General features: G+C 30.1%; 1 long non-coding RNA gene across 1 annotated transcript; it reads left to right on the top strand.

Annotated features, from left to right (window-relative positions):
* The first annotated feature begins 87,400 nt into the window (after window positions 1-87,400).
* LOC142321055 (uncharacterized) lies at window positions 87,401-256,003 on the top strand. Its single transcript, XR_012755561.1, has 3 exons — window positions 87,401-87,439; window positions 200,645-200,761; window positions 255,700-256,003. It is a non-coding gene; the product is annotated as an uncharacterized LOC142321055 (long non-coding RNA).
* The last annotated feature ends 32,355 nt before the right edge of the window (window positions 256,004-288,358 follow it).

The following is a 288,358-nucleotide window of genomic DNA, read 5'->3' as shown; positions in this document are numbered from 1 at the left end:
TCCTTTTATTTTCATTGGGCTCTTCCAGCCCTCTATCATCATAGTCCCCTAAATATTTGTAATTTTTTCTATTTTTTTTTCACTTGTCCTTACCACTAAATCCTCTTTTTGGTTATTTTCATTACTTTAGTTTTGCTATATTTATTTTTATTTCATGCTCTTTCACTTCTTTCTCCAGGATTTTAACAATCTTTGAAGCGCGTATTTGCTGTCGCTAGAATTATTCTAATATCAGTAAACATTTTGCATTTTATTTTTGTCCCTTATATTTATCAGTCTTCTAATATAATCCTTATCATATGTTCAAAGTCAATTTTGATCATCTACTCGTAGATATATAGAATAAAATATTTTAATGTACGCGCATTTTTCATAATGTTAAGAAAAATCTTAGTAAAGTAGTTTATTATACGGGTAGAAAAATAGAAAAATGAACAGTGATATACATTTTAAAACAGAGAATTTTCAAGATTACCTGAAATATGTGTTTAATTAAAATTTTTTTTTCTCCGCGGATAGGTCTTCAAGGATCACGCAAATATCATTTTAGAAATTCCTTTTTCTTCCAGAATTTCTTCATTTTTTCGAACATTTTAGCTCTTCTTTCTTCAGTTGCTTCTCCTCTGCTGAGTCTTTTTCTTCATATTCAGGAATTTTTAATTCAAAAATTTTCTTTCTGTATTCTTTTCTATTCTCTTTTAAACATATATTAAATTAAAATAATAGTTAACAATATAAAAAAACAACCACAAACTAAAGGTACAAAATAAAAACAATAAAAATGTGAAAATATGATTTTAAAGAAAAGTAATATAATCTTGATTATAGCCGATTAAAGTGACAATATTTTGCTTTTGAATGCTCTGAAATAATGACTGATTGTTAATTTTTTATTACGGTTCTCGTGGGTAGACTGTGTAACTATCTTTTTTCGTTAATATTATATTAATATTTTTGTAAGGTATGTATTTTATTATAGTTATACAAATATTCTCTCTCTCTTTCATTCTCTCTCTCTCTCTCTCTCTCCCCTTTCTATAGTATTATAGGTTACAGTATAAACAAGGATACGGTGTTAAATTATAGATATTTTTCATCCCGCTACTGAAAATAATACCTCCATTGTGTTTTATTTTAAAATAACGTATACTTTACACTTTTTTCCGCCAAATTATTTTAGTATATCATATTAGAAAGATAATATCAAGATTCTGAATTACTGTAATTTCCGGCGAGGACAATTGTTTTGCCTGGGAATAAATAATATATATTAACACTCATTTTAGTTGTGTAAAACATTTTTCAAAGAAAAAAATTTGAATTTGTTTTTTAACCTTTCCAAGGTTACTTGTAACTAAGTACAAAACCTGAACATTTTACTGAATTTGAAGTTCATAAAAAGAAAAATGTTAATTTTTTTTCTAAGAATAGTCTTTATATTACTAATCTTAATTTGTTTCTTGTGCTAATTATTAATAAAATAATCTTGAGAAACAAATTTGTACGAAATGTATGAGACTATGTATATCTATTTATCTCATTAACGCCATTACTAAGGCTTTTTTTCTTTTTATCCTCTGGGACCACCGTTAGGTGTTGCTTCAGAGAATGAGATGGATGATTTGTAGCGTGTGTGAAAATGCCATGTTTTACCGGGATTCGAACCCAGGACCTCCGGATGAAAGGCCGAAACGCTACCACTCGCGTCACGGAAGCCGGCAGATTACTAAGGCTTGTCCGAGTTTTAAATGCAAAAAAGGATGATAAAATGGGATTAATATTTCTAAATAATTTTTAGTTTATTAATATGTAGCAATTAATTTCATCATGAAAGCAGTATGAGGTACATTAATTCATATATGAACTAGCGTGGTTAGTTGCTGATGGCTGTAACTAGATTGAACAAAGCTGGAGATAAATATATGATCCTGTACGGACACATACAAATGTATTCACATATACATACTCGTATTGTTCCTATAGATATTTCCAATCCTAAAATATTTATTATAATAGTAATAATAATAAAATTGTTATTTTTGAAAGCTCAAATACTATGATGTTAATGACTATTTGGTATTGTGATTAGGAGATCTAATTTAGCTAATTGCAGTGAAAATACTAATCAATAACTCAAATTTGATTTTCCATTGAATTAAATTTGAAGTACATTTTTTTCATTACACCATTTAAAAATATTTTTTAAACCTTTTTTCCAAGTTTTCTCTTGGAAGAAAGATAATTGGAAATAAAAATTAGATCAGTTTATTTAATTTATATGTTTCATTGTTTGTAAATATGAGGGTATTACAGGATAAATAAGTGTTAGCTGGCTATGATTTTTTTACATCATTACATTAAAAGCCTTGAAAATATCTTTGAGAAAAAAGAAACAAGTATATGCTATGTAGGATTTTATTATACATGAAATTAACTTTAAAATATTAAATGTTTATTTACGGGCTAAAATTAGTGAGTCATATATTTGGGTAACTCATTTCCCCGAGGTATTAAGAATTATTGTAATTACAATGATTGGATAACTTTTTATCTTCAAATTTTTTTAATAAAAATACGGGATGTTTAAAAAAAAAATTGCAGTCTGCAATTTTGTCAGCTCTAGCTGTTGGGTAAAATAACGAAAAATGGTTTATTCACTGAGATCAGAAGGGTAGCCAGATTTTGAAAATTATAACTTTCTGAATTCTGAATACTCTTTTCATTTCCTTGATTAAAGAAATACTAAGGTCATCTGCTCTTTTAATTCTATTTCCTAGTTTCAATCCACTTTCATACTTTTACCTTTAAACTAAATAAGGAATTGATAGTTGAAGAATAAATTGCCATTTTTCAGTTCTGATATTTTATTTATTTTCTACACCTCCATTCATAAGTTCGATTTAAATACCTCATATTTCGTTCATGAAGCTTATGTAATTCAGATCTTGAGAGTAAAAATAATATTATAATTTGCCTATAAATATTATATTTAATATATATTATATTAAACTATAAAAGAGATAACGTAATTGGGCAAAGCCTTCGACTTCATTGTCACCCACATAGATCATTATTCCTGAATTAGAAGAACAGGCATTTAGAGAACCAGGTAGGGCTCAGAAAGTTATTTCTCTGTAAATATTTATAAGTTTCCATATATCCGCATAATTATAAGTAACCGTATCGTGATTCTTCGCTGCTTTGTTAAAAGCAAAAGATATTACACGCAGATTAAGCAGTAGGGTAAATAATTAATTAAACATGAACTTACAATATACAAAGGACTTTGTTAAAGCTTTTTTAAAACAAATAGGTTTTTGAGTAACTTTTTTCCTTATTTTATTAGATGTCAGAAATAAAGGTTAGATGTTATAAATTAGATGTTACAAATTTTTAGATGTCAGAAATTCAGACTTCACAATGGATGAGAAACCAAATCTGCGTTTGCGGTGAGCCATTAAATCCTGATAACCCGTACAGGGATCGATCTCTCTGCGTCAATTTTCACGGGCACCACTCTGCGAGATCACGAAACTGTTCGATTTCAGGAAGTGAAGACTATACAAAAGATCAGCTACTTCGATGCTAGGAAGATTTGTTCTTATCGCCAAAGATTGTGTCTTATGCTCAGGTTGCTGCAGCTCCTGTAGCTTACTTTAAACCGAAAGACGAAAACTCTAAATTCTAGCGAACATGGTCGAACGCGTCATTAGTGAGAAACTGAAAAGTCGAACAATTAGAGAAATCAGTCAAAAAACGGTACAGAAGGTAGCAGAAGTTGTTAAAACAAAGATTTCTTCTCCATCAAGGAATGAACCTTCTACCAGTCCTAAGGTGAAATAAAATGAAGACAAAGTTCAAAAAAAGCCTGAGCCTAACGCATCGCAAGTCAAAGAACAAATCGAAAAACCCCCAATTAGGCTATGAAGAAGGAAGAGATGATGTATATAGATACATATAGTGCTAGAGAAGCAATAATATTGTCTCCAAAGTTCTACTTTGGAGACAGTATTATTGATAATATTGATATTGATAATATCAATATTTTCTGCTTTCCTCAGCATAAATGCGAACATAATATCTGATTCTTAAGTCAATTCACGTTATGGACTGGATTTTCATGATTTTCTTTTATCCTATGTAATTTTTCCGCTTCAATATTGATGTTGAATTATTATTATTATTAATCCTGACTAGGTAACACGTTATTACTCAGAATTAAATTACGCCATCTACAATGTGAGCCTCAAAGAATCTACGATCACTTTTGTGATGAAATATCTGGTAATATTTTTCTCTTCTGGCAAAATGCCAATAGAGTTCTTCCGTACATTTTTATCGCTGCTTTATTTTCTAGATTGCCTTACATCAATTTGATATTTGAAATACACTATTTTGTTTAGTGTATTACACTTTATTGGTCGTATTTGTTTGATAGTATTGCCAGTTCTTAAACCTCCATTTTCTACAATTCTTCGTATTTTTAAATCTTGTTAGGTTTTTACAAATAATTATTCATATTGCAGTTTAATGTTCAACCACAGCTGTGGTTTTTCAAGTTTTATTTTTCTTCGTCTATCGTGGTTTTTTAACAATTAATTTGATTTAACTGTTTATTTTCATCATAACTTTTGCAGCACCAACTAAAAATTTTATAACTCAAAGTTTTTATGTTTATGTAGCTTATTATATTTCAATTCTTTGGAATTTATTGCGACTTCTATTTCACATTACTACATTAATAACATTAAATACTTCAATTTTTTGGGATAGAAACGGTTAATATTGATTCCACTTAAATTCATAGACTTAGCCCGTATGCAATTGACTGAGCACATAGCTTGTTTAATTAAAATATCTCCTAAGACTTGCTCGGCAGTTTCAAATTTTAGCTGTCTTATGAGATTATACCCATATTAGTTTCTATCGTTTTACGTTTACAGAGATTTTTTTGTTACAATCTTTTTGTTTCTATAATTTGGCCAGTCTTCTGCTGCTCTCACTTCCAAAAATTTTTCGCAGCATTAAAAGAATTAATTCGCCGTAAATAAATTTAGGATTCAAAAATTTACGTTTTTTCGTGATAGAATCATCACGAAAATAAATTATTAGATTAGGTAAAAGAATAGGGATGTGGCTTTAATGGTAAATTCAAGTAAAAATAAGTAGTAAATTTACTACTTATTTTTATAAAGTTTGTATAATTTAGAGAAGAAACGTAAAAATAATTGGATATAATGTAAGTTAAAACAAAATAAATTAGTCTGAGAATTAAAAAGTACAAAGAAGTAGTATTATGAACAACAAATTGTAAAATGTTAAGATGATATAAAGAGGCTGTGGAAAGCAATTAGTGAAATAGTAGCAACTGATACAAATTTATTTCTAAATGTACATGAAATAAATACTATATTAATAACACCCTATAATAAGCTAATCGACTAAACATATTTCATGAAGTCGTATTTCAAATGTTGCCGAATCAATTGACATGATTCATCAAGCTTATATTGATATCGATGTGCAAGATAAATTACCATATGAATTAATGTTTTAAAACTAGAAGAACTGAAAAAAATTAAGAGTTCTCAAATAATTCATTCTATTTCTCATAATATTATCCGTATGTCAGTAGAAGTCAGAATTGAGTGTTTCAATAAATTCTTGTTGAACACCGAATAAAAGTAAAAAATTTGGTGAAATTCTTGATTAGCTAAAATAATACCGTTTATTAAATAATTATAATAATAATAATAATAATTATAATTATAAAAATTAAAAAACCTGACTGCCGAAAAGTAAAAAAAATAGAATAAAAAAATAAATAAATTGAAAAAAAGCGACAATAAATGGAACTAAAAAAATAAATAAGGTATGAAAATAAATAACTAAATATCGTTATGCAGTATTTAATTAAGTAAAATAATGGGTGATCAATCAACTTTCAGACAGTTTTAATTTGTTTAAATATATTTTTCATGTTGTGGAAATAGCATTTAAGGTTGTCTAATGATTAAGTTCTCATCAGGTCTTATATAGATAAGAAAATGTTGTCCTTCAACGAAAATATTTAAATTCAGTCGGGGGGCTCTGAATAGTAATTATCCTATATTAAAGAGACCCCCTCGATTACATTTAAAAATTTTCGTTTAAAGATAAGTAATTAATTGTGGTAAGAAAGGAACAAAATTTAGAGAAAGTGTGTTTAAATATTTTATTATTGTGACTAATGATAATCTGACTTTTAAAATTACTATGATATTACTACACATATTTTTATACATAAACATATATATATATATATATATATATATATATATATATATATATATATATATATACATATTTACATAGCTCATAACACTCTCGGATAAGTAAGGATTCCAACGCGGGGCATACATCTAATTCGTTTCAGCCGTTTTAGAAATCTTAATAATATCTTTTAATATTTTTCTAAAGTAGCTAGGAATATAAACTGTAACCAGAGACTCCTAGTTTATGATACTAGACGGTCATAACAATGGTGATATATAACAATTAAAGCCTGTTAAACTTATAAAAAAATATCATAACTTCTTCAGAGAACACTTTTGTCAATACAGGACTCGAAACTTTGAGTGATTTGAAGTATGCGGGTTTAGAACAATTGGCTCCCATCTTAAAATTAGTAGGTACAGCTAACAGTTGGTTACCCGTCCTTCGTACGGGTAAAAAAAGTATTTTTCACAGTTCTTAGCAAACAAACACCACGAGGTGTTTTTCTTCTTTTTCATTTTTTTTATATTTTTTTTATTTTTATATTTTTTAGTCAAGTAACCGAAAAGCAAGAGCAGCTAGCTGTGTCACATACACAGTAACTGTGGCAGTAGTTTTGGTTGAGCCACAGGGTTCACTAGTGCAACTTTAAAGCTACTTTTATCGATAACCAAAGATATATCGAAAAAGAGAGAGACTTTTTTTGTGAAAACTTTAATTTCAAATAATGCAAGTTCTCTCTAAATTCGATTTGACAAACGGTTTGGCCATAATAAAGTTAATACTGTGCAAGGAATATAATCCGTTTGTTACCGCAAACCATTAAACAGCCCCAATATTGAAAAGGTGAAAACATTTCTCAACGACAATAGCCCTATGTCATCTCCAGGTATAAAAATTGTATTGATAAAAACTTTCAGCTGAATGTGTTGATGAGTGAAAGAATAACAGACTCACACACATCACTATATATATATATATATATATATATATATATATTGAGCCAGCTGACTGTACAGCTAAGATTAAAAAAAAAAAATGAATACATTATTTTAATAGGAACTAAGAATAATACACATATATAGTAATTTATCGATTCATTAAAAAATTTCAATGATTGAATTGTAAAAAAAGGAATGAAGATATACCTATAACGGCAAATGAAATTAGTTTTATCTAAATAAATTAGGCTGAAACGTTTTAATTGATAGTAATAGTTCAAATGATAAATTATGGAATTATCAAAGGTTTTATTAGTGGATCAAGTAGGTTAATGAGTATATAATTAATATACTTATGATATTTTCATAATGGTTTTGTGTATACTAAACCGTTTGATCAATGTTAATAATTTTGTAAATAATAGCCTTAGTAATTAAATGTAATAAAATAAATATGGTAAATAAAATAGTTTATAAAAATAAATTATCATATTTTTAGAGATATTTCATAAATTAAGTTTGTAGTTTAATCATTTTTTTTTTTACTTCACGAAGTAAACGAGTACTGTGGTAATTGTCGACACAATTTCCCGTTTACGTGAATTACAGGGTAAAATAGCATACTTCTTAGTAATAATCTACTCTTTTAATGTAAGATGTTTGCAGAAACACACTGCAGTGAGAGTAAATTAGTAATTCCACTGAACTAAATTTAATTATAGTCAGTTTCACTCCTCACAACATGGATACTCTGTAAAACAAACTGTTTAAATAAGCTAGCGAAGCAACCTTCACGGTGGATAAATAGGAAAATACCAGTTCTCAATTTCAGAAAGGATTAGCTCTGATAATGCTATGCAAATAGTATGGTTCTTCGAGAAATTGCCTTAATCGGTTCTGGTAGAGTGGCCATTATTCTGCTAATAGGTTAATTACTGTTTATGAAGCAGCTGTTGTGCGAAGGCTGATGGTACCCTGATGGGGGCCCCCTTTAAACACGATTCAAGTAAATGAAACACGTAAAATCATTTTTAGCTAACTGTCATCAAATATACTAGTGTTATTATTAACTCTGTAACAAAATTTATTAAATAAATCTGTTATACGTAATTCCTATGAATCATGCATGCCTTTACATTACCAACGATTATATTTTACATCAGAACACCGTAATATTACATACTAATTATATTTACATCGCAATTTTTTTTTCTCGTGATTTCTTTTTACTTAAACGTATTAATTGTAATTGTATTATTATTAAAAAAATCTGATGTGGACATCACATGACTTCCTTGTACGCCTATTAAATTACATACCTACATTTTTTGCTGCACTATTTAAACTTATTTCATTTGGAAGTGCGATACGATCCTCCAATTCTTTTAAAGTGGACATTGCTAAAAATAGAGAACGTGTACACAAATTAAGATCAGAAGAATTATATCAAACCAAACAGTGATTAAATGATTGACAACAAAAAACAAATAAACGAAATGATGATGAACTCCAATTTAGGAAGAATATTGTCCGACAATATCAGAGGAATAATAAACTAAAAGATAAGAATTTTTTTGCAATTTATTAAAGATCGGGCATGGATACCTCAGTGTATATGTTGATCTTGTGAGGATCTATTTTTCAGTCACTCTTTAATTAACTTTAATGTAGATAAGATTTAACAGAAATTACAGAATGATTAAATAAAATTAAACAGAAATTAAACTGGAAAATCCAAAAATAGTACGATCCTAAATTATAATCTTCGATTAAAATTAGATAATCAGACGTTTCACCAAATCTATTGCATATACACATATGTAATAATGCCTATTAAATTACATATACACACTTTTAAAAGTATAAAATTTTATTTCACTAATAACTTCTGATTTTTTTTTTTAATTTACAATCACGGGTTAATAATTATTAATAAATATTTAAATTAAAAAAAAGAAAAGTTAAAAAAAGGGAGATGAAATCTGATTCGAACCGATGTGCCCTCCCTTGTAAGATCAAAATATTTCATTAATAAAAATGTTATTTGGCTATAACTCTGGAACCAATGAAAATAAGTACCACTTATGATATATTGTTGAAAAACTCTCAATGAGACCTTATTACAGCAGTTAAGAAAAAGTTCAAAATCCAATTTTTTTGGATTTTGGGATTTTTTTGACATCCAAAATTTCAATATCCTACGGCTAATCGTTTTTAAGTTATCCTAGATATATACATACATATTTACATCCGAAACTAATCAAAATGGATTCAGGGATGGTCATAATGGATATTTCTGTTTAAATCTGAAAACCGAAATTTTTCGCGATCATAATGCTTACTTCGTACAAGGAAGTAGAAATATTTTGTGTAGTATCTTTATTAAAAATCCAAAGAAATACTAAAGTTATTAAGAACGAAATAGTGGTTCGTTGTTTAATATACACAAAATGTTGGCCTTCTTTAAATAAAGGAAACCTATGCGGAAATCAATCCCCTGTTTTATTTGTAATCGCTGAAGAAAATTCAAAGAATTGTTGTGATGTTTTGATGAGTAATCAACCTCTAATACATAACCTGCAAGCCCTAAATCTGTTGAAATGTTTTATTTTAACTCTTCTATGTAGATGGAATTTTTTTAATGGCACTGATTTAGAAAAAGAAGTTATATTATATATATATATATTTATATATATATAGATAGATAAATGTTTATATTTTGTTAAGCTTCAGCTAAATTAAACAGATTTTTATAAGCCTAAATAAAGGACGTTATAAACGGAAAAATTCTAATTGGATTAAAAAAAGTTGGAGTTATACGATTTGAGAAAAATAATTCTAATCATTTGACTGAATGTTATTTCTGTTGTTAGTCATTTTTTATAACTTAGTTTTTCTATGTACACATAAATTTCTTTAATTTTTAGATATCAGGTTCTATTTTGATGCTTGAATAGGGTTATTAAAATCATAATTGAAGTTATAGTGAATTAGAGATCCAAACAAACTTTTGTTGGCTACTAGAATTACTGAAATCAACCTGAAACCGTATTTATATGGATTAATTACATTTTTGTATAAAAACTCATAATTTTATTTTTGTTCTCATTTGATCATTTTGATATTATTCAAATTAAGAAACTGTTAATATTCTTGATATTTAAATACACATTTTAGATAGTTTAATATTATCTTCTGAGTACAAAATTTTAAAACCTAGGTTTTTATTTTAAAAAATCATTAAATTTTGTTATATTTTTGAGAACGGATTAGAGCAGTTCAAAGAATAAAATGAGGAAGAATTAATTACATTAAAGAATTTAAAGGGATACAATTTTTAACCATCTCAGAAAAAGATAAATATGTTTGAAAAAAAACAGATGTTGTTTATTATACAAAAGAATATAAATAAGGCAGAATCTAAAGAAACAAGTTATACTTTGTACAAATTATAATTGGTTTCGACAGCTAGGGTTGAATTCATGCCCCTTTGATTAACTAGCCAGTTTTTCAGCTACCCTGAGGTGATATATTATAAGAAACGTAAAGCAGTCTACACATTATTACAGACACTCAATATTTGAATTACACTTTGATTTCAGTGTTTCTCAAATTATAGCATTCAGAGGAGGATGGTATATAGAAAATGATCACTGACAATTTTAATCATTTGATTCATTTTACTTTCATTCAAAATAGATGAATTATTTAACAATGAATTATCTTTTCTTTACAACTTATTTTCTGGTCAAGTAAGTACAATAATTTTTCAGTGAATTTCAGAATTTACTAGATGTATATTATCTTTAAATGTTCTTTGTACATCCAAAATAAATTGTCAGGTACTTTAACTGAAAAAAATAAGAGAAGAAAAATCAGGCATTGAAATAACAAAAAGTATGATAAAATTTAAATACTTGTAAAGATTTTAATTATAATTTAAAAAATTTCGATTTAATGATTTGCTCGTAAATGTATGAAATAAAATTTGTAAATTGTTAAAACTGTTAAATTACTCCCTGAAGCATATTGATAAAGCCAGTAGTATTCTTCCTTTTCTCTTTACTTCCCAGCATAAGCATCTACGCCTGTCCAATCCTTATAGCCTCAATTTATCCTATGGTTACTTCATCGCTTCCTCGGTCGATCTATATTTCTCTTCCCAATAGAGTTGTATTTCTTACCTTGAACAGGAATTCTCCCTGATGGCATCCTTTCCACATAATCCTTCTACTTTTCCTTGTAATTTTTAATTCTCCAACTCAAAAATTTTATTTGAAAATATTCTCCAATTTTATAATTTATCATCCTGTTTAATATTTTACAGCATTTCACAGCTCTTAAAAACCGGATCCCTGCCGCTTGGATAGTCTCTTCCTTTTACCCAGAACCCAAAATTCACTTCCATACATCAACACAGGTAAACCATCTTCTTATGAAATTTTAATTGTTTCTCTCTTTTTACCTTATTTTTTTAGGCTTCTATGCATTTTACTACACAATGTTTAAAACTTGCTGATTTTATGATATACAACTACATGTTTTCCTTAGGTAATCATACATCTTATTTATTTGAAAGCAGTAACTTGCTTCCAAATGGAAACTTTTATCATAATTTTAGATCTCACCAGCCATTTCCCTCAAAATACCATAATTCTTGATTTTGTAGCTGATATCCAAATACAATATTTTTAGTATATTTTATCCAAATTAAAAATGAGGTATTGTAGGTCAACTTCTATTTCCTCAATAAGGATTTGGTAACATGTGAATAAAAGTGTGTTTATCAAACACTCCTGTCCCAATTTTATCCCCACATTAACACTCTCCATCCACTGTTTTACCACTTCATCTATATATATTGAACAAAGATGGGGAAAGAAACTTGTCTTAATTTAATTAATATTAATTTATTTATAAATTTCTTTCTCTTCTGATACTTATTTAGGAGTTTGGATTACTATTTTTAATGCTTGATATAAACTTTTTATAACTTCTATTAAATGGTGTAGCACCCCTAACATTTTAGAATAATTTTTTTTCCATTTGTAATTTCCCCCCCCCCCTCACAGACAGAACCGTAATTAAGCATAAAATCAGCTCTGACGGTTGCCTTCACCTCAAACTACCTCAATAGGGCACTGGTCCACACACAGGTAGCCGGGACTCGGCCTTGTGTTACATGCCATGCCTCTAGCAGGAGAACCCCAAGATATTCCCTGCTGGGACTATGGGCTTGCATTCCCCCCTAATGGTGTCTGCAAGGGAGTCCCCAGCCAAACATTTTAGAATCTACCAAAATATATCTCTACGTATAAAACCAAAGGCATCTATAAATGCTAAATGAGTTTCCAAATTATATTCTCATATTTTCTCTATTAGTTTCTGGACTGTAAAAACTAACATGACATGAAAATTATCCATGCAGGATCTTCCAGGTCTAAATCCACTCCTGTACTTCTGAATCCAAATTTTGGTTGTAATTCTTAATTTTCTGTTTACGATTCTACTATAGTTGGTTTTTTAATTTATATAACATAATGGACTAAAAATTAGTGCATCATAAAAAAATTTTTAATTTTGTAAGTTTTATGATTAAAAACATATTGCCTAATTCTGCAGTTTCTGGCCTGAGGGTTGTTATTATTCAGACCGTAATACTTTGGCTCAGTAAACATGAACACTACCATAATCCTCAGTCAATCACTGTCTTAGTAGTATTAAGATAATAATGAAAAAGTAATAGTGATGAAAATTAGTCACAAAGAACTTACCCTAGGTTGTATCAGAGTGAATTTTACTTCTAAAATAGTTAGTTATATAATCAATTGTTGAAATAAATTGATTCTCCCACCTAGGACAAAGAAGTCCTTAATGTTGGGGATGAGGCTTGTTGCTTTGTTGATACTGAGAAGTATGCTGGCTGTAGCTTAGCTGGTAGTAGAACCTGCCAAGCTGAACAGGAATAGACTAGACAGATTTAGAAGTCAGACTAAGTAGTTATATTAGGGTCTTCTAGGAAAGAAGGAAAATGTGAAATCATGTAGGCAAATGAAAGGATACTTTGCAAGCAGAGAAGTTAAAGTATTTGAAAAAATATGATGAAAATTAACATAATGAATAATAATACAAAGAAAAAAGGGTGATACTAATTTAAAGGTAAGTAAAAGCAGCAATGGTGTCTCAATGTACTATTCAGAAAATAAGAAAGAATAAATTTAAGAATCATTCTAAATAAAAATTAGCAAAATGTAGTCAAACATTACTAATAATAAGTTAATTCCTATCAAGATAGAAATGAGCCCAAAGAACATACTTTTAATATAAGTATACAAATAAATTACCCTGTATAAGGATGATGCAATGAAAAGTAATTTATCAAGAAATAGAAAAGCATATGAAAGAAGAAGTTAAGGAAAGTTATTCAGAGGAAAGCAAATACTGGGAAAACATAGATTGGACACATGGTAAGAAAGGGAAGAAGGTTTATAGAGTTTTATTCAGTAATTTTCATTACAAATACTACATTAAAAATGATATAGCCCACTGGGTTGGTCTAATGGTTAACTTGCAAATCAGCTGATTTTAAAGTCAAGAGTTCTAAGGTTCAAATACTAGTAAAGGCAGTGAATTTTATATGAATTTGATTACTAGGTCATGGATACCAGTGTTCTTTGTGGTTGGGTTTCAATTAACCACACATCTCAGGGATGGTCAACCAGAGACTGAATAAGACTACATTTGATTTATATTCATATATATCATCCTCTGAAGTAATAACTTAAGGTGGTTCCAGAAGTTAAACAGGAAAAAAAAGTTAAAAATGAAAAATACTCTATATGAAAATCACCTACTGATGAAATAAATACAGATTAATTACATAATTGTGGAGAAAATTCTGAAATATGATCAGAAGTTTAGACAGATTGCCAGAAGTAGATATAAAAAAATATTATACACATACTTCAAATATATTAAAAATAAAAAATTATAGAAGAGAATTAAAAAAAAAAGAAGAAATAAGGTGGATGAGGGAAAATAAAAATAGAATGAAAAAATGGTTGAACCAGAGAAGTTAGCTTATGTTTTGAGGAGAAGAAATCTAAAATATAGCAGTGCAGTATAACAAAGCAAACAATTAACTTCAAGCAGGAAGTAGAATAGATTACCAGACAGATGTTGAATAAAATGGTAGACAAAAGAAAATACATGAACAAGAAGGATGAATAACAAAAGAGGCCCTACAGAAAATTTAATAATAAATTAAAATTAGAAGTAATGGAAAAATAACTTGCCATTAAATGCTTAGCATAGAAGATTTAGAAAGAAGTAAATAAGTTTATTTTGTGGACAAGAAGCTGTAAAGATGATAAGCTGTTTACAAAGAGAGACAGATATTTGAAAAAGGAAAGAATATATGAAGGAGCTATACCAACAACCCAACAGATAGCCAAATGATCTTTTAATACAAAATTAGGATGAAACAGAGGATGAAGTAGGAGAGACAATCTTAAAATTGGAAGTTTTACTTGCAGAAACAGATTGAAGTAAAGAAAAGTTATGGGAATGGACAAGTTAACAATAGAAGTGTAAATACATCCCTTTTTGAAGAAGGATTATAAGAGATGCTGTAATTGCACATCACTACAACAGATGAATGTGGCCAGAAGATCATAAAAAAATATATTCCAATTGCCAAAAACAGCATGATGCCAGGTGTCAAGACTATGGATCAATTAGTTTTATTTCACATTCAACATAGAATCTTCACAAATTCTGAAAAGAAGAGAAGGAAAAGTGGAGTAGTTGATTACAGCAGAACAATATGGATTCATGAAGTGAAGAGACTCAATGACATGATTGGGTTAATATGACTATTATTAAGAATAAAGGAATAATTAAACCTTTTGTAGGTAAGGAAAATGCATTTGACCATGTCAAATGGGATATGCTACTGGAAAATATCAAAAAGTCAAAAAGTAGGTTGGACTGATAGATAATTAAAAAAATTGTCCCTCAATCAGAAAATGGTTAAGAAAATAAAGGAGCTGAACTTGAGTGATTTGACCTAGGAAGAGAATTACGGCAAGAGTGAACCGAACCTATCTAAGATCTAAAAGAAAATAGGAGTAATTAGGAACTCAGAAGTTCTAGGAGTACTGAAGAACAAAATAGAAGTGAACTAACTAGAACAAATTAATACTGAAGTTCTAGAACTAGGAGTACTGAAGAACAAGATTACAGAGAACAAGAGAATAGGAGTCATGGTGCAAGAGCCTGCTCCTGGAAAGATACTGTTATTCATGTTATTTCATGTTAAAAAAATTCATAAAAAATTTTGTTAAAATTTTCATGTTAAAAAATTCATGTTATTTCAGCTTTTATATCAAACCTGACATTTTTTTTTCTTTCTCCCCTCCCCCTCAAATCGGATTCCACAGTGAAGCTTAATACAATCTGGGGGAGTATCCTTTTACTCTAACAAGCCAGCTGGATCTTAACTATTAATGCCTGCTTCTAACTCCCAGAGTAGGGTTACCAGGCCCGACTATGTTATTCCTGTTCCCCCACCCTTGGAGCCGGGAATCTGTCTTTATTCCTTGTTTGCCTCAATTGAGAACACCTAAAACAGCATTCTCGCCGGAACTATGGTCTTTTCTACAAGAGGACTAGAGAATTCCCATGCCTCATCACTGCTACCCATCTATGCATGCACAGATGGGTAAACCTGACATCTTAACCATTCAAATAGTGACTCACATGTATAATTAATATGTTGTCAAGTAAATTACCTTTTAAATAAAGTATTAAAATTTCCAGTAACCTAATTTAAACTGTAAAATATTCTATGAATTATTTTCAGTTTAATTTTTTTTTTAATTTAGAAACAATTATTAATGATAAAGTAGAACAAAATGTTCAAAATTGTAATGTTAGGTACATTTACCAAAAATTCATTAAGAATTCCTCTTTCTTATGTTCCACTAATGCATAATTTATGATTTTCGATATCTGCAGCGGAGTGGTAGCATCTCGGCCTTTTATCTGGAGGTCCCAGGTTTGAATTCCCGTTAGGCATAACATTTTTCATACGCTAGAAATTTCCATTTGGGCTAAGAATATTGTATTTTTATTCTTTTATAAGTACTATGCAGGTCAATTTTTATTTGTGTAATACTAAATTCCTGTTATCAGTAACATGTTTAAAAAAAATCAGTAACTGGTTCTATCAAAATTATAGAATTTCAAATCCTTCTATTTTCCTCAGTTGTACCATTTAACAGCCGTCTAAAACAACTGGTACAACTGTGTTGTACATAAGTGATAAGTACTATAGATTAGATGATTGGTGAAAAAATTGAATGTTGTTAAAATATATATATATATATACAAAAAAAAATTTCGCAATAAAATAAGATCTGATCCACGGAATACTAGATATAAGGCATATAAAAGATGCTTAACTTTTTAAATACATTAATTAAAGAATACTGAGAAACATTGAAAATATGAAAGATGATAATTTCTTAACTTTTGAACATTTATATTCTGTATAATTCTTTATGTAGCCAAAAAAAATTATAGAAATATAAAATTTAGTGATAAAAAGTAGGATTTAAATATTCTTTTTACAGTATGTACCTAAGTAAAAGAAAACTATATAAATATTACTTTAAAAAAAAAAATAATAAATAGGTAATTGGGAAGTTGACTTTGTAGATAGTCTTCTTGTTTAATATAAAATGATATTGGAAAAGTGTATATCAGTAGTATAAGATGTTTATGAATGAAAACCTTACTTAAACTGCTCACATTGATTTTATTAATTCAATTATACATTTACCATGCATTTAATTTAATAATAGAATTAAATAAAGCGGGAAATAAGATAAAATGATTGTACAATGGTTGTAAAATGAAAGGCTTATATTGTTAGACAAAGTGGGAATGTTAAACGGAGCATAAAGAACAAGTACTTTCTTGCTTTTCGGTTTAGTATGAGGCGAGCAAGGAAACGTCCAAAATTACATTCAGGAAACGTAGCGGTGCACTATGACTGCAGTTTCCGGCATAAACCAACCAGCAGCGGTATTAGTATGGATCTGGCCAAATGCCAAAGGAGGGGAACGACGTCCTACTAAGTCGTATAGCGAATAACATACTGTGCGTGCGCGCACGCACGCGTATTGACACGCACAAATGTACACAATTGCAAACACATAAATGTGCTTGCTCGTACAACATTCATGAACATAACTTAACAGACACATTCACACGCGCGACGAATATTCTCATGTACAGGTTTTATTCGTTCTAGGAAATTACTCTTATAAAAAATTGTTATAAAACGTAACAGTTCACGCAAAGTACAATGTACTGTCCAAATCCTCACGAAATAGCAAAATTTTAGCTTCCTTTTTTTATACAATTGCTATTTAATTAATTCTCTGCTAATTTGCATTCGTTACTATGCTTTACTTTTAACCAGACGTATGTATACGAAATTATATGTACATCTTTCGTTATCTTGTTACACTTAATTCAATCTTTGTCTTTTTTAGTATTAATATACCTCTCTGTTACAAAAATGAAATAAATCATATTATACAACTCATAATTTTACATGATCGCTTTACTACACATTCTGCAACAAATTTACCTCTCTACAAGTGTTAAATTCTACTCATTACGAACTTTATCAGACCATTTAATTTCAACATCGTACAATTTAATTTAATATCTTATAATACACCATTTCCTGAACATTTTTTTTCAGTTTTTTTATTATCTTCGACGTTTCGCTTCCATAAGAACGATTTCATTCCAAGCAAATATTTAAAAGAATTTATTTTTAATTCCTTGATTTATTATAATATTTTGTACTAGCTAGATTATTTTCTAACCGTTAACTTTTCTTATTGTTGCAGTTTTCTTTTAGATTTGCTTAAGTTTTAAGCAAATTTAGCAAAATATTATTCAAATTGTTTTATTAAAGATGTGGAGCTCATAAAATCTTGTAGCGAATGTTTAACAAAATAACTTCATAGATTTATTATTCTATTTAAATGACTATTTTTATGTTAAATTAGTATCAATTCACCAGTTTTTATTTTTTTGCTTGATGGATTAATTCATCACTAAAGCTTGTGCATGGGAATATGGAAATGAATTTTTGTAGCGAATGAAAAATGCCATGTTTACTTACCGGCAGACTTGGGGTTCGATTCCCGGAAAAAATGACGGGATTCGAACCCGGGACCCCCGGATGAAAGGCTGAGACCGTACTATACCGCCACGGGATCGGCTATTTTCTTCTTCTTCTTTCGTTATGGCCGTCTAAGGGTCACTTAAAAATTTCATTCCCTTCTCCTTTGTTGGTTTCTTTATCTTCCAGTGCTCTTTCGTCTTTTTGTTGAGTTTCTTTCTTTTCTTGGACCACTTTATTCCAGTCCTCTTATCCTTCCTACTTTGGAATCTTTCTATTTTTCACATTTTCCTACAAACACATCTTTTTCTGTTATTTCAACCTCTTTTATGTTGTTTCTTTCTAGATCTTTTTTTTGATTTCTTGGCTCCAGCTTGTTGCTAATTTCTTTTTTCAAAGGTCCTTTAAAATCTGTTTCGTTAACCTGTTGTCATTTATTCCACATAAACGACCAAAGAAGATTATCTTTTTCTCATTGTTTCCGAAATGTTTTCTACGTTTTTATTGTACTTCATCGTTACTTATTTTCCAGCCTACATTGGTTTTTAGCGGACGCAACATTTTTCTAATAATTCTTCTCTCTAACAATTCTAATTTGTAATTAAGTCATAGGCATCAATAGCAAATAAACATTCTGTTTTACTACAGTGTTGGAATGCATTAGTTTTGCATTTTTCGATAAACATTTCTTGATATAAATATTCTTAGTCAGGCCACACGCTCTTTGCATTCTATTAATCCTATCTTCCAAGGCGGATTTCTGTAATCGATTTTCTTGGATTGTCTCTCCTAGATATTTAAATTTTTTAACTTTTTCTATGTGATAAATGTTTATTAGCAAAAATCTTGATGCACTGTTAACGTTGGACATAAACTCAGTTTTTTGTACAGAAATTCTTAAACTGATTTACAAGCTATATATTCTAAAAGATTAATTTTTGTTACCGAGTTTATTAAATTTTCGGAAAGTATGGGAAAATTGTCTGGAAATGCTAGACAATTTACTTTCTTAGATTTATTCTTTCTCCCCAGTTTTATTAGTAAAATTTTACATTCTTTTAGTTTCTCTTTCCAAATTCTTACTATTTTTTCCAGCATACAATTAAAGAGAAATGGTGATAAACCATCACCCTGGCTAACTTCGGTTTTTATATCAAAGGGTTTCTCTGTGAATTTAACTTTTGATGTTGGGTTTGTGTTAATTTCACGTATTAGATTAGCTAATTTTATTTTAACACTAAATTCTCGAATTATTTTGTCTAAAGTTTTTCTATCAACAGAATCAAATGTTTTATGTTGTATTATTGATTTTAGGAACAATATTAGTTCTCAGCAGGATCTGTCCTTTCTGAATCCATCCTGAAATTCACGTATTTCCTTATCTAGAATTTCATTTATCTAAATATCAGATATTTTATTTTATTAATAATAATTAATATATTTATTAGCAGCTTTGATTTAAGTCGTATGATAGAGTCATAACCAAGATAAAAAATAGATTTTATGTTTTAGATTAATAAATAATTTTAAAAGCTAGTTTTGCATTAATAGGTTGTAATCGCATAAGGAAACATAGAAACACGTGAATATGAAATAAATATCTGAGTTCACATACAGTTCTGTTCATCTGATCAGTCAGATGGAGAGAAATAAAATTTACTAATCTGCCTACATTTAAATAGTGTACTTCGTTTTAATATTTATATAGATATAGACGGTGAGAAGGAAGTGGGAAAGAGAGTGATCATGCATCAGGGTCAGACAAGTAGATATCTATTTTTATAATACATTCAAATATTACAAAAAATAATAAAAACAAGCACCCTTTGACATTAATTACTGCCACATAAATTTCGCTAAACCTGAAAAGCAACTTCATTGATGTAGATTTCAAGTGATTGCTTGTGAAAAAAGAAACAAATTTATTCCAGAATAATCTTTTATTGATTGGCTTAATAAAATTATAAAAAAAATATATGATTAGTATAAGCCCTAGAGTTAAATATCTTTAAAGATCTATGTTGAATATAACGTATACCCTTAAAAAAAAAAACAGTTAAGAATGGCTATTCTATTTAATGTTTATATAAACTACTATATATTTATTCGCTGAAAGTCTTTATTAGCCGTGATTGAAAGAAGTAGAGATGTGGTTTGGCAACTGAGCCTTATTATTGTACAGTACTTAGATGCATGAAATAACTCGCCTCATTTATATTGTAGTTGTATTCTAACCGTTCACCGTAAATACGGTAGTAAACAGTACAGCAAATCTGCATAGTATTTTCTTTCGAGCACCTCCCACTGATTGTTAGCTCGTTAACAGACTCGTTTGTACTCTTACACAATATTCCCTAACAGAATCTGGTTCTCCTCTCCTTTTGCACGACTAGTCTTTCAAGAGAAGCTTAAAGCAATTTTAATATAAAATTAAAAACCTTTCTTCATCACGCTGATCACGACTAGCAGTGCATGCAACCCATTAAGCTTAAATCACACATACAAACAAGCACTTATTATTACATATATATATATATATTAACAAAAAATAAGTTTTATATTCCTTTAAGTTATAATAAAATATGCACATATACGTAACCAAAAATCTAATTACCTTCATCACATAAGGGAAAATAATCATATACAAGTATTTTCTAGTATAAAAAAACATATCAATGAGGATGTTAATAGAAATTTAAATCGCATATATGGAAAAACATATAATAAAAAAAGACTGATGTGTGCATCACATTACTTCCGTGTACACCTATTAGATAACATATACACATGTTTTAATATGAAAAGTACATAAAATTTTATTAAAATTTATTAAATAAATTTAATAAATAAATTTTATTTTTTATTTTTATTATTATTATTAAAAAGTTTAAAAAAAAGGAGATGAAGTCTGATTCGAACCGATGTGCCTTTCCCTTGTAAGATCCAAATATTTCATTAATTAAAATTTTATTTGACTATAACTCTGGAACCCGCGAAAATAAGTACTACTTATAATACATCGTTGAAAAGCTCTCAATGAAGGCTTATTACTGCAGTTAAGAAAAAGTCCAAATCCAAATTGTTTTGGATTTTGGGCTTTTTTGGACACTTTTAGTTCAATCGATTGCAATCAAAAAGGGAGGTGCACAACTAAATGTTACAACAGTCCTAAATCCAAAATTTCAATATCCTACGACTAATCGCTTTTGAGTTATGCGAGATACATACGTATGTACGTACATATACACATACGTACGTACAGATGTCACGCTGAAAATAGTCAAAACAGATTCTGGGATGTTCTTAATGGATATTTCCGTTGAAATCTGAAAACCGAAATTTTTCGCGATCACAATACTTACTTTACTTCGTACAAGGAAATAAAACAGCGATGAACATATATGTTGCTACAAAAAAAAAATTAATGAACATGAAAAATTTGAACTTTGGCTAATGGAATATTCAAACAAACTGTCTATTATATAAAGAGGAAACGTTTGTTTGTATGTTAGGAAAAATCTTATGAACCGCTAAACTAATCACTACAAAATTTTAACAAAAGCTTCATTATGTATTCCGTAGTGTCATAGGCTGTATTAAGGTTAAATAATTATTTATAAAACGTTAAATAATAAATAATCCGTTACGGTGTTGCACTTCTTATTCGGGCCGCTAGATGGCAAGCCGCTAAATTATCATGCTCTTTCGTACGGCAATCCGCTCCCAAGATATTGTTCGTTAGAGATATTTTCAAGATATATATATATATAAATTTTGTCGGTTTTTTCTCAATGAATATCCTTAATTACAGATATTCTTTAAGGAAAAAAAAAGATTAATCCTTTTAATTTATTATTACGATATATTTCTGCCACCCTAGCAAAGAAATAGGTTATGAATTTTTTGTCGTCAGAATTGTTCGTACTTTAGTTACCATAGTTACTACCATCCTGTTTTTTGTACTGTAGTTTCTTTTTGAGGTTTTTATAAGTCTGAACACTTTAATTGTTATTTATCAGTATTATCTCCCAACCATGAGAATAACGAACAGTGCGAAGGTCCAGGGGACGGAACCCTCCGGGTAGATGGAAATGGCGACCAAAGCGAGTTCTGCGGGTGTCCAGGATGCCGATCACCCGGGAAACACGGGAATGGCATGCTCTGCAGCCCTGGGGTAGCCCCCTGAGTTGGTCCGGGGTTCGCCTGGGCCGACCTGGGCCCCGAGGGTCCAGCTTCTGGCTAAACGGGCCGGGTAGTAATTTATATTCAAATATAAATTACTAGCCAGAAATTATTATTAAAAAAAAAATTATGTATTTGTTTACTGAAAACTAATTTTAACAAAATATCTATTATAACTTACAATAGAATAAAATATTTATAAATTTATTAATAAAATATTGCATTGAATAAATGTTTTATCTATTATTCCGTGATAATTCAAAAATTTCTAGGAAATCTGGTGGGACATTATTTATTCGAGACCAGTAGAAAGAAAAATCTAACTACAACCCGTTTTCCTTGGAGTGATGAGATACGTAATCGTACAATAACTGTACTTCTTACACCGTCGCCAGGTCCGTAAATACTGTTAATTAAAATCTAAAAACAAATAGTTGCTGGAAGACAGAATCAAGATAGTAATATTGTTAAAATTGGAAAAAAATGTAAAATGATGAAATATAATAATTAGCTTTAAAAAAAAAATCCATGAAGAAATATAATTGCTGGAAGAAGCACGAATTATATTATCTTGTAAGAGTTTCTTTAACCTAATATTATATCTTAGAAATTGCTTTAGCCACTCACTTACTGCTAAACCAATTGCTATAGTATTTAGTTATTACTAAAAGGGGGTGATTAGCTAGAGGTAATAATCGGTTAATATATTTATTAATTATTTTTAATTATGGTGCTGTAGAATAAATAGAATAATTATTTAATTTTAATATATGAAAAACAGGAGTGTCACATTTATACTAACATGACTTAAGTAAAAGGAGGAGTACAGATATTCTACATTGATTACCGTTAAAAAAACTACTTTAGATTCACGTATATTTTTATGATAAAACAGTAATTTTGGACAAATTGCCTCGTTTTTCTAATTATAGAGTTATATTGATGCTGTAATGTTGCGCAAAAGATTTCGGTTAGATAATTCAGGGCCTTTGTAAACGGCTGGATTGAAACGTATACTGATTCTATAGTATACACAGGTTTTGAATCCGTGAAATAAAAGAAACTATGTCATCAACTCAATAAACTTTTGATTTGATTAAGATGAAGATTTGATTAAATGAAGATTTAGCTAATTTATTAAAGAAAGGATAGAACAGCGTATATATAACCTGAAGGACTAAAATGACTGGGGTCTTTTACCACCACTTTTGATTTACCTTAAAACTCATTTTTGTTTGTATTTTCAATATCTTCCAGTATCTTCTTTATATTTGTATAATCTAATTCTTTTTTATTTCCTACATCCATTACAAATTAAATTTTCCGGAGCACGGTCATAATCTAAACATAAAATTCAGGTAGCTTGATTCTAGGAGTCTAGAGACATGGTAAGTTATATTTAGCCTTAGTTTTATTCGATCAGTAGAACTAATTTTTGTAAGGGTTTTTTTTTAATTTTCTGATTCGCCATCACTTCAAACTTTATAAAACCACTGATCTCCGACAATTGTAGCAATACACATAGGAAAATATTTCGATTTTTATGAAAACTTATAGCACGCTGAATGTGCTGTAAAACAAAAAACAAATCACCGAAAAATGTATACCTAAAATGAAATTCTTTATTAGATGATGAAAGGGACTAATACTATCTATTACATCCATTTTTTTTTTTTTTAATTTAACTCTCCTTTATTTTTAGTTATTTAAAATTCTATTAGTCTGGAATAAAGTAAATGGAGTAGAATAAATATTATCGCTACAGTAACTTATGAAGTGGCAAGAATAAATTCATTATTCTTTATTAGATATTATTTACCTACTTCAGTCATTTTGGTTGCGTTAGTAATAATGAAACGAAACTACCTTTTTGTACCAAACATTAAACAAGTGATAAATAATAAAAATCAAAAAACAAGAATGCCAAAAAAAAATTCTATTTAATATAATTACTAATATATATAATAACATAAGTGCGTGCGGGTAAGAATTTTTTACATAATATAATTTTGTTTTCAAATTTTTAAATTTATTTATATACATATTTGCACAGCCTATAACACTTCCGGTAACTTAAGGATTCCAACGCGGTATCTTACATCTAAATCGGTTCAGCCGTTGAGATATTATGGTGGAATACACATACATTCACACAAAATACATTACACTCCTTTTTGGGAAGTCGTGCAAAACGATTTTTTTTTAGATTTGTAGTATTTGGCTTGCAAATTAATTATTTTATGCCCAGATTACACATAAAGTATACCACATGTATGTAGAAAAATTAGATTGAAATAAATTAAGTGTATCAATAAATAAAAGTATGATATATTTATAAGTAAAGTATTATTTGATACTTACTGTTTACGTAAATTATTTTTCAATTAAGAGTATTAAATAAATTTATTATTAATCAAATAATAATTTAGTAGCGTATATTTTAAATTAGTTTTAAAACTTTTCCGTATTTTTCGATATTTGTTTTCTTGGAAAATACTGCTTAGTAATTTTATATTGTTTTATTTTTGTTAAAATTGAATTACTAATAAAGTTAGACTTACCAAGAATCATTCATCTATTAATTATTTCTCGAATACTTTGTGAGAAATATTCTTTATATATAAATTTAATTTTCTATATTAAATTTATTATTATTTTTATTAAAGGAAAAATTTGTTGACTCATAGTCAATATTTATTACGTCTAAATATGTGATTTAGTATGTTTGGATTTAACATACTTTAAAATATTTTTATAAGTGAAATAAGAGTTATTTGGTTAAATACGAAAAAAATTAAGAATTTCGGATTATCAGATTTTTTTAATATAAATAGTTCCAAGATTAATTCTTCATCGCAATGGATTTAGTTATTTCGTTTTTCTAGTAAAGAGTAACGTTTAACTACGTAAAATTAATGAAATAAAATGTTTGAAACAAACGATTAATTAACTTATTACATTAACGAATTATTTTTTTTTTTTAATGTAAATATAGATATCTATCTATTTGTGCTCTGAAGACTTCGTGTTCATCTATCGTGCAATCACCAGTCAGGAAGTAAGACATCGTCCCTGACCCTGAATACAGACTCCGGGCACCCGCATTTAATTTCCTTCAAGCATGTCCGTGACTCATATCACTTAAAGTATAAGGTCGCGCGCCACGTCGCACGACCCACACAGCCTGTTTCTGCATTCACATATTATAATACTCTTCGCACTTTTATTAGTTATAAATTATCACCTTTGATATTTTGAGGAAGTAATTAAAAAATAATTTACGATTCTGATAACTAGATATAAGTTGTTAGTTGACATGTGTGTAATTATCTAGCTATGTATGAAAAAAGAACAAATACATTAGCACGTATTACGTTTATTTCATTTTAATTTTTTTTTTATTTACTTTTTTATTACCTACCTACAACATTAATGTGTCTACAGTGTGAGAAAGGCAAAAATATTGTCATTAATGATTAATTACATTCTTTGTTGTAGAATTTTTTGAGTGATATAAACCGAGAATGAAATTAATTTTTATTGTTATCTTTCCAGTTATTTTATAACAGTTATTTAAATTTTTATTTAATTATTTTCAGATTATTTTTAATGGCTCCATCAAATTATGGGTCTTAATTCTACTGACATTTGTATTTGTACAGAGGCACTCTTTTTGTATGATTTTATGGAATCTTTATGTAGGTTTTATATATATATATATATATATATATATTAGCATCCCCCGTCGCGGCTTTGCCTGTGCTATATGGTTACTTGCGTTTCCCGTCGCGGTCAATTTTTTTTTTTCATTTATGTGTTTTAGTGAAGTAACCGGAGGCAGGCGCAGTCAGCCATTCGTGTCGCACAGACACTGGCGGTGGCTGTGTTGTTGATCCGTGCGCTGTGTTTATATATATATATATAGTTATAAAATGATCCAATTTTGCGAATCTCATGTTCTTCTCAATTATAATCAAATTTTCAAATGTTTTTGAAATATAAAATCATAAATTTCGTATTAAAACGCGCGTGCGCGTGCACGCGCGCGCGTGTATATTCCGTTCAACTAGCCTTTCTCTTGCATTTGATAGACTGAAACAAATACAATAAATTTAAAAGTACTAACTATTATTCATCATTTATCATTAATAATAGTACCACCCCGAAAAATTAGTTCTATGATTTTTTTTTAAACTAATTCATTTAGAAAAATCAGAAGTAAATATTATTTCAGTGAATCTTACATATAAAAAAACCTTAATAAAATAGCATTTTATTGATACACCACTTTATTTTACCAGTATATGCTATTAGATTATGCTGTTAGATTATTCAAGTAAATTATTAAAGTGACAAAAAATGCAACATGTAATGCAGGTTTCTAACTTCCATAGCCAGCTATCCTTATCATTCTGCACCAGACAATTTGAGAGGGATGTAAAAATGTCACCTTTATCTCAGACGTATTTACACAAAAAATTTATTTACCTCCGTCTTATTTATACATTTAATATGTAATTATATACAAACCGGGTGGCTGAAAAGTAAATCACACCCCTTTCTTACTTCTTTGAAAATTAAGATAACTAGATTTGTTTTGCGGCATTTTTCCTTGCACCGAGAACTACATCAATGAACGTATATTTTTCACTTTTTTTGATTTTCGGTCGGCGTGGGCCGGAAGCAACTCAAAAACTTCAAATGGGACCAATGATCATTTAATATATAATTTTAAAGAGCTCGATGAGAAAGAAAAATGATACAATTAAAACTAAATCTTGATCGCCCATTCTAAAATGACGGCCAACAATGTGTTTGTTTGAGATAGCTGGAATTACGGTTGTTATATGCCCCACTTTAATTTTTTTGTAATTTCAAGTATTCTGATTCTTTATGAAGATCTTCTCCGATAAGACAGGCTAACTCAGTAAGTCAACATATAGAGTGTTCGGCCTTCATGTGTGACTGCAAGACAGGGGCGGCTAAAAGATTTTAAATGGGACAAATGATCATAATCACCGGGTTGATCTAGGGGTGAACGCGTCTTCGCAAATCAGCTGATTTGGAAGTCGAGAGTTCCAGCGTTCAAGACTTAGTAAAGGTAGTGTTACTTTTGGTCGAACTGAGATTGTACAAGACTATACTTCATTTACAGTCATATATGTCATCCTCATTCATCCTCTGAAGTATTATCTAAACGGTAATTCTTAAACAGGCTAAACAAGAAAAATAAAAGGTTCATTAGATTATATGATAAGTTATTTTAAAGGTATTTGCGAGGCAGTGAGAATGATAACAAAAAAAATCAAATTCTAATTATATAAACCAAAATGGCGACCACAAATGTCATTACGTAAATTAAAAGTTGGAAATTATATAATAAATTATTACAACTTTTCATATACTTCTTTTAATTAAACTTAAAGTCTTGAAAATAATTAATTTTCTCAATTTTTAACATTAAAATTTTCATAAGAAGTTTTTAAGAAACTAATTTTTATTTCATAAGTTGGCATTGTCAACAACAGCTGATCAACAATTTTTTTTTTAAGTGAAAACTTTTTTAGGCTTCTTTTTTAAATAAAAGATAGAACTAATTACTTATGAAAAAGTAATTAAATAAATTGTCAACTGTTATTAACCTAAATCAAATAAAATTCTTCAATACTGTAAGTTTAATTAAAAGAAGTACTTGAAGAATTTTAATAATTAATTCTTTAAATTTTTAATGAAGGTAATAATAACATTTGTGGTCTCCATTTTGATTTAAATACCGTATTTATTCGAGTACCCCCCGCACATTTTTTCTTGGAAGTGGAGAGAAATAATAGGGGGCGGGGCTTACTTGAAACATAGCTTTTAGCTAGGATGATTTATGTAAAATAAACGTTTTCTTAGAAGTACCTAAATATGACGTCATAATTACCAATTTTTTAAATTAAATTTGAAATAAAATATATAGAAAATTTATACTATGTAACCTGGCCAGATATATATGTAGTTATTTAATTGACTTCATATTTTTTTTAACATATTTTAATCTTTTAATTTTAATTAAAAAAAAAAAAAAAAACGTTATGTTTGATCTGTAATTTTGAATAAATATATCTTTTATATACAACTGATGATGCGGGATACTGTGAAAGTGCTTTTGAAATAAAAAATAAGGTTAAGTGTCATTTCATTTACTTTTTAATTCTGTACTTGGGTTGTTCAAGTTGGTTTTTGATTATAAAAAATACAATATAATGGTTCAGAGGAATGTGGGTCTTATAAGTATTGACTTTAGAAAAATCATATACATATGATATTATACGAGTATATACATTTATGTAAAACAGGATAAACTTATATAAAATTCTATCCCTTCGAAAAGAAGGTTTTTAATAGTTAACAAATTATAGAATTGTCAAACCAGGAATCCTGTCTTGATAAAAGTAGGAAAGGAAAGGAAAACTAGGAGAGGACATTCTTAGAAGATTGAGACCGAGGAGAATTAGAGCTGGGTAAATGCAGAGCCATTAATTATTATTTTACTGTAATTTTCCTACTATTTTACTTTAATTTTCAACGAAATACTACGAATCTCACAATGACATAATTTTATATATTATTTTCCACTTTCAATCCATTACTAAGCAATGACAAAAGAAATGGGTTTTGATCTTCCTATCGTCAATGTAGAAAAACAGGTTTTCGTTAAAAGATCTTAAATAAGCAGAAACTACGACAAGAATTTTCTCTAGAAAATAAAAATGAATCGTCATAAATCATTCATTTTGTGAAAGTAAAGTTTGAACATTAAAAGATAAAAAAATAAAAACAAACATTGAAACATATGGTTTGAATCAAAAAACTCCTTCTTTTATTGAAGTTGATTGAATTTAAAATTTAATATGTTAAAGCAATTCTGCCAGCTCTGTGGCGGAGAGTAGCGTTCGGCCTTTCATCCGGGGGTTCCGGATTTGAATCCCGGTCAGGCATGACACTTTTCATACCCTAAGAAATTCTATTTTAATATTCCTACTACAAGTTTCTCTTTAAGCTTATGTAGTTAATTGAATTTAACAAGCATGAAAAAAATATTAAGGAAATCTATTTTTCCTCTCGAATCTCATTTACTTTTAATTATTGTAACTACATTTACTATGTACATATATTGATTTTAACTTTACTATATTAACATTATTTTTTTTACATTTACATTGAACTCTCATTTGCTTTGTAATTATTGTAATTCTATTAATTTACTGTCTCTCACTAACTTTCCTTACTGCTTTGTATTTCCTAAACACAAAATATACTCGTACTTCATTTTTTTTTTACAGAATTACAGAAATCGCTTTCTGTAGTATTAAATGCCTTAACGCTGTTCATTCTTAAAACTACCATATTTTCAAAGTTTAGAGTACTCTTAAGTTTTACTTTGCCTCACCGATAATTTCCCATTTGCTATTGTAGGATATAACAGAAATAAAATAGAAATTAAAAAGTAAAACCTTCCGATTTTAGCATTTATCAATATCTTAAGACATCTCAGTTCAAAAGTAATTGTTTAAGTAAACATTTTTTAAACTCCTAATCTAAATAAAAAAATAATGTGGGCTTTCATTCACGTTTATTTTTATAAGTTTTACATTTCAGGATCGTAAATTTTCAATGAATTTATTTTTAATCAGACGAAAGAGTGTGAAATAAAGAGGAGTTTGTATATTTCAAAGGGAACAAGACGTTAAAAAAACTTAATTCGTACTTTTTTTAACTTATGAAAAAAAAATATTATAAAAATTATGACTTAAAATAACACCTTTTTTAAAGTTTTAGGGAAACTACCTATGAACTAAAAATGGAGTTTAACAATTTTTCTCATTGTTTTTACACAAAAAACTAATTCTTATTATATTTTACTCAAATTGATATGTTATCAGGATGGAAACTAAACAGTTTTGGAACATTAATTAAATGGATATAAAGTAATAAAATCAAATCTTTAAAATAATATAAGCTCTTTATATCTAGCATTCTTCTGTTTCAACATTTTTATTTTTTTTTAAATCATTCTCTATTTTGATTGGAGAATAATTTTTACATTGCTCACCATATTATTTATTATTATTATATTATATTATTTATTATTATTACAAGAAAAGTGTAACATAATTTAGCAATATGATTATTTAAGTTGGTGAGTTCTTTTTCATTCGACTGAAAAAATACTGTTCTCCACTACTTTCTACTCTATTTGAATCTTTTAATCACAATATACTTCCTGCATAGTAAATCTTCATTACTTTGTTTTTTAAGTTCCATATATCTTCCTCACATTTTCTACTTCTATAGATTTATTATTACAAAATTGTCGAATTAATTCTATTAATATATCAGCCACCAACATAGTTAGATCTTTTTATAAATTTTACAGCAAAGTTTTTCTCTTCTAATTAAAACCAGTTAATTTGGAATTTTATTCACGCCCATCTTCTATTTTTTTGTTTTACACTTTCCGTCCCAGTTTTTCTTACGGTTGTGATGAATGTAAAGTGCCAGATTTAAAAGTCAGAATTGCCCACATTGAGAATAATGATGATTATACAGGTAGTCCTTGTGTAAAAAAGAGTAAAGATCCCAGGTATTAATGTCATTTATATATTGAAGGTTTTAAGATGCTGTTATGCATTGATGAAGAAGGCAACAAGAAATCAATTTAGTCCTGAGTTTTTATTTAGTAAACGTAACAGTGCTTCAGAATTAATGAGTTGTTTCCGGAGTGACTGATGACTCGTGTCAGATCACCTACAATCGTTCGATTACGGTTCTTAACAACCTCACATCAATTACCTACGTGATATTCCTTTCAAAATACACTATTCTTTTCCTTTCAGACTTCAAATGTTTTTCGTTTCTTTACCTCAAAAATATTAAACTCCGTGCAAATATTTTAAAAAAATTGTAATTCCTATTTTTATACTAGACGCAGATCTCTTTCTTCTACAGTGTTCAAAGAGTGACGCAACCTTGTGAGAAAATGAGTAAGTTACAGTAGTAATTCAAATAGGCCTCAATTACGCGATTCACATAAATGAATACGATGTTGCATGCTCAACTCCTTCGAAATCACATGTCCATGAAACACCGATTCAAGAAAGTCATAGTGATGGCTGTATGAGCCATAGTATTGTCCTGCTGAAAGTACGTTTACTCTAGCCGGTCTGCAGGTGTAATGTTTACAAATTGTTGCGTCATCTGTATGTAGCGCTCACTGTTCACTGCACCATGAAAAAATGTCATGAAGATTCGCCTACGCGACATTGCACACCAAACATTCACTTCTTGTCCGTGCAGAGGAGACTCGTACAGCTGATTTGGATTTTTCGTACCCCAAATGCGTGAATTTTGTGCATTCACGTATCCATCAAGGGTGAAGCATGCCTCGTCAGACCAAAACCAACCATCGAGTTCTTCCCCATCTAGTGTTACAAATGACATGAACCGCTGACAGATAGCTACACGTTTTCCACTATCTACAGGTAAAAAATCGTGAACAATAGGAATCCTGTACGGATGCATCTTTAAAAAATTGCGCAATGCCGTGTGGGCACTAAAAACGGAGAGACCGCACCGGTTCGATAGACATCGCACAGACTTCTTGGGACTAACAGAATATGCAGCTTACACGTCGATAAAATTTTCTGGTTTTAGCAATTTTGATCGACTACTTTCGGCTGCATCTGCCACATTCCCTGCCTCTTTGAACTTGTCGTACAGCCGTTTGATGAAGGAGTTGTTTGGTGTATCTACACCATAATTTTCTGTGAGGCTTTCTAGGTCTGAGTATAACTGGCACATCTAAAGTATTGGAAGAAAATGAATATTCTCTGCTGCATTGTGTAAACCATTTTTTCTCACTTAAACCTGCAACAAAAGAAGAAAACATTCTTCCATATGGCTGTGTCGCTTTTTGAACAGCCGTTATAAAATGATACACTATCACAATTTAGTGACATGCATTTTTCATTGTTTACGATCTGGTTATTAATTTCTTAAATCAATATCATTTTATTCTTAGTTTAAATTGAACTAATCTTTTCAAGAAAATTAATGAATTCATAATACCAACCTTGGGTAACAGGTAAAGCAGAATATTTTTATTACGACAAATGAATAATCCATTAGGTTTTTATATATAAATGTGTGTGTGTGTGTGTGTGTATATATATATATATATATATATATATACACACATATATATATATATAGTGTGTGTATATTTATATATTATTTTATCTTACGCAATAATAAATGGAACCAAACAGCTGAAAGTTATAAATATATTTGCTGTACAAATACAGACAGAGTAACTGGATATAATTTATTTATGAACGTGACAAAATACGAAAGAATAATATGTATATCTGTAGTAGTAACTCTGTAAACGTGTTTAAGTAATGGCGCTAGTAAAAACGGGTAGCAAGCTTATCACATAAACATTAGACCAGGTTTGTCGCTTGGCAGCAAGAGGCTCTCGTCAACTTCAACTACAGTTCATTTTTTTCCCTAAAAAAAATGTACGCATCACCTTCTCAAAGTAGCTGTGCTAATAATTCTACCAAAAATATTTTCATATTTGCAAAAATACTTATCTTTTTCATTTCATTTGATCTATAAAATAAATAAGCAAATTTTCTTTAATAAAACCATTATTTTTAAAGTGGTATTCACATTGTTTTATTAAAATCAGAATAGAAAGCTTGTTACTGTTAGGAATCTCTGTATTATTTATGGGAATAATTGGTGTCTTGTAACACATTCTATAATTTAATTATGGCACTTACTGTACTACTCGTTCGTAGATGTACGAATACCCTGTAACCGTATATGAAAATTGGTTGTTAATTTAATAATTTTGATTTTTTTTACAGATAGGCAAAATATATTTCATTTAATTTTCTTGTAGTATTGTATTACATTTTATATTCTATTGTTGTATTTTTTTGTATGGTGCAAGTAATATATTATACAATAAATGTAATTTCAAGCGTATCTTCGTTCATTTGCTTAATTCTATTTTGTAATGAAAGCTTTATATTCAAGCAAAGCTTATATAAAAATCGCTATTCTAAATAGCGATGTTTTTAAATTTATTTCAGTTTTTTAATAAAAATTTATTACATCAAAAAAGCTATAAAAAAATACCTTCGGTTGCTTAGTTATCTTCCTTCGTGTAATTTTTACAATAAAATAAAGTTAAAGAAACATCATTCTACACAACAGATTGGAGTTATGATTAGAAAAAAAATAATTACTTTAAACAAATCATAGTAGAAGCAGTAAAAATCTAGATTAATAGGGGAAAAAATTCTTGTTTTAATAAAAAAAGAAGAATTTTGTAGGATTTTTTCCTTTGCTTTACATAAAATCTAATAGTTAATCTCTTAGTTCTAAAGAATCCTTAATAAAATAACATAAAACATAAGAGTTTTTAATTTGGCATATATTATATGCTACCTATTAGTTACATAATTAAAAAATAAATAATAATTATTATTACTGGTGAAAACCACGTGTGTTCGTTTTTTTAATTAGATAAATTAAAAAATTTCATCTAAACACTGTCCTCTTCCTACAGATCAGATTGCTAGATTTTTCCCCTGGATATATGTGCTGAATATATGTTTTACCGTTATTTTTGTCAATAAGTCGGTGGTTTTAAAAATTCCCGATTTAGATGCGAATTCTTTGTTTTGTAAAATGTAAATATTGAAACAAATTTTTGGTTATAAAATTTTGAGAAAATTATCCTGGATTGGGAGAAAAAAACTGGTTTTTAACCCATGAAAGTATAGAATAAAAAGAGATTACGTGTACATCAGTTTAAATTACATCGATGATACTTCAACATTTGTTCAGGAATGCTTCAAGAAAAACACTGGAAAATTTATCAGTAATTTAAAAAACTAGATTAATTATAATTCTACATCGGTAAAGGACTTTATAGTAAAGAATTCAAATAAATATTTTGGTAAAGAATAGATTAGATTAAATAACTTTCAAATCCTTTACACTATTATTTAATATGTAGCAATAAAAATTGTTAATATCAAGGATAAAATCACTGAATTAATATTGTAACAAGACCGGTATAACGGACCTTTCTTTCTTTTTTTTCTTTTTTTCCTGTTTAGCCTCCGATAACTACCGTTAGATAATACTTCAGAGGATGAATGAGGATGATATGTATGAGTGTGAATGAAGTGTAGTCTTGTACATTCTCAGTTCGACCATACCTGAGATGTGTGGTTAATTGAAACCCAACCACCAAAGAACACCGGTATCCACGATCTAGTATTCAAGTCCGTGTAAAAATATCTGGCTTTACTAGGACTTGAACGCAGGAACTCTCGACTTCCAAATCAGCTGATTTGGGAAGACGCGTTCACCACTAGACCAACCCGGTGGGTTCGGTATAACGGACCTGAGTAACGGATTCCTTCCAATTAAGAAGAAAGTTGTAGAAATATAATAATGGGAAAAATCCAGAAAGGAATTGAAAGTAACCCTTTTAGTAAAGGTAACAGGTCCGTTTAACAATAGTCCTTTGTAATACTGCCTAATGACATACCTAAACAGATGTTCCGTGAGAAGAGTTATCGAACCAGGGTAGGAATTTCATGGGAATGTGTGAGGGCGGACGATTCTTACTATTTGAGTTGAGTCCGGTCCTGCAGGTAAAGAAGATAAGAGTATAAATACTCCGGGGAAGACCAGTTGAAGTCAGTCTAAGCGAGATGTTATAATGCGAGTCTGCGTGGTCAATTCTGCGAGATGTGACCGCGAGAGTGTGCTACGATAGAGGAGTTATTATGAGAAGAAGCGAATTTCTAGTGAATAATTTTCGACGCGATTAAGGTACCGTCACAAGTAATTCCAATACACGAAAACAAGAAGTGATTCGGTGAATTACTGTTAGAAGTAAGTGAAAGAAATAATGTACTAAATTTCATTCATAAAGTGTTAGGGTAATTTTATTTGTGAACAGCAAAATTATTTGCAGTGAAAGAACTTTATACTTGTCTTATCTTTTGTACTATTGTTGTTAATGCAAGACTAGTGCTAAAAGTGTTAAGACTAGCGGCCATGCTAATCTCTTTTGTCAGTGGGACTGAATTCTGCTTTTCAATATATACTCTGTTTTCTATGTAAACACTGTTTTTATTATTATTATTACTATTACTAACTGTCATTATTATAATTATTGATTCATCTTGTTTTACCTATGTTCTTTAACTAATAAATTGTAATTATATTAATATTTTCAATTGTCAATCTCTCAATATCCTGATTGAGCCGCCAACACGCGACATTCAATCAGTTTGCTTCATTGTAGAGAATTGTACAGTGCTATACAATCGTCTACATAGAGAGTGTTACTGTTAACGCTAGAAACCGATATTTTTTTCATTATTTGTTTTTATATTAATTAATTTTACATATATATTAATCAGTCATAGGTATTAAACAGTACATTTTGTTTTCATTAAATAATTAATTATATTATTAAATATTGCGGTAAGTTCAATATATTTATATTCTGTAAGGTTTTTTCTGTAGACTGTATTTTAAATAGAAATTAATTTGAAAAAAATGGACAATTGTTCTCTTTCGTGGGATTTTTATTACCTCTGTTGCTCAATAGAAATTTGAGCCAAATATTTAATTATCTTAAACGATAGGAAGCTACTGAGAAAAAAATTGCATGTTGTGTTATCTTCCTGTTTTAGAATAATCTGTTTTTGAATTTATCGCACTAATTCAGTTCAAATTTGCATAAAGGGCAAAAACCTTCAGCAAAGAAATGCCGTGCATACCATTAATTTACTACGACTTGGCTTAATATTTATCTATTGACTTCCTGTTCATTAGATCCTACGAATGTTGATCTTGATAAACTCTACACTAGATGACTAACAACTTAAACATTGACTTAAGTAGTGAATCACCGTACTTTATTGCAGCCGCTGCCTGCAGCCGCGAATTTTATTGTTCAGGAACGAATCAGTTAATTAATTTACTACGTAGGAAGCCTACTTCAATCGAATAATATGCTTTAGAATATTCAGTTTATTTACAACTAGTTATGTATATATATATATATATATATATATATATATATCTTTCTTTTTAATAACAAAAAAATTGGAATTATTGTATTATTTAAAATTATTTTGTAAAAGTAAACCGGTTGTGGTCATCGTTGCACTTCATAACAAAAGTAAAATTAAAATGTGTTTGTATATGTCTGTTCCAAATATAGATATAATCGTTATGATATATTCTTCTACTATTGCAAATAGGAATGTGTGGGGACGATTGTTGAGCTGTATCCGTCTAATGGAAGTTTCCCTTTTCGGGTTGTGGATGTAAGAATACTATAAATTCACTTTGGTGAATATATTTACGTAAAAGTTTTATGATAAAAATTGGAATCGCTAATTCATTCAATAGAATAATATGGACAGTTCTAAAACTTGATATACAAAAACAGATAAGAGCACTTACAGCATTGAATCATATTTTAAAAGTGCAATATAAATTAAAACGCCTTCGACTGGACGCCTCAATATCTTATCTGCTTTTAATTCAGACCAGCTGGAAGATAAAAACTAAAAACGCTAATGAAATTTTGAAAACTCTTACCGGGTAAAAGTGTCTGTGATAAAGAACACTGTATTAACCTTAAAACGTATGGTTAGAAATTAATTATATTATGAATAAATTTACCGTATCTCACGTATATTACTATTAATTAAAAATAAAATCCTACAATTAAATAATAATAATAACAGTACTACTTACATTAAGGAATTAAAATGCAGTGAAATAAATAATTTGAAAAAAGTAACAAGCGAATAATGTCTTGATTATGCGCCTGAATATTTTATAATATATTATGTGTGTTCCATGGTTATAAGCTGACCACTAAACAAACCTATTTAATTAATTAAAATGAAATATACAAGTCATTCATTGGTAATTAAGCGCAATAAATTTCTTTAACAGAGTTCGTTCTAGTTAGGATAAGACAAATTTTCTTACTTTTTCTGTTTGCCGGCTATTAAGTCGTAATATTTTTAATACTAATAAATTTTGTAACTTTTTTTTTAATGACTTGTAAAAGAAGGTCGTCTCGTGGTACAAATTAATAGTCTCAAGGTTAACCACAGCCAGCTGTGTAGGCAATAAAAGGCGACAATGGTGGACATTGATGTTGACGTGCGGTTGTGTGAATGAATACATTATACATATGGATACTGAATATAAGTTTGAAATGATAATTTTTACATAAAAACCATTTTAAAGTTTATTAAATTGTGAATTTATTTTATTGAAACTAGTTTTATTTACGAAATCAAAATTCAAACCGTTATTTAAGAGTATGCATTATTATGTAGATTTACACGGAGTTCTAGATGAACTCGGCTATTCCAAACAGTTTGCTGTCCGTTAAATATATTACCACTATCTAAAAGTTCTACAAAATCTAGGAAATGCCTTTAAGATCTAAGATTCGGTGAAGGGAGAATCCTGATATTCATCTCTCCGTGGTAGAGACGGGGGACAGTGATTATATGTACGAGTAATTAAAAATTGGTAGTATATACAAACGGCTGTCGAAGGGACGGAATTATTCCCGGTATAAGGAGTTATACCCGGTATAAGTACTAAAGATCTCCTTAGAGAGCGCATGAGAAGTGGTGGATAAAGAGCATTTTATTGCCTTGAGGTGGAAAACTCCCCCCAAAAGTGGAGGAACGTCTTCAGGAATTCAACTGTACTAGTAATAAAAAAGACAACAGAAAACTACTGTATTAAAGATCCTTATGATAATTTCTTACATTTTCCTATGATGATTCTTCTGTTAAATGTTCGGTAGTTAAAATAGCTATCATTCGGATCTTTGGAAGAAGTGACAAAGGAAATTAAAGGGCCAACTACGTTTAGCAGCTTGGAATGACAACACTTTGTTACAAAGTGAAAAGTTAGAGGATCTCAAGGTGTTAATAAAGATGAGTAAAATTTTAATGTATTAGTTCTGATAAAGTAATTTTGGAAGAACAGGATGAAATGAAGAGTGAAGAAATTACCATATTATATAAAGGAAAAAAGGAAAGGATAAAACGGAGTGACAATAAATATGAAAATGAAGTAACAAAACGGGTTTCAAAAAATAGTATCATAACACTTCTTGTAACAAATGATAGATTAATAACGGCCTAGATAGAAGGAATACGTGGAAGACCTTTATATGACAAGAGACAAACCTGAAGAACTAAACATAGGAAAGAAAGGGGAGAAAGCTAAGGAGGATAAAGGACCATCGATATTGAAATGTTAAGTAGGAAAGAAATTAAAGAAATGAATAAAAAATTAACTGGAATAAATGAACTTCCGTTAGAATTTAAAAAGTGCTTAAATGAAGAAGGAATAGAAGAAACAGATGTACTGTGTAATAGTATATCCTAGGGGAAAATGGCCTGAAGACATTATAAAAACAAAAGTGATAGCAATTCCGAAGAAAACTCTTACCAGAAAAAGTATAGAACCATTTAATAGACGACCATTCGGTAAAATATTGTTGACTCCTAAACTAGAATTTGGTAAGAATAAGGGAATAGAATGCAAGAGAGGAACAACTTGGCTTCCGGAAAGGGTAAGGAACCAGATATGCCATCCGAATATTAGAGATGGCTGGAGAAAGTTATTTAGAGAGAGGAAGATGAATGCGTCCGTGGTTCATTGATTTAGAGAAGGCATTTATCTCAATAGAGAAATTGAAGAAAAACGAAAGTAGTAAAATTGATAAATTTCTTAAAGAGAAAATAGTAGGATGGAAAGATAAAAATTAATAAAAAATGATATTGTTAATATATTTGTTATATAAATGTAATATAATAAATAAAAATATAAATGTTTATTACACATGAAACAAAACGTAAATGAAAATAAGAATATGACTGATTGGGTGAAAATACATCGATGTATTAGACAAGGATATGCCTCTCACCGATATTGTTCGACATTGAAAATATGATAAGGAATATGTTAGAAGAAAGAAAAGAAGGAAGGAAAATAGGATACATTAGGTTTGCTGATGATATGGTAATTGTAGCCGATGCCGCTTGCATTTTAAAGATTGAACAGTTATTTCAATTGGTTTCTTTACTTCCCCTAGAATTTTTTTTTTGAGGTAATATTAATATCTTTTTGTACTATTTAATATAACATAAATGAATTCTCAAAAATAATAATCAGTAGTTTAATAACATTTTTTTTTTAAATCGAATTTTTGTTAATTAATGTGTTTTTATTTAAATGCATTAAATAATGTTCATAAATAGGGGTATTGTTTTTGCATTAAAATATTTAAAATTTTCCTTCTGTTTTTGGAAGTCATAGCTGCTAAATGTATTTCACATTTGCATTTTTGATATATACCGTTATTTATCTACTTTCTTTTTTATGACACGGATACTGGTCAATTTACCAACCTCTTTTATCCTATTAATTTAAATCTAATGATACGGATCATATTAACACAAAACATTTCTTCCAATCGGAAGAAACACAAGTTTGAATAAACCTCAAAATTATAACACGTTAAAAGAATGTAAAATTTTTTTTATTCTGCTTATGCTACTATTTTTATTTACCTATAAATATTTATTTATTTGCGCATTTCTAAACCCACAATACTTATAACCAATGATTAAAAGAAGCAAATTACTAAATAATATATAAGAAAGATAACCTCGACTAAACGCCTACACAATTGATCTTTGATCTTGATGTGTCGATTTAGGTTTAAAAAAAAGAAAATATAAAAGTTATACGGGCTATCAAAGCAAATAAAAATATAATACACACGACATATTGTCATTTTATTATAAAGGCTGAACAGTTGACTCAATCGCGGACACAATACCATTAAAAACTACTGGTATGATATATGTTATAGTTCTATTATCCATATTCGCAAACTCCATGTATCAGTCATTACGTGGTTTAGGTTGGCCCGTAGTATAACGTAGGTGTATTCAAGGTTCGGTGTTCTATAATAACAGTTATTGTCAATGTTTAAAATAATTTAAAATAATTTTTCCTACATTTAAAATATTTTATCTTATTCTACACCAGCTATGGAGTTTTGTGATTAATAATTATTTATTCTAAATCAGTCATTCAGATTGTTAATTATTTTATTGTAATAAATTATTTAAATAAAAAAAAGCATCAACCCTTTATTTCATTTATTCCAATTGAAAGTAAATTGTATATTTTGTGGTCAACATTACCATTTTCTCATTATAATTCTGCTAGCTTCATTATGAAGTTCATTATATTATTATAGAAGTTGTCATAAAAATAACAAATGATCGAAATTAGTTATTACTTTTTAATAATTATTAACTCCCACATGTGTGGTACACCAAAATACGTAGAGTAGGAGGTATTCAGCCTACCCTTTTTTAGCAGCAAAAACCGCTTGTCAAACCTTTTACGGACGGGATCAACAGTAAATTTTTACTTATAATATTTCTACATTAAACAAAATTTTTGTTTAAAAATGATCATTGAAGTAAAACAAATGTCAGTGCAGTTTCACTTCATGCTGTTGATATTTATTAGTCTCTGATTACCGATCTCTGATTAGAAGATTAAGATATGACTTATTTTAATAAAATAGAATTATAAAAAGAAAACTATGGATTCTTTTGTTTTAATAATAATTTATACAAACCACTTAACCACAACTTTTTATATGTGTTAAAAGTACTTTCGACTAAAATAAAAAAATAATAATATAATATAATTAAATAATAATTAAAAATAATAATAACAATAATATTTAAAATAAAAAATCTAAAACTCATTCATCGTATGTAAGTAGTTATGTAAAATGTAAAAATGTACAACAGTAGTCGTCATGTTTTAAAAAAAATGATGTCGACTTAACGTCCAATCAGATAAAAGTGACTTTTTTTTTTGCTGCAATGTTTAATTTACAATCGGTTCCAATTTACCGAAACCATAAGTAAATTTGAATACAAGAAAAAGAAGGAAATTACATACATAGAGGCGTTTTCATTGAAATCTTTTTCAGAACTGTATATGTATGCATATGTATATTTAAAAGTGTACAGTAATATATAATAAACATAAATAAGTACATACAAAGAATATTGAACAAGTTCAGAGCATAAAAAGCAAAGAAAACATACCAAAAAATTGCCTTATAAATAACACAAAGAATAACTAACTAATCAAACAAAGAAACAGTGAAACAATACAAAGAACCAACAAAAGTAGCGAAAATAAATGAAGAATTTTGACGATGCACAATACCCTAGGGAAACTGATTCATCTCAAAGCTCGGAGAATTTACAGATCTAATATATGCAGTCGCTTTAGGCGCCTAACATCCACTTTCTTATCCAGGAGATTAACCGCGAGCCAGTTCACATGTTTGTTCAGTCTTATTTTATATCTAGCACCGAATCTCTGTATATCTTCTTGAACGGTTGGTAATCCCAGGTAATCGTGTATTTAAGTGTTTTTTGTAAATCACGGCGCTTCTGTTATATTTCTCATTAATTTGTTTTGGAATCGTTGTACGACTTCGATGTTACACTCACTTGTAGCTGGATTCAATAGATCCAAATCGATTTCAGGACCAATGAGTACAGTAATTTCTTCTTAGATAATAGTAGTTGGGATCCCAATATTGAAAACTGGAAAAGAAATTTAAGTGTAAATTCTTTTTAATTTGAAAAAATATATATATAAAATTTATTAAAATAAATTATATCAAAAAATAATTAAGTCTACATATCATTAATAGTTTTTGTGTTATTCATCGATAAAAAGTGTTACATCAGTTCATACAACTTTCGGTAGCCTTTATTAAAAATCCTGACGTATTATCTTCCAGTGATTTTTTTTACCTAAAAATTACAGGTATTTGATCAATATATTTTATTATATATATTTGCAAAAGTATAAAACGTCCGTTAAAATTTCATTTCAAACGCTTTTTATACTTTATTTATTGCCAATACTTATTTCCATTTTAATATTTATCACCATTTTGTTTTGTCGGAATGGATTTTTATCTCTTATAAAATTACTGTAATAAATTATTTAAATAAAAAAAGCATCATCCCTTTATTTCATGCATCCCAGTTGAAAGTAAATTGTATATTTTGTGGTCAACAGTACCATTTATTCATTATAATTCTGCTAGCTTCATTATGCGGTAAGTGGTTTGATTCTTGTAAAAGTGGCCATAAAAATAACAAGTGATCGAAATTAACTATTACATTTTAATAACTTTTACTCCCACCACGTACATATTGTACACATAGAATGGGAGCTAAGCTAATCCTTTTTTAGCAGCAAAGACCGCTTGTCAAGCCTTTTACAGATTTTTCTTTTTTAACTACCTTTTTTTTTACTTTTTTACTAACCTTTCTTGTGAATATGTTACTTTAATTTAACCCTTTCTTCCTTTTTTTAACCATTTCTTTATAATTAGAAAGTTTTAAATTTCAAAATAACGGGATCTAGGCGTAACAATAGGATAAAATCCTAATTCATCCTGATTTTGCTACAAAAATAGATTGTATATCATAAAAAAAATAAATTTAAAAATCTAAATAGCTGTTTGGTTGCTATCTTTAGAGAAGATGGCATAATAGTTGAGAAACTCAACTACAGTTTATTTCTCAACAAATTTTTCTAGCCAATTAGTAGAAAATGTGTTGAAAACGGAGAATCATAAAAGACGACAAAGCTAGCTGTATTTAGATCTACGTACATTGGTATTCTTGCCTGCAGTAGCGAATCATGGGTATGAAAGCAAACAAAAAAAATCCCTTTTGGCACGCCGGAAGGCGGAGATAGATTTCACCGGTGCAAGTAGGTAATAAAAAAGATTTCCACCTTAAACTTAAGAAAAACTTCAAATTTACTGAATACGACAGTGATTGTACGTGGAAAAAAGTTTCACATGTTTAGCATACAAGATATCTACTTACAATTCCAGCAACATTTTGGTCTTCCTTTGCCGTAAGGTTTGGTCATTTGAAAAATCGTTTCAGAAAAAGGTTTCAGGTAATGTTTAGAGGATTAATGATCACTTAAAACCGGTTCCATACTACCTATTCTACCTATTAAGGGAGGTATGATTTTTTGTCTTAAAAACCCCATCTTTTCCACCCGTTGTGCCAATGGTTGGTGATATCAAAAAAATTTACTTTTATAAGTTTTAGGATCTTATCAAAAGAATAGCAGGAACTTTAAACAATTCGATATTTAACTTAATATGAAAGTTATAGCGATATTTTGTTTTTTCGAAAACAAAACCATTTCCACCCCGATGGTCCGATTTTGCCCATTAACGAACTCGAGTGAGATTTTGAGTCGTTATATTTTATGTATCAATTTGAAAGTGATTGGCGCAAAATTACGGTAATTATTGTGTCCACAAGAAAGTGAAATATATATAAATGTGTATATAAATTCTTGAACTGAAGGTGGATTTGGGGTCTGGGGAATGTGAAACGCAAAAATATGTCGAAATTTTCCGGAAGCCGAGTTATAGTACCCATTACAATTGGTAACTTTCTTAAGAAATCTACCCAAAAGGCTTCTAGCAACAGAGGTGAGATTTCGACAGAAAATAGTAAACAGATAAAAAAAGAATAAAATCAGAAATTTCATTAAAAAAAAATATTAAATATGCAACTCTTCAAAAAAAAAAAATTAGATTATTCGAAGCTGCGATGGTTTGAACAATTGAATGGTTTGATTGATAAAAGTCAACCAAAAATGTTTGGAAAGCGAGAATAGGTGGAAAAAACCAAAAGGAATGCTTAGTGCACTATAGAGAACAATCTGCGTAGAGGGATAAGAACGGTAAGGATTGATGTGCTTATGCGAAGGACACTGAGATGAGCTGTTTGTTTTAAAACTAGCAGCATTGGGAAGAATACACATATTAAATTGTAAATGTATTATTTATACTTTTAAAAAAAGTGATTTGCATGTTCCTTAACTTCTTTTGTCCCACTTTAACTACTTTCATTCCCAACTACGTCTCCCATTTTGTCCTAATCTAACTCGATTTTAATTTATTTTTTTAGAAGTTTATTACATTTTACACTGTTTTACAGTATACGCATTTATAGGTTATGTAGTTTTTAATTGAATTTAATTTATCATAAACCAATCTAGGTTGTCAACAAGACTGTATAATGTACAAAGGATCTTTCTAAATTCAAATCCAGTAAAAGTTTTTTTTTACTTTTAACGGTAAGTAAATTTCCTTATTAACTGTATAGTTTAGTTGATGAAAACCTGTTAAAGGTAGTGCCTCAAGAATTGCCGATCAAGAATAGCTAAACCGGTGTCAGAGCAAGTTTGGCTGAGATTTCAGCATTTTACATAGTAGTACCGGAAATACTTGTATAAGTAAAATAAAACACATAAAAAAAGGCTACAGTTGGTCTATTAATTAAATTATTAATTTTTTTATTTTTTTATTAGTATTAACTCTAGATTTAAAGTAAGTCTCTGTTATTAGATTGAACTCTGATGTTTTCACAAAACACTTAATATTATTCTCACTGGAATCACAAACGATAGGTGCTCAACCGGATTTCCTGGTAAGGAAAATTAAAAAAAAAATACCAGTTAACTAACAAAAATGTTTATTGAGACGATATTAATTTAACAGATTAATTTCTAAATAAATTACTTCGTTGTTAATTTCATGTAAATATGTTATTATTATTATTATTAAAATCGCCAATTTATCTGTAAAAAATGAAATTAAATAATGATGATTTAGTAGAAAGTTTTACAATATATGTAATATATTATCATTAGTTAAGTAGTATAATCGTTTGATGTGTTGTAAATATATTATTATTTTAGTAGTAGATATTTGATGAGTAACAGTATAAAGCAAGCATGACGTCACAGAACGATGAACTCGCCTCCTTTCAAAATGTAATCTTCTAAAAATATAAGAGTGCATTAGGTACAGGTAAACGACTTCGATAACTGACACTGGTCGATGTATATATACGCAGCCTAGTATACTCGCGCTCATCCATAAAACAAAATGACATTCATCTTATCGGTCGATGGTGAATGAACTTTCGTACTCTATTGTGGTTATCACCATGTGATTATTTTATATACAATGTCATTGGCGATGATGATAATTTGATGTAAACAGTGGATAATAAAGGATACAAATTAGGTAAATCAATCGAGGAGTGATATCTGGACTATCGTCATTAACTGACCTGATATTAATTAAGCTAAATTCGAACTAAAAATCATTTATAGAAGGAAAATTTATATTTTAATTAAAGAATTTAATCGCACAATCTGTGCCTCCAATTTTTTTAAGACTAAGAAACAGGGGAAATATGTTAAAATTGTCAAATGATGTGTTGAATACTCTTAATTATTAAATATTATAATGGTAACTAAAGTAATTGTTTAAAACTGTATATTCGTGGCGCCTAGACAAAACTATGTATTCTCGGCCTTTTATCCGTACGTTCGAAACCTAGCCAGGCATGAAATTTTTCATACGCTACAAAATTCCACTTCCTTATTTCACGTACAACTTCAAAGCTTCTAATGTAATCAACATGTTTAATAAATAAATAAAATATCATTGATTTTTAATATTATTACATTTTAAAACAAAATAAAAAACTATGTATTATTTAAATATACTTTCGCCCCACCGGTCTAGTCTAATGGTAAACTCGTCGTCAAAAATCACTTGTTTAACAGCTGATCTTGAACTCGAAAGTTTTCAGGTTTAAATCCTAGTAAAGATTGGATACTTTTATACAGATTTGAATTCTAGACAGTAGATATCGGTATACTTCGGTGGTTGAGGTTCAATTAACACACGTCTCAGGAATAGTCGACCTGAGTCTGTATTTATTTATACTGAGTCTGAATCTTCATTTATATGTCTTACTAATCATTCTCATCTCACTCGGAGATATGAGCTGGGTGGGGTATCGGAGTTAAAAGGCTGGGTGGGAAAGAATTGCTTATTGTTTACTAGTTGAACAGATTGCAACGTACATATTAGGAATAATAATAAATAATAATTTCCTTCAACGAAGAGGAAATATTTAATCTGCTAAATCAGATAAGCATGTTGATGTATATTTAAATCGAATCAAACGTCTGTTTTATCAATTAAATTGTTTTTAAACCATTTTAAAACGGTAAGTTTATATCAGATGTCTGTAAATCTCCCACTGCGATCTCGGAATTGACAGCTCTTTTGTTTTTTTCTGAAAATGACACTTTATTTAAACAACTAGATAAATAATATCGAAATGATGTTTAAAGTAAACATAATTATTTTTTTTTAGTTTTAAGCCGTAATTTAATATGATATCTCAGATTTTAAATTAGTTTATAACTGACCGTTGGTGCGCTCCCGTTGGCGCGCTCCCGTTGCTTTTATATAAATTTATTAACGCTATGTCTTCTTAATCTACAACTTGCTTCTAAATTTTGCTTTTTACGATCAAAATAAAGACCAGTTAAGGATGCAATTTACTTTCTTGAAATATACGTAACATTAAATAAAAATAAAAAAATTTCCCATAAATCTTATATTAGCACGGCTTATGGAGAATATAGTTTTATGTTTTATTTAGCTTCTGTCTTAACAAATAAGGTCTCTCTTGGTAATTATATTGACGTATACTTTTGTTTAAAATTTGAGTGTGGAAGTAGGCGCAGTACGTTAAAAAAGTAATTAATTTCTTCTATATGGTACTGTGGTAAGAAAAATTCATTTCAATATTCTAGTTTCAGTATTTTTTCCATCTAAATTTATTTGTTTTTCTCTTTCTGTATATATATAGAATTGAACATATCTGTAATAACGAGACATAGTAGGTGTATTAATTAGCATTTCGGTCAGTAAATCAATTCATTCTACGTTCAGTTCTTGTTAACCATCTGACAGTTCTTCGTCCTTGGAAATTAAATCAGAAAAACTTCCTCTTGCTCTTTTTTACATTTACTGTACGTTGAAAATTAATGTGCAATTTCTTTAGAGACTATTTATTGCATATTTAATTTTTTCTTACAGTTAATTTTTTACGATCCCATTCGCCCATAAAGTATTATTGGCTGTTGTTACGTAAAATTCCTATACCTATTGTGTGTATTAATCCTTTGTAAAAATAAGTAAGAACAAAAATAAGAATAGGTATGATAGTAATTATATTGTCATAGTTTTGTAATTACTACTATTATAAAGTAGGAAGTAGGCAATACCCTGAATATAAATTTAACACTAGGAAATAATGAATTTCATCGAAACATATTCCAACCAAAGACAAATTATTCTCTAGTGTCGTGAATTTATTTTTATTTTTTTTTTTAAAAAAGCTTGATATGCTATGCTCATGATTTTTCTTTTATAAATTAAAATTATCAATCATCTATCCTTATTCTGTCTTCTTTAAATATTTACAGAACACTGGCTTTAACTGTAAATTATTTAAATTTTATTTGCAATTACTAAAATTTTTTTCTAAGTAAAATATTAATTTTTCAAACGTAGATTTGATACTGCAGTTTTTTTTTAATTTAATAAAATAATTCTTACCTAAATAATACTTTGCATATTTTTTTATTTTAATGAATGACCGATTTTGCTTCTCCCCCCGTTTTTGATTTATGGTAAATTTAAAACAATTTTTTTTTCTACTTTTGATGGAGCGAGAGTTTATTTTCATTTCATTACAATAATCTGGGCCTAGAAATAACCGATTTTTTTTTCTTGTCTTCAGTCATTTGACTGGTTTGATGCAGCTCTCTAAGATTCCCTATCTAGTGCTAGTCGTTTCATTTCAGTATACCCTCTACATCCTACATCCCTAACAATTTGTTTTACATATTCCAAACGTGGCCTGCCTAAACAATTTTTCTCTTCTACCTGTCCTTCCAATATTAAAGCGACTATTCCAGGATGCCTTAGTATGTGGACTGTAAGTCTGTCTCTTCTTTAACTATATTTTTCCAAATGCTTCTTTCTTCATCTATTTGTCGCAATACCTCTTCATTTGTCACTTTATCCACGCATCTGATTTTTAACATTCTCCTATAGCACCACATTTCAAAAGCTTCTAATCTTTTCTTATCAGATACTCCGATTGTCCAACTTTCACTTCCATATAAAGCGACACTCCAAACATATACTTTCAAAAATGTTTTCCTGACATTTAAATTAATTTTTGATGTAAACAAATTATATTTCTTACTGAAGGCTCGTTTCGCTTGTGCTAATCGGCATTTTATATCGCTCCTGCTTCGTCCATCTTTAGTAATTCTACTTCCCAAATAACAAAATTCTTCTACCTCCATAATCTTTTCTCCTCCTATTTTCACATTCAGTGGTCCATCTTTGTTATTTCTACTACATTTCATTACTTTTGTTTTGTTCTTGTTTATTTTCATGCGATAGTTCTTGAGTAGGAATTATCTTAGGAACTATGCCGTTCATTGTTTCTTCTAAATCCTTTTTATTCTCGGCTAGAATTACTATATCATCAGCAAATCGTAGCATCTTTATCTTTTCACCTTGTACTGTTACTCCGAATCTAAATTGTTCTTTAACATCATTAACTGCTAGATCCATGTAAAGATTAAAAAGTAACGTAGATAGGGAACATCCTTGTCGGACTCCCTTTCTTATTACGGCTTCTTTCTTATGTTTTTCAATTATTACTGTTGCTGTTTGGTTCCTGTACATGTTACTTGCTACTATTAATCTGAGGCCTAAAATTGCTTCCCTTGTCCCCTATACTTTTCCTGAAACCAAATTGGTCTTCTCCTAACACTTCTTCCACTCTCCTCTCAATTCTTCTGTATAGAATTCTAGGTAAGATTTTTGATGCATGACTAGTTAAACTAATTGTTCTGTATTCTTCACATTTATCTGCCCCTGATTTCTTTGGTATCATTACTATAACACTTTTTTTGAAGTCTGACGGAAATTCCCCTTTGTCATAAATATTACACACCAGTTTGTATAATCTATCAATCGCTTCCTCACCTGCACTGCGCAGTAATTCTACAGGTATTCTGTATATTCCAGGAGCCTTAAATCTTTTAATGCTCTCTTAAATTCAGATCTCAGTATTGTTTCTCCCATTTCATCCTCCTCAACTTCCTCTTCTTCCTCTATAACACCATTTTCTAATTCATTTCTTCCGTATAACTCTTCAATATATTCCACCCATCTATCGACTTTACCTTTCGTATTATATATTGGTGTACCATCTTTGTTTAACACATTATTAGATTTTAATTTACGTACCCCAAAATGTTCCTTAACTTTCCTGTATGCTCCGTCTATTTTACCAATGTTCATTTCTCTTTCCACTTCTGAGTACTTTTCTTTAATCCACTCTTCTTTCGCCAGTTTGCACTTCCTGTTTATAGCATTTCTTAATTGCCGATAGTTCCTTTTACTTTCTTCATCGCTAGCATTCTTATATTTTCTACGTTCATCCATCAGCTGCAATATATCGTCTGAAACCCAAGGTTTTCTACCAGTTCTCTTTATTCCGCCTAAGTTTGCTTCTGCTGATTTAAGGATTTCCTTTTTAACATTCTCCCATTCTTCTTCTACATTTTCTACCTTATCTTTTTTACTCAGACCTCTTGCGATGTCCCCCTCAAAAATCTTCTTTACCTCCTCTTCCTTAAGCTTCTCTAAATTCCACCGATTCATCTGACACCTTTTCTTCAGGTTTTTAAACCCCAATCTACATTTCATTAACACCAAATTATGGTCGCTATCAATGTCTGCTCCAGGGTAAGTTTTGCAGTCAACGAGTTGATTTCTAAATATTTGCTTAACCATGATATAATCTATCTGATACCTTGCAGTATCGCCTGGCTTTTTCCAAGTGTATATTCCTCTATTATGATTTTTAAATTGGGTGTTGGCAATTACTAAATTATACTTCGTGCAAAACTCTATAAGTCAGTCCCCTCTTTCATTCCTTTTGCCCAGCCTGTATTCACCCACTATATTTCCTTCCTTGCCTTTTCCAATGCTTGCATTCCAATCTCCAACTATTATTATATTTTCATCTCCTTTTACGTGTTTAATTGCTTCATAAATCTCTTCGTATACACACTCTACCTCATCATCATCATCATCATCATGGGCGCTTGTAAGCATATAGACGTTAACAATCGTTGTCGGTTTAGGTTTTGATTTTATCCTTATTACAATAACCGATAATAATTTTTATTGTTTGAGGAGGTACGGAGGGTGTTTCATATTTATATATATATATTTTGATTATTTTTTTTGTTTGTACTTCGAATGAGGAGGAGGGATTGCGCCTGGTTATGATGAATGATGCAGTCGTTTGTTTTTTGATGAATATTTTATTTATATTTATAAATTATACAAAGTAAGTAAACGGATCCAATATGTTCGGTACACATTATTAAATGTTATTGCTCATTAATTTTTCGTATCATCTAACAAATGGTTAGCGGTGTAATCCCTTTGCTACAATGTACTTAAAAGTTTGGGCTTAAGAGATCGAAGTAAAATTAAAGGTAAAATGAAGTTGCTCGAAACAAATACATCGCTGAAAAACATAGTATTGGAAATTATCGTAATTATGATTTCACGTTCTTTCATCTAATCGAGATCTTATTAATTTAAATAAATAAAGAACTTTAAAAAATACAGCTGCTTATAAATAATTCCATGGATTATTTTGAGATTGATTTTTGATTCTAATATATTGAAGGAGTCTATTAGTTCTGATTGCGTCAAATCGTTAGCCGTGCGATTACGTGATTTTCTATGTAGCACATTCAGTGGACGCAAATTTGTTAGCAGAGATTGGTACAATAGTTTCAAGTACTTTCACTTGAAAAAAAAAACAGGGGATATTTAAGGTGTGAGTAATTATAAAAAATCTTATTGCCAATTTTTTTTTTAATATTTGGGCAATTAGTATACTCTCAGAGAACTCAAAACTGTGAAGATAATGACTTTTTTTATAACCGGTTTGGCTTTAGAAGTAAAGCTACTGATGCTGTTAGTTTTGAAATGATGATTCTTTATACCCTGAGTGGATCACAGAAGACATTACTTTCTTTTGTGATCTCCGAAGAGGGTTGGATTGTTTAAATCAACCCTTTACGTAGACGTTACATTTTTTAATTCTAAAACTAGGTTATTATTGTTAAAAAGTAGCAGAGCGATGAGTCAAGTGTAAAAGATACTAACAACGAAAAGTCTTCAGAGAAAGGACTACAGAGGAAGAAATGAACTGGAAGAAGGTCACGTATATTGCAACTATCCCAAAAATCTCAGTAAATTAAATGATCTTCGATTTAAAAAAGATATGAAACGCAATCCTACCTTCCGTCCAACTAAACGAAACCACATTTATACTCACCACTTAATAAAAAAAAGACTCAGCAGCAAAGAACAAACGTCAAGATATTGCAATGCATCTGGGAGGGGAGGTAATACACACCCGACACGCTTGTGTACCATTCCGTTCCTAGTTGCAAGTTATATTAGCTGACAGGTGCACTAGAAAGTGTCTGTAAGTGATTTAAATCGTTATAATTATAACTCAGAATCATCACATGAAATTTCATAAGGATTCACTCTACCCCCAATATTATATTTGATATAATTAATTGATCGTAGGTTTCTGAACATTGATATTATTTTCAGATAAAATTGAACTCGTATAACAACATGTATATATATAACTTATTTATTTTATTTATATATGTATTGCTGCTACCTTGAATAATTAAAATACTTTTAAAATCCTTAACTAAATTTAGGCAAAGTAGATTTTACTGATTTACTTCTTTTGTTCTGGTTAGGTTAACCAGATTATAGGCTAAAACCTGGTTTATCAGGTTTTTTTCGATTTTTAAAATGTCATTAAAAAATCTGATGTTACCCACATGACTTCCTTGTACGCCAGTTAAATTACATTTTCACGTTTTTTTTTAAATGCAAAGAACATGAAATTTTATTTTATTAATAGCTTCTGACAATTTTTCATATTTTTTTATTATTTATTATAATAACAAAAAAAGCTTTTATTATTATTATTAAGTTTTTTTTATTTAATGTTTGAGTTATTATTAAGTTGCTTTTTTATTTTTTTTTATTATTAAGAGTTTTTATTATTCATAGTAAAAATTTGTTTACAATGAGAAGTTAATAAATTATTAATAAATCAATATATTTAAATTAAAAAAAAAAAAAAAAAAAATAGAAGATGAAGTTTGATTCGAACCGATGTGCCTTCTCCTAACATCCAAATATTTCATTAATATAATATATTGTTGAAAAGCTCCCAATGAAGACTTATTACTGAAGTAAAGAAAAAGTCCAAAATCCAAATTGTTTTGGAATTCGGGCTTTTTTGGACATTTTTGTTTTATTTGATTGCAATCAAAAGGTGAGGTGCACAACTAGATGTTACAACAGATCTAAATCTAAAATTTCAACATCCTACGACTAATCATTTTTGAGTTATGCGAGATACGTACGTACGTACAGAAGTCAGGCCGAAACTATTCAAAATGGATTCAAGGATGGTCAAGATGGATATCCGTTGAAATCTGGAAACCGAAATTTTTTGCGATCACAATATCTCCTTTACTTATTACAAGAAAGTAAAAAGGTTCTTCAGTAATATTTGTATACAAGTTAACGTAACTATTTTTACGTTAATAATTTATGCTGTTCGTTACAAATTATAATTTATGTATAATTACTAATATAACTATAATACTAATTATTTCTTTTTTTATTAGATAGCGACACTGTAAATTCTGATTACATTTTGTTATTCGTAATGACGTAATGATTATACCATTAGAAGAAAGCGTACTTTATTATTACGCTTCGTTGAATTTTATCAAAAATTGTTACAATTAAGGGTTTAGTTGTACTAACACTCATAGTCGTAGTTTGTTATTAAGGAAACACGAACGAGAGATAGCTATAATACTCCCCACTATTTCACATAATACGTTTATAATTCTATTTAACCTACTCTACTAACAAAAAAGAAATAACCAAAAACAGATTAACATAGTTACGAGTTAGAAAAATAAAACATAAATTTAGATTTCTCCTACAATTATTCTTCTTTTTTTCTATAGATTTTATGATTTAATAAACTTATTAATCAACCGATTAATTTGCGGCTATTTATGTTTACTTATAGTTGAATAATGTTCAGGATTTTATATGATCTATTTATTATCGCACATTTATTTATTTGAAATTCTTATCCTAGCATATGCATTTGTATTAGAGCAATTTTATTTAGCTTGCCGTGATTATTAATATTTTATAGCACACAATTTTTTTTTCTTTATTAGTTTTTTAACTCTGGATTGCTCATTGACTATAACTTTTTTTATCTTCTACTTTCCTCCTGATTATTATTCTGAATTGTTGCTATTTTATATTTCCTGTTGAAGTTTATTTTAGATCTTTTCTCTTATATATTTCCTTTTCTTTGTTTTACTCTTACCAGTATTTATTTTATTATAACCTCAATAAATAATCTGAATGGTAATTAAAATTACGAGCTCATAAATTTTTTTACGATATCTTGATGGAAAAAACCGATTATCAGGATCAGGATTGTGATTATCAGAAAAATATAATTATTTTTGTATTTCTTAAGGAAGCTTTCTGTTTATTGTGCCAATCATTTGACTACACATTGATGATTTTTGTCTACTTACCTTCTGTTCTGCAATAAACGTTTAATCATATATTTTCTAGACGTTAAATTCTTTCAACATATGCAAACTTTCTAATAAATTATATATTTTATGCGGTATAGGTAGAAAATACAAAACTATAGACTATGAAATATATTTTAACAGTGCAATAAACAAATGTATAAACAGTTATTACTGTTGATAGTAGATATCTGAAGATAAAAGGGATACTCTTGTATCCCATTGAGATACAAGAGTTATTAAAAATCATTGCCTAATCTGAGCTAAAAATTTTAGATAGATTTCATAAGAAAGCTACCTATTGTAATGGGTTCCATGATTCGACTTCCGGAAAATTTCGACACATCTTCGCGTTTCACATCTCCCAGACCCCAGAACCATTGTCAGTTCAAAAGTTTATGCATATATATATATATATATATATATATATATATATATATATATATACGATAACAGCCGTAATTTTTCGCCAATCACTTTCAAATTGATACATAAAGTATAACGACCCAAAATCTCGGTCGAGTTCGTTAATGGGGAAAATCGGACCATGGAGGTGGAAATGGGGGCTTTTAAAAAAAAAAAAATATCACTATAACTTTCTTATTAAATAAAATATCGAATTCGTTTAAAGTTCCTACTATTCTTTGGATAAGGACCTAAAACTTATATAGGTAAAGTTTTTTGATATCATCAATCATTGGCACAACGGGTGGAAAAATGGGTTTGGAATCCATACCTCCCTTAATAAGCAAAGTATAAAATCGGTTTAAAATGGTCGTTAGTTCTCTAAACATACTTCAACATTTTCTCAAACAATTTTTGATATGACCAACCCTTACGGCAAAATATGACCAAAATGTTGCTGGAATTGTATGAAGATGGGCTTACATTTTTTTAAGTTTTCTGCTGTTCCAAAATGGTGTCCTTTGAGGTGTATTTTTGAAGTCAGGAACAGGAAAAAGTGGCAGGCACTCATTTCAGAAGAATAAGGGGGTTGAGGTGGTTGAGGATAAGGTGGCACAGAAATGTTTTTCTTTTCAAAAAAATCATAAATTGAGAAAGCAGTTATTTTTCAATAAATTGAAAATTTATTGAAAAAATAAATTATATTTATTTTTTCAATAAAAAAATAAATTATATTATGAGCTATTTTATGATATATTAATTAACAATAATTGATTGATCTTGTATACTTACGTCGGTCATGGGTATCTTAAAAATAATAAATATTTTTACTGTGTTTGAACAGTTTATTGCTACATGTATATTTTTTCGTATTATATTGACCATTACAGTCGTAGCTGAAAATATACAATGAATTGTCAGGTGTACGAATGTGTATCGATAGGAGCGACAATGAAAAATCCTTTTCTTCTTCGCCTGTAAAGATAAAAAAAAAGTTATATTTACTGGTTTTACCGTTTAATACTTATATGTTAATGATAATCAAAAATTGGAATTACCAATGTTAGGAAATTAATTTTTAGTCAAAAATTGTCACCCACCACCGGGTTGGGGTAGTGGTGAACGCGTCTTCCCAAATCAGCTGATTTGGAAGTCGAGAGTTCCAGTGTTCAAGTTCTAATAAAGTCAATTATTTTTACACGGATTTAAATACTAGATCGTGGATACCGTTGTTCTTTGGTGGTTGGGTTTCAATTAATTACACATCTCAGAAATGGTCGAACTCAAACTGTACAAGACTACACTTCATTTACACTCATACATATGATCCTCATTCATCCTCTGCAGTATTATCTGAAAGGTAATTACCGAAGGCTAAACAGGAAAAAATAAAAAGAAATGTCAAAAATTGTGAGTAAGGTATATTCATAAAATTGAATGAATTGGACTAGTTTATGATATAAAAAAATCTTATAAAAAATTAAATATTTATTCATGCATGTCTTTTTATGATGCTTAATGTTCTGGAAGTTTATCTGAAATAAATATTTCTTTTTTTTTTTAATTGTGCTGTAAATTTATCTTCGTAAATAATAAAAACAGTTTCGTATACAATTGTTGTTCACTTTTCAATTAGTTGATAATATTTGTATAAGTTATTTCTGTTCGGCTACAACCGGAAATAAATTTAGCTTTGATAAGTAAATATTCAAGGCATAAGCCTGGATTGATACTCAAAAAATAGATGTTCTAATTAATTTTTAAAAAGAATTAAATTTATTTTCTTCTTATCAACAGAATAAATACAATATAAAACAAACAATAATGCATAATCATAGTTAAATTAAACAATATTGTCAACTAACGTCAAAAAATACAGTTACATAGCCTACCATTTCGTAATAAATAATTATAAATGAAGTTGTAATAATTTTGTGGAGTTGCCAAGAAATATAAATTAAATGTAATCGCTTTAAACCTGGAAAAAAAGTCTTCAACCGTTAACCGGTTACCTCCATTTATTTAGCCTCCAGCTTTACTACAGCTTGGTTGTTACCTTAGCTGCAACAGCAGCAGTGACATGAAAAACGAATGTAGCTACGATGAGGGCGTGAGGTAAAGAGGGAAAGGTTTCAGTTCAATATTTATTGTCACCAGATGCATTTTAAACTACAGCTGCATTTACACAATGTCTTACTATACTCCACCCTTTACTAGCAGTCAACGTTATCACTATCAGCAGTCACTACGTATTCAGATTTTTTTTTTATTTTAACATTTTATATAAAAAATATAAATAACGTCAAATAGCACGCACTCCTATATTGCACAATAATTGCGATAAAATATGGATTTTATAAAATATAAATTAAATTACCTCTTTCCTTTTTTTTTAATATAATAATTTATAAATTACATATTGTTATTAATAAATTGTATATAAATGCTAAATTCATTGCAGTAATAAGAAACAATACATTCTATACGCAGTCCATTGGTGTAACTTGACAGACAGTCGATAAGCTATAATAGTGTATTGTAATCCAGAATAAAGAATTACAGTGTAACAAGGTTGTTTTGTGAAAATAAAAAACAATAAATAGTATAATTTATATATTTTTACAACATTTTTTTCAATTTATATTTCTTTATTTTACGTATTAAATTTTTTTATTACTAAGATTACATTTTAAATGTTTAATAAATGCATACGTCTAAGCTTGTTTATGATTAAAAAAAAATATAATAAAAAAGAAAAAATCTGCACTATTAAATAAAAAGGAAGATGGTTTTTGTTTGTTCGTGATAAACAGAAAAACTACCCGATCAGTAGCCAAATTTACCCATGTTTCTTGGCATAACTGAGAAGGTTTTTAGATATATTTCAGATATTTGTTATATTATATACTTAATACATTATAATATAAATATATTATATAGATTATATATATATATAAAATATATGAATATACGTAAAAATAAATAAATATTTATATATTTCAAATATGTTTTTAGATATTTTTCTAGAAAAATTAAAAAAATATATATATATATATTTGATCACAACGCCGTATACCTTCGCACCCTTTAAAAAAATCGGAATTAAAAATAACCGAAAGGTTTTTAAATATTTATCTTAAGAGTATTTGCAAGTCGAAATCTACTGAATATACCAGTAGATTAATAAATCTTTATTAACAAATTTTCTATAAATGCTGAATTCATTACAGTAATAAAAAACAAAATGGACTGAAGAAAGAAAACGAGAAAAAGTAGCAAAATGAGAGAATATTGGAAGAACAAAAAGAATAATTCTATTTGACATTATGTGTGCGTGGTCCCTAGAGGCCTAATCAAAAAAAAGAGAGATTTTAAATATAATAAAAAAATGACTTTTTTTAAACCATGTTTTAATTAAGAATAAGGTAGAAAGGTACCTACCTAATATTAGATTATATTATTTCTGTCTTTTCATCAATAAAATAGATCAAGCATTTTGAATAACAATAATTTATTAAAATTTTTCAATGGATTTTTAAAAAAAATATTTTCTTAATACTGTATTTTTGTGTGAATAAATATTTAAAACTTCTTTTTCCGGTTAAAAATTTTGCTCTTCTTTTATTAATTTTTCTCAGCTTGTTCAACTAAACTCGTATACATTCAACAACAATAATTTATTAAAAACAGAAAACAAGCATATTTTGTACTTTTTATCAAAAATTTGATAAGTCAAGTTCATAACGCTATTTTCAGCAGTCGTCCAAGTTTGAATTATTATTAGGTAATCTGTTCTTTAAATAATTCAGGACATTATAATTCACAAATTATATAAAAATATATTTTGGGATTTTTCTATCTAGAACTTAATGATTTATATTATTTATATTATTTATATTATTATGTGTCTATTATTTATATTAAATTTATATATTAAAAATTAAATAACTATAAAAGTAACAACTGGTGTAAGACTTAGATGTATTAGTCAATAATATACCTGGGACGGAGTTCTAAAAGCAAACATATTATTAGTTTTTAGTATTTCTTTTTATTTTAAGCCGTTACCAAATATTAATATAATTCAATTAAGCGTACTTTGGAATTATAACTGAAAACTATATTTTCAAAACTCGAACTTACTACTACTTTTTAATGTGCGCTTGAGCGTGAGCGATGAGCGGAAAGTGTATGAGTGGGTCTGAATATTTAAATTTATATTTAAAAAAATAATAAACGGGAATAGATGACCTTCGTGTAACTGAATGAACGGTAAATGTTTTTAAGTGAAACGATAAATTTTAGATAAATACACGGAAACAATATAAGAAAACAACTAAAATACTGTTAAAGGCCGTTGACATCGTATCGTCTTGTTAAATATATATATTGTTGATTTTCTTTGCTCTCATCAGTTCAATTGCGTGTTGGGAAATTTTATATAATAATAGTAGTAATAGTTAAAGTAAGTGGAGTACCATGTCAAAGTTCATTGGTTGTTGTTTTCAGCAGCACGATTCCATCTACTTTCTCACCAAAACATGTCAAACCTTCTTACAAATAGTTTATATTAACTGTATTCACCCCTCATACATAAAAGTTTTCGATTATTTGTTTTCAAATTTTTTAAACGAGATTATTAGTTTTTTTAGAATTAACCCAAGTTAAAGTATACAGAATATAAAATAGAAACTTGAATTTTTGATACGACAGAAAGTTTATAAATTGACGTAACATAAATAAAGCTCTTAACATAAATAAAAGCTTCGAGAGGAAACCAAAGTTTCTCCATGGTACAACAAGTAGCTGTTTTAATAGCCAAGAGTGGACGTTGTTAAAAAGAATTAAATTCTTTTCACACTATTCAAATCCTGACTGAGAGTATATTACTTTCTTTATTTCTCTTTACAAATAAGACCATGCCAGAAAAAAAAAACAGGAACCCGGAAAATGAATGATTAATAAAAATAAATCCTTTAAAATTAAGTTTATTTCCTATTAAATGTTTTCTATTTTATGATTAAACGAAAGGATGTCAATCCAGTTTGTTTTGTTTTACAGTTACGTCTTTTCCTTAATAAATATTAATTTATATATGCTACTCAGTTAAATTAAAATTTTTATTTATTTCTTGAAATGAGCTAAAATTTTTTAGTCAATAATGTTTTAAGATATTTTTCTCGAAAAAAAAATATATATATTTCAAATTTTTAAATATATTTATATTTATCCCAATACAACTGTAAAATTTATAATTTTATAAATGTTTAGTTATTTGTTTATAATAAATAAATGTACAATAAAACAATCAATAATTGATGAAACCTGGATAAACATAGGTTTCCACAGTTAGGAATATCCTAATTCAAAAACTGGTAATACGAAATTTTATGAAAAAATATCGGAATTTCCCTTAAAATATCCTTCTGGCTGTGAGACTGAATAAAGGGGTTTGGTATTTCTAATTTGTATTCCTAAAACGGTGGAAATATCTGACTTGGTAGTGACGTAATACTGAGATAGCCAATTTTTATATTGTATATAAACACCTTAATTGATTCAATTATAATTAGTTTTTCTATTTTTTTTTTAATAAATAGAAAGATGAAATTTGCCATAGTTATTCCTATAGAGTCATTAAAAAGATTAATTAAAGAGTACACTTTACTGTTTATTCCGTAAAAGGTTAAAAAAGTATCGCATGATTTTTCCAGTTACGCTGGTCAAGTCATACAATACGTTGCACAGATTTTGCAATTCAAACATTAAGGATCTTACTTTTATTTAAAAGAGAATTTTTTAAAAATATAGAAAAAATAAAGTATAAATTTTATGAAAGTAATGAAAAAATTTACTTCTCATTTTCGGTGCAGAGTGTAATATAGATGCAAAAACTACTTTAATTCTAACTCTAATAATGGGCAGTCTTTAGAAGATGCCTAAACCGATAAAAACCAAATTTAATGAGTGAAAAATGTTTTTAAATAAATTTTGGACGGTCTAGATTGATAAGTGGAACAGTGATTTTTGTTTATTGAAGAGAAGAAGATACTTTTCCAGAAGATGCCCGCCAATGATTTTTCAGAATATAATTTGTAAATTGATAATTAGAGTGGTTAGGAAGCGTAGGTTATGTTTCGTTATATTCTGTTAATTCCCTGTACTTACATAACCTACGCTCGCTTCGCTCGCTAACTTCTCTAATTACCTTAATTAGAAATACAAATAATACACAACTTATTAATAACATTTAAACTAAATAAAATAAAATTATTAACAATAAATTGCCCTTTGTAATAAAAAAAAAAACCAGTGAGTGACATCTGAAAAATTGTTGACTGGTATCTTCTGGAAAAGTACCGAGTAGAGTTTAAAAGTGCAAGTAGATATTTTGTTTTTAGAAATCGCAATGATGGTAACGCACCCTAAAACTTATTTCGTAATGAGGAAGGGTGCTTAATTGAACGATGACGAACCCTTTTTCCCCTTTTCCTTGATCAATTTTCATCACTAAAAAAAAAAAAAAAAAACATTTCTACACAAGAGGTATATGGATCCAAAATTTTTGTCCAAATTTGGACACCTTATAATAGTATTCAGACGCCGCCCGCCAGTGCAACCCGCCCGGATGGCCCTGCTGCAGAGGCGACCTGCAGCAAGTTTGTATTAAATCGATTCAAGATATTTAATATATTTTCGCTTTCATATAATATAAATTAATATGATTTAATACAATCTCTTTTATTTTTTCTTGTGAAAATTATTTTATATTTTCAAACAAAGATATCAATTTTTTCTAAAATTTTAGTTTATATTCGTTTATTGCTAATTGAAATTATTTTAACTAAATTTTCTGTATGCCTGAAAGCAATTTTGATGTAAGGATGCAGTAGCCTTTATATATTATATTCGTAAAATCACCACTTCAGGTTCACATTTTTTGGAGAATTTTTCGGAATTTTTATTCAGAATATTTTTTTAAAGAAAGTTGTATAAGAAAATAATTAACTCTGTAAAAATCTTTTTTTTCTCTATCATTAATTATGAAATTTTAATGGGGATTCATCAGTTCTCTTGATAAATAATGATATTGATTTTACAAATTTTTGAGTTTAAGATGCAATTTTTACAAAAGACAATTATTAAAACTAAAAAAAATTTTTTAAATTGTTAAAATTAAAATATATATCAGGTATACAATATTATTTGAATTAGCTTCCCACAGTTATTCTCAATGATCTCAGAAATCTATAAAAAAAAGATTTACAGATCACTCCTAGAAGGTACTTCATTCGAAAAAAATTCCAAAGTAACTAATTTCATCTCAACCCACTCATGACGTTAATAAACTCTGCTTAGTGTTAAGTTAGGTATAATGACACAGGTCTTTAGTAGAAAGAAATTTTATTAAAGCAAGAATCCTTGATTATATTTCTAATGAATGAATACTGAATATACTCCAATTGGCCAATAGGTTGACATTAATATTTTTAATAATATATATAACACTTTAAAATATTATTTATAATTAGCTATGTTAGAGTTAAATATTATTAAATTTATACACAAATTATTAGGCATTTAAATTCCTACTGCTTTTGTATAGAATTTTTATCTAAAATAGTTTCTTTCTCTTAATACATCATAATTTATGAAGTTTTTTTATGAACTGTAAAACGAAATTAAATGAAAATTTTATTTAAAATCATTTAGATTCCCCAAACTTTTGTCTATAAAGCTTTTTAATTATTAAAGTTGATTATTCAAGTCATGTCGGATAATTTAGTTTGAGCCGAATTAAGTTAGATTCAAAGAATTTTAGGAAGCTCATTACTGTTAATTATAGTGTGAATATTTCATTATTTCTTACATACAATGGATTCCGCTAAAACTTTGCAGTCGTTATTAACGTTGTTATCTTTTATTTTAAAACAGTATATGTCGTAAACCTACTAAATTATGCATGTTAATGACACATATAAATATTATATTTGTGTGCCAACTATAATCCATTAATTACATACAATTAGGTATAAGGTTATAGTATTATTTTAACAATGGCAATGTCAAGGAATTATTTAAAGTAGGTCGTGAAAAATAAATTACTATTTTCCTTTCTTTTTTTGTTTCCTTGTTCATATATAATTAGACGTCCTATAAAAAAAAAACCAGATGTTTTTCTTTATATTATATGCGTGTATTAGTTAATTAATATTAACTTATTTATTTTTATGTATTTATTTATCTATGTATGTCAACATACAATTTTCCTGTTTGCATTTCTTTGTTTTATAACTTAACATTTACTAAGAAATATTTTACGTGGAAATTTCTCATTATTTGTCATGACCCCATTTCCACTAATTTCCTATTTTTAAATCTATTATACCTACTCCAAACACAAATATTTTTTTAGCAATGTTTTTGATGGCTGTTTATTTTGAATAAAGTCGGAATTTTTATTTTATTTTCCAAAAAAATTGTTATATGAATATGAAAAATGCAGATTTCAAAACAATTACATTTCAATAAAATTGAGTATTTTCCTAAACATTAAGAGCTTTTTTATATTTCATAATGATATAAATTGTCAAAAGATTGCATTTTTTTGGAAAAGAAAAAAAAAATAACACATCACTTGATTTTTTTTCTGACTGAGCTGTTTACATTTTTATGATGTGGTTGTATAGTAATAAACAGTTTGATTTGCATAAATCATTTTTAGTATTCTCAAACATAAGACTGTATTAATAAGGTGACAGAAGAGATTGATAATTAGCATGAATTAGATACCCAAAAACTTTAGTATAAACCACTGACTGCTACGCCCGATGTATCCATAAAGCAGTTAGACTACAACAAAATATGAAACCTTTAAAACTTTGCCTCATCATCAAAAATTCATAACAATCCAACATAAAATTGACCAATCTGAAGAGCAATAATGCAAATTTTTTTTGGCATATTTCAAAATTTTTTCAACCTTCTATTTTACTGAATTTGAGTTAAAATGGTTTATCAGAGAACTGTTATTTGACTAAGTAAAATATTTCATTTATAAAGTCATTTTGATGATATAGTAAAAAAATATGAATGAATATATTATACCTACAGTATTTTTAAATCATAATTCACAAAGCACAAAAAGAAATCTAGTAAAAAATATAATAAAATCAAGAATTCTTGAATTAAAAGCAATTATTAACTTCTAAAACCATCTCTAAGATGCTTTAAAAAAGGAATTAAAATCAGGAACTTTTCTTTTATTAACAACTTCCATTTATAAAGAGAATTTTAAATTGCTAAATGATTCAAAAACAGGCAAGATTTAAAATAATATACATTTTTTTTTGTTTTTTATTTACAAATGCATTACATGATTCCACAAACAGGCTTCATCTTTTGTAGCACAGTATGTAATATACAAGTATATTAAAATTTTCAATATATGCTTAAACAGTTTTTAACTTTAAAAATATAAATAATTGTTTCTTGAAAAAAGTCAGTAACCAGTGAATGCCAAAATAAAGTAAAGACAATGGGAATTGATTAGTTACAAAGTGGTTAATAGTAAATATTTTCGATTTTTTTTATATATATATATATATATATATTTCACTTGAATGTAAAGTCAATTTTTGTTGATTAGACAAATATCTTCTTTTTTTTAATAATAAAATGAGGTTATTACATTTATAGGAAAAAAGAGATTAAATAAAACGATAATAGATTTTTCTTAACGTCATTATGAAGAGAAATTAAGTTTCAAATTCCCTAGAAATTATTTTAAAGGATAGCTAAGAAAGAACAACTTCTACTTGAGTACATATACCACTGTCTTAAATTTAGAATATATGAGTTATAATTTGTTTGCATGTTGTGTGTTTTGATACTGACATTATTCAGTTATAATGTTTTATTTCAAATTAACAAAATACTTTGATGAGATAAATTTAATTATTGATAGTCATATATGTATTAGTAGTTGACGAGGTACGCCCACTCATTTTAGTGATATATGACAAGTGGGCAGTGGGACATGCAAGCGAGTAGTGTATGATACCAAGCTTATTCCGCTCAGGATTTTAGGTTAGCTCTAGGAGCTAGTTAGGATACTGGTCACTAAACTGTTTCGAGGCTCAGTAGCCGTTTTTAGCACAGACATTCAGTCTTATGCTTTAGGGTAACCAAATGGGGTGGTGGTAGGAGAAGTGCCTAGCAAACAAAAAAAGCCAAAACATTACCAAATAAAAATGAGCTAGCTAATGTTGGTACTGTTGTAAAAGTAATTATGTTTTATTTTATTTTAGAAAGAAAGCAGAGGTAGTTAAGAAATTGAACATAGTAAAGTTGAAGAAAGTGGATGCGAAAACAATAGGAGAAAACTAGCTAATGCAATTAAAGAAAGCAGAGCAAGAACAATAAGGAAATCTGGATAAGAATAAAAATCCCATAATAACATCAGAGGAAGAAGTAAGTTATTATGAAGGAAGGAGAGCCAAGAAACAATGGATAACAACAGAAATGCTAAAGAGATTGAAATATAGAAGGCAGCATAAGAATAAGGCAGATGAAAATCAATGAGCAATACACCATAAAATTAACAATGAGTTAAGGAGGGAAACACAAAAGAAACTGGGAAAAGTGGTTGAAGGAAAAATGCAATGAAATTGAAGATTCAGAAAAGAAAGGGCAGTATAATATGATGGATAGGAAGATGGAGAGCATTACATGGGGTAAATGGAAATGGAATGGTAAAATGAGAGAAATTGAAATAGGAAATGAGAGTAAAGTGCTACATAAGGAGAAAGAAATAAGAGAAAGATGGAATGAATATATGAAAGACCTATATGTGGCAAAGAGAAAGCTGAGAAATTCAAAAACAAATAAGGTGTAGAAGAAAGCTGAAGGAAATAAAGAATCATCATCATTATTAAAATGTGAAGTACAGAAAGAGCTTAAAGAGATGAAGAATATAAAATTGACTGCTGTAGATAAACTTCCATAGAACTATATAAATTGCTTAAATGAGAAAGGATTAGAAGTAATAGTTGAACTGTATAATAGGATATACTGTACAAAAAATGGCCTGAAGGCTGAAAACAGTAATGATTCCAATTCTAAAGAAAATTGGTACCAGATAATGTTCAGAAGACAGGACAATAAGTTTAATAGCCCATTTCACTAAAATATTGTCATGAATCTTAAATTTGAGGTTGGTAAGAGTAATGGGAGAGAATTCAGGAGAGGAACAACTTAGCTTCAGAAAAGTGAAAGGAAATGGAAATGTCACTGGGCCACATTGAATGGTTGGAGAAGATATTTAGACAGAGAAAGAGGGATGAGGCTGTATTTCATTGATTTAAAGAAGACATTTGATAGAGACAAAAGGAGAGATTGATGAAGATTCTTAAGGAAAAAAGTATGAGTAGAATGGAAAGGTGGAAGGTTAATTAGAGAATTATACACAATGAAAACAGTAGTGGTGAAAGTAAGAATAACTTTATAAGTCCAGGTTAAGATGTCCAGGTAAAGATTCATCTCTCATTGAAATGGTTCAACATTTACATTGAAGATATGATTGAAGGAATATATTAGAAGAAAGAAAAGGATTGAGAATACGAGGACGAAAAATAAGAAGAGGCATAAGGTTTGCTAAGGATAACCTTATCTGTCTCTTTCTTACTTCATCCATCCTTTTCCATTTCTAAACTGTGAATCCAGTACCTCTTCCTCATCATCCTTGCTTCATTTTCACATAATAAAACCCTCCATACACAGCATTTGACTGAGCTTTTCCTTAAATGAAGAGAGATAGATAAGAGGTTTGTATAAGGATATGATAATTCTAGCTGATGGCATACACATGCTTGAGAGAATATTAGCAGCTCTGAAGGAAAGATTGAAACAGTAAAGTATGAAAATAAATGTAGGAAAAAATAAAATAATGAAAGTAAATAACAAAGAGGATTTGGAGATAAGAATAAATGAAGGAAGAATAGAAAAATTAAAAAAAAAATATACAAATATTTGGCTACTATGGTGACAGAGGACTGGAAGAGTGCACTGGAAATAAAAGGAAGGATAGCAATGGAAGAGGAAGCCTTCAGTAATAAGAGGAATTTACTATTAGAAAAAGTCTGAACTTACAATTAAGGGAAAGCTTAGTCAGATGGTATGTATGTAGTGTCTTGTATGGAAATGGACCATGGATGATGAAGAAGAGTGAGAGGAACTGGATTCACAGTTTTGAGATGTGGATATGGAAAAGGATGGATGAAGTAAGAGGGATAAATAAAATGAGAAATAAGGAAGTAACGAACAGGATTAAATAATAAAGAGCACTATGTTTGAAGTATACAAAAAGGAAGTTGGTTAGGACACATTGTTAGAAGAATGGAATTTTGACAACTGCTTTGGAAGGGTGAGTAGAACATAAAAAAAAGAGGAGGAAGATGGATGAAGTTAATAAATGATGTAAAAGATTGTGGAAACTACAAGAGGACAAAAGAGAAGGCTTGGTACAGAAATGGATGGAGGTAGCAGTGGCTTGAGTGAACTGGTACCAGGCAGAACACCAGTTCATTATTATTGGGTTTTAGTTCATCTCAAATATATTAGAAGTTTAGTAAATAATTTTTACCTTACATTTGAATTTTTAGTTATCTATCACCCAAAAACCAATAAAATTATATTTCCCTGCGTTAATAAATTTTTCAAAAAAAAAAAATTATTAAATATATTTTTATTTATCATACATATATATATATATATGCATACATATATGATAAATAAACACATGTAAACATTGACACTATATAAATATATATATATCACAAAATATCTACCAAGAGGTTAATTTTTTTCAAAATGATAAAAGTTTTTTGAATGAAAAATCTCTGACTTTTTATAATAATATTTAATTTAAATTTTATTTAATTCATATTTGTCATCCTAAATAAGTAAATGTTATATCAATTCTCTTTTTTATTATCCAACTACAAACCAACTCATGTCACATAGATATGAGAAAAATTTAATTTATATTTCCATATAACTTATATGATTTCCTTTTTTTTTACTGCTGGTCAATGAAAAGTTAAGAAACATTTTATCAATCTTCTTGTTGGTTTATAATATAATCAGTAATCAATAAATAAATAATGGTGAAATGGTACCTTTTTTTTGAGATGACAAGTATCGACAGCTATGGTCATTTTCCTCTATGAGAATGTAAATTTGTACCGTATGAAAAATGCAATGCCTGACCGAAATTCGAACCCAGAACCTCCAGATGAAAGGCTGAAAAGCTTTCATCTTTTTTTGAAAATTGTCTAAACCAAAGACAAAATAGTTTTTGTATATTTTATTCTTATTATTAAAAAAACATTTGTAAAATAAAATATCCTAAACATATTTATTTTTAAATGTTTTTCCTAAATACTGTTTAACTGAGTTAAATAAATTTTTATTATTATTACTACTACTACTACTACTACTACTACTACTTCTACTTCCAGATTCAGATTATAAATAACATTTTTTGAGTATAATATTGTTCTCCAATTATTTCAATAACATTTAAAGCAGCTCTTTATTTGTATTCAGGTACTTTGTTCTACGGTTAGAAAAAAAAAAGTGATTTAAAGAATATAAAAGCTAGTTTTAAATATAATGTAGTGATAAATATTTTAATATTGATATTTCATTCAGTAAAGCAGAAATTCTTACTTGCTGTTAATCATTTAGCATATGACTGATTTTTAATATGTATACCTTAAAATTTAATTATATATATTACTATAAATCAGTTACATAATTGTTAATTTACACACATTCACACACACACACATATTATATATATAATATTTTATGCATTCTAATCATTAATCTTTAAATTATTCGATTTATACGCATCTGAAATAAATTATTAAAATTAAATGTAAATTTTAATGATAATTTTATTATTTCAGCATTAACTCACGATTTTATTAAAGATTTTAAATACGGTATAGAACTCATATTAAAATTACAATTTAATTGAATCTAAACAATTTATTTATTACATATGTCCATTATTAATAAAAAAAATATTCTTAACTACTAAATTTATGTTTCAAAAAATATATATATATTTTATTGAAGCAGGCGCCTGCATATCCTGTGCATAGTATTATCACTGTTGGTCAAGTAGAAAGTCAAGGTTGTTTTAATGTATTCGTTATTACAAGCACATGAATATTACAAGCTGTTGATCTTTTTTGTTTTGTTTTATCTACGATAAAGGATAAGCTATATTTATCTTGTTTTTATAACATTATTTATATTTTACGGTTAATATATAGCCCTGTTATAATATAAGATGTGCTTATATATTTAATTTATTTGTGCACCTTATAATATGCGAACGTATGAACGCGTGCATAAGCACGTGTCTCCAATTTTTCTTTATACGTTTAACCCATAATTATATTTCTCATATTTTTCACTACGTAAACAAATAATTGAGATAACAACACAACATAAAATAATCCTGAGGAAAATAAATTTCCACCTGTCTTATATACAAAGCATAATATAAAATAATTTTATTAATCTTTCTACGAAGTTCTGATGCAAAAATATTTTTGTTTAGATGAGAACATTCATATTAAATTATGCAGTTACTTTTGATCTTGCATGAAATACGGTAAGATTAAGCACCGACATAACTTGTGTCAGATTCTTAGTATCTGTTCCAACTTTTAATATTCCTTATTAAAAGGTCGTTTAATTCATCGGACATTTCTGTCTTAATTAATTGGCTATATTGTAGTTTATAAAAGAAGACTTACAATAAATTACAGAAAGAATTATAACAGATGCAAAATAAATAAAAAATTCTTAAATTTATTTTAAAACTATTTTTACTACGTAAAAAAAATGTTCGATTCGGTAACTAAAGGTAGATTACATACAAATATAGGTCTGTAATTAAGTAATGAGACTGGTTCAGAAGAAAATTTTATTTACAATCCAATTATACATCGACTCTAGTTCCCTTGGGAAGCCACGCAACGCTACAAACAGTTTTTCCACTCTTCATACCAGTGTCGGAACTCAGAAACCGGAATATCCTTCAGATGGTCGGTTACATTTTTTTTATGTTTTCTACTGCTCCAAAATTGTGTCCCTTGAGGTGTTTTTTTACAGTCGGGAATAGGAAAAAGTCGCAGGGACTCAAGCCAGGTGAATAAGGTGGTTGAGCAACTACAGAAATGTTTTTATTTGCCAAAAACTCATTAATTGAGAGTGCAATGGGACAAGGTGCATTGCCATGATGCAGCATCCAGTTGTTTTTGATGTCTGGTCTCACGCAGGCCACTCTTTTCCTCAGTCTTTCAAGAATTTCTCGGTAAACATATTGATTTACAGTCTGTGCTATAGACAAAAAATCCTTATGGGCAATGCCATTACTATCGAAGAAACAAATTGGCATGATTTTGATGCTTGATTTTCTCATTTTTGCTTTTTTGGGACGTAGTGAGTTTAAAGTATGGCACTCCTTGCTCTGGCGTTTTGTTTCTGGGCGTACTCAAATATCCAAAATTCATCACCAGAAATAACATTTTTTAGAAAATCAGCTTCAATTCGCCCTAGAAGATCGCGGCACACTTCCACCCTGTTGATTTTCTGTTCAACAGTGAGATTTTTGCCACCAATTTTGCAGAAACTTTACATGTCCAATTCGTTTGTCAAATTTTGATGGACTGCGGTACAATTCAAATTCAATTGTTCTGCAATCATTCTGACAGTTAATCGCCGGTCCCAACGTATCAAGACTCTGATTCTCTCAACATTGGATCGTCCGCAACTGATTCACGGCCATCTGAAAATGTTTTAAAGCACCTAAAAACTTGGGCTCGTGACAGAGCGTCATCTCCATACGCTCTTTTCAATTTTTAAAAAGTTATGGTAGCATTCTCATCGAGTTTAACACAACTTGATTGCACAAAGTTGCTTATAATTAGTATCACTCATTTTTGTAACGTAAAACAAAAACTCGTTTCACGAAAAGTTTGTTTACGTCTCACGTGGCAACAATAGACTAAAAATACTAATACCTAATATAAATCAGCTGTTCATATAACCATATGTTTACTTGTAACTTTACAGTGTTGCCACTTTGGCTACCAAAAAAAAGTAGTCTCATTACTTTATTTACAGACCTCGTATATGTATACATATATCCTTTTATTCATGACTAATTTATTATGTATACTTTACATAATATATACTTTTTTTTAATATATAACAAGAAAGTTTATCAGCTAAATATTCAGAGTGAAACAACCTGAAACTTCGTAAAGTACAGATGTCTGTTAATTGAGTTTTAATAAAATAACGTAAAACAGGACTGATTTAAATATATTGTAAGTTGCTCTTGTTTTATTTTTTTTTATCGTATAACAACTAATTAAACAATTTTTACCAGTTCAAACCCATGTACATTCTTCCTTATCAAGAATTTAAATTAAGAAAACATTTTCCTGTTTTTTTACTTCTTTCTTGTTAGGCTATATAAGAGTAAATTTCTTCTTCTCTTCCTTTCACCATTATCTGAATCTTATCCTCCCATACACACATGTGCGCGCGCGCGCACATACACACACACACACACACACACAGACTACATATTAAAATAATGCGCACATATATCCTTCATAAACTGTAAGTTCATCTTAGCGATAATTTTAATAATAGTAAGTCGAAGGTGGTATTTCCTGCTAGAATAATAATAGTGTTTAATTAACAAAAATTTCATATTGCCAGGAAATTTTTTCACAGAATTTAATATTATACAAATTGCATCCTAAAAACAGAATATATACTAAATTTGTTGAAAATTAATTAAAATGTTGTTTCACTCATTGCTTATTTCATGTGATCTTATTTGAATACTTTCAAAGATATCTATGGTTCTTAAGAACGTTTAATCTTTAAAACAAATCTTTTATAAAAGAATAATTATAATTTATAAATTGTAGTGACAGGTATTTGCTAAATCAGTCATTAAAACTAAATCTACTTTAATAATTATTGTATTGTAAATTAAATCCGTTCTGTTGAGGCTGAAATCTCTGGGAAAGTATTCATTAGAGGTCATTAAAATTGTAATATTAAAAACTGACTTTTTAATTAATTTAAAAGATCTATTATTAGAATTTTTTTAAAATAAAACTTTAAATGGAAATAGAGAATTACAAAGATTGGGTAAGTACGTTAAGTAATAAGAGCCACCTGTAAAACAAAACGGTGTTGAAGTCTTTTGAAGAAGACTGGTAGAAAAAAAACCAAAATAAAATGTGTTATCTGCAGTTAATTCTTTGGCTGTTGCATAAAGTGAAAGATTTTGCTTTCGATTAAATATTACACTAAATAATATAGATTAGTGTACTATAAGTCCACTTAAAACAGGCCGGACTTCATTAAGCTGTTTGGATAGGTAAATGTCCATAGTCAGTGTTTACTGTTATAACATAATAACTGCAATAACTGTTACATGCAGTATTTAACTGCATATCAAATAAGCGTAAAAAATTGTTTCTTGCTTAATTTATCTACTCTAGTAAATCTGCGTAATAAGAGAATATTTCATTATGAAATACTCAAAAACTACAAATTTTAGTATGAAGAGAGCGTAGCCTTGATTGTATAGCAATAAAAATAATGAGAAGAAATTTATAAGTAAAAGTTACTGCTAAAATCATAAACAAGATTTTCCTTTAGAATCAGGGTTTGCAATCCTATGTCCGCGGGCATAATAGTACTCATCGATCACTTTTTTTTGCCCCTCGCAATGTACTTGATGGCTCAATTAAATAGTGGTGGATAGAGAATAGTGGTGGATTCTTTAAGAATTAAATACGAATCCACTACTTGGAGATCATTTTTATTCTAACACTTTCGATACGCATCCCCATATGAGTAAAAATAAATCGAATTCAAACTACTCTTTGGATTTGTTCTGATAGCGATACAATTCTGTGTTGAATTTCTGTGTTGAATTTTATGATCTTTAAGCTTGATTGAAGAAATAAAAAAATATCTTAATGCCAGAAATGAAAATTTCGATGAACTAACTGACTCTTTATGCCTGGTGAATTTCGGCTTTCTCATGTATTTCTCACGGGATTTCTTGTGTATTTCCCAAATAAGAAGATAATGCTAGGCATAAGTGAATTTAACTCGTCAACATGTGTAAAGCATCAAGTCCCTAAAAAACAATTCGAAAAGAGGCTTCAGCAGTTTACTGTCACAGTGCCAGTAGTCTCTTTTTTAATGAGTTCTTTTACTTGTCAAGTAAATATGATAAAAATGGCTGCAGAACCATTACATTCCAGAGCTTCTTCTAGTAGGGGCTTAAGAACTGGAGCTAGAAATTTTGGATCTTTAGACTGACATTATGCTAAAATCCCATATATCAGGTAAGAACTTCTGGAATTTAGTGGACAGAGAAAGGTTTTCATTCCTTAAAAAGAAAAGAGCAGCATACAAGAAAAAAACCGTATTTGGGTTCCATAACTTCGCGTTTCGTCCATGAGTATCATATCAAAGTATAAATCTGGACTCATTGATGAGCATCTTGATGATTGTTTACGAACAGGAATATCACACCATCCTAATTATGAGACGCTGACCAATTAAATACAATGCCAAAGATCACACTGACTTAGTGATCTTTTGGCCTTTTTTCATAATTTTTTTTAATATAAACGTTTTGCGCATTCATTTTACATACGAATTTAAACAATATTTTTTATCTATTTTAACAGTAAAAATTATAAATATAAATTTTGTTTTGTGTATGTATTATTAAATATATCCAACCATAAATTTGCTTTAAAAAAATTCACGCCGCCCTACCGACATTTTAGAATACGCATTAGGATATAAAAATCGCTGTTTTAAAACAATATTATTCAAATAGAAATTTATTACAAAAAAAAAAAACACGGGAACAACAGTTTGCCTGATAAAAAATCACAGTCATTGGCTTGTTCGATAAAAAGACTTACATATACATAAACTACTTTATTCAAAAGAAATTATCTAAGAAAAAAGAAATCACAGTTACTTTTACACCAACAACCCGTTAACCGGAAATAACAGAAGTCATTATAACACATTGTAATATACAACATATGTAAGCTTTCCTTTTACATGATGCAAAATTAAATAAAATAAAACTTACATCTATTTTATCGGAACTCGTGTCGAATAAAATAACTAGCAATTAAAAATTGCTGATCGTAATTGGAAAATATATGCATTATGGGCATCGTAATTGGATATGGCATTGAAAAAAATACTTGGCCTGTATTGGTACATCAGACTTCTAACCTGTGGTTTGCTTAAAATTGTGTCTGCTTAATAAACTTATACCAAAAATAAAAGATAAAAAGTGAAAAGAACCTTTCTTTAGTACCGGTCTTTAATTTCTTTTTCTTTTATTTTAATCCGTAGAACAGTCTAGTATATTAATTTGTATAATCTAATCTATTCCTTTTTGTTCTTTTTTGTTTTTTTTTTCAGTTTTTTTTTAGTATTAAGAGCTATCAAAACCTGATCTTTGAGTAGAGCTCCCTATGGTATCACCACACCATCGATGATATTTTCCTTAATGTCCTACAGACATATATTTCCTTCTATCTGTCTTATTTTCCTAACAGTGTTTTTTTGTTTTCACATCTCTAATAATAACAATATTCTGACTTCATTTGTCTAAAGTTCTTTCTTTTTTTCCTGGACAATATGTCAGCTGGAATTTCAAAAGACTTGGCATAGTGCCACCGAGCATTTGAGGTATCTCTTTGAATTTCACTAATTCTTTTTCTAATAAATACCTTACAATTAGACGGATGTCCATGAATCCAGGAAAATGTTATTGTCGAATCTGTATACAAATTTATTTCATCAATATGTACATTCAAAGCATTGATTACCTTTACCAATAAACGTGTGAGTAATAAACAACCAGACAATTCCAGCCTTAATAGTGTTATTTGCTTTTCGGGAGCAAGTCTTGATTTGGAACAAAGTAAGTTACATGAAATTTTTTAATTAGAAAATAATGTTTAAATGTAGATACAACAGCCGTATATGGATGCCCTTTTTTGGAGGCATCGGAAAATCCGTGTGTTTGGGTTGAGTTAACTTTAGCGCCATTTGAATTTAATTGATATGTCACTTTGGTGGCATGTTCCTCCTTGGTTCTTACAATTTTCATCTAATTGGCCAAATAATCATATTACCTTAAGTAGTCATAGTAACGATCCGGAATGTCATAGAAAAACGTAAAAATATATCAACATCTCTTGGACACACTGTCTTATTTAACTGTATACGATGTTTCATTTTTACATTCAATTACAAGTTAATTCGCGCATTCAGCTTTTGTTTCCGATTTGTTTGCGATCTTAAATTAAATCGGTCTGAACGAACCATCGGTCATTTACCCGTAAAAGAATTAAATCAGACCGTTACTTTTTTCATATAACAACCTTCCCCTAATCTTTTGGTAACCGTGTGCGTTTCGTGTCTTTTGGTGTAAATATTTGAAACACGTAAACTTTAGTAATGAAACAAATAATTTTAAAAATAATCAAGCTATCTCTAACCAAAGTAAAATCATTTCACTTGACCCATTTCTGGATGACTTAGGACTATTATTAGTAGGAGGTAGATTACAACATTTTTAATTAAATTATCAAGTTAAACATCCTATTATTTTACACCCAAAAGCAAATATAACAAAACTAATTATTACTACTGAACATTTGCGTCTTTTACATTCTGCTATACAATTGACGCATCATTCATTACGCCAGAAATACTGGATCATAAATGCTAAAACAAACATTTCATCAACCATTAATAAATGTGTGACTTGTTTTCGTTTTAACGCTAAAAAGTGCAACAATTAGGTCAGTTACCGCCTTTCAGAGTAGTACCTTCCCCTCCATTCTCTGCCTGTGCAATAGACTATAGAGGTCCACTTATGATTTTTCATGGCGGGCAGCGATCCAAAGCCTTAAATAAATCTTAAATTACACTTTTTATATGCCTCAGTACTAAAGCGATTCAGTTGGAATTAGTTTCGGATTTGACTACACAGTCATTGACTGCAACACAGAGATTTATTTCACGAAGCGGTATCCCTACCCAAATCTTTTAGATAACAGTTATAATTTCCTTTCTGTCAAGAACATTCTTTATTATTTATTTAAATTCCTAAAGATTAGAAGCTTCTGAAATGTGGTGCTATAGGAGAATGTTAAAAATCAGATGGGTGGATAAAGTGACAAATGAAGAGGTGTTGCGATAAATAAATGAAGAAAGAAGCATTTGAAAAACTATAGCTAAAAGAATAGACAGACTTATAGGCCACATATTAAGGCATCCTGGAATAGTCGCTTTAATATTGGAGGAACAGGTAGAAGGAAAAAATTGTGTAGGCAGGTAACGTTTGAAATGTGTAAAACAAATTGTTAGGGATGTAGGATGTAGGGGGTATACCGTAATGAAACGACTAGCACTAGATAGGGAATATTGGAGAGCTGCATCAAACCAGTCAAATGACTGAAGACAAAAAAAAATTCCTAATTCAGAAAATTTAAAATCAAAGATTCAAGTTTGTTCATCCAAACAAAACATATCATGGTAATTTATGCCTCCTTCTTCGCCCTATTTCGGTGGCTTATGGGAGAACGTTATTAAAAGCTCAAAATATCATCTACGTTGTGTAGTAGCACGATCAGTACAGAACTTTGAAGAATTGTACACGGTTTTGACACAGGTTGAAGCCTGTCTTAATTCTCGATCCATTTTCGCTGTTTCTACGGTTCATAGGGACCCAGAACCCATTTCGCCTGGAAATTTTCTTGCCGGCTGTCCACTTATGTCTTTACCTGCGTCCAATTATTAAAAGACTGAAATTAACCGCTTAGGGCGTTGGCATCTGCTCTAGAAATTCGTCCAATCCGTAGGGAAACAATGATCTATGGACTATCTTTATTATCTCCAACAGAGAAATAAATGGCGTTTTCCTTCGCGTAATCTGTCTGTTGGAGATTTAGTATTAATCTTCACCAATGTTCACCAATGAAAACAAATCTTCACCGATGCAGTAGAAATTTGGAATTTGGAATTATAATTCAAGTTTTCCAGGTCCATATAAATTAGTAAGAGTTGTCGATTTGAATACTGCTAATGGTCAACTACCAAGACCTGTCCATAAATTATGTTTGCTACCAGTATCCGACGATTAACTGAATATTGTTTATTAACTTTAAAAGGAAAAACTTTCATAATAACATATCACCAAATGATAATATTCTTAAAATAATAGTTTCATTGATTTGATATTGTAATTTATTAATGTGCTTCTCAAATGTGATTTTTAGTATATTCAAAAATGTTGATAATCATTATTATAACCTAATATTGTATATTTTTATCATAATATATGGCTCTTCTACTAAACTCTCTACAGACTAATTATCATACTACAGAGTGTCCCGTATAAAACGCAACCCACCAATCACTCATCCATGAAATTTCCCCTACTCGTTACTGAAATTGACTCGTCCAACATCTGAACATCGCAGCGACGCAATAGAACACTACCGATAGTAACAACAATGCAATCATAACGTTCAGTGTATTACTAGAGAGACAAGATGGTGTTTTCGCTAGATGAACGTGTTTTCATTGTCGAGTCGTACTTCAGTACGAAATCAGCGGTTGCAGTGCAAGATTTGTTTCGCCACAGTACCCAGATAAACCATCTCCTAACAAAACATCAGTATTAAGGTTAGTCGCAAAATTTAGAGAGACCGGTTCTGTTAATAACAAGGAACACAAAAGATCTGCGTCAGTGTTGAATACAGATACAGTCACTGAAATCAAAGACCGATTACTCGCCTCGCCAAATAAATCGATCAGACGTTTGTCTGCTGAAATTAATTTGTCTAAATCAACTGTTCATCGGGCGACCAAACAATTACAATTACGACCTTATCGCATTCAAACGGTTCATCGACTTCTTGAGCCCGACCAAGAAAAAAGGCTACAATATTGTCAACGGTTCCGTCGATTTCTGCGTGAGGGAATTAATGTTATGGATTCGTTATTTTTCACAGATGAAGCACGGTTCCATTTGAATGGCTACCTAAACAGCCAAAATAGTAGAATTTGGAGTGCTGAAGATCCCCACGTTTACACGAAAAACAATTACACCCGCAGAAGTTGGGCGTGTGGTGCACGATATCACGGAACAAAATAATCGGTCCTATTTTTTTCGAGTACACCATTAATGCAGAACGATATCAGGATATTTTATTTCAGTTCATTGCCTCTTGGAAGACACTGCTGGCTACAACATGACGATGCGACATCGCACTACGCAGGTTCAACTTCTGATTTCGTTGAGGAATTCTTTGGTAATCGTGTTATTGGTCGAGGCTTGTGGCCACCAAGATCTCCAGATTTGACTGCGGCGGATTTTTTTCTACGGGGTTACCTCAAAGAAAAAACCACAGCAACAAACCACGAACACTTGAACGATTGAAAGTCAATATTGAACAAGCTGTATTAAATATCCAGCCACAAACTTTGAAAAAAGTTGCAAGAAACACTGTAAAAAGAATTGAAGCTTGTGTTCAAGAAGATGGCGGCCACTTTCAACATTTACTCTAAATGTAAGGTAATGGATGGTAATAATAAAAATTACATTTACATTTGCAAATGCTTTTTATTATTTCAATACCTACCAATATAAGGTTGGGTTGCGTTTTATATGGGACACTCTGTATATTCATATGTACATACATACTACACACAGACATATACGCAAATACATACAACATAAACAAACACATACATACAACACACATAGTTATTATTATTGTTGACATGTCAACAATACTGCGATAGATGCCAATTATTCTTTATTACAGATATGTATTAAGGTGCAATAAGTCCCCATATTTACTACTGAATTATAACTTATTATGAGATTATAAGAGAGTATTTACACATAATTTTCCAGTGGAATCACTATAATTTTACCCATTATATACATCTCAGCAATAGGTGCTCCCACGAGCAACATATTTTAAAGAAATCCTAATCTATATGATTCTAGGTACACTAGATTATACGAGAGTATTTATATATATGTAAACGTACTTGATAACCAAATTGATTTCAGTTTGAGCATTATGATTATTATTATTAATTTATGATCATTATTCATTGTATAATTATTGATAATAAATGTAAAATAAATGTATTATGTATTCAATTATATTACATAATCATTATATTTGATTAAACTTTATTTGTTACATTATAAGAAATTATATTGGATCATATTATTTGTATAATTTATTTTTGTATTGTCAACTATTATAATATTTATGTAATTATTAAATAACTCAGTTATTATTGATGTTCTTATGTTATTATTACAGAAAAAAAAAATTATTTTTTGATGGGAAAAAATTATTTTTTGAAGATTCATTTTCCTTCTTTTTCTTTTTAATTAATGTAAACAACAACTGTCACATTCTTTTTATTTACTAAATACAGATATTATTTTCTGTCAGCTTATTAAACCAGCTGATGTTATATATTATTATATTATAATTAAAACGTATTGTTAACTATGATTTGAGTTTCTAATTAAGACATATATAAAAAGCAATTCTAGCTAAACAAACCATGTAATATAAAGATAATTTTACACCTAAACTAAGTTCAATTAATGCAAAATAATATAAATAAAAATGTAATAAATTGATTAAAGATGATGTAACATTAAATGAATAAAAGATGTGTTTAATGAACATTTGAGTTTCCGGTAATTATTAATGTAGGTAGTTAACATAACTTAATTATTCCACCGAGTCTGTGATTGTACATCGCATTTCATTGTTATAAATTTGGAATTTATCAGGACCTGGATAGATTTCAATGATAATTCCATATTTCCACATCAATGAGAAAATTCAGTGGAAATTTGGAATAATAGACCAGTACAAAAAAATTCTAGTAAACAAATTTTCTCAACCTCACTACATTTCTTCATAAATCAATTTCCTTTTACTGTTTTACACTTTCTATATTAATTTTATTTTTAAAGTGAATAGTATATTTTGCTTCCTGTCTAAGCATCATTTGAATATTTTTTATACTTTCTGCGCTCATCCATTAATTCAAATTCAAAAAACTTAATATGCATACACCCGAAGGTCCTGGGTTTGAATCCCGATCACACACGCTACAGAGCATTCATCTCATCCTCTGCGGGAAAAAATGCTTAGCTGCGGACCCGGAGGTTAAACAAAAAAGAAGACCTAATTACATTAATTAAAACTAAATGTAAGAAATAAATAAATTCAAAGTTATATCTAATACATAAATTTTTATCCAAGCCTTTCTACAAACTGTTACATGTAATTTTTCCTGACCAACCTTGATTATTCGCCTATATTTAATCTATCATTCATTTTCATTTGCATTTACCTTTGTTGTTATTTCTAGGCCTATTCTTTTTTCACATTTTTAGTCCGAATTATTATAAACTGTCTTTATCTCATCCCATTATTCTCAGTATATATTTTCTTAAGCATTGACCGACATTCAATTACAACTAGATTGTTAGTCAGAATCAATGTCTGCGCTTGTATAATTTTTTTAATGCGTAATTTGGTTTCAGCGAAGTAAATATTGAGATAATTTAGATATTTAGATGACATAAAACCTAGACTTATGTTTTCTAAATGTCAAATATTTAGAACTAATAGATGATCACCTATTTGAACCTTCTTGTGTAGCCTTCATTCACCAAACCTTGCATTTCTTTCCTTTTGATTTTTAAGTGGATGCTGGCCATGACTAGTCAAATTACTTAGAACAAATTTCTAAAAAATTCTATTTCATTTCTCTGACTTAGTCCATATTTTCCAAATATTATCATTTCCTCACAGTTGGATTTCTTTCCCTCATTATTATCAAATCAAAATAATTTTTTTTTTCGAAAACATTTGGAGTAGATCGACTTACAACCATAAAAAATACATGTTTTCAAACATAGTATAAAAGGGTTTGATAGATTTACAACGGATTGAGAATTTACAACTTTCTAGAGAAATGTTTTCTTTCTAAATTTTCTTCTCCAATTATTATAAACGCAGCAAAATTTTGACGGAAAACCACTCACTAATCGAATAGTTTCAGTGACAATGTCGTATGGGCGAATAATATTCTTGAGCGGTAAGCATGTAATTTTCTTTTTTCTTCTCGTTTCTCAAGCTAATACAGAAACGACTTTCAATTTACTGATTTTAGTTTCTCTTATTTATTATATTAATTCATGAATCTATTTATTTCTCACAGTTATTTGTAATTTATGTAATTATGTATAGACATGTTTCTTCGTTTACTGTTTACTAAGTTTACTATTACAATAAATTTCAGTTTTTGAAGTGGTTGTAGCAGTAAGAAAAAAAAATAAAAGTTTGATACAAAACAATTTAGGCAATTAGGAATGTAATTTTATGTACTATAATAATAAAAACCTTAGTTTTGCTTAAGAACTGCCAAAGAAGTTGTTGAGAATAGCGGAACAAGCCACATATCTATCTTTTTGTTTAAAAAATAATCTTATTTATATGAAATAAGCACATCGAGAAATGTAATTAGGTCACTCAGAAATACAAGAAAGTCCCAATATGATAAATACACCTCAATATGATATAAATATGTTCATACCTCAATATGTAGGTAAATACTGTATAGTTGATACAAACCTCTTGGAAAATAGAAGATCGAAAAATATCTTGGAATAAGAAGAAAACTTAAATTACCAGCTGAAGAGATGTGATAAACCCCAAAGAGAAAAAATTAGAGATATCATAAATATATTTTCAACAAAGAAGGAAAGGAAACTGAAATTAGGTGTTGAGCACCACATCATCGAAGATTAAATCCCTTGCAAATAGAGTGGATTTAGCTGAAACAGTATATGAAGGATTTTTAAAATAATGAAATAAAGGGAGTAGTAATAAATTCTTTTATCCTACAATCTCATGTATACGTGCCTCAGAGTTTAGTAGTAAAAAATATAATTTATAGATTTCGCAAAATTCAATTTTTATCTTTGGTAAAATTAAATTTTATTATTTAAAAATAATATATTCATTTTTATAAAAATAGAAAATAAATGATAGAAAACGTAAGTGTCTTCAGTTATAACATACCAATAAATTTAATTTTGAATTATTTATTTTTATGCAAGCATAATTTCCCCCCAGAAAAAAGTTATTCTTTATTTAGTCATAAAATTAATTACTTAAAATACTAAAACTATAAAAATGAAACAACGCTGACAGTTGATGCTGGTTCTGGAAAAAACCAGTAGCAAACAATATAGTGTTTAATGATAGAATTTCGAAAGATATTATTCTCTATTATGTATCTGACTTTTTTTTTTTTTTTGACTCTGCTCCACTGGGCCGGTCCGACTGGTTGGTATTACGCCACCCAGGGGAGTGCCTGTTATACTCTAATGGGCCTACCAACCTACCGGCTGTATGTCCGGCAAGGCAGGTCGGCCCACCGGTCAGGTCTTTTGAGTCTCATTTGCCCTTCTGTATCGCTACGCCATACCTTGGAAAGTCGTGACGCATCGATGGGTCTTTTACACTTGTATAGACCTATTCTCCCTCGGAGTCCCCAGTGGATCCTTGGAACTGACACACGTAAGCATGCCAACCCTCACCACTGGGGCTATCCACCCTACCCTAATCTATTCACTCAGAAGCCCAGTTTCCTCTCGTCTTCGTTTTTTACTGTTAAGATATTCCTGATAGCTCCTTCAATTCTTTTCCAATTGTCCTCACTATGTAGCATGTTACTCGTAATCTCCTCAGGTCTCATCGTTGATAAATTTGTGTCCCGTCTATTTTGTATCCATCTGATGCATTCCTTGAAGGTGTGGTCTGCATCGTCCTCAATGCCGCAGTACATACAGGCCGGCGTTTGTCTTCTCCCAACTCTGTGAAGGTAATAATTAAAATTACCATGGCCCGTAAAGTACTGCGACAAAAAGAAGTCCACCTCCCCGTGTTTCCTATTGATCCAACTCTCAAGGTCAGGAATTAGCTGTTTTGTCCTGCTAGCAGGTCCTACCTCTCTCCACCTTTCTTTCCACCTAGTTATCAGCCTATGCTTAGCCTCCTGAGTTTCCAGTCCTTACGATATCTCTACCCTGTAATGGGCCATTAAGTCGATTGGAGGTACTGCCGCCAAAACGCAAAGTGCCTCATAGGAGACTGTTCTGTAAGCGGAAACCACTCCCAGCAACAACCTCCTATGCGTTCTCACAAGTCTATTTTTGTTTTTCTTGATTCGTAATGAAGTCCACCATACAGGCACTGCATACAATAAAGATGATACAACTGCCGATGCTGTCACCTTTCTTTTGGACGCTCTAGGAGCCTTCTTTGTTGACATGATCATATTTAACCCTTTTATCATGTTGTCCGCTTTATTGCATATACTATTAATATGTTCAGAAAAGGCACAATTTCTCTGAAAGAGAATTCCCAGATATTTCAGGCAGCTTGTCTCCATTATTTCCTGTCCATTCACAACAATGTTCAGACGTTCTATAACTCTTCTACCAGTAAACGTGATGAGCTTACATTTATTAATTGATAACGTAAGTCCCTTTTCTTGCAACCATTCATGTATCTTTGCAAGCGCCATATTGGCCTTCTCCTGCACCACCAATCCCGTCTTGCCCTGTACAAGGACTGCCAAATCATCCCCATAGGCTATTGTTTCCACACCAGGCGGATAGTCCAATTGTAGAACATCATCAAACACCCACAAAAGAGGACCCAAAACCGAACCTTGGGGAACTCCACCGTATATATTGAATATCAATTCGCCTTCTTGTGAATTCATTGAACAAGTCCTTTCTGGAAGGTATTTCGCCACCTGTCTCCTCAAGTACGGGCTGATATTTTTTGCCTGTAATGCCCTATGAATCTGACTCCACTTTACTGTGCCAAAAGCATTTCTAACATCTAAGGAGACAAGTAGCGGAATTCTTCTAGTTCTCCATGTACCACTTTTTACCTCAACGGCCCAATTTATTACCTTGTTGGCAGCTAATACGGTGGAGCGCCCCCTCCAAAAACCAAATTGATTTGGGCTAATCCTTCTTCAACTTCTTTAGTAATTCTGGCGGCCAACATTTTTTCAACCGCCTTTCCCAGATTGTTCAATAGACTAAGTGGTCTATACTTCACTTGACCTTGTTCATCATTACTTTTTGGGAGGAAGACTCTGGCCTCCCTCCAACATCTGGGAAAAGAATCTCTTTCAAGCCCTTTCAATATCTGACATGTTAGTAATCGATAATCGCACCATTCCCAAAGTGCTAAAAAAACAAACAAGGTTGCTGATGTTCTAATGGAAAAATTGAAACCGGATAAACACTTTATCCACTGAAAGAAGTTAATTGCTAATATTTAAAGATTATGTAACTGATAATGATGTAATAAGTGTTCCGAGACGTAGGAAAGACTATAATTAAAAACTGATCTTAGGTATTCACCAGTTGCTTTTCTTCCCTCGATTTATGTTGCCAAAAAAAAAAAATGAACGAACTATTTCTCATTTATGAATTAAACTACGAGTAAGCTAATAATAGGTCGATTACAAGAGTAGGTTTTAAAAATTGGTTTATACAAATTTATAAATTCATTGAGTTATTTTTAAGAATTCTTTTGTTCCTGCGTTTTCATGCTAATAAAAATCGTCAATAATGAAACAATTTCGATAGTAAAAAAAAAAAATTAATGATGAAATCAATTTTTTTAACAGTAATGCTAAAAATAATATAGAAAGGTATTTTTCTTTAGGTGGACAATTTGCAGAAACAGTGCTGCAAATCATAATGGAGGTTGCTATAAGGATAAATAAGAATTCATTGTATCATACATAAATCATACATTCTCCTGAAGGCAATATGTTAATTCATCAGCATCGCATTTCAATGTGATACCAGTAAAAAAAAAAAATAATAAAGAAGAAAAACATTAAAATTGCTTTCAAACTTGTTTCCTTAAAAAGTATAAATTTCTAGTTACGTAATAGATAAAATAAATGGGTAAATATGCCTTTTATGTTTTCATTTGCTCAGTAAACATCACTGCTGAGCGATTGTTTACAATCTATTTCTTTGTCGATTCAGTTCATTTCAAACGACCGAATTTCAGTAAAGGAGGTATGTGAATATATCACTTCTATTTTATTATAAATGCAAAAAAATCCGTTTCGTAAAATAACATTTTTTTTTATTCTTTATTTTACAAAAAGATAAAGTTCGAATCTTCAAAATCCAAACAGTTGATGTCCATCAGTTTGTGAATGTCGACCTCCGTGGCGCAAGTGGTAGCGTCTCGGCCTTTCATCGGAGGTCCCGGGTTCGAATCCCGGTCAGGCATGGTATTTTCACACACGCTACAAATCATTCATCTCATCCTCTGAAGCAATACCTTACGGTGGTCCCGGAGGTTAATGTCTGTGAACTACATAAAACATTAATAAATTTATTTGTCTTCATTCATTAATCATGGATTGTGAATTATTAAAAAAGTGAGCATTTTGATTTGGCAGGCTTTGAAAAACATCACGGATCAGCTTCATTTAATTTAATGAATGATATACCATGTTTTGAAATTATTTTTCTGATAACTTTTTTATAACATGTCATCTACAATTACATCTACAAATTTAAGTTTATCTTTGAACACGTACAACAGTGGTGTTTCGACCCTTGATTATTGCAAAGTGGTTGGTTCTGCTGTCTGATCTACATTTTTCCTTATGCGTACTTTCTTCAAAGGATTTAACTGTAGAATTTTAGAACATATTAATATTCTATTAATAGTAGAAGAAAATATTCTATTGGAAAGTTTCGTACTTTTACACTTAAAGGGATTATTTTCTTTCAGTTATTCTTCCATTTAGAAAATTCTAATTTTTATGAATGATGGAATGTGAATCGAAATTTTCATTTATATATTATATTATACTTTATAGCGATTTATCCTTCGACCGAAAGGGGGCATCCTTACATTTCTACTTTAAAACGTACACCTCTATTCGTACGTGCTTAACTATAATAATACGAAGTCCTTTACATTCTATCAGGAACTCCGGATGTCTGTAAATATACATGAAATTCGAAAATTTAACAACTAAACAGTTAAATAAATCGGCATTTTTTCCATTGATTAAATTATTACATTAAATTTTTAATTCAAGCTAATACCAAAAAAATATATATTATTTGATGGAAAATTTTATATTTTTCATTCTTATCTTCTCCTTTCAGTTTATTTAAGAAACATTCTTTTTGCAGTTATTAAATAATTGCTGTTCATGGGTTAAAAATAGTAATTTTAATATAAATTTTTTTATGTTTGCCGGCGATTTAGAAATATTAACAAAAGGCAAAGAAGCCAGAAACATAATTTTAGAATTACAAAAATGTAAAAATAAGATCAGTCTAAAAACCTCGTTTTAAAATGGTTTATCATTTAAAAATGTAATAATTATAATTAAAATTTCAGAAAATAAAATTTTTAAAAGAGTCAATTAAGTATTTAGAAGGACCATAACCCCAAATTGAACAACAATTACAATAAGATCAACAATACGGACATAGAAGTACCACGGAAATTTATGAAAATTCAGAAAAAAATAGAATAAACAATAAGAGAAAACGGCTAAGATTTTTTGAGTTTATTTGTAGAATGGAAAATTGACTAAACAAATAATATTCTACTATTTTGATAACAGAAAAACCAAACTTTAATGTTTCACAGAAATTGGAAAAGATCTCAAAAGGTTTTAAGATATCACAGAAGATAAAATACAAAATAGAGAAGAATTTAGGAAGTTAATTCATAAAAGAAAGTTTCCAAAAAAGGAAAAAATCTAAATCTGAAAGAAAATGAATGAGAGAAAGAAAGAACAACAAAGAATCAGAATCAGAATACCTTTGGAAAATAAAAAATCCAAAATTATGCAAACGGGATCCTTAGATACTCTGAACGTAATAAGAAAAAAATATAACTCATATTTTTTCAGTATTACTTAGAAATTGAAATAAATATTAATAGCACCTATTTTTAAATATTGTAAATTTGAATTTCACTTAGGCATGTTCTACAGACTGATAACATTTTTATAAAATATTTTTGTATAATAACGTGTTTGATAAACTTAAATTATTTTATAGAAGTTATGTTAGTTATACATTCTACGTAAATATATGTTAAGTACGATTTCAACACTAATTGGCATGAATTTCATATAAGACTACATCAGTCTTTTTATTTACTCGTACTTTAATTGAGTTCAATTGAGTCATATTCTAATCTGCACGTTGAGATTGTTAGTATTTTATTCTCTGATTAACTGCACATACTTCTTTAAAGTAAGTCTTTAAATAGATAGCTAGTATACTTTTACTCAAATTATTTATTTATTTTTTTAATGTGTACGTACACTTTACTGTGATCTATTTGCTTGCTGTTCTTGAGGAGTACAATACTTAATTGCGAAAGTTATATATGCAAAAATATAAATTACATAAATAGTGGAAAACATGTGTGGTTATGAATGTTTTTCCTTTAAAGTAAAAATGTATTCATCATTTAGTAGGTGTAATTTATTCAAATCATGTTCTGTTTAATAGCCTGTTAAGTGGTCATATTTCCTTAAGAAAAAGAAACCTTGGTTTGCTTAGCAAAAACGTAAATATTTTATTCTTTCCTACCAGTTGGCTGTGTGCCAGATAACAATTTCTAATTCTAGAATTTTATTTTATGTATGTTTTTTTTTAACAGTGTGTATTTGTTTTGTAATCTGTTAAGTATTTTTTAGTCTGTTTATAATGAACAGTATTACAAAGTAAGATTTTTTATCATTGCAATTGTAGCGGGAGAATACATATATGGTTTTATGGCCAAAAAACGTCATATTTCTGATTTCTGATTTTTTTTTTAAATTTTAAATTAAATTTTTAGTGCTTTTTTTTAAATAAATTTTAATTACATTATATTTTTGTATAATTTCATGTTTTTGATAATTTTTCATATTAAATTATTGTAAATTTTTTGAACGGAATAAAAAAAGTATTCTTCATTATTTTCAAAATGAAATATTTGTGAAATAAGAGTGAACTAATTATGTGCAAATTTTAATTTAAATTAAACCATTTAAGTAATTCATATTATTGATATCTGTTCATATGCTATGCCATTACAGTGGTGAAAATTAGAACTACACCGGAAAAGAAACATTGCGGTGTTGTTTTGTTAAACTCCATAACGGTTAAACGTAATTTGATATTCATAATTCAGAAAACCTCTTCAAAATGGGATAGAAATTCTCAATAAACAAAAAAAGTTTCTCTAACAAAAAAATGAGGAGTTAAGTGTTTTACATTTTCTTCTTACCAGGCTGTTGTGAAGTCCTATTAGTGCCGCTTCTCGATGTTCATTACTTGGGTCTTGCTGAAGAATGAAAATCACTATTTTTGAAGAAATAAGCTCGGTGTAGTTCTTTTAGATCTTTACTTTCTTTACAGTATTTTGCTTTAAGCGCATTAATTTTCTGATTTACACGTGAAGACAAAATTAATGCACCCCTTTAAGAAACTGTGTATTCATTGCATTTGCACTGTTCAATAGGGGAGGTATGCATAATTAAATTTATTTTACTTTATTTTCAATGGCTGCAAAATTTCATAGCTTCAGAACAAAAATAAAGAAATTACTCTCTCTGAAAGACATTTTCTGCTTAGGAAAAATTAGAATTTCATTCAATATATTCATTCAATACAGTGATAAAAGGATTTAAATAAATGAACAAATACATCACACACAGCACTAGAAAATTATGAACAAAAATTTTTGAAAATTCTAAAAAAAAATAAATAAATGGTGATAATATAAATAAGTAAAACTACTTAGACATAAGTAAAAAATCTGATGTGTACACCACATGACTTCCTTGTACGCCTATTAAATTACATATACACATTTTTTTTACAATCGGAGGTTAATATTTTTTTTATAAATCAATAAATTTAATTTAAAAAAAAAAGGAAAGGAAAAGTCAGATTCGAACCGATGTGCCTTACCCTTGTAAGATCCAAATATTTCATTAATTAAAATTTTATTTGGTTATTACTCTGGAAACAATGAATAGAAGTACCACCTATGACATATCGTTTAAAAGCTCTCAATGAGTGCTGATTACTGCGGTTAAGAAAAGTCCAAAATAACAATTTTTTTGGATGTTTGTGGTACAGTCAAAAGGAGAGGTGAACAACTAGATGTTACCACAGTTCTAAATCCAAAATTTCAACATACTACTGCTAACCGTTATTGAGTTATGCGAGATACATACGTACAGACGTCACGCCGAAACTAGTAAAAATGGATATTTCCGTTGAATATGAAAACCGAAATTTTTCACGATCACAGTGCTTCCTTTACTTCGTACAAGGAAAAAAAACAGAAGAAAAGAAAAATTTTTGTCATTGTAAGTGTAAGCTCTACAGAATTTTTTTTATATAAATGCAATTTAAATTTATTAACTATAACAATAAATAAATAAAATAAAATGTCCCTAACCTTTAATTATATCTAAGCAAGTTGTAGTTCATGATTTGAATCAATATTGCGATTCAAAGATACTTTTTTTAAATTCAGAGTTAATATAACATACTTTATTATTTATTTTAACCATTCCACAATAAGTTTAAAGGGGTACCTGCTAAAAATCATAGTGATTCTGCCCAGTTGTCCTAATTTTTCCCATCTGCTGCTACAAAATACTGATGGATTACCCTTTTTCAGTGTCTATATTGAAAATTATTGTAATACTATTTTAACAATATAAATTATTAAATTTTTAGTAGCTTATATGTTTGTTCAATACTAGTATTGCCATCTAATTGAACAAGGAGTATGGGGAAATCTTTCTTAAGAAGTATTACATTCAACAAATCTGTTACTGATAATAATAGTGGAACAACATTGAGTAAAACTCCCCCAATCTAGTTACACTGTACTGTAAACTACATAAGGTTAAGCCTAAATAAACCATACACAAAATAGCTTCCAGCGTATAATCTCATCTTGTAAGTGATAGACCTGCAAGTAATTCTATTTACAAATTTATCTAAACGTTATGTGTGTAACGTTTACTACTGAGGGATATGTAACTCAATAGTTACAATATTGAGCTAGATATTGTTAACATGTTATTGTTAACAATAATGTTGTAATAATAAGTATCTAAGAATCAAATCTTATTAATTTTAGTACATCAAACCGGAAAGAGTCCGCAGAACTGGACGGCACGGCGAAGTCAACGAAACTTGTTCACAGTTCTAAACATGACCTAACCTTAAAAGTGAAATGAAAATGGGGAAAAGATTAAAAAATAAGCATGGAAACGTTATATTTCAGTTCAATTAGATCTATAATAAAGGATACTTTCAAAAAATACCTCGAATTTTGTTAGACAACATTTTTTTCTTCATTTGATTTGATTTGCGGACTCGAATATGTCACGTTTTCCTCAAAAAGGTGGGTTTACAAATCGCGCCGCTAGCTAGCAGTATTTGATAGTACTAGGTTGCGTACAAAAACTTGATGATGTACTTGAAATAATAAAATTTGAAAGAAAATATACTGCAGCTTATTTTATTAGTAAATGCTCTTATGTAAATGAAAGAACTGAAGGTGAAATAATTGTTTTGATTTCCATCACTTCATTAAAAAAAATTGAAGTATTAGTTTACAAGTGATTATAGCTGCTAATAAAACACAAAAAATACGAACAGTTGGAAATTGTTGCAAATGTGGCAGCAAAGATTTGTTACATAAAACAGACGTAAATTAGATCAGTAAAATTTTTATTCTACAATTATATATAATAATAATAATATAAAAAAGTATATCCACGGATTCGATAAAAACCGAGGGTTTTACTTACAAAGTAATAAGTGAAATATTACATCACGGATCTTCGATTCGTGAAGGTCGTTATACTAATTTGATTAAAAAAGGAAAAATATGGTATGAAGTGAATATGACTATCAACAAAAAAAATTGGCCGAGAAATTTAAAAAAATTATATTGTTTTGTTCTATAAAGGCAATAAATTTTAATAATAAATCCATAAGATAACAATCTGTAATTCATAAAAAAAAATAAAAGAATAATCGAACAAAACGCAGTGAAATAAAAAAAAATTACAATGAATTTGTAACCCGTTTGTTAAGAGTCTCGCAGATATCAATGAGTCGTGTGAAAGTTTTTATTGCGGTCAGACGTGTTATTATGTCTTATGATGGTTTTTTTTCGGATTAACGGTTTTGATATCTGATTTGTTTAATTGGGAATCGACGGTTAAAAATTTTGGAAGTGTTTTAATATACCTTAGTAATTTTTGGTTACGGACTGACCTTTTTATTGAATTTTTTATCTGAGTAATTAGACTCTTAACTTATTGCTCTTGGCAATAAGGTTAATAGTTGACTGCTGGTCGCAGTAGTTAGTGTGAGTTAGTAGTGGTGTACCTTGAGTTGTTTTCAATTCGGGTGTAGCTTATCTCTAATAGATGGCATAAACAATTGTAATTGTCATCAATTGTGGATAGTATTGTTTATTATTATACTCGAATTGATAGACTCTTGGTACTGGAATTAATTTAATTAATTTCAATTGTTGTTATCTCTTGATAAGATAGACTGCTGTAGCTTAGTTTATTAAGCTATCATTTATATATTTATTTAGTTTAATTTATTTATTCTACTATTTGTTTAAAGTTATTTTTGTCCCGTTTGTTTAATCCGTATACAAAGTTCTTGATAATCAAAACAACATCAAAAAGGTGCATTGTATTGGTGTTTAAGCGAGAAAAATAGAGGAAGATGCGTTCAAGCCTAGAAGAAGTCTCACGAGGTCCCCAGTAAAGGGTAAGTCGCAGCCCCCACAGAGAAAAGTGGAAGCTGGTGGTCCGTTTGTGGTGGTAAAGCCGGAAGTGGATAGGGTGCTTGTAAGGTCGCCGCGAAAGACTGGTTCTCTTGACCGAATGTCTAAGTGGCGGATAGAAGAGGAAGAGGATGTGTACAGTTGCAGTTGATCGCATATGATCAGCTTCTGGGTGAGGTGTCCCTGCAGGTTAGAAGATTAGCCAAGTTGGTAGCGGCGAATATTACTACTAAGTTAGAGATAAAGGAGTGTTCGCAGTGGCTTACGGAGCTGATGAAGCGAGGTGAGTCTGCGCGCTGCGGGTTATTCGTGCGGTGGTGTGTCGCAGTGGGAGGTTAAGGAGGAGGTCTACTTCACAAACTTTGCAGATGGAAGGTAAGAGGCTGATGGAGCAGTGGAGGAAGGTGTTCCGGAGGAGGATATTCCGGAGTTGGTCATGAGGTGGTAGCCGGCGGGCATGTTTGCGAACTGTGAGGAACTCCGAGTCCGTTTTTGGTCTGCAGGACACAGATGTTGTGGTAGTGTTTGACTTGGCCAGAAAGAACAGGCAGATAGACAGTACGGCCTGCCTCCGTAGCGTGACTGGTACTCTCTTGTCCTTTCACCCGGAAGTCCTGGGTTCGATCAGGCATGGCATTTTTCACACGTGCTACAAAACACTCATCTCATCCTCTGCGGAAAGAATTGCTTGACTGCGGACCCGGAGGTTAAACAAATAAAAAAAAAGATAGGCAGTACGATAGGAAGCTCTTGGAAAGGGCTCCGGCTGTTGGAGGAATGCTCCGTGTGGGCAAGCTAAAGCGTAAACAGGTGGTGGCCAAGATGGGACATACTAAAGTCGTCTTGGGGGACTTGGAAGATGAGAAGTTGGGAGATTGTTGTAAGGTAGTTATTGATTCTTAGGCGGGCGACAAGATAGTCGTCGAGGATCTTCTCAGAGCTCATAAGAAGACTGTGAAGTCTAAGGTCAAAGTGTAGCTGGGAACCAGGGAGGTTGGTATCTTAAGCGGGTGCTCGAGTATTATGGGAGGAGGCAGAGAGACAAGAGAACTCTCTATCTGGAAGAGGATACTGCGGTTAAGGCGTGATAATGGTGGTCAGCATAGTAAGGGGGAGGCGTCAGCCACGATTGTGCTTAAAGCTGAGGGCACTACATAATAAAATGTCGATTTGCTCTGGAAGGTTAAGAAGGAGTGCCGAAGGAGGAATTGGGAGATATTTTTTCGACCAAGTAGGGGCCGGGTGAGGTCCTCCATATCCGCGTTAAAGAACAGGCGGAGAAGTTAGATGGGATCAAACAGCAGATGCCGGGCAAGTTGGCAGGTTTGAATGTTGCGGTAAGGGGTATACCAGCATATGCCCTTATTAAGGATATAGAGAAGGATACGACGCAGGCTGAAATTGTTGCTGCGGTTAAGAAGGGGATAGAAGACACTAATGTAGACCCGAAGGTGATATCAACGAGGCCTGCTTCTGGCGAGACGAAGTACGATACGGTTATGTTGCCGCATGTCGTGGCGTCCCGTTTGGTGGCGAAAGTAAGGCTGCAAAATGGCTGGGCGTTGTGTCAAGTCTCTCTGCGGGAGGTTTAGCTCAAATGTTTCTCCTACCCTTCCTTAGGGGAAGGGTAGAAAAAAAAGATATCATTTCGTCTGCTCAAAAAACAAAAATTTCTGTAATATAAATAAAACTGTTTTTTTTTTAAAACTTTACTGATATCAAAATTGGTAAGACACTACATTTCTATTATCAAAATCTATTTTATTAATTTAGAATTTTGTTTAAAAAAATGAATGTTGTATGCATGTAATAGATAATAGATAATAAATAATTTTTAAGCGTTCCATATAATAAGATAAAAATAGAAAAATTGGTTACAAAACTCTTATCGGCCCCATTTCATTCATATGTAATACATATCACATTTACAGAAATAATACAATTCTTATGAAAATTCGTTGTTACATACATACATACATGTGTGTGTAAACGAAAAATAAATTATAATATTAATTATATGAGTTATAAAGACATTATTTCTGATAAAAACATTACTAATCTCACTTTGTGATACAAGAGAAGCATTAAATTGAGCCATCTGTTAAAAATTTCATTATTATACAGTCCGATAACGTTATAGATAAACAGCTTTACCGGCTTTAGTTAGTGAACGATGACCCCAAGCTATGTTTATCGCGCGTATTTCCTCGCAGATTAATGCGTTTCAGTGGCTTGTTACGTGAGTCCATGAGTCAACCCCGCCTAAGGGTTTCAGAATAACTAGCGTTCCACGTTGTTGCGGTAAAACATTCTTTTACTATACGAAATTTTCTTGAACGGTAATTAAATCCCTTCTTTTTTTCCTTAGATGTTTATTACTGATTTTTTTTTCTTTATTAATCTTTTTTACTTTAGTCCTCATTCTTTTAACGAATAATAGTAATAATAATATATCGTTACAAGAATTACTATTACTTAGTTAATTTTCTTTGTTCAGGAAAAATTAATATTTTGTGCTGTATTCATCTAGATTCACTATTCAATACAGTGCTTCCACTGAAATTACGAGTAAAAGCACGAATTTCATTGAAAATAAGTCAAGTCGTTTACAAGCAATAAGGTGTGATAAAAATATCACCTCTGAACACATTCCACTTGAATTACTAATTGTTGAAAAATGTAAAAACGGAATTGCCATATATTATTAGATCTGCTTATGTTTTTTTTTTTTCCAAATAACATTATATATCATTTAACCTACATTCCTCGAAAAGCAACGGTCATTCCTTTTACGCTCAATTCACTGTGACTCATTAAAACATGTTCTTTAGGTTCTGATAACATTGATGTGAAGTTAATACTTCCTGGGATTTTTATTTAATTTAAATGTAAAGAATCTCCATAGAAGTTATATCAGAACTTCTGATATAACTTCTGGTTTATCACTAAACCAGACTAGACCTCTTCATGAAGTTAGTTTAGTATTGAATTGCAGTATTTTTGAATCTGTTTTGTAATTATTAACTTTTTATTTCTAAAAGTTTTGTAAAAAATATTTTTCCTAATTTTGTTTTAAATAATCCCCAATGTGTTTTTACGAATGGTATTTTACATATAAATTTTTGCAAAATTGAATGTAGTGCCTCGTATGTGATGATTGCATTTTATAAATAATTGATATTCAATAAAATTTTAATTTTATCGAGTATCAATAAAATTATTTGCAATATTTAGACTGACTGAACCAAAAAATTGTTAAAGAATCGTATTTCCGTTCTAATCTGTTGTAAAATTTTAAATAAATTTATTTCTTCTTTTAGATGAAATGAGAATTTCTTCTTAACATCGATAAAAATTGTAGAAAATAATTTTAAATTAAAGAAGTTTAATAGTAGAAAGCTTATGAATTTTTTTCAAATTGTAGGTACAGATATACATATTCGGTTTGTTGTTAAACTTTTAAATAATATATTTAATTATATATAAAAAAATAATAATAATAAAAGTATTGATCACGTTAAAGTGATAGGCTACTACTGTGTATCAAATTGATTGACCACCTTTTATAGTATTAAAAACATTTTCTACAAAACAATAGGAATCCCATCCTCCAAATAATTTTGCAAACCGCAAATGATCCCAAAAGTTAAAAACGGAATTTGATCAAGAACGTCTTACTGATGGAGAAACAAGTTTTATTTCACATTTTGTTTGGAAGATAGACAAAAAGTGTTATTAATTCAAAGGTTTCATTAAGAACTATAATTTATAATATAGAAAGCTGTTATTCCTTTAAACTGATAATGTCAAAAAACTACTAAAATGTAAAACGAGATTGAGTTAAAAATAAGATTGAACAACTCGTAGTTCAATTACCGTTACTATATCGCCGCAAAAGATACTTATTGGGTTTATAAATCGATTCGCTTATTGAAACTGTAAAAAATTATCACTCTGATGCTTGACTGCATAAAAAATCACACACGACTGGGCGTTTGGTTGGTGGATAATTCCATACTCCTCTCTGTTGTTCGGCCTTTGAAGCCGTTAGTAATAAAAAAAAGAGTTGACGAGGTAGATAAACATTGCTAAAACATATACCTTTAAAGGTTTGGTCGGGTGGTTACTGTCACCTACCACCCTCCTGTTATTCAGTTCTTGAACCTTGGTCAAAGTGGTGAACCACAAAGTATTACTTTAACATTGGAACTGCTTTAATTCTGTCTTTTATGTTGTTATACAAATGTTATCCCCTGAGGTCTATTTTGACCAGAATATATCCTTTTACCCTTTCCTGTTCAAAAAATATGGATTATTATTTGTATGAATTTCTGACGTATCAAATTAATTTAACAATCTTCAGTTCAATGTTGTTATTCGTGCTCACTTTTTTTAAAAATATATCTGCGTATTTTGGTTATACATGATTTAAATTAATTTTATTTTAGAATATAGTAAATAATAAACAACACTCTAGTATTGATTTTTTTCATTAATTAAAACTTATAACAAAACACATAATTTTCTACACCGTTTGAGATATGCTGTTCTAATAAATTTGTTATATTTTTACTAAAATTACTGTAATTTTATGGAATAAAAAGATCGCTGTTAATCATCAAGATTACCTATGTATTTATAAATGATTCCTGACAATGGTCTACAAAAAGAGGAAGTTTTTTCTGTTACATGCACTCAATAAGATGTCTTTAATAATATTTTTTGCTTTTATTTCAAATCTTCAATCCAGAATTGAAAGAAGTGTAGTAGTTTTTTAACGAATTTAAAGAAAACCTGATTTTTTAAAAATTATGTAACCTACAGTATGATATTAGCTCACTTAATTCCTATTTTTCTTTCGTTTTCCCTTTATTAAGCCTCTGGAATGTTCCTTTTCAGTCTTCAGCAGAGGCTAGTATATTCCGTGCTCCAATTTTTCTCGTGGACTGTTTCAATCATTATCATATCCTGCTGAAAGCATTCACCGTCTCAACACTTACCAAGGTTGCTAAGGTTGGTAGAAATAAGTTGAAATATGAATGCGATTAATTGCGTCCCAGTTTTTTAATAGTTTTCAAGAAGTTAACTCACCAATTCTACCATAGTTTTCAGCCGTTTTTTTTTTTTTGGCCAGGAATGTTTTAAGAATATTTTGAAATGATACCCATGTGCTTTCTCAGATTCATTTAAATAGGTCTCAAAGTCCCAATCCTTCATTAGCTTACGTATGTGTGGTCCAACTAATATTCCTTTTTTTGATTTTTGCCTCAAAATTTGCTCTTAAGGTATGGTATAAGAAATCTATTACTATCCATTCCTTTGAAAAAAAAAAAGGTTTTATTAAACCAATATACAAAGTTTTTATGTGTAATTATGGAGAATACACATTCTTCTAAACAGCATCATCCCAAAGAGGAAGAATGACAAGTGCTTAACAACAAAATTTGTCTGCCAATTATGAGTGTTCTCTCTTCAGGTTTATTTTTAATGATGTGGTTTTTCCTACCTCTATTGTTACACTCGTCATAAGAAACAATATCTGATAACCTAGCTGCAAGAATAGAAAATGATTATTTAGATGTAAGGTTTTCTCATATGTGCCAAAAATACTTTTCTTATTTTATCATCCTCAGTAAAAAATTTATCTTATGATACTTCTCTTTCATTTGTTCTGGAATAAGCAAGAGGAATTAATGGTTTTTCATTTTCATTGTGAAGGAGAACAGCTTTACAAACTCGTTTTGAAACAATCTCCATTCCGGAGAATTTTGATGTTATTCTACAAAATCAAATAATGAATTTGCATCATTGCAGTACGCCTAATCCAAAAACATATTTTAGTGCCACTTTCGAGGAGGCCTTTTAATCTGGAAGCCAATAACTCTGATTGCTTTTTAGACAAATGAAAATCACGAATTTGATCATTCAGTTCTACTTGAGTAAATTTGTATGGTTCAATGCTCTCCTGACCTTGGAAATCTGGATCCTATTTTTCCTCATTACTTTCTAAATTACATTAAATTTAAATTAATTTAAACGACAGGAAAACGTTTTTGAAAGTATATGTTTGGAGGGTAGCTTTATACGGAAGGAAATCTGGACAATCGTAGTACTTGAGAAGAAAAATTTGAAGCTTTTGAAATCTGGTGCTATAGGAGAATTTAAAAAATCATGTGGGTAAGAGACAAATGAAGAGGTTTTGCTGCAAATTGATGAAGAAAGAAGCATTTGGAAAAATCTAGTTAAAAAAGAGACAAACTAATAGGCCACATCTTACAGAATTCTGGAATAGTCGCTTTGATATTGGAGGGACAGGTAGATGAAAAAAATTGTGCAAGCAGGCAGTGTTTGGAATACAGAAAACAAATTGTTAGGGATGTAGGATGTAGGGAGTATATTGAAATGGAACGACTAGCACTAGATGGGGAAGCCTGGAAAACTGCATCATGCCAATCAAATGACTGAAGACAAAAAAACTTCGTCATCATCAATATTCTTCATCGTCAATATTTTCTTCTAAACTCCATGTTTTTGGCGGAAAAAATAAATCTTCACTGTGGGAATAGGTCTTATGGCTGAAGGAAGAATATAACATCCAATAAATTATTTGAATTTCCTTGTGACAATTTCCCTTTGATTTTTGTAATACAAAAATAACATCTATCGAATGGTCCTTAGGCTCTCTCCGTACCATAGGAAAATAAAAAGACATATATTGCGGCTTCCAGATTAGCTATCGAATCAGTAAAGTTAATAAGATATGAAGGACCTAAGATTTATCCTAGTCTACTATTTTTCACCCAAAATAGAATTCAAATGATTTCTTTAAGAAAAGGAGTAATATTCTTTTCTTTAATACATAAAAAATAATTCACCACAAACGTAGCAAAAACGTTTAGGATGATTTTCACAACTGAGAAGCATTTTAAAATAAATTACTTATAACACACAAAAAAAAAATGTATATGAAGGACAACGAAAAAATACACATCTGTATCAGAAAATATAGGAATAAAACAAAAATACCAAACTCGTGATGGTATTCGCATGAAAGGCAGAACGAAACTGATTCTCTAGTCAGGGTTATTCCATAGTAAAAATAATGTTGAAATGACTAAATTATGTTGATATTAATCATGGCTATTAATTAAATCATATTTGTAACAAATTTATTTTTTTCTAAAAGGAAGGTGTCAGTGAGTCAGTCTCGTCTTCATTTTAGGTTGTAACACCATATTACTCATAATGGTCGCTCCAAATTATTTCAAAATTATTTGTCTAAAAAAACTTTTGCAGATCAATATAATTTAATTGTAAAGAAATATATTTGAAATAAATGAAAGTATTATTGTATTGACACATCAACTCGTGGACTGATCAAAGCGCATCATGCTATGATGACGTGTACACCTCTCTATTATTTCAATCTCCTATCGTAAAATAAAAGTTTATTATTTGACAATATTACTATAATATATATATATATATATATATATATCTATAAATATATTTACTGTTTGCATATATATCAACTACGTTAAAGTTAAACAACCTTTTAAAAGTATTTGAATGCGCTTATCTCGATTATAATACGTTCCCAGGTTTCTCTCTTCTACCAACTATCACCCTTTCCCTTTTGTGGACGACTGGACTCTGGTATTACCACTAAGCACGAACGCGCCATGAATTCATTCATACAAACTTATTAAATTTCTACGTGTTACTATTTCACTGATAATGCCCGCAGATTATTAAACGATTTACTAAGATATAAAGCCTTATAAACCTTTTCGTTATATAGGCTAATAAAAAAATTAAATGAGTAAAAACAAAAATAAATTAATTAACGAAACACAATTATACACAGTGTATCACGAAGTTCTCCCGGAACTTTCGCACCTATTCTACTCGTGAAAATAATTGATAAATTTCATACAAACATTTGTCCTAAAATTGGGAGAACTTCTTGATACACTCTTTATATGTAGTCACAGTTTGAAGCATGTGGTATCACAATTTAAGTTAATAATTTTTTTAGATTTTTACGTCTCCTTAATGTTTCTTAAAGCTATTAACCAGATATATATTGTGTGGTACTGCCCATCTTCAAGAAATTACTGACTATTCTTAGTTTCTTTGTAGGTGACCTTTCCCCCCGCATCAGAAAGGAATATTTCAGCGATTATCGGCAAATGGTTATTTTCTGTTAATTTTCTGTTAATTTTTTCTGTTAATTAATTAATTAATTTATTTTTTTTTCTGTTAATTTTTCTGTTAATTTTCTGTTAACACAGACATCTTTTTAACAAAAAGGTTTCTTTTCGCATGGAAAAAATTCACCAGGAATTATAAACCTGCGGTTCCCAAACATTTCCGAGTCGCGGCGCCCTTTTCAATAAAAAATTTTCCTTGGCGTCCTACTCTAAGTAAAAGTATGACTACTCGTAAGAGATAAAAATAAATAAAACTCGTATATCTTCATTATTTTTTTACTTCATTAACATTAAATTAATAATTATAAATGTCTTGGTCCAATTAATTATGAAGCTTTTACAATATTTCGCGCCGCCCCTGTGAAGAGGCCGCGGCTCCCCGGGGCACCGCGGCGCACAGTTTGGGAATCACTGTTATAAACAATTTCTCGTACTGGTTTCTACGTGGTTTTCAAATATAATATTGTATACAGCTGTTAAGGTGATGAGTGTAAAGAGTACCCACAAAGATATATATATATATATATATATATATATATATATATATATATATATAGATAAACCTTTTAAGAGTTTATAGAAAAAAATAATAATATTTCTGTTATTACAAATATGCTAACATTCACTTATTGTAAAATATTATCAATTTGATGTTAAAAACTGGAGCTTATTGTTTGAAGTTACCCTTCACGATTTGCAATGAAAATTAAACTGAGATCTTGACTGGAGTGTAAAACGTGACATTGTAATTAAATTAAAAAAGTTTTAAAACTGTTAATAAATTTGTATTTATTAATTAATTATGAAATGATTTATGCAATCTCAGCAAAATTATAACATTCTAATAAAGACTAACCGTTTCAAACCAATAAATCGCTTATGTAGCTCGAACATCTCATGTCACGAGTAAATTATTGCTAAACTTAACAGTTGTAACTACGAAGAACAAATTAATAAAAATGAAAAAAATCATTAACTCATTCGGACGAGAAATACTTTTGACCTATTATTTTTTTTTTTAAGAAAATAAATAATAAATACAGATACTTGGCGCCCGATATCTTTGCCAATGACTTTGATGCTGACTTTTCCTGACATTTAAATTCATTTTTGATGTAAACAAATTATATTTCTTACTGAAGGCTCGTTTAGCTTGTGCTATTCGGCATTTTATATTGCTCCTGCTTCGTCCATCTTTAGTAATTTTACTTCCCAAATAACAAAATTCTTCTACCTCCATAATCTTTTCTCCTCCTATTTTCACATTCAGCGGTCCATCTTTGTTATTTCTACTACATTTCATTACTTTTGTTTTGTTCTTGTTTATTTTCATGCGATAGTTTTTGCGTAGGACTTCATCTATGCCGTTCATTGTTTCTTCTAAATCCTTTTTACTCTCGGCTAGAATTACTATATCATCAGCAAATCGTAGCATCTTTATCTTTTCACCTTGTACTGTTACTCCGAATCTAAATTGTTCTTTAACATCATTAACTGCTAGTTCCATGTAAAGATTAAAAAGTAACGGAGATAGGGAACATCCTTGTCGGACTCCCTTTCTTATTAGGGCTTCTTTCTTATGTTCTTCAATTGTTATTGTTGCTGTTTGGTTCCTGTACATGTTAGCAATTGTTCTTCTATCTCTGTATTTGAACTCTAATTTTTTTAAAATGCTGAACATTTTATTCCAGTCTACGTTATCGAAAGCCTTTTCTCGGTCTATAAACGCCAAGTATGTTGGTTTGTTTTTCTTTAATCTTCCTTCTACTATTAATCTGATGCCTAAAATTGCTTCCCTATACTTTTCCTGAAACCAAATTGGTCTTCTCCTAACACTTCTTCCACTCTCCTCTCAATTCTTCTGTATAAAATTCTAGTTAAGATTTTTGATGCATGACTAGTTAAACTAATTGTTCTGTATTCTTCACATTTATCTGCCCCTGGTTTCTTTGGTATCATAACTATAACACTTTTTTTGAAGTCTGATGGAAATTCCCCATTTTCATAAATATTACACACCAGTTTGTATAATCTATCAATCGCTTCCTCACCTGCACTGCGAAGTAATTCTACAGGTATTCCGTCTATTCCAGGAGCCTTTCTGCCATTTAAATCTTTTAATGCTCTCTTAAATTCAGATCTCAGTATTGTTTCTCCCATTTCATCCTCCTCAAATTCCTCTTCTTCCTCTATAACACCATTTTCTAATTCATTTCCTCCGTATAACTCTTCAATATATTCCACCCATCTATCGACTATTGTTGGATTATTACTTATGTAATTTTTTTTACAATAGGATGTTAATAATTATTAATAAATCAATATATTTGAATGAAAAAAAATTTAAAAAATTATATGTTGTGGTCACCACATGACTTCCTTGTACGCCTATTAAGTTAAATATTCGCATTTTTTGTCCCTCTCATTTAAACTTATTTCATTTGAAAGTGAGATACAATCCTCCAATTGTTTAATAAAGTGGACAATTACACAATTGCTAAAATATTAGTTATCATTAACATAAAATATTTATACAATTATTACTTCAGTTGTTTTTCGTAAGCAAATTATTCCTAATTGTGAAAAGTAACTATAGTGACCTTTTTCTATAAAAAGTTAAATCAGTATAAGGTATCTAAGATCCATATTACTGTAGCTAATAAAGCGAAGACACGGGTTTCGGGACACCAACTTGAACCATATTATTAATTCAGTAATCTTACCTGAAATATTAGAATAGAGTAAAAGTCCCTTTATTACTCTTTAAATAAATGTAAGTCTTATATCTATCTAATACTATATTTTTTAAATTATTATGATGTAACCATCAACAAAATTAAAACAAAAACGAATAATAAGGTGTCTCACCAAATCTAATGTGGATACTACAAAACTTACTTGTACGCCTATTAAATTGCATATAAACATTTTTTTAAATGAAAATATATAAAGATTTATTTCATTAATAACTTCTGATATTTTTTCAATATTTTTTTATTGTTATTATTGATTTACTATTTATTGTAAATTTATTTTTACAATCAGAGGTTAATAATTATTAATAAATCAATATATTTAAATTTAAAAAAAAGGAAGATGAAGTCTGATTCGAACCGATTTGCCTTCTCCTTATAAGCTCGAATAACTTCATTAATTAAAATTTGATTTAGCTACAACTCTGGAACCAATGAAAATAACTACTACTTATGATATATACTTGAAAAAAGCTCTCAAAGAAGGCTTATTACCGGAATTAAGAAAAAGTCTAAAACCCATAAAATTGGGTTTTGGACTTTTTTGGAAACTTTTAGTTCAGTCAATCAAAAGTAGAGGTGCATAACTAGATGTTACAACAGTCCTAAATCCAAAATTTCAACATACTACGGCTAATCTTTTTTGAGTTATGCGAGATACGTACGTAAAGACGTCACGCCGAAACTAGTCAAAATAGATTCAGGGATGTTCAAAATTTAGGCAGATTAAAATGTCGTCAATATGGTTAAAAAAATCCTAAAAAGAGTAATTTGTTTTAATTTTTATTTGAAAAAAATTTCGTGCTGCTAAAAAAAAAAAAAATAGCCAGGAAGTATAATAAGATTATCTATAATTTTTACATTATTATTAATATTGAAACTCATCGGGGAAGATGAGTTTTAACCATCGTGGTACGGAAAGAGATAAACTTTATACACCACTTTAAATCTTTTATTTTATAATTACCAATTTATTTAAAGAATACACAGTGTAGCTGTAGGAGTTGCGTTAATTATTCAAAAAGTACCCTGTTTTTTCTACAGAGCAAATTTAACCTTTCATTATCAAGTTTGAGAAGAAATATTTTTCTGGATCTCAAAAAAAATTATTTAATTTAACTAATACATATAATATATACGGGCGTGCGCGAGTATATATATGTATGTGAAAGGACATGTCGTGAATGACTCATAATCAACGGCCAGCAAAAATTGCTGAAGATAAATTGATGAAAATTTGTATACGAGTACACGTTCTTCTTACGGTGTACGTGTACGTTGAGAAAGGATTTTTTGGAAATTCTGAGTTTAAAGGGTAAAAATGAAGTAACGAATTTTAATATTTCTTTTAATTTATGGATAACAAATAAAGATATAAACTTGACTTTTGGTGTATGTAATTTTCATGTGAATATCTACAAACGAATTTCTAGACTTTTTGATATTTTGAAAAATGATTGCAAATTTTCCCCATTTCCGATTTTATTAAACAAGATATTCAGTAGATTTGGGCTTGCTAATACTCTTAAGATAAATATCTAAAATTCTTTTTCGGTATTTTTTTAATCTCGAGTTTTTAAGGGATGGTGGTGTATGGTGTGGCGGCTCAACCAACACACAGCCACTGCCCACTGTTACTTTATGTGCAACGCGATTGGCTGCACCTGCCTTGGATTACTTGACTAAAAAACATAAAATAAAAAAATGAGCGCGACAGAAAACGAAAGTAACCATATGGCGCGGGCGAAGCCGCAACGGAGATGCTAGTGTATGTGTGTGTATGTGTGTGTGTGTGTGTGTGTGTGTGTGTGGTGTGTGTGTATAATATATATATATATATATGTGTGTGTGTGTGTGTGTGTGTGTATGTATGTATATATATATATATATATATATATATATATATGCCTGTCGCAGTCAATTTATTTAATAAAGATAATTACTGAAACAATGCAGCTAAAATTAATTTTCAACCTACTTTTTTCTATGTAAAATCTCAGTTATCTATTGATACGAACGTTAATGAGGTAAAATATTAAATGATTTAGATGTCATTATGAGTAAAATTTAAAAAAATAAAATTTAAAGCATTTTGAGTATATTGATAACTTGCAATCAGTCATGACTGCTTGATATTTTTTTTTTTTAACTTTATTATATGATATTTTAATCTCCTAACGATGATCTAAGGACTGAAAGATCTTGAGAAATTCAAGATTAATTGCTGGTAAGGTGGATTTGTACTTATTAATAATACTTAATAATTTATTAATATATCAGCGATGACCATGTTTCAGAAATTTATTATTAAATGATTCCTTTGTACGCGTAGTGTTTAAGACAACTATATTTGAGAGTGGTTTTAAACAATCACATTAACCTCCAAATACAGCGAATGGGTAAACCTGACATTTTTTTGTAGGACAACTTACTGTAGTATAGATTACGAGAGAAAAAGTTATTTTTTGAGTTAAATCCAGAATCTCCTTGATAGAAGAACTAAATTTTATTTACCACTTAAAACTAAAAACGAACCTGTTTTTTCTATATGCAGCTATAATCTTTCATTATACTGTTAAATGATTATATAAAAAATTTAATGTTTAAGTGTATTTAACAACTATTTTTCTGTTTTAAATTTTTCCCGATGGATTGGAATCACAATGATGGCTAATAAAAAAAAAACATTTATTCTGTATTAAAGAAAATACGTCATAGTTTCATTAATTTTACTGAAAATCACAGTTGAATAATGATTGTAAGGAAGCAAAAAATTTTCATTAAATTGCTGGGAATCTCGGGAGTTTATTAAGAGAGGAATGCAATCGCTTCATAATGTTCCACAGCGAAACAGCTGTGAGTAAAAGTACAAGGTTTGTACTACGTATTATGATTACGTGAATTATGGTTACGCTTGTAGTAGTCTAGTATTGTAAACAGTATTACTTTTGTATCAGTATAGTAATATTATTCTGAGTAATATATCAGGTGTTCATTACTGTGGTGACTAATACGTATGATTAATATGATATTAATAGTATCAATATTATTATCATCATCATAATTACAGTTAGGTTTTGCCTTAATGATTTTTATTTTAGTATTTCTTATTATTTATTATTAATATTAGTTAATAAATTTGTTTTAGTTTTGTTTTACATAATTTACAATGTAATCGTAGCATAAACTATTAGTGTTTTTCTGTATAATAATATGATTAATTCATCGTGTCACCTGTAGTTGAGAGAAGGAAGCCAATATAAGTATATTTCAAATATATTTATGAAATAAAATTGCCATTTATATTCAAAAAATCTAATCAAATCTTATCTCTCCTTCTCTATATTCAAATTATGTTATGTACAATACTCTCAATCGATAGTTATGGTCTCTGTCTATTAAAATAGAAATAGTGTTAACTTCCGCTATTATTGACAAGCGTAAGACATGCACGATAAGTCCGTTTACACGTTCTAGTGGTAACCGCAGTGCCACAAGTACGTGTTTTTACTATGCAATGATTACATGTACTGATCAATAGAAATTACATTGACATATATTCATGTATGTATGAATTCTACTAAAAATGTTTAAGAATAATTATCATATTATGATAAGTTTAGTAAGGTGAACGAGAAATAAACCTATTACTTTCTTCAGTAAACTGAATATACACTGTCGCATATCATCATGCCATCGAAATGCTGGTACCATTTATATGCCCTTGGATGTAATATGCAACACTACAAGTGACGCCTTCACTCTGTTCATTTCAGGAACTGGCTGTATAATACATATGATTACGTTCAGAGAAAGGAACTCTGAATAGTGTCACATGTACCTCAGGTATTTCATTATCTATAGAAAGAATGTGAGAAATATCATAAAGCGACAAATAAATGTTTCTCTTTGTATGAAAATCAATGCATTATTCCACTTAGGAAGGTTAATGACATAATATAACAACGTTAATAATCTATACCAGGCGGACAACGAAAGCATGAAATATGAGCGAATCCTGACCGATTTTTTTGGATATATAACACAACCTTAATACTTATTCTGTAAGAAAATAAACTTCACTTTTTTCTAGTAGTGTTTATATTGTTTTAAATAATGATTTAAATAAACATATTATTAATATTTCACTGTTAAAAGATAATTTTGAAACATCAAAAATACGTTGATCTCTTATGTTAGTCCATATCTAAGTGTAACAGATACACTTTTAAACACCACAGAATGAAAAATTATTTCAATACTATATGGAACGATCTTTTTTCCCTCCTTAAAAATTAAAACAAAGTTATACTGCATAAATTTATTTTGCAAACTTACTTATTAAGAAGACTTCAAGTAAACTTAATTTATCGCGTAACATATGTTCGGAATTATTTTATTCAATTTACTACTAATATAAGATCAGTATAAAATGTTATAAAATTGTATTCACAATTGCTATTACTCACGTAATATTATTTGATTATGTGTTTTCACGTGTGTATTTAAGTAAACTCTTAATTTATAATTGTCTTATTGTTAGGACCTTTAAACTCATTAAATGAACACTGTTAAATAACTTTGATATGTTAAAGATCACTTTAGTAATCTTACTTTGAGTAACAATCATAAAGACTGATACAATATGTTACAACCCAGACAGTTACGAATTGAATGAAAGCAAAAAATAAAGGTAACATTATTTTAGTTTATTTATATTAGCCGGTTAGGGCTCGCTTATGTCGGGACCAGTTAGGGCCCGCCATTCTAGTCAGGAGCCTCTGCCCCTGGACTCTCATGTTTGTAAGTATATTAAGTATTTTACAAAAATATTTTATGAAAAGAAATATTAGTGTGAAGAGAATATTTTTCTGAAAATTCTGGTATTTTTATTTTTAAAATAGGTTTAAGGAATGAGTAGGTATATAATTTTACAGTTTTTAATAGAAATATGTTTAACGCTAGCCACATTGATAACAGGCAGTTGGCTTAGGGACGCCGTCTTCATCGTTTAGTCTTGTGTGCGTTCATGTAAGGTTGTGTTAGTTTCCAGTCCTGCTATTGGCGCAGACCTGACCACGTGATGCGCCGGCCGGATGCGCGCAAACAACACTCTCCCGCTAAATAAAGAATCATTTTTTTAATGCTAAATATCAACTAATAATCCATTTCTTTTATTAATATAATTTAATAAATAAAAATAATCTACGCTTAGAAATTAAATTAAATAATCTGTAAATTAATTGCCAACGGACTGCTTCTAGCGAGAGAGAGTCGCCGTGCGCAGCCGCGCGGCCTACCACCATTGGTCCGCTCTGCGTCAATAGCAGCTAATATAAAAATAGTTGCACATACTACAAGCAAACATACAAAAAAAGCCATGCACCACCCTTTTTTTTATGGGAAATATATATACTTACAACGCTCCATAATTTAAAATAAGTCATAAGATATGTATTTGTATTTTTTACTTAAAAAGTTAATAAATAGGGTTTGTCCATTTAATACATTAATCCATCAAAACCCCTAAATATCTAAAATTTTCAATTTTCTGTATTAATTAATTCTTCAAGTTCAGTTAAGTTAAAGGTATAACTTTAATAATACAATTTGAATTTCAACACTAGAAATGACTGGTTATAGGTAGTTGAACAGAAGCATTTTGTTAAATCTCTTATTGCAGGCCGATTGTACAAATTTGTACAAAAATACAAACATCCATTCAAAGTAATACAATATATTTTAAAAAGGAAAATTATCAATAAAGTTATTTTCAGTACAACATTCTCAGCATTTTTTTTATTTTTATTTCATTTATTTAATGTAATTACAGCAAAAGAGGGAGAAAAGACTGTCTTTCCTTTCTCAGTTCGGTAATTTCTCTTTGCCATAATAGCTGTGGTGGGCGACTGTGCTGAGTTGAAACTGATAAGGTCGATTCTTAGTTACTATCGTATAAAAGCAGACAGAATAAAAGGACGAATGTCTTGCTGTGTTGTGTCGGTCGGACAGTGACACATCACGTGATTAGGTCCACATTTACGCACGATAGGGAAAGCCACGTGGTTTCTGACTAATGATTTCCGTGTCTTAGATACAACCACCAATTCGGCTCTCTTCAGTGTTGTATTTTTCTTACGACCACCAAATAGATAAGAATAATATTAATTTGTTTTCTGTAGTTTGCCACGTGCGTAGTTACGTATGAAATTCTAAAATTAAAATAATTATAGAATATCAAAGCAGTGCAATTTATATTATCAACATCTTTTTTTAACTTCAAGTAAAAATATATACATCCCAAACGTATAAAGAAAGTTAATGAAAAGAAAACATACTTTATAAATGAATTAAATAATTAATACAAAATTTTATGCTAAATTGCAAACATCTTATAATAATATCCTATATTTTATCTTTAAACAGGATGCTTTTGAGAATTTTAAAATTATTACATTAATGTAAACCAGAAAACATTGTTGCAGCGTTGGTTTTTACCTAAAATATTCTTTTGCGTTTAGAATGTAAGGGAAGACAGTAAGTATGTTAGCTTTTTTCTTATTTAATTATTTTTTTATTAAAAAATATCCTAAAAATGAAGAAATGAGATTTACGAAATTTAATATTACAATCTTTCTCTTAAAAAAGGATGGTGAGTGGGTTTGTTTGTTTGATGTATGTACTCACATTTTTATTTTAGCTGGTATTGGGGCAGAGCGGACCACGTGGTGTGCCGGGCAGCTACGCGCTGCGCACGAACGATTTATACTTCTCGAACGATTCATTCGTTAAAACGACTTATACTTCTTTATGCGAATGATTAATCTAATATTATATTTGACTTTTGGGGATAAAAAAGGATAACTTTGGGGTTAGAGCTGTATTAAAAAATCACAACTCAAGAAACACCTAAAAATGTTCAGGATTTTAAAAATGTTCGTCGTAAAAGTTTTTGTTGCTGTTAGTACGCTAAATTTTCATGAATGTTATTTAGTTTTAGTAGGTAAAAACATTTAATAAAATCTTGTGCAATGAAACATAAACCGTGAAATATTTTTGCGGCGGGCCGTAGCCCCGCCTTTTTTTCTAGTAGATTAATATGTTTAATATTATACGTATACGTGTAGCAAGTAGTATTTTTCTAATTGAAATTCTAAACAGCTTGACTTAGTAAATAATAAATAAACTAGCAATAATAATGCGCAAATTAAGTTAAATTCAAGACGTTACTTCAGAAATAATATATCGACACCTATTTTGTATTCACTGAATTTTTTTTAAAAACTAATAAAATTTTAATATGACTGAAATAAAAAAAATTTTCAAACTTTTAATATCTCCAAAAATGTTTTATAAAGCTATTGACAAAAAATAACTTTTTATGAACTTAACATTATAATTTGTAACTTTAAAAATTTGGTAAGAGGATGTTGTTTGCAATGATGCAGTGTCTCATGTTTATTTTAAGAAATCCATCCAAAAAAAAAATTTTTAACTGATAATTAGTTTAATAAAGAGATCTTACAATAGCGAATATACTCGTATATACTCTTATAAATGAATTTTCTGTAGAATATTCAATAGTGATATTAGATCAACCTAATCCATTTTTTAATTCCCTGTTAGAGGTATTGGCATAAATACCAAGTCCCGGGTCCCGGAGTGGGGACCCAGGGACGGCATAGCCGGGCCTGGTGGATACTCTGGGGATTTAAAGCGGGCTCAAAGTGAGATCCGACCGGCGGGCGAGACGTGGAGGCCCTTAGAGTAAAGGACACTCCCCTGGGCTGTTTAATACTTAACTGCAGGATCCGGCCCGGGGGAGAAGAAGAAAAATAGAAAACAAAAACATTTTTTAATATTGTTTGTTACTAAGAAATATTTATATTTGGAATAATCTAAGTACAATTGGAATATCTGACAGCGCTCACACGAATAAAACCATTGTAAATCGCGTTCATCTCTATTTTGTAACTGCGCTAACGTTTGACAGTTAGCATAGATTATTTGAATATCGATCAGTGTATTTCAAACAATTTATATTCTGGTGTACTATACTTAAAAGTAAAAGATGGATTATTATAGAGGTTCCGTTTTTCCACAAATTTACTTTACTTTCTTAAAATTACTTTAATAACTAAAATCAAATCCAATAAAGTTGTTAATATATTTTACAATAAGAGAATTATTTAACAATTTAAACCACATGAATAATATCTCTACATACATGATTTCACTTCAGTGATTGTATTCGTCATTTCCAAATTTTTATTATTAAATGAATTAGAGTCTATGTAATATTTACATATGATATAGGCATTTATAATTATAGCATATGTAGCATTTCCTATACAAAGCACGAATATGTATCCCGTAGGTATACAACCCTGACATAAACCTCGGATCAGATAGTGGGGGTCAATCGGACATATAGACTAAACACTATCGGACATCAGCCCTTGTAATTAAATTTTACGGGCGAATGCTCTCCGTATTCACCCTATTATGAAGCTAAAGGTTGTTAACTACAGTTATCAGCCGTGCATAATGGTATTCTAAACAGTAATTGATTAAAAATCACACTTAACTAGATAATGGCAAAAAAAAATTTGATTCTTAATTTGTAACCTCATATTAAAACGTCTATATTTTTTAATTTACTTTGGTAAATGAAAAATACTTAAAATTAACATTAGTACCTTTATATGAATTAATTTAAAACAGGTTCCAGATCTTTCATTCACGGAAACACGATAAGTAGAAGTTGTAAGTTGTGAAAAAATACCTTACCGGTCCGAGATTTTAACCAGAATCCTTCTGAATGAAGGTCAGAGACGCTATCATTCTGCCAAGATCAGCATTTAAGGTTATATGGATTAACGCAATGAATTTTTTAGTGTAATTGTTTTTTTACTAATTAAAAATATTAAAATTTGTTTTAATTATTAATTAAATATAATTATGTATTTATTATTATTATACGTTCTTCAAGCAAATTTACTACCAGAAATATCTTAATAATATCTAATTTGTTTGTCATTTTCCAAATTGAGCATATTTTACATTATTCCAGTACTTTACTACACGTAACCTCATCATTTTATATATATATATATATATATAAGTTAACTAATATTTTAGTAAAGATTTATTATTCAAAAGTCTAAATAAATATTAATTTCCTAATTTAAATCGATCAGGTGTACAAATTTTAAAAATAAATAAAAATATTTAGATGTGTTATTTAAACTTCATAAAATAGTATGGTAATTTCTGTAATATATATATATATATATATATATATATATATATATATATATATACATAAAACTTCCAGCAACCTGGACATTATAATTATCATGCAGTGATCGAAACGATCTGGCCATCCACAAATTTACTGGAAAAAAAATATGTATCAAAAAAATATATAAAAAATTCATATGTATCACCGTAAATCTATTTTTTCACTTCAAATAAAAATATGAAAATAATTTAGATAAATTTTTAAAAATCCATAACTGAAAGACCTAATATATATTATAAAAAAACAAAAGTATTTTATTTAACAACGAATGATATTCTTTCTAGTCATCCATCAAAATACAAGTACATTAAACTTCTTACTAATCAACAGTAATAACATAATATTCTCACATTCATAGATTTACTAAATTTGTTTATTGCTTATACGTAATAAAATAAATATAAAAACATATTTGGTATTTTTAATAATTAAATTAGCTTTCCAAAAGTCTGGTATTTTTACAGCATTCTGTACGTAATACTTTGAATCAGTTGCCCTACTTAATGTACATTATCGTATCATTCTAGGCTAATTTTACCAAACTATTTTTTAGCCTTGCAGAATTTTACAATAAATCAAAGTCCTTCTCAAACTGGTCATTGAACAGAACTCAAATACTAGTAATATAAATAACTAAAATGACAATGACAATTTAAACTTAAGTATTCAGTTAGCAAAAGTGTTAGTGGATTAATTGGTAGCTTGTCCAATTACTGCTCTGTTAGTTTCTACTTCATTTTTTGGCAAGAGTTCAGAACTTAAGTAAAAGATCTTAGCAATCTCTTCCCTCGCTTTATGATCGTAAAACAAAATAAGTCAATGAACTAAACGAAATTTTGGTAATCTCGTCTTTTTACGTCTTTTTTGATGTGTTGCGAGCAGTTTTAAACAATTTGTGAAGTTGAAATGAATAAATAAAAGTTTTATCCCAATTTTTATCAATAATTTATCCAAAATATGTTTATTTATAACATAATTTTCTAAATTCCTAAATCTATTTTAAAATTTATCCCAAAAATATAGTAGTCTTAAAATGTATTTTGCACAAAAAAAAAGTATTATTATTAATATCAAAAATTTGTCAGTTTATATTTTTTCAGCTTCCCAAAGAAGTTAAATTCAGAAAATACGAGATTAAATTTGTAAATTAACTGTTCTTGATTTTCTCAATCTACCCTTTCAAATTTCTTGAAGTTTTGAAATTCTTCTAGTAGCTTGGAAAACGTTTTATTGTTATACAGAATATTTATGCATTGAATGAGTATTTACCGAAAAATGGCAGCCCGCAGTTTAAAAAAAATTTCTGTACAACGACACTACAAAAATTTCTTCATAGATTTCTGTTAATTTCATTTATTTCACATTCAAAAATCATACAAAACCTCGAACTTCTATACTAGACAGTTTTTCAAGTAAAGCTATTTTGAAGTTGTTTAATTTCAACCGCTAATCGTTAACGACCGTTATCAACTACATTAGAAGGTGTAAAATATTGCAATGAAACATCATGGAGACGATTATTTTACTTGTGCCCATCTTGCATACGAAACTGTCTAGTCGTATTTTATAAGTAAAAAATAATTTGAATCAAATTAAAAAATATATATATATATATATGCTGAATAAGTTACCGAAATTTATCGTTGAATTTTTAAATTGTTGCTTTTATTTTCGTGTATGAAACATAACCGATATACTAAAAACTGCTATTAAAAAATTAATGACCATAAAATATTGACATTATGTTTCATTATTATTTATTTCCCTCTTTAAAACGTCTCACTCTCTCATTCTCGTGCCCACAGTTCCGAAACTCCTGTGGGTTGGGTACAAGTTATACTAGGGTGAGGTTTGTATCAGCCAACAAGTGCGTGCATGTGAGTATCCGGGAAGTGCGGGCGGCTGGATGTAGTACATTTATTGTGTGAGTGTATCTGTACACATACGATTTTATGTTATATCAGAATGCGATATGCGTAACAGTTGCGTCATTGCTATTGTTCTAGGTCACTTATATTCGTCTCCCTAAACATACATAGCCCTCTTTTATTTAATGTCACAAACATAATAAAACGCTCAGGTTGAATATAATTAAAAACGTCCATCAACTACTCTGTACAAACATGTCTGTACAGTAAAATACGTTTTTTTAACTCAGATATTTATGCATAGATGCACACAAAGCTGTATACAAGAATCTGTTATTTGAACGCTTGTGAAAGTTGAAAGATATTAATTTATTATAATTTAATTAAATCTGCTTATGCAGCTGCAGGGGTTTATATATAACACTAAAACCCCATAACTTGGATTCCCATTAATTCGAATACTGGAACCGTTTTCTTTGAAGTCTATATACTTACAAAATTCTCCGAAGCACGTACAGTGCTATATTAAAAGCAAAATTACTGGAAACTTATAAAATTGAACTGATTACCCTTACTTTTAATTTTTTTAACATTTGTAATTCTCATCATTTGGAACGTTTTTATTCTTATTTATTTACTAGCCAACGCACACTCTTGACTGTTGAGCCATTTTGTGGCGCGCTGACCAGTATAGACGGGCTTCTTTGTAAACGGGGCCTTCATCATCCCTCTGCGAGTGATCCAGATCTCTGCACGTCCTCAGATGGTCTGCATCCACAGTTTCGTGGCTGCAGAGTTGGCATGCTGGAGAGGTTTATTTTTATTCTACTAATCTTGTCTTAGTAGAATCTTAAATTTTTTTATATCACAATTCGTATTTGGAAAAATTAACATCATTTAATACACACAAGCATAAAATCTGCTAAATAAATTTAGGTAATATTTCTTCTAAATTTTCGTACAAATTATCTAAGTTTAAAATGTAATTTTTTATAATTGAAAACAGATTAATTATTATTAATAAATGAGAATTAATTATAAGTTTTGTAAAAACGTGACATAGTTCATCTGCAAAAAATTATATTTATTTTTTTTTTTTTTACTAAAAGGGATTTTAAATTAATTAAATTATAGATGCGATTATTTAATTTAACGACATCTGACGTCTTAAAACCATAAATTTAAGTCGTTTCTTTAAGAAAAAATTAAGAATTTTTAAAATCTACTTTTCTTAATATTGTATTTTTTAATTTAAAAATTTTCTGATGTAACTTTTTACCGTTTTTGAAAAAAAAGAACAAATTAGAACTGAAGTAATTAAAAAAATTACGTCTTTCTGGCGAATACATTGAAAAAAAAAGTTACAGCTAATAACATAAAATAATGATTTTAAATATAAATTATACAATATGATATCAGCGAAAAAATTAACTGTACAAATAAATTGACAATTAATATAATCCACCTTACCAGTACGTTGATGTGTTCTCTAGATCTTTCGGCTTACTTGGAAGCCATCATTAGGAGTTAAAATTAACTCATTTAAAGTCAAAAGTTTAAAAAAATCATAGTTAAATTTTAAAGAGTCATGACTGCCTGGTCCTACTAGTATACTGAAGGAATATACATATAATCTGGTAGATTAAAATGAAATCAACCGGAACCTTGTTATCGAACACGTTTTGATAACATGGTTCCATTTGATTTCATTTTAATCCAACAACAATAACTGCATAAATACTTTAAAAATTATTGTTCTAATAAAAAGGGTAACTGAATCTATACCTGCTTAATATACGCCGGGTATGCCTGCTTAATGTACACCGGGATACCTGCTTAATTTACACTGGGTATGTCTGCTTAATATACACCGGGATACCTGCCTAATGTACCCCGGGTATGCATGAAGCAGGTAACCCGGTGTACATTAAGCAGGCATACCCGCTGTACATTAAGCATGCATATCCCTGTGTACAACCTAACCTCTTCCGTAACTCGAAGTCCAAAGTTTTACATCACAGTAATTCCCTTTTCTTACTGAAGCTTTCCTTTGCCATCACTAGTCATCCTGTTATTTTGTTTTCACTCTTCCAGTCCTCTTGCCACCGTAGTACCAAATATCTGTAATTTTCTGCTTTTTCTATTTCTTTCACTTGTTCTTAACATTAAATCCTCTTTATTTGTTACTTCCATTACTTTAGTTTTTTCTTTATATTTTCATTCCATACTCTTCCATTCCTTCCTCCAGGGCTGTTAACAATCTCTGAAGTGAGTATATGCCATCAACTACAATTACCCTATGATCGGCAAAATTTATGCATCTTGTTTTTCGTCCTATTCTTTACGTTTTTCTTTATTCACATATATTCCTTATTATAAAACATTTTCATTAAAATATATTTAACGTCTTCACCAAACCATATTTCTTGATGACTTCTACTTGAATATTTCTCACCCGGGAAACAGATTGGAGGACTATTTTAATTCCAGAATACTTTCAAAAGGACATCTTCATATACTAAAAAATAAATAAATCTGGAAAACACAATTCCATGAAAAATACTGTAGTTATTTCACCAATTTAAATTACTAGCATAATATATTTATGTCACAGTCTTATATTTTTTATTACTTTACGTTTTAGTCATACTTAAATACGATAAATTTCTGGTGATTTTTACCGCCTTTAAAATGCTACTCCATTGTGTTTATATTACAGTCAATCTTTTGATTTCTTCAACTAATACCAAAAGGATTGTCACCGCTACAAAGAATAGCACTTATTGTCATCTATAGAAATCACAGCTACCTGCTATTCAAAGGATCGTAAATTTGTAAACGATGGTCAAGACCATCTAATTCTTTGTGAAAGATCTTTTCATTTAAACGTTTAAAATAAATATATTGACACTTTTCATCTATTTATTTATTTTAGATAGATTCTGATTGAACTTCAGGATTTAAAAGTAGATATATTTTACAAATATAATTAGTAACAAAACTTAACATTAAATTTTTAACTGAAAAAAGTAATTCCTTTTTATAATTCTAAAATTCTTTTATGTGTTCAATCAATCAATTGTTAACCTATTACAAAGTATCGTGCATAATGGAAACTGAGTGGCATATCCTAGAAATAAATCACTCAAGCAGATTAATTGCTTACTTTCAATTTCATTTTTGCGTCACCCTAGCTTTTATAATGGTAATATTAATAATATGAATCCATGCTGACACGTACATTACTATTATTTTATTTTATTTATAGGCTACGTATAGAAATCTGAAATCTGTTGACTCGGTTTCAGTCCTTTAAATACAGTTATGGGCTAATGTAGTTTGAACAAAGTATTCGTTAACAACGACACATAATGGAAATATGTTAAAGTTGTTTACGTTAAAATAATTTTTTATACGTAGTTGAATGAATGGCTCTCATTACCTAGCTATTGTTATTAGATTGTTGTACTACAATAAAGGTGTAAATAGGCTTATAACATTATACAAAGTCATAAAATATGAGGTCCTCTCGTCGGGCCACCCACCCACCCTTTTCCTCTTTTTTGTAATACGGCCTTCCTTCTAATTTAAACAGTAAAACCAAATTAATGAAAACACATAATACAAACTTCCCTATTTTTAATGAATTGCTTACAATATGGTCGTAAAAATAGTTTATGCAGCTTACTACCGAGTAAATTTAAGTTTCATTATTTTCAACGGAAGTAAAACATAAAAGCATGGTAATTTATCATAACTCTTTAAACAAAACAAAAATATATAGCGTAAAGTTGAATAATAAAAACACGCATAGATAAGCCTTTTAAAAGCATTGTGCTTGTGTGTGTGCACATATATATATATATATATATAATACATTGTTGTACACTATACCGGCATAACTGTAGCAATTAAACGAACCAGAGCTCGCTAAAGTCAATAAGTATCTTACTAGAAAATAAAAAGATGGCGAAGTATTTCAACGTTTGTATTACAATTATCACGTATTGTATTTGTACAATTATTATTTTCCTTTTTCTGGTAACAATTTTAAAGATTATTTACTGATTATTTTAAATTATGGATATTTTCAACGATATTCCATGTGCATCTCGGTACAGAAATATTTGCAACTAAATCTATTAGTAAAATAAATGTATTTTCTAAAATAACTACTTAGAACCAAATTCTATACTTAATTTTAGAGTATTTATTAATTTAAACCACCTACAAAATTGAATAAAATGGTAAATAAACTGAAAAAATTGACTTGTGTAACCAATTTAAAGGTACATCGAATGTTTATGCTACGGCACAAAATATAAATAAAAATTGTACTCGTAAGGTGTCAAGTTAAACAGGAAATTTTTTTCTATTGATATTTTTCACTCTATCCTTCTTCACAGTTAATATTTTCCACAATATGAATTTTATTCAGAAATGATAAAGATTCAACAGTTTGACGGATTTGATTCTACTTCTATCTTTTCTATTTTGTTTCAATTTCTTGCCTCAACAAACGTCTTTCATCCCATTTTCACAATTACCCATTAATTTATTTTAATCTTTCATTTCCCTTATTGTTTACACCTTTACATTTCCCTCTAAAACTATATTTACTAACCCTGAATCCCTTTGTGTACGTCCCACCGACAAGTGTTTGACACCAAAGTCTCTTGTCTCCAATTCGTCTTAAAATTTCATTCCAAATTCTTAATAACCCATGAAACTATGCGATCCTACGCATTTGACACTGGGTAACATCGGATCTCCTACTTCTCTTAATCCACATAACCTCCAAAGCTTTTCTGTAATACTACATCTAAAGAGACTCAAACATTGCTTTTCTGGCTTCTCCAGTATTATAATTGCACATCATACAAAAAAGGAACTAATAAAATAGGCTTTCTATGAAGATGACTGAAATTTTAGCATTATACTTTCTCACAAAACTTTGCTTCTCTTGTAATAAGTGACAAGATATATAAAAAAAAAATCAGTTTCAAACTGGTGAAGTTTTTCCTTTTTATAAATTTATTTTAAGTCATCTTCTTAAAATACACCCTAAACGAAGGATTAATACAGCATATCCGCCTTTTTTTATCATTTAAATTAATTTTTTTTTAACAAAATATATTTTACTTTGTTTTTATAAATATTATTATTAGAAAAGAGGAGCCAAATAAATCTAATTTATTGGCAGTTTTTATGAAAAACGAGAATTCTCACTTTAAATAGTATGTAAGTAGTTATATTTTTTAGCAACTATTATGATTAAAATTAAAAAAATATTTTTAATTTGTCATACACCCGATAATGATAAACATCTATAAAGAAAAGTATTGATTGAAAGCACTAGCCGAAGAATTTAATGAAGCTTACGTGTACAAAAAAAATTATTAATCATACAATTATACTTTGAAGAGAAAAATTACAAAAAATGAGGAAAACTGAATTAACTGTGATTAGAGGAAACAACTTTAAAACTAAAAAGTAGCAGGATCGTGAAAAATCAAGGATTGATTGACTAAAAAAGTATGAACATATAAGAAGAAATCGAAATTGTGGTCGTCCTATTTTTTACTCTCATTAGCCTCTTTATGATAAAGGGGGTGTGTGAGCAGCATTTAGAAGAGAGATTATGGAAAAAACTTATTACATTAGACGGGTGTTCTGGACGGGGTCTGTAAAAAGGTAACAGGGTCTGAAGAAAAATGTTAAAAACAGAATACCCTGGTGAACCTGACTGAAATCCGGGACGAATGACAAAATTGAGGTAATCAATCCCTCTACTTTTGTATGGTAAACGGTAATGAAAGGTAACAAAGAATTAACAAATTCTTAATTAATCCTTAAATCATTACTACGTATAAAAACTTTACCATATATAAAATACATGAAAAGTTGCTTTCAATTAAATTTAATATAACGACTGATTTTTGTAAAAAATATATTAATTTAGTTCATTTATCAATATTTGTACAGCGATGTGAATAAACGAGAAAGAAATGTTACTGGATGATATTGCGTTAACCTTTTTTCAATTTTGGAGCTCTTCGTAGCCCTGGCTTCCTACTGATATTTTTTAATGAGATTCAAATCTACCTACTGTAAATTTTAGTTAAAGGTCGCTAAGGTGAACAGCAAGGAGTTAACAGAATATTGCTGCTGTTAATACAAGTATTCGTGAAAATTAAAATTTGTCAATTTCACATCGTTCTCAAAATTTGAGTCTTTCTTCAACAACAACATGGCAAATTTTTCGTAAATATCTTCGCCTACACCCGCATAAGATTCAACTAACTCAGGAATTAAAACCACGGATTCATTCTTTGCGTCGACGGTTTGCTGACTGGACTCTAGAATAGCTCAAAGTTTATTAAAATATTTATCAAAAAATCGTCTTTTCAGATGAGGTTCATTTTTAGCTTGATGGAGTTGACAAATAATAAATAGTTGAATATTTCATAATATTTGATATTACTGGATAGGAAATATAATAATAAGAACTTACTACCTACTTTTATTGTAAGAAAAATTTTTGTATTTCGTTATTACATTTTTATATGATTAAAAATAAAGTTCAGCGTTGAATTATAACAAGTACTTTAATTTTAAAATGATGATACCGTAACTATCTGATAAAATATTATAAAAATAATAATTTTACTATTTTGAACTTAAGAAATTAATTTATTTTGCTTAGTTGCAGTTAAAAAATCAAGCCAATTTTAAAATACAAAATGTGTGACTCTAAAAGTGACCTTTATTAGTTTAATATATTTTTATCCTTTTAAATTTTGTTTACACTGTCCTTGTTTCGATGTTTGAAACAATAGTTTTGGTAACATAATTGACACGTTAAATTTTACTGATTATTTTCAAATGTTACGTCAGTTTTTGAGTAGTAATTCAAAAGCTAGCTGCTAAATTTATTTTAACTAAAACGTGAATTGAGAAAAAAATACCATCATAATAGTTGATTTTTTTATAATTTTTGTTTTTTTATTGTTTTTTTTTTAATATTATTTGAATTCCAAAAAGCAGTTCTCACTACGTCGAAATAATTTTTATTTTTATGACAAAAGTTAAATTTTAAATTAAAAAATATATTTTTGTTCTAGCCTTTCAAAATATTTATTCGCAGGTTCTTTTAACCATCGTCTAAGATAAATTATAACTAAATATCTTAAAATAAAATAGAATTAACGCGAGGTATTTCAAATTTCTCGGAAGGGAGAAATCAGTTTACTGTAGGGTTGCTGTAGATCAATCCACGGACTGAATATCGAATATAAAAAGTTTTTTTACTAGTTTAACAAATTAATCTTGAACATTTAAATTATTATTATTATTAATTTCATCAGCATCATTTTTTTTTTAAATCAAAAACAACATAATAAAATCTTAAATAAGGCTTTAGGTTGGTGAGATCGCATAACAGCGCAATGTCAAATACCTGCAGAGGCTTAAGAATCATGTAAACCACTTTCCAATTAATCTACTCGATAACAGCAGAGACGTCCGACGGTTGAAACGTACCCATGTACTCGACTTAGGGTCTGCATAACAGTTTGGAATCTAACACCGTCAAGTTTAGTGGTGTCGTATCTAATTTCTTGTTACTTCTCTTTCTTTTTTCTTTTTTATTTGTTATTAATGTTTGTTTTGTGACTATATGGTGCTGAAATTAATGGTTTGTGATTTATGACTGTGCTTGAAATTTCATATTTGATTTTAAGTTTGCTTGCAACTATTTATTGTGTATTATTTATTTTGGGGGTTCCTTAAGGACCTTCTTATCACGTGCTTTTGTCAAGAAACTTACTTATGGCTCCGCAGGAGAGCCGATTGTAATTATAATTGTTATTGAGCAAAAAAAAAAAAAAAAGACTTTAAGAGTAAAATTATTTCCACATATTTATTGGTGAAAAGATAATCTTATTTAATCTTTACACGATTACTGGAAAAGTTCAGCAAAAAATCGTTGAGAATTTTATCTGATTATAAAACATCACCTGATCGATTACATTACCTCTAGTTATCAACAGTGTTTTGTTGATAAGTGATGAGCAGCCTCTATATATTTGTATAAAATGACACGCCATGTTGTTTTATCAACTTTAACCGAATAAATACATAAACCATTAGTTTCGATTTTAATATCTAAAAGGTAATTAATTGGAATGCATACAGGTTATCGGGTTACCTGTTAGGTGTTATTCATTTATAACATACACAGAAACGTCTTTTCCAAATACTAATACAAATAGCGTGACAACCAGCGTTTTTGTTCTAATTTTAAGTAAATTACTGTGAAAGTTTATGATTCATTTTCGCTGTAAATTTTTGTCCAGTTGTATTATTACAATAGGCTCCTTGAACAACCTTTGGTTGAAACATCAAACGCTCACGTTCTTGACGTACTTTTTATTTCTTTTAGTTTAACAATCTTATTACTATCTTTTGGAGCGGCAGTTCTATTTGAGTGTTTCGTTACATAAATTATACGCGGTAGAAAACCGTGCACGTAAAAGCTGTTAAATTTATTGTTACACAGGACAACTTCACTATCAACCGAAAAAAAATTCCATTCGGCTACCAAGATATTTTTTTCGTATCGTAAACTCTTATCTTAATTGTTAATATTATATCTCTGTTTAAAAGAATTTACCCACCTTAACTTATCTATAAAACTTACATGTTATCTGCATTATCTTAAAAAGGAAGAAGTTTTTTTAATCATAGGCGGCATTTATTTGTGTGAAGGAATTTCAATTTTATTTCGCGTTTAAATTATTCTTTAAATGTAAGACACTATATGCAAGAATTATATTAAAATTCACATGAACTTCAAACTAAAGAAATAATTGGGGTTACTGGATGAAACAAAATTTTAAGAATTTTAATGGGTTGAGTTGACATTTCGAGTCGCCAGCTTTAATAATTATAATCAACAAGCGTTCAAGATATTTACAAATTAAAGATGTTCGTTTTTAATGTGATTATTTGTATATTATTATAATTATTATATTCACACACACAAACACACACACACACGTATATATATATATATATATATATATATATATTCAGTAGTAAACTGATTTCTCCCTTCCGAGAAATTTGAAATACCTCGCGTTAATTCTATTTTATTTTAAGATATTTAGTTATAATTAATCTTAGACGATGGTTAAAAGAACCTGCGAATAAATATTTTGAAAGGCTAGAACAAAAATATTTTTTTTAATTTAAAATTTAACTTTTGTCATAAAAATAAAAATTATTTCGACGTAGTGAGAACTGCTTTTTGGAATTCAAATAACATTAAAAAAAAAAAAAACAATAAAAAAACAAATTAATTATAAAAATATCAGCAATTATGATGGTATTTTTTTCTCAATTCACGTTTTAGTTAAAATAAATTTAGCAGCTAGCTTTTGAATTACAACTCAAAAACTAACGTAACATCTGAAAATAATCAGTAAAATTTAACTTGTCAATTATGTTACCAAAACTATTTTTTCAAACATCGAAACAAGGACAGTGTAAACAAAATTTAAAAGGATAAAAATATATTAAACTAAAAAAGGTCACTTTTAGAGTCACACATATTGTATTTTAAAATTGGCTTGAAGTTTTAACTGCAACTAAGCAAAATAAATTAATTTCTTAAGTTCAAAATAGTAAAATTATTATTTTTATAATATTTTATCAGGTAGTTACGGTATCATCATTTTAAAATTAAAGTACGTGTTATAATTCAACGCTGAACTTTATTTTTAATCATATAAAAATGTAATAACGAAATACAAAAGTTTTTCTTACAACAAAAGTAGGTAGCAAGTTCTTATTATTATATTTCCTATGCGGTAATATCCAATATTATGAAATATTCAACTATTTATTTTTTATCAATTCATACGATAATAAGCAATATGAAGCAAACAGTTCTACAACAATTTCAATTCTTGTTACTGCAATTTTTATAGCAAAGAAAATTCCAGACATGTTTGATTTCAGATAACTTGCTTATGTATAAAATATAAAATAATTGATAAAAATGATATTAAGTTAGAATATTAATGGAAATGGATTGATGTTCTTACATCAACTAACACACATTCTGAGTTTATCGGCGTGTAAGTTGAGATTCAATTTAAATGGCAATGAAAAAGAGGACTACCATGAGTTTAAGAGAGATCCACCGTGTTAGTGGAGTTTAAAATATTATGACATTATGCTGATAAGTACGTTTATTTTAGTGCAAAGCTGTAATTTTTGTTAAAAAATAAATATAAAAAATCTGATGTGAACACCGCATAACTTCGTTGTACGCCTGTTAAATTACATATACATATTTTTTTTTTTAAAGAAAAGTACAAAAAAATTTATTCCGTTAATAACTTCTGATATTTTGTCATATATATATATATATATATATATATATATATATATGTTTTTTATTGTTACTATTGAATTATTATTTATTGTAACACTTTTTTTACAATCAGATGTTAATAATAGTTAATAAATCAATATATTTAAATTTAAAAAAATGAGATGAAGTCGGATTCGAACCGATGTGCCTTGCAAGATCCAAATATTTCATTAATCAAATATTTATTGTGCTATAACTCTGAAACCAATGAAAATAAGTACCACTCATGATATATCGTTGAAAATCTCTCAATGAGGGGTTATTACTGCAGTTAAAAAAAAAGTCAAAAATCCAAATATGTTTTTTGGATTTTGGGCTTTTTGGACACTTTTTGTTCATTCGATTGCATCAAAAGAAGAGGTGCACAACTAGATGTTACAATAGTCAAAAACCCAAAATTTCAACATCCTACGGCTAATCGTTTTTGAGTTATGCGAGATATAAACGCACATGTCAGTTTCGGCATATGTCATGCCGAAACTAGTCAAAATGGATTCAGGGATGGTCAAAATGGATATTTCCGTTGAAATCTGATAACCGAAATTTTTCGCGAAAAATTCCTTTACTTCGTACAAGAAAGTAAAAATAGTATAATGGAATACAATACAGTTAAGCAGAATTATTATCATTTACTACACGAAATCTGGAATGTTTCAGCAGATAAATAATTAAAATATTTAGGATTCAAATTTTGTTTATAATTAGGACTAAAGAAAAATAATTTTCAGTTATGCAAATAGTGGTCAGTATAAATGTTGAACCATTTTTCTTTTTCAAAATAAAAAAAAAACACAAATTTTTCAAAATCATCAATAATTAATTATGGTTTAACAAATAAGAATTATCAATAAAATTAACAAATAAGAAAATTATTCAGAAATTCAAATGATAAAATAAAAGTAATAATATTGTAATATTGCACTTTACATAAATTGTTTTAAGTTTAGTTGATGTTAAAATCTGAATTAAAACTGATTCATGTTTACAGAACCACTATAATCCTTGCGGTTTCTGCGCTTGGGATTATTCTATCAAGCTGTTGTGAAGAATTTGTCCCAATGGAAGCTGCAGGAGAGGGACAAGAAAATCCGGAGATATCCCTAACTTTTCATCCTGAAGAAGGAGCAATTGAACCCTGATAATATGGCTCATTATAGTCGCTATAATTTATGGTCAACATTAATATGTTCTGGAGAAGCAGGTTTTGTTAGTCTTAAGGCACGGAGCTTATTAGTAATATGTTATCTGAAAAAATCAAATCAGTCATCTGTTGACAAAGCTAGAAATATTTACCCGGCTAAACGAAGTGTTTCTGTGGAGATCTCTTCAACTCGCAGTCTTCTCTTCCGTAATGAAGATAAAGAAGATAGAGAAGTGGAGGTAGATGAGATACAAAGATTAAGTGTAGATCCGTGTTTTTTTCGCTTTATCACTTTGCTCTTTTTATTTTATTTTCCATGAACTTAGATAACTGCGGTATAATTTTATTAATTCAATAAAAATTTCAAGTAACCACTTTCTAAGTAGGACAACTTTGTAAAAAAAAAAAGCATAATATTTTTAAAACAGTTCGGAAAACAATTCGAACTGTCTCCTCTAACTGTGATATGATTCAAACGTAATCTAAATATTGAATCCCATCTTCAGACAAGACGTAAATTCGTTTACAGTCCATCTTAACTGACGTTTTAAAAAACTTATCAATTTTCTGGCCAGTCGGTTGCCTTCAATCAAGTTAGTAAAACGCCAGTTTACGCAATGTTTCACCAAAACTGGTTAGTGTAAGGTAAAAGCTTACTTATCATCAGTGAACTTTAAAATAAATAACTCAATTATAATATATGTAATTATAATTACTATTGATCGACTGGAAACCTTGAATCTTCTCACCCTAGCGCAAGCATTAAATCAACTTATACATCAGAGCAAATAGTTTAAAATTTAATCATTAATGGTTGTCAAAAATTGACAATCGTTCAATCAATAAGATATAATTTTACTATTTCTCACAATTTAATGATGATAGTTTATAAACTGAACGATAATGTTAACTGGTGACATTGGAAAGAGACTTTGAATATGAAACTAACAGGTATCTTTCACGACTCCTGTTCTTAGTTTTAAAATAAATAGAGTATAATTTTGGAGTAAAGTTATATTAATAGTTTTAACTCATTAAGTATCTTTTCTTGACCCTGAATTTCCATAATATATAATAAACAATAGCTGGAATTAAATCTACAGGTCTGCTCAGGACAAAAGGTTTAAGTGTACTTAAGTCTAAATATCTTACAGTAATAAGCTTATTTTAACGTACTTGATTTTCTGTCGATTATATGGGAACGATTATATGATAAAAATACCTTTAAACAAGAAGTTAAATAAATTATTTAATATATTACTTAAATTTTATCGCCTATTGTACTTGTGAGGTAATTTTTTTATTATTAAAATAGAACAAAATTATACGTTAACTTTCTTTCAAATACTTTATAACCGTGGTAGTAATTTTAGAAAGGAAAGGAGATTCGATTTCGTAACCGCATAATAAAGTCTACAATTAGTCCACAAAAGCAGTTACTTTTATCTTCAGTAGTCACGAAATGTGTTTATATATGTATAAATGAGAATGTCGGAAGAGGTGCAAAAGAAATGTGTGACATTAGGTCTAGCTTACCGTAGGTACATACTATGAAAATGTCAACTCGACCTTTGACTATCGGTCCTAATATAAGGATAGTGCTACCACGGGCTATAGAAGCAATTGAAGCACCAAATGTTTTGGCTAATGATCGGAACAAATGGTCTATGAATGTGGAACAAGGAACGCTAGTCGTCGTTCCAAATGGATCGGAAAATTGACAACAATGTCCGCTCGGTTTGTTTCGAACCCTGTAGAGCCGGCAGTCCTTTTCATTATCTCAGAATGTACACCACAAATTAATTCTACAAGTTGCGTGCCTCCGATTCCAATATAAACGCCCTCTTCTATTTGGCAACGCGTAAAATTATATTTTTAAATCATTACAGCCACATTCATTTAGGAGGCCGACCGGCCCTTTACTACTTGTAATTACATTTTGTTATCTAAATGGAAAGGCCACGACATCCTTAGGTGGATGGAATAATAACAAGGAAAAAATTAACAGCGATCTTTAGTAATTATAATTAACTATATACATTTTGTATAGGTTGAATATTAAATATGCAAATATTTTAGCTAAATAATAATTGAAGTCCTTTTTTATTTAGGTTAAACGAGTAGAATAATTAAACTATCATTAAGATCAAAATAAAAATAATAATTAACTAGTATTTCGTAATTCATTAAGTAACTCAGAGCGTTACATAAAATACAATTAATTATACTTTAATAATGGAAATGTTAATTTGATGGTTAAAGATTATTTGAATGAATTCCATTCAATTAAAATTACCTTAATGCACAACACGAAAAAAACGGTTTTTGTTGTACACGAATTTGTTTTACTATATTGTTATTATTATTTTTCCTAAATTATTAGTGATGCAGAATTACTAATCTGTATTATTTAATTTAATTAAATTGAACATCTTAAGAAACTTAAAAAATTATTATAAATAATTATTCATCACAGAATTTCTCTTCTTAAATGAATAAAAAATGAAACAATCGACCTGTGTACAAAATATAGAGATAAATTTTTATTTTGAACTTCCTGCTATAGATATTAATAATAATCCGTGTAGACTTTTCTGTCATTCATCGGACGCATCTCCAGGTGATAAATTAAGGAACGCTCCAAATTTATGTGGGGTAGGTGGAAAATGAAATACCACCCGCGGAAAACAGAAACACAAATCCGGATACGTATATTCCCACAGCGGGCGGCGTTCCGGTCTGCGTCTATACCCTAACGGGTGGCTGTGTTTGGGCTGTCGAAGACCTACTAGTGGGAGCTTATTCCACAAACCCATCATTGAAATCGAGAATCAGAACCCAATTTTTAATAGTAGGGACCGTAGAGTCACTCAGCCGATGGCCCTTTGGAACCGCCAATACAACATGGATGCGGATAGACCGAATGAGTACCTACACTTTCTGGTACCACAGAGTCTGTTTTCTGAGAATCACTCAGATCTGTCTTAACAGAATCTGACTTCTCAGTCACCGGTGACAGATACACGGCGTCGAATCAAATGGTCCAATAGTATGAACGAATATATAATTCGATGCAATCTCATAGTGATTAGACTAGGAACCATTAACATACATTATAGTAAAGAGATCCATGATTTTGGAAAGCTTCCCTCAACTTGCCGAAAAAAACTATCCAGAATATAATAACAATATCGGTCTATCTTTTCTAAGACAAAAGTATCACCGGAAAGAATGGAACAAATCAAGTTAGAGGTGAAGGAGGAACTGGGAATGATGGATGGAGACACACAAGACGGGGACAACTGCGTACTGAGTGTCAGAGGAAGAATTACCAATCAAAGAGGAAAATAAAGTATTTGAAGAACTGAACATGTTATATGATAGAATTGTCCTGACAAAACGTCCACCCTGCCTATATTAAAAACTAGTCATTAAATTAGACTAATTCTGAAAATTAAACTACTTTAATAGAAATAGACCGTGGTAGCTCTATCAAAACGGCTCAGACGGTACAAGAAAAGCCAACAGAGAAGGAGACAAAAGAATATTTAAAGGTAACGAAAATTAATTTATCCAGTCGCAGATAGGCATCAAATCCATCAAGTTAAAATGAAACTCATCTGAAAATACGATTTTTTGGTAAATATTTGAATCCACTTTGAGCTATTCTAGAGTCCAGTCAGCAAACCGTCGATGCAAAGAATGGATCCGTGGGTTTAATTCTTCAGTTAGTTGAATCTTATGCGGGTGTAGGCCAAGATATTTACGCAAAATTTGCCATATTGTTGTTGAAGAAAGCTCAAATTTTAATAACGATGTGAAATCGATAAATTTTAATTTTCACGAACACTTATACTAACAGCAGCAATATGAAGATGAAAATGCTGAAATGTTGCATTTATTTTATGAATTGATATTTGAACATCAATTAAAGAAATATTCTTTTGGAATTTTTTTACCAAACGATGAACTATCTTTCGTATGGCCGATTATAAGCACCATAAATATCGTGAAGTGGTAACCGGTTACATATTTCGATAATAAATTTTTATCATTTGTAAACGTTGTTGAAGCGTGAAGCTTTTCATGATGATTTGTCATTAACTGAAAGCAAAAGAAATTTTAAAAATTAAAAAAAAAATATATCAAGTTGCCATCACAATCTGTAAATATTTTACGCTGAATTTGAAAGACCTCATACAAATGATATCCTGCCAATAATTAATTTCTGATTATTGGCATTTAATGTCACTGAAAGCACTCACCGAAAAATACATTTAAAAAATGTATAATAGAAAAATGTGGAAGATCTTTCAAAAGAATATTTTCCAGTTCTAAGCGTAGATGTTCTCCTTAGCCACCTTTAACTAAAATTTACAGTAGGTAGATTTGAAACTCATTAAAAAATATCAGTAGGAAGCCAGGGCTACGAAGAGCTCCAAAATTGTAAAGAGGTTAACGCAATATCATCCAGTAACATTTCTTTCTCGTTTACTCACATCACTGCACAACATTTGATAAATGAACTAAATTAATATATTTTTTACAAAAATCAGTCGTTATATTAAATTTAATCGAAAGCAACTTTTCATGTATTTTATATATGGTAAAGTTTTTTTACGTAGTAATGATTTAAGGATTAATTATGAATTTATTAATTCTTTGTTACCTTTCATTACCGTTTACCACACAAAAGTAGACGGATTGATTACCTCAATTTTGTCATACGTCCCGGATTTCAGTCAGGTTCACCAGGGTCTTCTGTTTTTAACATTTTTCTTCAGACCCTGTTACCTTTTTACAGATCCCCTCCAGAACACCCGTCTACTGTAAAAAGTTTTTTCCATAATCTCTCTTCTAAATGCTGTTTACACACCCCCTTTATCATAAAGAGGCTAATGAGAGTAAAAAATAGGAAGACGACAATTTCGATTTCTTCTTATATGTTCATACTTTTTTAGTCAATCAATCCTTGATTTTTCACGGTCCTGCTATTTTTTAGTTTTTAAGTTGTTTCCTCTATCATAGCCAATTCAATTTTCCTCATTTTTTGTAGTTTCGCCTGTGCTATTCGGCATTTTATATCGCTCCTGCTTCGTCCATCTTTAGTAATTCTACTTCCCAAATAACAAAATTCTTTTATCTTCGTAATCTTTTCTCTTTCTATTTTTATATTTAATGGTCCATCTACATTTTTCTACTACATTTCATTACTTTCGTTTTGTTCTTGTTTATTTTCATGCGGGAGTTCTTGCGTAGGACTTCATCCATGCCGTTCATTGTTTCTTCTAAATCATTTTTACTCACAGCTAGTATTACTGCATCATCAGCAAATCGTAGCATCTTTATCTTTTCACCTTGTAGTGTTACTCCGGATCTAAATTCGTCTTTAACATCATTAACTGCTAGTTGTATGTAAGGATTAAAAAGTAAAGAGGATAGGGAACATCGTTGTCGGATTCCTCTTTTATTAACGCTTCTTTCTTACGTTCTTCAATTATTACTGTCACTATTTGCCTCCTATAAATGATAGCAATTGTTCTTCTATTCCTGAACTTGAACCTAATTTTTTAAAAATGCTGAACATTTTATTCCAGTTTACGTTATCGAATGCCTTTTCTAAGTCTGTAAATGCCAAGTATGTTAGTTTGTTTTTCTTTAATCTTCCTTCTACTCTTAATCTGGGCGCTAAAATTGCTTCCCTTGTCCCTAAACTTTTCCTGAAATAAATTAGTCTTCTCCTAACACTTCTTCCACTCTCCTCCCAGTTCTTCTGTACAGAATTGTAGTTAGTATTATTGTTGCATGACTAGTTAAACTAATTTAACTAGTCATATATTATGACATCATATCTAAAAATGCAGAGTGAATCTTCATGGAGAAGATCAATCATGTCTGTGTACGTCAAAACATGTTGCTGAAAGCTCAACTGTGTTTTTTGTATTAAGCACTGAATTTAGGAGTGAATTGATTTTGTTCGTCTTATTGCTGTTATTTGACACTACACTGTTAGTTTGCTAACAGTGTAGTGTCATAATGCCTTGAAATTGTGTAAATGATGCGGGGATGCCTTTTGTTATGAATGCGGTGAGTTTACCGTAAAATAAAATAGAAAAAATCATTACACCTTTAATTAAAAAAGCATATCGTTTGTACTTTCAGTTTAAAATTGGTGATCAGGATAAGACGGAGACTCCTCATATAGTATGCACTAATTGTTCTGTTTATTTAAGATGATGGCTGAAAGGTTCACGAAAGCTTTGCCATTTGGTGTACCTGTGGTTTGGTAACCAAAGGACCATGTACCCGACTGTTACTTTTGTTTAACTAGTGTGTCTGGAATTCCCTAAAAGTCTAAACGTACTGTAATATATACTTCATCGCAATCTCCAATCAGGCCTGTACCTCACAATGAAATTATTCCAGTTCCTGAGCCTCTTGTGAATGTATGTTTTGAAAGCAGCGATGAAAAATCAGACACTACTAAAGAAGACAACAATGTTTTTGATTTTGAATTATCTTCCAATAAGCCACATCTTGTATATCACAAAGGTGAATTAAATGACTTAGTTTAGGGATTTAAATTTATCAAAAAATCAAACTGAACTGTTAGTATCAAGACTGCAAGTTCGGAATTTACTTTAAAAAAATGCAAAAATTTCGGGCTTTCGAAGCGGACAAAAAGAACTTTCTCAGTACTTTATTGATGAAAATAAGTTGGTTTATTGCACAAATATTGATGACCTTACGTAGTACTTAGGACAAGTTCATAAACCTGAGGACTGGTGCCTTTTCATAGACACGACCAAGTATAGTTTAAAAGTGGTTCTACTACATTCGGTAACAAATTTCATTCGATACCACTCGCTTATGGTATTAATTTGAAAGACATACGATGTGATGAATGACGTTCTTGAAAAAATAAATTATAAAAAACATAGCTGGAACATAAGGCGATTTGAAAGTTATAGCTCTTTTGTTAGGCATGCGGTTAGGCTATACTAACTAAATACATTTGTTTTTTTTTCGAATGGGACAGCCGAGCTAGGGATAAACATTATGTTACGAAAGAGTGGAAGAAACGAGACAACTTAACTCCGTATGAGAAAAATATTTCTTAATGATCCCTTAGTTGTACCCAAAAAAATATTTTTACCTCCTCTCCATTTCAAGCTAGATTTAATGAAACATTCTGAAAAAACGATGAAAAAGGATAGTTCCGGATTTGTATACATCAGGCAGAAATTTCCGGATGTAAGTGAAGAAAAAATTAAAGAAGGAATATTTGCTGGTCCTCAAATAAGAGAGGTGGTCAAAGATGACGTGTTTAATTCAATGTTAAATAATGTAGAAAGTGCAGCTTGCGCTTCATTTAAAGCGCATTCTCGTCAAATAATAATCCGACAATTACCACGATATTGTTAATAAACTTCTTACTTCATACAGAGCTATGGGATATAATATGACTTTGAAAATACATTTTTTCACTCGCATCTAGATTTTTACCCGGACACCCTCGGAGACGTAAGTGACGAATACGGTTAACGTTTCCACGAAACATTTCGGTGATGGAAAGTCTCTGTAAAGGGAAATGGAATACTAAAATGCTACCCGATTACTGCAGGATGTGCCTAACGCTATTTATAAAAGAAAAGCATCAGAAAATTATTCTAACACAGGATGCCATGCAAAATTAATTTTTACAGATTTTAACTATATTTTACCTTCATTGTTTTGGAGCCTAATTTATTTAAAACTAAATGTGATAGAAAATATTTTTTTACATATCTGTAATGTACGCAAAAAAGCAATTCAAGAAATACTATTACACTTAGAGAAACATTAAAAATCTTTTTTTGTCTATCGGTGTATTTAATAACATAAAAATCGTTGTTATGAAGTATATACCAAGCGAATCTTATTATTTCAAAATGTTAATCAAATCATATGTAAAAAATGGAACGGGTGTTAACGAACAACCTTTTCTTTGACCAAAATTGATCGATAGAGTATTTATTTTATTTTTCCATTTTAATGGCGTTATCGTTATATAAATTTTGAATTACAGCAATCAAATGTAAAGAAATACCGTAGCCTTTTACTATTCTTCAGAATAAATTTCTAATGGACCTAATCAAAACCTTTTTGTTGTTTTATTTCTAAATAATTTGTAGCACTACAAAATCATTATCAATTGTTAATACTAAACTCTTACTAAACCCACTCTGTCCTCAGATAATTTCACCTCTGATACTATCATTAATACAAAAGTAATTATTTTTAAATAAATTTTATAATGCACTGAGAAATATCTAAAAAAAATAAAATTTTACTGTTTAAAAAATCAAGTTTTATTAATTTTCTATACAAAAAATAATTAAATAAGATAGTATAAAAGTATTCAAATAGATCGTTGAAGGGGGTTATTTTGTAAGACTTCTGCAAATAAATGATTAGTTACAGTTATGCCACCTTTTATTGATAATATAGAAACCAGAATAATGTAGACCAATCGATAATAAGTAAAATGTATATTACTTCTAACCCCTTCCCACAAAAATGTATCATGCCGCTCAGTATTCATTTACATCGGGCTATGACAGTTGATTCTGTTTTTTAATTTTTCTTTTTTGACATTAAAAAGATAATAAATTGTAACTTTTTCATAGAAACTACAGAGATTCAATAAAAAAAACTACTTATAAAATCATTTCAAATTATAACAAGTAACAAATTTGTCATAAAACAAATTTTTTCTGAAATGTAGGAAACTGCAGAAAAAATGCGTATTTCTACTGTCTTTTGTATTTCAAATTAATCTGCTTTAAGTATAGAATAAAATATATGAATAAATAAAGACTCAATCAGCAAAATTTTAAAGAAATTAAATCAATATTTTTTTACAATGATATGAGATGCATAATTCCTGGCAGTCAGAAATGAAGTCATTGCTCTATCAATACCATTTTACATCCTCATCTCAGTCCGTATAAAGCTAACAAAAATTAGATATTAATTAAATCTTTATAAAAATATAGAAACTGAATAAATAATGTAAATTAGGTAACAAATGTATTAATTTTAATCAAAATTTATTAATTATTCAAAATAAGTATTATTTTTAGATGAAAATATGTAGGAAAAGTTAGTAATTGCACAAAAAATATTGTTATTTTTGGACTTGTTTTCCTTTATTTCTATTTCATATCTAGTTTTTAAGAAATAGAAAAAAATAATTTTATTTTTCAAAAACTTTATGAAAACTGCTTGAAGATATTAAAAATATATTATCTATATAAAAATAAACATATTAATCTTAACATTACAGTTTTTGAGAAAAATTCAACTCTGAAATTTTTCAAGCAAGTGATTAGGTCTATCCAAAAAAGGTAATAGCGTTTAGGCGCAAATTTTTAATAAAATCATATAACCTGCTTGTTCAAATTCAATTTTTTCATCGATTTAAGTTTGATACCAGTAAATTTTATCAACATAATAATTACTTAAAATAGATCTAGATCTCTGTAATCAGAGATAAATTATTATAATTTTTATTCAAATTATTTTTATTTGCGTCTCTATATTAAAATAATATGCGAACCACATTTAAACAACAATAGAATAAAAAAGGAAACCCCTTCAATAATAAAAAAAAACTTTAGAAACATATTATGTGTACATATTCCTGTAATAGTTTGTGTGTGTGTGTGTGTGTGTGTGTGTGTTTGTGTGTGTGTGTGTGTGTGTGTGTGTGTGTGTGTGTGTGTGTGTGTGTGTGTGTGTGTGTGTGTGTGTGTGTGTGTGTGTGTGTGTGTGTGTGTGTGTGTGTGTGTGTGAGCGCACGTAAAACAAAATATACTGAAAGAAATTAAAGAATGTTTAAGAGCAAAATAAAATTTAAAAAAAAACTATTTGTCAAACCAGTTATAACAATTTTAGAAATGTAGACTTATCTGGATAAGTTATTCGAATACAGTAATGTAGATATTTTTAAGTTAAATAAAATAAAAAACTACCATTCAATATTTAAATTAAGAAACCATTATAAAAAAAGATTATATTCTGAAGCAATTATATTGCTTGTATATTCCAAATAAGATAGCACAAATAGAATAATCTTCAGATCTGAATTTGAAAAATGATCTTTTCTGCAACAGGTATTTATAAAAAATTAAACTGCTCAATGTACATCCGGCAAATAAAAATAATTTACATAATTAATTTAATGATAAAAATGTATCCTTAAAGATATCAGAATTTAAGTTACGGTTTGTTAAATGAACTAAAAAAATTGAATAAAAAATTGAATGTGCTTATTTCCTTATAGAATTCTCTCTTATTATCAAATTTCATAGATTAATATTTTAGATTACTTATATCGTAATTTAAAAAGGTCTTTTGTGAATAAATAACATTAATAATTTTTATATTTCTTTATTCTCTTTATAAATTAATGTCTGAAGATTATTTTCAATGATTATTCAATGGAGAAGAGATGCAAAGTCTGATAGTTCTCTCAAACTTACTGGGCTACTTCAAACCAAAACCTTAGGGTGAAATGCAGGGAAGATATGATTCAAGACTCTTCGATTTGTGAAATGGCAATTTCCAGTCTGCTAATTTTATTTTTAATTTTTATAAATAAATAAATTTTAAGATAACTAATCTATATATATATATATATATATATATATAAAAGGCAATGTTCGTATGAGTGTCGCTATAGATTAAAAAACTACTGGACCATTTTACGTGCGATTTTTTGCAAAATGAACCGCGTTGTCTGGAGAAGGTATAAAGCTATCGAAGGTATAATATAGAAGGTATAAATTCTCGATCTGACCAGTAGAAAAAAGTTAGGGGTATTTTGAACCGACTACTGTGTTTAGAGAGTAGTATGAATTAAACCCGATCGGTAGTACTGTCGTTTTCTTCATTATTTTTATGTTTAGCCTCTGGAACCACATAAGGTATTATCTCAGAGGATGAATGAGGATAATATGTATAAGTGTAAACGAGGTGTAGTCTTGTACTGTCCCGGGTCGACCATTCCAACCACCAAAGAAAGTCGGTATCCACGATCTAGTATTCAAATCCGTATAAAAGTAACTATCTTTACTAGGATTTGAACCATAGAACTCTCGACTTAGAAATCAGCTGATTTGCGAAGACGCGTTCATCACTAGTCCAACCCGGTGGTCAGTGTTGTTGTTTTGACAACTGGATTTATTTACATTCTGACTTTTATAAAGTCAAAGATTAAATTTTGTGAAGTACTGTCATTTTTGAAAGTTTCTTAATATTAATTGTGATGATTTTGCACCCATATCTCTTTCCGTTAAAAAGTTATTTTCTACCGATTACTGTGTTTAGTGAGTGGTTTGAATTAAATCCGATAGGTAGTGCTGTTGTTTTGGCAATTAGATTTATTTACATTTTGATTTTTATAAAGTGAAAGGGTAAATTTTGTGAAATTATATCTTCAGTTTTTTAATGTTTTATCAAACTTTCATTTGTGCTCATTTAATTTAAATATATAAATATATATATATATATCAAATCTAGCAGTAGCGAAGCATTGCCGGGTCTCAGCTAGTGAACGTATAAGACTGAAAGCATAATTTTTTTTTTATTCATACATAATACTCCATTGGAGTTCTTGACCATATCAGATAAGAATTCACACGTAACTTAGATCAATTATAATGTAATAATTATATATTATAATATAATTATATATATATATATATATATACAATTATAATTATAATATAATAAATGAGGAATGATTTATATTTATATTTAATTAGTGAATCATTTTAGCAGATTAGGAAATAACTTAATAATAATAGTAATTTTAAGTTTGCATATTAGATATATAAAAAAAAATTATGGTCAAAATTCAAACTTTTACTCGTAATTACGTTATAACATACTCTTTTTTAGGTAAATTTCATAAGAAATCTACCTTTTGTATTGAGTGCCATGATTCGACTTCCGGAAAATATCGATATATTTTCGCGTTTCACGTCCTCCGGACCCCAAAACCACCGTCAGTTCAAAAGTTTATATATATATTTCACTTTCTTGTGGACACGTTAACGTTTTTTCTTTATTTTCCTGTTTAGCCTCTGGGAATCACGGTCAGGTATTACTTTTAAACACGCAAGTAATCCTCTGTATTAGAGGATGATATACGTATGAATGTAAATTACCTGTAGTGTTGTGCAGTCTCAGTTCGATCATTCCTGAGAAGTGTGGTTAATTGAAACCCGACCATCAAGAACACCGTATCCACGATCTAGTATTCAAATTCGTATAAAAGTAACTACGTTTACTTGGACTCGAACGCTGGAATTCTCAACTTCCAAATCAGCTTATTTGGGAAGACGCGTTCACCACTAGACCAACCCGGTGGTGGGTTGTGGACACGATAACTGCCGTAATTTTTCGCCAATCACTTTAAAAATGATACATGAAATATAACGACCCAAAATCTCGGTCGAGTTCGTTAATGTGCAAAATCGGATCATGTGGGGTGGAAATGGAGAGGGGCTTTTTCGAATAAACAAAATATAGTTATAACTTTCTTATTAAGTAAAATATCGAATTATTTTAAGGTTCCTACTATTCTTTGGATAAAGACCTAAAACTTATCTAAGTATTTTTTTTTATATCACCAACCATTGGCCAAGGGGGTGGAAAAATGAGGTTTCGAAGACAAAAAATAAATCATACCTCCCCAAAGGCACAGTGTAGAATCGGTTTAAAGTGGTTCTTATTCCTCTAAACATTACCTAAAAACTGTGTCTGAAACAATTTTTGATATGTCCAACCCTTGCGGCAAGGGATGACCAAAGTTTTGCTGGAATTGTAAGAAGATGAGGCTTGTCGTATGCGAAATATGTGAAACTTTTCTCACATGCAAATATTGTCATATTGAGTAAATTTGAAGTTTTTGTTAACTTTAAGGTGGAAATCTTTTTTATACCCTACTTAGCACTAGTGAAATCTACGTCCGCCTTCCAGCGTGCCGAAAGGGAATTTTTATTATTGAACTTCTGTTGTACTATAAATGTTTTTATTTATATTTTTTTTTTTTATATTCAATTTATATTTTTTTGTCATAATTTGTTTTAATCACAATAGATATTAATTGTATTTATTAGTTACGGTGTAATTGGAGGAATCTCTGTTTAGTAATATTTTGAATTTAATGATTCCCATCTGATCATATTTATTTGTTACTAGCATCCTCGTCGCGGCCTCGCTGCGCTATTTCATTACTTGCGTTTTCAGTCGCGGTAAAGAGATGTTTAGCCCATCAATGTTCCCTTCCCATTTAGCCAGGGGCCTCAGTCCCAACCCTCTGCGTTAATTTTTTTAAATTTAAAAACACAGACCATTATTTTCAATCACGTTCAGTATAAATTGAATCGCCGAAGGTAAAAAAAAGAAAATTAATAGTAAATTAATATTGACGTGCCGACCTCCTTGGTAGCGTTTCAGCCTTTCATTCAGATGTCCCGGGTTCGAATACCGGTCAGGCATGGCATATTCACACACTACAACAATTGTCATTCTCTACCTCTGAAGCAATACCAGTAGTCCCAAAGGTTAAATAAAAAAAATTAAATTTTTTATTTTCGTAATATTGTCCGTTTCCCTAGTTTCTAAAAGTTACAAAAACGTAAATAATAATATTTATATAGAAGATAAAACGTCTATAATCTAAAAATAACAATGCGTCCAAAACGACAAAATATTGGTCAACATATAACTGTCTGAGGAATTTCATATTGACATAGACAACGATCGATGTAGAAAATCACATTCGATATGGATAATATCTTTCAATATATACAACGACATTAAATTTAGTAAATGAAGTTTTAAGTTATTCATTTAAATGTTTTTCCACAACAGCTAACGATTGTTTAATAATCGAAATGACACTCTAGTTTTAGATTTTTAAGTAAATTTAAATTTCTTGTAAACGGATTTTTAGGGGCTTTATTTTTTCCAATTTATTTCAATATCGTTCAGGATACCTCTTTTTTAAAGACCAATCATATCCTAAACAAGTTACATCAAAAATATTTAAGTAAATTACTTAATTTTGTTTTTTTTTTTTTTTTAATTAAACAAATGTTATAGTTCAGCGATATGAGCAATAGTGCACGTTGCCCGTATTCAATCATATTATTTATTAATGTAATACCAGGTTACAAAGTACAGTACAGTGACATGTTGTCAACAGTACTCTGCAGAGATGCCAAGTTGGAGATGAGTTCTCAGTTTGACATATAAGTGTAAATGTACCGGTAAATGTTTTTTTCTTGAACAGACTCATGCCATTCAATCTTGAGACGTGTGGTTAATTGAAACCCAACCACCATTGAACACCGGTATCCACAGCCTAGCATTCAAATCCATATAAATAAAAGTAACTGTCTTTAAAATGGACTCAAACCTTAGAACTCTCAACTTTGAAAATCAGTTGATTTTGCGATGATGAATTTAATCACTAGAGTAATCCGGCTGATTAGCCTATTTGTAAATGAAATTAAAAAAAAACGTTTATTTAAAATTATCAATTTGACATAAATATGGTTTAATTGGACTGAAAAATACCGTATTATATTTTTAATTGCGTTCCAACAGTTGTATCGAAAAATTATTTTTTTTTTATATATTGTGAATTAAAAAATCAGAAATAATTGAAACAGGTTTTTTTAAGTAACTTTCCATAAATAATGAGAGACAATTATGTTTTTTCTGTACTTCTTTCTACATTACTATACATGGATTAATTCCTCATTTTTATAAAGCATGTAAACAGTTTTACAAAGGTATATCCTAAACAAATATAATGGTTAGACTGTACTTTTAATTTCTATGAAATCAAATTTCAAGAATTTAAGAAATAAAAAAAATTAATGGTTATTGAATAGAGATTGTAAGGTCTCTACAATTAAAGTAAACTTTTTAAAATTGGAATAATTTGTGAAGTACTAAGAATTATTGAAAAGAATATCAGACACTTTTAGCTCCTCCGGAATGCATAGTTAAAATATTAAGAAATTATTATATAAATTTACCCGTACAACTTAAATTTGCCTTGATTCTGAGAGAACAGAATTACTTTTTAAAATTTTTATATTCAAGGTTATTTATATTACAGTCTATAACAAGTAATATACAAATGAGGTGACTACAAGTTGCACGTAAATCTCTCCGGAGATGATTCTACAGCAAAATATAAGAAACAAATTTCATATAAACATAAAAGCGATTTGTTAGCGAGTTTCGGCTGGTAAAACATTTAGCCCTCCTTTCTGCTCCTTCTGTGAAATTAAACCGTACTAAAATACATGGGGTAAATTTGATGCTCCCTTATGGTTTTTGATATAACAGACTGAATAAAGGTAATCCCAGACTTCTTTCTCACTTAGGTTTTAAGAAAAATAAGGAAAAACACGAAAAGGTTTTACCGGAAAACACATATTTTTTAGGTGTGGAATAAAATAAATTTGTTAATTTACCAATAAACAAATAAAAATTTCTAATTAACTTTGTGGAGAATTTAATGCTCAGAAAATTTACCGTAAATAAGTCTATTAAAATTAAACACTGTATTTATCCCAGTGGAATCACTTTGTATTTTATATTGATCGATATATAATAAATTGTATAGATCACGTCAGCAATGACTAGCATGAGGATAAAAAGTGACTGTTCCTTCGTTTGGATGGATTCTTAGTGAAACCATGATCAGCGTCATAAAATACATAAATATTACACACCAAAAAGCTCTTGAATAAAACGAACAAGTACAAAAAAATTACAATTAAAAATAATTATTATTTCAGCACATAATAATATTCACCTTAAATGAAGATGCTTCTTTCTTGTATTTTAATTAGTAACATTTAAAAAATAATCAGGCTCTTTTCAAAAATACTGGCTATTTAAAAGAATAACTTAATTTTATTTTAAATAAACTGGAAACATTTTTCACACGGTTCCGTAACTTGTATAATTGGTGAAAGAAGCATAATAAGTTCTTGTAAACCGGAATGTAATACTGCTTTTAAAAAAAAAAATTGATGTTTAATTTAATAAAAGTGAATATTGTAATTTTTTTTAGCAATAAATAACAATTATTTTTATCATACGTAACACACAAGTAAATATAACGGTATAAATAAGTTAAAATATTTAATTTATTCAATACCGTTCTAAATGATTTATATTAATTGATATTAAACAATAATCTGAAAGCTCATTTTTGTATCTTGTTAAGATATATTTCAGGCGTGAAAGTACGTAAAAATAATAAATATTTGATTATTACAAACTTAGTATTTTATTAAAATGAGTTAAAACAAAACAGAATGAATGGTTTCTTTTATTACAGAGCTAATCAATTTGAACGTACCAGAAGGATGTATCATGAAACAAGTCACCGAGAAATTTCACATTATGGGAACGTAAAAAGTTGGATTATTATTATTAGCCAGAATAATATCCACGCGATTGTCAAATTATTATATAAAACAACACATATTTAAATAATAAGCTAAGTTTCATCGATTACTTTTTTACATACGCGACTATTATAATTAGCAAAACTGAGGACTGGTTAAAAGATGTTTTTATCAGATTAATAAGGTCATTACAATTATACGGTAATTACGGCCTACGCCGTCTTTCGCATCGAGATTACAAGGACTCATCACGACCAATCATCATTTTTCAAGACTCAACTAACTTACTATTCATAGAACCACTCCATTCCTTCTCAAACGCTGTATTTCCCAATCTCCTCGCTGAGACGGATTCCGCGCAGACGTTTTTTTTGGCTAACAGTCATCCCACATTCAATGCATGCTTATACCACCTTAATCTATTAGCTTAAATGCTATCTACATTATCGATAGTCATCTCCATTCTTATTCGTCTTACATCATATCTAATTCCATCCACAAGTGTCTCATTAAAAAGAACTTCTCCCACATTCATAATCCATTCGTACTTTTCATGCATCTATTGAATGATTATATAACTGGTTCTCAAACTTTTTATCATAAGACCTTCTTTTTCAATGTCATAGTAGTCAACTGTCTCGCTATCCGCCAGTTATTTTTCTGGAAATAATTATTTTTACTGCTAATTTGAAGTTTGTATTTTTTGTTCTGTCAGTTATTTTTTATACGATTTGAAAAACTAAATTATTTTAAAAAATGAAAAATTATTTTCAGGTTCAAAATTTGCTTAGATTAGATATTTTTTAGCATGTAAAGATTTTTTAATTTATCATATTTAATAGAAGTATCAGGACAATTTAATTTTATAGGAATAGTTTTCTTATAATAATCTAGAAGACAAATAACTTTAAAACGTTTGTATGTTTTCTTTAACGTAGAGATAATCAAGTATTTTTATAAAATGAATGATTCATAATTCTGATTAACTTTTATCAAATGTTTTCATTGCATGAAACAGAATATTTATTGAAACTTTCTGTTTTTTACTTCCTTGTACGAAGTAAAGGAAGGACTGTAATCGCAAAAAATTTCGGTGTTCAGATTTCAACGGAAATATCCATTTTGAACATCCCTGAATTCATATTGACTAGTAATACACAGTACATGTGTACGTACGTATATACGTATTTATCTCACATAATTCAAATACGATTAGACGTAGGATGTTGAAATTTTGGATTTAAGACTGCTGTAACATCTACTTGTGAACCTCCCCTTTTGATTCCAAACTACTGAACTAAAAGTGTCCAAAAAAGCCAAAATCCAAAAAAATTTGGGTTTTTTACTTTTTCTTAACTACAGTAATAAGCCTAATTGAGAGCTTTTCAACGATTTTTATAAGTGGTACTTATTTTCATTGGTTCCAGAGTTATAGCCAAATGAAATTTTAATTAATAAAATATTCGGATCTTAGAAGAGGAAGACATCGGTTCGAATCACACTTCATCTCCTTTTTTTTGTTTCTTTCTTTTTTAATTTTTTTTTAAATTTAAATATATTTATTTATTAATAATAATTATCCCGTGATTGTAAAAATCTTTTTACAATAACTAATAATTCAATAATAACAATAAAAAAAATATATGAAAAAATCAAAAGTTATTAGTGAAATAAAATTTTATATACTTTTAAAAATGTGTAATAGGCATTATTAAATTAGTGCATATGTAATAGATTTGGTGAAAGGAACATCTGATTACTTAATATTAATTGAAAAATGTAATTTAGAATCATATTATTTTTGGTTTTTCTAGTTTATTTATTTTTTGCTTAATTTTATTTAATTATTCTGGAAGTTCTTTTTTATTTTATATACATTAAAGTTAACTACAGAGTGATTGAAAAATAGACCTTGACAAGAACAACATATATCGGGCATATATGCCCGATCTTTAATAAATTGCAAAAAATTCTTATCTTTTAGTTCATTACTCCTCTGATATTGTAGGAAAATATTCTCCCTAAGTCAGAGTTGATCGTCATTTCATTTATTTTTTTTTTATTGCCAATCATTTAATTGCTCTTTGGTTTGATATGATTCTTCGGATCATAAATTGTGTGCACGTTCTCTATTTTAAAAAATTTTCTCTCTCTTTATATCATCATCCTCTTTTAATATTTTTATTCTTCCCTGGTCTTAACGTTTTCTTCTTCTTTAAATTTATCATCTTCTCTTAATCTTATTTTTATTTTCTTGATTTTAACATTATATAATCTAGTAATACGAATAATAATGCGACTTTTACTGTATTCTAATATTTCATGTAAGATTGTTGAACTGATAATTGTATAAACATTTAATATTAATAAAAACTAATATTTCAGCAATTGTGTAACTGTCCACTTCATTGAATAATTGGAGGATCTTATCTCACTTTCAAATGAAATAAGTTTAAATGAAGGGCTGCAAAAAATGTGTATACGTAAACTAATAGGCGTACAAGGAAGTCACGCGGTGTCTAAATCAGATTTTTTTTATACATTTTAACATTTAATTACTCTATCATTAAAAAAAAAGTTCCTGTTTATGAAAATTTAAAATTAGATTTTGATGAATAGAAAAAACTACTTTGGTTTTACTTTTAAAGGGTACAACATTAATTTTCTCATAAATACTGTATTCTATTGTTTAAATTCAATTCGCAGACAACACAAAGATTCATCTTTAAAAAGTACGATTAAATCAGAAACCAAGATATTTATTGTGTTAAATTTTTTAGTAAAATTTTCGAAAAACCCTAATGAAGTATAAATACATAACTGAATAGAAGAATACATTTTTTTTACATGAATCTAGAACTGGACTTTGTTGCCTTAACAATGGAAGTATACTAAAATAAGTCACAAAAAAAGCGATTGTCTTTTTTCCGTACAGAAGAATGCAGAAAAAATGCAAAGAATTTGCTGAACCGAGTGCAAAGATGGACACACAGTAGTGTTCCAAATTGTCAGTAACTAAGTCAAGATTTATTGTTTTTTCTAGAAAGCTAGACGGGTGTAAGAAAACGGTCAAACTATAGTTTCGTGAAGATGATATAAATAAAACAAACAAGATTAACTTCTACGTGTAACTTTAGATGGAAAGCTGATTTTGTCGAGTCACATTCAATACAATAAGGCTGAATCTCCAAGGAGAACTAACGTTGTTTTACTCTTACCATACTATAACTGGCATGTTGACAAACACCTCATTCTGAATACATATAGAAGCATTGTATTGTCAAAGCTGGAATACGGGTCTATCCACTGTGACTCTTTGAGAGAAACAATTAAGGGCTTACTAGACTCGTTGCACAATACCTGCATTCGAATACCCATCGGGACATTTGCCACTACCCCTATACTAAGTTTATTAACGGAATCCAATTAACTTCCATTATATTACAGGAGGAAATAACAGGTTATCAAATACACGGTCATCCTGACCCCACAGAGGAAGACACCCTCTATGTGACGGTTTCGGTAGCCACGCCACCCCCTCCGTACCCTGATAGGCTTTACCGGAGGTCATTTTCAAACCTCGGCGATAGGCATCTCTCAGCCCTGTTCTTGCCTCTGTCAGGATGCCACATGTGACATGCCCATCGGTGTACTACTACGTACTGGATAAAGCTTTAAAAGCAAAACTCAAGTCAAAGTCTTTAACAAGACTGAATAGACAACTAGAAGGAATTGAAATCACAACTACCGTCCCGAAATAGGAAAAATTAACAAGAAACAATAACAAAACATAAAACCAAAAACAACAGCAAAAACATAAAACATAAGGCGAGACAAAACAAAACGCAGGATAAGGCAAATCCAAGCGGAACCCTAAACCCCTTCAGCAATCCTTTCCCTTGCCAAGTAAATGATGAAATTCTCAACGATCGCTCACTCGGCTCCAATTTACACAGGGATCGAACGCCGACCCGATAATATCAAGCCGGCAAATAGCCTCCATGCGCATTAGCTCGTACTTAAGACATACATAAAAATAACGCTGTTGCTTCTCAGACGCAAATCAAATCTATCGGTTTCACGCTTGCAATCACCAAGATTGCCTCCCGTGAAATCGTGCGGTAACCACCTGTGACCGTTAACAATATAAGGCGTTGTGCTCTTAATAATATATCCCCATAGCTCTTGAATTTTATCCTGTTCGCCCAAACAGGTGCCTCATATATTATAATAGCCTGGCACACGCTCTTATACAGGATGTTCATGGTCTTGAAGTTAACATTTATATCAGGATTGACCACATGTGTATTCCAGAGAAGGCACTACTGGACTTCTACGCGACGTACTGAAGATACTTCTTGAACTGCACTTTCTCATCAAGAAACACCCAGAGGTATTTTTGAATCTAAACATACTTGGTACGCTGGCCTGACATCGAAACACGTACTTGCCGACTCACTGCCAAACGGCCTTTTTAGTAGCATCATCGTGGTTTTCTCCCGGTTGATCGTCATCTTATGTTGATGACCCAACAGCTCAAGTATCCTGCAAGCTTGAATGACTCGGAGTTCAACCACCCCCCGCAAGCATCCTTCGACCAGCAGGAACCCATTGTCAGCATAAGCCACGATACCACCCGCTGGATAATCTCAGCCGTAAGAGAGAATCAAACTCTATCACCCACAACAAAGAACCTGTCCCCACTACCTGGGGACATCCCTTTGACAGCGTCTTGCCAACCTCACGGAGCAGCAGGTTCCGATGACTTTGCATAACCTGCAAATCACTCACAGTACATTCTCTCTTCTGGAGTTGGTAAATAGCAGAGGGCCACCGCTGATTATTAAATGCCCCAGAAATTTACACAAGAAGAAAAACCTGGCAGTTCACTGGACAAAACATATGGATACTGCAACAAAACAACATCCAACCCTATACGTAAAACAATCTCACCAAGCTCAGTCTGGACAATATGAGCACCCTGTGCATTTAATTTCCCAATTTTAACCATCGAACTGATAATGAATTGTAATGCATGTCAACATTTAAAGCATCGCTGAACATCTAAGTACTCCTTGATCCTACAAGAAAAGGGATCAATCAACAGCCTGCCCTCAGCAATGAAGCGTTTCGAGAGATCAGGACTCACCTTAAGTACTCCGCCTCGCGCCTACCCATTTTAAATAGCAATCGACATTCAGCCTTAAAAGCCGCTTCTGCCATTTGAATATTTTCCTCTGTAATGAGAGTCATTAACTCTTCCTCTGACAAACGCCGATCGATTTCATAAACTATGACCCTGGAACGCCTCTTCCTCTTAGGGGCGACTTTTATGTCGGATTTACCAACCTTAGTGAGTTAGAGATAACTTTCGCTGTCTCTTTGTCATCATCGATGACAACTAACCCCTTTTTGGTCTCGCTTACGTTACGAATTTTCAGGTTCGACTTCTTCCGACGTAAGATGACCTGGAATTCGTCCTTCATTTCTTTGCCTGTTTTCGCTGTTACTCCTTCCTTAAGATTTACGAAAAGAATTTCCGGCTGCTTTCGGGACAGACTGGCCTTCCATATCTCCTTCAATATTTCTACGTAACGTTTACGCTGTTGTGGGACAAGAACAGGAACAGAAACAGTCTCCTTTTGTTCAATATGTTGAACACTTGTATATGTGCACTTGAATCTGTTCAAGTGCATCTATACAAATAAAAAGCTACTATGCCTTTTATTCAGATTTAATCTTTCTTGTAATTAAAGAAAAGAGCTATTTATTCGATTCACTGATTATAATCGTAGTACAAAACAGTCTGCACTGCATTCATATAGAGAATTAGAAATTTGAAATATTAAAAAAATTATAGTCCTTTATTTCCATGTCTCCTGTAAGGAATTCACTCTAGTATTATTCCCTATATATGAAACTTTTGGATAATTTTTTTTTTACCTGTTTTATTTTCCATATGCGACAAAACACTTTTTGTGTAGTCATTTAGATTATTGTTATATCAATTCGCTTGGGATGAAATAATACTCATTTAGAAGACAAAATTAGAAAACAACATATAAGAGGCTACAGCAATTCTTCAGATACATTATGTTTAGTGCATTTATTTATGTAAACCCAACCATGGTACATCGTACACAAGACTTTACGTTACATAAATTTTCCACAATTAATATAAGTCAATTGAATCGATACAGTAAGAAAGTAAAGGACAAGATACAGAGAATCATTTGACAAAACGAAAAATTCTAGCTTATCTGATAAAGCTTTATTTAGTTGGTATCCGTAAATCAATTTATTGTACGTGAAATGATACTTCACGTACAGTGTTGTATACAACCAAGTAGTGTGATATATACAACGTAGATTCTTAGTCCAGGGTAGTCGTTAATTCGAACCGAAGAACAAATAGAGGCCAATAGTGAAAAAACTGATAGCGTTAAATTCAAAGTATTAATTTAAATTACACTATGTAAACTTACGATAGTCGCTTTAATATTGGAGGGACAGGTAGAAGGAAAAAATTGCGTAGGCAGGCCACGTTTGGAATATGTAAAACAAATTGTTAGGGATGTAGGATGTAGAGGGTATACTGAAATAAAACGACTAGCACTAGATAGGGAATCTTGGAGAGCTGCATCAAACCAGTCAAATGACTGAAGACAAAAAAAAAACTTACGATTAAACAATTGCACTTGTATTACTATAAAAAGGTAATCTTTTCACATACTAATTTAATATGTAATTACATATAATATATACGTACTTTTTACATATTACATAATTATTAGTAGTCACTATTAGTTTTGTAGACAAGGCGCCATATTTTTATTTCATCATTTAAGAAATCTTTAAGCGGTTTTTGTTACTGATTATATTTAAGTTGTTAAGAAATTTAGAATTTTATAAAAAATAATTGAATAAATTTTGTTTAACTCTCGTATACTTGTCATCAATGATATATTGTTAATTTATGTAGAATTAAATTTTACTTCTTGTAAATGGAAGCCGATTCAACCAGTTAGTCTATTGTACTAACTCATAACAAAATCGTTTTATAACCAATACATAAGCATTTAGACGTTCCACGCAATTAAAATAGTTTAGGGATCAAAGGAACTCGACAGGCGTTCGCAAAATTTGGAAATTGGGCTTGATGAATAGCGGCTGCTGAAGGTCAGACAGGATATTTCGGCGGGCTTTCATCCTGGACCTTGAATGCGACAAGCCTCGTTGTAGTATATATATATTATATGTTTAGGATTGTTGTGATAGCCCTACTTGAATTGCAAATTAGGCCATGTATGTGTGTTGTAGCCTACTATTAGATACAATACCATACAAAAACTGGTTTCGTTCAATTCAGATGCGACACCAGATCGCGTGCCTCTTATTATTCAGCAACCTATCTCCAACATTCTTGTAGTTTATATAATTGTTGTAAAAGGAAAATATTTTAAAGATAATTTTCAGAAAGTTCTTTATTCATGAATATATCATTTTTACAGCTACAGTTTACTAATACAGCTTTAGTATACTAATAATACATATATATCCACAAATAGAAAAAAGGATTTCCTTAATCTATAGTATAAATTTGGTTTTAATATTATTTAATATTCTATGAGCAATTATTTTAATACTTTCAGATTAATTGAGGGGTCACTATTATTGAAATACCTTACATTAAACGATAATCTAATGAGTCATTCTTCTAATTAAATTAATTCATTAATGATTCTTTTCAACGCTTTTATCCACCTATTTCTTTCTCCCTTGATTCACGACGCTGGTTATTAACAAGGGTAGCTTTTCTAACTTCTTTACTAATACAGTAATAAAATTTATAAAAGTAAATTTTCCTCCTTCATTAAAATTGTTAAATACTTAGTTTCTTATAAGAAATTAATGTCATAACCCAAGGCTTAATTTCTTATCTGACTTTTTATAGAAATCATTCTTTAAACTTACATGCTACACTCAAAGTAGTAGCCTATGTTAGCCTTATTAGCAAAATCTTTCCTGTTAGAAAGATAAGAATAAAATTTCCCACAATCCTCTTTACTTAGCCTAATAAACTAAAAATTAGAATGCAAAACCTAACGAAATTGGTTTCGTTATTTAGCCCACCAAAAGATATCTTCATCCGCATACCACTGGCTGTATGGTGAATATCATAACAATAACAGACGGAGTAACCTCGATTGGTATTTCTTATACTGTGATAAAATGGTGCAGTTGTATGTAACATAGGGATATTTGGTGTAAAAAAAAAAACTATGTACTAAGAATACCTTAATATAATTTTAGATAGATAAGAATACAAGTTGATTTCAAATTTCCCCTCTTAAGAAAGGTTGACCGGCTGAAAAAACTCAGTTTCTTATTGCCACTCACCCGTATTTTCTTGCGTTAATGTCATACTTTTCTCTGATTAATTCCGGTTATTTTTATTTTTTAAAACACCAAGTTAGGTCACCATTTGTCATTGATTCTGATTGTTTATAATTTGACCTAAACGATTACATACTATATAAATTCTAATCATACTTAGTGAATTGTAGGTTTTCATATTTCACGATCTTTATCAATTTCATAATTATTTTTTAAACATTTTTAAATTAGATAATTCTAAACATCTAATTAAACTTTGCAATTAAAATTTACAGTAAAATACAAATTCTGGTTCCTTTTCCTTTTCAGACCAAATGGACAGTACAGTACTATTAAACAAAACCATATTATGTCACCGCATATCAATTTTAATGCGTTTCTAAGCGTTAAAAATAATCATATTGCACAAAAACGACTTGTAGAAGGAGACGAGCCTGGTGTAATGGAAAATGACACTGATCTGCTGATGATTTCTGTTATTAAGTAAAAAAATGTGTTCGCGAGGAAGAGAGTGTTGATTAACACAAAAACTCGAAACTCCTTCTTTAGTATTAGTATTTTTTTTATTTAATATTTCGTTATTAATTTTTTTTTATTTTATAATTTCTAATATTTTTCTATTTCTTAAACTTTTAATGATTATTATTGTTGATTTATGGAGATAAATTGGGGATAAATGGATTGTCTTAATTTCACCTTTGAATATGAAAAATAAAATAAAATATGTTTCTATTTCATGCTTTCTATCTGAAAAAGCGTGCATTATGTAAATTAGTCATGATGACGTTTTATGTATCTTAGAATAAACATAAAACTTCTTTATTTCATAATTGATATAATTACATTCTGTTACAGTAGAATTTATTAATATAATTTCTTCTGACAGAATTATTAAGATAAACAATTTTTAAAAACTGTGTTTATTTTATATTTTATAAGGACAATATTTATGTATTTTAATGCTGAAAGCATCTAATAATTCGTGCGTTCGCGCGTGCACACAGAGAGAGAGAAAGAGAGAGACAGCTTGAGAGAGAAGGGGGAGATAGACAAAGGTGTGATCTTTATTTTTCTGAGGTAATTTAAGATTCATAAAACTTAATTTTTCTTTTAACCAAGAATTATTATATTTTTTTACGTCGACTCGTTTCGTTCTTTCTCATTGAACATCTGTTGGACTGGATTTCGAGAAAGAACAAGACAATATTGAATAAAGGAACCCGAGAAAGTAAAACTAAATTACGAAATTTTTTGTGAATGCAAAATAATAAATACATAAATTATATTTATACTTATATGAAGCAGCCCAGTGAAATCATAAAATTTTCTTAAAACAGTGGTGTATTAAAACAGCCTAAGATGTGAGATAAGATCTACCGCAAATAAGTTAATCTAATGTACCACTCCTTTTTACATCATTCTTATTTATTAACTATTATTTGAATAAAATATTATATCTCGTATATCGTTATTCATCACACGAATTATATTTGCATCGTACAAGACAGCTGACGTTTTATGTACGCTTAACTAAGACAAAATGAGTTTTCATAATTTTTTATGTATTCTATTTTCATATTAATACATTTTAAGGTATCAATTCTAACATTATTTATCAATTTAGTATAGAAGGTCTACCAAGGAAATTATGTGAACATGATATACCACTAACTGGATTTATTCGGTCACCCGTATCCCGTCTTAGAAACCCGTGCGCGCACACACGCACACACACACGCGCGCGCATATATATATATATACAAAAACACGTAAACATGAACACCCACATACTTAGAAATATGTTCGACACATAATTTCCATCACAATGTGCATATATTTAACTGAAAGAAAATATACGTTCAATTTAAATACAGCACTGAACGGATAATGCCTTCAAAATATTCCTTGTTTCATTTTAACTTGACACGATTTTTTTTTTCTTATTACACAAACTACAGTTTACTCTGAATAAATAATTCAGGAAGTCACATTAAGTAACTTATCTTTATATCATTCACATGACATGAAACACCAACTATTGATATACACCTGATAAGTTTTAAATTCTTTTTTACAACTGTAATGTATATTAAAGTCATGTATTGAAAAAATTGAATAATTTCTGATATAAAAAAATGATCATTACGTAAAATATGTTATTATATTTTAAAATAAGGTAAATAGATAATTATCTATTAGACACTGTAAGATCTATACTATTATATAAAGAAGAAAAGGGTTTTTTTTTGTTCGGGATAAAGAAAAAACTACTCCATCAAACGCAACCAAATTTATACCCATGTTTCTTGGCATAACAAAGAAGATTTTTAAATCTATTTCATGTCGGAAAATTAATATATATATATATATATATGTGTGTGTGTGTGTGTGTGTGTGTGTTTGTGTGTGTGTGTGTGTGTGTGCCGGTTGAAGCACAAACTTTAATGAATTGAATTAATGAACTGTGAACTGTGAATCTCTATCACTGTGTGAACTGGGTTTGAACTGAATGATTCGAATTGATCGAATGAATAATATTACAAAAATAATAGAATTAAATTTATATTAAAGAAAGTAATATTAAATAAATTTAAAAAAAATCTATTTAACAATAATGGGCTTCGCGTGGGGACTGCGTGTGAAGCTAGAGTGGTGAGGCATGCGAACACCTTTTGGGCGGCTAGACCAATCATCACCATCAACCGGTTACAAACAGGGTGTCCCTGCGGCGCTGTTTTGGGAGGTGCAGTGGGGTGCTGTCATAATATCTCTGCAAACACTTATCCGATTTTCAAAATTCAAGCGGATTATTTGTTAGTAGGTTGTAGGCTAACTTTGGTATGCATCACTCTCTCTTACTCTCTCTCTGACTGTTGATCTAACAAATCGCGGTTATTCGGAAATGTTATAACTTCGATACCAATCTTTCGATTTTGAAAATTCCAAACGGCGTATTTGGTAATATATATATCTTCAGAGAGTAATCCTAAGGAGTTCTTATCAATTTGTTGGAGATCTCTTTTAAGTAACTGTTTTGTAAATGCAACACACAGATAATTTTAATATAATTAAGTTAAAAAACGTTACAGTATATATTAAATTAATAAACCTTTCTTTCAAAAAAACTTTATCAATATATTTATATCACATGTTTATATCCCATGAAACTGTGTTTCTTTGATCAATTGACACTTGGTAACATCGGACCTCTTTGTAATAATATATATAATTATTTAATATTTTACAAATATTTCTAAGTACTCTAATGAAGTTGCACAGTAGGATATCCATCCATAGTAAACGGAATATTTAGTTAATGTAGTGAATATATAGTTAATATTTTGTTTTTAATTTCTAGTTTTGAAAATATAAAAATTTAGATTGAAATCCTACCACAATCTATTTATTTATTTATTTTTTTTCATTAAATGATCAAAAAGAATTTTAGTAAATAATGTAATGTATTAATAATATTTTTTTTTCCATTTAAACAAAACTATTCGAAACGTCAATTGACAAAATATAGCATGTAATTACTGCCAACAGGAATATCACACATGAGCAGAGGCGATGTTCTACTTTATATCTCTTGAAATAGAGGTAGTTAAATATCACAAAAAATGATTTATATTTCTTATTCATATACGTTCACTGTTCCTTCAAGAAAGTATTTGAAACAGTTCCTCCTCAAAAGATCCGTGAAATAAGATAGTCCAAACTGGTTATTTATATATATTATATTTTATATAATATATTTGCAGTTTGTCCATTTTTTTATTTTTTGTACCGTAGATTTGGTCTTATTTTCTCATAATAAAATAAATAACTTATCTTATTTTCCATTATTACAGTAGTACCTTAATTATTAATTAAGCGTAAATATTTTAACAAAAATGTATAATAATTCAGAACTACAACTTACATATCAATGTTAATCTCATTAAATTCCCATTAACTGACTGTTACTTAAATATTTTAAATATTGTCTTGATCTATTTTTGATATATTAATTTAAGATATTAATGTAGGCTATTTAACTACATATACAATGTAAGGTGTAAATAAATTGTTCCTTCTATAAAATAGGTTAAGGTGTAAGCTGATATATTACAATACCATTTAATACCTAGCCACGTGTTCTTTAAATATAATTTGATGTGTTTAAAAAAAAGGTCAAATAAGAGTTTCTTTTAACGTGGTTTGTTTTAAGGTTTTTCTAACCTGGATTTCAAAGAATGTTCTATAATTACCGTGTTTTAAAAACTATTTAGGATCGGTGTGTTTATATACATCTACATAAATATATTACGTTTGTGCGTAAGTGTTTATATATATATATATATATATATATATATATATATATATATATATATATATATATATATATATGTGTGTGTGTATTTTATATATGAGAGTGTGTATGTATGCGCCCGCGCGCGTGAGAGCGTGTATGTGATCGTAAATTTTCAAATCTGCTGTATATTTCTTTCCACCTAAGACTACTTAGAAATTTATCGTATTTTTTGTTGTTAGTAATAAAGAATAACGTTATGACTAATATTCTGCATCTCCGTAATATTTTGTCTCAACTTCTGTATAAGAAACTATACCCTACTTAGCACGCTATGTCTTTACAGATCACTTGAAAAAATAAATAAAAATAAAAAACTGAGTTTATCTTAATTTTATTTCCAATCACTTGAAAATTTAATAAAAATGGTCTTAATTATTAGCTAAAATGTAATGTAGAAAGGTAAAAAGCTGCTTTTTAATCTAAGTTAACTTTAAGTCCAAGTACAACACTAAATAAAATCTAAAAATACGCTCTAATATTTTTTTTTCTTTTTCCCTCTCCCCCAACCACTAGACTCTAAGTTATCAACCGTTTTCCAGTTACAGCCATTTTTCAGAATAGCTATTTCAATATTTTTAACAATTAAAACTTAAGTATTTTTAATTTGATAAGATGGATAAGAAATTATGAATTGTAATGTAAAACAACTATTATTATACCTTGCATAAACTGATATTTGTAAAAAAAAGGTGTTTATTTATTTCTAACAGAACTTTAATTATTTTTACCTTGGATGAAATAATATTTGTAAATAAAAATGTGCTTAATTATTTCGATCAGAGACGTGTTGTAACAGCGAACAAATTTTCTAATGAACAGAGGTGTACAACATAATGCTCTATTTTATTATGTTAGATACATTACTTTTCCCCGTGTGTCCTAGTTATGAAATAATTATTTTCATTTTTGAAGATTTTTCATTAATATTCACATTAAAAAAAGATGATACCATAATTATTTCCTGAAAAAAAAATGTGAGTAAAGAAAATAATGTTCTAGATTTACACTAAGCTGATTGGAAAATAAAAGACCAGACGCAATTTTTTTATATAATTATGAATCATGTTATAAGCTTAAAATTCTTCAGTAAAAATTAATCCTGCCAAGAATTAATTAATTATTTGGATCTAATCATTGTAATTAATCATCTTAAACTGATACAATCTTTTAGATTATTACATCAATCAATGATTTTATGATGAATAAAATAATACAAACAATGCATAACGATACTGTTTAACTAAGTAAATATTTATCTGTCTATATATGTATATAAACTACTTTATCCTTAATCAGTTTTGAACTCTGGACATTTATGTACGTAAGTGCATTTTATATATATATATATATATATATACTATAGGAGGGATTAGGTTCTGAATCTGGCTATAATCAATATACATCTCACCCCAGGTAGGGCTACCCCGATGAAGAAGGGATGAAATGTGAGGAAAAAAGATGGATAATACGAAAAAGGCAACAAACAGAGAAAAAATATGCTTGTCCAAAGAAGGATTTCAAGAACATTCCAGATAAATATTCCATTTCGCTCTCATTTTCTCTTTAAGTTATTGCATCTTTATCCAGGATGGAGCAGAAATCATTATTAATTAACGGATTTTGTGATTCACCATGGAAGGAAAAATATTTAATACTGATTATTTTATTCACCTGCACCACGCAAATGGTTTGACTGATTTTAACAAAATTGACATCAAACTTGATCTAGTGAGTGATGTTTCTGAACTATATTCTTAAAATACAAGATGGGAAATAGGTGTTGCTTTTTTGTTCAATATGAGAAAGAAGTTAATAGAAATCTATAATTTCTCAGACGAAATGGTTTGCAGGTAGAAAGTTCAATAGTTTAGGAAGTAGCATATAGTTCAGTTAAATAAAAGGAAAGAAAACACAACATAATGTATTGATATTAAACAATATCGGTATGTTGTTGCCGGATTCATTAAAATCTTTAGAGCTATCGTTTTGCCGGCGAAAAAATTAAAAATATTTTCTTTCTTAAGTATTAATTTAAATACTTAAATTATATATCTACCATATAACTTAACACAATAAAAGCATATAAATTAAAGTAACAAAAAGGAACAAAGCAATCAGCCGTAGGCTAATTTTTGATTTTTTTTCAGAAGTTTTGTAACTTAATCCAATCGAATTTAATTAAAGACTAAATCTAAAAATGACTCGATGATCTCCTTATTCTTGAGCTTTAATCAAGTTTGAAAGGTTAATTTTAAAACTATCTATTTAAATAGAAGTTTTTTAATTTTCCTAAACATTTTTTTAATGATTTGTAACTCTATTATCTCAGAACCGATACCCTGTTATTACAGAGTACCTTTGTTATTGATATTGCTGCCAGAAAAAAACTATATTGGCGACAGCAACCTATCGCAATCATTTAAAAATAAATACATATGCACAATCACGAAGTGTGCTAGAATTTCGCCGGAAATAGTCCGCAGAACTGGACGGCACGACGAAATCAACGAACTATGTTTACAGTTCTAAATATGACCAGCTTAACAGTGAAATTAAAATCGGAAAAAATAAAAAAATAAACATGAAAGCATTATATTTCAGTTCAATTAGATTTGTAATAAAGAAGAAGAATACTTTCAAAAAATACCTCGAATTTTGTTAGACAACGATTTTTATTCCATTTGATGAACCGCAGGACTCGAATGTGTTTCTTTTTTTAAAGGTGACTTTACGATCGCGCCGCTAGGTATCAGTGTTTAATAGTAATAGGTGATGTACAAAAACTTGATAATGTACTTGAGATAGTAAAATCTAAAATAAAATATACTACAGCTTGTATAGTTTTGTTCTAGAAAGGCAATAAATTTTAATAATAAATCCATAAGATAGCAATCAGTAATTCATAAAAAAAGATAAAAGAATAATCTAACAAAACGCAGTCATATCCAAAAAAATTACAATGAAATTGTAAACCATACGGTAGGAGTCTTGCAGATATCATTTCTTCTGCTCAAAAAACAAACCATTTTGTAATACAAATAAAAATGATTTTAACAAAACGATACTGATGTCAAAAAAGGTAAGACACTACATTTCTATTTTCAAAATCTGTTATTAATTTAGAATTTTGTTTAAAAAAATAATCCATTTAAAATATACGTAATAGAAAATATATATACAATAATATTAATAAAAAATGTTTAAGCGTTCCATGTAATAAGCAAAAAATAGAAAAAAAATTGTTTCAAAACTCTTATCGGTCCGATTTCATTTATATGTAATATGTATCACATTTAGAGAAATAATACAATTCATATGATTATTTGTTGTTTAATAAATGAAATCGGGCCGGTAACAGTTTTCTAAAAAGGTTTTATTTTTTTCGTATTATACGGAACGCTTAAACATTGTTTATTACTATTATTGTATATATATTGTCTATTACATAAATTTAACATGTATTTTTTTAAACAAAATTCTAAATTAATAACAGATTTTGATAATAGAAATGTAATGTTTTACTTTTTTTAATATCATTATCGTTTTGTTAAAAACAATTTTATTTATATTACAGAAATTTTTGTTTTTTGAGCGGAAGAAATGATATCTGCGAGACTCATACCGTACGGTTTTCTATTTCATTGTAATTTTTGAATACTATATACTCAGCTAAGGCAAGAAATATGTAAATTCTTTTAAAATTTAAGAGTGTATTTAAATATAATTTTGATTTGATTTATCATTGTATAATAAAATTTAAAAATAAACTTAAATTATTTTATATTTTAAACAAATCGTTGCTCCTAATTGAAGTCTATGTATTACATGTTCATTTATTTGTTTCAGCCGCTAAATATTTTTATATCAGTTACAATGTTTGAGTCGATTTTTAAAATCGGCGTAAAATTTATTTAATAATTACAAAACAGAAAATAAAATTATTTTAATTTTGTTTATTAAAATATGATAGTAAATATTATCTGATTACTTCATAACTTATATCTATATATAAAAAATAACATGTCGTAAATGACTCATTATCAGCGCCTAGAAAAAGCTGGTGTGGATAAATTGATGAAAGTTTGTATACATCTTATAGTGTAAGTGCACATAAATTGAAATTCCGCGTTTAAATGGTTAAAATTAATTTTGGATTTTATTTTGAAACCCGACTATTTTTTTAATTTCTCATAACATATGAAGATATCAACTTGGTATTTGGTCTTTGTAATTTCCATGTGAATATCTAAAAATTATCTTTAAAATTTTTCGAAATTCTGTTTGGATAGTGGTGAAGAAAGTTCAATATAAAATTTGAACAATGATTGAAAATTTTCCCCATATCCGGCTATACTAAACGATATATTAAACAGATGTGGGTTTGCAATCAGATAATTATCTAAAAACCATTTTAGGGTTTTTTGAATTTCCTTTTTGTTAACGGGTGCAACCGTGTAAGGCGCGGCAGCTCAATATAAAAAAAATAAAAAAGAGAAGTACGGTAACCTCCTTACTAGCTCACTGTCGGTTAACTCTAAGAACCGGAAAAAATACATTTTTACCCGTACAAAGAATGGTAATCAGCTATAACTAATATTTTTTAAGATGAAGGCTGACTGTTTTGAAACCGCATTCTTCAGATCATTCAAAGTTTCGGGTCCTGTATTTACCTCTGAAGAAATTACAATATTTTTTTTTTATAGAAAAAAATATTTTAATATTTTTTTTTATAGAAAGGAATTATTGATATTTTTTTTTATAAATTACACAGGCTTTAATGTCTATTTATCGTTAATATTTTTACAAGCACGAGTGTAATTAATACAGAAGGTCCAGGAGGCAGGCCCCTGGTTAGACGAGAAGAGCGAACGAAGAGACCCCAACCTGCTAAATATTCTTTTTTTTTAATCTCTGGAACCACCGTTCGGTATTGCTTCACAGGATGAGATGAAATGGAAATTTGTAGTGTGTGAAAATACCATGCCTGACCGGGACTCGAACCAAGGACTTGCGTATGAAAGACCGATACGCGCCTCTCGCGCCAACGAGGCCGATTGCTAAATACCCTTTGACCACGATGGGAAATGCAAGTAACCATATAACGCTTGCGAAGCTGTGACGAGGACACTAGTATTATTGTGTATGCGTAATACTACTATACTGGTAAAACTTTTTTTATTACAAGAGGTAGGTACTTCATAATACATGTAAAGGATCATAAAAAGTGTAAAATTTATGTAAAAGTGTTAAGAAAAATTGATAATTAACTTTTATGACTATCCTTACTAGTGAATATGTTCATAGCCGAGGCTCTTTTTAACAATAGAGACTCGGTTTAAAATTATTATTTAATAAAATACTTATTTCATTAAATAATTCTTTATTTTATTAAATTATTATTTAATCAAATAATATTATAAATTTAAATTATAAATTAAATTATAAGTAATAATATAATTTCAATTATTTTAAATTAGCTTAAATTTTTATCAGTTATAAAAATTACCCCTAAAAATCCCTAATAAACAGACTGCTGGAAATATTTAAAAAATTATAAATAATACTGTATATTTAAATAAAGGTTTATAGATAAAAAAAGTTAAAATGTGTAGCAAGGTATTGTGAGAACGTCGATCTCCGTTGCGGAGTGGTTTGACTCCGCTTTTCTCCCAGAGGTCCCGAGTTCGATTACAGATCTGGCATGGCATGGCATTATCATAATCTTCAAAATTTTCTATTTTATATTCCCACGGCACAAGCTTCGAGCTTTATTGGAGAATTAGTAACAAAAACATTATAAATAAAATAAAAGACTGAACGAAATAATTGAAACTTGTTCGATACCTATAGATAATTTATTTGAATCGGATACGTAACAATTTGTGTTAAATCTAACTGCTTTTCAAAACTTGTACAGAAAGTATTTTTATCGAACTATCAATCAAATTTTTATTTTAAAAATAAGTAATTTACAGTAGACATTTTGTTTAGAAATATTGTATTACGAGCTTTATAATAACTTAGAAAATCCCAAACGTACCCTTCTTTTTATTCGTACCGAATGCTGATATCTTAGTTTACGCCAATTATGCAATAATTAAAATAGAAAATAACTAATAGTGATGGAATTTTAATCGGTAATAGATACGGTATAATTTTAGAGAATATTATAGATCTTCTGAAGACAGTTAACGAATGTTTTTTGTCATGATGATGTATTAATTCATGTAACTTTATTTATGACAGTTCAAATACCTCTCTACCTCCAAAGATATTGAAACTACACTTTACCGAAAAATTTATGTAATTATTTTGAATTATTTTAATATAAATATGCCGATAATATTCTATAATGTGACCGATGATTTTTCATAGATGATGAAGGTAAATCGTGTTGTATTCTGTTTTGGTGAGTATCGCACTGAAAAGTGTTCATTAGGCGTAGAGGTAATGACCGAGACCTGAATAAAACGGTTCATGGCTCATTTCCACCAAGGGGAAGACCAGGCCAACACACAAATTCCGGTTTTTTAGTAATCTGGAAGCCTACCTGGAGAGGAGAGCTGCTGCGTGATATTTCGTTCCAGACCTCATTCATGGCCCTTATTGAATGAGCGAGCGAGCAGGCGGTAGGCAGGCAGCGGTCGTAGTGAATAGAGCTGGAGTGAGAGAGAGAAAAAACGATTAACCGTGGGGAAGGGAAAGAGATGGTACGGCCTACGGTAGACATCTGCTATAGCGACGCATCATTAACCAACCAGGCTTTACAAAAACTAGACCCTGGCCGGCTGAACTGTCATATCCTCTGGGCCATGTCATTCCTCAACCTCCCAGGGTTGTATCGTAGAATAGAGGATGTGAAAGATAAACACTGGCAACACACGAGCTATGAAACAGAATATTCTACCTTCATCGCATTTCTTAATACTGTATTTTCAAATCAAGAATTAATTTATCCCTTACCACATGGATACTTTCAAGTCAAGTATATATAACGTGTATTCTAACGTATTTCCTTTCTGTAAGAATTACTATAATTTTATCGCATAAGGTATAATACTTTAAACTCATAAATTTCATTGTTTAAAATTTAATTTTTCAATCAAATTAAATTGTTTGTTTCAATAGTAGAAATTTATCCTTTTGTTTAGCTAGAAGTTGGCTTGTGTAATGTATTAAATACATGTAATTCGCAAAACTGAAAAATTTCGTAAAATTCTCTCCAGTATGGTTAATCATATATATCAATGATATTTTTTTTTAATACTTTATTTTATAGCTTGCCGGTCGGGACTCCGTCCCCCCGTAGACGAACATATCCCTTTTGACGAACGTTATCCCTTCTTCTTTTCCGATCATGACAATACTAACACACTTCTGTCATAGCGCTAATATATTCCATGATCGGCTTATTTAATCTGTACATTATAGCTAAAGCTAATTCTATCCTTATTTGACCACGGCAGCTATACAGTGACATCAATATGAATTCGTGAGAAATTTAACTGCAATTCGTGTTGAAAAATTTATTGCAGTTCGAGTCTGAACTTAGCGCTTCTCTGGGTCAGCAGCTAACCGAGAATCAATCACTTCAGCTCTTTCAGAGAATATTTTAGTCTTTAGCACACTGAATAATAAGAATGGATACTTCTGTTTCATGATGGCATATTTTTTTAACATTTGATATTCCAATATTGACAGTCAAAATAAACAATCAAAATCCATACAAGTTCGCTAAATCTGATAATTTGAGCTAATAATAATTATAATAACTTAATAATAATCGTATAATAAAATATTTAAAGATATATTGAGCCGGCCTCCGTGACGCGAGTAGTAGCATCGCAGCCTTTAACCCAGAGGTCCTGGGTTCGAATCCCGGTCAGGCATGGAATTCTTCATACGTTACAAATTTCCATTTGGGCCAAATGACTACAACAGTAGGCGCCCGCACATCACATTAAAAAAAGTATATAGATCTAAATTCAATGATTTTTTCTTTTACATTTGTAACAGAGATGTAGTGAAATAAAAGGATTATTTTTTTTCTGTAATGACTGTCTTATCTTAATCCCAGTTCAGAATATCGTGATAATTCTAATTGGAGACAATGACCAAGCCTGTAAAGTATAAATCTGCAAAGTTATATAAAAATCTGACCAGAAGCTTTTGCGGTTATGAGCGCACAGGGACTTTTTTATAATTTTATTATTTGTATAGATAATAATCTATTGTTTTTCTAAAAATTTTCAAACAATCCACTCATGAATCAAAGATTCTCTTTTATCTAAGATCTACATAATACTACTTCAGGATAAAATTAAATGAACTGTTTTTATTCCACTAGTTATATATATATTTTACAAAAATTTACTGAGATCTAAATTGAATGTTACTATTTTTATACATATTTTAATTAATTCTAGAATTCAGTTAATTTTGTAATGTATCTTATCTATTTTAGATTTGATGTACTGAAATATATACGAAGAATGGATCTTAACTAATTTTGTTTCCAGAAAATTTTAATTTAGAATTATCATATGGAATTAATTTTCATTATTTATATTTTATCTCAATTGGATGATTCTGAAAATAATTAATAAATTAGAATTTTATGAGATACAGAATGATTTTTAGGTTGTTTTCTAAACAAAATTCAATTTTTCTCTGTTATTATTATATAATAATTTTTAACATTTATTACATTTTCATGTACGACACTAACTTTGAAGAAAGATTAACAAATATCAGAAAACGCATTAATTTACTTAGAATCAAAATAAAATCCTTCAGAAAAACCTTTGTATTGACTTAGTACAAATCTACAAAGTAATAAAAAATAGCGTTTTTTTTTCTATTTTACAGACTCCTTTTCTATCTAGGGTTGATATTATATGAGTCGGTTTTATCGGGCCCTTTCTAACATCCAGGTAGAAGTAAAATATATTTATGATGCTACGTCATTGTAGGGTATAAAAAGTGCTGTAATTGCCTTCCTGATTTAGTTTTATCCTAAACCGGTCTTAAAAATCATTCCATTCTGAAATTAATCAAGCTATCTATTTTCAACATTATCCTGTAATTACTAAATCTTAAAACTTCTGTATTCTTTGTCGTTCTAAATTTTATTTTCTAAATTATGTGCCAAATTTATATCATCTGAGGCGCAAGCAGTTTCAATTAGACAATAATGATATTCTATGCAGATTATCTGATAACCAATGTGTTTCACTTACAGGGCTAAATATCATTTTATGAATTACTTTAATCCTGTGATTAGTTTATCCTTACTTTTGTAATAATCTGAGGAAATTGCAATGATAAACAAATGTTTATTGAACATCTATAATAAAATATGTTTTTTATCATAATTTCATTAGTTACTTTATTTACGACAACTATGAATTCTTCTTCCTGAAAAATATATCTTTTGTATTGTTTGCTGTTCTTGTTTTCGTTTACGGATATTAATTTGACCGATTATAGCGAGGTCTCTATTTTACTATTACTATTTTTATTTTTTTTATTTAAACACCCCCAAGGCAACCGGTTCTCGTGGTTTAGCAAAACACAGTCACCTCGGAATGTCGTGGCAGCAGTCTCTGCTCACCCTAGCTGGTCCCCTCCTGGGGCTTTCCCACCGAGGTCTCCCCAACTTCACTGGGACACACCGACCTCCTCTTCCGGATAGCCGATATGTTCTTCCGCTAAGGAGATACCCATCCCGTCACTACTCTAACAGTTCCAGATGTGCGTTTCGCACATCCTTCACTTCGCAAACCACTCATACCTTGAGGGTTCTTTATGCCATCACCGGGGAATCCCGACTCTACGCTTGAATGTGGGCGGATCCGAATACCCGAGGTCTCTAAGTATACTTGGCCATCTCTTCGTTTTTTTACTCACTTGTGAGATACATGTGTAGGGTTTATCTGTATGGTTTAGCAGCCCAATGATAATGATCAAACAGCTTGATGACTTTCCAATGAAAAAACCTGTTCTTGAATTATGAAAAGAAGTACATTCATTAGGAGAAGAAAATAGGGCTTGAAATAAAACAAAATATTGGAAAATGGTTACCTTACCTTTTTCCCGACTTGTAAGGTTTTTTTACAGAAATATGAAACTTAGTAATAAATACCTTCTTTACTCAGGCTATTGATAGCAGAAATTCTATTCATAGAGTTGCTTATTTAACCTCATCTCCAGTTTTAGGGATTACGTCACTAAGTCCAGACTCGGTTCATAAAACGAATACAAGTCATTCACTGTAATGACATTATTAAACCCAGATATTTTAATACGGTTTGTGTTCAAACATTGAAATGCATGCAGTGGAATAAATATAAGTTTATAATTTATTTTTTACTATTTTGCGTTGTACTTTATTTCATTAGATAATATGTTAATTCTGGTATTAATCTAATTTTTCTTATATTTATGAATACATAATTAATAATTTTTTGAATCAGCATTTATCAATCTACTATATCTAAATGATTTTACTAGTATACTCTAAAAAAAAAAAAAAATCTGAGTGAACACTACATGACTTCCTTATACGCCTATTAAATTACATATACACATTTTTAAAAGTACATAAAATTTTATTTCATTAATAACTTCTGATATTTTTTCATATATTGGTTTTTTTTTATTGTTAATATAAAATTATTTAATGTAATATTTTTTTTTATAATCAGAGGTTAATAATTATTAATAAATCAATATATTTAAATTTAAAAAAATAGTAAAAAAAGTGGAAATGAAGTCGGATTTGAACCGTTGTGCCTTCCTCTTGTCAGATCCAAATATTTTATTAATTAATATTTTATTTGGCTATAACTCTGTAACTGATGAAAATAATTACCACTTAAGATATATCGTTGGAAATTTCTCAATGAGGGCTTATTACTGCAGTTAAGAAAAAGCCCAAAATTAAAAAAAAATTGGATTTTGGGCTTTTTGGGAAACGTTTGGTTCAGTCGAGTGCAATCAAAAGAGAAAGTGCACAACTAGATGTTACAACAGTCCTAAATGCAAAATATCAACATTCTACAGCTAATCATTTATGCGAGATAGATACATACATACATACATACATACATACATACATACATACAAACATACATACATACATACATACAAACATACATACATACATACATACATACGTACGTACGTACAAACGTCACGCCGAAACTAGTAAAAATGGATTCAGGGATGATCAAAATGGGTATTTCCGTTGAAATCTGTAAACCGAAATTTTTCGCGATTACAATACTTCCTTGTAATACAAAGACGTAATAAAAATGATTTTTATTACTTTAATATTTTGTGATATAAAAGATTCATTTACGCATTCTGTGGTTTATTTATAGCATACGGCTTTAAACTCTCATCAAATCACTTCTATCTAAGCATAAAAATTTAACATATAAATTTAACGTAATAGATAAAAAAATACCATAACTTCTATTATGGTAAAAATTTATTTATTTTTCATTTGTTTATATAATATGGAAGTGAAGCTTGGACAATCAGAGTATCTGAGAAGAAAAGATTAGAAATGTGGTGCTATAGGAGAATGTTAAAAATCAGATGGGTGGATAAAGTGACAAATGAAGAGGTATTGCGGCAAATAAATGAAGAAAGAAGCATTTGGAAAAATATAGTTAAAAGAAGAGACAAACTTATAGGCCACATACTAAGGCATCCTGGAATCTTGGAGAGCTGCATCAAACCAGTCAAATGACTGAAGACAAAAAAAATGTATATATAATAGCTTATTAATAAGATAAATGTTCAAAACTAAAAGTTAATCGTTGCAAAATATTTTTATTTTTATTTTTTAGGTAACAAAGAATAAATAATACTTTTTTTACAAAATTGATTATTGATTTTAATCTAAATTATGATTGTAAATAAATTAACAATGGTTGTAAAGAAAAAAAATAAAAATAAAATAATCTCGTTATTACCAAGCTATATGGAGGTGATATCAAAGGAAAGAGATAAGATAGAAGGTCAGAGCAATGTTTAAAAGAGAAGAGCTCGTTACGAGTAGCGCAAAGGTCACAACCATTCCGGGTCGGATGATTTCACCAAATTGGAAATAGCTTTGCTGCCGTTGAGAAATAGTGCACAGGGTTAATAGTGCCAACCAACATCCCTTTTGTGATCCTATATAATCTCCACTACTTCTCTAACCACGTAAATAGACATTCTCTTTTTACAGCTGGAAAAATAATCACCAATTTTCCAGAAAAGTATCAAAATATTCAGTAGAACATGGAGAGAAATAACGCATATTTATATATTTCTATTGATGCATAAGTTTAATTATATGAAGAAAAATCTCCTAAAAGAAATAAACTCTTTTTATGGAATTTAATGTCAGTGTAGTTTGAAATAAATCTTAAGAGAAAAAACCATATATTGAAAGTTCTAGGGTATTATACGTTTTCTTACTTGTAAGAATATATTTTATCAAAAATCTAACGATCCTCTCTGTTTCAGCTGCGCTTAATTAAGACAAATTAATGATTTTCTCTTCCGCCCTAGATTTGAAAAAATGTAGATTTTATTCTTCTACATTTGTTGGTCTCAGTAACTGACCTAATATGAAAGATCATTGATAGAAAGAAAGAGATTATTCAAGTTGAAAATACAAATAAATGAACATTCAAAAATAAAAAACCGTTTGATATGTTAATCTTTCTTTCTAAAACAATAAGTGATAAAATTAAAACTTTTCAAAAATCCACGAAGCCGTTTTGAAGAAACATATCTACTGCAGCCCCTCCTGGCAGCTTATAACCGTAAAGCTAATCTAAGAACCTGCTCTGAGGTGATACCTACGTTAGATAATGCAATAATTCCTCAAAATCGGCCCAGCCGTTTTAGATAAACACATCTACTGCAGCGTTCCCTGATGGCGTAAAGTATGTCTAAGAACCTGCTCTGATGAAATATCTATATAATGAAAAATCCGCATCGAAATGGTTCCAGTAGTTTTTGAGGAAGATGGTAACAGACACACACACAAAACCTCTTACCTCAACGCATATACCATCTTCGTTCCGTCGTGGTTAATTTGATCTGTTAGCAAATTATAAACAGTTAAAATAATAGGCATATATATACTAGGCAAACAATAGACGGTTAACTATTTGTCTATTCCTGAGTTGATACACTCCACTATTATTGTAATGCCATTGTCTTCAATCAGTGCTTATAATTTCTGCCCAAGACACTGACTTTTTCACTGGTTCCATCAGTGAGCCGACCGATTATAAAAGAACTATTTATTAGTTTTTTTTCATACGATTGGAAGTCTCTGACAGACGGTACATATTTTTACAAATATTGACTAATGAGCACCCAAACAGATAAAGCCTGATGTTATAAATAGCATATAGCATACAACCGACTGGATTCTGTGCCAACATATATCATAAAATTCATGCATCTTTTATTTGAGCGGCCGTTGACCAATTTGATTTCAGGAAATAAGATCATACTCTTTTAATTTTGAAGTAAAACTTATATTTATTTAATTTACATATTTTATAAAATTAATTAGCCGCGAAAGGTTTATGACTCAACTTAATTTTATAAGGTTCTAAATTCTATTTGAAGTGTTAATTTGCACCCCTTACTTGTATTTTGGATATCGAGTTAATTGGACAATTATAATTGAATCTCTCTATTTTTTATAGAATCTGCTACTTCACCTTGGCCACCAATTTAATATAAAAAATCACGGAAAATTGATTTATAGTGTCTTCACTAGTTGAAGTTGCTAACTTCAACTGTTGCTCGAATCGAAAGGCATTTATTTCTTCTATTTAAAAATTTCCCGCTAAAACTCAGTGGCAATTAGAGTCTATGTTAACCCTCCATCTTTTATTTGGTTTTATCTAGATTTGAATTAACCGCTTCGTAACAATGTTATCAATTAAACCCTAACAATCAATATTCAATACGACAGAATAATCAGAATTAAAAAAAAAGAACAATCGAATTTCAACTAAGAATAATGAGTTCTTTAAAGTGGAAAATTTCTTGTTGCACTTATTTAGATCAAATACTAAATGTTTGCTAGATTTCAGAATTTTTATTTATCCATAAGTACTATTTCTAGCGGGAATAAGAGGACCAGGCATTCTTATTGAATGATATTTTACAGTAATTATGACAATTTAACCCTTCAAAAAAAAAAAAAAAAAAAAAAATTATTTTTTGTAGGATTGCACGACATATATTTAAGTCAGTACTGGGTTTTACAGGGTTATTCATTTCATAACTACTCTAATGAAATGGGCTGTTCCTTAGAATTTTTTTATAGATAGTTCTTTAATGTTACGGTATACCAAAGATAAATGATGTTTTTAATTTTGAAATAACGAATCATTGAAAATACAATCGTCACCTGTTATTTTAATTTTTTCTCCTGCGTTCAGTAGGAGTCAATTGATCATCTGTACGGTACACTGGATTGTACAACAGTCGAAGCCGCTTTGAAATACTACAGTAATGAGTTTCAAACGGACGAGTTGTTTTGTAATGGAGATTTGTGTTCGTTAAGATAAAGATTCTGTTTGACACGGTCGTATGGTAACTGTTACATTACGAGTGAAGGAAAATGTCATTGTATGGTCGAGTTGAAGCATGACATTCTTTCGGAAAGGCATCGACGCGTTAGACGCGTGAGAGCGGAAGCGACGATTGTCCTGTGGTTTCCGGCAAGCGAGAACTTTCTTCCTTTGGCCGACACCTGAGCCCACTTCTTTGTCAACTAACCTGTACTTTATTCTGGAATCCATCGTTCAATTCAGTAATCCGCGCTTCCTGCATAAACAATTTTACATTTGGTAATGTTCTTTCGTTTAAAATGTTTTGACAGGCTTTTAAAATAATATTAACGATGTTATAATAACACGTTTACAAAAAAGAATTTTTAAATATATTCTTAAACATAATTTACTCTTTTTCACGTTTTATTGACAAGCTGAAAACTTTATAAAGGATTAGCTGTCGATAACAGTTATAAATGAAATTTACCTTTTACAACATTTTCGCATAAAATGATACAACGAATGGACGTTTTAGCATAATAATAAACAACATATTATAATGACAGTTTTAGAATACAAACATCAATAGCCTTATTTAGATAAAACCGTAATTCCCACTGACAAAACATATGGAATCCATATCTATTTATAAAAAATTCAGGACTACGCCCTTGGGATGGTAGCAGAATTTTGAACTAATAAAAATAATAATAATAATAATAAAAATATTGATAATATAATATTTAATATAATGTTCTGTTTGTAATTTATTATTATTATTATTTTATTTTTACTTTCGTATTCACTGCAAAGAATAAATCAGAAATTAAAACTTTTTAAAAAGATTTTTAAAAAATCTTAAAATATGGCATTATATTAAAAATAACGAATAATATCTTTGCGTTTTCTTCTTACTAACATTTTAATTTTTAAAATGACGTGAAAATAATTACAACAGCTGCCGGTCAGTTACAATGTGACTGACAGTACTAAATTAATACATCTTTTCCTCTTTTTTTTTTAACCTCCGAGACCATCGTTAGGTATTACTTCAGAGTATGAGATGAATGACAATTTTTCTAGCATGAGAAAATGTCATGTCTCACCGGGATTCGAACCCGGGACCTCCGGATGAAAGGCCGAGACGCTACCAATCGCACCATGGAGGCCGGCAAAAAATACATAAAGTTAATACATCTACGTAATTGAAAATTACTTTTTTATTAATAAAATATGGTATTTAATAAAAAATAAATTAAATCAGACAATTTTCTTTCCTTCAAGTTATAAAACAAACCTTACTCAAATATGTCAGTAGATTTATGAAAACCTACTACGAGAGGATGTAGAAATAGACAAAGAAACTGATCTATGTTTAAATGTGATTTCCCTCACTTAAGAAAGAATTTTCCGTCTTTGATCAGAAATAAATAGTAAATAAACACAACTATGATCAGTAACTTCATATTTTCCACAGTAAAAACAACAAAGCCATTAGGATCAGCTGTCCTCGTCTTACGTGTTTGGATCACATAATTGATTCTAATTATTTAATACTATAATTAGAATTTTTCAAACAATTCAATTGTTTTTATAGTTTTTTTTTCAGAAATAGTACAACTGAATTGTAATAAATCCAAAACAGTTCAATCATACTGAATATTATAATCTTCAAAATTTGAACTTCCATTAATTAATATTATCTGTCTAGACTCAAGGAAGTAATTTATGATTAACGTTTAAAAAAGTATCCTTTAATTAGTTAAAATAATCAGTATCTTTCGATTTATGGCTACACTTATTTACAATTCGGATTTTATGGCAAGACGAATTTGTGTGTACTTGATTAGTATAGTACTATGTACTACTGCCTGACCTATTAAAAAATTTTTCAGTCGCCTGAAAGTAGAAAAATCATAAAACGATGTTAAATATATTTTGTTGCGTGAATAAAAATAGCAAATTTATTTTAGATTACAGTAATTTTAACAAAAAAGTTATTAAAGAACGTATCGTCATTTAAAAATGCGTTGCCTTTTTTATTGCTCATAAAACATTTTCTTAAATTTTGATAAATAAAATAGAAACGATTCAAAAACTGTAATTCATGAGTTCAATTACCGGAAAAATATTTTCCACCGATTATTACGCTGATATCATCTTTCACTTAAAATACATCTCTAAATACATGCCTGAGGTAGTAATAAAAAAAATTCTATAAGTTGTACAGAAATTACATCGTTTAAAATGAACGAGAAGCATAGACGGTAAAATGTTTTGCATGTGATGTTTATTATAAAATATTCCCATTCGTGCGTAGATATAATTTTTATTGTACATATAACCTACCTGTAAGAACATTTAATTTACATTATGTGCGATAGATACAACTAAATTATTTTATTTGATATAAAAATATTTTTTTTTAGTATAATTTACTACAATGTTACTATTATATCTTTCAAATCTAAAATATAAATGTTACGTATTAAGTATTTTCTATGTATTTTTTATAATAGTTCCAACGAAAAGAATCTTAACTAGGACATGAGATTAAAGATTAAAAAGAAAAATTCTATTTCTATATTCTATATTTAATATTAAACATAGTTTAATAATAATAACAATAATAGAGAAATTTTAACTATAGAATCTTAACAAGTCTTTTAAAATACGTTGTAACTTTTAAAAGAAAAATATCCCATAGTCTATTATTTGCTAGAAAACGCAAAAAAAATTCAATAATTTTAGTTATTTATTTTCATTAAGAATGAAAATAAATTACTTAAGCAAATTTTCTTCTCAGCAGGTTAACAAGGCCAAATTTTTAAAGTTATTTTACACATGCAACCATTTTACCTATCAAATTTTAAAATGAAATGTATAAATGTTTAAATAAACTCATTTTCAAAATTAAACTTTTTTAACAGTAGGAGGTGACTCCCTGGTGATCAAAAAGTTCAATAAGAGTTGAACAGGATTAGAAGTGAAAAAAATGTACAAAATCAAATTAGTTTTACATCTTGATTTCTGTAACGGAGTTGAATTTAGTTTAGAATTTTTTTTAATATATCAGATACATTTATCCATCAACATAATGTAGAAAAATCTGATGTGGACAACACATGACTTCCTTATACGCCTAATAAATTACATTTACATATTTTTTTTAAATGAAAAGTACATAAAATTTTATTTCATTAAAAACTTCCGATATTTATTCTTTTTTTTTTTTATTGAATTATTTATATTCATCGTAAAATTTTGTTTACATTGAGAGGTTAATAACTATTAATAAATCAATATATTTAAATTAAAGAAAAAAGTCAAAAAAAAAAAAAAGAGATGAAGTCTGATTCGAACCGATGTGACTTCCCCTAAGATAAAAATATTTCATTAGTAAAATTTTATTTAGCTATTACTCTGGAACCAATGAAAATAAGTACCACTTATGACATATCGTTGAAAAGCTCTCAATGAGGACTTATTACTGCAGTTAAGACAAAGTTGAGACACTTTTGGTTCAGTCGATTGCAATCAAAAGGGGACATGCACAATTATACGTTATAACAGTCCTAAATCCAAAATTTCAACATCCTGCGGGTAATCGTTTCTGAGTTATGTGAGATACATACGTACGTACAGATGTCACATCAAAACTAGTCAAAATGGATCAGGGATGGTAAAAATGGATATTTCCGTTGAAATCTGGAAACCGAAATTTTTCGCGATCCCAATAATTCCTTTACTTCGTACAAAGAAATAATTAACTTGAATTCTTAACTATAAACTTAAGAATGCCATATATATACATATGTCATACATACAAAAAGGTATATATATTCTAAAAACATTGGTTTATTTTATACTTTTATAGTAACTTGAAAATTATTTTTAATCTTTCCAAACATTGCTCTAAGTAAAAAATAAATCTTATATCCTAAGATAATTGTAAAATTAATTCCTGTTTGGATTTTTTATTAAATTATTTAAGTAAGAAGTGTTTCATTAAACAGCCATTAAAATATTACATCAGTTATTCACTTTTTTATAAATTATTACATAATAACCATTTTTCAGTTTTCTGGGAAAAGAGCTCATGATACAATAAAATTATCTACAAACGTTTTGAATCTGCTATGTAAGAGTTTTCATTTCACAATGTACAAAATTCTTCCAAAAAATTAACAATTACGTTAATGTCTACATATACCATCAAAAGATAATTTAAACACAGTGAAACTTCCCGTAACGGACACTTCCCAATAACGGACTCCTCTTTATGCTGGACACTTTTAGATTCGCCGGCAGTTTTATACTGGTATTAATGGACAAATTACTTCTCAATAACGGACCGTCTAAATAACCAACGCGAGATATAAAAACTGTTCAATCAGTTCTGAAAAACAAACAGCAGGAATAAAAATGTAAATTTCCTTGTTTTATTATAGTTCACCACTAGACCAACCCGGTGGGTTGAGATTCGTCATCAGTTGCTGTACATGTGTATACTGTACAGTGAACACGTGTAATTTTTTTTTTACGTAAAAATAATTTTTTATTGTGGTACATTTTTTATACATACGTTCATTTTAGTGTATTTTATAAAAATCTATACTACCATTATTACTGCAAATTAAAATATTTCAAAATCGTAAACGCTTGACATTAAAAGAAAAACAGCAGTTATAAATATCTACGAAAAAGAAAAACTCATTGTGTATGATATGGCAAAACGTATTGAGGTCGGGAAAACTCAGATAAGCGATATCTAAAAAGCAAAATTGATATCCTAAAGTCATGGACTGAAAATGACAATCGATTAAGCAAACGTGCAGTCCTATAATCCCAGACATAGCGGTTGATAATTTGACTTATGAGTGGTTTTGTTGGGCTCTTGCTAATAATTGATTATTGTTTTGTTCCGGTCTCTGGAACTTTGAAACACAAGAAAGCTCTAGAAATTGCTGAAGAACTAATATACGGTGAGTTTAAAGCATCAGCGTTTTTTTTTTAGATAAATCCCGAATTATTCATAACGTTTCATATAATAATGTTTGTGATAATACTGGTGCTGTAGATGAAAATTTGGTGTCTGAGTAGAAGGAAATTCTCTAAAAGTATTTAATTTTATTCTCTTATTTTATTGGTCGATTACAATAGTACTTTTTTTTATTCAAATATGAACTTAAGAGGACAGCGTTTTATTTTCAGAAAAACAAAAAAAAAGACTTCAGTTTACAATGTCGAATTAATTAGCAAATAATTTGTTTTCTTAATTTTAATATACATGAAATAAATAAACAATGCTGTTCCATTCAAGATGTTTTTTTTTTTTTTTTTTTTTACAATAACCTAACAAAATTCTATATTCCTATTTTTCTGAATAGCAGACGCATCTAAAAATATAACGGACAGATTTTTGTTCCCGATCCATATCCGATATTGGGAAGTTTTACTGTTATTGCAAACTATTTGGTTTTTTTTGTGACTACTATTCAGTTAGGAATATCTTCACGCGTGTTCTTTCTTTTTAATAAGAGGTTGCCTTTTTGTTAAAAGATACATATTCAAGAGTAATAATGGATTAAGAAAGTTTTAGATTTATTTATAGAGTTTGTGTTTAGTGATGCAAAAATTTATTATTTTGAAAAAAAAAATAGTTTTTTAAGACAATATTTAGATTTCCGTAAATTCCTCTAAGAAATATGAAATGCTAAAAAAAATTTTCTATCTTGCTATTACTTTTCTCTTTATTTCGCTCTCTCCACCTTTTTTGACTTCTCTGATACAAACATTTTTTCTCTTTTTTTTTTTTCTGCGCCATTTTCATTTATTTATTTTAGAAATTATTCTAAATATTTGTATTCTAAATATTTATATTTATTCATAATTTTTCTAAATAATGTGAGAAATTTATTTTATTTTAGAATGTTAAAATACTTTGTTTTTTATTAACTTAACTTAACACGCAACATAAATTCTACGTTTATATTCGAGTATATGGCATGATATTTACTTGGATAAAAAAATTTCTCTATCTATCCGAGATTCGAACTCATATCTTTCCTGGCAAACCAGTTATGTGAACCAACCAGTCCGTCAAGAGGTTTTGCCTTGTTCATTTTAAGCATAGACTCCTATTAGATGTTTAACCTTTTTAACTTCCTTTCCCTTACCAAATCAATTTAAAGAAAGACATTTCATATCACAGCAATATATGTCTTTTTTGAAAAATTTTCTTTACAAAATTTTCACTTCAGTTAATTCATTTAGAAAGTGTTAATTTCGAAATTTATCAAGCAATCTCGATTTTTCACATATTTTTCCGTTTCACACATTTAAAAAAACGATATTCTTTGTCTTTATTCGTTTCCATACTCCAAATTTTATCGGTAAAAATACATTCCGTAAAAATAAACTAATTCTTATTTTTAAATCAGTATACCTAAATTTTATTTAATTTTTTTTATTAATAGGCCTCTTTTCTACACAAATTTTTCGGTTTCTTCAACTAATCTCTCTTTTATTCGTCCACCGTTTATAATTTTTCTACCATCTTTAATAAAATAATTTGCAATAAAACGAAATCGTCAAATTATACGATAGATTATAGATTAGTAATGTAATAATTTTAATATATTACTAAATAGTGGATAACAATAATTTTTTACACTAAATGGCTTAGAAATTGAATTTTAAGTAACTTTTTTAATAATTTTTGCAATTGCAGTCTGATTTTATTAAGTTTTATATTTATTCCTTATATTTACTCCACTGCGGTATGAGCAAGAGGCTTTTTTGTTTTTGTCTAAATTAAGGCTTAAGATATTAACAAGTTTGTTTAACAGTCTAATAAGAATTTACAAAGAATAAGAAATTTTTCTTCAGTTTACTAGTGTTAGACTCGGAGTTCGCGCTTGAACCGGTAAACAGTTGTCAAGATTAAGGTGTAGGACAAAAAGTGAAAATGTCAGAAGAAGCCTAAACGAAGGCAAAAGGTGTGTAGAAATCTCTGAAGGAAATGTTTATCGAGACATTTGTATCGGTGGCATCCTAACAGAAGCCTAGCTGATGATTGCGATATGTAATCAGTGTCTGAGGGTCAATCAGTGTCTGGGGGTCTGAAGGTCAATAATCTATCCCTGGTCATCAGGGATAGGAACAGAGGGGGAGGCAACCGGTGTGACCACAAGGTGAAGTATTCATCCTAGGCAGTCATAATTTACGTACTGCATTACAGAAAAAACAAAGATGTAATTATATAGCTTTTATTACCTTAATATTGGTCATAATTTAAAAATACCACCTAAAATAAAGTATAATTATTCAATCAAATACTATTAGCAATTTTGTAAATAACTGTTACTCCTAAATTATAAGTTAACTTATTTTAAACATAGTGATAAAATGTAATTCAAATAACAAATTACACTAAAGAAGGCATTATGTAATACGATTGATGAAAAAACCGGTTTTTGTTGAGATTAAAAACTTCGCTCATGACTTCAAGTAAATTATCTTAAATGTTGTGCAGAATTCTATTTAAATCATCGATTAAAGAAATGAGTACTCTATCAAAGTTAGTGAAAACTTTTTCTTAAATAATTTCCACATGATTTCATAATAAATATCATAAACAAATCTCTATTTCGTAATAGACAGTTTAAAATATTTTATAATAGAAATATTTATTCTTTATACATAATAACACACTTTTTTATAATAACTGCACTGCGCTCTCAGCGCAGTGCACTTTTTATGCAGTTAAAAAAGTAAAAAATCCAAATTTTTCGGATTTTGGGCTTTTTTGGACACTTTTGGTCCAGTCAATTGCAATGAAAAGGGGAGGTGCACAATTATATGTTACAACAGTCCTAAATCAAAAATTTCATCATTCTACGGCTAATCGTTTTTGAGTTATGCGAGATACATACGTACGTACGTCACGCCGAAACTAGTCAAAATGGATTCAGCGATAATTAAAATGAATATTTCCGTTGAAATCTGAAATTTTTCGTGATCGTAATACTTCCTTTACTTCGTACAAGAAAGTAAAAACAAAGTTACCAGTATGCATAAGTATGATATATCTTTTATCTCGCTATGTTGTATTATACATTAAAAAAAAATTAGTATTTTATAAAAAAATAATTTCCTTCATTTAAGCTACACCTAACTCCAAATTGTTATTTTATAATTTTTAAAAGAACATAACATTTTATTTCACTAATAATTATTTTCATTTCTTCTTTTTATTATCATTGAATTATTATTTAATGTAAAACGTTTTTCACAATCACGAGTTAATAATTATTAAATCAATATATTTAAATTAAAAAAATAAAAGTTAAAAAATAAATTAAAAAATAGTTAAAAAAAAAAAGGAGATGAAGTCTGATTCGAATTGATGTGCCTTCACTTTAAGATCCAAATATTTCATTAATTAAAATTTTAATTCTAATTTTGATTGCAATCAAAAAGGGAGGTACACCACTAGATGTTACAACAGTGCTAAACCCAAAATTTCAACATCTTACGGCTAATCATTTTTGAGTTACGCAAGACACATGCGCACATACATACATTCGTACGTACAGTCGTTAAGCTGAAACTAGTAAAAATGGATTCATGGATGATGATATTTCCGTTTAAATATGAAAACCAAAATGTTTTGCGATCATAATACTTCCTTTGCTTCATAAAAGTAAGTAAAAAAGTTAAAAAAAAAGAAAAAAGGAGATGAAATTTGAAGACCGAAATATTTCGCGATGACAATACTTCCTTTACTTCAAGTAAATATTTACTCTTATATATCGCAATTATATGTGTAACTTATGGTAATGGTTGATTTAAGGGTTACTTCGGCTTTGGATCTGCCCGATAAACACATAAGATCACATCGAACTACAGGGACCTACTAATTAAGACTTAAAGCCGTATATGAAATGATGTAAACATTAGTAAATCTGTAGAATCAGATTTACTGGTTATTCATGTTATAATATATAATCTTACAATTAATCTTAGATAAATATTTAGTTCTTTCAGCTGTTGAAATAATACTAATAAATCCTTGACAACAAAATTCTTTTCAGATAAAATTTTTTCTTTCGGCATCTTCCACAAATAATTGATCACTCTGAAATAAAAACTGTAAAAATAAAGATTAATTAACTGTGTGTCATGTCTATGGTAAAAATAATTTTACCATGGATATGACTTGTAGTTATTTAATTTATTTGTTATACTCGAATGACTTTGAAAATTGTCATCCATTCTCATCGTTGCTGTACACGTTTTTGACAGAACTGAAAATATTAAATTTTAGTAAGCGATCTTATCTATTAAGAAGTTGTATAAGAATCCATTTATTTGTTTTACAAACACACACCCATATCGAACTGTAAACTTTTCTCACCTATACGAAAGATATCCTTTTTCTATGTTACATGGAGAGCCTAGTGTAATATGTAATAAAAGCAAACTGGAATGACCATCTACGAGAACAATGAATACTGCTTTTTATAAGTTTTCTTAAAGCAATGCACTTAGACGTTAAGTTAAATAACTGTTTTTATCACAAACATGTTTTGATAGAAAGAATTAATGTTATAGCAAGTTTTTCTAAGAGTTCTAGAAAAAAAATAATTACTCGTTTTATGAGTATTATAGTTTGTTTTGAAGAATTTTTCAATTTATTTTTTTATACAATAAAGATCATTAAAACTGAATTCGTAGTCAGGGTAAGAACAGGTATGTTCGTAGAAAGAATTCCTGACATGTTTTGAAAACCAGGCTAGAATTTGTCATCGTTGTTAGTAATTTTTTCTTTTGAAAAGTTCTGTTGTGTTGTTTGCCAGGGTTCGACGCACCCCTGCAGTAGCTGTAGCTCTTCAAAGGGCAGAATGTAGTGCTTGCTTTTGTCGAAGTGGGGCGGGGCAGCAAACAACACAAACGAAACCATTTAGTGGGATCCTTCATTAGAGCTCACCGCGGGGGTGAATTGTCCGGCGTCGTATAAATTTATTGAACCTTGCCTAGCGAGTGCCGCGTCTCTCCCTTGATAACATCTGCGAAAGCGTAACTCACAATGATGTAGAGATCCCCTCTATACCCTTCTGTACTCAATACTTCTCCAGTTTCTCTATTTAATATCGCAGCTCCTGATTTTTATGATCTGCCTATGTTGTTTACAGCGTCCCACAGATGCGAATTATTTTCCTGCATACATAGTACATTTCCACGACGGGAGATCATTCTATACTTAAAAAAGTCCTATTTGCTGACAAATCTGTTTTATATTCACTCATATCTGCTGAAGCGTAATTTTTTTTTTTAAATATAAGTGTTTGTTCTTGAAATTCATCTCTATACAACTGATTTTGCAAACCTTCATTTAAAAATTTGAATGTTTATATTTCTCAAGATTTATGATAGTAAAACTTAACATTTTAAAAATTTAGAGTTTACAAATAAAAATAGCTATGGAAGCTCTGAAGAAATGTCCTTCTTGTATTGTAGAATTCTAAAAATACAATTGTTAATAACACTATGGTTAAATTTTTCTCAATGAATCCATACAAAAAAAAATGAACTCAAAAACATATGAAAAGTTAAGAAATATGCTTTTTTAATTCAGAAATAAGTAAAATTAGACAGGTTAATTGTTACTGAAAAACTGTTTTTAAATGGTTTTGGATATTCTGAAAAAGAAAGGAAAAAAGGTATTAATTGAGTGGAAGGGTTTCCTCTTTCATGGATAACGTCTTCCTCTATCGATAATGCTTAAAATATGACGCAAAATTGCGAAAAACGTTGCTGAATAATTCTTAAAATTTAATATCTATTTACCAAAAGCTCTGGGTTCTAATAATGACAAATATTTATAGAATAATCAAAAGAGGTTTTTGGTCTCATTAAAATCATTTTAACGCAGAATAATTATAATTTTATTTGTTGATGTAATCGCAGTGGGTAATATTAAATGTAAAAGAATTATTAAAAAATCTTACTATAATATCTGACCTTGAATTTCCTGGTAATGCACCGAACCAGGACGACGTCCTGGGTCCTCTCAGTGGAGGTCGTCTATGTCCAGCAGGTACGCGCGGCCAACTGGAAATTGCGGCCAATCCACTGGAAAAACTTCATACTCTGCTTAACGCACTGGGCTTTTTTTATTTTTCTGTCATCTGAAACATGACACTGGTTAGTTTTGTTTATTAAAAAAAAAATTAATAAATATAAAAACAAAACCCGAATGACTAGGCGTGTTTTATTAATAAAAAATAAAAATATTAAATAGCGTTGTTAAGTTAAAAAGAGTGGAAAAATATAATAGAAAATGAAGGTTTTTTATAATGTAAACGTGCCCTTCAGTAATATAAGTATGTAAGAGAATAGCAAAATTGTTAATCTGTATCCTAGGGATTCTCATTTCATAATTTCATCACTTTAAAGTACATAATTCAAAATAACATTAGTTGAACAATTGTTAGTGGCTTTTTTTTCAACTATTGCGAGAAAAATTTCTTACCATTTCTCTCATTTTTCTTGTTTCTTCTTAGTTATATTTTGATTCTCTAACAACATGACTTGCACAGTTTCACTTATGCTCTTTTGCTGTTTATTTCACTTAAATTTTGTTGTTACATTACCAACTTATTACTAAGAGCTGTAAGTAGTAGAGTCAGATTGATTTTATTCTTCATTTTCATTGCAGATGCGTTTTGAAATTACTAAAATGATTTTCACCAACCACTTTTGAACAGTAAAACAATTAAAACATATTTACAACATTTTTAAGAATAATTTTTAATTTAGGATATTTTAGAAGGGTAAATTTTGTTTAGTTCTAATTTAAGGCACTTATATTTTCAGAGAGAATATCGTAAACAAATTAAAAATGAGTTATTAATAACTAAAAAATAATGGAACATGTTTTTATATAACCTAACGTTTATTCTTTAATTCTACATCAGTAATAAAATGTTTTGCTTGATAATTTTATTCATTTATTTGTTTATTATCACTAATTTATCAGATTCCGATTCAATTCTATCAACTTAATTTCAGTAAACTTTTATTAACTTTTAAACATCAATAAACTTTTAATATTAAGTTATTTCCAATGTCTAAAAAATTTATTTAGGCCTATGTCTTATTTATGCTAATATTTGCACAACTGCAAAAACCTTTACTCTCAAAATACTTTTCCAGAATAACAGTTCCTGAATGCCGTAATATAAATTATTCTAATTTTTTTTAATGAGATTTTCTTAGATGTTTCCTCCTGCTAAAATTCGATTTAAAAGTTCTTCACTTCAAACATTTTTTTACATCATCTAATTTTCTGCGGTTTGTTTTTCTTTTGTACTTAATTGCATTTAATAAACTGAAATTTGAAACTATCTAATTGCTTATTCTTCCAGGTTTCCTACACGTATTACATTTAAATAAGCGTATACGTGTATATACTGCATAAATATATTATCTGTTATATTTTTTAATTTGTCATTGATACTGTTGAAAATTATATATACTAAAAATTATATAACAATGCTCACTGTAATAATTTCGCACATTTTATGTTGTAACATTCCTGCTCAAAAAATATACTTCATTTTATTTATTTTGTCTGAATTTTATTTTTGAGTTAAAAAGCTTAATTGTTAAAGAGAGACAATAATTTCCTACAGATCTTTACTTTTTTTCATTTTTATATTTTTAAGTTTTTTTTTAGGTTTTTTTTGATACTAAATTTTGTCGGGATGACGGATAAAATTTTAATCTATATATATATATATTACATTTATTTATGTTATTTTGATCTTTTTTTTTATTTTAAGATTAAGATATGTTATGGATAACAGTGTTGTAGATCTGGAGAGTTCTTATTGATAGATTTGTTTTTCTGTGAGGTAGGTTTTACAGTTTAGGGTCTGTTCAAATTTAAAATTTTACATGACCTTTCTTTTTTACATTTTATTATTTTCTTTTGTTTTTAACCACAGACAGATATAATAGAAGTTTGTTCCCTTATCTTTATATAACATAATAAAAAATACAATGTTATTATGTGAATATCAAATATGTAATAGCAAAAATATAAATTAAATAAAAATCTACAGCCCTGAGGTAGATAATCCCCACGTCCGGAACACAACATCTATGTTCCACGTCCAGGGCGGCAACAGCTGTACCTTTGTACATCACATATAGCTGGCTAACGGGGTTCCGAGTAAATTCCTCGGTTATGCCTTGTTAAGTTTGACCTGGTTCCAACCTCAGGTCACTAAACGGACTGGAATTTTGGCTACCTGCAGGAAATGTAATAACAAACGATTTTGGAAATGGATTCATACCACTCTTAGAGCTGGCGATGTGGCGGCCAGGGTCAATGTTATTGCAGGTGTAACGGAGACCCTTCCGTTGTCCACATGCCCCCTGCGATGGCAAGCATGTAGCAATGGTGTCCATGTATGTCGGTGCATGGGAGCTCTGAAAGCTTCGGTGAGTAGGAGCCTGGAGTCAGTGCAGAGACTGCGCATCCGCTCTCTGCCAGGACATATGCCGGTTCCACCGGAGTACCGGATAGGACCTCCAAGGTTAGTAGCCCTGGAGTGGGGGTGTACCCCGGCGGCTAGCCTTGCTACAGAAGGGATCCACTGTTCATGAATATTGAACATTCAAACGTGGCAGAGGGTGCACGTAAACACCCTCGTTTAGAAACCTCCGATTCGCCGCAAGCGAAGAGGAAAAAAAGTAAAGAATCTGATAGGATAAAGAAAGATGCTGATAGGATCAGTAAAGAATTAAAGAAAAGTCTATTTGGCTATAGCGCACCAAAGCCAAGATTTTTAATTATTACAAGGGAGAATGGAAACTTTCAAAAAGTTAGTCCATTCCTTATCGCAAGAGAAGTTACAAATTGTGCTGGTGGTCCTGTCAAGGATATTCGTAAAACTTTTAATGGATTGCATGTCGAAACCATCAACGACTTGCAAAGCCAGAAAGTTTTGGCGTTGAAGAAGATCGGTGAATTTGCGGTTTCTGTCCAACCGCATAGCACACTGAACTCATCCAGAGGAGTTGTTGTTTGTCGCGATCTTCTTAATTGTACAGAAGAAGAAATTGTACAAGAAATGTCGAGTCAGGGAGTAACTCAATGTCGCAGACTTACTATGAGAAGAAATGGTGAGATTCTTCCTTCGGCCTCGCATGTTTTGACATTTAATAGGCCGAATCTTCCTGAAAAGGTACGAACTGGCATCCATCGGCTTGATGTACGAGCTTTCATCCCGCAGCCGATGAGATGTTTTAAGTGTCAACGATTCGGACACACAGCAGCAAGATGTGAAGCGCAGGAAATATGTATATGTGGAGAGAAAACACATGAGGGTTACCCATGTAAAGACCCTCCAACCTGCGTTAACTGTAAAGGGCATCACAATTGTCGTTCAAGAAACTGCCCTACATATAAATTAGAAACAGCAATTCAGGAAGTTAAAACGCTTCAGAAGGTAAGCTATCCTGAAGCAAAGAAGATTGTTAATAAGCGTACACCACGACCATCGACTTCTTATGCAGAAGCAGCGGCTGCCCCTTCCACATCTAAAATTAATGTGGAGCAGTTGCTTAACACGATGGCACCAAGTCTTGCGACGATGATTGAAAGAATCATTGATTCAAAGATTGAGTCGACTCATCAGAGAAAACAAAGTAAAGATGAGAAGGCTCATCCCCGGACTGACGCCGTTGACATGAGAGACACACCAGCGCCGTTTAAAAAACCAGCTAAATCTGCGATTGTAAAGTCACCAACTTGTGTAAGAATTAAAAATCTTGATTTATCTGACAAAGAGAAACAGATCGCTCCGTCGTGTAGTCACAAATCCAAAGAAATTGTGACAAAAAACCTGAATCTGCGGAAACAGAGGTGCAAGTTATTATAGAAAAAGCACCAGGCGCAGATGAAATAAAACCTGTACCAATAGAGCCTCCCAAAGCGCAAAGACCAGCTTCGGTGAGAGCATCTATTTCAGCCGGACCCAGTACTGCAGTAGAGATAGAGTCCGGCTCTTCTGCCGCGGAGACATCATCGCACATTAATTTAGATTCTTTAGCAAAGATGCTAACAGCGCCGGCGAAAGTTTCATCAACTGACGTCAGCCGAAGAACGTCACTGGCATCCGAAATAGAGGAAGACGATGCCATGTCTGAGGCCTCAGATACGCTGTCATCAGAGGTTGAGGCTGTCAGAAGAATGGAGACGTAAAAAAGGATGGCCGAAAGGAAAGCCTAGAAAGTAATTTTATTGGATCAGAAGTTATAAGAAAAGTAAAATTTTGATCATTTTTTTGACACATGAAAATGTGAAATTTTGAACCCCTTTTTTTATTTTTTATTATTTTTTTTTTTGAAGTGGGATGGGGCTAATGACCAAAGTAGTCGATGCCCCTAAAAACCTCAAAAAAAAAAAAAAAAAAAAAATCTACAAATAGAAATAAAACATAAATTCTGGAGCTTAGCAAAATATCTGTTAAGGATGGCTGGCGAGATTAGTACGAGGAGGTCTCGCTGTGAGGAATTATTACTTTGCCCAATTGTCAAGATTCTTCAAAATAAATCCATAGGTTTTTTTTTTATGAAATAACAACTTTAAATAGAACAGTAAACGAAACAGTAACTCTGAAACAGCCAAGAAACAATAAGCGCGAGAACCAAGCCGCAAAACCGGATCATCATAATGGGCCATCAAAAGATTAAGCACATGGAGCCTTTTTCGTCTCCTAACGTCCTCGTTGTTGCCTAGCAGATTCAAAGCGAAATGATTTATATGCTTATCCAACTTGGACACATATCTTGAAACTTCCTTTCGAACGTATGGAATGCCTACGAAATCGAGGATCTCAGTATTCCTCGCGAACCACGGCGCGTGGATTGTGTTCCGTAGAAGTTTGTTCTGAAACGGTTAAATGACCTCCACGTTACTGTTACTGACCCTTCCCCCGAGTTCAATCTCGTACGTCCACATCAGTTTCAAGAAAGCCTTGTAGAGCAGAACCTTGTCGAACAAAGAAAATTGTGATCTCTTACCCAACATCTTCTTAATAACGTAAAGCAACTTCCTTTTCTCCCTAACATGATCCCTCCACGTCAAACGGCGATCAAGGTAAAATCCCAGGTACAATTCCGCACTGACTTGAGGTATCCTTTTTTTCCTGTTTAGCCTCCAAGAATCACCGTCAGGTATTACTTCAGAGGATGAATGAGGATGGTATGTAAGTGAGTATGTGTAAGTGAAGTTTAGTCTTGTAATGAATGGTCAGGTCGACCATTCATGAGATGTGTTGTTAATTGAAACCCAACCACCAAAGAACACCGGTATCCACGATCTAGTATTCAAATCCGTATAAAAGTAACTGGCTTTACTAGGATTTGAACGTTGGAACTCTCGACTTCGAAATCAGTTGATTTACGAAGACGCATTCACCACTATACCAACCCGATAGGTTCACTTGAGGTATCCTGACACCGTTTATCCGAACCTCAGGGCAATCTTCCCTTGTGAATGCTACCTCTTATTTGATAAAATTTTATTAATTAGTTCAACTCAATTTTTATTCACTTACGGTTTCAGTACATTATTAAGTACCCAAATCATTGTTTTATTTCTTTTGAATCTATTTTCTCTAATTATTTCCTGTACTCTTATAATTTTTTTTTTTTTTTTTTTGTTTAATGCGTAAGATTATCTTTGCGTAATAACATATTCGTGATTAATCCCACAGTATATAAACTTAACAATCATGGTTATAAGTATATGCTTTTTTTATTTTTTTAAATAACTATCAAAATTTATAAAGTTTTTTTTAATAATTAAAGTTATTTTTGCGTTATTTCTTTAAATAATTGTGCCACACAATTAACTGTCATCTCAGTTACTGTTTCTGGAATCTCGTTAAATTTCAGATCAACCAGTTCTGAGACAGCTGTTATTTTTTTCCCAATTACCAAAGAAATTAATTACGTCCATTCAAATAATTCAGACAAAAAGTAATTAAAAATTTAAATAGTAACTCGAATCTGGTTTTTCAGCTGTATAAATCAGCAATAATAACTGCCGGTGATAACGCTCAGTACTTGCGCACTCAGTTAGTCTGAAATTACGGTTATGTTTTAATGTATGAGTTTAAGATATTTGCTGTGAGATTTTGAAAAAACCTGTACGACCAACTTTACTAGCTGAACTTCAGCAAGTAATCTTTTTCAGTTTTCTGAGGCAGATGTCCAAAATCTTGTCTGATGAATGGTTGGCCATAGACTAACCAATGGGAATTATAAAATTGTAACTGCCTATTCTAAAATAAAATTATTATGATGTTCTGAGGCAGTATATTCATTATATTTTAACAAAACGTTCAAAGCATGTGCATTCAACTTTAGTTAAATGTAAATAATTAATAAAATCCATAAATGGATTTAAAGCTGGTTCTTGCAGCGTTATAATACAGCTGTCATGACAGCTGATTGGCGATATAACTGTCCACATAATGCGCAATTCATTTGTAAACTTCACAGTCTGCATTAAAAATTAAGACAGCTTATTAAAGGAAATATCTGAATTCCTATGAAATGACACTTAAGAGAGATGTATTTAAATAATGTGACCTATATTTTACCTTACTGGAGGCTAGTAAAATATATAAATATTATATTAGATAAACAAATTATTAAATTTGTAATTTATAAATATCTTAATTAAGTTTGTTAAAGCCATTTAAATAAATTGAATCTAAAACATTTTAGTTTTATTGAATTCTGTTTATAACATTATAATCGCATACAAAAGAATAAAGAACTATTATATAATATTAAGTAAACACAATAACGAAATGTTTGAAAAGCTTTACTTTATAATTTAAAGATTATTTAATTATTGCTATTAATAATAATAATAAATTAAAGTACTTATAAAGTAATTTTTTTATTTATCCTTTCTACCAGCATTTTCTAATTCCCTTTTCTAAGTATCCTTTAATCAAGTTCTTTCTTCCATCTCTTGTGGAATTAGACTACATCTCCCATACCACATCACTCCAATTTTTTTAATCACTGAGTACACCCATTTCACTTTTGGTTTACCGCTTAGATATATACTGAACCTAAATGAGTAACGCTTTAAATATTAAAAAACCATTATATATATATATATATATATATATATATATATATAAAATATATATATATATATATAAAATATATATGTACTTAAATATTTTTGACTCTATCTCTTCTATGCAGCCTTTGAATAAAACGGTAGCCCATATCTGAATAAAATTCTGAATTAACTCAAAAAGTACTTAGATAAGAAATTATAATAAATAATTTATGGAGGTTTGTACTTTCAGATTTTCTGAAATTTCTATACTTTTAAGCAAAAAGATACAAAATGTTCACTCATACACCAAAAATTAACAGGAATCTGTGGAGCGAATTTCAGCTTTACAAATATACGAATGCAAAAAAATGATGATTGTATAAATTAGCTAGACAACTTCCATCAGTTCTCAAAAAAGTGTATGACTTATTTTTAAGGATTATTTCACACTGAAAGCAAGATACATTTTTTAATTGCGTGAGAAAAGAGTAGACTCAATATTTCATGAAAAATATTTTAAGTTTCAAAACGAAAAATTAATTTTAAATGTAAAATTAACTAATTTAATAAATTTTTAGCAATTTAATAAAATAAATTCTTTTTTTAAATTCTATTAATTAAGTCAAAATACTTAAATAAGATAATTTAGAATATATTTAACTCACTAATGCTTGGCCCTAATGAAACAGAATTTTTTTTTCATCGTATTAGATGTTTAAGATGTAATTCAATTTGGGCTATTCATCGGCCCAATTATTCTAATTTCACTCATTCAGTTATTACTAAATTAAAATCAGAATAAAAAATTTTAATGTCAATAAAAAATACAGAATAGTTCAATTTACGAAAAATTTTAAACGTTATTTGTTAAAATTTATTGGTATGACAGTTTATTTATCTTTTATAGAAATTTAATAAAAACATTTTCTATTCACTGATGAAGAAAGAGTTTGTATCTTCGACACAAATGAAAGGACAGCCATCGATCGGGTGTAAAATATGTATGTGAGTATATATACAAACATATGTGTATAGATACAACAAAACAATGTTTTAAAACCAGAAATCTCAAAAACTAGAGGTAAAGTGTATGTTCACTGTCCTTCATTTTGTAAAAAAAAAAATACAAATAAACTACAAAAAAGTTTTAAGTTTCCTATTCAAATTCCAATAACCGGCTACAAGTGCTCCTTCCTGTATTAGAAACCTGTGTCACTAACCACACTTCCTGTGCGTAGTTACCATAACAAAGGTTTCATTTACTCTACGTGTAATTTTTTATCACAGTAACCTAACACTCATTCATTCCTTAAAACTCCATCTGTTAATGAGGTCGCCGGCTTCTTTTGCAAATATTTTTAATGTGGTTACCGATTCATTATTATTCCTAGAATCCTTCTTAAGCGGAATTTTATTATTTTATGGACAATATATGTATATTATTATCTCACTGAAATAATTTCTGCAGGATTCCAGAAAAAGAAATAAAATAACCATAATAATTTTATTGTAAGTCTATTTTCATTGAAAAAATGTCTGAGTAATTGCCACATATCACGTTTATAAATAAAAGATAAAAAGACACCACAGTAACTTCAATAACGAACGTCAATAACCTACAACATGTTACCTTGACTGTAAATAGTTTTCTATTCTTTAAATGCAAGGTTATTTTTTTTATACACTCGTATAATACAAAATCGGTCTGCTAAATCCATTAAAAGTAATTATTTTTGTTGCCATGATATTGTGTTTGTCTACGTTAAAATGTGTTAGTTAATAATTCCTTAACTCATATACAACTCTCATAATTTCATAAAATTATTGTTTTAGCAGAATCGTTGTGATTACCTAATTCTTCTCTTTTTTAATACAAATAGAGCCAAATTTATAAATAAGATAACAGTAACAGGGTTTGTTATTTTCTCTTGTTTTCTTGTTTATTCGTATATAATAGAGTTATATTTTTGTATTACTAAATCTAGAATCGGTTTTGAGGTCAAGATCTGAGTGAGTGTAGAAGTGCTGGTAGCGCTCTCAGTTTTCACACTTCCGTTGAGTCCAAACTTTATGTTTCGTTGTTTATTTTCGTTAGTAGTTGTTTCGTTTGTTGTTTTGAGTTGTTTCGTTCGTGTTTTTTTTTCTTGCGTTTTTCATTCTAGTTCGTTTGTTTAAGTTAGTTCCGTTTAGATTAGTTTGCTTTGCGGGCTACATTTGTTAGCCATGATTTTATATACCGTTAGTTTATTTCATTTAATTTAACGTTCTGTTTGCGTTTACTAGCGTTTTGTTGTTGTTTAAACCAATTATGGCGTTTTTATTTATTTAATTTTTTTTTTTATAAATTAGACTACCCTTGTTAAGGACGACTTACCTTAGCAACACAGCTGTTATACTACTGTTAAGTTTGTTGTTTACATTCAAGATATAGAAGTTCTATAGTCGAACTATCTTGATTAGTTTCAGGTTAAATTATTTTATACAGTTTACGTTATTTGTTATGAACTCTGACCGATCCCGATCGGTCCGACGGTACGCCCCCACTGCCCATGGTGATAGTGATTCTGACAGTGCGGCAAGCACCGAACGTGAAGTTCATCGGCGGTCAGTTGATAGGCACCTAGAGGCTGCTAGAAGGAAAATGGTGCAGGTGGATGTGTCTGGGAGTCGCCAGAAACGAGCTGCGGCCCAGCACATGGAACTAGTGAACATCCCCTCCCGGCTGTTTCTACTGTTTCGGTAGGAACAACATCAAAAAGGCGGCTGCGGCTCTCCCCTCCGAGCGGAGGAGCAAAAGAAACCTAGGGCAGCAACTGTGAAACTGTGAGCTCTTCCGTAGTTAGGCGGGGGGGGGGGGCGACCTGGCCGGGATTCTAGTGGACCGGTCCCGATGGAGGAGACAACAAAGACGGTCTCCAGTATAGAAGAGGATCCACTGACAAAGAGTGCTCATTTGGCGGTCGGGGCTGCAGGACCAGTAGCAAAATATGAGTCCCATCGTCTTTGCTTGTGGAGGGCCTAAAGTTGGAACAGCCCCATCCATGAGGGGTGGGCCGCTTAGATGTACCACTTTAGTTGATTGGACAGGGACTCCACTGGGTCTTCAACAGGAGGGGGCAAAATTAGACCTTAGTCCCGTTGAGAGGATCCCTTGGGGTCCCCTCATTAGAGGTATGGAGTATAATTAAAAGACCAGGTCCCGGCTACCTGGGTGGAACTTTAGTTCCGACAAGGTAGTTTGAGACGATGGCACCCTCTGGAACTGAGTAAATGCTTAATTGCGAATGCAGCTTCGACGGGGGGATAAACTATTGATGTATTCAAAAAATCTAAAATTACGTTATTTTTTACCATTATATAGAAACGGAAATTGTTTTTCTAAATTTATCCATTTTAATATATATGGCATTGGCATGAATAAATTTGAATAATTTTATGCAGTATATCGCAAATGTATTTTTACAACAAAATGCCTATCACTATCGGCAGTATGAAATAATATTATATTATTTATGAATAATATAATAGAAAATAATTAATATAATAATAACAACATGCTATTATTATAGATCTTCTATCTTTTAATTCCATGTTTGTATCAAGGTACCAAATTGATTTAATGATGTGCAAGATAAATTTTCATTCCGTCTGCTGTTTTGTAACATTTTCATCACCCAGTAGGATTTGTATAAGATTCTAAAAATAATCAGATTTTTGGCTCTTACCTGATGAATAAATTTTTATTTTAATGTTTCTAATTAGAGGACCAATTAAAAGAGAAAAATTATATAAGGAAAATAAACTACAACTGCTCCAAATAATTACAGTTGATGTTTGTTTTTTTTCACTGTAGATTGTTATGATCAGAGTTTCATCTGTACCCATTAAAACTTTTTCAAAGGAATCAAAAAAATATTTAACTACAAACTTAAAATTTAAAAAGCTTTTTCAGAAGAAGATATTTCAGAAAAATATTTTTAAAAAACTAATTTTGATAACCTCTTAATTCAATTTATTAATATTCATATCACTGAAAACAGAAATCACTGATTAGATATAGAAACAAGTACAACAGGAATAATTTAGGTTGGCCGGTGCATTACGTAATTCCTGAAAGTTAAAATCAGCGTCGATAGGATTTTTACTTTTGTAGAATAATTACTGTTTCTTTTATTACTGAAAATTCATTACAGGTTGCAGAGTGATCGCTGATTTCATACTGGAAAATCTGGTTAATGAATAGTTAAAAAAATAACATCGATTGAGCGGAGTTAGGTATGTCATTCACTCGATCTGATAGCTTTAATTTATGCACCGTAACGAAGTCGAAATAGCTGGAGTAAGTAGTGTATGAGCAGGCTTTTAATAAGAATTATCGGCTAACCTACATCATTTCAGCTGTATTAGTAGTATATTGTAAGAATTCCTGTACTGACACATATACTTCATACATGTAAATTGGAACCATGCATCATGTATGTACTGGCACTAAGAGATGCTTACAAATTCAGTGACTGATGTAGTAAACAGATTTAATAGTATATTACTTGGCTTTTGGGTCTGATGACATTATTAATTAATTTAATTAATCATCATTAATAATATTAACCAATTATAATCGATGTCTCGTAAAAAAGTGTTCCGGCACTGAATATCTTCTTTTTTCTGTTTAGCCTCCGGGAATTTCCGTTCAGGTATTACTTCAAAGAATGAATGAGGATGATATGTATCAGTGTAAATTAAGTATAGTCTTATACAGTCTCAATTCGATCATTGCTGAGATGTGTGGTTAACTGAAATCCAACCACCAAAGAACACCGGTAACCACGATCTAGTATTCAAATCCGTATAAAAGTAACGCCACTGAATATCTTGTCAGTCTAATTCTTTACTTTTTCGTTTAGAAATACCACTAATTCTATTCTCAAACAGTACATCTATTTGAGAACAGAACGATGTTCTCATGGATTAGTCGCGTTGCTCTGCCAATTTTTCCTTTCTATTAACGTTTTCTACAAACTGTTGTTAAGCAATGTCTGTACAAATTTTATTTTTTAATTTCAATTTTTTGTTAATTCTCTCGTATTGCTTTTAAAATATATTTACAATACTTTTTGGCGTTATTATAACCTATTGTACTTATAAATTAAAAAATTTATTATTAATGCAATTAGAGTACATTTGAACCCTTTACGATCAAAGATTTTTATTTCAATTAAAACAAGATGAAGTTTTTTTTTGGCACATCTGCTCTAGTCAATGTCTGTTGCATAGCATAAATTTTATTTAAATAATCTTTCGAATAAATTTTTTATATTGCTTCAGTAGAATAGCTTTAGAAAGGAAATTCATGTAAAAAAATTTACCCGAAATTATAATCTACACTAATCGGGAAAACAGTTGGCGTAAAAATATAAAAATACTATCATATAATTATTATTCTTATATATTATTTTTAATGAGCGAAATGTCAATGTTATCTTTAATATTAATTTGTTGAAATTCCCTTTATCTTTCAGTTACAATATGTAAAATTTCATTTTCTTAATAATAAAATAAATACATTATAACTAAAGTATAAAATAGTTTAACGTATTAGAATTCAACATTGAACATTTCGCCTGTTGATTATGCAATCTGCGTTACATGTCAGTTTGCTTATCTACTACCCAACCCCTACTAGATATTATCCCAGTTTGTTTCGCTATATAATACAATTAAACCATGTTTTATTAATTAATGTAATGATTACTGTGGAAAGCATTGTTGAATGTGTTTATTATTACATAAAACTGTATTTTATTTAAAAGAGTGATCTTAAAAAACTGATTATGTTTTATATTTAAAACAAAATTGGTAACAAGAAAGTTAGATCACTCTACAATCTAGTTTTTTTAATATCGTTTTGTTAATATTTAAATTAATTTTCTTAATTACATCATGGCATAATTATTAGTTGCAACAGACATACAGTCAATTTACTTATTTTTTTAAATTGTTTTTTATAATAGTATTAACTGTAATATAAAAAAAAACTATTAACATTAAATTAATATAATTGAAATCCCTTATTTATTAGAAACAGTTAAATTTTGTGTCACGTGAGACAACAGTTTATTTATTGCAACATGACAAACTTAATTTATTTATGCTACATAAATATTTATCTCAAATTTCACTAAATATTTATCGATATTCAAATTCTGGTCCTTTTAAGATAGTTTATTCTCAGTTGTATGGAATTATAATTTATGAGGTCTAAGATGTTTTTTTTTTAAAAATGTTACTATATTTAAACATTCAAATATATCTTTTTCTTCTCTAATTTAATGAAATATTTAAATAAACTTCGTTATCTAAGCTTCTCCTAGATATTTCCAATTATGGTGGTTGGTAACACATCATTCAAATTTATTTCGTTATCACAATTTTTAATTTTTTTCCCAGATCTACCTTTTCCTATCATTCTTAAAATATTATCAAAAATTAACAAAATTGTTTTAAAAACAAGTTGATGATGGAATACAACACATGTAAATATAAAAATAATAAATATCTTTTTATTAATTTATTCTTTTTTTTTTTTTAGTTTTCGGTAGGGTATATCTGCAACATATCCCTAGCTACATTACAAATGCTGTATTATTGTGATTGAACATTAAAATATATTACTATTAATAGTGAAATTCCTAATTTATATATTATTTTTCCAACCCTAGCAGAATAATAGTGTCTCAGTTTTTCGTTTAATCAGACTTGGTATTTTTCATTCGTTAAAAAGTTTTTATTTGCAGATTCTATACAGACGCTTGAAGTTGATTTGTCAATTAAAAAAAAATATGTAAGAAAAATTCTTTCAGTTAATGAGCTTAAACCCACCGGTTTGATCTAGTAATGAACGCGTCTTCCCAAAGCAGCTGATTTGGAAGTCGAGAGTTCCAGCGTTCAAGTCCAGTTAAAGGCAGTTACTTTTATACGGATTTAAATACTAAATCGTGGATATCGGTGTTCTTTGGTGGTTGGGTTTCAATTAACCACACATCTCAGGAATAGTAGACCTGAGACTGTACAAGACTGCACTTCAGTTACACTCATACATATCATCATCATTCATCTTCTGAAGTAATATCTGAACGATCAATCCTGGAGGCTAAACAGAAAAAAAAGAAGTTAATGAGGTTAATAACATATCGCTTTGTGAATAATATTTAAATTAATACTCTAAATTACATCATGGCATATTTATTTTCTATTACCTATTTAATTTATATTAACAGTTAAGTATTGCCAGTAAATTCCTTAAAACAATTTATATATATATATATATATATATATATATATATATATATATATAAGCGAGCGAGCGCGTGTGTACCAAACCGTGTTTAATGGGGGTAGTGCCTACTATTTCCAAAATCAGAATTACACACAATTGAATAACATTAGCAGAACGTATAAATATACACCAGCATATCTAAACCATCAACGCTTATTCTCAATCCCAAGTGCCGCTGATTGAAAAATTCGAGAAATATCTTCCTATTTAAATTGTAGGTTTCAGAATACTACTCAAGAAAACCCTTACCGCAATCCATTATTAATATTTTAAACTATAAATTTATAAATTCTATTGATTTTTTTTTTTTTATTTCATGCAAAGTTTTATTTACAAAAAATATTAGAAATTAGTTAATAAATTAAATGGCTTAATTGAGATAGTTCCCAGTGAAACCTTTCAAAAACAATCCATGTATATTTGTATCTATTTATATAATACGAGATTACAAAGTAACAAGTCACAGTGACATGATTTTAAAAGTACTCTTTGGCATCTGCACGTAGTCTGTAGTGTAAATGTAAATTTACCGGTAATGTATATCCTTGTACAGACTCAGGACGACCACTCCGGAGATTTGTGATTAATTGAACCCCGACCACAAAATAACAACGGTATCCACGATCTAGTATCCAAATTCCTATAAAAGTAAATTACCTTTACTAGGATGAGTATCTTAGAACTCTCGACTTCGAAAACATCTGATTTACGATGACGAGTCAAACTCCTATACCAAACCTGTGAGGTTTATGCACACACTGTTTTTATTATGTAAATAAAGATATACATTATAATATGAAAAATATATCATACAGAAATAGTAAAAAACAGTACTCTTTAAAATGAACACAACAAAACAAAATCAACAATTCTGAAAATATAGTGATGAGACGAAAGACAACAATCTTGTTTGGAAGAAATTCTTAAATTAAACAACATTATCTCCTAGATCCAGAACGTGGAGAAGTTTCAAGCGTCTAATACCTTCAGTATATTACCTAGAAAGTTCACAGCAAGATGGTTTCATGGTTGTTAAGTCATAATTTATACTTCAGTCTAACCGTTGAATTTCTTCATCAACGTACGGCAACCCCAGATATCCATGGTTCTAGCTGTTCCCCAAAGTTGGACACCGTAAGTTCATACCGATTTCAGAAGTACATTGTACAATAACTATTTGTTTGAAAATGAAATAGACACCTTCCCCCTAATAACCAACACATCTGTTTAAATTTAACTTCAAACCTAAATAGTTTACGTGGTCAGCATGGGGGATAAAAATTCCATCAAGATGGGTGGGCAGTCTTCTTTCCTCATTGTAATTGTTACATGGCTAGATTTCGCCGGATTAATTTTAAGTTTCACTTAGTTAACCTCCCGTTGATTTGATTCAATTCAGACAGTAATTTTTGTGTGGCTAGTGCTGGGTCGTCGTCGACCGCCAAGATTGCCGTGTCATCAGCAAACGAGACAACAGCGACATCATCGCAAGATGGAAGATCCGCAGTGAAGATAGAGTATAAAATCGGTCCAGAACTGAGCCTTGAGTTTTTTTTACTGAATGGCAAAAAACTCAGATAATTCTTGACTATGTTTAATCTGGAAGAAAAGACCACCCAGATATCTACTCAGAAATAGGTAAAATAGATGAAGTTCAACACTAATTATAAGGTAAACCAGGTAACCAGACCTTATCGAAGGCCTGCTTGCTGGACTGCCAAAAACGCTGCTGAACATTGTATTTTTCCCCTAAACACCTGATGGTGATATTAGAATTCTGTGCGTTTGTTCTATAGTTGAATGACCCTTTCGAAAGACAGATTAATGCTCAGGAATAATATGTTCCTCCTCAAAAAAAACTTCAACCTTCGAAGAAGGCTTGTTTATTATCACCCCTTATGTTATGGGGCTGAAAGACCGTTCTTAGATACTCAGCAAATAAGTCAGCCATTTGGCCGTCGCTTCCAGCCCACAGTCCATTTCATTTTCTCGATTTTTAATATATAATACAACTATTATCTCTTGAAGGCTTTAAAGAGAACGAGTAACAGGCTTATAGGCCTGTACGAAGTCACTTCATGCACGGGCTTACCCGATTTTGGAATCACTATTTTCTGTAACACTTTCCACTCAGATGGAAAATAAGTCGTGGGAAGGATGCCATTAAATAATTACGTTATGTATAAGATTGCCTTAAATAGTAACTAAATCAAAACCTGATGCTTTTTTTAAATTCTGGGCGTTGTTGATTCCGTGCATAATTTCTATCGATGAAAGAGAAATTAATTGTTTTATAGGAAAATACAGAGGAACCGGGCTATTTTAGTATTCAAGTATTTCTTGTTTATTATCACCCCTTATGTTATGGGGCTGAAAGACCGTTCTTAGATACTCAGCAAATAAGTCAGCCATTTGGCCGTCGCTTCTAGCCCACAGTCCATTTCATTTTCTCGATTTTTAATATATAATACAACTATTATAAGTGCAGCTAACAAACGCTACTTATCGCCAAAACAACAGCTATTGTATAATTTTTCATTTTGTTCTACTATAGATTTTTTTCACTGTCAACTTAAAACGTTTCTTGTACTTCTTAAACTTAGAAGTTTTCTTCTTCCTTTCCAAATCTATTACCTCTTCTTCACTCGATTCTAAACTATTCCTTCGATTCGCCTGCGAATACAAAGGCTCCCAGGACGACGGTTTTAACGTGGATCCTCTGCCACGGATGTTGTGGATGTTGAATAATCCATAGCCTATATTTTCGCCAGTCGACATGTCTCAAGGTGCGGGCGGAGAGACGGATGGGCGTGCCCCGGATCATAGATCCTCCCTGGGTTCTCCCTGTCCGCCACCACTTATAGATTTAACTCAGATCGAGGAGTAAGTTACTGCCTGACCCGCGATACCGACATCCTAGGGCTTGCATGTAGCAGTAAGGGTTCCGATACCCTTACCCATGGGATAATCTCTGCCAAAGGCCGAAGCAACTGATTCACACTGGATGGCGCAAAACTTCGGCAGAACAAGATTCCAGCAGCCCATCCTCAACCCGGCTCCACAACCAGGAAGAGGGATGAGCACTCTCCCCGTCCGCACACCGCCCAGCATCGGTAAAAAAGATCACGGTCATGCCTACCAGCCCCGCTGCAAGCAGCGAAATTATTACTAATTAGTACTTTTGTGTTTTAGACTTGTATTCTTTATATGTGTGTAGCAAATTATACTATTTAATATGGTATACATTGTATAATACAGATATTCTATTTATAGTATGACCTGGTTATATGGAAGATGTACAGCAGCGAACAAATTAATCCGAAAATTGAGAATTTTTGTTCTGTTGTAGAAAATTTTCATTCTGTGGCAGACAGCTTGCTGTTTGGTGTTTCAGGTTATATTGTTAGTTTACATACAAACAGAATTAGTGGTTTTTGTGCTTTTATAATTCATTGTGAATTAGTTTTTGTAGACCTTGTGAGTTTCGGTTAAAAGTTTTTTATTCGTTTCTAGTTAATATAATGGATATAACCCTACAAAAGCGGTCAAAAAATTGTTGCTCTGTCACAACACACAAATAAGATGATTGCCAGTGAGTGTAGTGTGGGATTAGGTACTGTAAATGAAATCGTGAAGAGGTTTAGAAAACACGTTCCATCTCTCCAAAGAGAAAAGGAAAATGTGGACGGAAAAAGAAAACCACGCTGCACAGGATTGATTACTATTAAGAAAAAGCATAATTATTCCACGATTGTCAGCTGGTGACCTTAATAGGGACTTGAGAGCCAGTGGAATTAATGTTTCTGATATGACAGTTTGTAGAAGATTGTTGGCAGTGGGAAGGATTGCTCGGGAAACTAAAAAGAAGCACTTACTGACACAGATTATGAAGACAAAAAGACTTCATTGTGTAAAGGAAAATAAAGAATGGACTATTCAGATACGGAAAAAAGCTATTTTTTTTAGATGATACTCATTTCTTTGCCCAAGGGGAGAAAGTAGCCTACATTCGTAAGTCAGAAAATGAGAAGACTACCACGCCAGGAAACCTGCAACAAGCTCCCAAACACCCAGCCAAAAAGATGTTTTGGGGTTGTTTTACACATGAAGGGTCAGGACTATTTATGCCTGTGGATGGGATGATGAAATCCAACCAATACATTAACGTATGCCAAAAAAAAAATAGTCCCACTTATGCAGAGGAACTTGGAAATCGTTTTCCAATAGGACCTCGCACCATGTCACACGACAAACAAAGCAAAAGAGTTCTTCAAAAACCAAAAACTTTGAGTGCTCTCGTGGCTAGGGAACTCCTCCGACCTGAATCCTATTGAAAACTTATGGGCAATACTAAGAAGAAAAGTTGGGAAAATGAATTATAGCACAAAAACTCACCTTATTAGTGCAGTGATACAGGTTTGGTTTCGAGATGAAGAAATCAAAAATCATTGTTCTACCTTAGTAGAATCAATGACAAAGAGGATTAATGAGACAATAAAAAACAAAGGACACCTAAACTATTAAATTTGAAAAAGTTTGACTATTAAATATTTTTTTCTTTTAAAAATAAAATCTTCTGTTAAAATACTTTCTTCGGATTAATTTTTTCGCCGCTGTAGGTCCTGACTTTGTTTCAATTACGTAAAAACTCACTTCAACTCGTCCCCTGAAGTTCTACATTTGTTCATTTACCCCATTTTTGGGATTTTTTTTTTAATTTTCCCGTAAAATTTAGTGTTAGTTTTTAAATGTCAACCAGCACCCAGCTATTAATGTTATTTAGTTTTTAATAAAATTAGTTTTTATTAAGTCAGTTCAGTAGGCTATAACTGTGTTAAGATTGTTCCTAAAATATTCAGATTGACTGGTAATACCCTATTTGTAATTTATTATGATTTTCCGCCACATTATAATTACAACAGAATAAATAATAACAATACAACCTTAAAATTATTGAAGTATTGGATATTTATAGGCAGCTAAGAATGAATTGACTATATTTTATATGTAATATGACTTATAGCGATTTTTGTGGTATACAATATTATTTATCTATTTCTTTTCCTAATCAATTTGTATGTTTCTTATTTTTATTACAAGAAATAAAAACGTATTTATATAGAAAAAATAATTTTCATTTACTAGTTTACTTTTAAGTACTGCTAGATAAGAAATAACGGAAATGTGATACGTTATCTGAAATAACATATTTACTTGATAAATGAAACGAAATAACAGTAAATTGTTAATAATATTGACTGCATTAATTTTTTAGAAAATTATTGACTAAATTTTTTAGGTTAAATCAACATACCAAAAAAACTTTTAAATATGTATATTAAAGCAACCAAGGAATTTACTTTTAAAGCTGTTTTAAGTGTTATTTACAAGCTGGCTCTATATGGGCATAAACTCACATTATATGAGTGTAAAATATAATAATAAATAAAATTATCCGTGTTCTGTGCTCATAACTTATATAGAGCATGCCACTTATCTGTCTAACTCTTGTTGAGATCTTTTTTTTATTATCTTAGTGGCATTGTTTTATGTGATAATAAATATTTTTACACTGATGTTTCAGATCCTATTTTGTTAAAGCAATCAAGTCGAGTTACCTTGAAGATAAGGAAAAGGTAGTTTACCGATTAGCCGGTTGGTTTTTGTCTGAAGCATCACGTCGACATAGATGGAAAAACAGGTGAGGTTATTAGCGTACTTTACTTGAGAATCGTGCTGTGTAGAGCTTCGTTAGGCACGTAAGAGTTGAACCCTACAATTTGTCTTAGAATTTTTGATTGAATTGTCTTTTTTTATCTGACGATTTTAATGCATCTTACATTATGCTTAACTGTACGTACAAATGAATTTTTTTTAAATGTAATTTTTTATTTCATAATGAAGGTATATTGATAACAATTAGAAATTACTTATATCTGTTAGGTAATTTATTTTTATTAAAATTACATCGATCAGCTTTATTTTTAGAAACGTCGTAAAACTGGAGGGGAATGACGGATGTGATTGATTTGTTTTCCTGGATGAATATAAATTTTACGCCTTTATATTTGCCATTTACTAAATGCGGAAATATTAATGATCATTTAAAAAATAACCAGCCAGTTTTAATGATAGTTTAATAGAGAAAATCTAAGATATCCCTCTAAAATCAGCAAAATATCATTTTTTAGAACTATTTAAAGGATAACTGTAAAATATAAATAGTAAAAAATTGTATGATATAAAATAAAATAAAATTTGGAAATTATGTAATAATTTCTTATATTTTTGCAAACAGAACATCCTAAAGGCTGGTTGAATCCTAACCAAATAAGACAGTATTTAGTTACATATTAATCTGCAGTGCGTTCGGAAAGTTGCTGTTCACTGGAATTATAAAAGTGTAATGACGAAACTTTCTTAATTATTACTTTATATTTTTATTTCATTATTTATAGATACGGATAATACAATAATTGGAATATTTTATAAAAGGTATTAAAAATGACCTCCTCCAACATCAATACAAAACTGCACACGTTTCAATTTATTTTCAGACCCTTAAACCAGCTTATGTACAAGAATATCTCGTACCTATGCCGCTACTTTTAGTTCGTCAAACGTGCATGGTCTGTTGCGAAATACTGCTTGTTTCTTTACCTCCCGCAGAAAGTAATCTGGGGAAGTCAGGTAGGGTGATCGTGCAGGCCACAAACCCCTCGAAATGAACCGTTCAACAAAGACATTTCGTACAAAACTCATTGACCGGTTAGCTGAAGTCTCTGTGGCTCCACCTTGTTGGAACCAACCGTGTTTGATTTCCACTTATGTTAACTGACTAATGAAGCTTGTTAAAACAACACAATAGCGATCACTATTAATTGTATTTTTTTTAAATTGGACCCACAATGCGCGTTCAACTTCACCGACCAAGACTCCAATTTTCGCTTCGTGTAAAAATTGTTCGTGTAATTCATGAGGGTTAATTGTCGACATCTACCATGTATTTTGGGAATTAATATATCCTCCCAGATGAAACCACGCTTCATCTGTAAATAAAAACGTAATGTCGATGATACCTACGGAATTTTGGTCAATAAAACGTTTAAACTTTTGGCAACAATTCAGTTTGGTATGATTTTTGATCAGTTGATTTCAGTTCTTGATCACACATTACTTTGTAAAGGAAATGTTTCAGTTCTTTTCTTACAGCTTTATGTGCGGTAGCAAGTCCGCACATATAACATCATCTTGCTGTTATGCTAACTTACGCATTGACTTTCGGCCATAGCATCCGAAATATCAAGCAGCTTCTGTTCATTTAGTTTAGATGGTCTTACATTTCGATCAGTGTCTTCAACAGAGCGTGCTGCCCGAAAATCTTGGATAAGAGTTCGAACTGCATTGCGATGAGAAGTATTTAGAAAGTTTTCAGAAAATTTGTGCTTCAGCTAAACCAGTATACTTCTGACCTTCGCGAAAGACGTTTCCAAAGATAAAAATGAATTCCTCTACCCAAATAACCATACGTTACTCGCAACTATTAATTCCGATAAACGAAACGAAGCACGTTCAATCACATATCAACAACTGGTTTATTATTGAGCAACTGGTTTATTATTGAGCAATGCCCAACGAACCCAGAGAGCAACCAACCTAACGATGAAAGAACAGAATGCACCACATAATTATGTGGTGCATTCTGTTCTTTCACAGTATACTGCACAGCGACTTTCTGAACGCATTGTATAATTACATAGAACTAAGCTCTTCCATGATATAACATCATATTGCCTTGAAGATTTAATTTTAGCCACTCTTTTTCTACTGATGGCATGGTAAATAACAGTGCAATAAAATTTCTAAAGAAAAAGGTCAATAAAGAGAAAATGCTACGCAGTATTCGCCATACAAGGCAAACAACTACTCAGATGAATATTCAAAGACCCTCCAGCTAGTAATTTACATCCCTCCCATAAACAGTCGGTAAGTCGTAATATCTTTACCAAAAATGGTAAAAGTGTACATTAGGCATTAACGACATCGGGTGGTCAAAAAAAGATGCACTGTAACAAGTTTCCCTAAATGCTAAATATCTCCTACATGCTAAATAATTATCCGAAACAAATTTAATTTCCTAAGGAAAACCATCGACTATTCCCAAAATTGTCTGGTATATGGAAGTATCCAACTGAAATATAAACAAATCAAGTAGATCACCATTAAAGGACAACTGGAATTTAACTAAACAATAATAAAAAATTATACATCTTTTTTGTAACAGCCAGGTGACATAAATCTGCAAAGAGTTATTGTGGACTCCAAATAGAATTTTAAGTTCATTTAATTTTCTTTCTACTAAGTCCGTTCCAATTGTTAACATTAATTAATTATGAATTTTTCTTTGCTATTTGAATGCAGTTATTTTTATATTATTCATAATGAGTCATGAAAGAATATTTAATATTATTAATAATTTAACAACACTTATTTTCTATCAAGATTACAAAATTCCCTTCAACTTCAAATGTAAGATATTAAAAATCCTTTTAGTAAAAAATATACCTAGTCGTACAGTACTTTTTTGAAGGCCAGAGATTGTTTTTATTATCTACAGATAAGATAATATTTTTAGGAATTTTTTCTTGCTTGTAAAACTGATTTTGAGTAAAAATATTCAAGCATTTATGAAATCTATCATCTAAACAATAAAAATCGGCTTTTGTTTCATTTCATAATTTTGGTTGTACCAGCTTCTACCTCTTCCAGGAATTGACATGTTACTATCAAGTTTTTTTATTAAATTCATTTAATATTAAATCATAACCTAAGGGTTTTTTTTTACCGACCCCCGGAGCCGGATCCACAACTAAACATAAACTCACCTCCGAGGGATGCCACAGCCTCTAACTACAACGTCGGGAACAAAGTTCCCGCCAGATAGCCGGGACTCGGTCTTTGAGGCGCCATGCCTCTAATGAGAGGACCCCCAAAAGATCCCCCCACTGGAACTCGGTCTTTATGCCTTGCCTCTAACGGCACACCCTAAGAGGATCACTCACCGGAACTAGGTCTTACTTTCCCCCCAACGGTACTGCAAGGGAGTCCCCAACCGATCATGGTAAGCGGGAGACCGAGGCCTCCCACGCCTTCCCGGATTGAGCTGTTCCTCAGAGATACCATGATGTTCCTACGAAGAAGCAGTTTCAGATGCCAGATGTGGGCACTTCTGCCGCCCCTACCTGCCAGGGCCGTAGAAGAACCCTCAACCTTTTCGGCAATATCGTTGCTAAGTTGGTCCGCCTCGCCACTGTCCGTCCGAACCCGTAGGTGGAGGTCCTCCCTTGGCCCTGACGGACGCAGAGGACTCCGGTTTCCCCTGGTGAAACTTCCCCTTTCACCGAGTGGAGGAGATCTGCAAAGGTCAGCACCTCCGCCTTCACCACAACTGTAGTAGTCGGCGGACCCGCGGGTCACTTCTTACCTACCAGCATCGATGATGGTGATGCTGTGTCAGATAAACGAGAAGGCGTTTCCCCATCCTTCTCCCTGCCTACTCCACGGACCGCGGTAAGATTGTCCGACCCGCCCTTGTGAACCACAGAAGCATACCCGCTGATCTTGTCCATTTTCTAACACCTGTGGGATGGACCTGTAAGTAGCAGAGGCCACCCCACGATCCCTTGCAGCAGAATCGATGACCAGAGCGTAATCGGTCCGCCCAAGTACGACCTCACAGCTGTTATCCTCTTCGAAGAGGTCCCAAGTAGTCGACTACAAAAGGAGGACCTGATCAGGCTTCAATCTGCCAGCTGTGGCCAAGTCCCTTAGCCACGGAGCTTTCCGAAGCACTGTCATATGATGAAATTGTTCAATTTCAACCGCCATGTCGACAATCCAGGCAGAGCCAACTCCTTCGTCCAAATTGTCTGTACTATCATCAAGGGTGGAGGACCGGAAGATGTCCTTGGACCAGCCCCTGAAGACCAGCCGTCCTCAGGGACCAAGATCGGCATCAGCGACCCCCATCTTCGATCGCCCGCTGCGATCAAGTCGTATCTCGTCCCAATCCCCCATCCGGAGTTTGAGTTGCCTCATCAGAGACAATTTGGTAAGTCACACTTGGCCGAACATGTTGTCGCCCCTGAAGTCCCTCTTCTAGCCGGCCTAAAACTTCCTCAAAAGACTCTAACATTCGAATGCCATGGGCCATGTCTCAGGAGCACTTCTTAATCTCGATCTTAGTTGTCGAGTGTTGTCGGACCATCACATTCAGCTCCCTCACATTACGAAAGGGAAGCCTCATATTGTGGACAAAACAAGTCTTCTGTTTCACTAGAGCCGAGTCTGTACTTATTACACGCCGTTGTCCTGCAGATCCTTCTTCCCCATAACGGAAATTTTCATCGACGACTCGTATCTTTGCAAGTCAAAGGCCTTCTCCGCCGAGTATAGGGAACTGCAATCGGCCTGAGACTTTTTCTTCCCCTCAGAGGCCGGGGGAAAACCACGTAGCCGACGCTTCCCTTCATGCTTAGTCGACCCCTGTCCATCATCCTGGTCATCACCCGACTCTGTCAGGAGAAACAGAAAATCTATTTCGTAGTCCCTAGCGGACGTACCAGTCAACAACTCTCTTCTGGCGCCGAACCGAAGCCTCTCCAGTTTTCCTCGACTTACTTCTTGAAAATAAGCCCGAATCTCCGCTATAACCATCTCTTCAATACTTTCACCACCAGAGCAGTCATACAGAACTTCCTTCATGGTGACCCCAGATCCCTCCCGCCAGCAGTATCTCCAATCCGTAACAGGAGATTATCGCTCCTCATCAATCGGGACGTCGCCCTCAAGTCCGCCTGGATCTGCCATTAATTATAATTCAAATATATATCAAGTAATATATACACGTTATAAAAAAAAAGTAAATAAAATTAATCTTATAAAATTCCACTTAATAAGCTGGTAGAGATCTAAACTGTCTTTAATTAAATCAATACTGCGTAACCAAGCAAACAGTACTTGGTTACGGTAGGTAAAAAGTTTTTCATGAACACGTAATGAGATTTAAAAAAATTTTGTATATATAAATGCAATATAGTAGTATTTAATTCAGTTATTTATATTTCAGTTATTTCCATGTTTTCGAAGTTTATTTGGCATTCACACTATTGTATATCTTTTATAAATCTTTCTTTTTCTATTTTATGGATTTTATGTTACTTAAGTAAATGAATAAATTTTACTTAAAGTATTACATTTACTATATATTAAATTTACTTAAAGTAAAATAGTTAATAAGTGTATTGTTAAAAACATAAATTAGATTATCTGTATTTAGTTATTTTCTAATTTGAACTTGTGTGCACGTTTTACGAATAAATGTGAATAAATGTAAATGAAGGACGGAAGTATCTGTGTCAATTTTTAAAATAAATTTTTATAGATTAAAAAAATAAATAAATAAATGATATTTTACATTCCAACTTGAAAAAATTATCGTAAAAAGCATTGCAGCCTTTAGAATCACATGTGTTTGCTGGGTGTATTCTGCTAGATCTCTGTTAACGGCACACTACAGGCTTCGCATACTAGTTTATATATTTATTTTATAGCTATATTCATACTTTTAATACCAGACGCTAGCATAAAATAATTCTTATTAATTTTATTAGATTTTTTTTGCTTTACTTAACCGGGTTTATTTCATTAAATTAATTATTTTTTTAGATTAGAATCACTAAATTACTCATATATCGGAATTGTCGTTTTTGCACAAAATTTTGGATTTCAACCAAATTATGAATTTCAGGAGATAATATTTTTGTTTCAAAAAAGCAAACTAAATTTTTTTGTAACGTACTTTCAGTATTTTCTTTTGGTATCTATTTATTTGTCTTCATTTAATCAATTAATTTGATCTGCAAAGCTTTCTCTAACAGGATTAAATTCTAAAAAACCAGAATACTATATTATCTTTTTAATATTCTATTATATACAGTATATAAATATGATGAGGAAATGTAAATTTCATAAAGTCAGTCACTTGACAAGTGACATCCTTCACCGAAATCACTTCAAAACATATCACTGGTTATTGCGTGACGAGGAGGACAGTAGATTGCTGATAGTTTCAGAGGTCCTAACCAGTCCAAGATCTCAATCAAGGTCGCCTGAATGTGAGCGGTGCTGAACGTAAATAGCTGATTGTGCCGTAGCCTATTTCTTACCACAAAGCAGTACCCCCTCGCATCCTTCCATCAGAGTGGTTGGTTGTGTATACAGAACAACCCCTAATTCTCAAATATTTCCTATCAGTAAAATGAGTTTCCGAAATAAGAACGACATCTAGAAGCTCTCAGAAGGTCAGCGTCTCCTGTTCCTCCCTGCGGTTCATTATACCATTAATGTTCCATATATCAGTCTCAGGTAATTCCTCATCAACAACATTTAGAAATCATCTTCGTCATCAGACCCAGGAGGTTCCCAATCTGTTAAACCAAGAAATCAATGTTATTCTCAAATGTATTCAGCGTAACCGAAGCCTTATTATCGATTCCCACCACTGCCTCAGCGAAGGACCTGGGATGCGGATTCCAGTGAATATTGCCAGTGTTACAGTTATTATTATCTTTATTGCTACTGCCCCATTGACCTAAAGACGAGTGATCATGGCCTAGGTCGTACAATTAGCCTCTCAGACCCTCACCTTGCCGTAGCGTGCTTCGGAGCATAACTCATCCTCCTCTTCTCTTTCCTTTCAAGCATCTCCTTATTTGCTTACGAAAAACAATTTTTACTTTCTGGAACGAATTAAATAAAGTATTGTGATCGCAAAAAAATTCGATTTTCAGATTTCAACGTAAATATTTATTTTGACCATCCCTGAATCCATTTTGACTAGTCTGTACGTACGTATATCTCTCATAACTGAAAAAATATTAGCCGTAGGATGTTGAAATTTTGGATTTAGAAGTGTTGTAACATCTAGTTGTGCATCTTCCCTTTTGATTGCAATCGACTGAAACAAAAGTGTCCAAAAAAGCCTAAAATCCCCCAAAAATTGGATTTTGAACTTTTTCTTAACTGCAGAAATATGCCCTCATTTAGAGCTTTTCAACGGTATATCATAAGTGGTACTTATTTTCATTGGTTCCAGAGTTATAAGGGAATAAAATTTTAATAATGAAATATTAAGATCTTACAAGGGGAAGGCGCATAGGTTCGAATCCGACTTCATTTTCACTTTTTTTTTAATTTAAATATATTGATTTACTAATAATTATTAATCTGACTGTAAACAATTTTTTACAATAAATAATAACTTAATAACAATAAAAAAAAAGTGAAAAAATATCAGAAGTTATTAATGACATAAAATTTTATATACTTTTAAAAATGTGTATATGTAATTTAATAGGTGTACAAGGAAGTCATGTGGGGTCCACATCAATTTTTTTTTAAACATTAAGCGTGATCTTACTATATTAGAATAATTTTATTTCCAAAAACTGTTTTACCTTTTACACATTCTCAAAAACGATTAGCCGTAGAATATTGAAATTTTGTATTTAGGACTTTGTAACATCTACTTCTGCACCTCCCTTTTTGATTGAAATCAACATTTAGAATAATTGATTATTGGTAATAACTATGTATATTAAAGAACTGAAGGATCGTATCTCACTTTCAAATGAAATAAGTTTAAATGAAGTGCAACAAAAAATGTGTATACATAATTTAATAGGCGTATAAGGAAGTCATGTGGTGTCCTCATCAGATTTTTTTATATATATGCACACGTTACATTTTAATTAATCAAGTGAACAGAAATGAAAAACTAAGTTCTAATCAAATCTAATGTTGGAAAATAGTATGTGAGTATTGATCGAGAACTCCTTTATACTGCTGACGAAAATTTTCGTTTTTGTAAATTTTACATGACAAAGATTAGAACAAAGTTTTCTCACTTTTATAGGAATATTTTCTGAATTTTTGAGAGGAACCGTTATTTGGTTAGTTTTCATTGGGAATAAATTTTAATTATAAGATTCAGAAGAAAGAAATCTTTTTTACTTTTGAAAGAAAATTTCATCGACTGTTCCCTACCGCCAAGTAGGTAATGAGCTGTTCATTCGGAGGAACACCAAATAATTCAGCTGATCTTAAAACTGAAAAATTTATTTCAGAAATAACTCATATTTGTACGAAATTTTTTATCGTTTCTACCACTCTCTTTCCGTTTAGCTGGCCCTCTCAAGGTCATTCACTAAGTTTTCATCCCCTCCACCAGTCAAATAATTGTATTAATATTATATATCAAAATCTCATTAAACAAAAAAAAAAAATTCAGAAGGGATTGGTAACCCAAGTTTTATTGTAATATTTTATACATATTTCTTACATATAATCAAAAAATTGTAATTATTATAATGTTACAAAGTCTGACCCGAATCGGTGTGAATATTTTGAATAGGAGTTAATAGAAGAAGAAAAAACAGATATTCTATTTTATTTACTACATAAAGAAGATAATTTATGAAAACAAAAATATTTTTTTTTGATAATACTCTGTCAAGGAGCATTTGTCATTAGATCGAATTTTCAAGTGCTGATTAGTTAGATGAGACAAGCACTATTACTTTGTAGGTCTGCACCAGAGTAAAGATGTCATATATTATTTCGGGTAAAGTAAAGGGTTGTTGTGAGAAGTGGTTTGACCTGTCCCGTGACTGCTTCTTAAACAGGTTTACGAATGGTTGGATGAATGTATTTATATACATGCATAAAAAGGAAGAAGAGAAGAACGAGGGGAAAGCCTTTTAAAAAGGATTTTACCCTGATCACAGCATCATAGGTTCTACTATTCAATTTTTATCATCTAAGCTTAAACGACCTAAATACATTACAGGTGCCTGGATTTTTCAATTCAATGGTCTATTTGATACCTAAAACGCTGTTCTCTCTTCGGTTACTGCTATTTTTGATAAACACAATTTCAATACATAACAGGAAGTAATTTTATCGGATCGGATTGATGGAATAGAAAATGTTCAACAGAAAAGAACAATTTCTTATTCATAAAATAAAATTGAAATACTTTAACCCCGTCTGCTATTTCAGATTACCAAATATCTAAAACAACTTCACTAAATTTATATGATTATACGTGATTATATAACATATAATATAAATATATACTATATAATATTATAGTATAAATACTAATACAAAAACAAATTTTTAGTAGTCGAAAATTGAATTATTATTTAATCTTAAATTTAATTGACTTGAAACATTTACCTTTAAGGAATAGTTTTAAAATATATTAACAATAAAAAAATTGTACAAAATAAATTATTTTCTTAACCCAAAATATTCTCTATTGTTTCTTATTCGAAACGTGATTGGAAAAAAATTAAATAATCTGATAAAGATTTCAAGAATATTTTTTTTAAGAAGATTAAAAGAAGAGAGAATTATACAGTACAATCTAGTATAATTATAAAATATGTTGATTTTCGAATTTTAATTCATCCAGAGTTAATTAACTTTATTTTAGATGATAGTGGAAAGAGTAACAATTCTAAAGATAAGATCGGAATATACTGTATTATGCACTAAACCGTGTAATTGAATTTAATAGATTTGTTGAGATAAAAATAATTGTCCTAAAAAATAAAAGAGATTATAGAATTCATCTATTCAAACGCATAACTTATTTATTTATTTTTAATACCCACTTTAAAAATTCAGATGATATTTTTTGCTGTTATTTTATTGGCTGACTATTAATAGATAGACTATTAGCCTAGTTGTGGTTCAAAAATTTGTCTTTTACAAACTTAGTGCAATGAAATTTGAGACAATGCCGTAAATTGAAACGATTAGCAAATTATATCATTAACATAAATATCTAATGCAAACATAAGTAGTTGTAAATTTACTTTTATCTGACCCGAATTTTACAGGATGAGAAGAAAGGGCTTTTACACCAATTAAATTAAAAATATAATTAATTTTCCTCTAACCTAATTTCATACACAAACTGACACCAAAAAAATAAATGGAGATTAATAAATATATTCAACCTTATAGTTCATTAGTTGCGACTTCTTTTCATATTCAACTGATTTCCTTTTGTACTTTTTTTTTTTAATTATTCACCATATAAGCTCAAAGCTTGTGCTTGGTAATATGGAATGGAAATTCTGCAGAGGTCAAAAAAAGAGCCGTACATTAACTTTCCAGAGGAAAGACTGAGAACCTATCCCTACGTTACGGGCATGTTATAGATGAAATGTTTTAACTATGCATAACACGGGGGCTCTGCAAAGGTAAAATAATTCATCTAATCGTATGTTATGGTGATCTGCTAGTAAGTTTTATTTATATATTTTTTTTAACGTTTTAATAAAAATCTGATGTCGTTACCACGCCTATTAAATTACCTACATATATATTTTTTTTTAATGGAACGTACATAAAATTTTATTTTATTAATAACTACTGATATTTTTTCATAATTTTTTTTTACCCTTATTATTGAATTATTATTTATGGTAATTTTTTTACAATCAGAGGTTAATAATTATTAATAAATCAATATATTTAAATGTAAAAAAAAAGAATATGAAGTCTGATTCGAACCGATGTGCTTTCCCTTTTAAGATCCAAATATTTCATTAATTAAAAGTTTATTTGGCTATAACTCTGGAACCAACAAAATAATGACCACTTATCTATCATATATCGTTGAAAATCTCTCAAGCAGGGCATATTACTACAGTTAAAAAATAGTCCAAAATCCAATTTTTGGGGGATTTTGGGCTTTCTTTGGACACTTTTGGTTCAGTCGATTGGAATTAAAAGGGGAGGCACACAATTAGAGTCTACAACACTTCTAAATCCAAAATTTCAACATTCTACTACACATCATTTTTTGAGTTATGCGAGATAGGTACATACGTATGTACGTATAAACGTCACGCCGAAACTAATCAAAATTTATTCAGGGATGGTAAAAATGGATATTTTCGTTGAAATCTGAAAACCGAAATTTTTCGCGATCTCAGTACTTCCTTTACTTCGTACAAGGAAGTAAAAAGGTACATAATTCTTATTATCATTTTGAATACAATTTTATTTTTTTTATTTTTCTCGTTATCACAGCGTATCACAGGGTTATTACAGAGTAATTTTATGTAGCTAGGTGTCATATGTCAATCTATTTTAAAACTGCTCGATTAGTTTTTTGCGTACATTTTCTTTTTTTTTTTGTATCCAGATATAATTCTTTTGTCTCTTATGAACTGCGTTTTTCTTACGTGTTGCTTTAATTTGTAAGTGTATATAGGTAGATACACTATACAAATTAAATATAGATTTAAAATATACTTAAATTAAATGTAGATTTAAAAAAAAAATTTATAAAAAATTGTAAAATACAATAATCACTAAAAATTGACAAATAATATTTTCTGAATTCTGCAAAATAAAGTTTTTGAAATCAAATCATAAAAGATTAAAAAGTAAGTAAAGTTTGGCAGTTGTTTTAAATTTATGCCGACTTGAAATTAAAGTGCTGAAAAGTACAATTTCTTATATTTAATGTGTCATTTTAAAAAATAAAACTATTTAATATTTCTTTTCCTTTTTTGTTTAATAAAAATTTATCAAAGACCTTGACCAAAATCACTAAAACAATCTTTAATCATATTTTTCCTTCAGGCAAATTACAATGAGTAATATTATTAAAAACTTCGCTAAGTGTGCACGTGTATTCACATTCTTTTAATTTATATTACACACAAAGGTTTTCAGGAAAACTACAGTAGCTTCGTTTAAACCCAAAGCCATCACTTTTTTATGTACTTTCCGTAAATTAAATGGGTCATTGGAAAACAACATTCATCTAAACTGACTCGCCCAGACATGCTTGTTTTTAAATAATAATAATAACAATAGGTAATTTTAAAAGCTGTTTAAGAAAGAATGTGATATACAGATAGAATGTAATAAGAGATTTTTAGAGTTCCTATTTACATTTAATCTGAATTTGGTTTAAATATTTTTATTTCATTAGTATTTAAGTTATTTCTGCTTGAGAATATTAATCTTTAATCTTGAATTATTTTTGCAACCAATTATAAAGAAATTTTAATATAATAAATTTATGATGGTAGAAAAAACTTACATCATTTTTACTTAGTAAATGAACAAAAAATAGAATTAAAAATATTTTCACGTTAAAGTAAGATAATAAACCGTATATACATGTTATAAGATAAAACATATTTTATTTTATGTCATTTTTTTCTTATAATTTTTTGCATTGTAGAGATTAACAATGACAAATTAGTTATATATTTATTTATTTATTTATTTTATTTATTTTCTTTAGTATTTTGATTTTTCTATAATTTAAATGCCCCGAAAATGTTACTTAGCTTATGTTTCATTACACATGATTTTATTAAATGTTTTTGCCAACTGTAACTAAATAAAGTTCATTAATTTAGCTGCTAAAAACAACAAAAACTTTTACAACGAAAAGCTTCAAAATCCCGAAAAGTTTTAGATATTTCCTGAGTTTTGATTTTTTAACACAATTCTAACCGCAATGTTTTTCTTTTTTATCCCGAAAACACAAATATAATTTTAAACAAATAGTTCATATAAAGAAGTATAAAACGTTCAAAAAGTATATAAATCGTTCGTACGAATGAATCGTTATTTCGCAGCGTGCAGCCGCCCGGTGCATTTTGGTCCGCTCTGCACCAATAGCAGCTAAAATAAAAATGTGACCACAGATATCAAACAAACAAATAAACTCATGCACCATCCTTTTTTAAGGAAAGAAAATAAGAATAAAAATTAATTATAACAAATAAATTTAAAAAGTTGTTTTTTTATACTCCTAAAAGTAATAATAATTTTTTTTTACATAATTTTTTTTTAGTAAATTAAACTAAAACTTTTTTTAAACTCATTCTAGGATTATATGTAAAAATCTTGATACTTAAGTAGGAAAATAGTTCAGAATATCAGCCAAATAATCAGAAAATAATTCTTAAAGACATATGTTTTGTGCTTTTATATTTTGTAATTAGTAAATAAATCTTACTCATCCATGTTGAAAATTCTTTCATTAAAAAAATCTTTGCAAATTAATGATAATATATTTTGATTCACCAAAATTACTGCAATCATTAAGCAATCCTCATAGAGAGGCTTACTAAAGGACACGCTAAATAATTACAGTCATCAGTCAAGTATAACAAGCATTCTAGGCTGAACGTATTGAAGAAACAGGGATGTGAAGTGGTTTCCTTCTTCATCGAGCCGAATGTACAATTGCCTATCATTATTCAAGCCACCGAAATTCCCACTATATTCAGCTCTAATAAATGATACTTTTACTTTGTTCATTATAGGAGTTGACTATATATTGAGAATAACTTGAAAATAACCCTAATCTAAATGGTACCTGTTGTACCTCAAGAGCTTTACATAGGTCACAGTTTTAAAAGATTGGCGTAAACAATGTAAAGTAACAGATTAAGTACCTCTTACTGAAGTTAAAGTTTTATGGGTATTATACACTAATAAACCTAGTAGAGAAATAATTACCATGACTGAACGCTGAACTATTAACTGAATTTTATCTTTAAAAAATTAAGTTTTAAAATAGGTATCTTTTTTTGGTTTATGAACCAAAAAACCTCCATGTAAGATTGAAATATATTAATCATTACGTGTTTTCAATATGTATTATGGAAGGTTAATAAGCCTTCCAGACTTCTTTTCCTAGCACTACTGATTGGTTTATGTAAAAATATATAAATTGATGATACTCTTTTTATAAACTCTAATTTAGTAATATGATCTCAATATTGAGTAAAAATGATTTTTAACAACCTGTAAGCTCAAAATTTTTAAGTATAAATCAGGTAGAAGAAGAGCTTATAAAGTTTACACTACCTAAATGATTCTCCATGACGTATAATTTGTTCATTTTAAAACATTAGTTCACTGTGGCCTTACAATGAAAATTTGCATACGCCCTATATTGAAACCTCATATTTCCAGATAGAATAAATTCTGATTGATCGGAACTTTATAATCTTGTATATAATGTTCCGAAATTTATCACCTATATGTTTTAATAATCTTTATTGTAATACTTTCTTCTGAAAACCGTAATAGGTCATAGTGTTTTATTTAAGTACGTTTTTTTAGTGAACATTGTTTCTTTATTTTATAATAAAAGATAAATATGCGAAGTATTTTGTAAAAAATTATGAACAAACTAGAAAGAGAAAGACTAAGCTTGCAAGATTAATTGACTAAGTTTATTTTTTGAGAAAGAAAAATTTCATTGTTTTAAATGAATGGAAAAAAAAATACTTCTAATGTGAATTAAGTTATACATTTAAAAAAAATAATGTATACGTGATGTTCAGCGCATTTACATCTTTATTTTATAAAAGAATATAAAAATGTTATAAAAATTATCCTGGAACAATAGTACTATAAAAGATTCGTATGAATTGCCAATGAATCCTTGACATATTTGTTGTTGTATAGGTTAATAGTTGCAAAAAGAATATCGTATACAACTTAGCTATGTATAAAACTGTCCTTGGTAAATAAAAAAGCCTATTACGAGATAGACTTTTAAAAAATAATTTTCTACCCTTTTTCATAATAATAGATATTAAGAAATGTTCAACTTGTCAGTTTATAAAGGAATTATTTTTTATAATTTCTTATTTTTTTTAACACATTGAATATATAGACAGAAAGTCCGTAATGTATACATGAAGTTAAAAAAAAAATGATCTCGCAAATAGAAATGGACAGCTGTAGAAATCGTGACAGATTTCTTAGTTTCCTTCGAGAGAAGAGTTCTTTTATTTTTATATTTGATCCATGTCTGTTTCCAATCTGTAAGTCTTTAAGCCTGTTTGTTGTTATTCATCGTGCCTTGCATAATTTTTTGTTTAGTATAAAATAAAATTCATTTCGCAATCGTTTCTATCTCGCTTATTTAGTTCATATTTATAACGGTGTATTCCATTTAGGATTATATTTATAACATGAAAAATATTATTAAAAGATAAACATAACGCAACAAATATTACATCCAGCTTTTTTTTTTTCATCTTTATGATGACCGTAAAAACTCAAATTATTTATGTATTTAAATAGTGTCTAAACTTAAGACTTTCTTAAGTTAAAAGTAAATATAAAAATATATATATTTCCGCTTTCTAACGTTTGATATATTTTATTTTTATCTGTTTAAAAGGTGAATTATATCTCAATGTCTCTAATAATTTAATTTTTCCATGTTAACAATAAATAGATTTTAATGACACGAAGTAATCTGTAAAAATATATCCACAAGATTTCATTGTTTGCTATTACGTGAAACTGATTTATAAAACCCTATATGGAATCCAGACACTGGATAAATTTTGAAAATAAAACAAATGCTATTATTATACATCTTAAACTGGAAGGGGTTTTAAACTCCTTCAAATCAAACTCAAAAAACATCTAACGATTTAGATATTTAACATTTGATAAACTGAGTTGTCGTAAAAACACGAAATTTATATAATTTCGTTAGGCTGTAAAGTTTTACTAGTATGAAGAGAAATAATTCATGGTTTGATATAAATTATTTATAGCACTCTTTTAATTTGATTACTAACAATAGATTTTATATTACAGGATGATATTTTCATTTAGCTCATAAATCTACAGTTATTTCTTTAATAACATCATAACAACCTCTACATCGGTGGTAAATTTTACGAAGTAGATAAATGACTATACGGATAATTGTTGAGATCCATCGTTCGACTTCTAAGAAGGATTTTGTAATGAAATAAGGCAACAGTCTTTCTTGCGAGGTATGATATATCATTTATCATTCAAATCACTGATAACGTATTCCATAGCTCAAAAAGAAAATTAATATAAAAACCCCGATCTAGGGGTTCGTAGTTCTGTAGTTATGATGTTTGTTTTTTACACAAACTAGTTTCGTAATATTTTATACTGACAGAGTAGATTATTTTGAACATAAACTACGTGTATACCTAAATGTGTACACATTTTTTTATGTACTTTTTAGTAGAACTAAAAAAATAATTTCACATTTCTTTATTTATTCCTTGATTCCTTCATTTCCTTCTTTCTTCCTTCCTTTCATTTCTTCGTTTATCGTAAACATTAACGGTAATAGATTTCTATTTATGTTCAGTTTAAAAACATTTAACTGGTTATTTTCCAACAGGTTTACAAAGAGATTACTGAATGCTTAAAACTTTAATGTACGTAAAAAAGTGTACAGGCTATTGCAGACTGATTTATATGAGAAAAGATATAAGTTACAGCACAGACGTAGTGTAAACTAGTTAGGATAAGATAAAGGTAGTTTATTGCAAAAACAAGAGTTATGTGTAGGTAATTTACACGTTTGTGAGATAATAAAAAATAATCATAATAATGAAAGTTGTTATATTGAGTAGCTTAGAGATGAAAGTAATGTACTGATAAAAAAAAAATTTGTTGTCAAAAGGAAAGAAAACGTTTGCACTAAATAGTATATGATATTTGTATCTGATATTTTTAATTTATTTAGTGACTGTAATCGTGCTTCTTTTAGGTTTTTGTTCAGTTTGTCAGAATAAGCCGCTATAATTTTTTTTCAAATTGAATGCTAAGCCTAACACAGTCATTTTTTATGGATGTTACTTTATTTTATACCACATCTTCCTGGAATAATTTGAAAGTATTCTCGCTGAAATAAAAAATAAAGTAACCTGGTCAAACAAAAAAGTGAATTACAAAAGCTAAAAAAATAATGTAACTTAATATTGCTTGAACTATTTATACTTCTATCTTATCAGTTTAATAATACTAGAAAATGAGTGATTTCTTCATCTTCATTTTTCCCTGCTTTGTATAATATTAAGTTAAATAAGAAAATATTGCATTTCTCGTGGCTTTCCCGCAGTTTTAATAGAGTTAAAACTAGTAATAAAATAACAGAAAACCATTGATTTTTTTATTAATGGAAATACGTTTACTATAATGAAAATATAAATAATAGAATAAAAATATACATTTAGAAAGAAATTATTTATGCAAAATAAGTTATCTTATAAATATATATATATATATAAAGCCGAAAGTTTATTTGTGTGTCTTGTTTGTTTATTTGTATGTTCTAGCACCACGCTAGAACAACCAACCGATTGCTTTCAAATTTGCACAACACTTTCCCGTTATCCCAGAGAAGGTTTTCAGCCACAGACCAAGATCCTAGCTCCCTTGGTGGTGAAGTTATAAATTAAAAATATTCATTAAAAAAGAAAAATATGAATAGTTCATAATTAAAAATTAAATATCGTCTGCCACCATGGCAACAGAAATAAGTTGTGAAAATCTCCTTGTCAAAGATGTGTTTACTTTTCTTACCGTAATTACTACTATTCTGTCTTATGTAATCTATTTTTTTTCAGGTTTCTATAAAGCCTGAACACTTTAATTGTTATTTATCAGTATTATTCTCACAACCACGGGGGTAAGAAATACTGCGGGGGTACTGGCTAGATAGGAGTGACGAGGGAAGCGAGCACTGTGGATGTCCTGGAGGCGGGTTTATCTGACTAGTCAGTAATGGCAAGCGAAGCGAGTTCTACGCGCCTGGGAGCCCTTGGGTCGTGGTCCCGGGAGCCCTTGGGTCGGCTCCTGGGTTCGCCTCCGCCGACCTAATCCACGGGGGTTCAGGGGATGGAGCCCCGACTGGCTCATTTTAATTTTTTATATTTCGTTATTAAAAGTATAAATAGTTCAAGCAAAAAGTTACATTATTTTTCTAGATTTCATAATTCATATTTTTGGTTGCCCCGTATTATTTTAATTTAGTTATTATATAATTTTACAAATCCTAATTTGACCTAAGAATTTCTGAAAGAATAATTTGCTTATTAAACCTAAGTATCAACTTTTGGGCTCTTATTATTTTAATGCCTTAAGGCTTGTTACGTATTAAGCAATCGGTTACCGGAGATCAAGTTGAGAAGGTCATATTGGCTAATCAGTATTTGTCAGTATTGCGTAAACCAGTTAAAGAGTGGACGTCGAAGAAGTGATGTAGTTATTAACAGATATTTACATAATAAAAACAAAAATAAGATATAACCGTGCATTCCTTATTGGAAGAACGTCGAAAAAAAATGTTTACAAGGCATATAATATGAAGATAATTTTTTTACATTTTTTAAGAATTTCTTAAAAATCATTTAATGATTTAAAATATTGAGATCATCAATAAATGGCATCAACATAAACTTTAGATCTTTATTTCTCTTGAAGAAAAATAACGCAACCAGCTGGTGTTTTGTGCGTTACTCATGTTTTCTTGATAGCCGGAAACTTGTTTTTTGCAGAGAACAAGTGCGTGCGCATACACCCATATTAACCTCTGATTTTAGTGGTTGTAGTAAACTTGGTTGCCATAGTGCGTAACGAGCCTTTCAATAAACCCCAACAATACATAGACCAATATTTTTTTTCATTTGTTAATCCAGTGCCTTTCTTAACTACTTTATCATAAGCAATTTAATATTCAAAAAATTATATGGAATATTTTATTATTTTTCATAATAATTTTAGATAACTTGTAGGTCTGCGTACATATATTAAATCATATTGATCTAATAATAAGAAACATAAAATTATGTAGCTTTTGTTTTTATTCACGGTCCATTAAAAATAGTTCGTAATGTTTATCAACACTTGCACGCGCATAAGAACAGACTTTAACTTGCACAGCAATATGCGCAGCTTCAATTTTCAAGGTTTTTTTATTCAGTTTAAAATAAACATATATTTTTCAAACGTGTTATTTTAGATTATAACATATGTTTGCGTAATATTGGGTATATTACTTATCTATTACGACTTAGTTTTCGTTGCATATTTTTTAAAATTTGATAACCAACCTTTTGAAACGTATAAAATGTGTTAATCGATCGCAGAATTACCGTTATACACTTGTTGCACCTATTTAACTGAAATAGTCATTTACGACAGCCAATTTGTAAATAGTGAAGTCCAATTATGTGTGAAATAATAATTAACAATCGAAATGTTTATATGTGGGAAAATTTATATTTGTTAGTTTTAAATTATATTATCCACGAGCCTACTAGTACGGTATGTATGAAAGATCATATAACATATTACGCTCGATATGCGACTAAATGTGACTTAAAAAAACAATGCTGAGTAATTGAGTTAGTTCATAGCTTATTTACGTGTGTAATGAAACTTACAGACATTTAGATTATTCCGTTTTGTTTGATGTATCGGAACATTAATTTGCACACGTTGGCTCTACGACGTCAAAAACGTGATAATAACAAGCGTCAAGAAAGAAATTACCAGCAACTTCGTTTATAAAAGCATATGAACCGTGTTTTTGCTTAATAGTGTGACGTCACTATATAGTCTGCAGACGGAGGATGTGTAACCTTCAACAAAAAGTATTGAGCTGGCACAATAACTTATAAAAAAGAAAACTATTTTTTTACTTAACTTTCCAATTTGTTTCAGTGACGTTTTTTCAATTATTATTTTATTCTATGAAATAATCGCCTATTTTGAAGTTAGAAATTTCAATACTACGTCAACTTACGTAATTTCATTAAATTTAAATAGTAGTATTACTTATCTGAAAGTATTTGAATGAAAATATAAATAAAAAGTAAAAGATCGTTATCAGAAGTTTAATGCAAAATACTTGGAAATAAAAATTACTTTAATTTCTAAATTAATTTAGTAGAAGATTACATTATCCAAATTAAAACTTTCAAGTGAACAGTGAGAAAATGAATGCTATCAATAATACATTTAAGTTACAATACTCTAATACAGCGAGCTTCGAAATTACGTCATGTGAATAGCAAGGTAGCATTACCTGTTGCAGACGATAACATTTTGGGTGCAATATCGGATCACTATCAAGGAAGAAGAGCTTCGATGTTATAGATGTTGGGAGGCCGGCCACGTGGTGTAGCAATGCTCAGGCACTGATCGTTCTGGCCTGTGCTTTAAATGTATTAGGCCGGGTCATAGGAGGGAACCGTATTCAGAGGTAGCACTGTGCTGTATGTGAAGCTGAGGGCCACAGAACCAGAAGTTGCCGAATAGCAAAGTAGAGTTTTGCTTTTCGAAACCAGCGGAGTCGGAGATGGAAATCTGTTGGGCAATGGTCCGAAGAGCGCTGTAGAAACTGCGGAAGATCGGGACACCCTGGAATAATTGATCTAAGAGAAGCCCTCAGTTAGAGACCGGTGATCGAGGAGGTGAAGGACAGCCTCCTGCGGAGTTGTCGTCCGTCCGCGCTTGCGTGGATGAGCGGTGGTGATGACGCACAGGGACTCTGGATCCCCTGAGCTCAAAAGCACCTCCCGGGGCTGAGTTAATGCTTAACTGCAGGTCCGGCCCCGGGAGGGGAGTTGGTGAGATTGGTTGGGAGTAGGTTTAGTCAGTAGGACGCAGACATACACACGCACTCTTAGAAACACGTTGCCCGTTAGCAAGCTGCTAGCAAGCCCGACATTATATTCGTAAATGGGGTTCCTCGGACTCACCGGGGGAAAAAAAGGCCATAACATTTTAAAAAGTCAATTTACATATAAAAAGCAGCCAGCAGGCTTAGTAAGATTTTTTATTTATATAAAATATTGAAATACTTTATAGCTAATAAAAACTTCTTGTGAAGTTCAAGTTCTTTACAGAACTGTTAATTATGTGACACTTTATCAAAAAATTAAAATTTTTATATGTTGTGGCTTATTTCAAAACAAGGTTTTTATTTATTAATAGAAGACGAAAGTACTAGTAGGTGGTTAAGATTTCAGTATTTATTAAGTGTCCTGCATTTTGAAACTGAATATAAATAACATTTCTTGATTTTTTGTAGCTAATCTTATACTGAAGAATCTAATTATTTTCCAAAGATAATTTGAGAGAACAATTAGCTCATTTTAGTGCGTCACGGTTTACAAATACTAAAAACAAATTTATAATAGTATATAATAAAATGTGTACATTATTACTTCTCGTTTCTTTAAACCTTCTGGGTTAGATTACACTTTTATCATACTCATTTTTAATAAAGTTTTTATAAGTAATCGGTTTCGGCTGTATTTAAAATTTGGAAACTTTTTTAGTTATAATTGGATTCAGTCAAATTAAATTTTACAGTTGAAGTATTTTATCCATTATAGTTGTATTTCCTGTTAGAGAGAGATAGAATATAGTTAGATAATAGAAAGAGAGATAAAGCGAGTGAAATGGAATGAACGATGAGAGAGTGAGAGATAGTGTGGCATTAATCAATCCAGACAAGTCATATGACCATGGTTGTGTGTATACGTGATGTATACAAGCACATCAGTCAGTCAGTAGTTGATTCGCTATCAAGCTCTGATATTAGGTTATGTATTATTATTATTGTAATTATTATATAGAACTATCACCCACGTGGCCTTGCCGTTTATCTATAGGATTAGTAAACAAAGACGAACCGTTATATCATATCAGCCAGTAGCTTCGACTGATAACGTAATTTCAATCACCTCTTCTTTTTTTATTTATAACAAAACCCTATTGGTGAATCACTGCAACCGCCTCTCGCTGCCTGAGGGGATGCGTATAAGTGAGAGTGCGTGCGCTTTCACGTCCATTTACACAATCGGTCAAGATGTAATTTATTCATCGTATTAAACTGCTGCTCCAGTATGATGTAACTTTGTTATTTATTATGTATAATTAAAAAAGTCTATAAATTATATTATTTTGTTTATATTAAAACAGTACATAGAATTTCTTTAGATTATAGTTCTGTCGTCCGTGAGCGCGCGCGCGTTGTGTGTGTGTGTGTGTGTGTGGTGTGTGTGTGTGTTGTGTAAGTAGTTGCAGGACTGCAAGAGCGCGTGCACGAATTATTTTGATCAACTTAATTACTACAATTAAAAAATTTATTTGTATATTTTAAAAACTAAAAATTCCCTACCTAATTCACTCTTATTAGTCTCTTATGAATACTTACACATTTAAAATGGATTTAATCATCTTTGAGCGGACAGATTTATTCTAAATTTAACTCCTAACAAATTTTAATATTTTCACCAACATTGTAGAATTTAAATGAACAGCAGTAGCGGCTCGTAGCTAAAATTAGTGGGGTGTTTCTCTAGAAAAATATTTTTTCTGCGCCTTTTCAAGGTCATGGTTAAAGTTTTCTGTAAAATAAAAGTATCGAAAAAAAATGAGTCAAACAGAATAGCTGGAAGCAGGATAATAATCTAATTCTACATTTTATCACATTCAACAATATGGTACACGGTTTTTAATCACGATGTGTTTAAAAAACCGTGTTCGATTTAACCGAATAAAGAATAAAATGTCAATACAAATAATACTTTTTAGTATTATTAGATAATAACTTAATAAAATGTCCGCTTAAAAACACTGTAGTCCATGGTGCTTAATTTAAATTTCCATGTCCACAGAATCAAATGCATAATTATTTTTACTAATTATCTTCCCTTTCGCCCTTCTAGCGTGTTTTTGGACAAATTTGGCAATCAAAGAGCCCTTGCTTTTCCGCAATCTTCTGATCGCTACTGAAAAAACAACTAAACCGTTTTCAGATTCCTTCCACCGACTAAACTAGAAAAGGGAACGAACAAGGAACGTTCCATACATACGCGGAGTAAAATAAAAACTCCACCCGCACGCCATGGTCGGCACTGCGGGAGAGACAGTGCTCTCTTCATCTTGTAGCTTCCTATGTGCGCATGCGCACAACAGCCAAACAAATCATATTACGTATAAGTTAATTTAAAATTTTAATATAAAAAATGTTTTTTTTTTGTTGAAAATGCGTTGTTATAATTCTGTAAATTGGCCGCTACACAATTACTTTTCTTTTTCAAGCAAGAAAACCACTAACATTAAAAACATTTATCTTTTGCTGTTTATAAGCATTATATTAACACCATTATTACGAATCTGGGTTAGTGCATTTACAAAATATGTCTGATAACAACTGCACGCTAACAAAATAAAAAAATTGAAAATTTTATAGTTAATACAAGTGTTTTTGGGGTACAGGATTTATTTTGATTGTAACAACTTTGAGTAATCAAAATTTTTCGTAATTTCTAAATAAAAATCAGTTATCTTTTCATAATTTTATGAGATATAAAAAGCTAAGTAATGCAAGTAAGTAAGCAAGTAATGAAGACTTGTATAGTTTGATTATATTCTCAGATAAACTCTTCTTAAATTATAATTTGTGGGGAAATGTACTTCAAAAATCGTACCCTACCATCTACTCCACCAACTAGCTGAAACTAAAGATAAAACTTTTATTGATTCCTGTTTCTAGCAATGATTTAATAAATTAGCAATTTATAATTTGGAAAAGAAAATTTTTTTAAGTTAAACTCTGGGATTTTTATGGCTACTTAATTGCTAAAATCTAATTATTCTAACTATTCTTGGATTGCTAAAATCTAATTATTCTTTTAGAATGAACGGATAATAGAAATTCAAATTTCTCAATCTGAACATCATTAAATTTATCAGTTCACCGGAAAATAAGCTAAAAAAAAAAAAGCAAAACAAATATTAATATTTGTAAGGAAAAAATAGTCATTTACAAACAAAGCACTCAAGGTGTTATTTTTCTAACAATTTAATTTTATTATTTAATTTTTTGTTTAATTTGTAAAATGATGAATTGCCAACAATAAAATTGTTAGTATTTTCTCTTTAAATATATCTGTTTTGTGCGGTTTTTTTCTTACATATTAATATAATTTACATTCTATTCTTGTGTCCTATATAAAGTAAAAATATTTATATTTCATCGGGGCTGTACATACAAACTTTCATCGCTTTCTGATAGTTGTAGTAACCGCTAAAATAAAAATTATCAATTTTTTTTAAAATGAAAACTTAATAAATTTTGTGAATAATTTTTAACGATTAAATTTAAATGTTACTGGAAATGAAAGATATGTATTACTATTTTCCAGAAATACATTTTGAGGCGATTAGAAGATAATTTAAAAATTAAATATAATTAAAAATGGTAATCAAAGATTTGATTTTGGTCTCATTTGGGAAGAGGTTTCTCTTGACAAGCACCATTACCGTTATTTGAACTTCTTTTTCTAGACAAAAAGTAAAAATGCTTTTGTAACATACGAGTACATATCATTAGTAAGAATTGGATAGCAGTACAGGATCTATCTACTATACAATGATGTAACTTAGTTCATGATCTGATGACGATTAGATAACAATATAAATCTAATAATAGGTAAAAGTTATTAATTACTTCAGTTGCTTAAAAATAATATGCTGTACTACTTTATTAGAACACATTACTACATTAACACAATAGATTTTTATTTTTTCTGTTTAGCCTCCGGAAATTACAGTTCAGATATTACTTCAGAGGATGAATGAGGATGATATGCATGACTGTAGTCTTGTACAGTCTCAGTTCGACCATTCCTGAGATGTGTGGTTAATTGAAACCGAACTACCAAAGAACACCGATATTCACGATTTAGTATTCAAATCCTTATAAAAGTAACTGCCTTTACAGGACTTGAACGCTGGAATTCTCGACTTCCAAATGCTGATTTGGGAAGAAGCGTTCACTACTAGATCAACCAGGTGGGTTAACGCAACAGATCTAAATGTATATAGCTTAACAAAAGTTGCAAATTATTATTTTTTTTTACAGCTATGTATAATTTCACAGAGCTAAATGTATTAGCGTAATTATTAATTCTGTTAAATTTACTACTAAATACGTATACGTAGTTAAAATGAGTTATTACTAAATTACTAACTCAGGCGTGGTCAACAGTTTTTGCCTCCAGACCTAATTGGAAAGAAAACTATTTTCACTGGGAAGGAAATATTAAAATTAAAAAAAGTTAAATATAAAAAGGATTCATTTAAGTAAACAAAATTTTATTATGGAATTTGTTGTACTCTTATTTAGATTTACTAAAGAAAACGTTTGTTCACAAACTGTAGATTATTATTATTATTATTATTAGTTTGAGCTGAAGATTATTATATATTTCTTGGCAAGTTTTTTTTTAAATTTCCGTATTTTCCATTATTCAACTGCTTATAAAAAAATAATATTGAAAAATTTTTCGCGGGCCGGATCTTGGGCGCGTAATGAATTTACGCGGGCCATACCTGAACTAATATGTTGGTCATGCCTGAACTAACTACTAAAAGTATTTTTTTTTTTTATTTCTTTTTATTGGTGACATTCTTCTACGCTCGTTAGAACCGTATCCGAGTTATTTTGAACCGCGTTTTAGCGAGTTCGTAGTTTAATTCTTAATTAATTCCATGCAAAGATAAGGATGCAACGGTTACGTTATTTTTACCCTATTACTACACTGACTGCCGGCCTCCTTGACGAGACTGGTAGCGTCTCAGCCTTTCATCCGGAGGTCCCGGGTTCGAATCCCGGCCAGGCATGGTATTTTCACACACGCTACAAATCATCGTCTCTTCCTCTGAAGCATTGAAGTAATACATAACGGTGGTGTCCCTGAAATAAAAAAAAAGAAAGGTATATTATACTTACTGCAGTTGTACGCATATACAAAATACATTATATTTTCAAAATCAGTAATAATAAATACTGTAAAATGAGTGGTAACAGTAAATATTTAACATCTCTGCGATTTGCTTAGAAGAGGAGTTAAATGGTTTTATACAACCGGTAGTATATGCTACAGAGGTTCTCGTACTGGAAGTTGTAAGTGAGAAAAATTATAACTGTATTAATTTGTTATTGATCAGAGAGGTCAAAATAGTTGTTTATCGTTTGAAAACAAATGTTACATAATTTACGTTGATTTAAATATAATCAAAAGGATAAAATAAACGTTTTGCGAGTTTATTTTTTAGTGTATTATTATATTAGTCGTTATCTTTGTTGACAAAATTTGTTCAATGTTATTGTGTAATAATTATAGTAAACATAATTACTATCGCTAATGTAGCTAGAGTGCAGTAATAACCTTTTATCAAGAATAATCCTATGAAGTATCGCGGCATTTTATCTTTGGCGTTGAATCTGAAGGTTAAAATTCGCCTCATAATAATAACAAAAAATGGAGATTGTCGAATTTTATTTCCCAAATACATTTCTGTTTACCTACATCATTTCATTTCGTTACAGAAATCAAAGAAAAAACTAAAGAAAAACAAATTATAAGTACTCTAATTTTATTACTTTTAACCTAATCCAATTGAACTCGTAAAGAAAAATTCTAAGATTATCCTCATTTAAATGACTAACTTAATTTTTTTCTTTTCGAGCTTAAGTTAAATATTTACAGACTAAACGGTTTTATTATGGATAGATTTCCCATTCACGAATGGCTAATTTTTAAATTAAAATTATTGGTACGTGCGTTTTGATGAAATGAATAAGAATATTCAGAACGGATATGGTAAGAAAAAAACTACTTTACGATTTGAAATAATATTTAAGAATAAAAATATATTAATTATTTTGTGCCAGTGAAGATAATTTACGTAACTTTAAAAAAATAATTTTCTTGTGTTTCGTCTTACAAGCAGTATACCCTATAGAAGCAATAATAGTTATGTTATAACGTGGTTGTTATATTATTTTCTTATTCGCATAAGTTAATGTTCTCTGGTCGGTTTAAAGCATTTTTTTTAAATTTTATTATGTCCTTGTCGAAATACCTTTTAATGTATTTCCATGATTTACGTTTTAATTTTTACATTTAACAATTACTGTACGCATTATTTTTTTTTATAAAACATACATAATTAACGTAACAATTATTAAAAAAACATAATTGATAACAATTATCAGTGAGTGCTCCTAACTCAAACGTTTATTTTCAGCATAGTTGATACATGATGACAATTGACCGTTTTTCTTTTTTTCCTGGTTTTAGTCTCCGGGAATTACCGTTCAAGTATTATTTCAGAGGATGATATGTATGAGTATAAATGAAGCCTTGTACAGTCTCAGTTCCACCATTCCTGAGATGTATGGTTAATTGAAACCCAACCACCAAAGAACACCGGTATCCACGATCTAGTATTCAAATCCGTATAAAAGTAAGTGCCTTTACTAGGACTTGAACATTGGAACTCTCGACATCCAAATCAGTTGTTTGGGAAGACGCGTTCACCACTAGACCAACCCGGTGGGTGATGACAATTGATCTTTCTTTCTTTCCTGTTTAGCTTCCGGTAATTACCGTTTCAGATAATACTTCAGAGGATGAATGAGGATGATATGTATGAGTGTAAATGAAGTGTAATCTTGTACAGTCTCAGTTCGACCAATTTTGAGATGTGTGGTTAATTGAAACCCAACCACCAAAGAACACCGCTTCCACAATCTAGTATTCAAATCTGTGTAAAAATAACTGACTTTACTAGGAGATGACAATTGGTTTAAGAACCCCCAAACAAACGAGGATTCCGTAACATTAATGTCGATATAATACGATATAATTTTATTCTTTGTCTTTTAATGAGGAAGGCAGTTCGAATTAGAAATATTTTTAAAATAATTTTTCTTTCTTTATTTTTTTTTTGAAGCCAAATTTCAATATTGAAATGCATCATTTATAATGAACGCGGTTGAAAAATAAGATAAAATCATCCTTGATTGTCGTGTTACCCTTGTTATGAAGCTGGTAAATAAATTTCAAACTCAATTGCAAAAATATAACATGGTTATTTTTTTTATACTATCCGTTACAAAAATGTAATAAGAACACACATTCATATTTACATATTTCCGCTACCAAACTTAAAACTGTGGTGTATCTTGTAAACGATTTATTTATTTTTTATTAATCAGATGAATTTATAAATTTTTACTACAAACTGTGAAGGTCTTTACTGTTGTTAGAGTTATTTTGATACTAAATGAATGTTTTGACAGTGATACTGTGAGTTTTAAAACAAGTTAAGTGTTAAAATAACTCTTGTAAGACAGAAAAGACCTTCAATAGCAAATGTTACGTTATGAATTAACATTAACATGCATCAAATTAATCTATAAAATAAACAAATCCTTGTGTAAATAATAAAAAAATTACGGTCGTAATATTATATATCTTTAAATTAATGTATGTGTGAGTGTGTTGTGTGCGCGCGTGTGTATTTTACTTGGTGTACTACTCTTTTATACTGTACCCTTTAAGATGTTTTTCCGCATAGTTTGTATCAGATTATTATTATTATTAGGTGCTAATAATTCGATCTAAACTGATTGTATTACATAAAAAACTATATATATTTTACACACATATATATATATATATACAAAATACATATAATATTTATTTTGTGTGTGTGCATGTGTGCGATAATTATAATGAGTAAAGTTTTGTTCAGGCAGGAATGACATATGTTTTATGCGGAAGAAATAGCGCGGCGGTATTATGTGTTTACATAGTGCATTCTTACTATCGGCATTGGACTTAAAACATTCATCCACTGCATTTGTAAGCAAGTATGTAACCTACAGTCACGGCCATCTTCATTACCTCAAAGTAGTAATAACAATTACGATGATGATAATAAAAATAATAGCCATATTAATGATTACTATATTAGTCATCGTAATTTATCAGAACATCTGTTATGGCATATTAAGTTTAATTATAATAAAAAAAAAAGGTTCAATAAGTAATGGTTAATCTTATAATTTTCTTCAAAATAATCTATTTCAGTATTCAGTTGAAAGTATTTTATCACATTAAAATTAAATATATATTAGCTCAAAATCAGTTGACTTGTTGAAAATTGTTTGGGTAACTACAATTTTTAATGTTTTGTTGATCTCTTAACGTCATTTTGCTTTCTAATCAATAATAATAAAATTAATAATAGGAAAATCAAAAAGTAAGTTTCATACCTTTCCCCCCCCTTCGCTCCCCGACCGGATATCCATTTAAGTATACTCAGTCGGGGAGAGTGTCCTTTTACTCTAAGGGAGCGTCCCCCGGACAACCGGTTGTACCCCGGCACGGCAGGTTAGCTCCCCCGGTCTCGGATCTTTAATTTTATTTTATTCGCCTGCCTCTAATCCCCTGCCTCGAAGACGCGGTATGACTACGCCACCCCCCATATCCTCAGCAGGGAACCTGGTCTCAGTCATTATGTCTTTGCCTCTAATCAGCGGCACCGACTCCACTAAGCGCCGAGGCACCCGCAGGAGCGGCACCGCCAACCGGGACTCGGTCTTTTATTTGTCCCACACTCCCCAGGAGTTCCCCCCCTTCTCAGGAACCCGCACACCACGGCGTGTCCCTCCACGGAGGGACTGTCCTTTCTACCCTAATTTCATAAACCCCTTCTTCTGTCCTCTTCTTCCTTGGTGCGTAAGATTTCCCCGGCAAACCTACGGAACCAATCCCAGTTATCGTCACTATAGACAATCCAATTTAAGAGGTTTTCAGGTGTAAGTCCTAGTTTCATACCTGTCTGTCCTTTGTCATCTCCCGACAATTTTGTCGTTCTTTTATTATTTATTTATTATTATTCCTATGTTTACGTTGCAACCTGTTCAACTAGTGAACAATAAGCAACCCCCTCATGGCCCAATGAGATGAGGATGATATACGTATACAAGTAAAATAGTCTTGTACAGATTCAAGTCTACTAGTCCTGAGATATGTGGTTAATTGATAGAGGATGCACCGATATTAACTGTCGAGTACTCAGATCCATATATAAGCAACTAAACTTTATTAGGATTTGAACCTCAGAACCTCTGGTTTCAGAAATCATCTAATAAACAACTGATTTGCGACGATGAGCTAACCAATAGACCAGCCTAGAAGCTTTTTATTTTTATTTTTTGAGTAGGATTTTATAAAATCCAGAAATGCATATAAGGAATACATGTCCGACATAACAATTAATAATATAAGAGTTATATTTGTTTCATACAGCGGTAACGGTTGAAAAAATTATGATGTGGACATCACATGACCTTTTTGTAGGACTATTAAATTACATATACACATTTTTAAAATACATAAAATTTTATTAAATTAATAACTTCTAATATAATTTCGTATTTTGTTTTTTTTTTTATTGTTAGTATTGAATTATTATTTATTGTATTTTTTTTTACAATCAGAGGTTAATAATTATTAACAAATCAATATATTTAAAATAAAAAAAGGAGATGAAATCGTATTTGAACCGATGTGTCTTCCTCTTCTAAGATCCAAAAACTTCATTAATTAACATTTGATTTAGCTATAACTCTGGAACGAAAGCAATTAAGTACCACTATGATACATCGTTGAAAAGCTCTCAATGAGGGCTTATTACTGCAGTTAAGAAAAAGTCCAAAATCCAAACCTTTTGGATTTTGGGCTTTTTTGGACACTTTTGGTCTATTCGATTGCAATCAAAAGGGGTGATGCACAATTAGATGTTACAACAGTTCTAAATCAAAAATTTCAACATTCTAAGTCTAATCGTTTTTGAGTTATGCGAGATACATACGCACATACGTACGTATGTACGGCGTATAGACGTCACGCCGAAACTAGTCAAAATGGATTCAGGATGATCAAAATGGATGTTTCTGTTGAAATCTGAAAATGAGAACATCATTACTCAAAAGCGAAAGTAAATACAAGTATGTCTCGTACTTAGCTTGCTTTCTTTCATACTACACCTGTAAGATAGTTTGGGATAGATAATGTAAAGCAAAACTCAATATAATAAATGTAATCGGTCCTACAATTTCGTTATATGTTTGCCTAAATCAATACCTAACAGCCTATAATCAGGGGTTCAGTTTCTCAGCAACTTATCAAAACCTGAAAACTAGATATTTCGTTCCATAGCCAAGATATGGCTCAGTATTTCAATACCAGCTGTTGAAAAATGTTGGCTTGTAAACCAGACGAAAAAGGAATACCAAAACTATTTTATATATACATATATATATATATTGCTTTATTTTTTTCTAGAATGATGATTTTGCTGCAAAATGTTGACATATTTGTTGTTTATTATTTATTATAATTTTTAATTTAAACTTTATTGATGAAATTTTCTTAGCTTGCAAGAAGAATCAATCCCGGAAATATTGTATATCAACCGCAAAATGTGTTATTGAAGCAGTTAAGAGGTAAACAAATTATAAAATACTGAAGTGGAAAGCAAATTTAATAGAGCAGTTTAAAGGAAGTATTTTTAAATTAACATTTCTTTTTTTGCCTACAATAAATGGTAATTATTAATAAAGGAAAACAAAATGTATTGTGATTATTCATGTTTAACATATTTGGTTATACTTACAATGAACTAATTGCCGGCTTGCTGAATTTAATTAACATTTAATAAAGAACTACATTGACCTGTTATTTGTCCACATTAAATTGGGTCAGGTTAAGCATATATTTGCAATAAACGACCTGTGTTCAATAACCTGTAAACAATGGAATGACCGGTTCAAAGTTTAATAATTTATACGTTTATTTTTATTAAGAGGCATTATAGTAGAATATAAATCGCATGATGCGATTTTTTTCTATAGGTAAATAGGCTGTCCCTATTTTCTGGAAGAAAGTAATACTATAATTATTTTAGCTCCACTTGTATTCCAGTATTCGAGGATGAGCGCTTACCTTTCCACACTGAAGGTCTTCATCTCAATTCCCCCCGATGGAGAAGAACACCCGCCTTGAGATATGTCTGGTTCCCAGACCACACCCACCGTTCCTAGCCATCAGTGGCTTAATCAGGCTGAAGTTCTTCATCATAACCTCCGTAGGGGACGACACCCACCTTGTAACGATTCCGATCGCCACACCAACCCCCCGTTCCTAGCCCTGATGGGCTTTAACGGGAGTTGTCTTTCGCCCTCTAACTTTTTACTTTCATAGTAATAAGCCAGGCCTCGTTGGGATGTCGCCGATGTAAATGCCTCGGTAGACATTTACATCGGTGATTTTGAAACTCAGCTTCTGCCTGCGCTGCAAGCCTCTTCGGGACATCTTGAATCCTACATCGATACCCTCTAACTAGCTAACCGAGTTCGCGAGTGCACGAATCCCGCGCCTAGTTCTACAACTTTATAGAGCCAATTCGTGTAAATATCTTAGATTCGAAGCAATAGAAATAAGTGACATACCACCAGAAATGTTTCTCGCAACAACGAAATTTAATCCTAGTTCCCTTAGTGAACTACATTTCAGTTCATACCCCTGATTTTGTTACAACGGACTCCGGTCTGGTCTACAAGGGAGAGGCGGACAGACCTCCTACTCCCACTCAGCTCCATCGCAGAGTCCCGCGTGACATTTACTTTCACTTACTACCATCGTCGAGATGCCGCTACACATCATGGCTTCATGGGAATCCATGCCCTCGGCAGTGCAGTCGCCATCCCGCCAACAGTGATGTTTGCTCATTCAAAAGTGCCCTCGTCAAAACGACGGTATACCTCCCGGTAGCATGGTTACCCATACCCTTGGCAGTGCAGACGTCGTTCTGCCGACAACTAACATTAGTAATAATCACCACAGTTTCTAACTGACCATGGTTCGATGCCAACACGCCTACCTCCGGCTAATCAACTGTCCAGGCAGACCCTAGTCAGCCGGGGTGCTTCACTACTTATATCCCCTAAGTTGTCCAGCTAAGAGCGAGGAAACGAAGGAAACCAGCCACAATAGTCCATTCTCTGCAAGTCTTCCAGTTGACTCGCAGATCTAGAAAGGAATTTACCCTCTCCAGTTTCCTGACAACTCTGGTACGTTCAGCCGCGTACCGGGGACAAACATAGAGGACACGGTTCACACTATCATCAACCCTACAGTCCAGGCACAAGCCCAAATCAGCCAAACCAAACCTAGCCAATCTATTCCTAAATGCACCATGTCCTGAGAGAAGTTGAGTTATGTATCGGTTGGGAGAAACCCACCTAATAGCTCGCAACTCCTTAACATTTGGAAATATACCATGCTTGTATTGACCTGTAGAAGATTCGTTCCACCTAGTCTGCCAAGAGTAAAATCTTGGTCTTCAATCTCTAGCATACGCCCAGAAAGAAGAAGGCCAGCCTTCTTAGAAACATACCGCTTGCTACGTTTCGTAGCTAGAATATCAATGCGTTTTATGCCGGCGATTACGGATACTGCCTCTCTCGAGACAATCTGTAGCCTCCGACGACAGCTAACAATAGAACACTTGGGCTCGTAATAAGATGTCCCTATAACATGGGAATTGAAACGATGAACTCAGACGGGCGCAGCGTACAACATTATGGCCTCGCAGATACGTTTGTAAAGAATGTGCATGGTACAGTCCTCTTATTCCTCTAATTCAATCCCCAATCATGATGGATCACTCTACTCTTTTTATTTTTACCAAAGGCATCTATAGCTTTCCTTGCAACAAACTGAAGGTGCTCCCTGAATTGAAGCCTCTCATCAAGGATGACACCCAGATATTTCTGAACGGTGACAAATTTAATCGGGAGGCCGTCCATCACGACCCGCGGTTGACGGGTAGCGGGTAGACGACCTGTAAGAACCATCATAGTGGTTTTCTCCGCACTGAAAACCATCTTATGCTGAAGACTCCATAACGTTAGTACCCTGCATGGCTGTGTCGCTCTGAGTTCTATCTCAGCACGCGAGTTGCCCTCGACCAGCAGCAACTCATCGTCGGCATAAGCCATGATGGCTGAAGGTCTTCAGTTCGAATCAAGCCAAACCATCTGGGCATTGCATTTAATAACAGATTCAAGTGGATATATCTCCGGAGCAGCATTTTGATACACGCCATCCTGACCTGGCGATTCCAGAATATATTAAGCATCTTTAGCCCAAGTATACATTCAATATAAACGAAAGATGCAGATTTCTACCTCAATTTTACAAAAGCTACACAATACAGACCGAGACTTCTGGAATATCAATTAAATCAAACAACTAACGACCTTATTAAAAATTTATTTTCGTAAAGGAGTCAATCTTAAATCTTAAAGTAACACTTACTTCCCGCTCAAATTAGTAAAATAGTGAAAAATTTAAAAGCATTTATATGCTTGTACTTATACGACGATGTATGTAACTACTACATAGTATAAATGATGACGATTAGTATATTCAGTGGCTTATGCAGAATTTTGTTAAGAGGGATCATTATTAAACTTGTTTTCAATTGACATCGGTATTTTAAATTTTGTGTATTATTAATTATTGTATCATTATTTAATGAAGTATAATCTTGTACAGTCTCAGTTCGACCATTCCTGAGATGTGTGGTTAATTGAAACCCAACCACCAAAGAACACCGGTATCCACGATCTAGTATTTAAATCCTAGTAAAAAAGTAACTAGTAAATCTAGTATAAAAGTAACTGCCTTTACTAGGACTTGCTGAACTCTCATCAGCTGATTTGGGAAGACGCGTTCAACACTAAACCAACCCGGTGGGTTATTCATAAATACCCTAATAAAATCTTCTATAACATATATGTTTTCACAGCCTTAGGCTACAATTTTTTTTTTTAACAACTTTTGACTGCACTGACACGTAACCACCTGAAAAACGGTAGTAACAATCAGTAGTAACAAATACATTCACTAGTCGCGCTAGTTGTGTGAGAGTCTTTCAAAAATAGTGTTGGGTAGCGGTCTCATTATGGGTTCGATTTTATGTTGCTCACTTTGTAAATTCGTGAATAGATGTAAATTCGCTTTTTGAAAAATTGTGTAGTTTTTGCCCAACAATATACGTAGACGTAATGAGAGCTAAATGATTGTGGATTAAGAAAAATATCTTCATGGTTGGATTGTTTCCCTTCTCTTAAATGCACCAGCGAATCAGTTTTCATAATATACCTCTTTTAACACATGCTGCGACAACTCATAGTTTAAAGTCATAGCTAAATAGCAGAAGTTTATTAAGAACTTATAGTCATCAATAAAGAGAAACTTTGAATTCCCAAAAATTGTTCAAGAAAAGTTTGTGAATGAAAATAGATAAACTAAAATGTAGTATTGTTTCATATGCAACACGTATGAATACATGTGTATTCAGATATGCTATTTTGATAATTTCAATATATTTATTTAAAGAACATTAGATATACTCTTCATATTTATTTTTCTTTTATAAAATACAAATTTATTTAAAAACGTATTATTTGTGCCTATAAATATTCATTAATAGATATTTTTTATTAATATAAAGTTGAGATTTGCGGTTATAAACGGAGTCGCAAATTGGTGATGTATTACTAATACACTGATAGAACCGACAGCAGTAGAATTACTCGTATTTTTTTCAGTTCTAATTCTCATAAATTTTACAAACATATAATTAGAGTAGGTTTGTCATCAATTGCGCGTTAAGTAATATAATACTACGCATTAACAGTTCATTTAAATTCTGCGGTTAAAGTCAATGCTCCGTAAAAATAAATCTACCCTTCTGAATAATTTTATTCTTATCTAAATTGTTTTGTGTTTTCTTTTATTATAAAGAAAAGATATCAACAAAAGGTTTATCAGTTATTTTTAAAAACGATTTAATTAGTTTTGATTAATTACAATTCTGATAATTGTTTAATTTACGTTTTTTTGCGAAATTTACACTTATCAGTATTTTTTTATAAACATTTCACTGGATTAACATTGGAGAGGTCAAAAGATCAAATTTGAGTCATTCTTCTGGAGCGGAAAATTTTCTATTCGTTGCCTTAAGACCGGTCTGTGTAAGACGTAGCAAACCGAACTCATATGAACTCATGTTTATATTTTTTTAAGATGATTAAATTCACCAGAGAAGTTTAAATTTTGTGCGGGGTATAAATACATTTGTTCTTGATAATGTATTTAAATAACATAAACAATATATATCCTAAGATTTAGGCGGTTAAGCAATCATTAATACTTGTTCGTTTCGTCTTGTGAACCGACATTATTTTAATGTCCGTAGGATCTTATGATCGGGTCGTTCACTAGAAAGACTCTCGTTTGTTGAGTTGTAATTTTAAGTTCCAATTTTAATTAATATTTAAGAGACAAATGACTGAATAGTTATTGTTTATTCAATGACAATGAAACTAACGATACTTTCAACATAATCCCCGGTTACAATTACTCATGTATCCCATCTTTTTGTAAGCTTTCTTATTCCAGTAGTAAAGAATTGTCCACCTTGGTATAAAATCCAATCTTAAAGTGTTCACTGTTGTCGAACGTGGTGCCTAAAAAGTGTTTGTGATGACCAAACATAAAGAAATCAGATGGTGAAAAATCGGAATTGTAAGGTTATTGTGGAAACATTACTCACTAAATTTCTGAATAGATTCCCGTGTTTTTTTTTTTTAGCGGTATGAGAGTGCTGATTATTACGCGAAAGAATTACTTCTTTTGATAGAGAACCAGGACTTTACTTCTAATTTCTGGTATCACTTTATTTTCTAGCAGGCCAAAATAATATTCACTGTTGATTGTACTTTGTTTTTCCAAATAATCGCAATAAATCGGATCTTTATAATCCCAGAATGCCGTTATCACTTCACCGGCTGAACTGTAGGATTTGAATTTTTCCTAACGGATGGTTTTCATTTTGTGCTGTGCGTTCGAGATTCTGGCTCAAAATTACGAATCCAAGTTTTATCATAAATAACTATGCGATCTAAGAAAGTACTACCTTCCGCCAGAAAAAGTTTTTTAAGTTCCGTTCAAATGTGAATTCAGATGTTTTTATTATTCTGAAATGACTTGTCTCGGAACCCACTTCGAACATTTTTTGGGGTAATTCATGGATAATGGAATGAAAGTGTTAATACTCGCGCTACAAATTGTAGTATATTCTATTAAATTAATCGTATCTTTTGGCCTTTCGCGCAAAATACGCTTGATGAATGAAAGGAACAGAGGTATATTTCGTAATACACAAATAAAAAACAAATATAGATTTATTACAACTGTTATTTTCTGTTCCTTGTTTTATACTACATAGATGAAATTAAAGTTGTTAAAAGATATATATATATATATATATATATATATATGTGTGTGTGTGTGTGTGTGTGTGTGTGTGTGTGTATAAGCTCTTAAAACTTAATAAACCTCAATTTAAGCTTAATCCCTCTATCTTGGGTAGTTTTCATTAAATGCAAAGGCCTTTAACGTAGCAATGTTTTCACAAAAAGTTACTCGTTAAAGAAAATGTATAAAAAGAAAACTAATAAAAAATGTGACAAAAAATAATAAATAAGAAATTACGGGTTAAATCTGGGAGAAAAATTCTTTTATGCAAAATTAAAACAAAAAAATCGTTTAAAATTTTAAGTTGACTTAACTTATTTTTAATTTTTTAAGTTCCAAACGAAAATAGATGAATTATTTTAGAGATTTTATATAACTGTATTTAAATATTATTTCACCTCTTTACTTTGTTAAAAATTTAAGTAAATCTAAAGCAAATCACAAATCGTAGGTTCGTGAATCGAAAATTTCTCAATCTATCTAAAAAAAAAGTGTCGTTCATTTATTTTATAGGCCGTTTGTCAAAAATTATATATATCAGGAAGTTATTGGATACATAATCATGTCGCGTGTATCTAGTGGGTTTTTTACACGTAATTCACGACCATGAATATATTATAAAAACGTTAGCTATAAAAGTAAAATAAAAAAGGCAAAATAGCAGTTGTTAACATTCATTGCTTGCCTGACCTGCCCAGACTACACCACAGTTTTATTTGACCAAACACCATTTCAGTTAGTCTAGACATAATGTTGTAATCTTAAAACTGTCGCGGCTGTAAACTCGTTATATGTACGGTTGAATGTGGTATAAAAGTTCTTTCGCTTGCCGTGATTTGTTTTCATCTCAAGGCTGTTGAACCACAGTTTCTGCCCCTAAACTTTATGTCTTCTGACAATTTAAATTAACTTCTTTTTTTCAACATAATTTTACATCTAAAAAATTCATAAATTTTATTTACTACAACGTTTATAGGCCGTATCCAATTTGTTCGTATTTTAAAAATGCGTTAGTCGCTCTTTTTTTTAGTACTTTGGAGAATTAAAATAAAATTATTAAAACGTAAACTAACTAACAGTAAATTGATTTTTTCAGTGCGTAAAGAAATATTTCAAGAGGTTCTGAACTCCTTCAGTTTTTACTTGATTCCTTTCAATACCACTTCTATTAAACCGTTCCTTTTAATTGTACCTCGTAGCAATTTTTCTGCATCTACAACTCAAGAACTTCTTAATCCTATAGGTTACTTTATTCGCCTTCACTATTATACCGTATGTCAGAAAAAGAACTCCGTGATTTTAAATTAAATTTATTTTATTAATAAACAATTGCAAATTTATGTGGATTATTACATGAAAGTACAAAGTCTAACGTCTTTTGTTTTACCTCTTAATAAGCACCATTTACAGCAATGTAGACGTCAAACCGTTAATCTACGTCGTTCGATACTCTGGCGAGCATGTCATCAGGAATCGCTTCTACAGTTGCTGTTATTCTTTGGCGTTGGTGGTGATGATTTTTTATTGGTATACGATGTCTTTTACGTAACCCCAAAAGAATAAATCCATCGGTGTCAGATCGAGACGTCGAGTTCGCCAAGAGATGAAAGCTTCTCTTTCTATCAAGCCTTCTCGGAACCTGTAGTTGAGCGTGGTCTGCACAACTTCTGCTTGATGTGGAGCGGTTCCAGTTTGATAAAAGATTAAGGCCTCAAAGTTTTTTAATATGTCTCAGTATATTATGTCCGTATTTGTTCATGAAAAAAACATGATCCAAATATTCTATTAAGCTTGACACCACACCAATATTCACATTTGGACATTTGTCGACTAATTTCACCGATTCATGTGGATTTTCTGAACCCTAAAAATACGAAAATTATCTTTATGAACGTAAAATGTTGCTTCATTAGAAAATAAAATGCAGTGCAGGTAGAAGTCATCAGCAGAAATGAAGTCTAAAATGGTCGTTACAAATTGATCCTCTTTGCGTCTTATCGTTAGGTTTAATTTCATGGAGTAGCTGCATTTTATAAGCACACAGTTTTAATTGCTTGAAAATAACATCATGTACAGAACTTTTAGGAACGTTTAGTTAACGAATAAAACAAACTGAACTTTTTGGACTTCGTTGGAACGACAGTCGAATTTTTATGTAATTTTGGCACTTGAGTTAAGCCTACTTGGTGAGTGTCCTTTCAAAACGCTTCCGGTTTCCAAAAACTGTTCACACCTACGTATGTTTTTGTCTCTAAGAGAATTTCCAAGATAGACTCGCGTAAAATTTCATTGTATGATAGTCTCTGATTTTGTTTCTCCGAACCACTAAGCAGACTGTGTTTTCTCTTGTGATAATGTCTTAGTACTGAAGCCCGGGCTCATAACAGTTTGACTTTTACAACAGTCTAACGTAGCTGCTATTTGAAGGAAAATGTGTGAAGTTAATTGTTGTCCCTTCAGGATTATTCATAAAACGCTATTGAGTGCTCCAAAATAAAATCTATATTTGTTTTTGAAATCCCGGAGTTCTTTTTCGAACAGTCTACAACTTAACGCCTCTTCCCATTTTCCTTATACCGTACTTCGATTTACCGCGATTCGTATACGCGATTCAAACTCTAACCCAATTCGTTTTTATACTGCAGCATTTTATGGGAACCTTATTTAAATTGTAAATCCACTTTTATGGATTATATTAAAACATTGGCAATAAACCTAGATGATTAGTGATTTTTAGTTTTAATACGATTATTTTTTTTTTAATAGTATAATAAATATGTTTTACTTTGCTAATAAACCAATTAATTCTGAGGGAAGAAATTGGTCGTCCATCCTAAATCTTGGTACAATATACCTCTCTATTGCTATCTAGGTTTTATATTGTGGTCCATAACGGTTGCTAGCATCTTCGATGTAATGTAATAAAAACAATTTTTTTTTTATTGAGTTTCTTAGAAATTATTAGCCATTTTTTGTCTTCTCCTTTCATTTTTTCTAAATATTTTTACCGTTTTAGTATTGTATCAACTTTTATTGAACGTTATCCGTTTTCTGTCTACTATTCCAAAATAAACGAAGTTTTTTACGAATATATTAAATGACATTAATTATTAAGACATTTATAAGTTACAATTTATAAAGCAGGGCTGTTACAGTATGAAATTTCCTTATAAATATATCTGTTTATAAACACGTTCATGCTTTTGTAACGCTGAAATTACATGAATCTACCCAAGGACGAATACAATAATCATCTCTTCTGGAGCAGTGTTTCACGGTTCGACATTTTACATCTGCGAGATACTTTTTATGTTTTAAGTGAATAAATTAGCTTATGTGGACCTATAAAATTAGACAAGTGATGCAGATTATTGTCGTTCTGTTAAAAAAGATTCAAATTTGGATTGTACACTGTTTGCTCGTCAATCTTCCAATACTACTATCAAAGGTGGAATGAGATTGTCTTCTGTAATAACTGTAAATTATAGTTTTTTTATTCTATAAGAATATAAAAAATAATTATATGCGTACAATGATGTCATAAAAATTCGTATATTATACTGTAGTACAGATAACTGGTAATGTTGCTTTAATTAAATGGGTAGTCAATAAAATAGATAATATTTATAATACTCTTTACTTCTACCCTTCTTTAAAAATGTTTCTGCTGGTTACTCATACCAAAATACAAGGTAGTAAATGTAAATTTTTAATTTATTCTCAAAATCAATAAGTTATCTTACTAACATTTCAATAAAATCACACTTTTTTTTATTACGGTCCTTTTCCTGAATGCAACCCTTACATCAACCACAGAGAAAACGACAGATACATCCCCTTTTTTATACTTATTCAAATAAATTGAAATACTGAAAAGAAATTCTAAAGTTAATTCTGGTAGATGATGTGTAAATTATTTTATATACACATAATATAATAAATGCTGTTCGGCAGCATTAATATTAGACCTATAATTATATATTGGACAAGCATCTGCTTCTGGCATACGCAATAGGGAATATATGTACTGTATAGTCAGGCAGCTGTGTAAACATTTTCTGTAAGAAGGGTAAAGCCGGAGTAGGGGGGAGTGAGTAGGAAAAAGAGATGTTACACATATCAGGATCAGATGCGTGCAATATCACCCCACCTTTTCTTATTTACCAGATGTGAATACTTGTATGAATAACATGCACTGTACTCTATATAAAACCTTATATATATATATATATATATATATATATATAAGTGTGAGAACTTCTCCGCCCCCTTTTATCAATTCCATAACCGTCACAATTAGTATATTGTACATTAGAAAGCGTTCATTGAAATTAAATTTGTTGAAATTAATAAATATATTAAATCCTGGAAGTATCAATTTCACATACAAATAGATGTAATTTAATACATATAAAATTAATTATTTGCAAAAACATAGAATCTCAATTAATTTAAATGCTTTTAAATTTTTTAGCGCGAAAATTCAATTCATAATTTGAAGTAAAGCGAAGGTCGAGCAAGTACGTGTAGTCAAAAATTGTATTACTAAGGGTGTGACTACAAAAAAAACTGGGCACCATATATTATTTACAATGATTTTTTGTACCTTAAAAACTTCATGCTACGGAAAAAGGTTTAAAAGGTTTAATTCTAAATAACTTCTCTATTAATCTAAATAATTCTTATTTATTACTGATTTTTTGTTTCAAAACCTCAAAAATAACTTACAGTTAGTTATTCTTCATATCCTATAAACTTTTTTTTTCCTGTTTAGCCTCCAGGAATTACCGTTGAGGTATTACTTTAGTGGATAAATGAAGATGAGTGTAAATGAGGAGTGTAGTCTTGAACAGTCTCAGTTCGACCATTCCTGACATGTGTGGTTAATTGAAACCCAACCACCAAAGAACACCTGTATCCGTTCTAGTATTCAGATCCGTATAAAAGTAACTGCCTTTACTAATACTTGAACGCTGGAATTCTCGACTTCCAAATCAGCTGATTTGGGAAGTCGCGTTCACCACTAGACCAATCCTGTGGGTCATATGCTATAAACTGAGTTGTAAATAATGTTTTGTATTATCTTCGCCCTATTTGGGCGATTTTTTGATCGAGTTCTTCGGTAATTGGTAATCTTTCAATAAACAATTTTTTCCACAAGGAATATAAAAAGAAAAAACTGGTACCTGGGTATTGATCAACATACCAAGTATTAATTATCAAGTAGAAAAATGTGATTAGTAATTAAAAATTGTCATTTTCATCACTGCTGAAGTGTCATTTGGAAATAAAATGTAATTATTACATATTTCTTGCAAAAGTAGACAATGTGAAGAAATCTCACAAGAAAATAAACAGCTGTTGTCTAGTTTTATTTGCAGTAGATAACAATTATAAACTCTTGTTATAACAATGTTTGTTATACTCGTGCACATGAGCAGTTCTTTCCTGTTTGCAGTAATGTAAAAATATTTTTTTTTTTTTCAAATATCATTTCGTCCTTTTTAGTTTATATATATATATATATATATAGATTTACTCCTCATATTTTTTAATTCTTTTTATCATAAAAGTTTTTTTAGATAAAAATTGATCTTTTTATTTCTTCTTTATAGAATAATTTTTTTTTACTGAAATAGACTTCATATAACATGACTATAACTGGAAAACTGTCTGTCACTAAGGCTGCAATTATAAAAGAAAACTAGGCTCTGTATATTTTTGTTTAAAACTATTTAAGTTTCTATTCAATATTATTCATTACATCATTATTACATTAATAATATAATCATATTATCATAAAAAATTTGCCGTAAAATATTTTTATTTTTTCTTAGATTCAAATAATTATTACTTAATCTGCTTGGTTTAGTGTAACTTAACAGATAGACATATTTTTTTAAAAAAAAGTCCTTGTCAATGGTATTTTGTTTGATTTTTCTTATGATTTTTAAAGGAAATTATAGAAATTAGATTAAATTTTATTAGTTTACAAAATAGTGATAAGCAAATTAAAATCAGCCTAAATATTTTTTCTTTATTATAAAGCGAATTATTATTATGGTATATACGTATATTGATGGTAGGAATGCGTTAAAATTTCTCTGTGAAGTAACAGTCTCTTTGCCTATTTGTAAAATGTTAATAATCGAGTCGTTACAGAACTTAGAGATAACACAGAGTAACTTAGTTACTCTAATTTTGGTTTTAAGTATAACATTTTCTGTATTATCCAGATTTGTAGCAGATAAGTATCCCTTAATTGTGTATTAAATGTTCTTAAAAGCCCAGAATTTAAATAAGCATTTAATGGTATATCATCTACAACAGTAAACACGGATTTGAATATAGAAAAAAATTATTACTTACATAATAAACTAGCAATTGAATAATTGAGATCAAAGGTCGGGAAAATTATTGTTACTGAGATTCAAAATGGTCACTTTATAATTGTTTTCATAATTTCATAATTCTCTCTTTCATGGAGAGAATTGATTCCAATTAAGACTGGAATCAATTAAATAAATTGAATTAATCGATTTGTCGGAAATATATATCGTATTAGCTAGCTTACGTCGGTTTGAGGTTGTCTATATCATTTCAGTCTAGTATCCCTTACATTGAAATTATGTTTTCTTAACACGGTGAATTCATCGATTTCAATTGATCTTTATCATAATCCATTGAAGATAAATGTCGTTTTGTTTAGTTATCAAATAAATCCAGTTTTAAATTTTAATGATAATTGACAAGTACTTTTCTTATCTTGTGCTATTCATTAACCAAGAGAAATGAAATGTTTCAGATAGAACAGGAAGTATATCGTATTTATGAAGTAATATATAAATATTTGTACTCAAATGTGTACCTGTACACAACAAACATCATTCATAATTATTAGGGCGTGCCAAAGATGTATTATGACTATTTTTTTTATTTTTTTTATAACCATTATAATACATCTTTCCTAATGACAACACTACAATATTTATCTAAATATATATGTATATGTCTGTATTACTAACAAAATATCTTAACTAAAATCATTGTCTATTTCTGCACTAACTATAGTATGTAAATTTATTCGTTGTCTGACAGATGCGGTCAATGACACTTACAGTCGGGTAAGGTATGAATTTGCGGCATTCTTAGTCGAGCAATAAAAATTCATGCAGAAAAATAATTTTTTAAATAAAGATTACATGGCCTGTATTAATATTAAGAATATGAAAATAAATTTTACAATTTATTTTACATAAACCTCAAGAGTATTCTATTCTCAACATTCGGTGTTAGTTAACAACGAAATAGAACTCCTGATTTTAGCTGTCAAAATTTTGTAAAATATTTACTGATCGATCATCTTACTACAATGAAATCACAGTATACTGTAGATTGATTAATCTTTTCTTTTTTTTCTAGCAATAAACGTTTTTTAAATATTTTACTAAACGATAATAGACCAATATCAAGTTTGCAAGTACAAATTATAAGCTCCTCCTTCTATAAAATAATTCCAAATATATGTAAAAATTGATATTTTTGTACTCCAGACATCGGGTGTTCATATCATAACGGAAAAAAAATTTCCGTTATGATATGAACAGTTTTGCCGGAATATATAATAATTTAACTACATATAAATTTGAATTTATGATTAAAAAGAAAGAAAATGTTACCAAAAAAATTATGTTTTGCATTAATCTACAAGATTACATATGTTCTGATTTAAACTGAACAGTAAGTTTAATAATACAACTAAGTGAACAATAAGAACAAATGAGAAAAATTAAGCATTGCCTGCCTGTAATCCCTAGGGCGGGATATCCAAGCCGGACTATGTCGTTCTTGGACTCCACACCAGAAGCCGGGACTCGGTCTTGACGCCAATGCCTTTAGTGAGAGTACCCCATGAAAGGCACTCGCACCGAATTTTGGTATTTTTTGCGAAGGGATTAGGGAGTCCCAGTGCCACATCACTACCTATCTGGTTATGTTATAACTTGTAAAATTCATACATAATTACTATATCATCAGCAAATCGTAGCATCTTAATTTTTTCACCTTGAACTGTTCCTCAAGATCTAAATTGTTCTTTAACATCATTAGCTGCTAGTTCTATGTAAAGATTAAAAAGTAACGGGAATAGGGAACACCTTGTCAGACTCCCTTTTTATTACTGTTTCTTTCTTATGCTCTTCGATTATAACTGTTGCAGTTTGGTTCCTGTAAATGTTAGCAATTATTCTTCTATCTCTGTATTTGAACCCTAATTTTTTTAAAATGCTGAACATTTTATTCCAGTCTACGTTATTGAATGCCTTTTCTAGGTCTATAAACGCCAAATATGTTGGTTTGTTTTTCTTTAATCTTCCTTCTACAATTAATTTGAGCGATAAAATTGCTTTCCTTGTCCCTTTACTATTCCTGAAACCAATTTGGTCTTCTCCTAACTCTTCTTCCACTCTCCTACGAATTCTTCTGTAGACAATTCTAGTAAGATTTTTTATGCTTGAGTAGTTAAGTTAATTGTTCTATATTCTTCACATTTTTCTGCTTCTGCGTTCTTTGGTATCATGACAATAACACTCGTTTTAAAGTCTGACGGAACTTCACCTTTTTCGTAAATATTATTCAGAAGTTTGTACAATTTATCTATCGCTTCCTCAACTGCGCAGCAATTCTGCAGGTATCCCGTCTATCCCAGGAACCTTTCTGCCATTCAGATCCTTTAATGCTCTATTGAATTCAGATCTCAGTATTGTATCTCCCCTTTCATCTTCTTCGACTTCCTCTTCTTCCTCTGTAACACCAGTTTCCAGTTCATTTCCTCCGTATAACATTTCAATATATTCCAAAGGTAAATTTCAAAATATACCTTTTCTTTCGTATTATAAATCGGTTTACCATCCTTATTTAATACATTATTAGATTTTAACTTACGTACCACAAAATTCTCCTTAACTTTCCTGTATGCTCCGTCTATTTTACCAATGATCATTTCTCTTTCCACTTCTGAACACTTTTCTTTAATTCACTCTATTTCGTTAATTTGCACTTCCCTTTTTATAGTATTTCTTAATTGCCTTAGTTCCTTTTACTAACTTTGTCACTAGCATTCTTATACTTTCTACGTTCATCCATCAGCTGCAATATATCCTCTGATATCCAAGGTTTTCTACCAGTTCTCTTTGTTCCGCCTAAGTTCACTTCTGCTGATTTAAGAATTTCCTTTTTAACATTATCACATTCCTCTTCTATATCTTCTACCTTATCTTTTTTTACTCAGACCTCTTGTGACTTTTTGACCTCTTTGTTGTGACCTCCTCTTCTTCAAGCTTCTCTAAATTTCACATTTCTTTAGGTTTTAAACACCAATCTATATTTCATTATCATTAAATTATGATCGCTATCAATGTCTGCTCCTGAGTATGTTTTGTAGTCGACGAGTTGATTTCTAAATATTTACTTATCCATGATATAATCTATATGATACCTTGCAGTATCGCCCGGAGTTTTCTGTATATATGCTTCTAGTGTGATTTTTAAACTGGGTGTTGGCGATTACTAAATTAATTACTTAAATTATACTTTGTGCAAAACTAAATAAGTCGGTTTCCTCTTTCATTCTTTTTGCCTAGCCCGTATTATTTCCTTTCCTGCATTTTCCAATGCTTGCATTCAAATTTTCACCCCTTTTATATGTTTAATTGCTTCGTCAGTTTCTTCATATACACGCTTTACCTCATCATCATCGTGAGCACTTGTAGGCATACAATCATTGTCAGTTTAGGTTTTGATTTTATCTGTATTACAATTATTCTATCGCTAAGCTTTTTGAAATACTCGTACTTTACTCTCTTCCCTATGAAGACACATAGAAAGGACAGCCTATTCTTGTTCGTAACGAAATCTACTCCTGTCTGCCCTTTATTTGGTGCTGAGTTAATTATTTTAAATTCACCTGACCATAAGTCGATTTCCTCTTTCACCCGGAGATCCGAACGGGAGACTAGTTTACCTCCGGAATGTTTTACCACCAAGGAAGGCGGCTCCATCTTTGTTACGTAAAAATGTAGAGAGCTACATTTTCATGGAAAAAAAACAGATGTAGTTTTCTATTTCTTTTAGCTGCGTAGTACTCAGAAGATTGATTGATGTTGATATGTCCATTTAAGTTCTCCTGACCTGCGCCCTTAACAACTACTGAAAGAGCTGCTACCCTCTTTCGGGAATCATTCCTTTGTCTGGCTCTCAAAAGATACCTCTCGATATGGTTGCACCTTCGGTACAGCTACTCTTATCACTAAGCACTCAAGCCTTCTCATCATCGACAAAGTCTCATGATTCATAGAGGGAGTATATATATATATATATATATATATATACTAGCGGACCCGACAGACGTTGTCCTGACGTGGCATTGTTCTGTAATAAATGCACAACACATAAATAACTTATTTAAGTTAAAATTAGCAGGAATGTGGACGAAATTTCATTAATATGACTATTAGTATGACTATTACCAGTTTGTGATTGTTGTATTATTGTAATGGGTTTATTGATTAATTATGTGTAGTATGGCTAATATTTATTTTCACTAAATATTGAGATGTCTGACGAAACTCGAAATATCGTAAATAATTAGTGTAATTAATAAATTTTGGTACATACGTATTAACGCCACCGCAGCTACAGCTTTATTTAAAAACAAAGTAGTCAATCGAATTTCGGTGGAAAATGGGCCGATATAGAGTATAACATAGATTCAAAACAGTCTCTTTATTAATTTTAATAATGGTTATTTATATTTATTTATTTTATAAATATAATTTAACCAAACTAAACCTACGCTCGCTTCGCTCGCTAACCTTGACTAATTAACAGGAGTGTTTTGATTATTTAAATAATAAATAATTGCAATAATTACTGAATTTATTAAATAAATACTCAAAAAATTACGGTATTAATTAGTCAAGGTTAGCGAGCGTAGGTTAAGTTTGGTTAAATTATATTTATAAAATAAATAAATATAAATAACCATTTATTAAAATTAATAAAGAGACTGTTCATTTTCCACCGAAATCCGATTGACTACTTTGTTTTTAAATAAAGCTGTAGCTGCGGAGGCGTTAATACGTAAGTGCCTAAATTTTCATCCACGTTACTTCTAATTTTCACTTAAGATCATTTTAAAAAGTACCTCCTGCATTTTTTTTTTTAATTTAATAATTTTGAAGTTTCATAACCATGTGATAGCTTAATTAATCAATTAATAAAAAATTAAAGCACTGTAAAAAAAGCAACGTTAAAATTTTAGTAGAAAATTTTATCATTCTTTATTTTAACATGTGTTTTAACAAATTTTAGATAATTTTAAATTAAAAACAATTTTAGAAAAGTTTTTATAAAATTAATAGGCTACAAAAATTAACTTCAATTTTTTAAATATCCTTTAAACTATAATTATTATACGTAAATTATATTTTAATTTTATAAATGTTATAATTTATTTTACAAAATGACATTTTTATTTTCAAAGAACCGTTCAATACTTCATAAGTTGCATAGTATCAAATGAGAACTGACAATTTTAATTTGTACGTTAAGTTGATTGTTATTGAATGCAGGTGTATACATCATTAAAATTCATGAAAAATCATGTAAAATACTCACGTCAATACTGCATCTTACAAATTTGCACAATGTATATTTTTTAATTACACTTTAAAACGTTATTTAAATAAATAATATTCTCAATAAGCGCGCAATTCTAGCAGACTCGGCAATGCTTCGCTATTGCTAGATTTGAGTATACATACAAATTAAATGAACACAATTGAAAGTTTCATAAAACCTTAAAAACAATGAACATTAGGAACTTCACAAAATTTAACCTTTCACTTTATAAAAGTCAAAAGGTAAATAAATCCAATTGTCAGAACAGCACTACCTATCGGATTTAATTCAAACTACTCTCTAAACACAGTAGACTGTTAAAAATACGAATTTTAATGTAATTACAACATTAAGCTACGACGCAAGTAACTGATATGCGAAAAAGCAACAAAATAAAAAAATTTCCTAGAATGTCCGATCGCACTACCAACTACCAGTTCTGACTGTTATGCCAAAAATTAAAAAAAAATTCTAAAACGCGATCGTAGCGCTGCCTACCGGATTTATTTGTGAACCTTAACCAACGCAAGATTAACAACACATAAATAAATTAAAAAAACATTTTCTATCGGATCAAATTATGAATCTAAACCATTCTCGAATCAACTTAATCACACACACAAAATTTCATCAAAATCAGTCCAGCCGTTTAGGAGTTCAGTGACATACACACGCACAGAATAAATATATATATAAAGATGTAACTGAATATTCTCAGTTATACAGTGTCATAAACATTCAGAACATGATCTACTAGTAAAAATAATGGAAAAAGTTCATACAAACATAGGTCTGGAAAAGCTTTGTTTTCAAGTTACAGCTTGCGAAAGATTTCGCCCTGATTTCAGCTCTTTTAAGAAAAAAAGCCCTATTGTAATTTTTGTGACCCAAATTAAGATGTAAGGGTGTCGTTTCTTATGTAATTTGAGCGGGGATATAGGATAAAATAGGTCTCAGAACTAATTCTACACTACTATTATTATTATTACTACTACTACTACTACTACTACTACTACTACTACTACTACTACTACTACTACTACTACTACTACTACTACTACTACTACTACTACTACTACTACTACTACTACTACTACAATACTCTAGTAGTTTTTAAGATATCCGACGTAAAACACAAGATTCGATGTCGAAATTAAGTTTTTTTTTGCAGGATATGTCCCGAAGGTTCTTCGTGGGACACTCTGCGTATGCATATTAACAAATCTTATAATCTTCCTTCATATATCTGAATAGCATAGATTACCAAAACAGTAAATGAAATCGAAATGCATTTTTAGGTTTTTACATATTTTTGTTTTTAGAAACAATGTTGAACACTTGGATTTTCGAAGTAAAAATATTTTTCAAAGAGAATTATATTAAGATGAATAAACGGCTGTTTTTTTATATTTTTAAATTGTATAGTTTTTATTCTACATTGTATGACACAATAGAGTTTATTATATTCTAAATAAAATCCATACCACTGGATGACGTGAATAAAGATAAGAATTATCTTAAAGAGAGGTCTTACCAAAAAAAAGGGTTCTTTTTTAAGATGTAAGAAAAACTTTTTGTAAGAGTTACAGTTTGCTAAATCTTATAAGAGAAGTCTTGAAAACCTCAAGACATGACAGGTAATATTAGATAAGTCTTAAAATGCTGAATCTTTTATGACGACTTTTGCAATATCATCACAAACATTTAAATACGTGTTTACGCATGCTTATATCTATCAATCTACATTATGCAGACTACTGAATGTGTTGCGTGTTATTTTACACTGTAATAGTTAAGGTAATATTTCCAGCTAAGAAAAAGAATATATATAACCGCAGGAGAAAAGGATGAGTTTTGTATTATTATTGAAGGTGAACAAAGATATTTTTAACATATACACTGTAAAAAAATCATCGAAAGAAAAGAAAAAATGTGGAGAGAAGTTAGAAATAAATACTTAAAACAATTAGGCATTCAATTTCGGTTGAAAAATTAAAAAAAAAAAATATTTGTTCCAGAACAAGAAAAATAACTTTAAAAAAAAATCCGCGGAAGCAAAGAAATTAAATTAAAAGATTGGGAGAATGAACTTTTTGACAATTAGAAAAAGACGTGTTAACGAGAACAGTGTTCATGAAAATTCCTAACGCTCTTAATACAGGTGTATCACTTTTTTTATCTGATAGCACAAAAAACTTAGAAAAAAATTGAAAAAATTAAGAAAATGGAAATACCAAAACGAAAACTCTTAGAAAAAAACTATCAGATATATGAACTAGAAATCAAACAAAAAATAATCAACTACGCAACTGAAAAGAGCTGCAAAACATGGAAAATGAATCTAATAATAATTTTCTTTCTTCATCGTCTTCTAATGTGAAAGCAGTTTTTGTTTTGCAAATAATTCTTCTGTGGACTCAAACTCTTCATCTGCTCCATTCTAAAAACCGTGATCGGATTCCTCTTCTAAAAAATTATTCACGAGAAAGAAATTAATTTTTTCCAAAACTAAGAACTGGCTTACATCTCTCTACATTAATTTACTTCTACTCCCAAGATGGTTTTGCTTTCCGATGTTTATAAACGCTGCCAATTCTTTGCATTAAGTGAATGTAACACGACACTTAAAAATTAGTAAGATTTCTCTTAATACGAGTATAACACTTGACTGTAGTCATTGACTCTTTAAGGCATTGCTTAAAAAATATTTTTTTGTGTAGTAATAAAAGACAACACATGGAAAAAAACAAGGCATATCTTATTCTCTTTTAGACAGTCTTAAACCTCTAATAAAACGTAACTTTTATTCACTAATATCCCAGTTTTATCGTAAAAAGAGCTTAGATTAAGAGATAACACAGCATCAAGTGGGAAATCTGGACCGAACTTTCTGTGCATTATCTTAAATATTTTTCGTTCAGCCACAAAATTACAATTAGTTTTTTTTTATTATTTACCGTATGAATAAAATATTATATACTCAAAATCAGGTTCATAAGATTATGAGTCTTATGAATTTTTAATCTGTAATCAAGCAGTATTTCGGTGAACAATGCTAAAATTATCGATATATTTGGAACTGATTGGCCTCCTAACTTCTGGATTGACTCATACCAAGCTTCCGGTTTCAGTCCAGGACATGGATTTTGCTTTTACATTCTAAATTTTATTTACTTATCTTCGTTAATAAAATATGTATCCTCGTTCACTGTAAGTTGGAGGACAAAATGAAATAACCTATAAAATACATATTGGTACTTATTTTGTTTAGTAAATTAAATTAAAAAATATTGATTTGCATAAAGTAGATGTATTGAAGTGAATTTCACGTCGACTTAGTCAATAATTGTTAATTTTATACTATTTTATGGCAAGAAAGAAAGAAAATGTTTGATGACAATGATTTTTGTTGTTAATAAGAAAAAATGTAGTATTAAATACAACATTTGTTCTGCAATATATATTTTTAATGTTTCGTTTTTTAATGTTAACCCAGATAATCATAAAAAGTGTGGGTTTTATAATTATGTAGAGAATTTAAACATAAAATCAATGTTTATATGAATTTAGTTGATTAATTTTCAACCATAACTGTTTTTGTATGTTTTTATATATTTCAATGCTACCGCACACTATAACCAAGAAAGAATGTAATGTTTGGTTTTCTTTCTACTGGTAATGTTTGGTTTACTCGTTTTCAATACGGTCAAGTCATTCAAGGTTGAAATCTTACAGTCCACCAAAACATTTTTAAACTTTATTTACGAAATTGGCCGTAGATGTCGTAATAATAGTAATTGTAGTGGCAGCAATAACAATAATAGTAATAATAATGCACAGTGTTTTACACTACTATTAATACCAACGTAGTATTATTCCGTGGTATCAACGTAGTAGTATTTGTGATGACTATGCATAATGCATTAGCTAGTCCTAACTCCTTCAGCGTTGGCAGAAATTCAATGTCACTAACAACAGCAACAACCAGCATGTGTTCGACCATTTTATTTATATATATATATATATATATACAAATGACATTTTAATTCTTGACAGGTATTATAGTACGGTAAATTAAAAAAGATATTTATAACATATTTATTATTTATTCAGTTACTTAAAATAAAATGTATTGTTTTATTTAATAATGTATTTAAATAAATATGTTTATTACATCGTTGGCAGACTTATGGATGGATGTAAAAATTATTTCACTGTATTTACTTTGAACAGTTTACTTTAACTGTTATTATACATCTTCTAAAATATTACAAGTTGACATTTCTCATTTTAAGATAAATATTATTATTCCTAATTTGATGCATGCGAAATAATTTCTGAATGTTGCTACATACTGTTGGGAAATTCTCAAAGACAAAAAAGGTAATTTTTTTATTTTTATTTACTTTTTACTTTTTTTTTGTGAAGACAAAAATCGTGAATGTTGTTATCAATTGAACAACAAATCATTCAATGGCGCATTATAGATTAACTAAAATAGATAATTAGCATACGAAATGTTGAAAAACAAATGTCATAAGTAGTGCTACTAACAGTACAAATTAGCACTACTATTACATCTCAACAATGAACAAAAACATAGGAAATAGCCATAAAAGTAATCATCATCGAACGTTTAAAATTAAAAATAAACTGAAATTTCAAAACAGATAATCTGTATAAATAAAAATGTAAATGTTCATTTGTTCAAAATCTTAAATCTGCGAATCAGATTTTGCATTGAGAAATTGAATTATAATATCTTTTACTTACTAACAACTGATTGTATTTATTTTTAATTCAACAACGCTAGAATTGTTTGAATACTATATTTATTACTTGCTATACTCTTTTTTAACGTAAATTACACTTTATACACATTTCTGTAATGAAATCACGTTTTATTGATAATTATACTTTGAATTGAGATTTTTAAATTAAAATTTGAATTTAATATTTTTAAGAGTACATGATATTAAAATCTAACTAAAGTTTGTCGGTAAACAGCTGAAATGTTCTTTAATTTCAAATTTAAATAAAAAATTCTGTGCTACTTACTACACAAAAGAATAAAAAGATTTATTTTTTGTATAATATGCAATTTGGTACAATAAAATTAAAAATAAACAATAATATTGCATCTTAAGTGTGACATTATATTGAGATATCATTTGATTGCGAAATGAGACATCAAAAGATGTCTCATAGGAATAATGGATAACTGACTGAGACATCATTTGATGTCTGATGGCAGTCAACCTGATATGACCAAAACAGTCGATGCCTTAACGCCAAAAAAAGTTGGAAATATTGGACAACTGTAGATCAATCTTAACTTTTAAAGTGAAATTTTTTTATTTGTCGTGTAATATGTTTTCAATAGTTTACAACAGGTTGGTTTATTATACAATTTATTATGTAGATGTACCAGTTACATGTACATACATTTAAATCTAAATTTTTCGACTACCCTTTTGTAACCAAATTTATTGGCTAGATCGTTTCCTCTGAGAAGTATAAATTTATAGTTAATTATGGATAAGTTTGTTGAATTCTGCTAAGCAAAGAAAATTCAGTCTAATTAATAACAGCATTTCACAGTGTATAATAAAGATCTGTACATCTGAATCTTGTCATTATCAACATCACCAAAGCTTCACCGACATGATTTGCTCCAATAATCCATTTCTTATATGTTTTCCTTAAAGTTTAGTACTGAAGAAATACATTTTCACTGTACTTAAGTGATTCATTCAGTTCTTTTTTTTTTTTGTTATAGAGGTGGAAACACCCGGGGACCGAAGCAGTGCCAGACTCGCTAAGAGGTTCCGCAAGATGTTATTAAGTGTGTATGTGTTCCTGCGCACTACCGACTAAACCTCCACCCCTGGATTTCCGCCGCTCCTGGGAACCGCTTTACAGCATTACAAAGCAGTTCAGATGAACTGAATTTATTGTTCTATTTCGTCTAATTTGTTAAAATTCTATTACGCTATTTTAAAATATAAAGTTAGAAAGTGTTATCTAGCCGAACATTATGGATATGTTTCCTCATCTACCGCACAAAATAAACCAGATGTAAATTCTATTCAGTGCAATATTAAATGTATTCACATTTTCATTCAGGTAGATTAAATCTGAGATAAAACTGATTAAAATTTGTAATATTTCAAAATAAATAATGTAATATTAAAAAACTTTTAAATAAAAAACACTGAAATAAATTAAGATTTCAGTTTTTATTATTCACTAATGATTACAGGAAGTGTAACTAATTAATTGTTTATCTAGAGAACAGTATTCATTTTTTGTTTAAACTACCTAACACAGACATAATTTTGGCTGTAACACACTCAAAGTACTGGAATACAAGATGCAGTAGGCAGAATTTATTTCTCCGAGAGTATGATTTTTCATTAGCAGGCCAGTACATGTGTTGAACAGAATACTGGTATCACACCTAGGGCTCAAGATTTGTTTAATTCTTAAATCTTATCTTAAGGTGTTTTCAAATACATTCGGCTCGGTGAAGTTGATAATGGAAAACCTTTTAATTTCTTACTTTATTTTGTAAACTACCTGGCTGTAATTTTAAGAATGGCTATGCCAATTGCGAGAGTGAATTTTATTCCATGTAGGGTTTTATTAACAACCTTGTAAGTTAAGACATTATTAAAACTGTGAATTTCAAATATCTGAAATTAATTTTTAAATATTTCAGTTTATTGTATCTTTACATACACCTTATGAAGTTAGTTTTTGTAATCTTATAAATAAGCAGAACACGAAATCGTTTTCTTATGCACTAACACAGCCATAGAACTTTTCATTATAAGTTAGCTACTTTTGGTTGCCAGGCTGACCTCTGTTCAGAGAAGTCGATATCAGAAAAATATTGATTTTGGAACTTTTATGGGGGGTGTAGCCCGTTCTAACCTCTTTATAGGCTTATTAAAACTGTCATATCTTACCTGTCATTCAGTGTGGAATACCAATAAGACGTTGCCCCAGAGCTGGCTTATAACGTGAAAGAAACAAGAAGCCTGTAGGGTAAACAACACCAAAACCGGTACTCTTGTCCTTGAGTTGTTCTTTCTCATCCTACTACCTGCTCGTAGTCACAATTAAGTATTTCCTTCCAACGTTTTACGCTTTCATAGTTTATTTTGAAACATTGTGGAACCGGAAACGATAAGAATGGGGTTTAATTTTCTTGTTATCTTTCGATGTAAATACTTTACACACATTTTTAATGAAAGTAAAATTAAATTAATGGCAAATAAAAAACTTATGAAGCAAGTGACTGAAACCGAACTGAAGATTTACACTAAAATTTGCATAACAAAGTGAAGTTTCTGAAAACTTGAATGATCACATTCGCATGTTTGTGTGTATGTGTGTGTTTTACGGTTTGATTTTGTATATACTTCAGATTATCTTTCTTTATATCTTAGCCGGAAATAAGTAAAATAATTTGAAAGAGAAAATTTAATAAATAATATGAATTTCATTTATAGTACACTGAAAAGTGATATTTTTAACACTGAAAATGATTTGTGTGTATATATATATATATATATGTATTAATTACACAAAAAGTTCTTTAGATTATTGGATCTGCGAAAGGTTTAAAAATCACAACCTGTAGTAGAAATGTGTTTTTATTACTCTTAAATAAAAGATTCCATGTAACGAAATATACAAGCAATTTTTAGATCAATGTATACAAAATACAATAAAAACAACAACAATAATTTAATAACAAAAATAACAGTATTTTTGTTATTTGTAGCAGACTGTACAGCTGAGAATTGGTTTGAATATTTGGTGAGCCAGTAGAAAATATCTTGACGCAATATTAAAGTGAAGGTCACTTCATAAATCTAAACGATAATAGTTACATCTTTATAAATCCTATTCCATAATTGCGCAATTCTGCACAAGACCAGCTTTTCGTTTCCGATCGTCTAATTATTTCGCAGTCAGAAACACACTGATTTTAAGAGTACAACGCACTACATACGTTCGAGACCTCACACATTGGCATCAAATTTCAACTCACAACTGTGACTCACTGCTTAAACGAGTATGAAAAATACTTCACAACATCTCAAATTGAAACTATTTTGTCATAACCGTAACTCAAGAGCGACTCAAAAAATCTTCAACAAATTTTCACTTGCATAAATTCAGATACACAATTGTACAACATATTTAAACTTAAAATAAGCTGTTTTAATAGTTTTAAAGATTTTCAAGACACAAAATTTTATACATAGGCCTATTTATATAAACATATATATATATATATATACATATAAAATTAAAAGGGAACCCGAATTTTAGTGGATGGTATTTTTTATATCTCAAAACGTAAAGAAAATTCATTTTCATCCCCCCCCCCCCCCAATCCCATCATGCGATCGAAAGTAATACCGTACTTTTCTTTGAAAAGTCAGTAAAAATTTTTGCACTTTTGCTTCCAAAACTATACATAAAATATCCGTTCTTATTTTTTTACAGCTCTAAATATTCCACGTTCTAGATCTATTTATGGAATAATTTGGAATAAATGGTTAAATCATTTTAAATCATCAAAATTAGTTAAAATAATTTTTCTAAAGCTAATGTCTTTAATTTTTGTACAAACGTTTATAGAATAGAACGAAAAATGATAATGGACTGCATTTATAATATACTAGTATTATAGATCACAATACAGTCTATCTTAATAAGTTTAAATTTCCCCAAGGATTAAGTAATTACCTTTCAAAGTGTTGTTGAAATCTACGTTATCCAAACACGAAGAAATCACTAATGTAATGTACAATTTGTTTATACGGTCATTGATGAATGATCATTTCCAATTTAATTAAGCCTACATTTAACATTTTTTCTAAGCATGACCTTTTTTCTAAAGTATGATTAAGTAAAATTAAAGTTTAAAGAAAAAATATCTGTAAGATAATCGTTGTACTACTATTCTTTGATCGATTGTAATATTTCTCTCGAAATGGCAATTACATTTGGCAAAGTAGTGGTATACAGTTTATTACATTACTGAAGAGACGTGAGTGTTGGGTATTATAATTTTTCCTTTACCCTGTGAAATGAAAGCGTCAGACTGCGTGCCTATAGCCACGTCGTGATAAAATTTATGATCGTACTGAATACGGCTTAACAAATTCAAGGCCGTATGTTTAAAGGCTTCTAAATGGTATCTTGTATCTGTAATAATCAGTGTTCTATACCGCGAAGGATGCTAATAAAACTAAACCACAGTCTACTAATTTCTTAAAAAAAAAAAAAACACTTGGAAAGTAACATATTTATGTTCGTAAAATAATATAATATTTTTGTACGTGCTTATATGTACATTAAAATTACGTCTGTTGGGTATTTCTAATACCTATTTAAATATTAAAAAAGCAATCTGTTAATAATTTGCGAAAGAATACTTGTTAATTACTGAACAGTAGTTTAAAATGTTTAGGCTTTATTTCAACTGAAGTTTATTATTGATTTTTACGTATTGTTTCACATGATGTTTTTCCCCTACTGATGAAACCATCACTGATCGATATCAATTCTTCTATCTTGCTAATCAATTTTTATGCAAAAGTAACAGTGCATCATTTATTGAATGTGCACTGAATGTTGAAGGAAATAAGGATAAAAAACCCATTCAAAAAAATGAATTATACGACGTTGTTTTGTGTACAGATTCCAAGGAAGAAGTGAAGTAAACGGTAATTAGAACAGGAAAAGAACCTAAAGAATTGTGAAATTGACTAGGATCAAAATGCTGTAGTGTAAAATCTCAAAAAAATGCATCTGTTGTACGTATTAAATATACAAATTAAAACACTTTAAATCTAATTTTAAGCAGTAGTAGTAATAATAATAATAAATAATAATAAGAATAATGAGTGCATTTTATGGTCAGTAAAATACAAAAATATGTACTTAAATGTTTCTTACTTGGTTAAACTTCTTGAAAAATTCTTCTTCTTTGCTCTGTCGTCTCCCTTTCATTACTTGGCGTTCTAGAAATTTTACACAGGCTCTCAATTCTGCTAACGGACTTCCTTCACTACTTTCTTGCATAAAGTTTTGCATGATTACAAAAATCTATTCCAAAAAAAACTATTACAGTTACAGCTGTTCGGTTTGTGGCAAAAGAAAGAAAAAAATTATCATGTTTTATTTACTATTTCAATAAACTTCAATATACGCGGTTTTTGTCACTTATAGAATGTCCACTCGATAATCAATTTCACGCCATCTGTTGTTCACCATATCTTCGGAAACACTAGCAACAACTTCAGTTATTCTCCGTCTCAATGTGTTTAGATCAGGTACGAGTGCTGTATGGACTATGTCCCTAACAAAATCCCAGAGGATAAAGTCTAAGGGAGTTATGTCTGGTGATCGTGCTGACCAGGGAGTGGGACCGTCGCGCCCAATCCAGCTGCCATGAAATGATTCATTCAGAAAATCACGAACTAACTATCACCAATGTGGGGATTCGCCATCCTGCTGGTAAACCACATAAGATTGCAAGTCATTTAGTTTAGGGCAAAATGTGGCAGCATATCCAGGTAAATGTTAGCTGTTATTGATTGATCAATGAAAAAGAAGGGACATTTACTTTAGGGGAATCTCTAATTTTTTCCCTGGTAAAGTACGGATTTTTGAGCTCCAAATTCTCACATTATTTAATCGGTGATTTCTACTAGTGATACCACAACACATACTGCGCTTTCTCCTGGATTATTTTATAAAAAATTGATTACAGTGCCCTTACTCTGCCTCTACCTGCAACTAATCAATATTAAAAAAAAACATGATAATTTTTCCTTTCTCTTGCCACAAACCGCACAAATGTAACTGTTTACGGTTAGACGACTTACGCCAGTAATAAAATTTTGTTATTTTGCAAAAAATAATAAAGAAACATAAATTAGTGTACCTTATAAACAGTATTCTGGGTCGTTAATCCAGGTATAATGTTACATGAATTATACCGTTATATTTCTGTTTTAATAAAACTGCCCCGATTAACTGATGGTCCTATTAAGTGAACTTCACTGTAATGAATAATTACCCGTTCTTGGTAAAATTATTTATTTTAGATTTACTATTAACGTAAATTTATTCATTTATTTAATAGTATTTTTACTCTTAATTATGCTTTTAACGTAAAAGTTAGCCGTCGCAACTTTGGTCCTCTACAACATTAACTATTTATTCTATTTGCATTTCATCAGTACAATTCCTACTTGTTTTTCCAAATCATTATTTTAACTAGAACATCTTTTCCTGCTCTAGGAAACTATTCTCGTTTTGGCGATGTACACCGAAAATCGAATAAGGTTATGAAGATTTTATTCGAAGATATATTTTCTCCTATAATCATTATGTTACATATGTGTCATTACTGATATTTCAACTTTTACATAAAACAATCTGTTTTAAGAAAAATTCACTTCATGGTATATAGTTACACAACTAATTATATAGTTGCTGAACCTTCTTTTGTTAAAAACGTGCATGAAGCATGCATATAATTTATTTTTCCTCTGGTTTTGAGTGAAATATATATAATTCTTGAAAATTATTCGCCCCGGTTAATAACTTTCATGGACATACGCCTACATGTTAATTATTATACGTATATTTTTTATGCTACTGTAAGGATAAATTTTTAAATAATTACCAACTCTTAGTCTTAATTCTTGCTGATAACTTTATGTATTTTATTTTTCTTGCTCATTCAGCGTAAATTTTTATTAATAAGTAGTATTTTATTTTATTCATCCACCGCAAAATTAGTTTTACTATTATTTTAATGTATAATTACGTATAAGTAAATTGTTTCGCTTTGGTTTCAGTCAATATTATTATAATAAAACACACACTGCACTGTATTCAGCCGCCATCGGGTTAGTTGTGTGTATAATAATAAATGTATATAATAGACCTGTAACATAAAAACAAGTCAGACAAAATGGCCGAAAGGAGAAGTAAGGGTGTAATAAAATTGTTAGGCTGGAAATAACAGACTCGCAATAAAAATGTCGTGAGATGGATTTCGTTTGTATATTATGGCTGTAGGTCTAATTCGACCAGACCGGTATATAGCGAAGGCTTAATTAGCGCGATTTAGGTGCTGCATGTGTGCTTAAAGTTCAGAGGAGGTACAGACTACAACGAATGAAGTTTAACGTGCGTTGCAGCTGCTGACAATTACAGTTATTCCCCTACCTGCCAATCAGTGATGCTTTACCGCGGTAAATAATGCGTTTCCCCTCTTTAACTGAGTGGTTTCAATTGTACCCGTGGTAGAAACTGAAAATTAAAATAAACAATTCATTTTATTTTCATTCATTTAGTACTTAGAATTGCCTTTTATAAGTAAATATCTTTATTGTTATATTATATCCAGCAATTTTCGGTAATAAAACTTTATGTTACAATTCATCATTACAAATTAATTAAACTGTGTCTAGAGGTTCTAGAAATGTTTAATTAATACTTTCTTATGCATTCATTTCATAATCATAAAAGAACAAGAAAAAAGCTAAAACAAATATTTAAACACAAATATAAAAAAAAAAATGGAAATACGTTATAATAATAATTCATTACAAAATGATGGATGTTGAAATGTTTTAACATTAAATAAAATATTTTTTGTATAGTGGAAAATGAATTGCTTAGCTGTGAGAAATACCAAGCCTGGCTCGATATTTGTAACCTACTACTAGATGAAAGGCAGAGAATTCACCGCTCAGCCAAGGAAGTCAGAGGAGCGGTTACCGACTCCCATAGGAAATAAATAATGTGTATGATTTCAAATTTTAATATTAACATAAAGTGATGCAATGATAAAATATAACGCGCAAAAATGAAAATGAATTTCAATAAATTCATTTACTTAATGATAAACAACTGTAAAGGTATATAATATGGTCCTATTTATGATGATAAATTATTATAACAGTTAAATATTTTATTAGTTAGTTGAAAAAAGCAATATTTTAACAAAATGAAATACATTGGATGAAAAAAATCAAATGAAATACTGAACTGAGATTAGGATTCAGGTAAATAAATAAGTCACAAGAAATACAGTATATAATTATAATATAAAAAATAACAACTTAAGTCACAGACGAACTCTTCATCATACATGAACGCGCGCGCACACACACACACACACACGTGCGTGCGCGTGTATACACGTAGAAGACAGCTGCAATGGATAGAATGGCATTCTGTTGAATATTAACCTTTTTTTTACATACACACACACACACACACATATATATATATATATTTCCCTATAATAGGATCAATCTCCTAAATTACAATATGCCATTAACTGGATTATAGTTTATTCAGAAGCTGATACCAAATCCAAATACATCTTTATTTTAATGGAAAGTTTTTAAAGGTTAATTATGTGCAGTCCGTTAGATATAAACTTGATTTTACCTATTATCTCAGCTTATTAGCATCTTATTTTCAAGTTGTTTTGTTAAAAAAGAATTTTAAAAATCAGAATGAAATTATTGCTTGTTATACTATGTTTATTGAAATTTTTAAAAACAATTTTTGTATCATGTACTTCTTTTTACTCTCTTTCTTTACGTTTCGATACATTTAAGAGTTACAATCTCATGTTGATATTTCATTTACAGGGCAGTTGATTAGGCATAATGAAAATATATCGATAGCGTACCCATTTAAATCCAGTTAAAAGTAACTGAACTCTTCATTCCATTTGAACCTGGGTTATGTAGTATCATAAAAATATTACTGTGATAAAATGTGAAGGACGATGTTGCTAACCGTGACCCTACATGTAGGTAGCTTCAATATCAGTAAAATATCTAACCGATAAAAATGCCTTGCAGATATCTTCATTCGAGTTTAAAATATCTATTAATTTAACAAAATTTGATTGTTGTTCGTCAAGTGAAACTTCATATCAAATTTGTCAAATCTTGGGTAATATCCATCAGATGATATAACTCTTTTCTTAAATAGCCTTGATTCTTTGAATAACTTTCACTTCCCTTCTCAAAACCTCTCGATAATTTTCCATTAATCTATCTGTATTTCATTTTTTCGTAACTTTCCATAAAATTTTAACTCTACGTTTTAAAAAAGGTTTGATTTAGTTTGATGTACTTCTATTTCCGGGTTCGTGATTTGATTTTGATAATGAAAATATTTTCACGAGAAGTATATACGTATTAATATTATAGGAAAAAAATGTTTACGGTTCCATTACATTCCTAGACTTCTTTCCTATAAAATGAGAAGATTTGATAACAAAACAATTTAACAAAATAATTTCTTAATAAAAATGAAAAGATATTTTGAGACACAAACATCTACCTTGTTTTATGCATGGTGATTGTCAAACTGAATGTAAAACTGTTGTTAAGATAATAGTTACTATATCTTTTCTGCTAAGATCACTATAGTTTTTTTTGTGTAGTACTGCTTACCTTTCTTAGCTTCATTCTTTTATCTCTTGTGACGCGTTTCGGAACTACTCCATTGTCAAAACTTATTGTACTGATACTTTATATTTCTGTTAATCTTTATCTAGCATTTAGTCTACGCCCCTCCCCGTATTGACGTCATGCCTTTTCTGACCTTCTTCTGGTTTACTTGTAATTAATGGTTATACTTATCTTTTAATTTTATTTATCTATTTCTTGCTTTCAATAAACTGAGGTTCTTGAAAAGGATATCCGCTTGATTATTGATTTGTTCATTTATGACGTTTTATTGTTACTTTCTAATTTAATGATTTCTAGATTTTTTAAAAATGTTTATTCTTCTTCTTTTAACATATCTGTGAATTAATTTGGTTGATTCTTCCATTTACATTTGGGTATATCCTTCTTTTATTTAATACGTTGCATAATTAGAATATTTTTTTATTATTTTTGAACGATCATGTGATCATTATATCTTAATTTTTATGTTCTTCTCGTTTGTTCAAGGTATATTTTTGCATTTACGCTTGCAAAGATTAAAAAAAATATAAAATATCAGTACAATAAGTTTTGACAATGAAGTGGTTGCGAAACGCGTCAACAAGAGATAAAAGAATGAAGCTAAGAAAGGTAAAGCACTACTAAGCTTTACTAGGTAAAGTACTACTTCGGTTTCTACTAAGGTAGAAACCGAATGTAAAATCACCAAGAATTCGGTGATAGTAGCTACTCTTGAGTAATGCAAACTGACTTTCTTAACATATGATAAGTGTTTTAAAATAAATAAAAAAAAGAATTAGCAGCAAGAAAAAAGTAAACGATCTATAATTTTCGCACAATAGAAACAAGAATATTATAAAATGAAATTCGTGACATTATTGACACATCACTTTATAGATATTAGAAAAGAAACACTTGAAATTATACACTCAGAAGTTTAAAGCTAGATGATTTACCTAATTTATTAGCATCGAATACCTAGATTAAAGTGTTATACAAGATTATCATAAAAGAATGGTGCGGTTTCAGTAATTCATAGGAAAATTGTAGGGAAATTTCTAGATGTTATATTGGTATCCCTGAAAGCCTCCAACCCAAAGATTTGTTTATCAGCAGTTGTAACCACAACGTCAGTTCTTGTATTGTTGTTGCGGTGAGTTTAGCGAGTTTCTATGTTCTCGGATAAAGACAAAGCAAAGTGTGTTTTATTGATACCTGAATTAAAATCCGTAATTTTAGTTCGACGTGAATTCGGAAGAGATACGCCACACAAAAATAACATAACACGTCGGTTCAAACGGCTTGAAGAAACCGGATCAGTTAAGAAACAGAAATCAACCGGCAGACCAAGTGTACCGGACGAAACGGTTTGATCTAATTAGACAATCGGCAATTAGAAGTCCTGGGAAGTCCATTTCCCGTCGAAGCGTCGAATTAGGTATTCCAAAATCAACAGTTCACATATTTTTACGTAAAAAACGAAATTACACGCTTATAAAATCCAGATACTAGAGGAATTTAAACCCGATGGTGTAAAACGTTACAATTTCGCTGTTGAAAGGTCGGACAGAATAAGTAAAAACGAATCGTTTTTAGATCATTTAATTTTTACAGACGAAGCTACATTCCATGTGAATGGATGCGTTAACAGACACAATTCACGAATATGGGGCTCTGAAAACCCACACGCAATTATCGAAAAACAACGCGGTTCGCCTGAAGTTAATGTTTGGTGTGGTGCGATGAAAAATCATGTTATAGGGCCTTTCTTCTTTGCTGAAAAACAATTAATGGAGTCGCGTATCTTGACATGTTAACCGATTATTGCTTTCCTCAGCCGGATGAACTCGAAAACATTCATCGACTTCATTTCCAACAAGATGGTGCTCCCCCGCACTTCAATGCATCGGTCGCGGAAGCTTTGATCGAAAAATTTGATCGATGGATAGGCCAGCAAGGACCAATACTTTCGCTTCCAAGGAGTTCAGACCTGACACCTTGCGACTTTTTCTTGTGGAGGTACATCAAAAGCGTTGTTTATACACAAAAAATTCGCGACCTAAACCGCTTAAAAACAGGATTAATGAAGCAATGACAACCATTAACGAAAATATGTTAACCAATGTTTGGAGAGAAGTTGAGTATCGTTTGGACATTTGTCGAGCGACTAAGGGCGCACATATTGAAATTTATTAATTATGTAAAAAAATGTTTGAGACGACAAATTTGAAAAATAAAAAACATAAACTGTAAGTAATTCTGTTTTAATTTAAACCATGTTCAAAACCGCACCATTCTTTTATGATAACTCTGTATTTTAACTGGCATTTGTTAATTATAGACCACAAAATATCTTGTGAATTTTCTTCTGATCAGAAGGTTCTGTTTTGCAAGCTCCATATCTACTGTCAAATTTTAGGATCGGAATATTTACAGGAGTGGAACTCTTTTGGATCAAAACTTTTTTAAAAAGTTTAGAGTTCATAGTATAATGGAAGAGTGGAGAGGGGGAGACTAATTAATAGATAATGGAATTCGCTCGCTAGTTAACCACGTACTATTTACTTCGTACATGTACATAAACATACATAAAAAATTACTACATTATTTTTTTTTGGATTTCTACCACCGATTTGATCATCATAATAAACAAGACTAGCCCTTCCGCTCTATTCCCGTCAGAACCCTTCTGTCGCTTTACATAACAATGACTCTTCAATACAACAAAGCCCCTCCTCTTTACTCGGGTATGACACGAACACTAGCATGCTGGCTGCAGTCCAGGGTGCTCGGCCGTGACTATCCGTCCATGCGAGTGTTTGTTTATTTTGTTGTTTATACGTACATCAGCCTCTTCAACCCAGTGGCCTTACAACAAGGAAGTGTGTTTTTAACATAAAATGTCTTTAACCATTCGTGTAGATTTTCCCTTAAGAGTTCGATTTGGCTCTTTTGCCAAAATATACTTTTTAAAAGTCCAGATACCCTGTATCCCGGCACAGCTTAATGTATATATATATACATATATATCTGTGTGTGTGATATCTTAAAGAAAAAGCTACCGATAACCTGACAGTCAATAAAATGTATTATACATAATTCTTTAATTTGTGTGTTAAATATAGCTGTTATGTTTTTTGATTCATAAAAATTCATATAATACAGTTATACAATACGCCAAATAAATTCCTTTGACATACTTCTGAAACAAAACCATGTCACCTTTTTTTTTTTTTTTTGTTAGATAATACCATTATCAATTTGATAATGGTATTATCTAACAAAAAAAATATAATATTATAAGCACATTACTTTTTAAAGTAATGTGCTTATAAATATCTTCATAATTATCCTGTAACAGTTCGGTTACAACTTAGGATAAATTAAAAATATTTTATTTTTCTTTGTTTCTGTTGTGAATCTATTTGCCGATGAAATGTATGATGTGTTTTTCTTTTTAATGTAGTGCTAGAAAAATTATTTTATTTGTAGTAAACGTAATTTGTAAAACTCCTTTCACTGCCATTAGTAAATAAACATTTCATTTTTTTCCACGGATATATATACGATATAAATATATATATTTCACGATACGATATATATTTTCTTCGAATATTACTTAATAAATTTATTTAATATACACTTATTTATATTTGTATGTGTGTTTTATTTTATAGACAACTAAAAACTTCAATGTTATAAATGTGTAAAATATATTATTTGTATTTGTCTTTACACAATGTAGGTTCATTTTACGTTAGGATGACCAAATAAGGTATGAAAAATACATTAACGACAACCGTTTACAAAAATATTTTTTTTTATCAACTAAATTAAATTTTTTGACGAATTTGTAACCCAGCGAAAGTAAATTATGAATGGGTATAAATACGTATTCAAAGTAATTTATTAATGACGCTCATATGTACAGTAAATGAATGAATGAGATTCTCATTGATTTTATCTATTAACTAACAAAAGTACTGCCAAGAGAACGGCGCCATAAAAAAAAATAATAAAAAAAACAAGAGATCATGTATTCATTGAAATTCTTAAAACGTAAACAAATGTGATTTTTTAACTAATAACTGTTCGCCTTTCTACCTGTATATGAATGAAGATTTTTAATAAAGATCTTTAAATCGAACGATATTTAACACAGAACTCTTGACTTTTAATAAAAAAAATTGTAGGCTATTGAATAGTGGTATAATAGAATCCTACTGAGTTTGAGAATAGTCAATCATAAGTGGTTCTAGAAATATTGGTGAAATGTGCTTATAAGTTTTTTAGGTAGATTTCATAAGAAAACTACCTACTGCAATAGGTACCATGATTCGACTTTCCGAAAATTTCGACATCTTCTTGTTTCATATCCCCCAGACCCCAAAAACAACCGTCAACTCAAAAGTTTATGTGTATATATATATAATATCACTTTTTTGTGGACACGATAACTGCCGTAAATTTGCTCCAATCACTTTCAAATTATTCCTTAAAAATAACTCTTCTCAAAATCTCGGTCAGGTTCGTTAATGGTCAAAATCGGTATATGAAGGTGGAAATGGGAGGGGGGGGGCTTTTTCGAAAAAATAAAATATTGGTATAACTTTCTGATTATGTAAAATATCGAATTAGTTTAAAGTTCCTATATATCACCAAACATTGGCACAGGGGTGGAAAAAATGGCGTTTCGAAGAAAAAAAAATCATACCTCCCTTAATAGGCAGAGTATCGAATCGGTTTGAAGTGGTCGTTAGTCCTCAAAACATTACCTAAAAGGTTTGTCTGAAACAATTTTTGACATGACCAACATTTACAGCAAGGGATGACCAAAATATTGCTGGAATTGTAAGAAGATTGGGTTTGTCGTCTGCTAAACTTTTTTTGTATGCGAAACTTTTTTTTCACATCCAACTATTGTCGTATTTAGTAAATTTGAAGTTTTTCTTAACTTTAAAGTGGAAATCCGTTTTATTCCCAACGTATTACCGGTGATATCTACTTCCACCTTTCGGAGGGCTGAAAGGGATTTCTTAAATTGTAATTTCATTATTAAAAAAATAATGATGTTTAAAATTTAAAGTCCTAGTGAAGTAACGTTTTTAGATAAAAATTAATTTTAAATACAGGACACTTTTTACGAACTGATTATTTTAAAGATTAAAAACCATTCTAAGTTGGTTTTTATAACAATAAATAATCTGATGTAAACAACACATGACTTCCTTGTACGCCTATTAATTTAATTTACACATTTTTTTCAAATGAAAAGTACATAAAATTTTATTTCGTTAAAAACTTCCGATATTTTTTCATATTTTTAGGTAGATTTATAAGAAAGATACCTATTGTAATGGGTACCATGATTCGACTTCCGGAAAATCTCGACATATTCGCGTTTCACATCCCCCAAACCACAAAACCACCGTCAGCTCAAAGGTTTATATATACATATATATATATATATATATATATATATATATATATATATATATTTCACTTTTTTGTGGACACGATAACTGCCGTAATTTTGCATCAATCACTTTCAAATTGTTCGTTAAAAATAACTCGTCCCAAAATCTCGGTCGAGTTTGTTAACAACCAAAATCAAACCATGGAACTGAAATGGGGGGCTTTATCGAAAAAAACAAACTATAACATTCTTATTAAGTAAACTATCGAATTCGTTTAAAGTTCCTACTATTATTTGGATAAAGGGCTAAAACTTACATAAATGTTTTAAATCACCAAAGATTGGTCCAGGGGGTTGAAAAAATTGGGTTTCGAAGAAAGAAAACATCCTACTTTCCCTTAAAGCATCGAATCAGTTCAAAGTGGTCGTCAGTCCTTTAAACATTACCTAAAACTTCTGTCTGAAACAAATTTTGATATGGGCAACCCTTACGGAAAGGGCTGACCAAAATATTGCTGGAATTGTAAGAAGATGGGGCTTGTATGCTAAACATGTAAAACATTTTTCACATGCACCATTACATATTGAGTAAATTTGTAGTTTTTCTTAACTTTAATGTGGAAGTCTTTTTAATCCCCTTCTTGGCACTGGTGAAATCTACCTCCGCTTTCCGGCGTGCCGAAAGGGAATTTTTAATATATATTTAGAGTATTTTTAACTAGTTAATATAGACTTAATAACAATTCTCAGTTTTCTTTTTTTTCATTTAATTTTGTTTAAAGATCGCCATGTAAACAATTTTATATAAAACAAAACTTATGTTTTTATTTGACTGCTGCAAATAGCATCTTTTTTTAAGTTTAGTAAACCACTGCCAAGGTTATAATCAAGTGAGTTGAAAATTAAACAAGACATATCAAGGCCCTTTTACTTATCTGGTTATTAAATAACATATTATACGTATTATGAATTTTATCAAAAAACTGCCTTTAATTTAATGTTAATTGAAATTTATTAAAATGGACAATTATCTTATTAATTGTGTATTTCGTCGTAAAACTTCCAAATAATTAATATATTTTTAATTTAATTTTATACATAATATATTAAAATGACGAATGTTTTGTTGATAATTTCAAAGTCAAAAGAATAAGAGGATTTCTAATATTCTGAAGAAAAATATTTTTAAATTTCCTCTTTCTTTTTTTAATCTTTTTATTACTTTCATTTGTTAAAAAAGAATTAATATTTCTCTCTCATCTTCAACAAAGTATTACTAATAAAAAAACAAATATCAAATACACAAAATTTGTGGACAACCAAACGAATTATTAACTGGTTTAAAGGTAGAAAGATCATTTTTGAAACAGCTGGATTGAATAATTTAATTTTACCTCGATTGAAGTTATATAGATTTAAACACCTTTACAATGAGAAAATTACATTTTATTACGGAGGTTTACTTTTTACCATACTTAAACGTTAACACACTTAACTGTTTTATAGCGCAGACTAGATGGTTCCGTTATAAAACTAAACTTTCCATTCAAATATTCAGCTCTTACGTAATACACCAACTGACACATCCTTACCCCTTATGTTGCATTTCGTAATAAGTCCCTGAAACCCTATTAAGTACAGTACGTTATTTATGAACTAACTATAAAAATATTGAGTTATTTTATTAGCCTGTCTACAATTAGCATATTATTACATTTATAATTTTTGAAGATACATCAGGAAATTCTGATTTATACATAGACACGGTCGCGCGCGCGCACACACACACACACACATATATATATATATATATATATATATACATATACATACCCATACTGAGATTATGTGATTCATTACTCACTTTTGTAATGGTGGCTATGAAAGAAGACCACGTACTCGGACTACTTTTATCCCTTATGACTCAGAAGAGTAGAAGATTTAAAAATTTTGATGTATAAGTAACCCTTTTTATGATTATTAGGGTGATAGTAGAAATTCAAAATCCGGAAATGTTTCTTACAATTTACGTAATTAATTTATTCTCTTGTATAAAATTAAACTATTTTTAATTTATTTGTTATTTTTCCTTTGTAACTGCAAAAATTAAATCATTTAATGACATTTTGTAATGATGTAAAGGAATTTCCTAATTATATCTTAAACTGATTTTTATTTTTTTTATTATTGCTTTTTTCTATATATGTATAAAATAATAGGACGTGGGTTGAAAATAAAAAGAAACATAATAGCCATAGAAAACGCAAGAAACTCCTTAACCCTTCAGTTACCAGGTATCCACCTGGGAATATTATTGATATTTTAACACTCTTTTGTATCGTTTTAACTTCGAAAAAGTTATATAAATTTAACTATTTTCAAAATCTGAAACATAACTTAAAATAAGCCCGTGATTAAGGTACCTACCGACTACAATTACAGCATATTTTTTTAAGACAAAACTAATTTTTTCTCTCGCTTTCTTGTATTAGGATTTTTACCATCGTTTGTTTATAATTGCATCAACGATAATAGTTATTTGTGACTTAAATAAAACTAAATGATCAAAAATAATTAGACAATAAATACCAACCATTGGATAACAAACTGAAACAAGAATAAGAAATGGGTAATAATTATTGGAACATCACCACTAGCCTACTTTCACTGCGCACACAGTATTTCGTAATGGATCTGAAGTAAGCAAAACCGCTAAATTAAGTTCTTCATCCCCACTAACCCAGAGAAACTGCAACAGTTTTTTATGTATTTCTTCCGGTTGAGTAAGGCCTTCACGTCTGAATCTGGTTAAACTGTCGTCGAATAGACGCGAACATTATCCACCGGGTTGGTCTAGTGATGAATGCATCTTCGCAAATCAGCTGATTTGGAATTCAAGAGTTCCAGCGTTCAAGTCCTAGTAAAGGCAGTTATTTTTATACGGATTAGAATCCTAGATCGTGGATGCTGGTGTTCTTTGGTGGTTGGGTTTCAGTTTACCACACACATCAGAAATGTTCGACCTGAGACTGTAAAAGACTACACTTCACTTAATCATACTCATCATATCATCCTCTGAAGTAATATCTGCGGAAATTCCCGGAGGCTAAACAGGAAGAAGGAAGACCCGAACATTGTGCAGTCTATTAAAGAGTGGTTTACAGACCATTTCAAATTGCGCACTTCACAGTTCTGCTAAGGAAAGCCAATAAATGGACGTGGGGTTGCTTTGAGTGCCCAATTCGCAGCCGAGTTATGATGACTTGATATCTTCTGTTGTTTGGATAAAAGGATTCTCGAAGACGTTCTCCCAGATGCCATGTCAGGCTGTGGAAGGACTCAGCAGCTAGAAAATATTTCACTGAGTACGTAGTGTGACACGGACTGACTTCTTGAAGTCGCTCTTACAAGTTCATTAAGATTTAACTCACTAATATAATGTAATAAGCTGTGTATTAAATGTGTTAATGGAATGTAATAAGCGTTACTTGTATGGAACGGTGTTTCTTACACTGTAAGATTTTAAAATACTAATTTTTCTTTTGTAGTCGCAAAAATGGAATTTCCTAATAATATATCATGATTTTTATTTATTTATTATTACATTTTTCTATATCCTTATTAAATGATAATTTATGAAATAATACATGTGTTTTCAATCAATGTTGCTGGTTAAAAATGTCCATGTTGCTGTTTTAAAATACACAATTTAGACTGCAGATTGGGAAGTCTTAGAATAATGTATGTCTACACTAATTCGGAGGTTATAACAAAATTTTATAAAAAAATATAAAAACTCAAATAATATTTTATGTATATATTTTTATAACCTCTCAATATTTTTTATAAGTTACGAAATTGTGTTTCTAAAACACTTATTTATATATAATCGTTTTTGATTTTTCTAAGCTTCAAAATTCCATTGTATTTTCTTCAATTTCAGTTGTTAAATTGTGTAAATATTACTACATTATTTACACAAACAAAAGTTATATAGAAGACACTACTTTTACTGATTTAATCTTTATCTACTCTCATCGGAGAAAAAAGATAAGTAAAGTTTATTAAAATGTATATTTTTAATATTTACCCTTCTGAAATCATAAAATGTTACTGAGTAACTGAAAAATTCAGTTTCTCAATAAAAAAAGTTTTCTATTTTATTTTTATTAAAAAAATAATATTTATTTAAAAAATAATTATAATTTGTTTGATTTAAATGACTTACTATATTTTCACGGAGGTTAGACATAATAGAAATTTACTCTCATGATTTTTTAATATATTCAAACGTAACGTTAGAAGAAATAAATCAAACATATTTAGAAGGTATAAGCTCAGAATGGTAATATGGAAATTTGCAGAAAGTTCTCCTATCTGCGACTAAAAATATAAAAATTTGCGGAAAGTTCTATCTGCGACTGAGGTCATCCAAATCAACGTATCTAACATGTTGTTGAGGGAGCACTTTATCATAATGTCGCTAGCTAAAAATTCGTAGGCGTGCGTGAATGAGTAACTCTATGAGCAATAAATATACGAAGATAAACGAAAATAAAGTTTATACGGATAAATAAAAAGAAAATAGCCTACCTCCCTGGCTGAGCAGGTAGCGTCTTGGCATTTCGTGCGGAGGTCCCGGGTTCGGCATCTTTTCATACGCTACCAATTTCTATCGGGCTAATGATCATACCCACTGATGCACGCTTTTTCATAACAAAAAAGGAAAAAAAAAAAAAAACAAGTAGATGCAACAAAATATTAAATTATTTTGTAAACTAGCCGAAAAAAAAGGAAAAGAAGGGGTCATTACCGCAATCTCCGGCGTAACTTTGAATTTAAAAAAATAAAATCGTTGGAAACATATTTTTTGTTATTTTCTTATTTTTTTCATTAAAGAAATTTGGTTTTATATTGCATTTTGTTTGTAATTTATTTGTTATATGGTTCTTCTTATAAATGTTATACTGTATTATTAAAAACAAACACTTCAGCACAAATTAAATATTTGTGAATTTTAAAAATATTTTACTAACCAGCTTAAACCCTTTTTTGAGAAAATAAAAATAATTTTTTTCATTGTAAAAAAAATATTTTATACTTCGCACAGATTACAGCAGTATTTTGCAATTTTTTTGTATGCAAAATATATTTGTTTCATTATATTACCAAGAGAAAGGAAAATATGTGTAGGTCTTTATTTCATCAAAAAAACCTGTTGATAAGAATCATTAAATTCTTTCGATCTTTTCTTTTTTTTTACTTTTAAGGCCGCAAAGAACCATTTTAGTCAGAATACTTCAATTCTTTTTGCCGATCTTTTGGCCTTTAAGTTCATAGCTATTACTTTCTCCCAATATTTAGTCATTCTTAATGATCTTGCTTTACGATCTTCTTCTGAATAAACCCTTTTTGTATAATTAAAAGTTCTTACTTTAAAGTTGGTATTCGAATCTTTAATAACAAATTTTAATTTTTCGGATTTATTAAGTAAATCTTCGTAAGTTAAATTTAATTCTTGCGTGTCTTCTTTAATTTCTTTGATCGATAATGGCGGATTTTTTAAAGACCAACATTGATCGATAATTCTCTTAGTAATTCCTATCCTGCGGTAATCTTAACAAGTGTGCACAAAAAGAAATTCGCTTCTTTTTCATAGTATCAATAAGGATTCCAAGTTTTCGTACAGAAATTTATTAGGCAATAATCTGTACTAATATTCGTGTTTATATATTTTTTTGTTTTTGCAGGTTCTAAGAATCCTGCGTTCAACTTTAAGCAAAGGTTCAGTCCTATTTTTGTGATTTAATCTAAATAAAGACTCGCTCGCGTAAGTAATTACTAGTTTAACCACAGTTTTGTAATGTCTTTCGATCTTATATTATTAGAATAACAAGAGACTCTCGTTTAGATGTAAAAAAATTTTATAATTTTTTTGTATATTCTGTATTTAATCTCCGTTACTCCAATAAAAAAATAGATAAAATAATATTGCTGAATTTTCTCTTCATTACCGTACACCTTGAAATTAAAAATTTTCACCACCGATAAAATTGAAAATTAATATTGTGTCTTACTTATTCTGTAAATTAATTTCGTTAATTTTTTCCTTAATTGAAGAACACAATTTTTTTTTAAATCTATACTTATTCGTTCCACTAGATAAAATTCTTTTGATAAAAATTAAACTATTTTAATTCTCTTTTTTGAGATGAAATGGCAACTTTGCAGTGTGTAAAAATGCCACACTTGACCGGGACTCGAACCCAGGAATCTCCTCAAATAGAAGGCTGAGACGCTATCACACGCCCCATTCAGGCATTCGTGTATAAGATAAATTCAAAATAAATGTAAAATAAAATATAAAAATAAATTAAATAAATAAATTTTATTCGATATAAAATATTTAAAAACATGAAAACGGTAATCTTGTGCGTTTTGAATCTAATAAATTATTTTTTTTGGTGGTGTTCTTGGGTGGTTGGGTTTCAATTAACAACATATCTCAGGAATGGTTGAACTGAGACTGTACAAGACTACACTTCATTTATACCCATACATATCATCCTCATTCATTCACTGAAGTATTATCTGAAAGGTAATTACCGGAGGCTAAACAGGAAAAAGAAAAAAAAGGAAATTATTTTTTTTAACTTACCTCTGAGATTATGATCGAACGTAATTTTATCTAATCCTTATAGCATTTCACTTACAGAAAATTAAATAAATAAAAAACTTTCAAATCGTTTGGTTAGAAACAGCAAAAAGCCAACGGGACACTTATTTTTAACGGGACACTTATGGGTATGACTACGTAACATTCTGACAAAGGCTGAAACCGTTTTACACTGATAAGATCTCATTTAGGGAAAAAATTCAAATAAATGAGTCGAAGAGTCAGAAATTTATTGTTTTTAAAAATAATTATTTTTAATATTCAAGGATTGGAATTACTTTATGAATTTAAAAAAGAAACATTTTTCATTGATTTTCATAACAAAATTATTATTATTATTTTTTTTATAAACTTAAAAACATGTAAAATGTTCATTAAATCCGTTCTACTTTGAAAAATGACATCTCCTCAATGTATCATTGCACGTCATCTTATTTTTATTCAAAGATTTCAAGGAATTGACCCCTTTAATTATCAAGTTACTTCACGAAGCTTAATTATTTTAGGTTAAACAATAATTGAAACAAAATGTGAATCTAATACATATACATAAATAACATGTTTGTAGATGTGTGATTGACAGAACTGCATTCTGTTAAATCAAATTTAACAATTCTTGAAATAATAAAACCTTTTGCAAGTTTATATTTGCATACGTGTTCACATTACCCCACCACGTCTTCGCAAATCAGCTGATTTCGAAGTCGTGAGTTCCAGCTTTCAAGTCCTAGTAGAGACAGTTATTTTATACGGATTTGAGTACTAGATCGTGGAGCTCGGTGTTCTTTGGTGGTTGGGTTTCAATTAACCACCCATCTCAGAAATGGTGGACCTGAGACTGTACAAGACTACACTTTACTTACACTCATACATATCATCGTCTGAAGTAATACCTGGTTATTCCCGAAGGTTAAACAGGGAAAAAATGTTAACATTATAATATATTTGCATAAGCAAGTATTTTCAAGTTTAACCAATTTTTTAAATAAATTTTATTTGCATAAATACAATGGCTTTGTATCAACAAAAAACTAAACTTTTTGTCAGTAATAGTAACACGTTTTAAGAGTTTTCAATTGTTGTCCTCAATGGTTCCCGAGTGGAATCATGCTTGTAGAAGAAAATACAACTGCTTATATTATACTCTTCTGAATTTAAATACAAATACTAATGAGACGTTCTTTTAATGCACATATCCTCACCAGACTATTTATGCACAATTGCAAGTTAAAAACAACATACAATACCCAACTCGTGCATATAATAGGTTAGACAGTTGTAGAAGAAATCTTAAGCACATATATCTTATCGTTAAAAATAAAACATAATTAATAAAGTCATTACACTCGATAGTGTAATCAATGCGCATTTCAACTGCATTTCATCAGATATTTATAATTATTATATTTAAATAAAGTTCAGGAAAAAATACGAAATCTTAATTGGGAATATTTTTTTTTGTCTTCAGTCATTAGACTGGTTTTATGCAGCTCCCCAAGATTCCCTATCTAGTGCTAGTCGTTTCATTTCGGAATACCCCTACATCGTACATCCCTAAAAATTTGTTTTACATATTCCAAACGTTACCTACCTGCACAATGTTTTCCTTCTACCTGTCACTCCAATATTAAAGCGACTATTCCAGGATCCCTTAATATGTGGCCTATAAGTCTGTCTCTTCTTTTAACTATGTTCTTCCAAATGCTTCTTTGTTCATCGATTTGACGCAACACCTCTTCATTTGTCACTTTATCCACCCGTCTGATTTTTAACATTCCCCTACAGCACCACATTTAAAAAGCTTCTAATCTTTTCTTCTCAGGTACTCCGATCGTCCAAGTTTCACTTCTATATAAAACTACGCTCCAAACATATACTTTCAAAAATCTTTTCCTGACGTTTAAATTAATTTTTGATGTAAACAAATTATATTTCTGACTGAAGGCTCGTTTTGCCTGTGCTATTCGGCATTTTACATCGCTCCTGCTTCGTCCATCTTTAGTAATTCTACTTCCCAAATAACAAAATTCTTCTTCCTCCGTAATCTTTTCTCTTCCAATTTTTACATTCAGAGGTCCATTTTCGTTATTTCTACTACAATTCATAACTTTCGTTTTTCTCTTGTTTATGTCCAAACGGTAAACGGGAATATATGACTTTCTTAAAAATACGTATTCTAGAATTTTTTTCAAATCACTAAAATGATAAGATATTTAGAAAATAAAAATTACCGTAGTATAATTTGTCATATTTGTTAATATTAACTACACACTTGAACTATAAATAAATTTACTTCAACAGAATGCTATTATAAACTTCTATGCAACAATAGAACACTGCTTTTAAGTACTTACACATCTAAAACAATTACTTCCTAATTTCTATTCGGAATTTATAATTTTCCGTTAGTAAGGAGTTTTTATTTATACAGGAAATATAAATCTATAATGAATTTTTTTTTGTTTTGTTTTTTTAATTTAACATAAATTTTTCTATTAAGAGTATTATCATAAACGTATCTAACACAAAAGCTCACTTTTAGTAACTAATTCTAACTCAAATAATAGATTACATTTCAGTGGACATTAATTTCCACTCAATTTGAATCGTGCTTATATATGCTGCCGTTTTTTTTTTGTAGCATAGTAAGCCTTCATAAATAATTAAAAAACTATCTACCAACATTAAACGAACTCCCTTTTCATCATCAACTTTACGGTTACAAATGGGTACTTTAAGTATTCATAGGATGTAAATAATTCAGCTTTATTTAGGGTTAATAGCAATATGATACGATACCGGCATTCCAATCCAGCTCACGACTGATGGCAAAATCCGCTTTACGAATTATTAATAAAAAAAAAAAAAAAAAATTCAAAAACCAACAAAAAAGACCTGCTTGTTTTCATTGTATGTTCTGCTGCATTGTCCTGCTGACATTGAATATTCGAAAAAGAGAAATTAAACACACATCAGTATGAAAGGAATGCATTATAATGTAGACTAACTTGTACTAGTATAGAGTTTTACACTTTGAAAAGCAAAGAAGATCTTGTTTTTGAGAAGAGGATCGTGGTATATCGGTGTCGGAATTAAGCTTTTGTAAACCTACCGCTTTACAAATTATACTAGAAGGTTCTTTATTTCGCCATACTGACATCTTAAATGAATTATCCCGCAGTTTAAAATATTAAAATTAAGTTAAAAATGTTTAATTTGTTATAAAATTATTTGATTAGTCTACGGAAACGTATGATTTATATTTATACGCAATATACTGCTAGTTTCACATATATAATAAATATAATAAACAGTCTTACTAGAAAGGACTATTTATTAAAAATTTTATTACATAGATTAATACAACCGAGGAAAAGCATCTGATTACAAAACCATATCACAAAGATCAGCTCTCAGATTACTGAATTTTTCAGAAAAAAAATTTGGAAAAAAAATTCGCATATCACCACTTTTATTTATTGCGTAACGATAAAATAATATAAATAACTTCTTTTTTTTACTTCAAACTGGGAGTTAGAGGTAGGCAAGGAAATCAAGATCCTACCGGAGGGTCTGCCTGTCATACCGAACTTAAAGCCAGTAGACGGGTGGGCTCGTTAGAGTAAAGGGACACTCCCCCGGGCCGTACTCTTATGCTTCACGTGGATCCGGCCTTGGGGAGAAGGAGAAAAAGATTTAAAAAAAACTTCTTTGTAATATAATTTAAACTGATACATTAAAAAAATTATTTTGGTCACGCTGAGGTAAAAACTAATTAATCAAAACTGAAGGGAAATCAAAACGGCTTCAAGTTAATTATTTCGGGTTGGTTTAAGGTTACCACAGATCAATTTGGAATTGTTGAATTTTATAAACCTTCTACAGAAATTCAGAGATATTAAATTTCATAATAAAAGTAAAAAATGTTAAACTTGAATTCTATTTTTTCTACAAACCATTATTAATTAAAATTTTGTATACATTGTAAAACGATACAAATAAATTATCTAAAATTATAGTAAATGTATAATTTCATAATAGATATTAAAAAAATGTTTGTATCCTACATTATTTTAATATATTTTCTTTATATAAGTTTGTTGGTTACTTTGTTTTAACAAATTAGCTTTCTGATTCTCTGCAACGCGCTCAATTAAACTCGATTCTTCTGTGTGCTCCTTAACTAGAAATATGGTATCTAATGCACTTTTTGCCTCCCTTGCTGTAATCGTTAAAGGAGACACATATTTCTCTTCCAAATAATAATTTCCACCGTTGTTAGTGGATCTTGGCACACACATTTCAATTGCACACACTATTAATGAATAGCACACTTATTTCAGCACCTGCGTCGAACTTCACACACTATTCAAATGTAATTTAAGAAAGAAAGCTCAAGTTCGCTTTATATTTTAAAGGCAAGGATTTCATTCTAGTAAAACCACACTGATCGAGTAATTTTTGGCTTACGAAAGTCGGTAGTTAGTCAGAGCCATCAACAGTCAAGTAGTCTTTGTTTAAATCAGTAACTTTTAAACTTTAACAAGAGTCTTATTTTTTTGTTGAGAAAAGGCATTTGTAAAATAACAATCTCATCAGCGATACGAAAATTTTTGGGAAAATAATTTTCCAATATAGAATAACCATATAGATAACCAACGTTATCACATTTTGTATGTTTCATTATTGATGGCTTCGCTCTCACCGTGTAAAATAATTTTTTAATCTGACTAAAACTGATAAAACAATTTTAAAGATCAGAAAGTAGGTTACACCAAAAATCATACATATCAATATTACACAGTTAAAAAAATTACATAGGATTGGAATACTAGGATTTTCTAACATATTCAGAAAATCTAATATGACATTAGATGTTTCAAGTTGTAGAAACGTCTTGTTTCAAGACTAGAAAACGAGCTTTAATCCACCGGGTTGGTCTAGTGGTGGACGCGTCTTCCCAAATCCACTGATATGAAAGTCGAGAGTTCTAGCGCTCAAGTCCTAGTAAAGACAGTTACTTTTACACGGATTTGAATACTAGATTGTAGAAACCGGTGTTCTTTGGTGGTTGGGCTTCAATTAACCACACATCTCAGAAATGGTCAAACTGAGACTATACAAGGCTACACTTCATTTACACTCATACATATCATCCTCTGAAGTACTATGTGAACGGTAATTCCCGGAGGCTAAACATAAAAAGAAAGAGAGAAAACGAGCTTTATATGATTTTAAGTCTTAGAAAATTTCGACATAAAGAACCAAAATCTTATAATTACTCCCGAGTTCGAATATCGAGTTGTCACACTTAAATTAAGAAATTTAAACTCATCTATAAATATACACGGGAAAATATATTCACTTATAGTTAGGGAGAATTTCGATTTAACTGGGTTCGATTTATAGTATTGCTACTTCAGCATAAAATCTTCTACTGTTTTCTCTACACTAACTTGGCTAGTTTTATATTCTTTTAGCAGTTTTTAGACTACAAAGTTGACACGGTACTAGAGAAGTTATATATTCTCCAGATTTTTCACCAATTAACAAAATTGTTTAATCGCTTACTAATGCTATAAAATAGTCTGATCTATAAGGAAGTGATTTTAAATTAATCATAAAAGCCCGAAAAAATTTCATTGCATGAATTTTATTCGTCTTCCTATAAACAAAGGTATCTGATCAAAATAGACAATGAAAAGCCTTCCATGAAAAGTTTCTAAGACAGGTCACATAGTACTAATTTAGAAAGCAAGAAAGAAATCCTATAAAAATTACAAAAATATTTCAAAGAACATAAAAACAGGTAGGCATTGTGAGATCAGCAAAATATTCATAAAAACACTCATGGGACCTGGATGATTTCACATCACCTCTTTTTGTAATATTTCTTCATAAAGAATTCGCTACTTCGTTCTTTTTACGTTCAGACAACTTAGCTGAAGTATAATTTTTTATTTTATATAGGACATATACAATTCATATACAATGACATAATTAGAGTTCACGCTTTTCTTTTTAGTTATACAAAAATAGAAAACTTTTTCAAAGTAATTCTCTTGAAAACAAACTTATTATTTCCTTTTCAGTACGAATTGTTTTTTTTTTTTTTTGAAGAAAAGCATATTTAATTTTTTTTCTCCTTTTTAGTCATAATTAAATGGAATTAGCAAATTTTATTTACGTTAGTTATATTATATATATATATATATATATATACAGAATGTTTCTAAAGTGGTGGGCTGCTATACATTTTCGGATCTAATTTTAAAAGTTTATTACAAGACGCTCATCAAATATTAATGTGATTCGTCTATCCGAAATTAAAATATCAATTTTGATATAAAAATAACAAAATGGCGGACAGTGGAAGAACGAAGGAAAAATTACCAAGTTTCCTAAGGATATTTTTTATTTAGTTTTACAAGTGCAATCCGAAAACGTATAGACAGCCCACCATTTCAGAAACTCTATAATTAATGTTTGGGTATATGCAAATGTTTTATAAACATATACGTATATATATATTTTTTTTCCGACTATTTTTTTTTTTTAATTGTATAAGTATTTAAACCGACAAATAAGTTTTTATTTTTAGTTGTTTTAATTATTAGCAAACAAAAAAATATTTATATTCAGTTTTATTCTATATTATAAACTCTATCGTTTTCTGTTTAGCCTCCGGAACCAAAAGTAAGATACTAAGGAATACCTTAGTACTTTACTTTAGAGGATGAGTTAGTATATTTATGAATGTAAATAAGTGTAGTCTTGTACAGTCTCAGGTTGACTATTTCTGATGTGTTTGGTTAATTGAAACCCAACCACCAAAGAACACCGGTATCCACGACCTAATATTGAAATCCATATAAAAGTAACTGCCTTTACTAGGATTTGAACCTTAGAACTCTCGACTTCGAAATCAGCTGATTTCGAAGTTCAGTATCCTAAATAGCTCCCAGAGCTTATCTAACAGCGTGAGCGGACTAATCGCGGTCCCATACACCACCGACTTACGTGTCCCAACCGCTCACTTGTCATATATTTATTAAAATGGGTAGGCGCACCCCATCAACTACCAAAAATATATATGACATCCATAAATTACAATTTAATTCGTCAAGGCTGCAATTTTCTGCCACGCCTAGGTCGCTGAATGCCAGCAAGTATCTGTCCGCCATATTAAAACGCTTGGAGCCCTAATTCGTTGGTGGTCAGCCATATATCTCAAGGTTAGCTTCCCACAGCAGTAACACACTGCTGAAGGAAAGACTGTTAACACAAGAGTCTTTCCCTTAAGTAAACTACTGATGTCGGTTGAACATAGCAACCGCATCAAGGAACTCCCACACATCCGACAATGCGGCTCTCGCCACATTGACTCGCCGCTTGTGAGTGGGCAATTTTCCCCTTGACCTCTAAATTCCAGGGTGGCCCGGTCTCTGGCCCCCCAAGAGCAGGGCAGTCAAACATCAGGTGTTCATTTGACTGGACCTCCCCTCAGGTGCACAGCTCATCAGCTGCCAGGCGGAACCGAAACAGATATTGGTTAAAATTAACATGGTTGGTTAGCACCACCCGTTGCTCTTATAAACGAACTCAAGGTATACCATCCCCCCAGATCCCATATAAACTTGTACAGGGATCTTCCCTTAATCGTAGTGTCCCATTCCAACTGCCATGCTTCCATCGCGAGGCTCTGCAGCCTCTTCCACAGGCGGGAGATGGGCAACTGAACGAAATTTTGATCCGGTGCATTGTGGCCACCCTTCCGTTCCAGTACTGACCCGGCTCGAAACCGCATCCCAAATATCTCGGCCTCCTGGCCTCTTTGCAATCTCCACATGGCTGCCCGAACTTTCACCACTGAATCGATTGGGAGAGCCAATCGATTCAGTGGCTCTCCCAACTCTCCCACTCTCCCGCCTCGAGTGGTAGCCTCGTAGGAGGTTGTTTTAAAAACATCAGTGCATACAATTAAGGCTCTGCGTTGATCCGGACAAGAATTTACTATTAGATCGTTGAAAAGAATACCAAATAAAAACCTGGTTACGTTCTAAATTTGTTAATTATATCAATACGTTCTAGCAAAAGAAATAGCAACGAGGGTTACTTTCTTAGATATAGATAAACTCGTAAAAATAAAGACGAAAGTCATATGCTTCAGCCTGTTAAAGAACAGACTGTACCAATAAATTGTGGCCCAGATTTCATTTTATTATTTTATATTATATATCTTTACATTTAAAAATCGTCCATTGTAGAGAATGAAGGAAAGAAATTTTTTCTATTAATTGCATGGCTGATCTGATGCAATTTTCTATCACTCTTGTTCATTATATCGATCTTTTAATCTCAGAATATTTGTGACTGTATTTTCAATTATTCATTCTGATCTTTACCTTTCCAAATAGTTTTTATTCTTCATATTACCTATTCCTTTACCAAATTAACTAAGTTTACGTCTTAGTGTGTGATCTACAAACTGAGTATTTCTTCTTCTGGTGAAATTTTTCCTCATAGATTTAAAAAAAGGTTTTTGAATGTAACGGTGCTTTTATTTCTTTGTTTAAATAATTTTTCTGAGAATATAATTTGTTATTATAAATTTTTCACAAAAGAACCAATCATTACCAAATGAAACGCCAACATTTTAAGTTTAATACAATTCTTGTCATATTAACTAAAAATGTGAAAACTACAGCATAAAAAGGAATACTTAGTAGCAGACAGGTGCTAGGTCCGTACAAGGTCACAGCGCATAAATATTCCTTTATTGAATCCTTTTATCTATGTAGGTACAATTGTTCATGTTGTTCGTTCCATTGTTAATATGTAAGTAATATTGGCATGCTATATTGTTGTTTGTGAAAAATAATTTACTTTTAACAATTTTATATAATTTCATCATTCAATTTTTTCTATAGTAAATCGTTCAAAAATCATCCTTAACAATTTATTGCAAAGAAAATAAAGTAGTTAAATTTTATCGCGATCTATGAAATAAATTTGGTAACCATATATAAAAAAAATTTAAAAGAAGGAAGTGTTTGCAACATCACGTCACCATTTTAAAATTAGGTATTCCCTGATATTTAAGCCACATGATACGCTCAAGGCTTTCATATATATATATATATATATATATATATATATATATATATATATATATATATAGAGTAGCGCACAGAATGATCCAACATTTGGTTTTTGTTAAAAAATACTTATTTAAATGACAATAAAAAATAGTAAAATACAACATATATAATATACACTTGGAGATTATGTTCTGCTTGTTACATGTTCAATATGACCACCATTACGTCTAGAAACTTCTTCGACACAAACTACTATGTTATTCGTTACTCGACGACACATATCCTCGATTATCTCGTTGCACGCCTCAATGATCAGCATTTGTAGTTCCATCACTGTACGAGAATGGTTAGAGAAACGTTTTTCCTTTAGAAATTCCCAAACAATATAATCACACGGATTCAAATCAGGACTATTCGGGGACCAGTTCTGTCCACACGCAAAGTGGGATTAGGAAATCGGTTTGAAAAATTTCATGCAGAAAGTCTAAAACAGCATTAGTTATGTGCGGTCTGGTTCCATCTTGCATGAACCACTCGTTTTCTAATTGATACTCTTTGCAAGAAGCTGAGGAAAAAAATTATTACGCAACATGTTTAGATAATGTTCACTGTTCACCGTCTCTTCAAGAAAGAAATTTTTGGAGCGTTATGCAGCTTTGCCATGAAGCGTATGTGGCTTTTCAGAAGCCCAAAAATGCTCATATTTTTTATTAACAACCCCGTCTAGATTAAAGTGTGCCTTACTCGAAAACCAAATATTGTTCAACAATACGTCTTGATTCACAGCCCGTTCAGCAAATGCCATTCTTTGATGTTTGTTGTCAGCCGTTAATTTAGACAACACTGTTATTTTGTACGGATACAAATGCAAATCATTTTTTTAAATTCGCTGCACAGATTGCCTAGAAATCCCAAATCGTGCTGCTGCTTTTCTTGTTGATTCACCCGGGCTATTCAGCAACGTTGTTCTGGCAGCTTCCACACTGTGAAGAACGAACGTCGGCAGGTCGTTTGCGCTTATTTTCAGATACTGATCATTATTAAATTGTTCGTAAACTCTATTGTTTTAAATGAGGGCGACAATGAAGCTTGAAAATGCTCATGAAACTGTCTTTGTGTAAGCACCACACTTTTCTTTTCATTAAAGACCGTTTAATTCAGTTCCATCTTGGAACGATGCACAAATAGCTCACTCGGAAAAAGAAGAAATTAATATTCATGAACTGCTGTCACTTCTGCCAACATAAAACACATAAATATTTTTTTATTTACCAAAAAAACTATTGCCGAGACAAATGTTGGTTCATTTCGTGCGCCATTATTTATAACACTTGACTGAAATTTACAAAGAAGTTAACAGCTTTATGTATTTACTAATGATTTTTTGCAAGGATATAGACAAAAATAACCACGATTAATTTATTAAATTAAATTAAACAAAATTAAAAGATAATTGTAAACCAAGATATTACATAAAGAAAAATAACCCTAAGAAGATGAAGTTTTCAATTTCTTTACTTTTATTTTCAACATGAAAAATCTTCACATTTATTACACAGATGTCTTTTTTTCTTAATAAAAGGCCTTAAAAAAATAAAAATTTACGTAAATCATAACAAGGAAAAATTTAATTTGTAAAAGAACAAAAAAAACATGTGTATCATTTGCCTACATGAAACTACCTAGAAGTTCCACAAGCATCAGACACCCCCGAGCCTTCCAGAAAATCTATAGAACCTAAGGTTTTAAAAATCTTAATGGAAGATATGGTATTTGCCTCTTCATAAATTTTGCTAATGGACATCTGATATCCTTTATGATTTAGATTTTATTTCCAAACAAATATTAGGAGAGTCTCTTGATTAGCGACATGCTAAATAGATTTCTAAAAATCATGTCTAAGTTTATGAAATTTGTGGTGTAAATCTTAGGTATTTCTTTTATTGATATTGCGTATGATTTGTTGTGATTATTTCTTATTAAAATGTTTATTTGAAGTTGTCCATATTCATTTTATTTTTCCATTTACAGTCTGATAATTTTACAAAATATTTTTCGTTTTTAACTGGAGACATTTTTAGTAAATTGTAGGTTTTTTTTATTATTACTCTGTAATCCTAATTTGTTCCCTTCCTTAATTCAGTTAACAGATCCAATAAATTTTTAAAGATATAAGATTCGCCACCAAGCAAGGAGAAGGTATCATGTTAGATATGTATGAAATCGTATTGGAGTTCTGCAAAAAAAAAGCAGACTTCTGAACATTTATTAAATTTTACGAAATTCAATTTTTTCACTTTTTCATGTTATTATACGGGATAAATTCAAATCGTATAACTGCTTAATAACGAAGTTTTGTAACTTTAAACTGTTTAAGGAAAGGTTACTGAAGCCGTAGAATGTCATATAATTTTGACTAAGTTAATTAATTTATTCCTTACAATAAATTAATTACGAACGAAAAAGAGAAAGAAGAAATAGGATTATAAACGAAATTCTAGTAATATAAGACTTGCCTTCTGTAAGCACCGAATGACTTCTACTAATGATAAAAAAATAGCATACCACTAATTACGTTAAAGGAAATATATAACCTAACATTTAAAATTTAATAAGAGTTATTATAAAATTATTCATTTAACAAATAATAATGTCTTTTATTAGCAATAACTTTATGAATGAAAAATTAATTTAAATTATATAATGAACCTTTCACTCTATGATGT

Source organism: Lycorma delicatula, chromosome 3 (genome assembly GCF_047948215.1).
Source record: "Lycorma delicatula isolate Av1 chromosome 3, ASM4794821v1, whole genome shotgun sequence".
Taxonomy (NCBI): Eukaryota; Metazoa; Arthropoda; class Insecta; order Hemiptera; family Fulgoridae; genus Lycorma; species Lycorma delicatula.
This window is presented reverse-complemented; position numbering and strand designations above follow the sequence as displayed.